General features: G+C 44.1%; 6 protein-coding genes and 1 pseudogene across 12 annotated transcripts; 3 read left to right on the forward strand and 4 right to left on the reverse strand.

The window, feature by feature from the left end:
* Positions 1–9,699: 9,699 nt before the first annotated feature.
* Positions 9,700–10,720, reverse strand: LOC126934378 (cyclin-dependent kinase 8-like; annotated as a pseudogene).
* Positions 10,721–23,110: 12,390 nt separating this feature from the next.
* On the reverse strand, positions 23,111–187,614 carry IL37 (interleukin 37). Of its 6 annotated transcripts, XM_050752965.1 has the most exons (17): positions 187,356–187,614; positions 181,650–181,745; positions 134,423–134,498; positions 109,401–109,558; positions 102,686–102,725; positions 82,923–83,550; positions 82,432–82,526; positions 80,321–80,457; positions 66,514–66,625; positions 57,712–57,803; positions 34,850–34,987; positions 31,003–31,118; positions 28,973–29,102; positions 28,185–28,248; positions 24,808–24,927; positions 24,271–24,413; positions 23,111–23,491 (listed from the first exon to the last, which is right to left on the reverse strand). In XM_050752965.1, the coding sequence occupies exons 13-17, from the start codon at positions 29,075–29,077 to the stop codon at positions 23,243–23,245; spliced, it is 681 nt and encodes a 226-aa protein (XP_050608922.1). In that variant the 5' UTR covers positions 29,078–29,102; positions 31,003–31,118; positions 34,850–34,987; positions 57,712–57,803; positions 66,514–66,625; positions 80,321–80,457; positions 82,432–82,526; positions 82,923–83,550; positions 102,686–102,725; positions 109,401–109,558; positions 134,423–134,498; positions 181,650–181,745; positions 187,356–187,614; the 3' UTR covers positions 23,111–23,242. The 6 variants fall into 6 exon arrangements, with proteins under 6 accessions (XP_050608922.1, XP_050608921.1, XP_050608923.1 ...); XM_050752964.1 differs by lacking the exon at positions 134,423–134,498 and having other exon boundaries at positions 82,432–83,550; XM_050752966.1 differs by lacking the exons at positions 134,423–134,498; positions 181,650–181,745; positions 187,356–187,614 and adding an exon at positions 143,097–143,430 and having other exon boundaries at positions 82,432–83,550.
* LOC126934379 (baculoviral IAP repeat-containing protein 8-like) lies at positions 90,080–93,975 on the reverse strand. Its single transcript, XM_050755209.1, is given in 2 exon segments — positions 90,080–92,695; positions 93,778–93,975. Coding segments are annotated over 2 exon segments (1,026 nt in total). The 3' UTR covers positions 90,080–91,867.
* Positions 115,326–122,468, forward strand: IL1B (interleukin 1 beta). Its single transcript, XM_050752963.1, has 7 exons — positions 115,326–115,520; positions 115,996–116,057; positions 116,624–116,675; positions 118,666–118,867; positions 119,423–119,587; positions 120,827–120,957; positions 121,672–122,468. The coding sequence occupies exons 2-7, from the start codon at positions 116,011–116,013 to the stop codon at positions 121,879–121,881; spliced, it is 807 nt and encodes a 268-aa protein (XP_050608920.1). The 5' UTR covers positions 115,326–115,520; positions 115,996–116,010; the 3' UTR covers positions 121,882–122,468.
* On the forward strand, positions 167,176–178,284 carry IL1A (interleukin 1 alpha). Of its 2 annotated transcripts, XM_050752962.1 has the most exons (8): positions 167,176–168,601; positions 169,268–169,322; positions 170,282–170,330; positions 171,210–171,432; positions 173,077–173,247; positions 174,627–174,751; positions 176,936–176,966; positions 177,396–178,284. In XM_050752962.1, the coding sequence occupies exons 2-8, from the start codon at positions 169,276–169,278 to the stop codon at positions 177,491–177,493; spliced, it is 744 nt and encodes a 247-aa protein (XP_050608919.1). In that variant the 5' UTR covers positions 167,176–168,601; positions 169,268–169,275; the 3' UTR covers positions 177,494–178,284. The 2 variants fall into 2 exon arrangements, with proteins under 2 accessions (XP_050608919.1, XP_050608918.1); XM_050752961.1 differs by having other exon boundaries at positions 176,936–178,284.
* A 195-nt stretch (positions 187,615–187,809) lies between the features above and the next one.
* Positions 187,810–214,452, forward strand: CKAP2L (cytoskeleton associated protein 2 like). Its single transcript, XM_050753279.1, has 9 exons — positions 187,810–187,925; positions 189,926–189,992; positions 191,753–191,804; positions 195,130–196,358; positions 199,909–200,116; positions 205,878–206,033; positions 209,596–209,659; positions 211,367–211,556; positions 213,275–214,452. The coding sequence occupies exons 1-9, from the start codon at positions 187,889–187,891 to the stop codon at positions 213,498–213,500; spliced, it is 2,229 nt and encodes a 742-aa protein (XP_050609236.1). The 5' UTR covers positions 187,810–187,888; the 3' UTR covers positions 213,501–214,452.
* NT5DC4 (5'-nucleotidase domain containing 4) lies at positions 213,387–231,106 on the reverse strand. The gene is given in 19 exon segments (XM_050753280.1): positions 213,387–213,410; positions 222,421–222,498; positions 225,351–225,411; positions 225,800–225,851; positions 226,490–226,660; positions 226,801–226,867; positions 227,134–227,196; positions 227,198–227,260; positions 227,908–227,940; positions 228,228–228,314; positions 228,561–228,617; positions 228,897–228,990; positions 229,340–229,397; positions 229,521–229,620; positions 229,622–229,628; positions 229,830–229,925; positions 230,003–230,125; positions 230,222–230,290; positions 230,954–231,106. Coding segments are annotated over 19 exon segments (1,377 nt in total). The 5' UTR covers positions 231,028–231,106.
* Positions 231,107–288,358: the final 57,252 nt, after the last annotated feature.

Below are 288,358 nucleotides of genomic sequence, written 5' to 3' on the forward strand. Positions count from 1 at the left end.
CCAACATTGCAGCCATTAGCCACAGGTGAGTATCAAGCACTTTAAATGAGACTGGTCCAAATTGAGATGTGCTCTGAGAATAAAACACACAGCAGATTTCAAAGACCTAGTACATGCCCTGATTTCAAGCTATATTACAAAGCTGTAGTAATCAAAACAGTATGGCACTGGAAAAAAAATAGACACATAGGTCAATGTGACAGAATAGACAGCCCAGAAATAAACCCATGCATGTATAGTCAACTAATCTTTGACAAGAGCACCAAGAATACACAATGGGCAGCACTTTGGGAGGCCGAGATGGGCAGATCACAAGGTCAGGAGATCGAGACCATCCTGGCTAACCCAGTGAAACCCCGTCTCTACTAAAAAATACAAAAAACTAGCCGGGCGAGGTGGCAGGCGCCTGTAGTCCCAGCTATTCAGGAGGCTGAGGCAGGAGAATGGCATAAACCTGGGAGGTGGAGCTTGCAGTGAGCTGAGATCCGGCCACTGCACTCCAGCCTGGGTGACAGAGCAAGACTCCGTCTCAAAAAAAAAAAGAATACACAATGGGGAAAGTCTCTTCAATAAATGGTGTTGGGAAAACTAGATATCCATATGCAAAAGAAAGAAATTAGACTCTTATGTTTCACAAAATCTAAAATTAATTCAAAGTAGAAAACGACTTACATGTAAGATCTAAAACCATAAAACTCCTAGAAGAAAACACAGGGAAAGAGCTCCTTGACACTGCCATTAGCAATAATTTTTCAGATATGACATCAAAAGTACAGGCAATGAAAGCAAAAACAAGTGAGAGTATATCAAACTAAAAGTTTCTGCACAGCATAAGCAATCAACAGAATGAAGAGACGACATATGGCATGAGAGAAAATATTTACATCTGACAAAGGGTTAATATCCAAAATATGTAAGTAATTCACACAACTCAGTAACAAAAACCAAATAACCTGACTTTTTTAAAAATGGGCAAAGGACCTGAATAGGTATTCCTCAAAAAGAAGACATACAAATGGCCAAGAGATTTTGAAAAGCTGCTTAACATAACTAATTATCAGAGAAATACACAAATCAAAACAAGATATCATCTCACACCTGTTAGAATGGCTATTATTTAAAAATGAGATAAGTGTCAACCAGATGTGGAGGAAAGGAAACCCTTGTACAGTATTCATGGGAACATAAATTAGTACAGCCATTATGGAGAACAGTATGGAGATTCCCTAACAAAATTAAAAATAGAATTACCATATGACCTAGCAATTCCACTTCAAGGAATACGTTCAAATAATGTCAGTATCTCAATAAGATACTTGCACTCCTATGTTCATTGCAGCATTGTTCACGATAGCCAAGATACAGAAACAAGTTAAATGTCCATCAACAGATAAATGGATAAAGAAAATGAGGTACATATATATACAGTGGAATATTATTCAGCAAAATCCTGACATTTGTGATAACCTGGATAAACCTGGAGGACATTATGCTAAGTAAAATCAAAGCCTGAAACAGAAAGACAAATACCACATAATCTCACTTACATATGAAATCTGAAAATGTTAAATTTATGGAAACAGAGTAGAATGGTAGTGGCCAGAACCTGGGAGTAGAGAAAATGAGATGCTTGTTAAATCAAATCACCACATTGAATAGATATAATCTATTTGTCAATTAAATATTTTAAGAATAAAAATATCTAGTACCAAAAAAAGAATGCAAAATGTCTCAACAATGTTATATGAATTGCATTTTGAAGTGATAATATTTTGAATATTAGGTTAAATAAAATATATTTGAAAAATTAGCTTCATCTATTTCTTTCCATTTTTGTTAACGTAGCTACAAAACAAATTAAAATTACGTATGTGGCTCACATTATACTTTGATTACACTATACAGGTTAGTGACTATACAGACTAGTCTAAGAGATGTAGCAGGGTTCCAGAATGACCCAGGTTTGGCCGGGTACAGTGGCTCACACCTGTAATCCCAGCACTTCGGGAGGCTGAGGTGGGAAGAACATGAGGTCAGGAGATCGAGATCATCCTGGCTAACACGGTGAAACCCCATCTCTACTAAAAAAAAAGATACAAAAAATAAGCTGGGCGTGGTGGCGGGCGCCTGTAGTCCCAGCTACTCAGGAGGCTGAGGCAGGAGAACGGAGTGAACCCGCGAGGCAGAGCTTGCAGTGAGCCGACATCGTGCCACTGCACTCCAGCCTGGGCGACAGAGTGAGACACCATCTCAAAAAAAAAAAAAAAAAAAAAAAAAAAAAAAAAAAAAAAAAAGACCTAGGTTTAATACAAATGAAGGGGCCAGCTGGCTTAGCCCAGCTTGTGTGGGAAATGTTGGGGAGTGGTTTAAGACAGGGCAAAGCACGACATTTTGATGCTATTGACATTTTTGGCACACAATCATTTTGTGGCCTGAAAAAAACCCAAAACATTACATTTACAGCTTTTTAAAATTAGCTACTGGCCAGGCTCAGTGGCTCACATCTGTAATCCCAACACTCTGGAAGGCCGAGGTGGGTGGATCACCTGACGTCAGGAGTTTGAGACCAGCCTGGCCAACACAGTGAAACCCCATCTCTACTAAAAATACAAAAATTAGTTGGGTCTAATGGTGCGCACATATAGTCCCAGCTACTTGGAAGGCTGAGGCAGGAGAATTGTTTGAACCTGGGAGGCGGAGGTTGCAGTGAGCTGAGATCCTGCCATTACACTCCAGCCTGGGTGACAGAACGAGACTCTGTCTCAAAACATAAAAATAAAAATAAAATTAGTTACCAAGTAATATGTGCAACTGACATGCTCATGGAATTGTTTGATTTCCCTCTCCCATTCTCTGATCCAACCCTGTGGGCCTCAGCTTCCTTGTTGATGACCTGGATTTCTGTTGCTGTCTGCTGATGGTTTGCTTGCCTCAAATTCTCGCTCTTTTGGACCATCCTGGTCACTTCAGACAGATGATTCCACAATACACATCTGTTATCAGTGCTGCCACAGTACACATCTGTTCTCAATGTCTAAAACCCTCCAATGGCCTCCCGTTGCCTGGAGAAAAAAATTCAAACTCTTTGACATGAGTCAGGTGCTGACAGGGGGCAGAGTACACACACAAAAGGTGCATGCTGGAGGTAATGGAAGGAAGGAGTTATTTATAAAAGTACAGGCAGGTCTAGAGGAAGCAGCAGGAGATGGTGGAGCTCCAGGCGCTGCTGACAGCGGAAATCCACAACCCTCTCTGGAGGAGGAGGAGGAGCAAGGGATGGGGAGGTGGGTGACCCGCTGAGAAAGCCGGGGGTGTGAAAGGGCCACTGACAGGAGCTGTGGCCTTCTGTGTAGGGGAATGTGGCCACTGCCAACCTGAAGGGGTGCGGGTGCACTCTAACCAAGCCCTCTTCCCTCCCTCTGACCTCCCATTGCCTGAGCCCAACCAGGAGATAAAGGATAAGAGACCACTAAGGCAGCCCATAAGGCCCGTCTTGAAGGTACAGAGTAGATGGAGACACCTGGCACCCCCACCTGAAGCTCAGAGACCCCATTTATCACCTGGATTCCTGGCCCATAACTGCACACCCACCTCTAGCCACTCCCTGCTCTGGGTTGCCCGCCTCATTCTGGCCAAGAAATCCTCCAAAACGCAAACCCAATCACACCATTCCCCCAAGTAGAACGCTTCAGTGGTTCTGCACCATCTACACAGCAAGTCCAGCTCTGTAGTGAGACCCTAAGACTTTTTATAACTCAACTCTACTCACCTGCTTGCTCACAGAAGTTTCACGAATGCACACGTTTGGTTCATCACAAATGTCTAAGAGAGCCATCCTCAGCCCCTGCCTTCTCCTGGGTCCTGCCACAGAGAGGACCTAGCTGCTAAGGAGTCCAGAGATTGCCCTTTGGTCGCCTGTAGAACATCACGACTTAACAGCTTTGCCCTGCTGGAGTTACTGGCAGAGCTGCGCTTCCCAGGACCAGTAGAGGGCGCCATGACATAGAATGGCCACATGTTGGAGACCACATCTTGGACTTGTGGCTGCCAGAGCCCTGAGCTCAGAATAGCACCTGCAACTTTGGGAGGCTAAGGCGGGTGGATCACCTGAGGTCAGGAAGTCGAGACCAGCCTGGCCAACATGGTTGAAACCCTGTTTCTACTAAAAATACAAAAATTAATCAGGTGGGATGGCTAATTTGAAAAACTTAGCTGGATGTGGTGGTGCACACCTGTAATCCTAGCTACTAGGAAGGCTGAAGCAGGAGAATCTCTTGAACCCGGAGGCAGAGGTTGCAGTGAACCAAGATAATGCCACTGCACTCCAGCCTGGATGACAGAGCAAGACTTGGTCTCAAAAAAAAAAAAAAAAAAAAAAAGTCTGCATAAAAACTTATCACAGGGAACAAAAGCAAGAAACAAAGAATGGGAACTTCCTTAAGTGTCTACAAGTGCAAAATAAGAAATAATGTACATTTTGAGCTTGGTTACAACAATGTCAAGAAGCCAGTCACAAAATGGTGCAATTAACGATGAAAGGCAAAACGTTCACACAAGGGCAGAATCATTCTCTTTATGAGCTGGTGTGGAAACTCTCTGCACTAGGTATGAGAGCAAGAAAGCAAAAAGAAAAGATTTCATTTTCAAATAATAACACTAAGATTATTCAGTTAAAGTTTTCATTGCAAACTGATTTAAAAAAAAAAATGTAGCTGCGCACATATTTTTAATAGCAATAATTAGGGTCCCTGAAGAAAACTACTACAAGACACGCTAGGAGTGAAATATTCAATGAGTAAATCCAGGCTTTAAAACAAACAAATCAGAGATGATGTTTGTTTTAACCTTGTTGACATTTGTTTAATCAGAGATATGCCAGAAGCACTGCAGAAATTTGTACCCTCAGGATAGGGCTACTATAATAGAAAGAGGTGGTGGCTTTTATACCAAGTCTGTCTGAAAGCATTGAGGTTCAGGTACTTTGAGTGATTATTAAAGTTGCAGATTTGTAGTGTACAATGTTGCTTGGACATCTGAATTCCACACCAAATGCCATTAAAATATAAAATTCAGCTGCTTCCATCCAATTTGTTTTCAGCTCCTTGTGAAGATGTGGATGCAGAATACCCCGCTGAATAGGGACAGGAGAATTTCACCAAGAGTTTGCAAGCTAAAGGCAGAATTGACATTTCATAACATAATACTCACCCTTACTGTTAGGAAAGCAAGAGCCTAGGAGAGCCAGATGAACACCATTTTCAAATCAAGCCCATCTTAAAACTAGCAAGACACATTCCTTGCCAGTCACGACCCATGGCCCTAAGATGTTTACAGCTAAGGAAGTGGCTTGGTAATGCCTACAAGGACAAACTTCTACAACAACAGAAAGCCCAGATGTCCCAATACCCATAACAATATACGCTTTCAAGATAATTATAGTTAAGCTTCGACGTACTTAAACACACTAAAATGTCAAGGATAGTTTTCTTTAAATCAATAGGAGAATAAATTTTTTCGTGCTGTCAGCCCACCTACACATAGGCAAAGCCTAGTTTAGTCTTTATATAGACAATATTCCTATATAGGAAAAATTTAATGATGGCATATTCCTCCACTTGCTTTCTGTGGATGCTCTACTCTGTAATGGAATAACTTTCAATAAACTATCCCAATTCACCGCACCCTGCAACTCACCTTGAATTCTTTCCTGTGTGAAATCCAAGGACCCTCTCTTCGGGTCTGGTTTGAGATCCCCTTTTCCAGAAACATCACTATGTTTAATAGATTCCCATCTTTTATTTTCTGTTCTGTTCCTTTCTGTTTTTCAATTGACTTTTATAACTTATGATGGATCTCACCCTTCAGTTAGTAAAGCACTGTCCTAGAATTGGGCTAAAAGAAAATGTAGATGATTGGCAGTGGGCTCTGGAAGACAGAGGCCTTCTCACCTGCTCCAGGGCCCGTGGAGAGAGCTGAGCTTGAGGACTACAAGAGAAGAATCCTTTTGGTTCATCCTGTCGCAAACTAAGCTTGGACTCCACCTGCGCTTCGTGGGTTAAATAGAGGACTGACTCTTGTCTTTGTTACCTCTGTTGTTATAATGAGTTAAATCACAAAGACTGGAAGGAAAGGTGCTGCTCTATGTAAGTGTTTCTTCATGATCACTCAGCAAGGACAGCCTGCTCCATGCATACCTCTGTGCCTTATGGCCCTGTGGGTCCAGGCCCACAACCACAGCTGCTCACTGAGTACAGTCAAAAGGCACAGGCAGTCCCAGAGCTAGGAACAGACTACGTCCTGCAGGTCTAAGTCCATTGTTCAGAGCTGTGAACTCTGAAAAAAGGTTAATCCTGAGTGACTAACTGGGCCTAAATTCAAATTACAGCCAAGTGGCCATTTTCTGACTAGAGGTCATACATGTATTTGGAGTTCCCAGAAAACCCTGCACGGACCAATCCGAATTCAGCAAGTGTAAACAAATCAGAACTAAGCAAGTTTGCATCCTTCATTTGCATGAGTGGAACCTGGGTGGAAACTTTCTCTCTAAAAGACAAACTCTCCTTTTGTCATTTGGAGCACACACATCTTCATTTTACACTGAAGGTTGTCTCTCCCTGGTCTGCAAACTGTTTGCTGGAATAAAGTCCCCTTTCCCTAAATTCCTTTTCAGATAACTTTAGTTCACAAAGCCCACAAATGCTCGTGTGACTCATGCTGTGGCTTAGCAGGCAGAGTCTGCCATTGTTCCTAGCATGGTACCGGTAGTGGCCATGCCACAAAATACCCACAGATCGCATCAGATCATGGAACAGTGCCATTCTAACAAAATGCCTCAACACCTCAACCAAAGGAGAGGTCATCTCCTCCCAGACTTACCTATGAACATAGGTGTGCAGATGCACCTGTCATCACCTTTTCCCCCAGAGGAAGCATCACCCAGGCCGCTCTCATCCTGTGCCTTTCTATAGGTTGTGACAGCTCTGCTGAGTAGCTGCAGGGACATTTTGATCTGGGAAAAGTGGAGCAGAGCCCTTTCAGATATAAAGAGACTGAGAATCAAAATGGCTGGAATTCTCTTAGGTCAGCATTGTGTTGAGAGTTACCCTGTGTGTTCAATAAAACAACCACTGACTTGTCCTTAGCTTCCACTGCCAACATCTGTGTTCATAAGAGGCACTTAAGAAGCCGATTGGCCAAATCTACAGTAATGGGGGATAAGACCAAAGGTTAGAGACACAGCCCTTGGAAATTATTCTGTAACAGCAATCCGCTGTGCCCAGCTGGGGCAGTGCAGACAGGAAGGAAGGGACGCACCGGTCCACACACCTGCAGGCGCTCACAATCTCTCACAAAGGCCAGAATTGCTGCTTTCAAAAGGATGTCACACAAGCTAGAAAAATGAAATATTAAGACAACAACTCGCCCCCCAAAAAAGTTTCCATTTCCAATATACTAAAAGCCTTGTCCTGTGCCTATTCTTTAACCTGGAATCCTCTTTAGAAGCTATACTCTAAAGAAATATTCGCCTCACTGCTGAGCTTATAGGGTACGCCTAATGTCCAAAAATATGAAAGCCCTTCAACGAACTGCAGCACGTCCACATATAACCCACATAGAAGCTGACCTCTTTCCTCACCTTCGAGCTTCCCATGCCAAAGAGGGACCTCTTGGACCCAAATATGTCTTAGCAATATAGAAGATGCTGGAGACTTGTAGGAGAAGTGAAGAGGGTTTACAGCGTAGCCCCACAGAAAACAACTTATGATCCTGTCACTCACTTGTCCCTTTTTTCCATGCCTCAGTCTAGTCAGAAAACCACTAGATCCTAGATGGCTTCTTCTCCCTTCCCCCTCCTTTCTCTTCTCCTCTCCCTCCCTTGCTCCTCCTTCCTCCGTCCCCCACTCCTTACTTCCAACCAAAACTTGACTAGCTCCAGTCTCATCCCTCCTTATTGAAAACTATTTTACTCATCCCTCTTCCCCCACTACTGCCCAATCTTTATTCCTTACCCATATCGGACTTCACCAAACCAAAGGCCAGGATAATAAACAGGACAAACTCTCTTTCAAAAAACATTTTAATGACCATAATTTGTGATTTTGTTACAATTTGAGGAGTCCGGATCCCCAGGGAAGACTAACAAGAAGTTCTCCTAACAAAGATGGGTCTCCCCTTACTAAAAACTCCTGTAATGGCTGAAAAGAGCATGAGGTTTTTCGCGCATCTTTACACATTCAATAGAACAAAATGCAGCAGTTAAAAACTATCTGTAGAAGGCTATCTTGTGAAAGAAAGGCATTGGAGATATACTGTTAGTGACAAAAATAGGTTATAAATTAATTTTTCCATGCATGCCTCTATATTTATAAATACACACACGCGCGCGCGCGCGCAAATACAGGAAGGACAGACATTAAATGTTCATAGTGCTTAAGATATTGCATAGTATAATAGTTAGGACCATGGCCCTGGAGACAGAAAACTACAGCCTCTCTTCCACTTATCAGCCATGGGACCCTGGGCAATTTAGCCGCAAAGCCCCCGTTCCTTTATCTATGTGCTAGGGTTGTTATAAGAGTTAAGTGCAATACACAAAGAGCGAGAGAGAGAGTACCTAACATGTATTATGTGCTCAGTAAACGTGCATCATAGTACTCATTGTTACATATATTCCTAACTGCTTTATACATTTTTCCCTGTCCTCTAAGTTCCCTCCCCTCACCCCCACGCCTCAACAGGCCCTGGTGTGTGTTGTTCCCCTCTCTGTGTCCATGTTGAACAAAATTTTAATAGCACTACACCAACCAGCTTTAAAATCAGGACAAAAATATTTGAATTGGATGCTGCACCTTTTTAAGGAAGTCAACATTCGTGCTTTTTTCATCTTAAAGCATGCTCATGAATCAGCAACACCAACAGGAAAAATAAAGCACTGTCTATGACAATCATTTTAGCTTGTTTGCGGAACCAAACAGGTTTACATCAATGAGAATATATTTAATTACTATCAAATAGCAGCTTTAATACCAGTCAAGTCATAGATTGAAAATAAAAACAAACTTATAACTTGGAAATTAATCTTTAGGAGTTTTGAAACCTTTCTGAAAAAGCTATGTGGCTTTTTGTACCTCAGAAAAATCCAAGCAATATTCTTGGTCAAAAAACACTGATTAATGCAGAAAATGAATCAACTCACTGATAAGACACTAAAAAGAAAAGTGTACCAAAATAATCTCATTTTGAGTCTTGGTTATTTCACTGAGCTAACACATACTGTGTGTTTTCAGTACCAGTTAAACCTTGTTTCTGTGTGTGTACTATTGGTCAGATAACATTGTTACTCTGGAAGAATTCATGACATATGAAGACAAATGCTTGCCCCTAGCACAGTCTCAGCTTCAACTGCTACAGACTGTCACTGAAAAAAAATGTATTGGTCAGTCTGAGCCATGTCAAGTTAACTATGGAAGTAGCAAATCCACAACACAAACTGTGCTAGCACTTTCTTTTCAGGTCTAACTCCAAAATAGGTACAGCCTGGAAGCCACTACCCCAATCTGTGAAAAGTGGTGGAACTTGGCTACGGAGAAGGTGTGGTTGTACAGTACGTTCTCATGGCCCATACCAGGTTCCCACGGAGAGCTGCACAGTTAGCCCTGCAGCATTCACAACAGTGCATTGACAAGATTCCGATGCAGATCAGCACCCATGTGTCTGATGTGAGTACTGTGGAGCCTGCTGGGAGGTAACTGAGTATCCCATGCTGCTCTTCGGCTGGGATGTGCTTGGTCCAGGGTTGGGATATAGGCAGTATGTGTGTTGGAACGCTGATAGTCTGAGGCCATGAAAAGTCCACCTGAGGTAGTGGTAGGAGGAACAAGCCTCACTTTCTTCTGTGTGTGACTGTTGTCTTGATTCCTGGGTGGCCAGTTCCATTCGTGTGGTTATTGCCCTGCTGCTGGTGGTGGTTCCTTTTGTCTCCTTTGTCATCAGGTTCTTCTTCCATTAAAAATTCTGATTTGGGGTAAGGGATTTGATAACCGGCAAAAATGTCTGATGTAGGAAGTGGGTCTTCTAAGAAATGGGGAATCTGTTCTGAGGTAATTCACTTTATTGGGTCCATGGTAAGAAACTTCTAAAGCAAGTGGAATGCTTTACTATCTGGTTTAACTTTGTGTTTTTCCATATACTTGATTAGGCTGCAGTTTAGTATACTTATTTCTTCTGAAATATTTCATTAATGTTGAATGTTCAGGCATCTTTTTTACATCTTCCCAATCTTTATTTGCAGGAAATCCCATTACATTGAGTATTCTGTCCAGCCAGTCATGGTGACAAGGATTACTAGTTATGATGTCCTCTTGTCGACCATGAAATACTGGTTTTGACATTAGTAATTCTTCAAACATACACCCCATAGCCCAAATATCAATAGCTTTGGTATAATGCCTTACTTAAAGCAGTAATTCAGGGGCTCGGTACCAGAATGTAACAATCACTGGATCCAAATCTGCTAATGTAAGCTAGTACAATTCTTTAAAATGTTTTGCATTATCCATTTATAATCAATTTTATTAGACCAAAAACATACTTATGTTTCTTTTCAAGGCAGCCTTTCTCTACTATGTGTGAGGCTTCCATGGGACCAGCCCTAGAAGTTTCTTAAAGGATCTATAAAACATGCCCTTAAATCGTTCTGAGTTCTTACAATTTCCCACATTACTTCGGGTGAGTTTTGCTAAACTTCCCACCACTACACACCAAGCATCATTTTTTCCTCTAGCTTCCCATACTATTTTCCTCACCATCCTTCAACCCTCCTTAACAGTTTCCTTGATGCCTGCCAAGCTCCCCCTGCCACTCAGACCCAAAGCCAAAGTCACATGTCTTAAGCCTTCATTGCTGTAGCACCTCACTCTGGTACCAAATTCTGTTCCAGTAATCTGGAACAAATCAGCCCAAAGCCTAATGGATTATTTTGCTCATAATTCTGCAATTTGAGCAGGGCTAAGCTGAGATGGTTTACTCTGTTCCACATTGCTCATCTGGGGCTGGAGGATGCAGTCCTAAATGGTTCACTCACCTGGTGACAAGTTGCTACTAGTTGTCACCTAGGAGTGCAGCCAGGGCTGTATGCAAGACCCCAGTTTATCACCGTGTGCGCCTCTTAATGGGGCAGCTTAGAATTTCTCACTGTATGATGGCTGGGTGGCAAGAACAAGTATTCCAAGGGACAGAAAGTATTAATAAAAACTGCAGTTCCTTAAGACTGGAAGAGGCTGGAAATGGTTACAACATCATTTCCACTACATTCTATTGGTCAAGCGATCACAGAGCCACCCCAGAGTCAAGTGGACCAAAGAACCACACGAATGGAACTGGCCACCCATGGAATCAAGACAGCAGTCACACACAGGGACCCCCATTGAAGAAAGTGAGGCTTGTTCCTCCTACCACTACTGCAGGTGGACTTTTCATGGCCTCAGACTATCAGCGTTCCAATACACATGCTGCCTATATCCCAACCCTGGAACAAAGAATTTGCAGTCATATTTAATCTGTCCCATCAATGAAGCTATTAGCTGATTGCTTATTGCTATCATAATTTCATATCTATCCACTCCCATTTTATTATTCCCAATGATGCAAGAGTCTCAGGTATCATTGTGCTAGAAGACACACCAGAACTCCAGGCATCCACTCACAGCTGTCAACACTGAACATCCCTGAACCAGGTTTGTGGTCCTCACCCTCAGATTACTGAAATACCTCTCTGGGCTGTGGCATCAGTAACTTTGGCCTTTCCCATCCTCTAGCCCAAGCCTAAATTGTCTTCCTTAGCTGTGAACCTGCATGGCTGGGGAGATGAAATAGCATCATTGACTTGGCCAGGCTGTGTTTTCAACTAGAAGGATCTCCTCCTAATAGCTTTTCTAACTTTCCAAATTTTATCCTCAATACCTACTCTGAGCAACTTGCTCCAAGGTACAAGAGTAGACTTTTTCTCCCAGGAGGGCCTGCACCAGAAGTCAATGAGTTAATAGTGACGTAGACAGAGGGAGAAAATGGAGCATGAGAGTATAATACCTTGGCGCATTGTGGTAAGGTACCACTGGTACCATTTGCTCCTCTATTCCGAGGGCTGGGATGACTGATATTAAAGGCAAATAGAGAATTTGTCTTAGGAAAGTGTTTTTGGAACCCGCTGCTTTGGACTAACTTTGCTCGATGGAGATTGATGCTAAATGTCTGAATATAGCATTTCTTTAGGCGGACTTGTGGACATCACTTGAGTGCATACCATCTGAAGGTCTGTTGTGAATTTCATCAGCCTTGTGACCAATTATGTTTGTGACTGAGTGTCATCACCTAGATGTCTCCAAGTCCTGCAGGCTTGGGATCATCCTGCTTGTATTTTTTTTTTTTTTTTTTTTTTTTTGAGACAGTGTCTCACTCTGTCACTAGGCTGGAGTGCAGTGGCACGATGTTGGCTCACTGCAACCTCTGCCTCCCAGGTTCAAGCGATTCTCCTGCCTCAGCCTCCTGAGTAGCCAGGACTACAGGCACGCACCACCACGCCCAGCTAATTTTTGTATTTTTAGTAGAGACAGGGTTTCACCATGTTGGCCAGAACAGTCTTGATCTCTTGACCTTGTGATCCGCCCACCTCAATCTCTCAAAGTGCTGGGATTACAGGCATGAGCCACCGTGCCCAGACCCTGTTTGTAATTTTTAAGTAGAATTTACTTGAACCCCTATCCAACATATGGTGGAAAACCCAGTTTGCTCTACCCTATTTCCTAACACCTGAGGAGTACCTCTCGTGTCACTAATTTCTTTTCTCTCCTGACCTCTCTCATGGCTCACATATTTCAATTGTTTCTTGTGTTGGTGCCAAACTGACCCAGAACTCGCCCCAACACACACACACACACACACACACACACAAAACACTATCACAAAACATTTGTATCAGCCCAGTAATTCCTCAAACCTGGCTTTAGAAACACCTGGAGGACTTTTAAACATTCTGATGCCAAGCCTGCTCCCTGGATATTTCAATATCAGCTATGCCTGAGAACCTGTCGACTAGCCCAGTGCTTCTCAAATGCCAGCGTGTGTGAGAATCACCTGGGGAGCTTGTTAAAATGCAGGTTCTGTTTCTGGTCCCTGGGTAAGGCTCTAGATTCTGCATCTCTAACAAGTTCTCAAGTGATGCTGATGCCGCTGATCCCCAGACCACACTTTGACTAGCAAGGAGCTAGCGGATATGAGGGATGACATGAGCTCAGCAAACAGTTACAACCAGACATCAGACACATCAGTGACACCGCATCAGGAACTTCTCAGAGGCCATCCTGCTCCCCCAGTTCCAGCTCCAGGGCTCCCTCTCACTTCTCATTTCCCTCGACTTCTACCCATTCCCAGGCCCTTGTCTTTCTAGGGATGCCATGGCCACTGTATATTTATTTATTTATTTAATTTATCTTTGAGAGAGGATCTCTTTCTGTCACCCGGGCTGGAGTGCAGTGGCACAGTCATGGCTCACTGTAGCATTACCCTCCTGGGCTCCAGTGATCCTCCTACCTCAGCCTGCCAGGTAGCTGGGACTACAGGTACATGCCACCACATGAGGTTAATGTTTTTGTTTTTGTTTTTGTTTTTTTTGTAGAGGTCTTATTGTTTCCCAGGCTGATCTCAAACACCTGGCCTCAAGCAATCCTCCCACTTCAGCCTCCCAAAGCACTAGGATTACAGACATGAGTCACTACACCCTGCTGGGCTGCCATGTCTTTATTGGGCAGCTCAATCTAGTTCCCTCTGTCTCCAAACATAACCTGGTCCCACTCTAAGAGCTGTCTTGCCACACCTAAATGCACCATCGAAAGGATTTGCAGACCCCAAGGCAGTACTGTGCCCAAGGAATGCTACCTCTAGCTTCTAAAGCAGAGGTTCCCAAACTCTCTCAGTTCATGGCATCTTTAGTGTACCAGGAATTTCTTCACAGAGTACTTTAAGCCAAAATAAACACCTGACAGTTCTGTTTCTCTCTCTCTTTTTTTTTTTTTTTTTTTTTTTTTTCGAGATGGAGTCTCACTCTGTCACCCAGGCTGGAGTGCAGTGGCACAATTTCGGCTTACTGCAACCTCCGCCTCCCAGGTTCAAGCAATTCTCCTGCCTCAGTCTCTTGAGTAGCTGGGATTACAGGTGCATGCCACCATGCCCGGCTAATTTTTGTGTTTTTCGTAGAGACAGGTTTTCACTATGTTGGTCAGGCTGGTCTCGAACTCCTGACCTCGTGATCCGCCCACCTCGGCCTCCCAAAGTGCTGGGATTATAGGCGTGAGCCTCCACGCCTGGCCAGTTCTGCTTGTTAAGTAATTGCGTTGAAACAATTTAATGGCAATGGTTTTCATGGGCCTGACAGATGTCACTGTGTTTTCCTCAAAATATTTAAATATCCCATGACACCTCGTGAGTGTGCTGAGGTGCCCCTACAGTCCACACTTTGGGAACCACGGTTCAAAACTAATAGTTGGTATATATGTCACCTCCAAATGCCCTAGCAAGGTAATAGAAACCCATAGTGATGATTGTATGTAATGTAAATGGGGGACTGAATCTGACGGGAGAGGAGGGGATTTCAGAGAGGTGCTGTCCCACCCTTAACACCAGCTGGATCTGGCACAAACAGGCCAACATTACTCTCTGTTGTAGCCAAGAGAGTTACTTTCTAGATTCATCTCCCAGTGGAAGTTCCAAAGGGTGCTGGGATTAGAATAGTATACGAGAGAAAGTAAGGGCAGAAAGATAGTTTGTCTCTTGGTAAAAACTTGTAAACATGACTCATCTAATATCAGAAAATCTAGGAGGAAAGCTTAACTATTATCAGATTGCTGTGACACCTGATGGTGCAAACTGTTTCCAGTTAGGAGTCCAATCCTATGATACAGTGATTCTCAACCTTGGCTGCACAATAAAATCACTTGGAGAGTTTTCAAAAAATACAAATGGCTGGGCTCCCACCCAGACCGGTTAGTTGAGTCAGTCTCCGAAGGCAAGATCCAGAGATCTTTATTTATTTATTTATTTATTTATTTATTTATCTGAGACAGGGTCTTGCTCTGTCACCCAGGCTGGAGTGCAGTGGCACAATCTCGGCTCACTGTAGCCTCAGCTTCATGGGCTACAATCCTCCCATCTCAGCCTCCCAAGTAGCGGGGACTACAAGCGTGCACCACACCCAGGTAATTTTTTTTTTTCTTTGTAGAGACAGGGTCTCACCATGTTGCCCAGGCTGGTCTCAAACTCTCAAACTCCTGGGCTCAAGAGATCCTCCTGCCTCAGCCTCCAAAGTGCTGGGATTACAGGTGTAAGCCACTGCACCCAGTCTAAAAGTTTTAAATTTTGACGAGGTCCAATGTACCTATTTTTTTTGTTGTTCTTGCTTGTGCTTTTAGTATCATCTAAGAATCAACCACCAAATCCAAGGTCATAAAGATGTATGCCTGTTTTCTTCTAAGAACATTATAGTTTTAGCTCTTACATTTAAGTGCTTGAGTCATTTTGAGTTAATTTCTGTATATGGTGTGAGATAAGGGCCCAGTTGCATTCCTTCACATGTGATTATCTAGCACCATTTGTTGAAAATATGATTCTTTCCCTCATTGAATGGTCTTGGCACCTTTGCTGAAAATCAATTGATCATAGACGTATGAGATTATTTCTGGACTCTCAATTCTATTCCATGTATTTCCATCTCTCCTTATGAGGTAGGGGGTGGGACTTGACTCTGGAGGCAAGACTGGGACAATGGACCAAATTGAGGACTAACTGAAACAGGGCTTGGGTGGAAGGAGCTTTTCATAAGACATACCCACCAGTTCACCATGTCAGTTTACTGTTTCCATGGCAACACCAGGACATTAACCCCCCTTCCATGGCAATGACTCGATGACTGAAAAGTTATTATCAATTCCCTAGAAATTTCTGCATAAATTGCCCCTTAATCTGCATGTGTTAAAAGTGGATATAAATGACTGCAAAACTGCCCTGACTTCAGGAGTTTGAGACCAGCCCGGCCAATACAGTGAAATCTCGTCTCCACCAAAAATACAAAAAATTAGCTAGGCATGGTGGTGTAGTTACTGTTAAAGCCCCACACTAGGCCCTTTGAAAAATATGGAGTGTGTCAGAAATGAATCCTATACAATGATGTGACAACTGCAATACAAGATACTGCAATATAGCTGACCTCACCAAAGCACAGGCAGGGGCAGCTCAAAGAGGAAAATGTCACTTCCAGCAAGGGATTGAGGGAGGCCTTTAGGGAAGAAGTGGCATATAAGCCAGATTTACAGGATGGGGGGGATGTAGGGAGTAGATGACAGAGAAGAGAGTGAAAGCTGGGAATCCCAGCTAAAGGCATCAGGTTTATGGAATGAGTAGGAGACAATATTGCGTGTGTTTATGTTTATGTATGTATATAATTATATAGTATAAATTGCTAATTGACAAAGTAATCTATCACATTTTACATTACCAGATTTTACATCTGTTGTTCTAAATAGACTCAGTCATCAGCCCTGTGTGTGGGCTCTTACCCACCCCCATGCACACCTGAGCTCAGACACTGATGGATGGATCAGCTGCCGATCAGGGGTGGCAATAGGGACAAGTTCTCCATTTAGAGTTCCTCCTTCTAGGCACAGCTAACGCAGCTGAATGCCTAATTCCACCCATATTCAGGTGAATCCATGGCCACCGCTGCAGCAGGTGCTGCCCACTCAGAAAGCCTCCACAAGAGAAGCCTCCACACCCCTCTGACTGTTCCTAAGCTCCTGCCATCTTCACCCCACGAACCTTCTGCTTCTGGATGCTTCCTGCCTTGCCCTGTCATCCCCACCCTTGCACTGTCCTCACCATTGGTACAGCTGATGCCCGATGCAACAGAGATCCATGACACCCTGGGCACTGCTGATGGCCTGGGCCCCCCAGTGAGAAGGCACAGAAAAGAGGGTTATCCGGTACTGTTACTAATAATCATAATGAACTTGCCGTTGATATTATCAACACTACTACTACAAATGATAACAATGGACTTTCACTGAATCCCTCTTAACTCCTCCTGTCAACCCTACGTAAAATAGGTTTTATTATTTTCCCATTTTCCTGGTGGGTGAAATGAGGTTGGAAATTTACTAACTTGTTCAGCTTTCAAAGACACCTACATGTTCCTGGCCATGTCTATGCCTCGTGATCACACCAGGGGAGGCAGGAAATCAAGGCTTTGTTGTCCAACTCTGTAGGAGAAGATTTAATCATCATGGGTGAAGAGCGGGAGAAAGAACTCGCAAGCTATAGGAGCTGGAAGGTGCTCCAAGCACCATTGTTCAAGGGTTAGGTGTGGCCAGGATGCAGTGCAGAGTTTCCCTGGTTAAAGACTGCCTCCTCTCAAAGGATCTCAACCTCACTGGCTCCTGCTCACTGTACCCACCTGAAAGGGGCAATCTTGCTGGGTGCTTCCTTCCAAAGCTTCACTTCCTTCTGCTTTTGTAGAGGGGGTTGTTGTGTTATACTGTTGCTACAATGTCAATGTGGATAAGTATGAAAAACAAAATACCTAATGGAAAGATACATAGAGTATGTACTAAACATTTTTAAGGCATACTTATAAACTTCTTAAAACACACAAAGCAAAATTATACGCTCTTCATAAATATCTACATATAAATATAAGAGCAACATCTGTTCATTTTCTCCTCTTATGTTTATATGTAGATTTCCTGGTTGGATACACCCCCGGTCATGCCTGGGCACTGCTTCTCCATCTACAGTTGGGGTTGGCCTGACTGATGTCTGTCTCCCTGGAGGGTACGGTCTACACCTGAGTCTGCTCAGCCTTTCACCCTCATTGCCTGACACAGAGTAAACTGCAGAGGGCTCAGCAGTCTAGCCCACACTGTCCCACTGCATGTAAATAAGCCTCTCCCAGCTGCTGTCTTCGCTGGGTGCCTCACTGCTGGGGACAGTGCACAGCCACCAGATGTGCCACACGACGGAATTTTTCCATGGTTGAGACTCATATCATCTGGAGTAGGACATCACCTATCATGTGTGTTTAAGCCTAGACTGAAAGCTAGTACAGCGGGCTGCCAATGTCCAGTCACCCAGTGTGGGCTAGTCACCCAGAAATGGCTCTGAGGCTGAAAAACATGTTACCATTTTCTAATGAAATGTATGGGGAGGAGGCAGTGTTTCTCCAAAGGGTGAACAAGAAAGAACCACTTGCATCAGAATTACTTGGGAAGTTTTTTTTTTTTTTTTAAGGCAGCTAAATCCCTGAGCTACATCCCAAAACAGTTAAACAAGAATCTCAGGTTGTGCAATCTCTCTTTTTAGGAAGCTCCCTCAAGTGAGTCTTATAGCACAGTAGTTTTAGCACCTCAGGGGCAGTGCAAAGAACTCTGGACTAGGAGTCACAACACCTGAAAGTCTGCCACTTAAAAGCCACATGACTGTAGTAAAGTTACTTGACGTCTCTACATCTGTTTCCTCACCTATAAAATGGGCACACAAATTCTCCCTCAATTGGTGATTGTCAATCACCCAATGCATGTGAAAATTCCCTCGTGGACCAGAAATCACCAGGACCATGACAAGGTACTGAACAGTCCCCTCTGCTGTCCCTGCCCCCTTGGGGCAACTGACCTCTGATCCTGTCCTGAGCCCCTGCATGGAGCCTCTCTGATAAAGCACCTTCTGCCAGGGACTGCAGGCAAGGAACAAGGGGGTGTCCAAAGGCTCCAAGTCTCCTGATTAGTTGAACTTTAGAATGCATTTTCCTATGGAAAATTGCCAAGGAAAGGTGGGCTAAGTAAAAAATAACGATGATAACATGTTTTTGCAGTAAAAAATTGAGTAGGCTTTTGGGTGAGAGGTGGAAACCCCAACTATCATGCATTTCAGCCCTCTGGTGGAAACTGTGCTTCAGGCTCTAAATTTCAGGCTCTAGACTGACTCAGGGATGAATGTTTGGAAGCTGAAGCCAATCTGTGGTCTCTTCTCCTGTGGAGCAGGAGTCAGTACGTTTCATAGAGTGCCAGATTCTATATATCCTGCCACATGCTCTGTTGTTACAGTACAAAGGCCATAGACAGCATGGCTGTGTTGGCAAATACACAAAACAGGCAACAAGCTGTATTTGGCCTTTAGGCTGCAGTTTACCAACCCCTGTACTAACACAAGGAGCTCAAAGGTGGCGGTGGTGGTGTGCTGGAGCTAGCTTATATCAGCTTGCAATAGCCAATTCTTAACATCTCTTCCAAACTCTGTGTCTGTGCCTTCATGTTGGTAGTTTGAAATTGGCCGTATGTGGAGTAGTTATGCCATGGAAATTGGCAAAAGCTGTATACCCATCTTCACCAGCCCCCTGAGAACCAGCTGATCACATCACTCACTAGGCATGTGTCCACCAGGATGAGATTGAGGGCTGGGGTTGGTTGAGCCAGACAGTGCATGGGAATGTGGGAAGAAAATATTAGATGTCAGTTCCTATTTTATTTAGTCCTTCTAAGTTTTTAAATTCTGTGTAAGTTTCATAATGTACCAATGCCCGCATTTCAAGACATGTTCTAGACTTTGTTTAATTGATTAGGATAATTGGGATCAAAAAAATGTTGGGAGTCTACCATTCCTAAAGCTATTTATTATATCCTGTGCTGGATAGCTCATTCACGAACAGAGGGCCGAGTGAATAAGGTCTTCTCTTTCTACTCCCAAGACAGCCTTCCTCTTGTCCCCACTGCCTCACTCGGCCCCAGGACCTCGGATGGGGTAGGAGGAGTGACCAGCTGTGAAAGGAGCCTCTGGTTGGAATGTTTCCTATGGGAGTTTCTGCCACAGATTAAATGCCCTGAGATCACCTTTTGAGAGACATTAAATTTCATGAGATGAACAGTTATCACGTTGGGTATTATGAGTTGAATTATGTCCCCCAAAAAGATATGTTGAGGTCCTACCCCCCAGTAGCTGTGAATGTGACCTTACTTGGAAATAAGGTCTTTACAGATACAGATCAACTTAAGATGAAGTCATTCGAGCGAGCCCTAATTCAGTATGACTCTGTCCTTATAGGACAATCTGGACACAGAAACACAGAGGGAAGACAGCCATGTGAAAATGCGGGCAGAGACTGGAGTTTTGCTGCCACTAGCCGAGGAACTCTGGAGCTACCACAAACTGAAGGGAGGCTTGGAACAGATTCTCTGTCAGAGCTCTCAGAATGAATCAACACCTGGAGTTCAGACTTTGGCCTCCTGAGCCAGGAGACGATAAATTTCTGTTGTTTTAAACCACCCAGTTTATGGTTCTTTATGGGAGCCCTAACAAACCAATACTTTGGGATTCTCAGATGTAAGGCATAAGGGCCAAAACTTTTTCACTAAACATAAAGATCCATGATTACAATTACAGTTAGGAAAATGAAATTCAAAACCACCTGAGTTTATTTATACACTTTTTCCAAAATGCATCTACTTTGCAGGGGAACTCATATTACTATAGAAATAAGGAGAAGGCCATCATTTAAATAGAAGCCTTCCTTTCCTTTCTCCCTCCCTCTCTCTTTTTTTTTTTTTTTTTTTTTTTTTCCTTTCTTCATTTATAAAAATCTTATGGAGTTCCTACAAGTGCCAAGCGCTGCAGTGGTTTCTTGGCATACATCACAGAGCAAAGCACTTGTGGGTCTTACATGCTAGTGGGAGACACAAACAATAAATGTAAGAAGCAAACTATATAGCGTGTTACAGTGAGAACAATAAGACTGGGTAAAGGGGAGTCGGTAATGCTGGGGTGAGAAAAGTTTCCAGCATTCAATGGCATAGCACACACGTATGTGATCACCACAACCATGCCTTTTTGTGAAGTCAGCAGTACACAGGGCCTTGTGCTTCAGTAAGGTGTTGATGCATTCGCTACCTTGGTGGAACCTCACAGGAAGCATGAGTGACCCATGCCAGAGTGACTCGCTATATGTCACCAGGTTGGAAGGGGATGGAGCAGGACCAAGCCCAGGCTGTCTGTGTCTCCATTTGGCCTGCATGTTCAGCCTCCTCAAGGCCATGGTCAGTAAGCCCCATCTTCTTTCTGCTAGTCTGTAAGGGAACCAGAGTCCTCACTGCCATGAGACAGCCCTGGCTCAGAGACTAATTTGAATAGCTGTGTCTCTGTCATGAAAATAGTTTTGGGATATTATGAAGAAGACATGCCCTTCCTCTCCAAAGTATCGGTGTCACCTAGCCACATTTTTTTCTTTTATATACATACATAATATTTCACATATTTATGGCATACATGCAAGTATTCATTACATGCACTGAATGTGTAATGATCAAGGTAGAATGTTTGGAGTATTCATCGCCTTGAATATTTACCATTTCTCTGTGTTGGGAACATCTACTAAATATACTATGTACTTTTTTGTCACTGGGCTGGTGTTGATCACCATCATCAGGATCAGAAACAGAAGCCGCTGACCTTGTCAGAGCTTCCCATGGGTGTCATCTCACTTGAGCCTCCATGCCTGGGGTGCTGTCCCTACTCCTCCTTTATGGCTAAGCTTTGTCTGCCTGCCCACCACCAACACGCCTCTCTCCTGGGATTAGCTCTCCAGCTCTGCTTTGAGGAACATCACTGGCCTCATTGGATACAGTCTTGTAGGGAGTATTGATCAAGGTGTGCTGCCCTTCACTGACCAAGGAGTTCATACATGACTCAAACTAGGGCAGTCACATCATTTGTTTGGAGTCTCAATCTTTTGCTAATTGACAAAAAACATGATTGGCTCTTACCCACCTGAGTGACGAGACCAACGTTTTCTGGCTTCTGTCATTTTTGGCCTGCCAGAAATCCCTGACTTGTTCTTCAGCATGTCTTTCCATTTTGAAAGTTACTTCACATGATAGGCAGAATAATGGCACCCCAAAAACGTGCACATTCTAATCCCCACATCCTGTGAATATGTTACCTTACACAGCAAAAGGGACTTTGCATCTGTGATTAAAGTTAAGCTTCTTTGAGATGTGAGAGTATCCTGCATATTGAGGTGGGCCTGGTGTAAATTGCAAGCGTTATTATATGTGAAAGAAGAAGTCAGGAGGGTCAGAGTAAAGCAGTGTGAGAAAAACCCAAGCAGCGAAGATGGGAGTGGGCCACTAGCCAAGGAACGCAGGTGGCCTCTGGAAGCTGGAAGAGACAAGGAAATTGACTCTCCCCTAGAGCCCCCCGAAGCATTGCAACCCTGCTGATTCTTTTATTTTGGCCCAGTGAGACACATTCCAGACTGACTTCCATAATTGTAAGATAATACATTGCATTGTTTAAACCACAAAGTTGGTGGTAATTTGTTACAGCAGCACTAAGAAATGAATATACCCAATATCCTTCTAGAAAGCTCCTTTCATAGTATACTTTTTGCTTAAATAAGCCAGAAGTGATTATTATTGCTTGTAACTGAAGAGCTAAAAGTAATAAACTAATTTCCAGGCCTCCGTCGCCTATATCCACCCCCTCATTCTGTTTCCAGGCCCTGATTTCTGTTTGACCAGCCTTCCTCTCCCCCATTATGAGGATCTGAGCCCTGCTTAGTGATAGGACCATGCCCTGTTGACAGGCCTCCCAGACACTAACTGGCTGCTCACCTGGTCTCCTGGCTATCATCTGAGCCAGATTCCTTGTCTCTGTGTCTTTTCCACAGGTCAGGTCACGCTGCTCCTTATCTGGGACCCAACTACCCCTTTTCCGTTATCACTTGGCTGGATCGTGACTTGCTGTTACATTTCTTTCTTGCACACTGTACCCTAGACACAGACTCAGCCACTTCTGCCCCAGGATCAATGACCTCAGAACTTACCAAACCCCAGTGGAAGGACTAATTCTAGAGCACAGCATGCACCCAGCTGCTCCTTCCTGCTGCAAGTATCGCACTCAGACTGGCCACATCATAGCATATGACACACACGTGGATGTCTGATGGTTCAGGATAGCAGTACACAAGCAGAAGCTGGTCTCTTTCCAACCCAGAACTTTGTAATTAAACAAGCTTCTTGCTGTATTCTAAAAACACAAATCCTTAAAGTATGAATGAGAAATGAAACCCACTGACATAAAGGTTAGTGAGCAGATTTTGTGTTTTATGTAACTAGTTTGAGTTAGCAAGGAAGGCATTTGATGGGGCAGTTTCCTAATCGCTGACCTCACTGGGGCTCATTTCAGCTTTGCAAACTGGTTGAAATGAAAATTCAATGTGTTTCCTGTTCTCAAATTTATCTGTCACTCCAACAGGTTCATTACAATTGCAGGAGGTGCAGATGAACCATCCGGGGTGAGCTGCCGACTCCAGCATGTTCCGGGAGCCCACCTGAGCCCTATAAAAGATGAAGGGCCGGCGTGCTGATTCCTTTAGGGCAGCCAGCTTCATCAGTTTCTTCTTCTGTGAGGTAAAAGAGATTAATTAGACAGCGCAGGCTTTGAGAGGCAGAAAAACCCAGCACATGTGCTCATCCTCCGGGCCTTTACGCAGGAGAGGAAGAGAAGAGGGAAGGCAGATGGTCCTTGGGGAAGATGATGTGTCAGCCTTGGTACTGGTATTTAAGGGATGAGAAGCAATCATGCCTTCTTTTCCATACCCTCTTGTCCCCCAAATTAAAAATACATTGAGACAAAGAGAGAGATGTAAGAGTAGATGGACACCAAAATCTCAGCTCTATAGTTGTTAAAGTTCGTTTAGGGAATATGGCCTAGATCTATATCCAGTTGAGCTTCCTAAGATTTCTCCCCTCAAGTGAAAGGATGCTCCATGCAGGACGAAATTTGCAGAGCAGGCACACTGCCCTCCGAGTGCTCCCTCACACCCTCCTGCCCCGCAGCAGCACGCCAGGGTCCTGACCCAATTGTGCTGCTTGCCACATGGAGGGCCCCAGCAGGAGGGGAGCGCCGCCCGCCCAGGGCCAGGGCCGGTGAGCCCAGGAGAGGAGAATGGGTGCTCAGTTCCTCCTTGTCTCCCTGCTGTGTGGAGTCCCTCCTTCCCTAGAAGGGGCAAGGAACCAGAGAAGAAGGTATGGGACTCTTCTGCCTGGTGCTTCCAGAAAGGTGGATGTCCCTGTAATATTGGCCAAGATAAGAATTTGCAGAAAAGCGAGAGGCATTGAGGATCTTGGCCTTTTACTTTGGAGTAGCCAAAGGCACAGGAATTTGAGCGAGAATTCTCACCTTCAACTGAAGGGATGGATGACTTTGTCCTTTATCCTTGTCACAGGAGAGACAAAACTCCCCTTTAGAGACCCCCAAGAGAATCGGACTTCCTTTCTCCGCAGAGGCTGAGCTCAAGGATGAGGCTAACGCAAAGAAGATCTCTGGAAAAAGACAGTCAGAACATGTGTGGATTCTGAGAGCAGGGAAAGGTCCCTCCTGTCTGCTGGGGTTTCAGGCCTGGTGCGCAGCCCCTCTCCCCTTGACTCTGTGGCCCACATCTCCCTCCATCACACCGGTTTAAGCTTCCTCTTCTTCCAACAACCTAAGTGTCTGCCTCCTTTTTTCCCACCCTTCCAGAAAGACTCTGGTCATCGCTACAGATCTGGTCATCGCTAGAGACCCTTCCTCTGATGCCCTAGTCCCTGGGGCCTCTCCTCCCCACTTCCACCACCTGCTGGAGATGGGGTATGGTATAGCACGGAGCTGAGCCCACCTGGAGGGAGGCCTTACCCCTGCTGGGTGGGGACAGAAAACACAGCCAAAACCGAGAGTCACCTGGGCGTATGTAGTTTTTATCTGGAACTGCTATGAGATTCCCAGAGTCCACGACCAGTACTTTGTGATCCTGGTCATGAATGCTGAATTTCTTCGGGTTTAAGTTCTTCACCTTTGGACCTAGATCAATATCACCAGATATCAATACTTCACATCGAAAATGAAAGACTCAGTCTTCTCTTCCCCACATCCAAGGGCCCCAGCCTCAGCTCTCCACCCTGCCTGTGGGCTCAGACATCACAGCCACTGAATATTTCTTCCACTCCTGGGCTTTCTATCTCGCTGGGACAAGCAATTTAGCATTCTGTGCAAGCACATGGGTTCCACATTTGGACAGATGGATTCAAATCCAAGCTCTGCTGTAGGACAGAGGACAAGTTACTAAATCCCTCCAAACCTCAATGTCCTCATCTGTGAAATGAGAGTAATAACAGCACCTACTTGAGAGAGGAGTTATGAGAACTAAAATGCTTACTCAAATTAAGTAGCACTTAGCCTGAGCGAAGAAAATGTCTGACATATAAAAAGGACTCTTTATAATCATTGTTTTTCTTAACTCTCTTTTTTGCACCCTCTGATTGGAGGCATCATTCCATCAGCAGTGCCTGGAGTGGGACAGATCCCTGCACTGGCCAGTCTAAGGGAGCGGTGATGGGAGAGTTGGGAGGGGTGGAGGCAGGAAGCCTCCAGGAGTCCAGCACGGTGCAAGGTTGGGCTTTAGCGGCTCCTTTGAAAAGCCACAAATCTTGCACCTTGCCCTGGAGGAAGAACTTCTAGCGGCAGGACCAGCCACAACAGTCCTCAGAGGGTTCTTAGGGCGTGGGCTCCTAGCAACTCATTTGAGCCAGGTCTGCCTAGAGTAAGGTCTTAAAAGGGAACCTCCCCTCCTGGCCTCTGATTGGACAGGTGACCCTCACCTCCACAAAGAGCTCAGGCACTTGTTTGATAAAGGGCAGGGGCCCCCAGGCTGGGCCAGTGACTGTCAAGAATGGGTGGGTGGCTGGAAAATGGCAAATGTGACAATATGACAACACAGTAACCACCACACCATGGGAAGCTATAATATGGGTATCTGTGGTAGGCAATTCTAATGTAGAGAATAATTCTAAGGTGCCATTCTCCCCCCATGCCATAAGCACACGGCCTCTGCCTGGGTTTCTCATTGTAGAATGTCCTCCTGGTCTCCTCATGCCTAGAGAGACGGGAGGATTCCTCCTGTAACACCGGCTCTCCTGCCACCTCCTCCCTGCAGCCCTCCTCAGCCCCCTCTGCACAGGCTGGCTTCCTCTCTGGTGCTGCAGCGCTCTGCACTCGTCAGTGGTACCTGCACACAGGTATTGGCATCCTTGTCTTGCTGCCCTATAGCACTGTAAGCTCCCCAGGAGCAGGCTCCCTGTCTGACTCACCTGTGATCCTCCACCTCCCACCCTGTAGTGCCCCAAGCATCGTGGACACTCTCAGCGTCTATCGAAGAGACGGCTGGCCCCAGGCAAGATCCTAAGTAACTCCCCAGTGATACGGGGTCAGATGAGATCCATGGTTCTCACCCTTGCCTTCCATCAGAATCTCCTCGGGAGCTTTTCTGGGCCCACCCCAGACAGTCTGAGTTCATGGGGCAGGTGCAGGCTGACTGAGAGTCACTGAGCTAGCTGAACTCTAAGCCTTTCCATTTCCCACACTTTAATGTGCAAGAAATCACCTGCAAACTATGGTTCAGTAGGTGGGGTGGTGCCAAGACTGCCTTTCTGATGTGCTCTCAGAGCTGTGGGTGCTGCTGGTCTGAGGACACCCTTTGAGTGGCATGGCCTAAGCCTGTGGCTCTCAACCCTGGTGCACACTGGGAATCACCTGGTGAGTGGTATTTTAAGACCATGGCTACCTGGGCCTCACACTCCTGAGATTCTCATTCACTTAGTCCAGGGTGAGACTGGAAAATGCTATTTTTAAGAAGCTACTTTTCTAGCACTATCATCTTACTTTGTACCTCTTAAGTGCTTCTTAAAGCTGTTCTTTCCTTTTGTTTCTATCACAGCCTGACATAGGATCTCAGCGTCTCACATGCAGACCAGTTCACTGTCCTCCTAATTGGTGTTCTTGCTCATGATCCTTGACCCCAAATCTTTCTCAAAGCCACTCTGAAGGTGTGAGTGGTTTTAAGGTGCTGGCAGTTGTTTTCTGTAGGGAAGTTGTACTCCAACAGCAGCAGTAACATCAGTGCCAGCGCCAGCTTTAAGGCACTAGTAATTTTCTGCAGGGCAGTAGCTCTCAGACTTTCAAGATGCATCACGACAACCTGGAAGGCTTGTTAAAGCAGCCCCCAGAGCCTCAGCCCCCTGAGTTTCTGATGCAGGAGGTCTCTGGTGGGGCCTGGGAATCTGTATTCCTAACACTTCTAGGAGCTGATGTTGCTGACGTTTGAGGACCAGACTTGGAGAACCACTTCTCCCAGATTTGAAGGACATCCCAGCCCTGACAAGGAGAAGTCATGACAAGCCCAACAGAGAGGCTTGTGCACTTGGTTCCACCTGAAGTGGACACAGTGCAGATCCAAAGCCAGCAATGGTGTAACTACAACAAAACCAAAACATCAAAGGTAACTGCAGCAGCAGCAGTGGAGCAGTGACAGCAGCCTCCCCCTACTGTGCCAGGCGCCCTTACACACCTGGTCCCATTTGTCCTCTCTGCCACTTTACCAGTGAGGCTCAGTATTCATGCATCCACCTGCACTAGAGCTGGGGCTCAGACTGAGGTCTCCTGACTCTTTCCTGAGAAGAGGAGGTGACGGGAGCCTTAAGCCTGAGTCAAGCAGACAGATGTTATAGTACCTTTAAATCTCCACATCTGTCACTGACTACCTGTGTCACCTGGGGCAGGGAATCTCCACTGTCCATCTCGGTTTCCACGCCTGAACAGTGGTAATGTTAACAGTTTCCTACCGGGGTGTTGTGGTGTTCAAATGGCAGCATGAGAGGAAGGTTCAGTCTCCGAAAGCACCGCCCTGAGCCCTTAGTGGTGTGGGTGTCCCTGCACCCCCGCTGGCCACGTGGCTGTTTGTCATCAGTGTTGGGAGGGGGTCTGTGTCTCCAGTCTCTTGACTATGATCAGAAGAGGCACCCGGAAGGTTCCCAGGCACAAACTCTTCCTTGCCCTGTGCCTCTTAGCAGGTGAGCATCACCTGCCCCTCCCCGGGCTCATCTTTCCCAGAGTTCTCTCCTGATGGGATTTGCTTCCGAAAAGGAAAGACTTCAGCCCCATCCAGCACCCTTAGGTGTCCCCAGTCTACAATTCTCCCAGCCTCTAAGAGGGCCCAATGGCGCCATCCCCCATCCCCACCCTCGCACCTCAGCCACCGCCATCACCTCACCCTGGGGCCTTACTTGTGTGAACAAAATTCATGGAGGGGAGGCTTGGGCCTGGTTCCAGGGGGCTTCCAGCCGGGTCTGCAGTCAGACACAGTGAGGTTAGCATATGCAATTGGGATTTTCCAAGGATTTAGGGGTATCAAGGACCATGTAATTCCCTCTTCTGTGTATGTGCTGAGAAATACTACAGCAGCATGATAGTAATGACATTAAATCATAGCTTCCCTCTTCAAAAACATAGAATAGAGATGAACTGGCTCAGGGGTTCGGCCTCTGGCATGCTACAGGCCTCTCCCTTCACACCTCAGTAGACAGTCATTGGGTCAAAAGCCTCCTCCTATTGTCCCCCAAGGGCAGCACCCAACTGCGTTCCTCATGGAGTACTCAGATGCCCTGTGCCTGGGTCATTTTTTCAACCCAGCTTCAGAGAGTCGCTTCTCATCAGAGGTTTCTCTTCCACTTGGGAAGGTTGGGAGGGAAGAGATGCATTTTGAAGGATATGCAACCATCCAGTTGGCAAACAGGATGCTAAAGCCCCAAATCTGTAGGTGAGGACGATCCTTTTATCTACCACCTTATGTGCCTGGACACTGAAGCAAAGCTTCCTTTTCCCTTCCAGAATTTCTCTTGTCTAGTTATTTGTCCAGGGAAGTTTGAAAGCTCACTGACTGTGCATGGTCCGCAGGAAACAGCTGGGTCTGTGCACAGCACCTAGCAAAGTCCTGCTCTAGGAATTACACTTTGGCCCTGAGGTGGATTTCTACAAGAACCTTACCTTCTGAGTAGCACTGAGGTTCATCTTTTTCTGAGTAGCACTGGGGTTCATCTTTTTCCCAGTCTTCAGAGCCCGTTTTCACTCCTGAGTTCTCCCCCACAAAGGACATTTTCAACGTTGAGTTATTACTCATCAGAAAATGGAATGAAGTCCAAGGCCTAAGGAGATAGAAAGGGGACCAGTTATGGCATCTTCTGACCCCAGGACACCTTGCTGGATGTCCCTGGTGCTGAACATACCACTGGCCTTGCTCTCTAGTTAGAAATGCTTGCTGCAACCAGAAAGGCCCCAAGGGGCCAGACCATGCTTTCCTGCCTGTCACTCCTTCAAAGCAGAATTTTCCGAACTGTGAGTCACAGTGCTAACACACAGGGTGCAGTAGCATTTTTGTGGATCTTGGCATTTTATAAAAATAAAATAAAATAAGTTAAAAGTGCATTGCTCTAGTCTTGGGGCTGGCACACTATGGTCCTTGGCCAAATCTAGTCCCTGACTGTTTTTTTAAATAAAGTTTTATTGAAGCACAGCCATGCTCTTGTTTACATATTGTCTGTGGCTGCTCTGAGGCTACAATAGCATGGTTTAGTAGTTGAGAGATCATCTGGCCAGCAAAGCCTAAAGTACTTACCGTCTGACACCTTCTATAAAAGTTTGCTGAGTCTCTGCAGTAGCCTAATCTTTGCCTAACAAAAAGCAGTTGCTCTGCAACCTCTTTTCATGAAAACCTAAGCCACTAAAGGTCCCAGGAGGCCCAATCCCTAATATCTTAGGATAGGATTGACTCACATGACTTGCTTCATTGGGAGGGGTTGGAGGAGATATATTTATATATACAAATTCTGCACACCCTATCTCAGTTGACAAAGAGCTTTCCACAACATCAGCCCAGGCCAACATAGGACAGAAGTAGAGCAAAAATTGGTATTCCCATCTTACAGATAAAAAATCTGAAGTTAAGTGACTTGTTCAGGATCATATGACTTCTAAGATTGCAGAGATAGGCAGTTTGTGTACAAACCCAATCCTTTGAGAATGGTTTAGGAGCAAGACAAAGGGAACAAAATTGTTCATGCAAAAAAAAAAAAAAAAATGACAAGGAAGGGCTTCAGGACTCAACAATAAGGACGGTGAGCAGGAGCAGGTGGGTAGAGCTGATGCGTCTTCAGGACTCAACAATAAGGACGGTGAGCAGGAGCAGGTGGGCAGAGCTGATGCGTCTTCAGGACTCAACAATAAGGACGGTGAGCAGGAGCAACTGGGTAGAGCTGATGCATCTTCAGGACTCAACAATAAGGACGGTGAGCAGGAGCAGGTGGGCAGAGCTGATGCGTCTTTAAGGACAGGGATATCTGCTATTTGATTTTAACCTGTTTGTGGTTTGACAGTATCCCTGAATACATGAAGCACAACTGCCTTTGTCATGTTGGGGTAAATCAAAGGACACAAAACATTGGAGGCACTTGACTGAGAATGTGGCAGCCGGAACATCAGAGCAAGAGATGTCTGACAGAAATGCAGGTATCCAAAGACATAAAGACACTGTGGTGCTGCTCAAGGACAGAAGGATGCTTACAGGCTGGAGGACCTGGGGTCATTCCTGGGAGGTACTCATGAAATTAAGATATTATCTGTATTAAGATAAATGCAGGGAGCTTTCACGGAACTCCCTAAAGAAGCAGTGCATCTGGCCATCTGAAATCCATCTCTTTGCACTCAAAATCTGTTCCCAAGGACCAATATTTTCTAGACTCTGAAGTCAGTCTCCTGAGCCTTCAGAGAAGGAACTAGCAGCATTTCCAGGGTTTGCGGGTTTCCTAAGCTAGTGTCTGCCTGGCCCTCCAGCAATGCCCTACTTGTTGGCGGAAGCCCTCCTGGGAGAGAGCAGGCTGCTACTGGGGCTGAGAGCAAGGTGTTCTGGGCAGGTCTCCAAGATCATATTTAGAAATTCAGATGTGCTTCCGGTGGAGATAAAAAGCAACGGTCGAGATGGCCAGATGCTACTCTACTTCCCCATCCATGCCTGTTGGTCTTGAAAGCGAGCACAGGAGGACCACCTACCTGGGCCAGGGATCCTCGTGGTCTGTGGCTCTGTCTTGGACTCCTGGAGCTCTGTTTGCCTTCAGTTCTCAGGATCCTTTACCTGAAGGAGCTAGGTCTGGAACTCATGTGAGTGGCTATGCAAATACAACACAGTATTCCTTTAGCCAATAATAAATAGCATCCTCGGTTATCAGTCATCACTCATTTCCTGCTATTTTCCATGCCAAGGGTATAAACAAATTCCTGTGGGGGTAGTGCCACTCTGCTAAGGACTGTGCCACACCCATTCAACACATTTCAAGGCACTTGTGATAGATCAGGTGGCTTCCGGTCCAGTCCAATAACAGAGGTATAGAAAACAGAGGAGAGTGAAGAAAAGAGGGTACACAGGGTTTAGATCAGCCAATGAGCCTGGGAGGTTCAAGGAAGCCCTTGTTCTCATGATGGTTCTTTGCCCCAATCCCAGAGTTCATGCAAGTGGAGTCCCCATGTCCCAGAGAAAAATGTTCTCCTTTCATGTCCCCTTCCAGGTACACTCCGGGATGCACTGACAGTGCCCTATATCTCTTCTGTGTCCCCTCTTCTTCAAAGGTGACATGCAAAGGAACCTTCCTTGATCAAGCCCTCCAAGGACTAGCTTCCTTCTATAGCCCCTTAGCTATTTACCTGCATTTCCTTGCATTTTTCCATTGTATTTGCCCTTGTCAGTTACTATGTATGGCTATGTTTTACAACGCCACACACAGCTGGTCAGTATGAAGGGAAATCCACGTAACCAATTAAGGTAATAGCTTCTGGACCACCAGCAGCAGCATGTCAATAACACAGGAACAACAGGCCAGCACAATAGTCAACCACCATGCTCTCACTGTGCCAGGTCTGGGCTCGGCCCATTTATTTCTTTTTCTCCAGCCAAATCCTTTGATGACCCTGGGGGTAAATACCATCCTTCCTGTTTTACAGACAAAAGGCAGCGCAGTTTAAAGAGGATGTACAATTTACCCAAGATCACATCCTTAGTTACGGGAAAAACTATAACACAGGGCTTTCTGAGCATGCTGCAGCCTGATCTCTTAAACTTCACCGAAGACTGTGGTCTCATCTTGTAGCCTTTCTTCACACACGCATTTATGTAACATACAAATACAAGAACGTGTCTGACAAATTATTTTGCAAGGTACATTTCCCACCTAATGTATCTTGACTTTTCTACTCAATATGATATCTCAAACATCATTCCATTTCATCAATAGTTCTCTACAATAGGATATCTAATTACTGCAAGGTATTCCACTATTTGTCTAAAGACCTGGAAAAATGTTATTCCCTTGATGGCTAGAATAAAAATCCCTGATTTGTCGGTTAAATTCCCAGTAAGGAGACACATAGCTTTAGAGAACTTCTTGATAAACCTCTTGGGATGGGATGAGATTGTGAAGGAAAAGAGGAAGTAAACATTTTAAAAAGTCAAAACAAACACTAACTTATCTTCTAAGAAGGTGGTTGGGGTAACTATGGGCACTTCTGTGGTACTGACTTCTGGAATGAATGAGGATGTGAGTGTAGGGGCAGCAGGTCCTTGCTCTCAGGACAGGGGAAGATGGAGATGCGGGGAGGGTGCCATGTTGTGGTAGTTGCAATAGAGACTTGTAGAGATTCAGCCGAGTGGTTCCGGAAAGGAAGGGAAATGAAAGAGAAGAGTTTGTCTGTAATAGGGGTTGCTACATAGTGTAGTATGGAGTATTCATAAACCTTTGCCTTTATTATCCCATATAAAACCTCAGTAAGTTCGATTATCTGTACCAATACTGATATACAAGGGACACTGTTTGTTTGTAGGAGGTTGAAGCTCGAGAGAATAAGGGGCAGCTAACTTGTATGTCACATATGGACAGATCATAGTTTAACTAATCCTCAATTTTGAACATTTGAGTTATTTTCACTTTTACGCTATTATATGTATGAGATATATATCTATATACACATATATGCATACATAATTCTGCGCTTAATATGCTTGTCCAAATCTTTGCATATATCGTTGATTACTCCACTAGGATAAATTCCTACATGTGTAAATGCTAGGCCAAAGGACATACATATTTTATTTTATATACTTTTAAAAATTTTCTATCTTACAGTGATTTTTAAGGACTCCAATTTATTGGAAAAAAAAATTCACTTTTCTAACTACTCACTGCAGAGGCAATCACCATTCAGACTTTTGACAGGTAGCTGAGTTCCCGTGTGTATGTTTCTGTGGTATGTGTGTGTTTGGGGAGATGCATGATGCATGTATGCTTTGTGTGTGTATGTTTTGTGCATATGTATTTTCATGTCATGTATAGGGTTGAGAGGTGAGGCCAGATGGACTTCCTGGGTCTAGTGGGGACTTGGGAAACTTTTCTGTCTTACAAGAGGATTGTAAAATGCACCAATCAGCAGGATTCTAAAAGTAGCCAATCACAGGGAGGATTGAAAAAAGGGCACTCTGATAGGATGGAAACAGAACATGGACGGGGCCAATAAGTGAGTAAAAGCTGGCCTCCCCAGCCAGCAGCAGCAACCCGCTGGGGTCCCCTTCCAGGTTGTGGAAGCTTCCTCCTTTTGCTCTTCACAGTAAACCTTGCTACTGCTCACTCTTTGGGTCCGTGCCATCGTCAAGAGCTGTAACACTCACTGCAAAGGTCTGCGGCTTCTTTCTTGAAGTCAGAGAGACCACGAACCCACTGGCAGGATCTATCTCTGAACACAGGTTTGTGGGCATGTTTGGTGTGTGTTGTGTGTATATATTTTGTGTGTGTGTTATGTGTTGTATGTGTGGTGGGTATGAATGATTTTATGATTTTGTGTGTGTGTTATGTGTGTGTTGGGCGGGGAGAAAGGCCTTTGGTTCCTTTGTATCCACAGCACGAGACAGGGCTCAGCATGACTAGACATTTGCAATTGATTTATTTACATGAAAGGTATCCCCTTTTGCACTTTAGGCCGAAAAAAAAAACGGTGCAGTAGAGCGATCCTCCTCCATTTGAACCAGCCTCCTGCATTCAAGGTGGCGGATGTGCTGAGACACATCCAGGAGTTGTTTTAAGAGGATTACCAGATGGCTCTGGAATCCCATCCATTCCCAAGGATACTCTTTTGATATTTCTGAACAGATTAGACCCCACTGAGAGATTCCACCTTTAAAGAAATTCAAGGGGCCACTTGCCAGCAAAGCCAGGTAAGCTGACACGAGGAGACGGACAGCACATGCTGCGAGGCATTCCCTTCATCAGACACAGCGCCTGCCCAGCGTGGGAAGCCAGCGTCCTGGTCACTTTGTGGGGCCAACGCTGCTGCTCCTTGGGTGACACTGCAAACAGCATGTGTCCCCAGGTCACTGGCCATCCTCTCTGATACCAGACATTTTGGCATTTGGGACCCTCACCTGAAGCTTCTGGCAGCTCTGGGGGAGGGGGGCCTGTTCCCCCATGCACAAGTTATTTCAATAATTTACACCCATTTTTTTGTTGTTATTTGGGCCATAGGTGTGAGTTTTAACAGAGACGAGGGAAAACTCTCAAGAGAATGTTCCAGATTCCTGGGAATCCTATGAGCCCTCCTCCACGTGACTAGGACTGCATTTTTAAAGCCTTCATTTGTGCAAAGGTCTTTGTGCTGACATAGTAATAACCCATTCCAGGGGCTTGGGCCATGGCCTCCTGTCTCGGCAGCATTTCTGGGTTAAGGGGCAGCCAGTGATTGTCCTCGATGCTTGGGGCACTACAGGGTGGGAGGTGGAGGATCACAGGTGAGTCAGACAGGGAGCCTGCTCCTGGGGAGCTCACAGTGATGTAGGGTGGTGAGACAAGGACACCAATACCTGTAGGCAGGTACCACTGACGAGTGCAGAGCGCTGCAGCACCAGAGAGGAAGCCAGCCTGTGCAGAGGAGGCTGAGGAGGGCTGCAGGGAGGAGGTGGCAGGAGAGCCGGTGTTACAGGAGGAGTCCTTCCCTCTGTCTGGGCATGAGAAGACCAGGAAGAGATTCCGCAATGAGAAACCCAGGCAGAGGCCGTGTGCTTATGGCATGGGGGGAGAATGGCACCTTAGAATTATTCTCTACATTAGAATTGCCTACCACAGATACCCATATTATAGCTTCACATAGTATGTGGTTACTGTGTTACCATATTGTTTTATTTGCTATTTTCCAGCCACCCACCCACCCCTGACAGTCACTGGCCCAGCACAGGGCCTTCCACCTTCCATCAAACAAATGCCTGAGCTTCTGACTGAGGGCTAAATCACCTGCTAGTTGGGAAGGGTCCCTGTTATAATCCCTGTCTAGGCAGGCCTGGTCCAGATGAACTCCTAGGAGTTCCCAGTGGCCCTGGGAAATCCCCTGGCCACTGTTACGGCTGGTCCCGCCAGCTGGAAGAGGTTCTTCTAGGGCCAGATGCAAGCTCTGTGGCTGCTCCAAGGAGGCTCTGCAGCACTAGCTCAGCCTGTACCATGCTGGGCTCCTGGGGACTTTCTGCCTTCATCTCTTCCTTCTTCACTCCTCCATTATTGCACCCTTGGCCCAGCCCGTGAGGAATTTGTCCCATCCTAGGTATTTCTGATGACATGATGTCCCCAGTCAGAAGGTGCAGAAAAGATGTTTAATAATAACAACAATAATAAACGCTTTGTTATTTTCAATGGTCAGGCATCTTACTAAATGCTGTTCATTTAATAATATTTTTAATTCTCAAAAACCCCTATTAGGTGGGCTGTATTACAATCCTCACATCACGCATGAGAAGTCTGAGGTTTGGAAGGATTTTAAAGGTTGCTCTACGTCCCACACTAATAAGTGAGAGAGCTCAGATTTCTACCCATGTCTGTCTAACTCCAAAGCCCGACTTCTGAATCTCTCAGCAGTTTCTACTGTGACAAAGACGAAGGACAAATCCAACACTTTCCAGGGCTAAAGGCGAGTGGCTCAGGAAATAGTTTTTCTAGTGTTCTAGCTGAATGTCTGTCACTCACATTCAACCCAGAGTGGAAGGGAACCCTGGGAGTCTGGTAAAACTGCTCGGTCTTCACACAAAGGGAGGAGAAAATTGTCCTTTTTTGCTTCCCACATTGTTTCCTTGGCCCAAAGGCTAGGAAGCCATGTCATTGGCACGTACTGGGGAGAGGATCTGTATGCATGTGGCTCTGTCTCTTCCCCTCTGACTGTGGGGCTGGGCATCCTGAGGACGAGTGTGTCACCTCCTGCCACTCCTTTCCTCCTGGAGGTACTCAGCACCAACTCAGATTCTATTCTCTGGAGGTCTCCACACAAGTATGGGCTAGGAATTCTCAGAATGACCCTATGCTGTGAGACTGAAACTCCCTCTCGGACAACTAATCCCACAACCTGGCTTCAGTGGAGTGAGTAATAGGGAACTCACCTGGGTATAGATCCGTGACATATTGTACAGTCCAATGTTCAAAGAATTGAAGCATTATTTGATAAGCACCAATTTGATTCCTGCCTCCTGCTTCCTGCAGCCTGCATTGTCATCAGATGCTGTCATTTCTTATGATTTGTCCCGGCATGTATAGCAGCAGGGATAGAAAGGCTAATTCTCCCCTTTAGGACTAACCATGCTCAAGGGGTTGGGTAATGCTGGGGAAACTGATCCAGCTGCAGATGCTCAATGGACACATTCAGTCTGATGCCCAGAGCAGAGTCCAAGGGAGTACGGCAATGCATTGTCTTGGTAAGTATTCAGTTGGGGGAAGTGGGAGGGGTCCCACACGGGTATGAGCAAATCCCATTAGGTGGGAGGAGCGCAACGAGGAATCTGGGTAGGCGCTGGATGCTCCAGATAAGCATAGTCAGTATCTACAAGGCCCATGAACAACGACCAGGGGCCCGGTCACAGGAATGAGGATTGGAAGATTAGCAACTTTTAAGGGGCCAAGATATTAGACAGTAAGCAGGACACAGCCCAGAACAAGAAACAGTAGGGAAGTGGAAGAAATTATGTGATTTCATGTTTACTGTCAGAAGCTATGGAAGTCAGTAAAGACATGGTTGCAATCCCCATCATTAGCGCTCTGATTAACATCTTCTGAATGTCAGTCCACTCGTTTTAAGATTGCGTTTTCCCACAATGTCTGTACCTAAATGTTTGGCGTGTTTTCTACAGTTGTTAGATTTGGTGTTCTGTATCTATTCATGAGGATCCTATTGATTAAAATGTATTGGTCCTATTGATTAAATGTTTGCTCTCCTTACTGCTCTCTTTTTATTTTTTCGGTCATCTTAGTCTATCAATAATATAAGAGGTACATTAAGATCCCCCATGTAATGTAGATTTATTATTTTGATCTCAATTTTGGTATTATATATTTTTGAAGCCATGTTATTCGTGAGCCCTGTGATAATCCTCACTTCATGGATGAGAAATCTGAGGTTTGGAAGATTTAGAAATTATCTATATGTCTTACACTAATAAGTGAGAAAGCTCAAATTTGCACCCAAGGCCGGGCGTAGTGGCTCACGCCTGTAATCCCAGCACTTTGGGAGGCCGAGGCGGGTGGATCACGAGGTCAGGAGAGCGAGACCACCCTGGCTAACATAGTGAAACCCTGTGTCTACGAAAAATACAAAAAAAAATTAAGCAGGTGTGGTTGCGGGTGCCTGTAGTCCCAGCTACTCAGTAGGCTGAGGCAGGAGAATGGCATGAACCCGGGAGGCGGAGCTTGCAGTATGCCGAGATCACACCACTGCACTCCAGCCTGGGGAACAAAGCGCGAGACTCCGTCTCAAAAAAAAAAAAAAAATTTGCACCCAAGTCTGACTAATTCCAGAGCCAATTCCAATTTAGAATTGTTATATCTCCCTGATGAACTGAAGCTTTTATCTTTAAGGAGACACCCTCTTTATCTCTACCAATGCTTATTGCACATTTTCAGATACAGCTGCTTTTTTTAAATTAGTTTTTGTGTGGTATATCTCTTCCCATCCTTTTTCTTTCGACCTTCTCCATTCTTACATTTTAGATGTGCCTTTTTTTTTTTTTTTTTTTTGAGAGAGAGCGTCTCTCTCTTGCCCAGGCTGGAGTGCAATGGCACGATCTCAGTTCACTGCAACCTCTGCCTCCCAGGTTCAAGCAATTCCCCTGCCTCAGCCTCTCAAGTAGCTGGGATTACAGGCGCCCACCATCAAGCCTAGCTAATTTGTTGTATTTTTAGTAGAGATGGGGTTTTGCCACGTTGGCCAAGCTGGTCTCGAACTCTTGACCTCAGATGATCCACCCGCCTCAGCCTCCCAAAGTGTTGGTATTACAGGCGTGAGCCACCACGCCCAGCCAATTTTGGCTGTATCTCAAAAACAGCATAGGTTCTATTTGCTTTCCTTGTTCAGCTTTATAATATAAATCATTGACATCAAACATCTAAAACACCATGGATTGTAACACACAGCCATATTTTATGTATGAATTAAAAAGAGAAACACCACCAATTAGGTCCTGAGACACTCACCTTAACAATATCTCTGTGATGTGCATAAATCAATCACATCAGTTTCTCTGAACCTCAAAATTTCTTTCATCAATTCTCGAGATATGGCAGTTTCTCTGGTTTTACATTCCCAGAAGCAAAGAAAAAGTACACAGCTTCTTCAAGTCATGAGTAGCTTCTTTTTTATAGCTCTTGATGTTTGCAAAAAGGAATGGAATTCCTTCACTAATATTAAATTTTCATCCTGCTGTTCTATTTCTATGACAAGGCAGAGGGCATCTTTTTGAAGACATTTTAAACAGCAGTTAAACTCAAAACATGTGATGACAATGACACACAAAACTCAACTTATAACCAAATGAAGAATTCCAACCAAGTTGACACAAGCTGACTGACAGAGCTTGTAATACACACAGCTTGGCATATGCCTCCCCATTTCGGAGATGTAAAAATATGAATAAATGTTTGCCCTTAAATCAATGCAACAGAGCATTTGGACTGAAAATCTACGACTGTTATAGTGTTTTCTATTCATTATTCTCATTCTGTTTCTTCTCCCCCTTCTTGCTTTCTTTTGGTTTGAATATTTTCTATCGTTTCATTTTTCTTCCTACTAGTCTGAAACTTATGCATTTATTTTCTCTTTTTTACACTTACCTAAAATTACTCTGTAATCCATGGATCCTTAATTTATTTAAAAAACTAATGTTAATGAGTAGCTTTATTTTCCTCCCATCTAATTTAACGCCCACAGAACACCTTCACTTACCTCAATCCTCTCCCACCTTATATGCTCTTAATGTCATATATGTTAATTCCACACATTTTAAAATTTTCTAAAATAACACTATTTTATAGCATGAGCATTCATTTACATTTTTGCACATATTTAGAACTTTCTTTGCTCTTCATTTCTTCTTCTATTTATGACCTCACCTCTGGGATCATTTTCCCTCTACTTGAAGTACATATTTCAGAACCACACTACTCAGTACGGCAGCCACTAGCCATATGTAGCTATTGAAGTTTAAACTAAGTAAAATCGAGTAATATTCAAAACTCAGTTCCTCCATCTCACTAGTCACATTTCAAGTGCTTAGCAGCCACATGTGACTAATGACTACTGTACAGCAAATATATAGGACATTTCCATCATGGCAGAGAGCTCTACAGATAGTGTTCATCCAGAGTTTCTGTTCCAGGACCAAACAGGGCTGGGCTGCTGTTTCTCGTGGCCCAATAACGAGATGCAGATGAGCTGGGGAGGAAGAGAGTTTTTATTTCTGCAACCAGTTACAGGGAGATGGCCTGGAAATTATCACCAGACCAACTCAAAATTATGACATTTCCCAGAGCTTATGTATCTTCTAAGCTATATGTCTGTGTAAGTGTGCATTCATCTAAAGACATAAGTGATTAACCTCTTTTAGTCTATAACTAAGGTCTGAGTCCTGAAGACCTGCCTCTGGATCCTCAATAAATTTACTTAATCTAAATGGGTCCAGGTGCCGGGGTGATTACCCTTATCTTGTCCTCTGCTAAATCATGGAGGTTTGGGGAGTTCCTTCAGACACCAGTAAACATGTTTGTGGAGGTCTGGGGAGTTTCTTCATCCCCACAATAAAACTTGTTTAATACTAAATGGGTCTTGTTAAGAATTCCTTCGTGATTTTGTCATATTTTAAGTCCCAGAAAAGGCCTAGGCAAAACTCTTGATGGGCTTTTATTACCTTCCAACCTTTGTGTAAGGGCACTGGCTTTTAATATTTAACTTAACCACTTAGTACTGAAACAGTTGTTGTGGAGGTCTGCATTAGTGAGGCCTGGCCTGCCACATTTCCTTTTCTGAAGATATTATGGTAGTGATCACCTTTGTGAAAGGAAAATAAATCTTGGGGCCCCAAAATCACTAAGCCAAAGAAAAAAGTCAAGCTGGGAAGTGCGTTAAGCAAATCTGCCTCCCATTTCATTCCTAAATAACAGCTACAAGGATAAAAAAGCTGCATACCTCCCTCACAATATTGCTCACTAGGAAATTCCTTGTGGACCCCCAGATCTTTACCCTAAAAGAGTTCTGTTGAATTTCACTCTGACAATGTAAATTGATAACTTGTCCTCACAGGTACAGGACAAAGGACAGAACTCAAAGTCATCCCTCTTTGCAACTGAGACAAATGCATATCTGATTGCTTCCTCCACTCTATGTTTGTTTTATCTTAGATAAAAATGCAGATTCACTGAGCTAGAGGAATGCACAAGTGACTATTCGTCTACCCGCCTCTCATATGTAAACTGCTGACCAAAGATTCAAAAGAAGGCAACCATTCGCCTCTTATCTACCCACACCTTTTATTTTATTACTTTTTTAATTTTAATTTTATTTCTTTTTGAGATGGAGTCTCGCTCTGTCATCCAGGTTGGAGTGCAGTGGCTCGATCTCGGCTCACTGCACGCTCCGCCTCCCAGGTTCATGCCATTCTCCTGTCTCAGCCCCCTGAGTAGCTGGGACTACAGGCGCCCGCCACCACGCCCAGCTAATTTTTTATATTTTTAGTAGAGACGGGGTTTCACCGTGTTAGCCAGGATGGTCTCGATCTCCTGACCTTGTGATCCGCCAGTCTCGGCCTCCCAAAGGGCTGGGATTACAGGCATGAGCCACCGCGCCCAGCCCCCACACCTTCTAAAAATTTATTCATCTTTCTCCAGTATCTGCCCTTTCCCGCTTAAGTATTGAAGCCCTCAAAATCACTTTTGGAGAAAGGCACAGACCTGTCTCCTGAGCATGCACGCCTAACCTTGGCAAAATAAATTTCTAAATTGATTGAGATCTATCTCAGATACTTTTTGGTTTACACCTTCTATTTGTGTTTGGCCAAAAATATTCTTCTTTCATTTTCATTCTTGAATTTCCAAGTTCATTGTTACTTGAAAGAAGCTTCAGTTTGTTCTCTGCCCAAGTTACTCCTACAAGTCACACTGTCCTGCCATTCACTTCAAGGAATTATCTAGTCTCTGTCAAAAAGCAATCTGAGAAGCTCAAGTGGAATTTTTATTTTTTTCCTAGAGAAACAGTGTTGTCAAATGGAGTATAGGTAAGTAAAATGCTAATATTACACCTAGAAATATAAAAGGAACTAAGTGGGCTTTTGTGAGTGAGACCGGGAAGCCAATCATCATAAATTACATTATTTCTGTTGGAAAATGCATCTTAAGTTCCAAACTCACTCACAAATAAGCTTTTGGAAACTGAAGGGAGCCCCTGGCCTTAGTCCTCTAAGAGGGACCTACAAATATAGCAGGTAGAAAGAAGAAACTAGTATTAGGTTAGTGCAAAAGTAATTGTGGTTTTTGGCAATTACTTGTGGGCAATCCGCCCGCCTCAGCCTCCCAAAGTGCTAGTATTACAGGTGTGAGCCAGCCTGCACAGCCTGTTGCATTTTTTAAATCCTAGGATGAAATGTATACACACTGTAACAAAATAATCTAACTGTGTTAAAAATGTATAAAATAACCTCATAAAGGGAATGAGTGAGAAAGGTATGGACCTAAAGTGACTTTGGACATGAGCAAAGTCTGTAAAACTAAAGGCAAAAAGTACTGTACACAAGCTCTGTACTCTAGTTGATAAAGTTGCTTCCCATCAATTCGAGTTTACAGTTTTGAAACCATTGTACCTGTATACTGGAATCAAACAACTGAGGAAATAGATGGTGGGTGGTAGGAGCCAGGTTTCTCACTGTTAGAGTAAGAGTTTACAGACAAGCGTGGGGGGTAAAGCTAGAAGGATTTGTGTGATAATGGATTAGAACTGGAGACATCAGTATGAACTCATGTTTAGTTTAACATAGAGACAGATGGCTACAGATAGAAATATTTATAGCTCTATCTCTATACTACTTGGTATATACACATATATTTCCCTGATCAATCAACTGGGACAGCCTAGAAGCAATGACACCCCAGTAACAGTGAGCATACCTAGGGCCCAGATCTCAATTTCCAGTATTATTCTCCAGTAAAAGTGACCAGGGACCTTAGAAAAATGGCTGATTTTAGGGATGGGGAAGAAAAGATACAAGATGAGCCTAGAGCATCCTGTAGTGCCAGAAAATAAGATAGTACTTTAAAAAATGCAATGATAGGATATGTCAAAGGAACACAGGAGCCAACAGAAAGAGCTACCAATGGCCAAAGCTGAAACAATTTGCTGGAAAAAAAAAAAAAAACATAAATGTAGCATTGTATTATAACCTACATTATAAAATAAATACCCACAAATCCATACTGATGCAAATAAATGTTTGAATAAATAAATGGTGAGACAAGATCTCCCTGCAGAAGAATTAAGCAAATTTTAAGGTTTTGTTTTTGTTTTCTTGAGGCAGTGTCCTGCTTTGTCACCCAGGCTGGAATGAAGTGGTGCAATCAAGGTTCACTGCAGCCTTGACCTCCCATGCTCAAGTGATCTTTCCACCTCAGCTTCTTGAGTAAGTAGGACTACAGGCATGCACTACCATGCCCAGCATTTTTTTTTTTTTCAGAGACGGGGTCTCACTATGTTGCCCAGGCCAGTTTTGAAATCCTGAGCTTAAGTGATCTTCCCACCTTGGCCTCCCAAAGTGATAAGATTACAGGTGTGAGCCACTGTAGCCAGCCAAAACAAAGTGGTGGGGGGGCGGGAAAGCAAGGTTCCTTATTCCTCTTCTCTCATTTACCCATGAGTTGTGGTCAGCCTAAAATCCACCGAGGTAGAATTGGGAGATGGGAGAGTCATGAGCTCTTCTCAGTATTTCAAAAAGTCAGGAAAAATTACATAGTTAGCCACAGTAAGGCCTTCTCTTCATATTGGCTTGCATATAGGGGATAAATAAATAAAGCCTTCTCAGTTAATGTAGGATCAGGTCTCTTTGCTTTTAGGTGGACTTACCTCAAGTCTGTGCTGTGATCTGATGATCTTGTACTGAGCAGATATCACAACTGACCACTGCATGTTTGCAACACATGGTTTAAAAAATAATTCTTGCACAGTAAATACAGTTTGCTTATAAAATCTGTAAAAATTTACAGTGGTGCCAGTTAGAATGGCAATCATAAAAAAGTCAGGAAACAATAGGTGCTGGAGAGGATGTGGAGAAATAGGAACACTTTTACACTGTTGGTGGGACTGTAAACTAGTTCAACCATTGTGGAAGACAGTGTGGCCATTCCTCAAGGATCTAGAACTAGAAATGCCATTCGACCTGGCTATCCCATTACTGGGTATATACCCAAAGGATTATAAATCATGCTGCTATAAAGACACATGCACACGTATGTTTATTGCGGCACTATTCACAATAGCAAAGACTTGGAACCAACCCAAATGTCCATCAATGATAGACTGGATTAAGAAAATGTGGCACATATACACCATGGAATACTATGCAGCCATAAAAAAGGGTGAGTTCATGTCCTTTGTAGGGACATGGATGAAGCTGGAAACCATCATTCTGAGCAACCTATCGCAAGGACAGAAAACCAAACCCCACATGTTCTCATTCATAGGTGGGAGTTGAACAATGAGAATACTTGGACACAGGGTGGGAAACATTACGCACAAGGGCCTGTCATGGGTGGAGGGAGGGGGGAGGGATAGCATTAGGAGATATACCTAATGTAAATGACGAGTTAATGGGTGCAGCACACCAACATGGCACATGTATACGTAGGTAACAAGCCTGCATGTTATGCACATGTATCCTAGAACTTAAAGTATAATTTAAAAAAAAAAGAAAAAATGTACTGTGGTGTTGGAGGGATGAAAGCATAACTAAAGAGGTTCTCAATAGTGCAAAGACTGGGAACACCGATGTAGCAGAGAACTGGTTTTGAATTCTGGCTCCATCACTTCTTGCTCTGTGAATTAGCTTACCTTAACTTTTCTGATCCAGATTCCTCCTGTTATAAAGTGAGATAATATCAGCCTCCCTGGGCAGTTGTGAGAATCAGGGGTATAGCAAATAGCATAGCACCTGAATGCATAGTGGATTGTCCTCCATGCAGGTGAAGTTCTGATGAGGATGACGGTGGGGATGATGATGATGATGATGGTGATCATTATAATGGTGATGCTGATGATGGTGATGGTGATACTAACAATGATAATGAAGATGATATGATGACGATGATGATGATGATGATAATGGTGATAGTGACAGTGACAATGATGATGGTTATGGTGATGATGACAATGAAGACTTCTCATCCACAGCGATTCTGGCTTAACTGGTTTGCGGTAAGGTCGGGCATCAGTACTATTTTAAAGCTTCCCAGATGACTCTAATGTACAATCTGGGTTGACAACCACTGTCCCAGTCCAGCAGAACTCAAACTCTTTGATCTCAGGACCGCTTTAAACTCTTAAAAATTATTGAGGACCCCAAAGAACTTTGTTTTAAACACAAAAACATATACATACCCCTTTCATTAGCCATTAGATTAATGACATTATCACATTATGTAGCCCCTAAAAAATTCCACTGGACACTAGTAAAAAAAAAAAATGACAGAGCAGCCTGGCCAACATGACAAAACCCCATCTCTACTAAAAAATACATAAACTAGCCAGGCATGAGAGTGCACAGCTGTAATCAGCTACTCAGGAGGCTGAGGCATGAGAATTGCTTGGACCCTGGAGGCAGAGGTTGCAGTGAGCCGAGATTGCACCACTGCACACGAGCATGGATGACAGAGCAAGACTCTGTCTCAAAAAAAAAAAAAAAAAGGCCGGGCGCGGTGGCTCACGCCTGTAATCCCAGCTCTCAGGGAGGCAGAGGCGGGAGGATAGCTTGAGCCCAGGAGTTCGAGACCTGCCTGGGTAATATAGCGAGACCCCGTTCTCCACAAAAAGGAAAAAAAAAAAAAAAAAAAAAGACAAAAAAAAAAAAAAAAAAAAAATAAGCGCAACTCCCCTTAAAAAAAAAAAAAAAAAAAATGAGAGTGGGGGAAAAAAACCAAATAATGTCTTGTGCTGTTCTGAAAATCATTTTGGTTTCATGGACATCCTGATGCTACCCTAGACTAGTTTTCTACACCACAGTATTGCCCCCTGTGCCCCTCTTCCCCCAACACTGCATACACACCCACAGACTGTCAGTCTCCCTCACTCACATCTCTGCCACACCTAGAGGAGGAGTGATACCATTGGCTTTCAGGCAATAGAAAACAGTCAAATCCCACATAGCCTGATACTAAATGATCATTAGAAAGGGGCCAGACCAAAGGTTGCCACGGTTCTTGGTGCTTGAAATAAAACATTATAGATTTGCAAGATAAATGAATAGAATAAACAGGACTGTAAGATCTGCATGGGCAAATGAACCCTCAGGTCCTTCGTAAACAGATGAGATGCTGAGCAAAACTAATCACTTGACCAATCACACATCACCTTGATGACTGACAATGACAAGGCACCCTTGGCTGACCTAATTGAGTATCAAGGGTCCAAACTGGCGGCCATTGGGAGAGATTAGTTCCACATAGAAGTTCACTTGTCCCACACAATGTTATTTCAAAATATAAACTAGTTCCCAACATTAAAATCAGGACATTTCATGTAAAAACCTGGATTTCTGGCTTTTCTTGAAACAGAAGAAAATCTGGCAATACTCATGCTTTGTTTCCTCACTGGGATGAAGCGGAGTGGTAAGTGCTGCCTTCAGATGGCCCTTGGGTCTCCTTTCTTACCACAGCCTACTTCTCTCAGTTGCATTATATTTAGTATTACATATGCACGGAGATAACGTTATCACTTTTGTTTAAGAAGTTAATGGATCTTAAAGGCCACTCCTTTTCTTTAAGCCATATCAGTAAGGTTAGATTCACTTCATTTATTTAGAAGTCAGTCTTACTGTAACCTCTACTATCCAGAACTTACTCTGGGATCTGAAAAGCCATGAAGCCAGGAAACCAAGAGAGTAGGCACAATGTCCATGAAATTTCTTCTGAATAAAGGCATTGCACTTGGCTAATTCTATTTTATACGCAATCCTAAAATGTTTTATCAGATTTTTCAAGTCAAAGAGGAAAATAATTAGACACAGGAAAAAACAAACTCCCAGCTTGTAAACATAAGGGGGAATCCCCCACCTCAGCCCACCTCTCCCTCCCCCAAAACACCATAACTCAGTGCAAGGAATTTTTTAAATCAAGATTAAAGACCAAATATTCCTCTATGACAAGGAACAAGGATGTCTGCTTTCACCAATGCTATTTGACATAGTGCTAGAAGTTCTAGCCACTGCAATAAGGCAAAAATTAAAATATATATATATAGATAGATTGAAAAGGAAGAAATAAAACTGCCTGTTTGCAGACAACATGACTGTTTATATAGAAAACTCAAGGAATCTACAAGAAAAATGTAAAAACCTCCTAGAACTAATAAGTGAGTTCAATAATGTTACAAGATACACACACAAAAATTCCTTGCTTTTCTACACACTGAAAATGAACTAGTGGAATAAAAAACACGAAATAATTTACAATTGTTACCAAGAAAGTGAAATGCTTAAGCATAAATTCAACAAAACATATACAGAATCTTTAGGATGAAAAGTTTTAAAAATTAATGACAGAAATTAAAGAAGGCCTAATGCTTTGAGAGAGATGCTTATGCTCATAGATTAGAAGAATCAACTGAATAAAGACATCAGTTCTTTTTAAATTAATGTATAGGCATAATGCAATTCTTGCCAAAATCTTCATAAGGCTTTCTGTAGACATAGACAAAGTTATTTTAAAATTTACATGTAAAGGCCCTAGAATATCCAAAAATTTTTTGAAAAAGAATAAAGTAGGAAAAATACTTTTCCTAATGCGAAGGCTTACTATATAACTGCAATAATCAAGACAAAGTGGCATTGGTGGAGGAACTGATGTATTTTTTAAAAGTAACATGATAAAGAGCCCAGAAATAGACCCCCACAAATATGTCCAATTAATTTCTGACAAAGGCAGTTCAATGGAGGAAGGATACCCTTTTCAATAAAAGGGAACTGGAGTAATTAAACATGTATAGTTTAAAAAAAAAACCTAAACCTAAACATCAACCTATATAATAACAATTAATTAACAATGGATCATGGACTCCAATGTAAAACATGAAACTCTGAACTTCTAGAAAAAAATTTGGAGAAGATCTTTGGTACCTATGACATGACACAGTTCTTAGTCTTAACACTAAAAGTGTGAACTATAAGAGAAAAAATTAATAATTTGAACTTTATGAAAATCAAAATATTTGCTCTCCAAAAGACCCTGTTAAGAGGATGAAAACTAAATTACAGACTGAGAGAAAATATCTGTAAATCACATATCTGACAATGGACTTGTATATAGAATATCTAAAGAATGCTCAAAACTCAACATTAAAAAAAACTAATTAGAAAATGAGTGAACATTTTACCAAAGGGAACTTATAGATTAGCAAATAAAACACTTGAAAAGATGCTCAGCAACACTAGCCATTAGAAAAATGCAAATTAAAACCACAATAATGTATCACTACACACATGTAAGAATGGCTAAAATAAAAAAATAGTGATAACACCAATTGTTAGCAAAGATGTAGAAAAACACTCATACATTGCTGGTGGAAATGTAAAATGGCATAGCCACTGTGGAAAATTATTGGGCAGTTCCTTTTAAAACTAAAAATCAATCTACCACACAACCCAACAATTTCATTACTGGGCATATATCCCAGAGAAATGAAGATTTATGATCACACAAACATCTGTACACAAATGTTTTACGGTCACTTTATTCATAATAGCCAAAACCTGGAAACTATCCAAATGTCCTTCAATGGGCAAAGCATTAAACAAACTGTGGTATATCCATACCATGGAATACTGCTCAGCAATAATAAGGAAAGAATTACTGCTCCACACAAGTTGGATTAAACTCAAGGAAATTGTGCTGAGTGAAAAACTAAAAAGCCAGTCTCAAAAGACACAGACTTCATGATTCCATTTATATAACATTACTTAGCATAATTAATTATAGAGATGGAGAACAGAATAGTGGTTGCCAGGGATTAGAGATGGTGGAGGCGGTGAGGTGGGCTTAGGGTTTGGGGATGAAGAGGATACAGCTGTATAGCAAGAGAGAGCCTTGTGATGAGGGCACAGTTAAGTATTGTGATTGTGGTGGTTACATGAAGCTACACACGTAATAAAATTGCATAGAGCTACATACACAAATGAGTGGAAATGTAACTGGCAAAATCTGAGTAAGCTATCTGGACATTACCTGTGTTAATTTCCCAGTTTTGATAGTGTACTATAATAATGCAAGATGTTAACATTGGAAGAAGCTGGCTGAAGGGGGCTCAGGAACTCTCTGGACATTTCTTTGTACCTTCCTGTGAATCCAAAATTATTACAAAATAAGACATTTTCTAAAGGTTAAATCATTTTAATTTTAAAATGTCCCTGTTGCTGCTGAAACTCACATCTCCATATACTGATCAAGAACAGCACTAATGGTCCCTGGCCTCCAGGAATTCATGATTCCTACTGACATTTCTTTGAAACCTTGGCCAAGTCACTTCTCTTCTCTGGTTCTCAATTTTTCATCTTCAAAATGAAGATTGAATGACAATTAAAATCTCTTGCAATTCTTGAGATGAAGGGTCCTGAAGGAACTGAAGAGGATGCCATGTAATATAAATAGGGGTTTTACTCCATCAACCAGGCAAGACAGAGGACAGACACCAAGACATGGCAACCGAGGACGCTATGTGTAAACAAAGACCATTTAGACATATGCTCTGGGCTTTGCGGCCCAACTGGTGAGACCAGTTGGTGGGGTATGAAGGAAACGGGGGCTTCCAGGAACCATGTTGAGTGGAGATAAACAGGGAGGAATGCGGAAGACATGGGGGCAGTGCCAGTCTCAGCCCGAGCCAGCTACACCCACACATGGTTATGAAAGACTGATAGGCTGCAAGGTGAACGCTGCCCTGCCCTCTCCAGTCCCCACCAGCCAGTAGGATTGGGAGTGGTCTCAACTGGCCTCAGCTGAGACCCAGGCACCGGCATACACAGGGCATCTCGTCCAGTCCCATGGCTTCAAACTGCCTATTAACTAATGCCTTCTACATTTGCCTCTTTAGTCCTTACCTTTCCCATGGAATTGAGACTTGTCTAACTGCCAACTTGACACTGTCACTTAGCATCTCTTCTTCAAATGGCCAAAGCCAACTTTCACCTCTCTGCTCCCTGCTTCCTTTCTAGTTTTCCTTCTCAGGAGCCATCCATCTTTCCACAGTCCATTAACCAGTCCTGTTGCCCCCACCTCCAAGACATATTTCAAATCTGCTCACTTCCCTCCTTGCCCTCTGCTACCACCCAGCTCCAAGCCACCATCTCTTCTCCTGTGGACCTAACAGAGTCCCCTGCCTCAACCCTGCCCAGAATAAAATGGCCCTTCTACAGTGTCAATTAGATCTTGTCATTCCCCAGCCTAAACCTCTCATTGGTCCCCATCTTAGTTAAAATTCCTTGCCCTGGTTGACAAGGCCCCATCTACTCCTCTGACCTCACGCTGTCCACTCTCAGTCTTGAACTCACCCTGCTGCATGCACAGGGCTTCCCCAGGTTCCTTCTTAGATTCCTCCGATAGCTCAGGAACTTTGCACGTGCTATGGCCTCTGCCCGGCTCCTCCCCAGATCTTCTCATGCCTAGCTGCTTCTCATCAGCACCCCTCAGAGACTTTCCCTGCCCCACCTCTACAGGTTCCACACCTGCCTCCCTCCGCCAATCACGTAACAGTGTCTTCACAGAGCGAGTCACCATCCCAGCATTTCCCCCAACTTATTTTTTGTGACTGGTCTGTTGCCTGTCTCCACCAGGAGAACATAAGCTGCATGTGAACAGGAGCCTTGTCTATCTTGTCACCCCAGTGGCTGTGACATAACCTGATATACATTAGATGATCAGTAATATGTGTTTGATGAATGAAATGCTGGTAGTCCCACTGTGTTTCCTTGTCCATGTAAATATGTCTGTCGTGGTTTCCTAAGAACCTACAGCTCTTCTACCGTGACTCCTGTTCTACGGTCCTGATTTGCTGGACTGGAATCCTAAATTCCATGCTTACTCTTAGGGTCCTACCCCTGGAGGCTGAATCCTAGTCCCTAAACCCCCGCCGAATGGCTAAGATCCAGTTTCCAACCAGACAGGCCTACACTGAGACCTCAGCACTGCCCTTCTGTGGTTTCATCCTTAACTCATCCTTCGGGGTCCAGCTTAAATGTCTCTTCTCCAAGGAAGGCTATCCTCCTTCTGCCCCTCAGCACCCTCCATGCCTCCTCTATGCCTCCATGCCTGCTTTCCAACCCTGCAGAGGTGGAGAAGTTGCTAATCTGCTGTGTTGACATGTGCTGGGGCGCCTTGGGCCAGGAAGCAGGCTGGTGGTGTGCTGATAGCCCGTGGCTATGCCCACATCCATGCTCACTTCCTGAGCCCTGGCGGAGTAGGCTCCCTTTCCCTTATTGCAGCACTCAGAGGAAGGACGTGCTTCTTAGGACAGATCTGACCAATCTCTCCTCGTGAGAGAAGGCCCAGCCATCCTCCTGCCCTCTTTCTTTCTCCTGCCCCTGAGTAATAAAGGCACTTGGTCAGAGCCTTCCGGAAGGAGACCCAAACATCCACCACACATTCCCAGTTCCAACCGTCATCCACATGGCTGGCTGCGCAGGTAAACGCAGAGTCTATTTCACACACCCAACCATCTAGTATTGGATGGGAGGACACTAGAGTGACACTATTCTTCTGACTTGAGCCCAACCATTGGCCCCACCCAACCCAGATACCAGAAGAGCCCGTACTGGGATGTTATTGGATGCTTGTCCAGTCATGTACAAAGTTAGCCCTTTGTTATATAGAGTTAGTAACATACAGCTTCCTCTATAGGGAACCCAAGAGGAGAGAAGAGATACGTAGTAGGATTTAACCTGCAAATCCTCTGCTGAGCACCCTGCACTGCATACAGTGGGTAGCATGTGGTTGGTGCTCAATAACTATTGACTGATGGATTGAATACAGGTAGGAGTATGACGTAATCTAAGATCCCAGGGGTGGGGAGACCATACGCTTGGTTAGGGAGACCCAAAGTAGACCATGTGGCCGGGAGAGTCCCACACAACACTCTAGTGACAGTGCAGAAAGTTACTGTGGGAAATCTAGAAGTTTTTGGAGGTTGCTATTTCATCATAGCACTGTGCAGTCCAGCCCTTCCTGCTCCACCGACTGTCGGGAAAAGCTTTCTCTTTTCTTTCTAGTCAGGCAGCTCTCGAAGTGCTCCACTCTCTCAGCTGCACCAGGTGTCCTCCATCCAGGTGTGGAGGATGCTTGCCGGCTGCTTGTCTGCTGACTCATCCTTTGGTTTCACTTGGAAAACCTACCACCAACTGACCTCTTTCCAAGCATCAGCCTCCTCATTTTCTTAATCCCTTAGGTGTGATCTCACCTCCACACAGTAGATTGCCTCAAGGCCCAATTCCAATATGAATAAAAATGATTCTTTTGTCATTTTCCAATCTTCCTTTTAAAATATTATTTTATAATTCTCTTTAAGAGGATCACCTAAGTGAAGACTATTTTTACCTAAGAAATGTTAAAATGTAAAGACATGGTTGTAATCGGGGGATTCCTGTTAAAATGGCTAGCAGACAGAAGTCAGACGACAGGCTAGAAATACGTGAAGAGTGGTTGCCTTTGAAAGGCAGAGATGGTAATGATTTTCTTCCATTTTTCCACGCTTTCCAATTCTCTATAAAGGCCTTAATATTACTTTGATAACCAGGACCTCTGATAACCTGCCCCCACTGAGTAAGGACTTAGCTGAGAAAGTCAGCTTCATGGGAACTAAAAGGAACCAGGCAATACACAGTTCCCAGTGCCAATTGTCAGGTGCGCAGGTCTGAGCTTCCCTGGGTGTGGGAGGAAAGAGAAAGAAGAGAGAAACTCCAAGATCCAAGAGATCCAGCAAGAAGACTGGAGTCTGAGGACCCAAAAGCTGAATGGCACAGTTAGCAACTAATGTGCTGAAGTTCCGTGGCCTCTGGGTCTCTTGACAACTCGGCAAAGACCCACAGAAAACTATCTCTGTACCCTACCTGTGGAAGGGGAAAGTGCTTAAGATCATTTACAGGACAGCCACCTGGACCTCGAGTGGCTTACAGTTCCTTCATCCAGAGGGTCTTCATTTAGTACATAACAGGTGCTAAGCTGGGTACTGGAGACATGACAGGGAACCCATCCACCATGGCTCTGTTCCTGTGACATTCACATATAGGGAAAGCCGGCAAAGGGGAGGGATCGAGGAGAACTTGTTAGGCAGAGAAAATACCCAAGGGTAAGGGAGAAGCCAGCCTGTTCTGAGCACACACAGTGGTTCCATCTGGCTGGGCCTCAGTGCCAGGTTGGACTAGAGGTGGGGCTGAGGAGCTGTCACAGAGCATTCTGGACACAGATGTCACATAGTCCCTCAAGGTCAGGGTCCTTAGGCATGGCAGCATTCCTTTGAGTTTTCCCTTTTGTAATGTTCCCATTCATGACAATGTGGAAGAGGGGTCCTTGCAGAGAAGGGCTGGGTTGGGAGACCAGTTAGGAGACTAAGCTGTGAGCCAAGGAAAATGAGGAACACCTGAACACTGGGGCAGATGCAGGGCCCAGCGAGAAGCAGATGGCTCCCTAAGGTTTTAAGTAGGTAGAATCAAGGCAGCTGGTACAGATCTTCTATTACATATAAACTGGGATAAGCCATCTGCTCCAAGACAAAAGAGTAGGCAGAAAACAAGACAAGACAGAAATGGAATTAGAACAAACCTGGGAGGAATGTGGAGTTAGGAGTAGAGAGTCCGACACTGGCTGCAATCATAAAAATGTAAAACAAACAAAAATTTGCTAGGTGTGCTTACTTAGAAATAATTAGCTGTCATATTAAGTTCACTTGTGTTATGGCTTAAATGTGTCCCCCAAAGTTCATGTGATGTGTTGGAAGCTTGATCCCCAATGCAACAATGTTGAGAGATAGGACCTTTAAAATGTGATTAGGTCATGAGGGTTCTGCCCTCATAAATGGATTAATACTGTTATCACGACAGTAGGTTCCCGATAAAAGGATGACCTCTGCTCCCTCCCCTAAGCCCTCTTGTGCGTGCTTTCTTGCCCTTCCACCTTCTGCTATGGGATGATGCAGCAAGAAGGCCCTCACCAGATGCAGCTCCTTGATCTTGGACTTTCCAGCCTCCAGAACTCTAAGCCAAACAAATTTCTGTTGATTATAAATTACCCAGTCTTAGGTATTCTATTATAGAAGCACAAAATGGACTAAGATAATTAGATTCTCGTTTTTTATCAGACTGTGGAAGTGAAAAATAAAAATCAAATAAATAAATTAAGAGGGCTGGGTGCAGTGGCTCACGCCTATAATCCTAGCACTTTGGGAGGCTAAGGCGGGTGGATTGCCTGAGCTCAGGAGTTTGAGACCAGCCTGGGCAACATGGTGAAACCCTGTTTCTACTAAAATCCAAAAAATTAGCCAGGCATGGTGGCGTGTGCCTATAGTCCCAGCTACTTGGGAGGCTGAGGCAGGAGAATTGCTTGAACCCGGGAGGCGGAGGTTATAGTGAGCTGAGATAGTACCACTGCACTCCAATCCAGCCTAGGTGACAAAGCAAGACTCCATCTCAAAAAAAAAAAAAAGAAAAGAAAAAGAAAAAGAAAAAGAAATTAAGAGAAGGGCAGGTATTAACCCCAAATATCCCACCATGGGGACACATTAAAGTTTGCTTGGCCACTCCCCTAGTATAGTGTATGGAATGTCTTCAAGGACCCTCTGTTGTAAATACAAGGACCAGCCCTGCTGGACTTAATACATCCTGCAGGCTTTGAGATCCCTACTCTGTTGCCATCTTTCATAGGATTTGCAGACCAAATCCAAATACTTAAAATAACAACACTCACAAACATGCAAATCAGAGCAAAAAAGAAACTTCTAAAAGGCCCTGAAATTATGCTTTATGAGAGAAGACAATGGGGACCTGAGGATGGTGGAATTTTCTCTCTACGCATCTATGTTTCCAGGGCTCATTTTCTCGATAAACCTCAAATTGCTTTTAAAGTAAGGGAACAAGCAAACATTACATTGAAGAGAAATCAATTTTATAAAGAAGGGGAGATTTCCAGGGTACTTTTGCTTCCATGTTTTTCTTCCATGAATTTGTGTTTAACAGAAGATGCAGCAAAACACACAATTATTGCAAAATCAAGGAAATCCACTTCACAACATCCCTTGGTTTCCCAGGCCGGTGTCACAACTGAAAATACATATTGTGGCTAATTGTGTGTCACAAATTAGAATGACAAGGCAAGAAAAAAAAAACTCTCTGATTAACTAATAGCAGCCAACACAGACAGCCTGTGTGGCTCGACACTGCTGGTTTATAAAAGGTAGAAGAAGGAAACGGCTTCTGGACCACAACAGGAAGGGCCTCTGCTCTTAATGAATAAACAACATTTAAATTATTCTCCCCCATTTGCAAAGCATTTTCCCACTCATTATCTCATCTGACCACGTATTATTGTATCTGACCAAGAGCTTTTATACAAAATAAAGAATAAAAAATAAATATGGACCAGGCACAGTGGCTCACACCTGTAATCCCAGCACTTTGGGAGGCTGAGGCAGGTGGATTGATTGAGGTCAGGAATTTGTGACCAGTCGAGCCAACATGATGAAACCCCATCTCTACTAAAAATACAAAAAATTAGCCGGGTGTGGTGGCACACGCCTGTAATCCCAGCTACTCAGGAGGCTTTGCAGGAGAATTGCTTGAACCCAGGAGGTGGAGGTTGCAGTGAGCCAAGATCACGCTACTGCACTCCAGCCTGGGCAACAGAGTGAGACTCCATCTCAATAAATAAATAAATAATATGGAACTCTCTCAACACAATAATAAGACAAACCCCCAAATGTTTTAAATGGGCAAGAATATTTGAACAGACACTTCACAAGAGAAGATATGTAAATGGTCAAAAAGCATATGAAAAGATGTTCAACACCGTTAGTCATCAGGGCAAAGAAAACTAGAACCACAATGAGATGCCTCTGTACACCACTTAAATGTCCAAATTAAAGAAAACAAGTTTTAGCAAAGCTGTGGAGCAACTGAAATTCTCGTGTATTGCTGCTAGAAAAACAAAATGGCGTAACCATCACAGATAATTTTTTGGCAGTTTCTCACAAAGGTAAACATACACTTATTGATATGACAATTCCATTCCAAGAGAAATGAAAACATAAGTCCACACAAAGACTTGTACCTGGGTGTTCATGGTAGCTGTATTCATAGTTGCCAAAATCTGGAAACAAATCATACGTCCATCAGCAATGGAATGGATACACAAATTGTGGTACACATATACAATAGAAAACTGCTCTGCGATGGAGAGAAAATAACCACTGACAAACACAAAAACATGGACAAAGCTCAAAGACGTTATGCTGAGCAAAAGAAGCCGGACACAAAAGACTGTACAGTGCATGATTCCATTCATATGAAACCGCAGAAAGGGTCAACTGAAGGTGCAGAGGCAAAAAGTAGATCTGTGGTTGCCTGGGCATGGGGTGGGAGGTTGACTGCAAAGAGGCATAAGGAAATTTGGGGGTAGATGAGGGGTGATGGAAATATTCTATGACTTGATTTGTGTATTAGTTTCATAAGTTATATATGTGAACCCAACAGTGTCTGAGACAGCCCTCAGTCAATCTAGAGAGTTTATTTTGCCAAGGTTAAGGATGCACCCGTGACCCAGCCTCAGGAGGTCCTGACAACCTGTGCCCAAGGTGGTCGACGTACAGCTTGCTTTTATACATTTTAGGGAGACATAATACATCAATCAATACATGTAAGGTTTACATTGGTTCAATCTGGAAAGGTGGGGGAACTTGAAGCAGGGAGCTTCCAGGTTACAGGTAGATTATTATCAATAGAAAGGAACGTCTGGGTTGTGATAAGTGGTTATGGAGACCAAGGTTTTATCTCATAGATGAAGCCTCCAGGTAGCAAGCTTCAGACAGAATAGATTGTCAAAGTTTCCCATCAGACATAAGGTTTCTGTTAATGTTAATGCCAGCTTTTCCTGAATTCCAAAAGGGAGAAGGATATACTGGGGCATGTCCAACCTTCCCTTCCATCATGGCCTAAACTAGTCTTTTCAGGTTAACTTTGGAATGCCATTGGCCAAGAGGAGGGGTCCATTCAGATGGTTAGGGGGGCTTAGAATTTTATTTTTGGTTTACAGTGAAGACTTATCAAGCCGTGCACTTAAATAAGTATGCTGTTAAATGTAAACTATACCTAAATAAAGATTATATTAAAAGAAATTAATGCAGCTAACAGTGACCCCTGGCAAAATAAAATAGTGTATATGTACGTACATATACATGCAAAGAAATGAGTTGAAACTAGAAGGATGCCAATCAAATGATAACATGGTCACCTTGGGGTCAGAGTACATTTGGGGATGAGGGGAGCTGTAAAAGCAGACTTGGACCTTTTCTTCTCCAAGTACTGTGTCGTTTGAATTTTGGAAAGAAAAAAAAAACTCAGAAGGAGGAGAAGGAGCAGGAGGAGAAGAAGATGGATCTTAAGTGATTTGCCCGGGAGCACCTTACGAAGGTGAGATTCAAGTCTAGGTCTAAGCTTTCTAATTCCGTGAGTGGGGGGTGACCCACATCCAAGAGGAAGCTCAAAAGGAAGATGTTCTCCATCACCTCTTGCTCATCCTGACAGCATGCAAAACCACATCCAATGCAGCTCAGAAAACTCCAAAATTGCCCAATTTCATTGGGAACACTTAATGCTGTGGTTTCCAATTTCAATTGTAAAGTAGCTATGTATGCCAATTTTACCATTAACTTCTCAGAAATGGAGAGAGCTCTCTTCCCGCCTCCTCCCTCTCTGCTGCGGCTTTGGTGAAACGTGCACTCAGGCTCCCCTGTCTCAATGATCTCCAGTAAGTACACATGAGCAGAGAGGCCTCAGCTCCGCTCTTCCTGGTCCCACCAGGGTTGACTCTTTGAGAATTCTAGAACGCCACATCCTAGGCCCCCCAAAGAAATCCTGCATCTTACCCCCGGAAATGTGAATCATAGCAAATTTCAAATCAGCTGTTGTTTAATACTCACAGACTGGGCACATCCAAAAACATGTTTTCAGTTTTACAACAGTGCCTGGTGCATATCAGCACTATTTGTGGAAGCCATAAATCGACACGGAGCTGAAACACAAACAAATGCCAAAGTGCTTTTATAACACTTGATTTTCTTTCTATTTCTTTATTCAGTTTAGTTTTGTTTTGCTTAACTCTAAACTCACCAGCCAGAAGCTCCCTTGAAATGTGGGTATACAGCCACTAGGTGGCAAGAGAGAGTCTCCTGCCTGGAGGGAGGACCGCCACTCTGTCCCCGGGTCAGGCCAGGGCCACCCCGCTACCTGCAATTAGCATGGGGCTTTATGAACCACGGCTTTCTAATAAACACAGGATCTGTTTGATAGAGACTCCAAAACAGGCCTACCTAGTGATGAAAGGCTGAACTTCAGAAGAAAACCTTCATGGCAAACATCTTCAGAGATGTTCCCAACTTAAGGTTCTGAACACAGACACTTCCCCAGAAAGCCATTGTTTCTCAGCCCCGGGAGCCTTGCTTTGCTTTGCTTACAGACTTGCTGTTCTTAACTCACACTACAGCCAAGATAACATCTGTCTCTTCTCTTACCCTCTATTTCAATATAAAGGACTCCTCACTCTTGTTGCTTCCTATATAGGCTACCCCTCCACAGGGAGAAATAGCTGATTTAACAGCAGTCAATATCCCAAATCTGGAACAGGGAGAATGGAAGCATTGAAAAATTGGCGAATTTAGGCCGGGCACGGTGGCTCACGCCTGTAATCCCAGCACTTTGGGAGGCCGACGTGGATGGATCACTTAGGAGTTCGAGTCCAAGCCTGGGCAAAAGGGTGAAACCTCATCTCTACAAAAAAAAAAAAAATCCCAGAAATCAGCCGGGCATGGTAGTGCACACCTGTAAGTCCCAGCTACTCAGGAGGCTGCGAAGGCAAGATTGCTTGAGCCCTGACGTCGAGGCTGCAGTGAGCCGAGATCACACCACTGCACTTCAGCCTGGGCAACAGAGTGAGACCTTATCCCAAATAAATAAATAAATTTAATTTAATTAGAGGATTTAAGGATTTTCCTACACACACCTTCTTATTTTCTCTGGCCCTTTCTGACTACTCTCCCTAACTCCCTGCTCATCTGGTCTCCCAGAACTACTCCAGAAAAAAAAAGGTTGGGGACTAAAGGAAAGCCGGTGACAGTGCCAGCATGACAGATGACAAAGCCTCTGCCTGACCAAACCTTAGGTCCCTGAACTTTCTCCGAACCCTATCTGTGGACTTACCTACAAAAACCAGTTTTAGCAAAAACCCTCCTAAGCCAGTTTATCAAGATCCCCTTACCCTCAATATCCATCTGATTGGATTCTTCATCCCCCACCAGTCCCCAGTGATGTCTGATCACCAGGCCTTTCTTCAGCAAGAGTCGTTAGAGAGTTCAGCCAGGACGCCCCCTCACCCCGATATGCCCTTTTAGTAATTCTTCATCCACAGGTTCCCATCCTGTCCTAGGCTCTACATTCCCATTTACCCATGCTGCATTCGGAATTGAGCCCAGTTCTATGCTGAGGTCTCACTTCACCTCTCACCACAGTCCTGAATAAAATTGGTTTTCACGTTTAAAAACTGTCCAGCTCTGGTTGTTCCTTGACGCGGGGTAATTTTTATTCTATGTGACAGTTTGCCTTACCTCAGCCTACACCCCTCAAAGCTGCAACTCTATGTTCAAGAACCAGACAGCCTTTTCCAACAGATAGGAAGAGGCTGCCCTGGTGAAAAGGAAAAGGCTCTGGGAGGAGAGGAAGGAGAGAGCCCAAAGGCTGCCCCCTTCTCTAGACTGAGCTCTGGGATGGGTGGATGGTAAAACCCAGAAATATTTAGACATCTGAGGATAAAGAGGACTTTGTTTTGCTTCCACAGGGACCCCAAGGAAACTGCAAGCCCTCCAGAGACTAAAAACAGCAGAACAGCAAGAAGTGGCAGCAAAGGTCTGGGCAGAATCATCCTATGGGGGCACAGACACGTACAGAGTCCCCTGTGACCCCAGGAGAGTTTATAAGAAGATCCAGAGGCTGTCCTATTCCATATCTCAGCAGAGAGAGGCCCGTGAGCCTAAAAGCTGATCATCAGGACAAGAAGGACACGAAAGGTCCTGCAGTGTGAACTACGGGGAGCAAGGCCAATCACCAGACACCAGACCGGCCAGACACAGCTCTGCAGTTCCCCAAGACCACCACAGACCCATCGCCCCTCACCAACAGCTCCAGGCTACATAGACCCCTCCACTTCCTGGATGTCCTCAAAGGAGAAAGGGGAGGCAGGAGTGGAACCCTGACTCGGTTCAGTTGAAACAAAATGACTGCACTATTGTTGAATTGCTGAAGTTTACCTGAAAGAAATGAGATTAAGTTTTCGGCCACAACGCAAAACAAGAAACAAGGCTTCAACCGAGATTAAGGTGAGTTATAGGAAAATGTGCTCCCTTGAAGGACCTGTGAAATGTGTTCGCTATGAGAAAATGACCAGAATTCACGTTCTTAGCTGTGGGACTCAGGCTGACTCCAGTTTCTGGAGCTTGCACAAAGGGCAGGGAAACCCCTGTTTCAGGCACAGTGATTTCAATGTTTAAAAGAAAACAGGTGGGCCCTGGCGATCACAGTATCATTTCATAAGTTTACATCTCTGTGAGGCAGGTAGTGTAATCCACATTTGGCAAAGGAGGAAACTGAGGCTGAGAGCAGTTAAATGGCCTCTCCAGTGGGGCCCAAATGTTGGAGAACAGAGCTTTAACTGAATCCAGCAATTCTATACTTAGAACTGACTCTCTCTTTATTATATCTCACTACTACCTTGATAGTTAAAACATTTAACTTTTTTCAATCAAAAAATAACAATAATTTAGGCATAATGACTACTATGTCATTTAATTTCTTGCTGATATTTTCAATATTCCATGCCAGGATTAATTTCAGCTCCTAAAGAGCTAACCATGGCATCAACTCCCAACAACCATCCTCCCAGAAATGTTTTCCCCTTTCTTTTGTTCTAGAGTGGCACTGCCCTGTATGGTGACCACTTGCCACATGTGGCTATTGAGCACTTGAAACTGGCTTGTCAGAATTGAAGTGTAAAGTGTAAAACACATACCAAATTTCAAAGAAGTGGCACGTAATAAAAAATGTAAAATATCTCATTAACAACTTTTATATTGACTGTGCGTTCAAATGATAACATTTTGAATATATTGGATTAAATACATGGATGATGCTCCAACACCCACAGTCCCTTATCAAGTCTCCGCTTCACATTCTTGCACCTCTGACTTGGAAATAGCACTGGCGTCTAAGAGCCTATTAATGTCATCGATAGGTTCTTGGAAACCACAATTTTTTTTAAAAATGACATATAAGAAAACGAATAACATTGAACAAAATGACATTATTCCAGGATCTGCTGCACATTGTTTCACTTTTGGAAGTCAGTCTCCAAAAACCTATTGGTGACATTCAGTGAGAACTTGCTGTCCTTCCTGTTTGCAGGTACCTGGGCAAGTTACTTAACTTCTCTAAGCCTGGTTTATGCCCCTGCAAAGAAGGAAGGATAATAATCACCAGTACTTAGTGATGCCGTAAGGAGAAAATAAAATAATAAATATGAAATGGCTGACAGTGTCCTTGTCACACAGAAGACGTGTGATCCACAGTAGCTGCTATTGTCTGCCTCACTTCACTAGTAACGGTCCAGGGAGGCCTGTAATGTGCATGATGCAGCACATTCACATGTTGGACATGGGTGAAGGGAAAGGCCAGGCTCATCTGAATACAACAGGATGCTTGTGATGTTTTGAGGCGGAATCAAGGACTAGTTATCCACAGTACGGATCAAATGAGATAAGGCATGCGAAAGACTTTGTCAGTAGTAAAGCATTACGCAATGCAGAGACCAGTTGTGGGTGATGATGAGTCAGACCCAGCTTCCCTCCGTGCCTGGCTGAAGTCACGCCATCCGTCTTGATGCCCTTACTCATCTGTATAGAGGGAGCAACTGAGGCCCCTTCCAATACTGAAATCCTTTATTTCTGCTACTTTAGAAATATCCACATTTTTGGTAAATTCAAATGATCAAAGGATTCCATTTCCTAATGTTCAAAACCAGCCCCAGAAACATCTAAATGAATCAAACCAATAAAATATTTATTGTGTATGTTTTGATTGCTGAAACTTCTATTTTGGCAACACACACACACACACACACACACAGAGACAGAGAGAGAGAGAGAGAGAGAACCCATAAGCCTTCATCTTTCCTTGGATAAAAGAACCTTCCTGTCTGGCCGTTTAAGTCATGATTAAGTAAATGATTTCCAACTCGCCGTTTGTAGCAGTTCAGGTGGGTCCTTCCTGCGTGGCAGTGGCCCTCCTGACTTACGATTTCCTGTGTGTCAGTCTGTTACCATTGCAGCTTAAATGAGGAAACAAGAACAAAACGACCTCCGACCCCAAGAGACTATTGGAGGCAAAGGCTTCAGTCCCCAGAATCTCACACGTGGGGAGCCTGAGAGTCCAGCCCTGACCTTTTCTCCAGTAATAACACAAGAAACAACCGGCGCTGGCTTTATTTTGGATACAAAGAGCGTGCTTTTCCCTAAATCTTCCTTTAGTCGGGGCTACCCCTTCATGGACACCCCGACATCCGTGGCTCCTGCTTGAGTCCCTGCTTCCATATTCCTGCACTTCTCACTTGAAATATCCCTGGAGTCTGTTAAGCAGCCATGTTTGGAAGTTCTTGGTGTGAAGGCGGATGTGTGCATGTCCTCTCTCTCAGCAGGACACAAGCTCCCCGAGATCGGACGGTACGCCTCCACGCCCCTTCCCAAGCCTCCCCAGCAGCACTGAGCATGTGAGGGGAGCTGGGGCCCAGGCCATGATGGGAAGCACTCTCTGCCTAAAGACTAGGGTGCTATACCCTCAACTGTGGGAACGAGCCCCAGCTCTGGTGTCTGCCTCAATTCTTCCTCCTGGACAGTCAACATGAACTCCTCACCCCCTTATCCACTTTGCATAAACTGAAAATAACAAACCCAGGGCTCCTTCTGTCATAGGAAAGGGGTTTTTCGGGTTTTTTTTTTTTTTTATAAGATTAAACAGAGATGATTCAACACACCCAGGATATAACACATGGGCTATGAGTCAAGGCTGGGCATTGCTCTGGTCAGCCTGGTTGTTTGGGCCCCCTTAGCAGGGCTCTCTCCTGAATCTGCCCCCTCAGCCTCCCCATCACCACGGCATGTCCAGCTATGGGTACAAGGCCAGTAAATGGGGAAGGGGGTCAAATGACATAAAGATCCCTTCCCCGTCCCAATGAAATATATTTGGATAACAGACAGCATTTTCCCCCTGTGTGTCTTGCCCAGGGCCCAGAGCCTCCACTTGTTAGAGGCAGAGAGAGAATGGAGAGCCCCTTCATTAGATGGAGGACATCACAGATGGGCAAGCTTGCACTGAGGCCTAGCCTTGAAACAGCAGCACCTGCCGGCACCTGTGGTCTGGGGACAGGGTCACAGGATAGAGGGGCCTCCTAAGCCTTTTATCTCTATGTACTAAGTACAACCCATTTTCTCACCTCACAGAGCCAGGTCAGCGTCTGTGAGGTCCTGGTGGCAAAAGGAGAAGTGCCTGCCCGCCTGCCTGCGGTGGGGTGCTTGTGCTTGCATTCCTGGGAAGGTGTTGGTTAGCTCTGCAATAGGCCCCTCTGACCAGCTCACCCTCTACCTGCACACCTCAGACCCAGCTGCAAAGAAGATCCAAGCACTGATGGGACCCTCTGGTAGCCTGACACATGGGCAGCCCCAGATTCCTCTCTCATCTGATCTGTCATAGAGGGCTCCCCAGTTGAGAGTCCTCAAAAACACAAATCTGATTGACAAGCTGCCTCCCTGTCTGCCTTCAGCTAGTCTACCTGCTGCTGCCTTCAGGTTTCCTCCCAGCGTAGCTTGGACTCGCCTTGGATTGCCTGATATGGCAGGTGCACTGCTCTCACACCAGCCAATCATCTGCTGCTATAGAGCCTAAAATGAACCCGGAGAGCGTAGGAGCCTGGTCAGGTCACCAGCAGTCCATAGGGTTTGTAGTCCTCTGATTTTCTACCACCTCGGCCTCCACCGTCACTACCATGACCACTTTTGACCCCCACGCCCTCTGCTGGGATTTCCTATAACCACACAGCTTCCTGACCTCTTATTCCCGCTTTTGCTCTCTTCTCCAAGAGCCAGCTCAATGGCTTGTGGGTACACCCCATCCCACTCTGTAAAGGGGCACAAAAGCCAAACCATTCCTTCCCAAAACTCTGGGACTAGAAAACCTAAAAACTGGCAAAAGTCCTTCCTTCCTCAGGGCCTCTGGGGTCTGGTCTCCTTGAAGGACCCTTCCAGGTGGCTTAGGACATGTTAAGTGGGCTCCTGCTAACCCCATGCCAGCATTCTCCCAACAGCTGATGACAGGCTACTCTGAGCCCAACTTGGGCACAGAGCAGAAAGGACAAGCAGCCTATGAGCCCCAGTGAACACCTCCAGTCGCTGTGTCTGTGTCTGTATCTTTGTGAGACGGTCATACCTAATATCTGCCACAATGATTTTCTGAGATCAACCCTGGTGTCAAGCTTCCTGAGCTGTAAGTCCCATAAACCACCAAAATGGTATGCTTGAAGAAAACTATTGATGGTAGTAGTATCTGGGCTGCAATATCTCTCTCAGCAGAGACAGAGCATTTTACTTTTCACAGTGAACTTTTTTGCACTGTTTAATTTCTTACTCTAAGCTTGTATAATTTTTTAAAACTAATAAAATGTCCTAGGAATTTCCATATTATACTATCCAATTTGCATACTCTGGGATTCCAGTTGTAGCACAAAAATCCTTATTCAACTATGCTGTAATTCATATACATGTGAAATACAGCCATGATGCTTAGAACCAAGATTAATCCAAGGGGATTTCCTCACTCAGCCAGTGTGCACTCAGCGCTGTGCTGTAGGGACACTGAAGTGGCATGGGCGGCACAAGCCCCTGTCCTTGTTGAAGTAGGAAGCCTATTCAGAGAAAGTGGCTGTGTCCTAATTCTTCGGGAGGCCCCAAAAGAAAGAGTGGGGAAAGTGGAGCTGCCTCAGAAGGGCAGATTTATTACTAGCACAAAAGGTCCCTGATCTAGGACACCCCCAGACATACTACTTAGATAGAGCCATCCTACTCTTCAACAGCACCTCTCTTTTGTACCTGAATTTAATTCCTTTGAAACACTATGAATGGGTATGTTATTTAGCTTGACATAATCATTTCACAATGTACACATAGATTGAGACATCACATTGTATACCGTAGACATATACGATTTTTATGTGTCAATTATGTATGCTTTAATAATGCTGAGTGGAGAAGAGTTTGAAACAACAAATTAAATTCTTAGGTTTCAAACCAACCTCCTCCTCTCCATCATGAGGTCAAACTTGGCCACCATATCCATTGCTTGGAGGGTTACTGGCCCGTGTTCCTTAATATCACATAGGATCATTTCCTTGGGGATGACTAGCCTAATATTCCAAGATTTCCTGGGGGGCTCAAGGCTCAAGACTTGGGCATTTCCTCTAAGACATGCCCACACATCTCCAAGGAAAATGCTATATGTTCTCTTTCTCTACCTTTCCACCCCACCTCCACCTGGACGATCCTTTGACTGCTGCAGTTACCGTGACTAGCTAGCTCCTCCAGTTCTCCCAGCAGAGCTGTTCAAGGAAAGTAACACTCTAGGAAGCCATTTGGCCTCCACATGCCCTCAGCTGAACTACAGGTCTGGGTAGGGAAGGCAAGATGCCCCAGAGACGTCACCCGGGGGAATGGCAGGGCAGGCATCGGAATGGGTGCCACGGCATCTCCCGGCACTCTCTCTATCCTGTAGTCCCCAAGCTTGTCCTCAGAATGTCAACCAATAATCTGGAGCTGTTTTTCCACGTAAGTGAGGCCCCGGAGGCCCCCTACCAGCCCACTAGTGCTTCTGCTCTGCCTGGATTAGGCAGAATCAGAAACCCAGCCCCAGTGCGAGTCACCCCCAACTCACTGCTAGTCATCCTTTACATAGCAGTCTTGATGATGAAAATGCCATTGTACCCCCAGAATTACATCACGCTGGGAGTGTTTTCCTAAGCACGCTATCCCTAGGGCCTCATTTCCACTCTCAAGCTCCATGCCCCATTGTCATTTAGAAAAGTTGGAAACTATCAGGAGAATAACTCAATAAGTCATTCTGCATCTCATCACTGTCAAAGGACAGGAACCCCTGGAAAAAACAAATATAGGAGAGCATGGATCTGGGAATTGAAGAAGCTGCTATAATCTTGGGCAGCCGCTACCTATGAGCATGCACCCCTTCAGATCAGGCTTGGCATAGGATGACAATACTTGCCAAGCACCATGACTGTTAATGTAATTTCTTCAGACTCTGTCTTCCTTACACTGCTCCAGGCCCTCAGGGGCCCATGACTATGCAGAAATGACCTGGCCCTGGAGGCCTGGAGTAGGGTCATTTGCTGAGTAGGAAATGACAAGGGAAGGCAGGTGAGCCATGCCGACGCAGCCGTTCATAAGCCAGGCTCTCTCAGATGCCTTCCCTCCGCTCTCCCACTCTGCACTCCTTCATTAACCCTGCTCTCATTGAAATTCCTAGAACCACCTTAATCCTCATGCAAAAAAAAAAAAAAAATTAGTCTGAGTCTTCATGGGTTCTTAAGACCGCATGGCTTAAACCCTGTTCAATTCCATTACCTCCTCTTCTTTGATGTTGCCTGGTGCTGTCCAGGGCCAGGCTGGTCTCCATTGGGTCCTCAGCCATCTCTGCTGGCTCCATTCGGATCTGCCCTCCAGAGTTCAATAATCCCTAGAAAGGATTAGTGTTTGCTGGTTTGCATTTATTTATTTATTTATTTATTTATTTATTTATTTATTTGAGATAGGGTCTCACTCTGTCATCCAGGATGGAGTGTGGTGGCACAATTATGACTTACTGCAGCCTCAACCTCATAAGCTCAAGCAATCCTCCCACCTCAGCCTCTCAAGCAGCAGGGACTATAGGTGCACACCACCACATCTGGTTAATTTTTTTGTTTGTTTGTTTGTTTGTTTGTTTGAGACGGAGTCTGGCTCTGTCGCCCAGGCTGGAGTGCAGTGGCCCGATCTCAGCTCACTGCAAGCTCCGCCTCCCAGGTTTGTGCCATTCTCCTGCCTCAGCCTCCTGAGTAGCTGGGACTACAGGCGCCCGCCACCTCGCCCGGCTAGTTTTTTGTATTTTTTAGTAGAGACGGGGTTTCACTGTGTTAGCCAGGATGGTCTCGATCTCCTGACCTAGTGATCCACCTGTCTCGGCCTCCCAAAGGGCTGGGATTACAGGCTTGAGCCACCACGCCCGGCCTGGTTAATTTTTTTTTAATTTTTCATAGAGACAAGGTCTCCCTATATCACCCAGACTGGTCTTGAATTCCTGGGCTCAAGAGATCCTCCTGCCTTGGCCTTCCAAAGTGTTGGGATTACAGGTGTGAGCCACTGCATCCAGCCCTATTTATTTTTAATTTGGATTCCAAAGATTCCTCCAGTGGCATCTTACTTTGGAAATAAATTACAACAATAATATTTATCAAGCATTTATCAAGTCCTTACTACATGTGAAGCCCTGTAGGAAGTATCCTATGTTGTTTATCACTTATATTCCTAACAACATATTCCATAAGGTTGAGGTTCTCATTATCCTCATTTCACTGACAGAGACTTGCTCCAGTCGTAGGGTAGCATGTTCCAGGTATATCGTCCAATCAAGTTTGCTATTGTTTCCCTACTGATGTGAGTCTGTGATGTCTATCAGTTACTAAGAAATCCACATGTTCAGCCACTGCCTGGAGGGTCATCCCAAGAGTATATCAAATTAAAGTTCAGGCATATCCAAACTTTAATTCATTAACTCCTCTTACATCACTGCCCTTCCATTCCAAAGCAAACCAATATAGCTTCTCATTCCCCTGGTTTCCTTGTGGTGTTGAATAATGTAACTTCAGTGGATCAACCTAAAAGTCTCAGAATTATCCTCAACTTTGCTTCCTCAGCCCCCACGTGCATCCAGTTGGTCACTATGTCCATTCTGATTCTACTTTGAACGTATCTCAACTACCTCCCTTCCACTCTGTTCCCACCACTGCTACCTTATCTCAGGGCCTCGTCATTTCCCCCCAGCCTCCCTGTCTCCCTGCCTTGAGCCTAGACAACTCCAGTCCTTTCTCTACCACAATGCAAAACATGAACTTGCTAAAATGCAGATCTGATTTTGTCACTCAAATTTCCCTACTAGTAGGCAACTACTACCCAAGGTCCTTCCTAATCTGGTCCTTTCCTGCTTTCCCAGCCTGATCTCTCATCACCTTCCTGCAGAGACCCTGCCTGAAGGGCTTCTGCCGGACATTCCCCATCTCCCCTTGTCTACCACTCTTCCTTCAAGATTCAATGCAAGTAGTAGCTTCCCAGAAATGTGCTCCCCTTGGCCAGGCACAGCGGCTAATGCCTGTACGCTTTGGAAGGCCGAGGTTGGAGGATAGCTTAAGGCCAGGAGTTTGAGATCAGCCCAGTCAACATAGTGAAACCTCATCTCTAAAAAAGAAAAACAAAGTGTTTCCCAGCGCTCCCAGACTCAATCACTTGGCCCTCTTCTTGGTGCCATGCACATACCTCCATCAGGCATTGGTAACATTATCATCATTATCAAGTATTTTCTTCTGTCTTCCCTAAAAGTACTGTGCACTTCTTGAGATCAGAGACCATGTCTTACTCAACTTTATATTTCCAAAGCTTATCATAGTAGGATAAGCACTGCATAGTAGAATCAAATGCACAGCCCTCTTCCTTGAGGTTCACTGGCCCAGTCTCTCCTATGTTGTAAGTCAACCAGATTGTGTCCGGCTTGGCAATGACTCTGAAAGTCCTAACTCCTCTCCTCCCCTCCTCTCTATACCTGAGCTAATAGTTAAGCCTGGAGTAGATGTCAGTAGTATGCATCTCTAAGTAAGTTCAAATTATTTCTTGGGCATATCCCTTTCAGTAAATGGCTCAGTACTTCTCCACACTATACAACTCAATATTTTTGTAGAATTCAGACCATTTTGCAACAAAATTAGATATGGCCTTGAAATAGGTCAAACTACTATAGACAACAGCCTACTCTCCACAAATTGTACACCTACCAGCTTTTCCAACCAATAGTCTAAAACATGGGAAAGTTTCTTTAAAACTGTAAATTGATATTATTAACTTTTTTTTTTTTTTTTTTGAGACAGAGTCTCACTCTGTCACCCAGGCTGGAGTGCAGTGGTGCGATTTTGGCTCACTGCAACCTCCACCTCCTGGGTTCACGCCATTCTTCTGCCTCAGCCTCCAGAGTAGCTGGGACCTGCCACCATGCTCGGCTAATTTTTTGTATTTTTAGTAGAGACGGAGTTTCACATGTTAGCCAGGTTGGTTTCGATCTCCTGACCTTGTGATTCGCCCACCTCGGCCTCCCAGAGTGCTGGGATTACAGGCATGAGCCACCACGCCCAGCCTGATATTATTAACTCTTATTTTAATACATTCCTGTGAGTCAGGATCAGTTGGGACAGTTTCATGAGGGATGAGTGATTTCCAACATTATGAAACAGAGAGTGCTTTGCTCCATTTATCTTCTTAGAAAACTACATTTTAATCACTTGATTTTATTTTGAAGACAAACTAGATTCATATTTATAGAGGACAGAAGAATAAGCATTTTTCCACACATCATAGATTTTACCGTCATATTCTCAGAAAGGTCTTACAAAACAAATGGCCATGCTGTTTGATTATTGCCAGAAATAGTAGCTTCAGAATAACTCTTCTAAAACCAAAGCCATCGTTTATGAAGGTATCTCCAAATATCCGATAAGCCTATAACTAAAGCTAAACCACCAACTAAAGTATTAATGAAGGAATGTAAAACGAGATTCTTCTATGCGTGAGAAAAATTCTCCAAGTGTTAGCCTCATTATCAAGAGTCTACATCAACAAAATTCCTGTCCTCAGTTCCCTACACTGAAGGTAAATCTGTATTTGGGTAAATGATGCAGCTATAAGTCCCCAGAAATAACGTCATGATAAAGTCCCACCTGAGCATGAGGGGGACCACATTCTTACATTGTTTAAAAATGGAAGATTTTGTCTTTGCACCTTTCCCTGCTGTTTTTCAGCCCCCAGGGGAAGGTTCCATGGTCCTTCACATTGCACAACCCTACTTTTGTTACGGTTCATGATCTCCTGGTTCCACTAGAAAGAAAGAATGAATGGCCCAGAGGTGGAATATGTCCATTTAAATACTGTTTACTTTCAGTCAATAGTCATTTATTAAGCGCTCACTGTGCCATGAGGAATGAGCAAATAAAAAAGAAATGACCCAACCCTTCAGGAGCTCTCAGGGTCTAGAAAAGAGGAAAGGCAGAGACGAAGTCAAAAACTGTGGCACAGATGTGATCAATAATATAATGGAAGTAGGAAAAACAAAAAGCGTAATCAAAGAAAATGGGAGTAACTCCAACTGGACATTGTCTTGGAGTAGATGGGGTGCTGAGACAGGAATTCAATAGCAGAAGATGTATGAAGTAGTTATTCCAGGCAGAGAGAATGATTTGAGCTGACAGAACACGGAATTTGAATCAAGAACGGTGAGTAGTAGCCCAGAGTATGCACTGCAGTGTGGTGGAGGATAAAGATGCAAAGGTAGAGGAGAGTGTGGAGGGCTTTGAATTCCGGACTCAGCAGTTTGTGTGTCATTCTGCATGATAGCAACTTTTTATAATTTAGGCCTCCGCTAAATTTTTGTAAATGTTCTGCATAAACTTAAAACTAGTATATATTCTCTAATTCTTAGGCACATATCCAATATATGTTCATTAAATCAAACTTCTTCATTGCATTAAGTTTTTTCATTGTGTTTTGTCTGTTTGACCTTTACATAATCGAAAGAAGTAAGTTGAAATCCCTCTGCAATTATGGATTTATACATTTTTCATTAGTACCATACTAGTTCTGTTTCATTTAAATAGTTATTTGAGGCCAGGCACCATGGCTCACGCCTATAATCCCAACAATTTGGGAAGCTAGGTGGGAGGATCACTTGAGCCCAGGATTTTGAGACCAGCCTGGTAACATGGTGAAACCCTATCTCTACAAAAAGTACAAAAATTAGCAGGGCTTGGTGGTGTGTGCCTGTGGTCCCAGCTACTCAGGAGGCTGAGGCAGGAAGATAGCTTGAGCCTCAAGAGGTAGAGGCTGCAGTGAGCCGAGATCAAGCCACTGCACTCCAGCCTGAGCAACAGAACAAGATCCTATCTCAAAATAAATAAATAAATAAATAAATAAATAAATGAATAAATAAATGTAAATAAAATAAAACTATTTGATTAGGTATATACAAGTTTATAGTTGTGTCTTTCTGGTAAATTAAACCTTTCATCATCACAAGTTGATTCACAATAATGCTTCTTGTCTTAGAGCCTATTCTGATCAGTACTACTACAGTCACTAGAATTTTTTGATGTTGTTCATTAGTTTTCATCTTTTAATGGTGATTTAGTGTATCAATGATATTTCTGGACCTGTTTCTTCTACCTTTTTCTTTTCCACTTCTATTTGTCCTGCATTTTCTATGCTTTGATTTTCTCCTTCCAAACCTTTTCTTTTCTTTCTCTTTTTTTTTTTTTTTTTTGTTTTTTTTTTTTGTTTTGTTTTGTTTTTTGATTGAGATGTTTTTTGGTCGTTTTCTTATTCCATATTTTTCTCTTGACTGTTTCAGAAGTTATATTCTCTATTTCTATTTTTTATGGTTATCCTTAAAGTTTTTCACTGGGTAAGTAACAGTCAAAAATTAATATATTGACTGCCCCTAGAAGGATAGAAGGACCCTAGAACATTAACCTTCAAGTAATTCCTGAATCTTTTCCACATTTTAGTTTCCTAGTATTTTAATTCTGTCCTTTTCTTTATCCTCATCAACTCATTATTAATAGCATCATTGTCATTATTATCATTTATGCAGGCAGTTGTTTTTTTAAATTCACCTATAGTTTTAACAATTTCTTTGTTCACAATTCCTTTTTGCATCTCAGACCTTCCTTAGGGATTGTTTTCCTTCTTCCTAAAAATTGCATTTAAAAGTCCATTTAATGAATGCTTGTTGGTGGTAAACTCTCTCAGTTTTGTTTATTTGAAAACATTTTTATATTACCTTTGTTCCTTTTTGTTAATGTTGATATTTTGTATAAGGCAGAAATTTTCACCCTTTTCACCCTTATTCTTCAAAGATAGATTAAATACGCATTTTGAAAATACCATTTCACTGAATTGGGTTTCCACTGTTGTTGTTGAGTAGTCTGTCATTGTCATTTATTTCTAAGAAGTCTGACTTTTTTTTTTTTTTTTTTTTTTTGCTGATTTTAAGATCTTCTCTTTGTCTTTGTTTAGTATTATTATTACAATTTGTTTGTAGTATATTTATTTATCCTCCCCAATGTACACTGTTTTCTCTATTGGTAAAGTCATAGTTAGCGCTGGTTCTGAAAAATTCTCAGCCATCTCTTTAAATATTGCCTTGTTCATTCTCTCTATTCTCTTCTTTCAAAATTCCAGTTAGACCAATGTTAATTCTCATTCTACCCTCCCTATCGTTTAACCTCTCTTTTATAATTCCTGTGTACTTTTGTAAATTCCCATTTACTTTTTCTCTCTATGCTGAATTCTGATTAATTTCTTCAGAACTACCTTCTGGTTCATTAATCATTTCTCAGCTATTTAACCCATTCACTAACATATGTATTTCAACAATTATATTTTTTATTTATAGATTTACTTCATTTTCTTAAACCTGCCTAGTTTTATTTTTAAATTACGCCTTTCATTTCCTTAGATGTTTTCTACATGATTATATGTTATATCAACCCCTCCCTTGACTAAATGTGCAACCTTAGGCAATTGACTTTATTTCTCTGCTCCTCTGTTTCCTCATCTGTAAAATAGGAATAATTATTGTACCTCCTTCGTAGAGATATAAGATTAAATGAGTTCCTGTGTTCTTACCAGACAATGTCTTACTCTTACCAAACCAGTCTGGCTCTTTCTATCAGAGAGTGAAACATACACAGGGAAGTCAGTTACAAAATTAGAAGTGGAGGAGCAAAAAAGGGGAAGATCGTGTGACCCAGAGATCAAGAACTACAGAAAGCTGCTACTGCACCTGCAGGAGCCAAGGCTCCTCTGAGCTTCCACAGAGCCATGCAGCCACTCCAGTAGCCCCTGGTCATCTACTGGCCACTGTCCCTTTAGGAACCCTGCTCGTCTCAGTCCCATGCCTTTAACTCCACACTGTGAGAAGGCCACTTGGCCGGGCGCGGTGGCTCAAGCCTGTAATCCCAGCACTTTGGGAGGCCGAGGCGGGTGGATCACGAGGTCAGGAGATCGAGATCATCCTGGCTAACATGGTGAAACCCCGTCTCTACTAAAAATACAAAAAACTAGCCGGGCGTCGTGGCGGGCGCCTGTAGTCCCAGCTACTCGGAGGCTGAGGCGGGAGAATGGCGTGAACCCGGGAGGTGGAGCTTGCAGTGAGCCGAGATCGCGCCACTGCACTCCAGCCTGGGCGACAGAGCGAGACTCCGTCTCAAAAAAAAAAAAAAAAAAAAAAAAAAAGAGAAGGCCACTTAACTGTGACTGCCACTGCTACTGCCCATTTTGCATGTGCTGCCAGAGGCACTGCCAAGAACAGAATAGCTGCCTCTTCCTTTCCACCTTTTAATCTGGTGCAAATAAAGAGGGCACAGTAGGAGGGTGAGTGTGGAGCTGAGTCGGTATCTGGCACAATGTGCAAAATTCTTAGAACCTAGCACACAGTAAGTACTAGAGGCATGTTTGCTATTGTGGCAGTTTCATTCCATATTCAGTAATTCTAACAGCTGAAGCTTTAGAGCGCCCCAACTGGTGGTTATTGTTTCTGTTTACTCTCATTCATGTCACTCATGAATTTGATTGTTGCTCTGTGTGTTTGGTGACCTTTGACTGTGAGCTTGCACACGGTTGATCTTAGTCTGTGGGAGTTGTACTCTATGGCTAAATGGAAGAACTTGCCTCCAGAGAGGATTTGTGTCTGCTTCGGGTGGAAAGGCAAGGAAATGCCAACAACCTGAAACCACTTTAATATGCTTCAAAGGCCCCAGATGGAGGCAGGCCCCTGGGTTCAGCACCCCCTCTTATCACTGGCACATCATTAAAGAGGCCCATTGATTGTAATGCTGATATAAGTGTTTTCCCTCAGAGAGGAAGACTGGCTTTGATGTGTGTTTACCTGCTGCTCACCACCTCTCCTGCTGAAGCCCACTTGGAGTGGGTAGGGAGAGGGGGACAGAAAAAGGAATTTAGGAGATCTCCTTTTCTTGCTATTCATCCAGAAACGTATTTCAAAATGTGTTTTACCGAAGCCTTATTCGTTTTGAGTCAGGAAGACCCTACAGTGTCTACACTCAACCATGCTGCCAAAAGCAGTCATCTGTATTTTATGCAATAGACAAGGGAGGAACCATTAACCAATGGGGGCCAGGGGATGATGGGACCCAATCTCAGTTTTAGGTAGAAAACCAGCAATAAAGCAATCTGATTTTTTTTTTTTTTTTTAAGATAGAGTTTCACTCTATCGCCCAGGCTGGAGTAGAGTGTTGCAACCCCAGCTCACTGAAACCTCCACCACCTGGGCACAAGTAATTAATCCACCTCATCCTCCCAAGTAGCTGGGACTACAAGCACGCACCACCACACCTAGCTAATTTATTCCTTTTTTTTTTTTTTTTTTTTTTGTATTTTTGGTAGAGATGAGATTTCACCATGTTGCCCAGGCTGATCTCAAACTTCTGAGATCAAGCAATTTGCTCATCTTGGCCTCCCAAAGTGCTGGCATTACAGGCATGAGCCACTGCGCCCAGCCAAGCAATCTGATTCTTAAGTTAGTTTTCTATGTCTTTTAAAAATAAGAGTACAAGAATCACCATCCCCAGAAAGGTATGTGAATGGCAATCACATTCAGATTTTCCAGAAAAGTCCAAATTTCAAGTATTTAACCTCATAGTTCTCACATATGTATTTGTCAGAACTCTAATCCTAATTTGAGCTTGAGCAGATACAATTACTGTAAATATGGTCTTCATCAAAAATGTAATACACTGGCATTCTGGCTTATTAATCAGTTCCTTGTGAATCTGAGTATTGTTACTTAGACCACAAAGAATTGGATCCCTGACAGTTCAGTAGAAACAAGCACTACCTACGCAGGTAATGCCGCAGGCAAGCATTTGAACAGTGGTGTTCCCACCAAGGGCAGACACACCCCTGGCAGCCAGCCAGGCTCATTAACAACAACCCAGAGACTTGCTAAGGTCCTTCTAAGAATCTGATTTCATGAGTCACGCTCCATGGGCACACCCCAAATTTCTGTTTGTTTTGGAAAACTCAGTTACCCTTTACAAAGAATAACTCCAAAAATGATAATGAGAATAATTAAAGCTAGGTGTGCAAAAACAATTAACTTAGTACTGATGCTATCAGCGGATGTTGCCAACTAATAAATCTGTCAGTAGGCAAGTGAAGAAACGTGGCATGCTTTCAAACATAAATATAAAATGTTTAAGGAAGAAAACCTGATAGGCATAACTGCGCCCAATTGTTTTGGTTGCATTTCAAATGTCCTGGTCGCACTAATGCATATGTTTGACATGACAGGCAGCACCAGGAAGGAAAGGGAGAGGGCTTGGAAGGAGGAGGGTACAGCCCCAGGATGGGCAGCTGGAGTGAACTGGGAGACAAAGGCAGGATTTATTTCAGAGGCAGGGCCCACAGAACACTCATGGATAGGTGGGAAGGTGAGGGAACAGGCAGAAATCCAAGAAAAGGACTTAGATTTGTTTTATTTAAGCATTTGGGTAACTGGAAGAACATTTGGTAAGAACTGAGGGACTGGGGGAGGAATGGGAATATCAAGAGTTCTGTGTAGGACATGTTAAGTTGAAGGTGCTTACAGGACAGCCAGATTAAGTGTCAGGTGTGCAGTCAAAGATATGAGTCTGGAGCGGTACATCCTAAGCCGCTGCCCACACCAACACGGAACTTCCGGGCCACTCACTTGAGCTCTCCTAAATACTTTCAAAGTGTCATTATGTTAATAACCTATGAGCTTGAACACGAGACTCAAACCCCACTCCTTGACTTTTAAAGACCATTTCAAGGACTTGGCACTCCAGGGAGTCAACTAAAGATGCCTGGTCCTACCATCAACCTCCACCCCACTTTTTTTTGTTTGTTTTGAGACAGAGTCTCGCTCTATCACCCAGGCTGGAGTGCAGTGGTGCCATCTCGGCTCACTGCAAGCTCCGCCTCCCAGATTCACGCCACTCTCCTGCCTCAGCCTCCCTAGTAACTGGACTACAGGCGCCCGCCACCACGCTTGGCTAAATTTTTTTTTTTTTTTTTGTATTTTTAGTAGAGACAGGGTTTCACCATGTTAGCCAGGACGTTCCCGATCTCCTGACCTCGTGATCCACGCGTCTCAGCCCCCCAAAGTGCTAGGATTACAGGTGTGAGCCACCATGCCCAGCCCCTCCACCCCATTTTTTAAAGAAAATATTTCTACCTGTCCTAAGGCAGGGTCCTGCCCCACTCCCAGGCCCCTTTAGATCCCCAGTATTCCTCCTCCCTGAACCAAAACCCTCATCATCTTCCAGCATGGGTGGGGCCTCCATTCTTGCTTCTGGTCCCCTGATCTTCACTCCCAACTTGACCTGAGCCTCCTCTTAAGTACCAGTCACTGCTTTGTTTCTGGAATGAGAGAAAAAGACAGAGTGAGAGAGACAGACCAGAACTCTTGCTCACTCACAGCTGGGCTGGGCATCTGGGAGGATGGCTGTGTCCATGGGAACCCGGGAAAAGCCACACCCTTGGCACCCTGGTCGCCCACCTGTCTCCCTGGCAGATTCCCCACTGCTCTCTTGCACCCTCTACCAGGGCTAACCGGCCTGCTCACTCTCCCCAGCATGTCTTCCCACGCCCACTCTCTTTAATTATTACATTCCCTTCACATAAACTGCCCTTCTCTCCCAATCACCACATGTTCATTTCCCAACCAGCTGTCAAAGTCTGGCTCAAACTCATTCTTGAAAACGAAAAAACAAACAAACAAACAAACAAACAAACAAAAAGCCTATGATGGATTAAGAATACACTTCATTCCAGGAACGTGCTTATCTCCTCTAACTCTCACAACAACCACAGCAGGTAGGTGTTATCACACCCTACTCTCGGGTGAGAAAACAGGCTCAACAAGTGCAGGAGGACACAGCAAGTCAGTGACAAAGCTGAAATTCAAGCCCAAGCCTGTTGGCACCAATGTCTGTACCCTTGATCGCTACCTCATTTACCACCAAATCCAGTGGCCTCAGCCCTGGCTGCACGCTGGGATCGCCTGGTGCCCAGACCACGTCTTAGACCAGTCATGCAGAATCTCTTGGATTGGGATCCTCCACAGCACATTTTAAGAGTCCCCAGGTGAGTCCGCTGTGGACCCAGACTTGAGAACCACTACCCTATACCATCTCCTTCTTCGTCTCTTCTTAGGCATCTCTTGCTCCCTCTGAACTCCAATACCACTTTGTTCAATCATCCAATCACTCATTCACTGAGTCAGTCAGGAGCTACTCACTGGTCCCCTGCCAGATCCCAGTCACGACATGGGGCTCTGGGGACCCATGCCTCCTACTCTCATGGAGCTTGCTCTGCAGCAGAGGAAGCAGTCAGTGAGATGTAGCAAATGTGAAATGTGCACAGATAGGAAAAGCAAAACTTTAAAACTTTTAGGACAAAATACACAAGAAATCTTTGCAGCTTTGGGACAGGAAGGAACAACATTCCTTACACATGACACCAAAGGAATAAACCATAAATAAAAACCTGATCAATTTGACCTCATTTAAACGTTAAGATTTTTCATTGAGAGACACCATTAAAAATTAAAAATACATGCCACAAACTGGGATACAATATTTACAACACTTATGTCTCACAAAGGATTAGTTTTCAGAATATGTAAAGAACTCCCGGCCAGGTGCAGCAGCTCACGCTGGAATCCCAGCACTTTGGGAGGTGAGCAGATCACATGAGGTCAGGAGTTCGAGACCAGCCTGGCCAACATGGCAAAACCCCATCTCTTCTAAAAATACAAAAATTAGCCAAGCATGGTGGCAGGTGCCTGTAATCCCAGCTACTCAGAAAGCTGAGGCAGGAGAATCACTTGAGCCCAGAAAACAGAAGTTGCAGTGAGCTGAGATCATGTCACTGTAAGCCTCAGTGACAGAGTAAGACTGTCAAAAAAACAAAAACGAAAACAAAAACTCATACAAATAAATAAGAAAAAAACCCAGCAGGAAAAAATATGTACATTTCATAAAAGAATAAATACTTTCTCTCAGTTTTCTAACCTCGATTTTTTCAGAGTAAATACAAATGTCTTCAGAGTAAATACAAATAGTAAATATAAGGAAACATGTTTTAAATGCTCAACCTCATTAAAAATTATAGAAGTGAAAATTAAGCCACAATAAGATACCATTTTATACCAAATAGAGTGTCAACACTTTACAAGTCTGACCTCACCAAGTGTTACCAGAAGTGTGCACTGATGTGGCAACTGAGATACTGATGGTGGGTGTGTAAATCCGTACTACAAACAATTGCAATAAAATGTAATCAATATACAATAGGTGGAGCAGGAGGTGACCTATAACCATATAGCAGGTGGGGCAGGAAAAAGCCTATGAAAGCTGACACCTAAGAGATAAGTTCCACTTCCCCAGCTGAAGGGAGGGAGGGTGTTCCAGGTAGAGGAAGGATAAGCATGACATATTCAAGGCCAGTGAAAGCAACATGCAACAGCCAAGTCAGGAGAACCTGAAATTGTGTCAAAGAGCTTGGATGCAAAGAGCCATGGGAGACTATTGGGGGTTTTAAGCAGGGACATAGCATTCATTCATGCATGCAGTAAAAGGTCACTGGCACCTGCCATGGGCCAGGGCTTGGGCTCTATCTACATGATTGCATCTGTTTTGGAAACATCACCCTGGCTGTGAGATGAAGAACACGTGGGAGGGTCACACAACTTGAAGCAGAGAGACTGTTGAGGAGCTAAGCTCTTTTTGTGTGGACTGTGACAATCACAGAGGCAGAGGATATAAATGCACAGAGACACAAGGCATGTGGGAGGCAGAAGGAATCAAATATGATGAGTGATCAGATGTGGGGTTAGAGTGGTGAGTGAGAAGACAGACTCAAGGTGACACGCCCAGGTATCTGGGTGGATGGTAAGACAGTCATGGACTAGGAATCGAGGAGGAGGGTGGAGAATGGACAATACATGCAGTTTGGAAGGGGCAGACAAAAGAAGATTGTACAGGAGACTGAGAGAGGAATAGACAAAGGAATCCCAGTGCAGTATTACAGAAACTGGGGTGGAAGGGGGTTGTAGTTCAAGAAGGAAAGAAAATTGTCAAATAGTATGAAATGCTGCAGAGAAAGTCATGGATTTTTTTTAAGCTGAGAATTATTCATTGACTATGGGAATAAGAATAACTTTTATGAAAGTTTTGGTTAAGTAGTAGGAAGAAGCTGATGAGTGGGAGGAGAAGGAAGTGAAGGCACTCTTTCAAGAGAAATAAAGCAGAAGGTGAGGAGAACACTAGTGAAGGAGGTACTGCCTTCACCATTTTGTTTTGCTGTAGATAAGCAAGACTTGAGTGGGTCTGGTGAGGAGAAACAAGTAGAGTACAAAGTTAAAGGAGAGACAGACAGAGATAGAGACAGGGACAGAGAGAGAGACAGAGACAGAGCACAAAAAAGCAAGGTCCCTGAGAACACGGGCTTTCTGTTTAAACCCCAGCCAGATGTATTGCAATTCAATTCCAGCACTAACCACCCAGAGTTAGTGTAGACTCTACAAGTTAAAGAGCATGGTCCCCAATAAGACTGCTCCTACTTCAGATGCCAGGCACACTTCAGGGGTCCCCAAGCCACTCACATTTTTTGAATGACTGCCATAAGCTCAAAAATTCCCACAGTTCTCTCAGATTCAATAACTGGGTATAACAACTCAGAACTCAGGAAAATGCTATCATTATTATTACAATTTTATTATATAGGATATAGATCAGAAGGACCAGGCCAAATGAGGAGGCACATAGAGAGAGGACTAGTAAAAAACACAGAGCTTCTGTGTCCTCCCTTCAAGGAATCAGGATGCACCACCTCCCAGCACATCAAGGGCTCGCCAACCAAGAAGTTCCTCTGAGCTTCAATGTCCAGAGATTTTGGGTGGGATTCATTACATGGGTATGATTAATTAAATCATTGGCCATGTACTTGAACTCAATCTCCAGGGTCCCTCTCCTCCCTAGAGGTCTGGAGGGTTGGCTAATATCATGTAGCTCAAAGCCCCAACTCTAATTACCTGCTTGGTCTTTTCAGGGACCAGACACCATGCTGAAGCTATCTGCAGGCCCTGCCGTGAGTTAGCTCATTAACATAAAAAAGGCACTTCTATTACTCAGAAAATGCCAACAGTTTTAGAAGCTCCATATCAGGAACCTGGAACATAGATCAGACAAATTATTTTCTTTTTTTTTTTTTTTTTTGAGACAGGGTCTTGCTGTGTTGCCCAGGCTGGAGTGCAGCAACAGATCACAGCTCAATGCAGCTTTCAACTTCCCAGGCTCATGTGACCCTTCCACCTCAACCTTCGAAGTATCTGGGACCACAGATAATGGAATTATCCTGATTTTTACACTTTTTTTTTTTTTTTTTTTGGTAGGGATGGGATCGCCCTGTGTTGCCAAGGTTGGTCTCAAACTTCTGGGTTCAAGCAATCATTCTACCTTGGCCTCTGTGATGGTTAATATTGAGTGTCAACTTGAGTGGATTGAAGGATACAAAGTATTGTTTTTGGGTGTGTCTGTGAGGGTGTCGCCAAAGGAGATTAATATTTGAGTCAGTGGACTGGGAAAGACCCACCCTCAATCCAGGTGAGCACAATCTAATCAGCTGCCAGTGAGGCCAGAATAAAAGGAGGCAGAAGAATATGGAAACACTAGACTGGCTTAGTCTTCCAGCCTACATCTTTCTCTCATGCTGGATGCTTCCTGCCCTCAAACATCAGACTCCAAGTTCTTCAGCTTTTGGACTCTTGGACCTTCAACCACAGATTGAAGACTGCACTGTTGGCTTCCCTACTTTTGAGGTTTTGGGACTCAGACTGGCTTCCTTGCTCCTCAGCTTGCAGACGGCCTATTGTGGGACTTTACCTTGTGATCATGTGAGTCAATATTTCTTAATAAACTCATATATATATGTGTGTGCATGTATATATATGTATAGATATGTATTAGTATATATATGTGTATATCTATGTGTGTATATATATGTATATATATTAGTCAGGATTCTCAAGAGGGATAGAACCAATAGGATATATATATATTGGATAGAACCAATAGGACATATGTATATACAACCAATATATCCTATTGGTTCTATCCCTCTTGAGAATCCTGACTACTACAGCCTCCCAAAATGCTGAGATTACAGGAGTGAGCCACAGCCACCATGCCCAGCCCCAAATTCATAATTATACAACAATGGGTCCAGAGATCAGGGCCTGGGTAGGATGCAGCAATAAGACAACAGATGGTGGATGGGGACACATGTTGGAAGTGTGGCAGGACATGGCCGAGGGAGCTCGTAGGATGGTGTCTATTTTCATGGCTGAGTGTGAGGAACAGTGTGCGGTCCAGATTTTAGGTCAGTGGTGAGTTTTTGAAATTGTTGCTGTAAACCCCAAAATTCTGACCCAGGTCTCAGTTAATTTAGAAAGTTTATTTTGCCAAGGTTGAGGACACCCACCCATGACAGAGCATCAGGAGGTCCTGACCATATGTACCCAATGTGGTCAGAGCACAGCTTGGTTTTATATATTTTAGGGAGACATGAGTCATCAATCAATATATGTCAGATGTAGACTGGTTCTGCCTAGAAAGGCAAGACAACTTGAAGCAGGGAGGGGGCTTCCAGGTCACAGGTAGGTGAGAGACAAAACAGTTGCATTCTTTTGAGTTTCTGATTAGCCTTTCCAAAGGAGGCAATCAGATGTGCATTTATCTCAGTGAGCAGAGGGATGACTTTGAATAGAAAGGCAGATTTGCCCTAAGAAGTTCCAAGCTTGACTTTCCCAGCTTAGTGATTTGGAGGCCCCAAGATTTTTTATTTTCCTTTCACATTTCCCCTCTTTTCTTTTTTAAAATATTTTAGAGAAAGCATTTTAGAAGAAAATAAGTCTCTGGTCATCTGATTGCTCAAGGCTAGGATGGTTTATTCCTAGACGGGTAGGTTCTGAGTTATTAGGAAAGTTCATTTTTAGCAGGTTGTGAAGTTTCATGTCCTATGAAGAGAAAATAGGGGAAGGAAGGGAGAACAACAACAACAAACAAAAGAACAATCTGTAAAATTGATATAGGCCACATTCCTCTGAAGTCTATGTATCAGTAGGCAGATATGAAAGTGGCTTACGTATGTAAATAGATTGCCATTATTTTCTTCTGAAGATTAAGTTGTCTAGCTTCAGTCTGCAGGGCTTTACAAAAGCACAGCTTAGTTTTCAGTGACTCCAAATTAGGAAAAGTGGAGGTGGAAAAGAAGAAAAAAAATTGAAAACATTATTTTGAAGACTTACAGCCAAGAAAAATTAGAATTCAGTCCAAACTGTAAAAAATAATAAAAATTGAAAAACATTAGGCAAGACTAGAATCTACCAACAAGTGTACTACAGTTTTTTGAAATACATTTTTTCTCTCCCCAGTTTCCCATTTTTACTAGACAAATCATGATAAGACTGATTTGCTGTATTATACTTGATCTGTTTATTTGTATACAGTGCAGCAAGAATAAACATTTTTCATGGACTTTTAATTTGGCTTTGATGTAACTTTTTCTATAGAAGGAATCTCAGGTAAGACTTTTGTAAATCTGAGCCCAGCCATGGATTTGTACTATCAAAATACCTATGAGTTGGGTGAATTCCTCTCCTCTTGAGGTTCCAGGATAAACTTTGGACTCCTGGGCCTGTCAGAGTGACATTCTTTAATTACCACAGATCAGGAACCCTGTACAGGGACTGGGTAGACAAGGTATGAAGCTAGTTTTCCCAAGGGGCTTTTATTGGCTCCGTAAGTCAAGTTTGATTCCTTAAAGTAAAGACAGCATTCCAGTCAAAGCCTTGGTAAAATAACCAGTTTGCCCAGCTGTGTTCTGTTACAAATGAAAACAGATTCTTATTGTACTTATGTAAATAATTATATTGCCATAAGTTAAGAATACCCACAAATTGTTTCCAAATTCTAGAGAAATCAGATAGAGAGAAACAAACATGCTCCAAATTGTGTTCACAGGAGTATACTTAATTGTTGAAAGCTGTCAATAGCTCAAAAGAAAAATTTCCTTGACTCTGAAAAACAAAAGATCATCAACATTTTAAGAAAAAAGGTCAAAAAGATTACTTCAGCATTCTGTTAGTTCCATCCATGAAGTTACTTCCTGTTCTGCTTGATATTCATGAATATTTCAGCACTCCATGAATCCTGAAAGTTTTTCCTCTATTCTGATGTCACAGTTTCCAAAGTTATCAGAAGCCTGCATTCAAGAGCACCCGTTAGAGTTTTATAGCTGATTATAAAACCACCTTTTCTAAAGAGGACCAAAGCAAAACAACAATTGTCCAAGGATGACAAAAAGTTTTAGGGCAACTATCGTCAAAGACACACTTGACGAGGAAATTTGTTACCTCCATGGCACACAATAATTTACCATAACAATTATAATTATTACTGATAATGTACACCAAGTCATATCAGAATTATAGGAGTTTCCCATAATGTTAGAACACATACCAATAACATATTTATACAAATACAGCCCAAACAAAACCAAATACTATTTCATATTTGACAATGGTTCCTGTAAAATCTTTATAGCAAATAAGCCACATTATGTTATTTTTTTTCTTTTTTGGACTTTAGGGAACCTCGTATCTTAAAGGATTCATTAGGTCAGAAAAACACATAATTTATAGTTTGATTTTGGAAAGTTTGTCAAATATCAAAGGTTTAAAACACTTGTTGAAAGATCATTGTAAAATAAGTCATTCATTTGATCAAAGTGATAACTAAAGAATTTTCAAAAAAAAAAAAAGTGAAAGCCTTCATTCTTTCAGAGAGACTTAATTTTCCAAATAATAAGCCCTTAAAAAAACAGCATGAAGCCAATTAAATTTGTTTTTCAAAACTATATTAACAATCTATGAAATTTTTATCTTGACCATAGCTATAACTTTCAGAAGCCTTTTATAACCTCTATAACCTTTATTAAGGAGTAGGTTAATGCTTCAAGAAAACCTTGTTAATCTGGCCGGGCACGGTGGCTCAAGCCTGTAATCCCAGCACTTTGGGAGGCCGAGACAGGCGGATCACGAGGTCAGGAGATCGAGACCAGCCTGGCTAACACGGTGAAACCCCGTCTCTACTAAAAATACAAAAAACTAGCCAGGCGAGGTGGCGGGCGCCTGTAGTCCCAGCTATTTGGGAGGCTGAGGCAGGAGAATGGCGTAAACCTGGGAGGCAGAGCTTGTAGTGAGCTGAGATCCGGCCACTGCACTCCAGCCTGGGTGACAGAGAGAGACTCTGTCTCAAAAAAAAAAAAAAAAAAAGGAAAACCTTGTTAATCTGATACAGGGGTCCATATGCTGATCTTGCATCAGTGTGCCTTTGACATTAATGATTATGATTAATTTATAGAGAAATCAAACTTATTTTATCTCTCAAAATTGGCCCTTACAATCTCACACACCCACCTCTTCCAATATAGTCCCTGGGCTTGAGTTGAATAGCTTTAATTTCTGGCTCTGTGTTTCAAGAATGCAGTTTATTTTGATTGGCATCTTCTACCAGTCCTGAAGATGAGCCTTTAATTGCTGTCAGTGTTTAAGATTTAGCAGGACTGGTCCTTTTAAGACCCAGGAGTCAAGCCTTATAACTCAATGTCACAAGAACTTTAAAAGCACATACATAAAGATACATGAATGTAATAATCATAATTTTTTTAAAAAAATTAGTGATTTCAGTGTTTTCTAAGCAAACCAAAACTTAATAATAATGGCATAGAAATTATTTCAATAAAACATAAAATCTGTTAAGCCAGTTACCAAAAGGCAAAAGAAAAGACCTTCTGCAATGCACAGAATACTATGTTGGAAGAAAATACTTCCTTTAGACCTTTAAGAAAACATTGTTAGCATCAGGACACAACAAACAGAATCTGAGGGGAAAAAAACGTATGTGAGCTGAAGGAAGTTGAAGGAGGGCATTACTATTTCCCACCCTTTTAGAGGGGAGAGAAAACCAAAAGCAGCAAGATGCAATAAAAACTGAGCTTTAGGTTAAAAAAACTTCTTAAGTCTCTTATAATTTACTAAGAGTGAATCTACCCCTTAAGAAAATTTCATCATTCTAACCAATTTTTTTTTTTTTTTTTTTTTTTTTTTTTTTTTTTTTTTTTTTTTTTTTTTTTGAGACGGAGTCTCGCTCTGTCGCCCAGCCCAGGCTGGAGTGCAGTGGCGCAATCTCGGCTCACTGCAAGCTCCGCCTCCAGGGTTCACGCCATTCTCCTGCCTCAGCCTCCCGAGTAGCTGGGACTACAGGCGCCCACAACCGCGCCCAGCTAATTTTTTGTATTTTTAGTAGAGACGGGGTTTCACCATGGTCTCGATCTCCTGACCTTGTGATCCGCCCGCCTCGGCCTCCCAAAGTGCTGGGATTACAGGCGTGAGCCACCGCGCCCGGCCTCTAACCAATTTTTTAGTGTATAAGTAGTTTTTTAACATCAAACTCAATCTCTAGAAAGACCATTATAATTTCCCTTTAATTATAGACAACTTGATCATGTAAAAGTTTTTTAAAATAAATCCTCTTATTGTGACTTACACAGACTATTTGTAACATGCGTGGACTTTCTGGTTTGTCCTGAACATCTCTTTCTTTCTTTCTTTTCTTTTTCTTTTTTTTCTTTTTCTTTTTTTTTTAATTATACTTTACATTCTGGGATACATGTGAAGATTGTGCAGGGTTATTACACAGGTGTACATGTGCCATGGTGGTTTGCTGCACCCATTAACCTGTCATCTATATTAGGTATTTTTCCTAATGCTATCCCTCCCCTTGCCCTTCACCCCTTGACAGGCCCTGGTGTGTGACATTTCCCTCCCCAAGTCCATGTGTTCTCATTGTTCAACTCCCACTTACGAGTGAGAACATGTGGTGTTTGGTTTTCTGTTCCTGTGTTAGTTTGCTGAGAATGATGGCTTCCAGCTTCATCCATGTCCCTGCAAAGGACATGAACTCATTCTTCTTTATGGCTGCATAGTATTCCATGGTGTATATGTGCCATATTTTCTTTACCCAGTCTATCATTGGTAGGCATTTGGGTTGGTTCCAAGTCTTTCCTATTGTGAATAGTGCTGCAATAAACATATGTGTGCATGTGTCTTTATAGTAGAATGATTTATAATCCTTTGGGTATATACCCAGTAATGGGATTGCTGGGGCAAATGGTATTTCTGGTTCCAAATCCTTGAGGAATTGCCACACTCTCTTCAACAATGGTTGAACTAATTTACACTCCCACCAACAGTGTAAAAGCATTCCTATTTCTCCACATCCTCTCCAGCGTCTGTTGTTTCCTGACTGTTTAATGATTGCCATTCTAACTGGCATGAGATGGTATCTCATTGTGGTTTGATTTGCATTTCTCTAATGACCAGGGATGATGAGCATTTTTTCATATGTTTGTTGGCCACATAAATGTCTTCTTTTGAGAAGTGTCTGTTCATATCTTTTGCCCACTTTTTGATGGGGTTGTTTGTTTTTTTCTTGTAAATTTGTTTAAATTCCTTGTAGATTCTGGATATTAGCCCTTTATCAGATGGATAGATTGCAAAAATTTTCTCCTATTCTGTAGGTTGCCTGTTCACTCTGATGATAGTTTCTTTTGCTGTGCAGAAGCTCTTTAGTTTAATTAGATCCCATTTGTCAACTGGCTTTTGTTGCAGTTGCTTTTGGTGTTTTAATCATGAAGTCTTTGCTCATGCCTATGTCCTCAATGGTATTACCTAGGATTTCTTCTAGGGTTTTTATGGTTTTAGGTCTTATGTTTAAATCCTTTTTTTTTTTTTTTTTTGAGACGGAGTCTTTGTTTGTTGCCCAGGCTGGAGTGCAGTGGCATGATCTCCGCTCACTGCAAGCTCCATCTCCCAAGTTCATGCCATTCTCCTGCCTCAGCCTCCCGAGTAGCTGGGACTACAGGTGCCCACCACCACACATGGCTAATTTTTTATATTTTTTAGTAGAGACGGTGTTTCACCATGTTAGCCAGGATGGTCTTGATCTCCTGACCTCGTGATCCACCCGCCTCGGCCTCCCAAAGTGCTGGGATTACAGGCATGAGCCACTGCGCCTGGCCATGTTTAAATCTTTAATCCATCTTGAGTTAATTCTTGTATAAGTTGTAAGGAAGGAGTCCAGTTTCAGTTTTCTGCATATGGCTAGCCAGTTTTACCAACATCATTTATTAAATAGGGAATTATTTCCCCATTGCTTATTTTTGTTAGGTTTGTCAAAGATCAGATGGTTGTAGATGTGTGGTGTAATATCTGAGGCCTCTGTTCTGTTCCTTTGGTCTATATATCTGTTTTGGTACCAGTAGCATGCTGTTTTGTTTACTGCAGCTTTGTAGTATAGTTTGAAGTCAGGTAGCATGATGCCTCCAGCTTTGTTCTTTTTGCTTAGGATTGTCTTGGCTATATGGGCTCTTTTTTGGTTCCATATGAAATTTAAAGTAGTTTTTTCTAATTCTGTGAAGAAAGTCAATGGTAGCTTGATGGGGATAGCATTGAATCTATAAATTACTTTGGGCAGTATGGCCATTTTCACAATATTGATTCTTCCTATCCATGAGCATGGAATGTTTTTCCATTTGTTTGTTTCCTCTCTTATTTCTTTGAGCAGTGGTTTGCAGTTCTCCTTGAAGAGGTCTTTCACATCTGTTGTAAGTTGCATTCCTAGGTATTTTATTCTCTTTGTAGCAATTGTGAATGGGAGTTCACTCGTGATTTGGCTCTCTGTTTGTCTATTATTGGTGTATAGGAATGCCTCTAATTTTTGCACATTGATTTTGTATCCTGAGACTTTGCTGAAGTTGCTTATCAGCTTAAGGAGTTTTGGCGCTGAGATGATGGGGTTTTCTAAATACACAATCATGCATCTGCAGAGACAATTTGACTTCCTCTCTTCCTATTTGAATACCCTTTATTTCTTTCTCTTGCCTGATGGCCCTGGCCAGAACTTCCAATACTATGTTGAATAGGAGTGGTGAGAGAGGACATCCTTGTCTTGTGCCAGTTCTCAAGGGGAGTGCTTTCAGCTTTTGCTCATTCAGTATGATATTGGCTGTGGGTTTTTCATAAATAGCTTTGAACATCCCTTTCTTATCCAGTCACTTTATTCTAGGACAAAATTTATCATACAAGATTCTTTCTTTCCTAAAATTATTTCTCTTTAAGCTTTCTTACCAAAAAATACCACTTTATTTCTATAATTTTCTTTATATTTCCCTTATTTTCTCATTCCTTTTACCTTGTTTTATACATAACTTTTCAATATATTTTGAATTAGATAAAAATTATTCACCTTTTTAAAAGGACACTTTTTTTTTTTTTTTTTTTTTAGAAAGAATGGTTTCATACAATATGTTTTTCTTGGAAAATACCCGAACAATGAAATACTTATTATTTAATTTAACTTTATATTCTCAATTATGACGAGTTTGTCCACAAATATTTATCCCATTACATTTACCTAATTATTTTATTTTAACTGTTTACCTAGATTATTTATGAAAACTGTGATAGCCATCATTTAAAGTTATGAAACTGCCATAACTGAGACAGCAAAAAAGATCTGAGCTAGCTGACTCTATCTTGCTTCTAGCCTCCAAACTGTCCTTGTTCATTCCTGGGCGTAGGCTGAACTAACTTTGGGGGGAACTTAGTTATAGTTTAGCTTTGAAACAAAGATTATAACAGTCCTTTTCCAAAACAAACCTCCTTCCTGCCTTTGGACTAGACTGCGTAAAGCCATAAGGTTAGAAGTTATGGTAATTTTACTAAATAATGCAAGATGTAGCTATTTTCATTAAACCAATATTAATTTCTTATTTATTAAAGATTAAACAAGCAAAGATCATTCTGTTTTGGGCTGGGTTTATAGTTTTGTAACCCCTATGCCAAATTTTGACATCTTATGGTATTTGACAGGGATAGGTATAAAATTGCTTGATTAATAAATCCAAACAAAAATGTATGCTGGCAATTATTTTTTTTCAGGGCAGTCATTACTTAATTTTTAAAACTCTTATTTAAATTTGCAATATTTTAAATCAACATCACTTAAAGTAGTAATCAACAGAGGTTAGGAGAACATAACAATACTCTTTCTCTTAGAAAATAACAGCAAAAATATAATTTTTTACAGTTTTTCTCCCAAAGTTTTCTCTGCAGTAACATGCCTTACTCACCTTTACAATAGGTTTGTTGTGAGAATCATGTAATGTAAACACTGGGCATTCTATGAAACATTTTTAAACTTCTAGTTTACACCCTACTGACTCTTATTCAAGTGTTTTTAAAAATATACTTTAAAAACTGGCCAGGCGCAGTGGCTCACACCTGTAATCCCAGCACTTTGGGAGGCCAAGGCAGGTAGATCACAAGGTCAGGAGTTTGAGACCAGCCTAGCCAACATAGTGAAACCCCATCTCTACTAAAAATACAAAAATTAGTTGGGCGTGGTGGCGTGTGCCTGTAGTCCCAGTTACTCAGGAGGCTGAGGCAGGAGAATCACTTGAGCCCAGGAGGCAGAGGTTGTGGTGAGCTGAGTTTGTGCCACTGCACTCCAGCCTGGACAACAGAGCGAGACTCTTTCTTTCTCTCTCTCTCTCTCTCTGTCTCTCTCTCTCTCTCTCTCTCTACATATATATATATAATGTATTTATTTATTTATTTAAAAAACTGTTCTTCTTTTCTTTCCAATACTTTTATAATTTCCAAGAGATTTTAAGGATCTTGAGAGAACATTTATTACGGAAATATCTACTACTATTACTAGTCAAGAAAGCAAACTTAGGTAAAGGAAAGACTTAATAGTTTGCCTTATATACATCTTAATCACCCTAATGGTAAAAACTCACATGAAACTTTAAGATACAAGGTGATATGAGAATCTCAACATGGAAGCTATCACTATAACTACAAGCAGTGTACAAACATGCTTCTACTTTTACCTACATAAGCTGACAGATGTTTAAACTACTGGGTTAACAAAGATCTTTTAGTAAAGTGACTTAGGCAAGCTTAAAACTAGCAAGGATTAAGGATGAACCCTTACTAATTAATTGGAAGATCTGTGACATACTGTATATTTCATTTTACAAAATCAAGAAGACAAGACAAGAAACAAGACAAGACGACATGGTCTACCTGTCAAAAAACCACCACTCAGAAATATTTTTCATCCACAACGCAGGAAAAACATAAAATCTTTTAAATTTCACATTGGCACCAAAAAGGTCAACTGCTCAGCCTTCTTGGATTAGAAAAACTAAAGCTGAGTGTTCAGTAGTTTTGCAGGCATTTGAACTTGTCTAAGCTTTTAAATCAGTAAAATGCTTTCTAATAATTCTGATTATACTTCTAAAGAATTCAAACGGGGCCGGGTGCAGTGGCTCACGCCTGAAATCCCAGCACTTTGGGAGGTCAGGAATTACAGACTAATCTGGTCAACATGGTGAAACCCCATCTCTACTGAAAATACAAAAATTAGCCAGGCGTGGTGACAGGTGCCTGTAGTCCCAGCTACACAGGAGGCATGGGAGGCTGAGGCAGGAGAATCACTTGAACCTGGAAGGCAGAGGTTGCAGTGAGCCGAGTTCATAAAACTACCCTCCAGCCTAGGTGACAAGAGTGAAACTCCATTTAAAAAGAAAAAAAAAAAATTCAAACAAAACAAAATGAAAAAAATACAAAGTGAAAGGCCCCCTACAAAAGCCCCTCTGGGGCCCATTCCCCCACCCCCTCAAATGAAACCACATTTAACAATTTGGTGCATATCTTTCCAAACCTTTTGTTCTACACATATAAAAAACATACATGCTTTGATTTGGCTCAGACTGTACATAGTATTTTCCTGCTTGCATTTTACACTTAATATATCTTTGACATCTTTGCATGTCAGTGCATGTTGGCTCAATGATATTCTATCATTAAATGCCCTTCCAAAAATGGCAAAATCACTTTAAAAATCATTCACACAAGTACATATTTACAATTTTAAAAGAAAACGGGCAGAATCCCAAAACGCAACACCAACAAACCTCTAAAAATAATCTCTATCTTTCCACTAGCATGGAACAATTTATTCCGTTTTCACACAAAACGAATTATGTGATTGGAAAGATTAACTCTAATCTCCACATTTATATACAGAATGTTCTATTCATTAAGCCTATCTGAAAAGAATAAAAAATTCAGATGATTAATTCACTTACACTTAGAAATTAAGTCAATGTACTGTGAATACACATTGTGATCAGTTATAATATGATGCTTCTTAGTCTAGGGTTTCAATTAAATAACAGTAAAAACAATTCAGCAAATAAGACAGCTAATAACTGAAAAATCCAGAAATTCAGAGATTATATTGCCAACAAAAACACTGCCATTTACATTTTTTTTCCTACTTGGTAGCAAATGCTAATGGAATTCAATCCTGATTACTTAAAGTCAGTTCACATCACACATTTAATCAGGGTAATAAGACCATAACATGCCTACTATAGCATTAGATTAAGACATAAAATTTTTTTGCTTGAACGTAATGACGGCGTACCACATGGGACATTTGTCAACCGCTTCAGCACATTGTTTACGAGTGACTGGATGTCCACAAGGAATAAAAATGACAGGAATATTTCTATCCATACAGATTTTGCAAAGCTTCTCCTCTTGCAGGCGCCTTAGCTGCTCTTCAGTACTAATCTCTTTCTGCAATGAAGTCTGACTTGATTCATCTTGTGTACTATCTTTCTGAGCCTTCACTGGATCTGCAACCAGAAACTCAAGTGATTTATAGTTGCTCCCAGATGTCTGAATTTTTTCCTCCATTATTTTCTTAATGTCCTTGAAACTGAACCCCATTCATATAGCTTCTCGTACCATAGGATTATGGAAGATGGTATCAATTTTTCTAGTTAGTGATGGTGTTTTTTCAACAGTTCTTACCAGACACTCCTCAAGTGAATAGGATAAATGAATATTGTTTATATATTCTCATGTCTTCTGTTCTAGCAGATATTTACACCCTGGATGCCATTTAGCATGTTGTTCCCAAGGGTCTTCGCTGGGCTTCCAATCAGTTACCCGCCCTCCACAGTGAAAGCACTTTACTTTATCACCTTCACCTAAAGCATAAAATCCAGCTCTTGCAAGCTGCTCCTTGTTCACTGAATATATCCACATCCCAAAAGTAATGATCCATACTTCATAATCTGCCACGTATGGATGGATGGATGGATGGATGGATTTCTTGGAGGATTTGTTGAATTCGGGAAATTCCACGCCAGGACAGCTGGCCCAAACTACCCGCGACAATCTGCTTGCTACAAAGGGAGGGTCCTAGAGAGGGTGCGGCCCGAGCCCCAATCTGGAAATGCCAACCTGGCTCTGCAGCCGGGCCCCAGCCACTGGGGTCTCGCATCCCTCCATTAGCGCCATGCCAGCTTGGGGTGCTGCCAAGGTCCTGCCAAGGTCCTGCCAAGGTCCTGCCACTTCCCCAAGCCAGAAGCGGGCAGCAAGAAATAACGAAGCCCTTGTACCACTTCCCACCCCACCAACCCTCACCCCATCCCACCTCCACCTCGGCTGTAACCCAGAACCTGCTGGCAATTCTTAAGGCATTTCTAATAATTTTAAAGCTAGCTTATTTATTAAAGATTTTACTTAAGTTACATAAACTTGAAAAAGTATTTGACTTGTCTTTTCCTTTTTCCTGATAAAGTATTTGATTCAAGTGCTTTTATTGTCTTAAGCCAATTAATTAGAGCTCCTCTGTATATTTTCAGTAGTGAAAAATTGTGTACACAACACATAAATACATAGACATATTACGCATGCCAATAGAAGTACATCTTATAGATTCATAAAGACTTTTTTTTTTTCCTACCTTAGAGTTTTAAGTTCTTGATAACTTGGTTCACTACTTTGGCAGTTGTCAGCTAAATAGCCCTAAATCTGCATATTAAAGTAAGGGAGGATCCCACCCCTCATATTGCCTTATGCTCAATTTCTGCCTCCAAAGAAAGAAGTAAAACCTAAAAGGCAGAAATGAAATCCACAGGCAGACAGCCCGGTGCCGCACCCTGGGCCTGGTAGTTAAAGATCGACCCCTGACGTAACTGGTTCTGTTATCTATAGATTACAGACATTGTATAGGAATGCACTGTGAAAATCCCTATCTTGCTTTGTTCTGATCTAATTACCAGGGCATGCAGCCCCCAGTCATGTACCCTCTGCTTGCTCAATCACGACCCTTTCATGTGCACCCCCTTAGAGTTGTGAGCCCTTAAAAGGGACAGGAATTGCTCACTCTGAGAGCTCGGCTCTTGAGACTGAAGTCTTGCTGATGCCCCCGGCCGAATAAACCCCTTCCTTCTGTAACTCGGTGTCTGAGGAGTTTTGTCTGCCGCTTGTCCTGCTACATTTCTTGATTCCCCGACCCGGAAGCGAGGCAATTGGCGGAAGGTGAGGCAGCTCCTTAGGTGGCTTAAACCTGCCCTGAGGAACATCCCTGCAGGGGACTCCGACCAGCCCAAGCAACGCGGATCCTGAGAGCTCTCCCAGGTAGGCATTTGTCCCAGTGGGACGCCTCGCCAGAGCAGTGTGAGGCAGACCCCCATGGAGGATCAATGCAGTGGCTGAACACGGGGAAGGAAAGGGCACTTGGAGTCTGGACTTCTAAAACTTGGTAAGACTAGTCTTTGAAACTTGCCCACTCCATTTGAGTGGAAGAGTGGCCTGATCGCCCATGGTGTGCCTTTATCGGCACTTTGGTTTTGGTTTTGACTTGGTTTGAATTGCTTGACAGGATTGGTCTTGGGAACTTGCCTACTTCATTTGAGTGGAAACGTGGCCTGATCACCCACAGTGTGCCTGCACCGGCACTTTGGTTTTTGTTTTTGACTTGACTTGGATTGCTTGATACTTTGGTTTTGGTTTTGGATACTTGGATTTCTGGATACCCTGATTTTGGTTTTGATTTTGGTTTGGTGTAAACTACAAAAGTGTGTGTGTGCCCTTTTTACCCATTCTTTGCTTTGTGGTGTGTGTGTGGTGTAAAGCGTGGTGTTTTGTCTAGAGGAAACATGGGTGAGGCACAAAGTAAGCCCACCGCACTAGGAACTATGTTGAAAATTTCGTTGAACTATGTTGAAAATTTTCAAAAACAAAAGGATTTAAGGGAGACTATGGAGTACTATGACACCAGGAAAACTTAAAACTTTGTGTGAGATAGACTGGCCAGCATTAGAGGTAGGTTGGCCATTAGAAGGGAGCGTGGACAGGTCCCTTGTTTCAAAGGTATGGCACAAGGTAACCTGTAAGCCAGGGAACCCAGACCAGCTTGTTTTAGATCCCCTGCCCACAACATATGGTGGTTGACAGAACAGCAGCATAAGCAGCTGGCAGAGGCAAGGAAAGAGCAGCAGAGAGAGAGAAAGGAAAGAGACAGAGAGGAAAAGCGGCAAAGAGAGAGAGAGAGGAAGAGACGGAGAGGAAGAAACAGACAAAAAGGGAGTCGAGAGAGAGAGAGAGGAAGAGACAGAGGCAAAAGGAAAGTCAAAGAGAGAGAGACAAAGTCAAAGAGAGAAAGAAAGAGATATACAAGTAGTTAAGAAAAAATAAAAGGTGTACCCTGTTCCTTTAAAAGCCATCATACCAATTCTAATTTGGACACAAAACAAGGTCTTATTAATAGCAAAAGATAATTAAAATCCCAAACTTACAAGGTGTTCAACAAAAGTAAAGTTTGCTAAAAGTTAACAGTGTAACGTGTATTGTAGTAACTTCTAATCTTGTGGCCTTAGACAGTAGTCCACAGACATTAAAAAAAAAAAAAATGGTTCGCTTTGGAAAAGAATGGTTATCATCTTCGAAAAAAAAGAAAAAAAGGCGGGGGCGGAATTTATATAAAAAGAGTGTTATCTCAAGCCTGTAATCCCAGCACTTTGGGAGGCCGAGACGGGCAGATCATGAGGTCAGGAGATTGAGACCATCCGGGCTAACACAGTGAAACCCCGTCTCTACTAAAAATACAAAAAATTAGCCAGGCGTGGTGGCAGGCGCCTGTAGTCCCAGCTACTCGGGAGGCTGAGGCAGGAGAATGGCGTAAATCCAGGAGGCGGAGCTTGCAGTGAGCTGAGATCCGGCCACTGTACTCCAGCCTGGGTGACAGAGCGAGACTCCGTCTCAAAAAAAAAAAAAAGAGTGTTATATGGTAAATTCTTGTCCTGAAATAAATTAGCTGGTTGTTTAAATAAAGAAATGTTTGTAATAAGTCAGAAAGTTAAGGCATGTAAAAAAAATTGCCTGTAAAAGTCGTGAAAAAAAAAAGGTTATAAAAAGTGTGTTAAAAAAAGAATTTATGCAAAAAATGCTGTATAATTTAAAAGTAACTAGGCCTCCTGAGTGTAAAACTATTGAAAAGGAAAAAAAAACAGTTTATTTGCAAGGTGTACGAGAAAAGCAAAATATACCTTTGGTAAAAGGATTATAAGCAGGCATAAGAATGTACATTTCTACCTACATTAAAAAGTTAAAAATTATTGTTTTGAAGGTTTAAGCAAGTTTTAAAACATTAATTGTAAAGAACATTCTGTGTATAAACATATTAGCTAAAGTTAAAGAAGTATCATCCAGTTTTTCTGTGAACTGGAGATTAAAGTAAAAGCATAACAGGTTTTTCTTAAAGCACCAACCTGCTCTTTAGCAAAAATTATAAAATGTTAAAAAGAGTCTACAAAATCTTACCTTATGGTCAAACATTAAAAATTAAATAAATATGTCTACAAGGTTTTATTAAAATTAGGTTTAACATTAATAACACACTAATATAAAGATAACATTTAACTTATCTGGTATAAAAAATCATACGAGAAGCATTGCTAAATGTAAAATGGTATTTGGCTTTCTTTGGTTTAAAAACTAATAAAAATAGGTGCTAAAGGAAATTTCTCAGTAAAAAGGCACTAAGGACTATAAAGTCCCCACATTAAAGTCCCCACATTTAAACTCACACACACACAAAAAAACTAAAAGTCTTTTAGCACATGTGCCACCCCTAGAATTTCCAGTAAACCAGCACCAGCCTGAAGATCACGTTCTCATCGAAAGGTGGAAAGAAGAAAAACTCGAGCCAGCCTGGGAAGGACCCTACCTTGTGCTGCTAACCAAGACTGCTGTTCGTACAGCAAAAAAAGGATGGACTCATCACACCGGAGTCAAGAAAGCTCCACCCTCTCCAGAGTCGTGGGCCATAGTCCCAGGGGAAAACCCTACCAAACTAAAGCTAAGAAAAATTTAACTCTTTTAATCTATTCTATTACTCTTTCTTCTTTCTTCATTCTGTTGCTGACCATCTAGTTATTAATATAACCAAGTCAATTTCCAAGTCAAAGACAGCTTTCTACTTCAGAAAAGTACTTCTGTCCCTCCTGACTCTCTTCAGACTAGGCATTAGTGAACTAGGACCATTTAATCCGGGGACATTTCGATAAAGACCCCAATGCCAATCAGGAGTGTTGCCCCCCCGATGTAGAGCTTTCATGCCATAGTTGGTCCAACGTTCTGTGGACCACTAAAGAGTAAGGATGGACTGCCCCAACTGGTTTTTGTAATTTCCCTAAAACCATACATTCATTTTACTAGAAGACCATAAAAGTTAAAGACTTAAAACAAACTTTAGCAATTAAGAGAGGATACCAAGATGCAAATGCCTGGTTAAAATGGATCAAATATTCTAACTGCACATTAAACAAAAGCAATTGTTATGCTTGTGCACATGGCAGGCCAGAGGCCCAGATTGTCCCCCTTCCACTAATGTGGTCCTCCAGTCAACCAGGTGTAGGCTGCATGATAGCTCTTTTCCAGGACTCTACGGCCTGGAGTAATAAGTCATGCCAAGCTCTCTCTGCTATATCCCAAAGCCCCTGAGGGTCAGCCCCCAAGGGCCATCCAGCTTCCGTCTCCCAACATTAAGTTCACTTCATGTCTCTCACAGCAGGGAGGAAACTTAGCATTCCTTGGAGACCTGAAAGGATGCAGTGAGCTTAAGAATTTTCAAGAGCTTATCAATCAGTCAGCCCTTGTTCATCCCTGAGCGGATGTGTGGTGGTATTGTGGTGGACCTTTACTGGACACTCTGCTGAATAACTGGAGTGGCACTTGTACTTTAGTCCAATTGACTATCCCTTTCACCCTGGCATTTCATCAACCAGAAGGGAAAAAAAATAATTAGACATAATAAAGTGAGAGAAGCCCCTTATGGGTCTTTCGACTCTCATGTCTATTTAGGCACAATTGGAGTCCCACGAGGAATACCAGATCAATTTAAAGCTTGAAATCAAATAGCTGTAGGATTTGAGTCAATATTTTAGTAGGTGACAGTTAATAAAAATGTAGATTAGATAAACTACATCTATTACAACCAACAGCAACGAGCTTTTCATGAGTTAAAAGAAAATCTCATGTCGGCCCCAGCCCTGAGGCTACCTGACCTGACAAAACTCTTTACACTCTATGTGTCGGAAAGAGAAAAACTGGCAGCTGGAGTTTTAACCCAGCTGTGGGGCCTGGCCAAGGCCAGTGGCCTATCTCTCAAACAACTAGACAGGGTTTCCAAAGGCTGGCCCCCAGGTCTAAGGGCCCTAGCAGCAAAGGCCCTGTTAGCACAAGAAGCAGATAAACTAACCCTTAGGCAAAACCTGAATATAAAGGCCCCCCATGCTGTGGTAACTTTAATAAATACCAAAGGACATCATTGGTTAACAAATGCTAGTTTAACCAAGTACCAAAGCTTGCTATGTGAAAATCCCCACATAACCATTGAAGTTTGCAAAACCCTAAACCCCACCACCTTGCTCCTGGTATCAGGGAGCTCAGTGGAACATAACTGTGTAGAGGTGTTGGACTCAGTTTATTCTAGCAGGCCCTACCTCCGAGACCATCCTTAAACATCAGTAGACTGTAAGTGGTACGTGGACGGGAGCACCTTCGCCAACCCCTGTAAAGTGACTCTGAAGAAGATGACAAGCTCTGCTCCAGTCACACCTGGAAGCTGACTGGTCCATGCATGGCTGAAGCATGTGGAAACTCATCACGGGACTCATTTTCCTTAAAATTTGGACTTGTACAGTAAGGACTTCAACTGACCTTCCTCAGACTGAGGGCTGTTCCCAGTATATACATCAAGTCACTGAGGTAGGACAAAAGGTTGCTACGGTCCTATTATTTTACTGTTATTATAAGTGTACTGGAACTCTAAAAAGAACTTGTTTGTATAATGCTATTCTATACAAGGTACGTAGCCCAGGAAATGACCAACCGGATGTGTGTTATGACCCATCTGAGCCTCCCATGACCACAGTTCTTAAAATAAGATTAAGGACTGAGGACTGGTGGGAGCTCATAAATGATACGAGTAAAGTGTTAGCCGAAACAGGAAAAAAAAAAAAAAAAAAAAAAAAAAAAGGATGCCCAAACAAGTCACCTTAAAATTTGATACCTGTGCTGTCATTAATAGTAATAAGTTAGGAATAAGATGTGGTTCTCTTTTTTTTTTTTTTTTGAGACGGAGTCTCGCTCTGTCGCCCAGGCTGGAGTGCAGTGGCCGGATCTCAGCTCACTGCAAGCTCCGCCTCCTGGGTTCACGCCATTCTCCTGCCTCAGCCTCCCGAGTAGCTGGGACTACAGGCGCCTGCCACCTCGCCCGGCTAGTTTTTTGTATTTTTTTTAGTAGAGACGGGGTTTCACCATGTTAGCCAGGATGGTCTCGATCTCCTGACCTCGTGATCCGCCCGTCTCGGCCTCCCAAAGTGCTGGGATTACAGGCTTGAGCCACCGCGCCCGGCAGATGTGGTTCTCTTAATTAGAAAAGAGGCTATATGGCAGAAAATAAGTACATCTGTCATAAATTAGGACTGTGTGGAAATAAATGTAAATACTGGTCTTGTGTCATTTAGGCCACTTGGATAAAAGAAAACAAAAATGATGAAAATAATCCAGTCCACCTTCAGAAAGGAAAAAATGGCCCTTCCCATACTAAGGGACAATGTAACCCCTTAGAGCTAGTAATAACTAATACGCTTGATCCTGGCTGGAAAAAAGAGGAGTGTGTGACCTTAGGAATTGACGGGGCCAGACTGGATCCTCGAGTAAATATCTTGGTTCGAGGAGAAATTTACAAACACTCTCCTGAGCCAGTGTTTCAAACTTTCTATGATGAACTAAATGTACCAGTACCAGAAATTCCAGGAAAAACAAGAAATTTGTTTTTGCAATTAGCCGAGCATGTAGCTCAGTCTCTCAATGTCACTTCATGTTATGTATGTGGAGGAACTGTAATGGGAGATCAATGGCCATGGGAAGCCCGAGAATTAGTGCCTACAGACCCAGTTCCTGATGAATTCTCAGCTCAAAAGAATCACCTTGATAATTTCTGGGTCCTAAAAGCCTCAATTATTGGACAATATTGCATAGCTAGAGAAGGAATTCACTCACCCCGTAGGACGACTTAGTTGTCTGGGACAGAAACTGTATAATGGTACCACAAAAACAGTCACTTGGTGGAGTTCAAATCAAACAGAGAGGAATCCATTTAGCAAATTCCCAAAGTTGCAAACCATGTGGACCCACCCGGAGTCCCACCGGGACTGGACAGCCCCAACTGGATTGTATTGCATATGTGGGCATAGAGCTTATGCCAAATTACCTGACCAGTGGGCAGGTAGTTGTGTTATTGGCACTATTAAGCCATCTTTCTTTCTACTGCCCATAAAAACAGGCGAACTCCTGGGCTTCCCTGTCTATGCTTCCCATGAAAAGAGAAGCATAGCTATAGGAAATTGGAAAGATGATAAATGGCCCCCTGAGAGAATCATACAATATTATGGGCCTGCTACTTGGACACAAGATAGCTCATGGGGATACTGGACCCCCACTTACATGATCAACCAAATCATACGGTTACAAGCTGTCTTAGAAATAATCACTAATAAAACCAGCAGAGCCTTGACTATTCTGGCTCGGCAAGAAACTCAGATGAGAAATGCTATCTATCAAAATAGATTGGCTCTTGACTACTTGCTAGCAGCTGAAGGAGGGTGTCTGTGGAAAATTTAACCCTAGTAATTGCTGTCTACACATAGATAATCAAGGGCAAGTAGTGGAAGACATAGGTAGAGATATGACAAAACTGGCACATGTGCCCGTGCAAGTGTGGCATGGATTTGATCCTGGGGCCATGTTTGGAAAATGGTTCCCAGCGTTAGGGGGGTTTAAAACTCTTAAAATATGAATTATAATAATAATGGGAACCTGCTTACTGCTCCCTTGTTTGATACCTGTACTTCTGCGAATGATAAAAAGCTTCATCACTACCTTAGTTCACCAAAATGCCTCAGCACAAATGTACTATATAAATCGCTATCAATCTATCTTGCAAGAAGACATGGATAGTGAAAATGAAAGTGAGAACTCCCACTAATAAAATGAGTGAGAGTCTCAAAAGGGGGGAATAAGGGAGGAGACCACCCCTCATATTGTCTTATGCTGAATTTCTGCCTCCAAAGACAGAAGAAGTAAAAACTAAAAGGCAGAAATGAAATCCACAGGCAGACAGCCCAGCGCCGCACCCTGGGCCTGGTAGTTAAAGATTGACCCCTGACGTAACTGGTTCTGTTATCTATAGATTACAGACATTGTATAGGAATGCACTGTGAAAATCCCTATCTTGTTTTGTTCCAATCTAATTGCCAGTGCATGCAGCCCCCAATCACATACCTCCTGCTTATTCAATCAATCACGACCCTCTCATGTGCACCCCCTTAGAGTTATGAGCCCTTAAAAGGGACAGGAATTGCTCACTCGGAGAGCTTGGCTCTTGAGACTGAAGTCTTGCTGATGCACCTGGCCGAATAAACCCCTCCCTTCTATAACTCGGTGCCTGAGGAGTTTTGTCTGCCGCTTGTCCTGCTACAAGAGGAAACAACTCTTGGACGAAAATTCAGATAGCGAAATATACATCTCAAGGTACAGAGAGAAAAAGTCTGAGGGAGACTAAGGATGCATGCCAAATCAACCATAAAATTATAGAAATCTACCATAGGATTGTATCAGGAGACCAATTTTATTTACATTGAGACTACCTATCTTTTAACTGGATCTCTGAGCTCTGGGCAGAGCCCACCCTGAATCCTGGTCTCCAAAAAAGGAAAATTATTACAAGGCTAGACCATGTGATGCTTTTACAGTGCACTTAAAAAAAAGCTATTTTTTAAAGACATTTTTACATGTCTAAACTACAGTCTTCCTTGAAAACCCAAGAGTAGCTTCTGTTGCAATAGCTAGTCAAAAATATAATAGTCAAAAAAATCAGGTAACACAATACAAACGCAAGCAGTTTAAGAGCTGAAATGAACTTGTCTGTTTACACTCTAGGGATTCCACAAGGAAAAATAGAAGTTTCTCCCCAAAAGGGAGCCTGGCACCTTCTCCATTTTCTTTAAGGAACCCCAGGCTATTATAAACTATTTTAGGTCTCTCATTCAGCAGACGGTGCAAGAGAAAGGAGAGACAGCAGAAGTAAATGAAGAAAACAGAATCCAGTCAACTGAGAAGAAAAAAACTTTTGCTCATAAAACAGACAAGTTCCTAGGAGAGAAAAAAAAAACATGAAGGTGTTTTAAATACAAACATGCACATAGACACATACACACTTCTTGGATGTTAGCTTTTAATTAAGCTGACTTTTAACCATTGAGGTCCTTTAAAAAAAATCTTTTAAAAGCTTATTACCATATTTCAGCTAGGACAAATTGCTGCTACTTCAGAAGTATGAAGTATCAAACCAGAAAAGGCTTGATTCAGGAACCAAACCCAGCCTGTCGTGGTAGAAAAAAAAGCAGAACCTTAGCTATGGAACTGCAGCATGGGAGACAGCCATTGCTCTTTCAGTTCGGCCTGGCTAGCAAATGGTGGCCTTGTTATGTAAATGAAGCCCCTTTAGTGGTCAAAATAAAAAATCTTTGCCCCGTTTTCCCCTCAACCACACCACCTTTGTGTGTGTGGGAGGGTGGGAATTTAGCCACTTCAGAGGCCTCATTCCCCACAATTTGGAACTTCCCTTTGGATTTGATCAAGTCAGACAGAGTAGGTCAAACTCAATGGGAAAAAGACTGAAACAACAATAAAAACAGAAACAAATAAACAAACAGTTAAGCAAAACAAATGATCGCACAACTTATATGATTACTGAGTACTCTAACGGTAAGGAGAAATTAAGACCAGCTGGTTGTTAAACTTTAGCCAAGACAAAACCCCAATTCAGCTACTTACCTAGGGATGGGTCTCAGGCTGAAGACTGCTCACTACCATTCTAGGAGCAAGAAAAAAACTTGAACTCGTCTTCCCTGCTGGGAGTGAGCTCAAACCACTTAAAGGAGTTACCTGTCTTCCATCATCATGGAAGCAGGAAATCTTGCCTTCCTTGCTGGAAGCAAGTAAAACTCAAAAAAAAAAAAAAAAAAAAAAAAAAACACACACACACACGCACAGGGAGTCGTACAGCAAAATAAACTTTTGATCTTGACCAAATTTGGGAAGATCAGGAATTCTCTAGAGGAGATGCTTTCAGACCTCAGCAAATTGTCCTATTGGTTTGAGCCATAAAGTTAGCTCATGCTGGTACCAAACACCAATAGGAGATTTGTCAAAGGTAAGGGGCATCTCCACTCAGAATCCCTTCGTGGTTACCCAAATGTGAACCTTGAAAATCTGAGACAGGTCTCAGTTAATTTAGAAAGTTTATTTTGCCACGGTTGAGGACACCCACCCATGACAGAGCATCAGGAGGTCCTGACCACATGTGCCCAAGGTAGTCAGAGCATGGCTTGGTTTTATACATTTTAGGGAGACATAAGACATCAATCAATATGTGTAAGGCAGAAAAGTCAAGCAGTTCCCAGCTTGACTTTTCCCTTTAACTTAGTGATTTGGAGGCCCTAAGATTTATTTTCCTTCTACATCACTGTGGGCAGCAGACTAGAAAAGCTTTGTAGGACTGGTGGGCAGTGTGAGAGCACAGTGGGTGGTGGTGGTCCTGGGCCCATGGTGGCAACCACCTGTGAGGCTGAGTAAACTCATTTCCCAACCTCCTCTAGCAGCCCCAGTGGAGATACAGAGGAAGCAGACTAGCGATACAACCCAGCCTTAAGTTTTGTCTGTTGAGTGTAATGGAATAAAAATGGGAAGGGTGCTGAGGAGACCAGCAAGGAAATGGTTGAAGAGACGGGGCACAGAAATTAAGCTGGATCAAAAAGGACGGAAAAGCAGAAAGGGCCGATAGAGAGAGGGGATGTCTATGGGTTCGCGGTCCTGAAAAGGACAAATCACTGGTGCTTTGAGAAGAGAGAGAGTGAGAAAGCAGGAAGGCTGGAGGCTGTCATCCAAGAGGTGGACATCTGTAAACGTGAGTCTAAGAGTCACCAGACCATGGGGGTGGCCAAAGGGAGTGCCTCTTCTCACCTCCTACTCGTAATTCCTTGTACTCAAGACAATAAGTTCCTGGAAAAGAAGTACCCATATTTAATTCATGTGTGTCTTCCTAGCAGTACTAAAAATATTATATGAAAGGTATCAAACCTTTGAGAATGTGTGATGCTAAATTGTTAAGGATGCTGGAAAACTCAGGACGTTCCTGAGCCTGAGCCTGTGGTGAGCCCAATGCGGGTCTCCATTTGGACAAAGGCCTCAGGGAACTGATGAGATCTAGGGACAGGGATGCATGCCTGAGCAGTATTCCCGATCCCCACTGCAGCTCAGGCCAGCTGACTGCTTTATGAGTAAACGTTACCAGGGAACACTTTGCAGTATTCACACACATGCCCACCTGTGACCACTGATCCCTGTAGGGTGACCACTGACATCAGAGATTCGATGGCAGCAATAAAGACAAGGCCATCCTCATTAGGAAGGAAAGGAAGGAGGAGGGAAGAGAGCAAAGGAATCTTTCCTGCTTGTCAACCACGTCCATCTCTGTTAGGTGATTTCCCATGCGTGACTTTGTTTATCTTAATAATTACTCTGAGAGTTAGGTCTTGATGTCCACATTTTGAACATGAGGACATCCAGCCAGGAAGTTGAGTAACCTCTGGGGATATAGCTGAGAGGGCAAAGCTATATCCAAGCCCCTCTTTGTTTTTTCTGGCTTATCCACTGAGTGACCCCTGGAATCCACCAGCCCATTTGTGGAGTGCATACTATAGGTAAGATGGCACAGGAGGAGTGGAAGTGGGCGATTTTGTCACAGCTCTCCAGGAACTTACACACTGGTGAGGAGGGCCAGGTATGTTCCTGACCAGTCACAGTCAAAGCAACCTCCTACTAATCAAGGAGGCTTGGTACCTAGGGAATGCTATGTTGAAAGGTTCTTTTCTGGGTTTTAAAATGACAGGTCTATTTCCTTGTTCTTAAGATTGCTTTTTTCTGACTAGAACTTAAAAGAAATTTTCAGGAAAATTTCCCTTTCTTGGCACAAAGTAAGCTTGAAATGAATCTCCAGGTGGCCTTGATACTTTAAAATATTGCCTCCTATAAAATCAACCTTTAGAAGAAGGAAGTCAAAGAATATGCTAGATTTCACAGAGGCTAATTCCTTGAAATCCAGTTGTTTACAGGACAATGTTGTCAAAGAAAAAAATGATTTGGCCAGGCGCAGTGGCTCACACCTGTAATCCCAGCACTTTGGGAGGCTGAGGTGGGCAGATCACCTGAGGTCAGGAGTTCAAGACTAGCCCATCCAACATGGTAAAAACCCCGTCTCTACTAAAAATACAAAAAAAAATTAGCCAGGTATGGTGGTGGGCACCTGTAATCCCAGCTACACAGGATGATGAGGCAGGAGAATCACTTGAACCCAGGAGGAGGAAGTTGCAGTGAGCCAAGTTCAAGCCACTGCACCCTAGCCTGGGCAACAGAGCAAGACTTCATCTCAAAAAAAAAAAAAAAAAATCAATGATATCTTTAAATTCATGGTAAGGAAGATTTTATTCAGAACCAGCACAGAAGATATAGGAACCACTGCAATGGGACTTTGCGGCAGGGGAGAGAGATTGGCCACAACTACATACACAGCATGGGCAAGGACATATTCATAGCCAGGAAACAGAGCAAGGGTCAGTCGATGTGAAATTACTAAGAGGAAACATGAAAAAAAAGGGAGTTTCTGCCTAAACCCACCTAACAGGATCCTTGCTGAAGACAGGACAGGGTGATTGGACACAACCTTGGGGATGGTGGAGGATGGAGAATCCAGTGAGATTTTAAGGGTGATCAGATATTGAAGATAGAAGATTCTTGCTAAAAAAGGATTTTACAAGAAAGTGCACAAATGTGCCTGGGAGAAGGTTCAGGAGCCTGACTAAAATTTGGTCAAGCAGAGAATATCTGCCAAGGTAAGAGCTAAGTCCTCTGGCACATAATAGATGCTAAGCCAGTAAGGGTGACATGTGCTCAGAGAAAGCACTGAGGGCTTATTTCCTTTCCCCCCAATCTCCACTCAGTGAAGTGTAGTCCCCTTGTCAATGCAGCCATTGGTAAGAATGCAATCAGGCAGAGTCCCATCTCCTAGTGACAGGACTGACTAAGTTCTGCTGAAGAGAAGACCTGGGGCTGACAATGAGATTGCAGAGTCCTGGGTTTCACCAAGAGTGCAGTGTAGTGCCGTGCCCTCTCTCCATCTGAATGCCCATGCGGGCAGGAACAACCGCAGCTAGAAGTCCAGCACTTACGCTGGGGTCTGAGACCTGCCTGATCTGCTAACTAGTCTTGTCCCTCGGCTATAAACTGACCTTGGTAGCTGGCCAGAGAGATGAGCAAGAGATCTCTGACATCTTTAAGTCCCCGTGGAGTAGGATTCTGTTGGGGAAGGTCATTCTCTTGACTGAGCAGCAATTTCAGAAGGAAGTCTCATGCAGAAGTGAGAGAAGGTAGGGAATCCTGCCTAGTCAATTAGAGCAAAACAATCCACCGGGCGGGACCCAGGGATGTGATCCTCCCATCCAAAGGCACTCGACTAAATGACTCTAAAATACTTTCCAGGGCTCACGTTCCTTGAAGAATGGGGAGTAAAACTAAGACAGGAGCCAGCAAGTGAGGACTTGGAAGGAGATGGCTCATTCAATCAGCCTCCACTCAACAATTTTAATCATCCACACTGGCATGGGGACACAATATGAATAAGTTGACAGGGGCCTACTCTGATTAAGCAATGGGCTACTGCAGAGACCTGTCAGTCAAGAGTGGACAGGAGATGATTTCAGACAGTGAGATCAAAATTAACAAGAGTCATGTGCTAAAAGGTGGCTGGAACTAGGGAGGAGTTTAAGACTAGAGCGGTCTGGGGAGTTGTTTATTTTTCTTTTGTTTTTAAGACAGGGTCTTGTTTGGGCACGGTGGCTCACGCCTGTAGTCCCAGCACTTTGGAAGGCTGAGGTGGAAAGATCTCTTGAGCCCAGGAGTTTGAGGCCACTCTGGGCAACATAGCAAGACACCGTCTCTACAAAACAATGTGCAGGTTGAGGTTGCAGTGAGCAGAAACACACTGTTGCACTCTAGCCTGGGTGACAGAGCAAGACCCTGTCTCAAAAAAAAAAAAAAATACAGGGTCTTGCTGTGTCATGCAGGCTGGAGTGCAATGGTGCAATCATGGCTCATTGCAGCCTGGAACTCCTGAGCTCAAGCGATTCTCCTACCTTGGCCTACCAACGTGCTAGGACTACAGGTGTGAGCCACCACACCTGGCCTCAGGAGAGATCTTAATAATGAAAGATTGCCTTGCATCCCTTAGGGGCAGGATTGACACATCCAAGATCAGGCAGAAAGCCTGCGCTGAGTGGGGTGAGCAAAGAGAAAAGCTGAGAGCTGGGAAGAGGGAGATGCAGTGCCAGCTAGGATAGGGCCTTTTAGGCTATAGGAGGCTCTCAGAGGAGACCGCACCTAAACTAACCCATGACATTGCAGTAGGGGCCTGTTGAAGTCATGGACTTCTACCTAAAAGCCAGAGAAATGGGAGGAGCCTTTCCTCTGAGGAGGGACTCTAGTCCATAGGCATCTTGCCACCAAAGACAGGGACAGGCCCTGGGGGAAGATGGTGGTAGCCCAGCTGGAGGAAAACCATTTGCCACCTGAACTAGCCCAGGGTGAGCCATCCAGGCACTCAGGGTGCACACCCATGTGTGCACACACAGAATCACACTCCTTCATATTATTCCTCAATTCAGGGGCCTCAACACCCATTTTTTATTTTTGGTTTTGTTTTTTGCATGTTTACATTTTATTTATTTATTATTTTGTGACAGGGTACCACTCTGTTGCCCAGGCTGGAGCATAGTGCAGGGGTGCAATCATTATTGGATTGATGCAAAACTAATCACGGTTTTTGTCATTAAAAGTTTTGCCATTACTTTTAATGGCAAAAACCACAATTACTTTTGCACCAACCTAATAGCTCACTGCAGCCTCAAAATTCCTGGTCTCAAGGAATCCTCCTGCCTCAGCTTCCTGAATAGCTGGGACTACAGGCACATGCAATCCCACCTGGCTAATTTTTTTTTAAATTTTTTTGCAAAGATAGAAGTTCATTTTGTTGTCCAGGCTGGTTTCAAACTCTTGTCTTTGTGCCTCCCTCTGCTCCGTTCAAGACCTTCTGGATGCCCAGCTAATGAAGACTTCCAGGGAGAAGAAAGGTAAACATAGGTCCCTGAACAAGGGACCAGGGTTTATCAACCACAAACAGCATGCCCAGCTTCCACTGGCAGTCCTACAGGTTGCATTTGCCCCGAGTGTGTGTGGAAGGCCTCTCCCTAGCAGTTGGTTTATACATCAGCCACAGCATAGCATATTCTCTTAAATTGCGGACATTTGCAAAAACTCCTTGAGGACAACTATCGTATCTTGTGTACTTTTGTTTCCCTTCCTCTGTGTACATGCGGGTGCACACACACCCCCCCCCCAGACTGAATGCCTGGTGTGCTGAATGGATGAATGGCTAATGGAAGTCATTCTAAAAGCTACTTTCCTTGGCATACCATCACCTTTGATTTCATCTTTCTGGAACTCCTATGTTCCCAGATGAATTTGGAAAGCCCTCAGAAAACATTTCAAAATTGCTATATAGGAGAAATGGGAGTGTCTCTCTAGAAATTTACCTGCCACAGGTATTTCTGGTAAGACACAGGAAAGATGGTACCACCCATTCCTGGTTGGAGTGTCAATGCCTGTCACCTTCCTGTCCCATAAAACTTTACTAAAGGCACAGAATTCCCATGGAAGCAGGTGGACACCATTCTGCTTCCAGCCAGCCAGGGGAGCAAGGTGTGCCTTTGTGGCAGGAACTGCGCTTCTCTGCTTTCCCACTTTGAGGCCTCTGGGGCCGGCCTGCTGCCTCCTCATTGACAAGGCTGCTTACTGAGCAGTTCATTCTGAGCTGGACGTGGTGCTTCTGTTGAGTCTCTACTTGCATTTAACCCAAAGATATTCTTTCCTAAGGAAATGCTTTCCTGTCGGGGGAGGTTAGCTCCAGCTGGAAGTCATGAGGGATGGCATGATGGCCCTCATCCACTTGATTGGATGATATTTGCGGAGCACCACCATGAGCCAGTCATGGAGATGAGCAGTATATGCCAGCCTTGAAGCGGGCGCATTAACAGCAAGGGAGACAAGCAAACAAAACACAATGAGGGAGGTTTCCTGAGGATGCTCAAGACTCACACAGCACAGAGGAAGAGTATCCACCACCCAGCTTGGGACAGGACTTGTCATAGAGAGGGTGAAGCATGAGCTGAGTCTTGAAAGACTAGAAATTAGCTAAACTACAAGGAGGAGAAGGAGTTTCCTGTCAGGAAGAACAGGTTATACAAAAGCACAGAGACTAGAAAGAATATCACATTCAAAGAACTGCAAATAGTCTGGAAAGGTTGTCACGTGGGGTAGGAGAGGAGGGCAGGGGATTCCAGGTGGGCCCAGCTTGCCACACTCAGGAGCTTGAACTTACCCACAAAGGAGGCGGGCAACCAGTAATGGGTTTTGTGCAAGGGCTTCATGTCACGAGATTTGCTTTTTGGAGATACTTCTGTGGCTGATGTGTGAGGAAGGGATGGATGAAGTTTCCATGGCAATCAGGAAAACCAATTAGCAGATGATTCAAATGGCCTAGGGGAAAAGGGAGGAGGACTTGAACTACCATGCAGTAGTAGAAATGGAGAGAAATAACAGATCCCAGGCACTCAAGGAGCACTCAAACTGAGCCCTTCAAAGAACATATGGTAGGTGATAGTTGGATAGAGTGTGAGTCCTGGGGTAGCATTGTCTGGGAAAATACTTTCTGGTTGAAACAGGGAAGTGGGTCAGCAGAAATGGAGGGCTTCTACTTTTTACTTTAAATACTTTTATAATATTTGGAACTTTGAAAATGAGCAGATATATTAGCAAAAAGCCTAAAAGGGATATTTTTGAAATCCCTACTAGTTCTAACATACAACTTTCAGCTTGCACACACCATCAATTACCTTTGATAACACCTTTTTGGAACTATCATCCCAAATAACAGTCCTTGTAAAAACCTATTTTGAAAAACGGGCCTTGTACAATAGCCTCATAGATGCTTTGTGGTAGATTTTCTAACATTCTAATGTCAGGGAGTGAAAGGAATCCTGTTAGAAGTTGGTAAATTCTGTAATTTCTATTCATGGTATTAAAGTTTTGCCTTCACACAAAAGTTTAACACCTTTACACAATCAGACTTCCTCATTTTACATTGCTCAGTGATTAGAGGAAATCAGCCACCCAGAGCCTGGATCTTAGACTTGACCAAGGCACCCAACAAATCCTGAGTGGCCTTGCTAAGAACTTCTTCTCCCAGAAGACAGAAAATTCAGTTCCAGCCAAGAAGGGGGAAGCAGTTGAAGAAGTGAAATTAACAAAGTCCTGGAAGGAAATGACCAAATCATCTTCGATTGTGTAATAACCAGAGAGTAGAATACAGACATTTTGGGAGAGAAGCATTTTATCATAGCTTTTAGAAGAGAAGTATTTTTCAGCATCATAAACACACAATTCCAAGCATAGATACCTTCAAGGGATTGTTTTTGACAGTTATGGCAAAGTCGTAAAGAAGAATAAAAGGACAAAGGAAATCCTCCAGCAACAAAGCTGCCACTTGTAGATGAGAAAGTGAACAGGAATAAGGAAGAAGCTCAGAAAAGGGAAGAGCGATCACTAAAAATGCTGATTTGGAAAGTCCCAGTGCTACCCTGAGAGGAGAAACAAATTCACACAGCACGTCACCGCCAGAAGAAGAAAGGAGGGAAGATAGGGGAACAGAGAGTATCCCAATCCTAAAAGGACAATGTGGAAACACTTAGGGGCAGAGGTGAATCTGCCAGGCCAATGTAGTTTAGAATGTCATTCGATCACTGAGAATGAAAAAGGAGTCTGCCGATGGGCACTGTGTGGACAGGAGGAGACGGGGCAATAAACATTTGTAACAATTAAAAGTGAGAAATAAAGATCTAGTTTGGGTTCAATTAGCCCATATTTGAGACATAGTTCCACCATTTACTGTTTGTGTGGTCTTAAATAAGTTATTGTCTCAATCTCAGTTTTTGCATAGGTCAAATGGTTCAATATTATCTACTTTAAAGGTCATTATGAAGAGTTAATAAGATAATGAGGAAAAAAGGTACCTGGCACTTAGTAGGTACTCAATAAAGGATGGCTTTTTTTTAAGTATTGCTTCTAAATTTGTATGTAAGAAAAAAATGATATAATACAATGATATAAGACAGGGGCTCGCAGGACAAGTCCAGCCACACCCATTCATTTATATATTATCTGACTGCTTTTCTGAAACAATGCAAAGTTGAGTAGTTGTACCTGAAACATTTATTATCTGGCCCTTTACAGAAAATGTTTCCAGACACTGGATAAGTGGTACCAGAGCCCCCTCTGTTTGTGGTCCCCTCTCTTATACCCATTAGGTGTGAGAAAAGACATAGAGTAGGAAAGCCCTGCCATCCATCTTATCCACACAGGGGCTTTTTCGATGGATCCAAAGGAAAGACAAGGTCTTATTGGCCTCCCAGAACTGGCATAACAACTCAGACATCAGGGAAAAGTCACTGGAGACCACATAGCTCACCAGCCCCAGCCACCTGCTCATATATCTAAGCCCTCCTTGTTCTAGACCAGGGAGGAGAATGGAATGTCTGTTGGACTCTGCATGTCCCCAGTCTGAGAACCTGGATCCAAGAGGGAGAAGAGGCCCATTGGAGATGATGCCATAAAAGGAAGTGGATGCAATATGCTAAAAATCATAGTGCCTATACCCAAAAAATCCCAGAAGCAGAAGGGAAAGGAGAGAAATATCCACAGAGACAGGTGTGGGTACACACAACACGTTTCATACTTTAAGATCCCAGAGGGATTTATGGAAATGATAAAAGAAAATGAGACTCATAAGAACAATGTTGGAAGCCAGTGCCAAGAATGAGATGGGGCTTGGGGAAAATGGTGGGGGCAGATTGTTTAGTTCCGTTCTAAACAAGAGGGTGAACAAGGAATGAACAGCTCACTGCAAAGAATAGACACCATTACATGTACACACGATTATATAGTAACTAACCCATGATTATTTTGCTTGTCTTCTTGTTCAAAATGATTGAAGACCAATGAGATGAGATCAACCTTGATAACTGGCTGGGAAGCCCATGATGAGACACAAGATGGTACCAGGGCACTTGCTGCTTTGAATAAATGTCAGTCCCCTGTCTTGGAAGAATGACCTGCCAGGGTAAAAAGGAACTTGCAGCTGAGAAAGGCTTTAGTGACTCAAGAGTTGAATAATTCCCCAAAAGCTGGAGCATCCTGGCATTTCCAGCTCCCCATCTCTGCTTGTTCCACTTCCATGAGGCTACATCACCATCTACATCATCATCACTCTTCCACTCCCTCCCTTAGTGCCAATTATGTCTATAGCGAGATATTTTCTGCCCATTGGGGATCAGAAGGAAGTGCTGTGGCCTGAGCGGTCTCCTTGGGAAGACAGGATCTGATACACACATTGCACAACCTGTCTGTTTGACATAAGAGGTTTCACTTCCTGAGATGGATGGGATGATAGCAGGTTTGGGTCCAGCTTACAGGGCCAGGATGAGACATGGCAGAACTGTGCAGACTGCTACGTCAGGGGGCATTGCCCCGTGGCTCCAAAATTTCCCTTGAGTGAAAGCATCAGGGGCTCATGCAACCTGGATACTAGTGCTGCTTCAACCACACTGTGACATTGGATGAGTCACTTCATCCCTCCTAGCCTTGATTTCTTCATCTGCTGTTCACATTCAAATAGCTATTCATGTCTTCATCTCTGTGGTCCCACTAGATCCCACCGGACTATCATTAGGGCTCCCCTCAGCTGGCAGATTCTGAGGTCCTGGATGCTACAATTGGAAGATGGAGAAGTAGAAGCTCAAGGTTTCTGACCTGTATCCCAAGTCCCAGAAGTAGAATGGACTAACTCAGAGTTGATGCTCTGGTCCCTTGCATATCTCCCTTCCTGTCACTGGCTTTGATCCTCCTTTGCTCAGCTTATAATCACATCAACAGACCAAGGACATCTCTGTGTTCTGTCAGGAGAGTCCAGAGAGCCACCAGCCCTCCAGACCCTGCTGGTTGCTGCATAAAGACTCTGAGGAAGGATTTGAGGCTGCCGTGATCGTGCAATGAATGCATGAGTGCACCACTGCACTCCAGCCTGGGGAAAAAGCTAGATCCTGTCTAGGAGAGAGAGAGAGAGAGAAAGAGAAAGAGAGAGAGAGAAGGGAGGGAGAGACAGAGAAAAAGAGAGAGAGGGAGGGAGGGAGAAAGAAGGAGAGAGAGAAAAGAAAGAAGAAAGAAAGAAAGAAAGAAAGAAAGAAAGAAAGAAAGAAAGAAAGAAAGAAAGAAAGAAAGAAAGAAAGAAAGAAAGAAAGAAAGAAAGAAAGAAAGAAAGAAAGAAAGAAAGAAAGAAAGAAAGAAAGAAAAGAAAGGAAAGAAAGAAAGAAAGAAAGAAAAGAAAGAAAGAAAGAAAGAAAGAAAGAAAGAAAGAAAGAAAGAAAGAAAGAAAGAAAGAAAGAAAGAAAGAAAGAAAGAAAGAAAGAAAAGAGACTCTGAGAAAGGTGGTAGTTCCTACAACGGGGGAACCAGTGGTTAATTTGCAAAGTGGATCCTGTGGTGGCAAAACAGAGGAGTCCCCTAGGCCACCCAGACAGGGTCTTTAGCTATCTGCAGGACCAGATACCAAATTTCATTAGGGCTCAGTGTTAGGAATGGATTATTGCTTATCGAATTTACAGGAAACTAACATGTTGAACAGCTTTTAGATTTCCTGTGGAAAATATAACTTTCTAAAGATGGAGTTCTTGTGACTGCCTCCTGATATCAAGATACTGGGAGCCAAATTAAAACTCAGAAGGCTGCTTGGTGAGCAAGTCCATGAAATGCTCTTTGTCCCACAGTAGAGCCTATTTCCCTCGTGCCTCAAATACCTGCACAAGGGCTCACTCCCTTGGATAAAGCAGAGCGAGCACGATACCTGGCACATACTAATTTGAATAAAAATGCTGTCAAATTCCCATTCACCCATTCAAGCAGCAAACTCTACCACCTGAATGTACCTGCCAGGCACTGTGCTAGACTTGGCTCAAAAAGATTTCATAGCTTCCCGGAGCAGCCAGAACAGGGAGCAAGGTTTCAATTCAGTGCTGTAAGTGCTATAAGAAGTGTTACAGGCCGGGCGCAGTGGCTCATGCCTGTAATCCCAACACTTTGGGAGACCGAAGCGGGCGGATCACAAGGTCAGGAGATCGAGACCATCCTGGCTAACATGGTGAAATCCCGTCTCTACTAAAAATACGAAAAATTAGCCGGGTGTGGTGGTGGGTGCCCGTAGTCCCAGCTGCTGGGGAGGCTGAGGCAGGAGAATGGCGTGAACCCAGGAGGCCGAGTTTGCAGTGAGCCAAGATCACGCCACTCCACTCCAGCGTGGGCGACAGAGTGAGACTCTGTCTCAGAAAAAAAAGAAAAAAAGAAAAAAAAGAAGTGTTACAATGCAGACCTGTCAAAGAGGAAAAGGAGGGTGTTCCTAGACTCCAGGCACTGTTCATAACCTGGACTCTCGTTCATTCTACAAATGGAAGGCTCCCCTGGGCAGTACCCTGGAGCAGGCACTTAGCTGGTGTCTCGGTTAAAGAGAAACTGATAACTCTTGGTATTACCAAGAGATAGAGTCTCAGATGGATATTCTTACAGAAACAATATTCCACTTTTCAGAGTTCACCAAAAAATCATTTTAGGCAGAGATCATCTGGCACTGATCAGGTTTATCCATGAGATTGGCTAGGGTAACAGCACCTGGTCTTGCAGGGTTGTGTGAGCTTATCTCCAGGGTTGCCCCAACTCTATCAGGAGCCTGAACCCTGCATACTGTATGTTCCCTGCCCCATCCAAGAAAGGTCAAGTGTCTCCCCAGAGGCTCCTGCAATTGACAGAGAGCTCCTGAGGCAGAGAACAGCACCCAAGGTAGAGACCCCTACCCTCAATCCAGACAGGGAGGGCTACTGCCCCTTCATTGTACCCATTTATCCATCTCTAAGTGGGAACATTCCTAAACTTAAGTACAAAGAAGTGAATGAAGAAAAGTATTTGCATGTATAAATCTGTGTGTCTTCCACTTTGTCCCAGATGTCCTAAATTTAAACATTCTTCTAACCTAGGAAAATCCAGTATTTTAATGTGGACATCAACTGCACAATGGCTGTCAGAAAAACAATGCGTATTTGCATAGTGATACATTTGCAAAATGTGTCATAGTTTGCTCCTTGCCCTTCCACGAACCAGAGAATTATTTCAGTTTATTAGTCCCCTCCCCTAGAAGCTTCCACCAATACTCTTTTCTTTTCCCCTTTCCTTTAACTTGATTGTGAAATCAGGTATTCAACAGAGAAATTTCTCAGACCCCTACTTCTGCTTTTGAAAGCCATAAAACAGCGAGGGAGAAACTGGCAGACAGCAAACCTCTTCGAGGCAGAAGGCACAACAGACTGCTCTGGGATTCTCCTCAGCAATCTTCATTGCTCAAGTATGACTTTAATTCTTCCTTACAACTAGGTGCTAAGGGAGTCTCTCTGTCTCTCTCCCTCTTTGTGTGTATCTCTTTCTCTCTCTCTCTCTCTCTCTCCCCACCCCCCCCATCCTCCCTCTTTTCCTCCCTCCCTCTCTGCCTCCCTCTCTCAGCTTTTTGCAGAAATGCCAGGTGTAATATAATGCTTATGACTGGGGAAATATTCTGGGAATGAATACTGCTTATCTAGCAGCTGACACCCTAAAGGTTAGCGTCGAAACCTCTGCTCCAGCTCTCCTAGCAAATACATTGCTAGCTGGGGTTTGGTTTAGTAAATGCTTTTCTCTACACCCAAAGGACTTCTCTTTCACACATTCATTCATTCACTCAGAGATCACTTATTTGCATGCCTGCCACGTACTGGATGCTGAGAGAAATCACACGTGAATGTAGCCGTCATGGGGAAGTCACTCATTTTCTCCTTTTTACACAGGTGTCTGAAGTAGCCATGGCAGAAGTACCTGAACTCGCCAGTGAAATGATGGCTTACTACAGGTCAGTGGGGACACTGAGACAAGTCACATGAGCAGGGCTCCTCTTTCAAGAGTAGAGTGTTATCTGTGCTTGGAGACAATATTTTCCCCCTAAATTGCCTCTTTCAGTGGCAAACAGGGTTCCAAGTAAACCTGGTTGAAACACTACTTTCCCATTATAAGTCCCTCCAGCCTTGGGGCCTGGAGGCTATCCAGAAGTGTTGTTGCAAGGGCCTCCTGCACAGGCAAATGGGGAGAAAAGATTCCAAGCTGACAATACAAGGAACCCCTTTGCAAAGTGTGGCTTGGAGGGAGAAGGAGAGCTCAGATTTTAGCTGACTCTGCTGGGCTAGAGGTTAGGCCTCAAGATCCAACAGGGAGCACCCAGGGTGCCCACCTGCCAGGCCTAGAATCTGCCTTCTAGACTGTTCTGCGCATATCACTGTGGAACTTGCCAGGTGTTTTCAGGCAGCTTTGAGAGACAGGCTGTTTGCAGTTTCTTATGAACAGTCAAGTCTTGTACACAGGGAAGGAAAAATAAACCTGTTTAGAAGATATAATTGAGACATGTCCCTGTTTTTATTACAGCGGCAACGAGGATGACTTGTTCTTTGAAGTCGATGGCCCTAAACAGATGAAGGTAAGACTGTGGGTTTAGCTCCCAACCCAGCGAAGGGCTCTAACACAGGGAAAGCTCAAAGAAAAGAGTGCTGAGCCACTTTGATGCCATGGCATTTTGTTTTAGAACAACTTTAACCTCTTCCAGTGAGACACAGGACGCACCACTTGCTGACCTGGCCACCTGGTCACCGTATCATCATAGTCACTCACTAACAGTGGTGGTGGTGGCCACACTTGGTGGTGACAGGGAAGGAGTAGTGTTAAGGCTTCCCATTTCGTAGTAGGAAGACAGCCAAGTCTTCAACACAAATTTGATTCTCCTTTTAGGAGATGGGTTCAGCCTATGCCAATCACTTGAGTTAAACTCTGAAATCAAGAGATGATCTTGAGAACTAACATATGTCTACCCCTTTTGAGTAGAATAGTTTTTTGCTCCATGGGGTGAAGTTTATAGCAACAAGACATAGATGATGTAAACAAAAAGATTAATTGAGACTTGAAAGAAAACCATTCACTTGCTGTGTGACCTTGACAAGTCATTTTACCCTCTTTGGACCTCATCTGAAAAATAAAGGGCTGAGCTGGATGATCTCTGAGATGCCAGCATCCAACCTTCAGTTCTGAAATATTTTCAGTTGTAGCTAAGGGCATTTGGGCAGCAAATGAGCATTTTTCAGACTCATCCTTACAGAGAGCCATGTTATATTCCTGCCGTCCCTTCTGTTTTATATGATGCTCGGTAACCTTTCTAGGTGGCCCAGCCATCAGCCTATATAGGGCAGTTGTGCAGGTTAGGAGGCAGCCACTTTTCTCTGGCTTTATTTTATTCCAGTTTGTGACAGCCTCCCCTAGCCTCATAATCCAGTCCTCAGTCTTGTTAAAAACACATTTCTTTAAAAGTCCTAAGACTGGCATAACTGGTTGGCTCCAGCTGTAGGAGGAGCCCATTGGCTTGTCTGCCTGGCCTTTGCCCCCATTGCCTTTTCCAGCAGCTTGGCTCTGCTCCAGGCAGGAAATTCTCTCCTGCTCACTTCCATTTGTGCACTTAGAGGTCTCTTTAACTGTCTTTCAAGCCTTTGAACCATTATCATGCCTTGAGGCAACCTCAGTTAAGACTTAATACTGAGCTTCTCTGAATAAGAGGAAAGTGGTAATATTTCACAAAAAGTAACTACTCTTACAGGATTTGCAGAATGCCTATGAGACAGTGTTATGAAAAAGAAAAAAAAGGAATGGCGTAGAAAAACTGAATACTTGCTGAGTGAGCATAGGTGAATGGAAAATGTGATGGTCATCAGCATGATAAAGCAAATCATAGTGTCACAGCATTAGGGATACAAAAAGATATAGAAAAGGTACACATGTATGGTGTAGGTGGGGCATGTACAAAAAAGATGAACAAGGTAGAAATGGGATTTATTCTAAAAGAATAGCCTGTAAGGTGAGAGAAAGCTCACATTCTAGTCCTGAGTCTGCCTCTAACCTGCCATGTGCTCTTGAGTACACCCTTAACCTCCTTGAGCTTCAGAGAGGGATCATCTTTTTATTTTATTTTATTATTTTTATTTTATTTTATTTTATTTTATTTTATGACACGGAGTCTCACTCTGTTGCCCAGGCTGGAGGGCAATGGTACAATCTCGGCTTACTGCAAACTCCGCCTCCCAAGTTCAAGCGATTCTCGTGCCTCAGTCTCTTGAATAGTTGGGATTACAGGTGTGCCCCACCACACCCAGCTAATTTTTGTATTTTTAGTAGAGAAGGGGTTTCACCATGTTGGCCAGGCTGGTTTTGAACTCCTGACCTCAAATGATTCGCCCACCTTGGCCTCCCAAAGTGCTCGGATTACAGGCATGAGCCACCACACCTGGCCCAGAGAGGGATGATCTTCAGAAGCTCAGGATTCTTTCAATCCCCTTCCTCCTCTCTGAGCTTTGTCCTCTCTGATGTCAAAGCACGGTTCCTGGCAGGACCACCTCACCAGGTTCCCTCCCTCACTCTCTCTGCAGTGCTCCTTCCAGGATCTAGACCTCTGCCCTCTGGATGGCGGCATCCAGCTACAAATCTCCCACGAGCACTACAACAAGGGCTTCCGGCAGGCCGTGTCGGTTGTTGTAGCCATGGAGAAGCTAAGGAAGATGCTGGTTCCCTGCCCACAGATCTTCCAGGACAATGACCTGAGCACCTTGATTCCCTTCATCTTTGAAGAAGGTACTTAGCCAAGAGCAGGCAGTAGATCTCCACTTGTGTCCTCTTGGAAGTCATCATGCACCAGCCAACTCAATTCCCCCAGAGCCGAAGCTCTTTAAAGGTAGAAGGCCCAGCAGGGAGAAAAAACAAAGAAGGCTGGAAACCAAAGCAATCATCTATTTAGTGGAAACTATTATTAAAGAAGATCTTGATTGCTACTGACATTTGCAACTCCCTCACTCTTTCTCAGGGGCCTTTCACTTACATTGCCACCACGATGTTCAGATGTTGGTAACCTCCCTGTGGGCTAGTGGTATGACCATCACCATTTTACCTGAGTAGCTCTGTTGCTCGTCCACAGTGAGCAGTAAAAGAGCTGAAGCTGGAACCCATGTCTAATAGTGTCAGGTCCAGTGTTCTTAGTCACCCCACTCCCAGCTTCGTCCTCACCGGTGTTGTCATCAGACTTTGACTGTATATGCTCAGGTGTCCTCCAAGAAATCAATTCTGCTGCCTCACCTCACGAGGCCTGCCCTTCTGATTTTATACCTAAACAACATGTGCTCCACATTTCAGAACCTGTCTTCCTCGACACACGCAATAACGACGCTTGTGTGCATGATGCACCTGTACGATCACTGCACTGCACACTCCGGGATGCACAGCTCAAAAGCTTGGTGATGTCTGGTCCATATGAACTGAAAGCTCTCCACCTCCAGGGACAGGATCTGGAGCAACAAGGTAAATGGAAACATCCTGGTTTCCCTGCCTGGCCTCCTGGCAGCTTGCTAATTCTCCATGTTTTAAACAAAGTAGAAAGTGAATTTAAGGCAAATGATCAACACAAGTGAAAAGAAACATTAAAAAAGAATATACAAACTTTGGTCCTAGAAATGGCACATTTGATTGCACTGGCCAGTGCATTTGTCAACAGGAGTGTGACCCTGAGAAATTAGACGGCTCAAGCACTCCCAGGACCATGTCCACCCAAGTCTCTTGGGCATAGTGCAATGTCAATTCTTCCACAATATGGTGTCATTTGATGGACAAGGCCTAACTGCCTGTGGGTTCTCTCTTCCTGTTGTTGAGGCTGAAACAAGAGTGCTGGAGCGATAATGTGTCCATCCCCCTCCCCAGCCTTGCCCCCTTGCCCCAACATCCGTCCCACCCAATGCCAGGTGGTTCCTTGTAGGGAAATTTTACTGCCCAGCAGGAACTTATATCTCTCCGCTATAACTGGCAAATGTTTCAAGTGCGGTGAGCCCATCATGAGCTGTGGTGATCTTCCTGGCATCGTGCCACAGTAGCCAGAGCCTGTGCACAGAGGTGTGGGCAACTAAGGCTGCTGACCTTGAAAGGCAGCCTCACTCAGGGCGAAGCTATTTGCTCTCAGCCAGGCCAAGAAAATCCTGTTTCTTCGGAATCGGGTAGTAAGAGTGATCCCAGGGCCTCCAACTGACACTGCTGTGACTGAGGAAGATCAAAATGAGTGTCTCTCTTTGGAGCCACTTTCCCAGCTCAGCCTCTCCTCTCCCAGTTTCTTCCCACGGGCTACTCTCTGTTCCTGAAACAGTTCTGGTGCCTGATTTCCGGCAGAAGTACAGCTTCACCTCTTTCCTTGCCTTCCACATTGATCAAGTCGTACTGCTCCTGTGGATGCGCACATTGCCAGCCAGTGACACAATGGCTTCCTTCCTTCCTTCCTTCAGCATTTAAGACGCAGACCCTCTTTCATTCTCCATTTCCACTTCTATGAGGCTCTGAGAAACCCTCAGGCCTTTGAGGGGAAACCCTAAATCAATGAAATGACCCTGCTATTGTCTGTGAGAAGTCAAGTTATCCTGTCTCTTAGGCCAAGGAGCCTCACTGTGGGTTCCCACAGAGGATACCAAATTACATGTGTCCTACTCATGGGGCCCAGGGGTTGGGCTGACCCTGCACTGCTGTGTCCCTAACCACAAGACCCCCTTCTTTCTTCAGTGGTGTTCTCCATGTCCTTTGTACAAGGAGAAGAAAGTAATGACAAAATACCTGTGGCCTTGGGCCTCAAGGCAAAGAATCTGTACCTGTCCTGTGTGTTGAAAGATGATAAGCCCACGCTACAGCTGGAGGTAAGTGAATGCTATGGAATGAAGCCCTTCTCAGTCTCCAGCTATCACTTATAACCACCTTCTATCACTCACAACCACCTTCTCCCCGCCCCCATCCCTAGGAAAAGCTGGGAACAGGTCTATTTGACAATGTTGCATTAATGTAAATAAATTTAACATAATTTTTAAGTGCATGCAACTTTCAATCCTGCTGCAGAAAATTAAATCATTTTTCTGATGTTATCGTATCCTACCATAGTTATGACCCCAACAGATTATATATTGTCAGGGCTGCTCTCATTTGATAGACACTTTGGGAAATAAATGACTTAAAGGATCCCATTGTCACATCCTCTCCACTCCCAAAATCACCACCACTATCACCTCCAGCTTTCCCAGCAAAAGCTACATTTCCAAGTTGATGTCATTCTAGGACCATAGGGAAAAATACAGTAAAAAGCCCCTGGAAAATAGGTACTTCAAGAAGCTCTAGCCTAATTTTCACTTAAAAAAAATTCACCTACATTATGCTCCTCAGCATTTGGCACTAAGCTTTAGAAAAGAAGAAGAGCTCTTTTAGTAACCACACAGAAAGTTGGGGGCCCAGTTCTAACTCAGGAGTCCTGATCCTGTGACCCGCTCATCAGTTTCCTCTCTGGCCAACCCAAAGAACATCTTTCCCATGGCATCTTTGTCCCTTGCCTCACAAAAATTCTTCTTTCTCTTTTGCTGCAGAGTGTAGATCCCAAAAACTACCCAAAGAAGAAGATGGAAAAGCGATTTGTCTTCAACAAGATAGAAATCAATAACAAGCTGGAATTCGAGTCTGCCCAATTCCCCAACTGGTACATCAGCACCTCTCAAGCGGAAAACATGCCCGTCTTCCTGGGAGGGACCAGAGGTGGCCAGGATATAACTGACTTCACCATGCAATTTGTGTCTTGAGGGCTGTACCCAGAAGGTCCTGTGCTGAATGTCGACTCAATCCATAGGACGGGCAGAAAGGGAACAGAAAGGTTTTGAGTGTGGCTAGAGCCTGGACTTCCCTGTTGTCTACACCAGTGCCCAACTGCCTGCCTTAGGATAGTGCTAAGAAGATCTCCTGTCCATCAGCCAGGACAGTCAGCTCCCTCCTTTCAGGGCCAATCCTCAGCCCCTTTGTTGAGCCAGGCCTCTCTTACCTCTCCCACTCACTTAAGCCCACCTGACAGAAACCATGGCCACATGTGGTTCTAAGAAACCCTCTGTTCTTTGCTCCCACATTCTGATGAGCAACTGCTTCCCTATTTATTTATTTGTTTATTTTATTGATTGTTCTATTTAATTTATTCAAGGGGGGCAAGAAATAGCAGTGTCTGTAATAGAGCCCAGTTTTTATAGCTATTCAATTCAACCTGGACTGGTGAGCTCTCTTTAAATCAAGTCCTTTACTTAAGACTGCAAATATATAAGCTTAGATTATTTAAATGGGAATATTTATAAATGAGCAAATATGACCATACTATTCAATGGTTCTGAAATAAACTTCACTGTTAAAAAAAAAAAAAAAGGTCTTTCCTGATCATTGACTTGTCTTGGATTTGACCCTGAACAGTAAAGATAAACAGGGCTGTGAGAGTTCTTGGGGGACTAGAAGCCCACTCCCTATTGCTGAGTGCTGCAAAGTACCTAGAAACATCCTTGGCCACTGAAGACTATCCTCCTCACCCATCCCCTTTATTTCTGGTGTTCAACAAAAGGATATTCAGTGCACATCTGGAACAGGATCAGCTGAAGCGCTGCAGGGAGTCAGGATTGGTAGTAACAGCTACCAGTGATTTCTCTGTCAATGCACCAAACATCTGTTGAGCAAGGGCTATGTACTAGGAGCTGGGAGTGCAGAGACAAGAAGGGTAACAAGTTCCTCCTCAGGAGAGGCAGATAGGTACAAGCAACAACAAGGCAACATGACAAGTAGAGTAAGATAAAATACAAAAGGAGTATCCAGGAAGGAGTGAGGAGAGTGACATAAGAATCTTGCCATCTTGCCTAAAGGGATAAACAGAAAATTTCCCCACATGGGCCGGGCAAAGTGGCTTACGCCTGTAATCCCAGCACTTTGGGTGGCAGAGGCAGGAAGATCGCTTGAGCCCAGGAGTTCAAGACCAGCCTGGACAACATAGTAAGACCCCCATCTCTACAAAAAAATAAATAAAACAATCTGCTAGGCATGCTGGCATGCACCTGTAGTCCTAGCTAGTTGGGAAGCTGACACTAGAGGATTGCTTGAGCCCAGAAGTTCAAGATTGCAGTGAGCTATGATCATACCACTGCACTCCAGCCTGGGTGACAGAGTGAGACCCCATCTCTAAAAAATGTTTCCAGATAGAAAAGAAAAGAAAACAAAAGGCCCTCAGGTAGAAGAACCAGCATGAACAAGGACATGGGGGTATAAGAATGAATGATGGAAAAAGTACACTTTCCGAATTGTAGGAATCACCAGAAGCAAAGTCAAAGCACAAAATGAGCCAGGGGAAAAGTATTTGCAACTCACATCCTAGGTAAGGAGACAATTTGCTTCACATGTAAAGAACTGCCTCAAAACATTAGGAAAAAAAGAACAAAACTCCAGCAAAACAAGAGGCAAGGGATCTTCACAGTCTGTTCACAGAAAAGAAAATACTATTTGATCTTGGGCAGAGTAAAACAATTTGATCTTGGGCAGAAAAAAACCAACGCTTAACATTGTAATAAGAAAGTCAAATTAAAAGCACTTTGAGATACTAGTATTTTCCCATCAGATTGACAAAGATCAAAAGTTTAACAAGAGACCTTGTTGGTTAAACTGCCAGGAAATCCCCGCTGTTAAATATTACATGTGGGACTATAAATTGATATGACCCTTATAGAACAAAATTTGCTAACTATGAAAATCACAAGTGCACTTCCCCTTTGATCCAGCAATTTCACTCCTGGAGATTTATCCTACAGATGGACATAACCCATGTGAAATGAAAAACGATCAAAATTATTCATTGCACATGATTTGTAATAGGAAAAATTGGAAGTAACCCAAGTGTCTATCAACAAGAGACTGGCTAAATGAAGTAAAAGATATAGAATATTAGACAGCTATAGAAAAGAATGAGAAAGCACTCTGGTATTGTTTGGATCTGTGTCCCAGCCCAAATCTCATGTGAAATTGTAATCTCCAATGTTGGAGGCAGGGCCTAGTGTGGGGTGATTGGACCACAGGTGTGGAGTTCTTATGAATGGTTTAGCACTATCCCTTTGGTCCTGTTCTCATGATAGAGTTCTCCCAAGATCTGGTTGTTTAAAAGTATGTGGCATCCTTTCTCTCTCTCTCTCTCTCTCTCTCTCTCTCTCTCAGTCCTGCTCCTGCCATGTAAGACACCCACTCCCGTTTTGCCTTCTGCATGAGTAAAAGCTTCCGAAGGCCTCCCCAGAAGCAGATGCTGCCATGCTTCCTATGGAACAGCCTGTGAAGCTGTGAGCCAATTAAACTTCTTTTCTTTATAAATTACCCAGTCTCAGGTATTTCCTCATAGCAGTGCAAGGACTGACTAATACACGCTGTCTGCACGAATATGAAATCCTCTCCAAGACATGCTGATAGCTGAAAAAGAACAAGATGCAGACCGTATTTATGATATACTAACTCTGATGTAACAAAAGGGAGGGGAAGAAGGGCAATACATTCTACTGTGTGTGTATTTTATTTTTTTTAATTCTGGAAGATACATAAAAAATGAATAAAGTAGTTGTCAGAGGCTGAGGAATAAGATATATAGGGACAGGTGTGGGAGCAAGACACTTTTATGAACACATTTTATACAGTTTGGGAGGTTTTTTTTGTTTTTTCTTTTCTTTATTTTTTTTTTATTTTATTTTTTTTTTTTTTTTTGAGACAAGGTCTCGCTGTCACCCAGGCTGGAGAGCAGTGGTACAGTCATGGCTCACTGCAGCCTCAAAACTCCCACGCTCAAGCAATCCTCCTACCTTAGCCTCCTGAGCAGCTGGGACTACAAGCATATGATACTATATTAGTCCATTCTCACACTGCTATAAAGAATGACCTGAGACTGGGTAATTTACGAAGAAAAGAGGTCTAACCGATTCACAGTTCTATAGGCTGTATAGGAAGCATGGCTGGAAGGCTTCAGGAAACTTACAATCATGGCAGAAGACAAAGGGGAAACACGCACGTCTTCCTGTGGCGGAGCAGGAGAGAGAGAGAGAGTGAAGGGGAAGGTGCTACACACTTTAAAACAAACAGGTCTTGTGAGAACTCACTCACTATCATGAGAACAGCAAGAGAGAAACCACCCCCATGATCCAATCACCTCCCACCAGGACCCTCCCTCAACATTGAGAATTAAAATTCAACACGAGATTTGAGTTGGGTCACAGAGCCAGACCATATCATCCGCCATGCCCAGCTAATTTTGCTTTTTAACTTTTTGTAAACACAGGGTCTCACTATGTTGCCCAGGCCGGTCTTGAACTCCTGGGCTCAAGTGATCCTCCCGCCTCAGCCTCCCAAATTGCTAGGATTACAGGCATGAGGAGCCATGCCTGGTCTACAATTTGACTTTTCAATCATGTAAATATATTATTCAGAAATAAAATAATAATTTTTAAAGATTTTATCCAAGAAAAAAATATCTGAAATGAAAGACAACTGTTGAGTTGAGGGAGCTGCTAGTCCTCAGCAGCTCAACCTCAATATCCTCCTTCTTTGTCTGTAGGGACAGGCTGTGGTTTATCCTATAGGCGTGGGCTGGAGTCAGCAAGCACCTGGGCTGGCAGAAGATAAAAGATGCAAAGGTGAGGGAAAGCAAACGTGGCCTGGAAGACAGACTTGGGGGGTGGGTGGCTGCTACCACACCCTGGTCAGAGGTAGAGGGGTAAGTCAGCGTGTCTTCTGCACAGACCTCTTCCCCACCTCCTTCTTCATTTCCCATACAGCCTTGCTGAGTTACTCACAAACATCTGATTCAACTGGAAGCTGGCGTGAGGATGACCTAAAGGACTGGTGTGATGCCTGCCCGGGGCTGTGGGCCATAGTCATAGCCCAGAGCCTCCTCCTAGCTTTTAGCACATCTCACCCACATCCTGGGTCCTTAATTAGCAATATGGAGGCAAGCCAAGTGATAAGATTGCATCCCTGGGAAGTCCAGAAGCACTCCTTTTCTCATTTGTATAAGCATAATGATTTGCTTACATAAATAATCATGAAAATTCAGGCCGGGCGCAGTGGTTCGCGCCTGTAATCCCAGCACTAGGGAGACCGAGGCGGGCAGATCACAAGGTCAGGAGATCGAGACCATCCTGGCTAACACGGTGAAACCCTGTCTCTACTAAAAATACAAAAAAATTAGCTGGGCATGGTGGCGGGCACCTGTAGTCCCAGCTACTCGGGAGGCTGAGGCAGAAGAATGGTGTGAACCCAGGAGGTGGAGCTTGCAGTGAGCCGAGATCAGGCCACTGCACTCCAGCCTGGGCAACAGAGCGTGACTCCGTCTCAAAAAAAGAAAAAAAAAAGAAAATTCAAATCCCTCTCAAAGCAGGTCATAAAACCATGAAATGCAGCATGTGGGCCAGAATCACAGGGAAAGGTAGGTCTTGGAGGGGAAAGGATGGCAGGGAGGAAGAAAGCAGGGTGCCAGGGACCCTGGGTTGCTGTCCAAGTCAGGCAGCTCACTGTATTTGAGAACATTTCACTTTCTGGTAAACGGGGCAGTTGGAGATAGAAGGGTTGGATGAATGCCAAGAGTGAACACAGCTGAGATCAGTGCTGTGCCTGCAGTCCAGGCTGGAGTAGAAATCCTGGGCCCATCTTACCTCTGACCTCATTTCCTCCTCTGTAATAATGCGAGGGTGGGGGAAAGTTCTGGTTATCAGCCCTAGCATTCCATGGTTCATTTCCTCATCAGTGATGGAAAATCACCAAGCAAGAGAACAGGATGGAGAATAACTGGATGGGTGCAATCGGAGGTGCTATTTCAGATGAGGTGGCCAGGGAAGGCCCTCTGAAAAGGTAGCTTGAGCAGGTGCCTGAATGTAGAGAAGCTACCAATGATGCAAAGATCTGGGGTACAGCATGCCAAACAGAGGTAATGCGAGTGCAAAGGCCCCGAGGTTGGACGTGGGCTTAGCACAAATGTGGCATGGCAAGAAGGCCGGTGTGGCTGAAGCAGCCTGAGCAACAGGTGGAGGGGCTGAGAGGACAGAGGGGCAGGAAAGAGCCAGGCCTGGGTAGGAGAGGTGTCAACTTGGTGTATGATGCAAAGCCCTTGAAGGTTCTCAAACACAAAAGGGATGATCTAATATATGGTTTTAAAAATGCCACTCTTGCTATGAAAAATTGACCCTGGGGGAAGGAGGAGTAGAAATGTCAAAAGTGGAAGCAGACCAATCAGGAGGCCAGGACAATGGACTGTGCAGGAGAGACTGACATCTTAGACTTGGGAAATAGGAGAGAAGATGGTGAGGATTATATTCTGGGGATAAAGGCAACAGAACTAGCTGATGGCGTCAACGTAGGAGATGAGGGAAAGAAAGAAATCAAGGGGCATTCATAGGTTTGAGGGTTGACTAACTGAGGATATTTAACAGAAATGGAGAAGTCTAGGGAAGGGGCAAGTATTGTGGGGGCAGGGGTCAAAAGTTATATATTTTGGCCAAGTTAATTAGTATTTGAGATAAGATGTCAAATAGTCAATTGAATACAAAATCTGAATCTTAGCCTGAGCAGGTCTCACACCTGTAATCCCAGCACTTTGGGAGGCTGAGGCGGGTGGATCACTTGAAGCCAGGAGTTTGTGATGAGCCTAAGCAATAGAGCAAGACCCCGTCTCTACAAAAAAAAAAAAAAAAAAAAAAAAAAAGCCAGCCAGGCATAGTGGCACATGCCTGTAGTCCCAGCTACTCAGGAAGCTGAGGCAGGAGGATCACTTGAGCCCATGGTTCAAGGTTGCAGTGAGCTATAATCACATCACTCAACACTACACTCCAGCCTGGATGACAGAGAAAGACCTCATTTATTAAAATAAAATTTTAAAAAATTAATTAAAAACAAATCCAAATCTTTCCTGAGATTCATATTCAGGAGTAACTGTCATGTAGAAGGTATATAATGCCCTGGGTCACATGAAACCACTTAATGAATGCCACTGGAAAAGACAAAATAGCTAAAAACTGAGCACTGGGCACACCAGCACAGTGAGGTTGGAAGGAAGAAATGGAGCTAACAAAGGAGACAAAAGAGGAGTAGCCAGTGAGAAGAGACAAACATCTGGAGAGAGGAGAGAGCAAGAAAAGGTGGGTGAAGGAGAATGTGGTCCACCAGGCCCAACAATGCTGAGCAGTTGAGTAAGTGAGGACCTGGCCATTGAATTTGGCAAGAAAGAGGATGTCAGTGGCCCTAAAACAAAAGCGAAGAAGAGCTTGAGGATGGAAGGCTGACTGGAGTGAACTAAGAAGAGAATGAAAGGCGGAGACAAGGAGACAAGGAGCACTGAGGCTCCCTTAAGTAGTTCTGCTGTAAAATAAAAGTGCATGTAGAGACGGGGCAGGGGGACAGAGAAATGCAGGGGTAGCTGGAGGGAGCCATGGAATCAAAAGAGGGTTTTTATGTTTAAGATGGTAGTTGTCACATAGCACACTAGTAAGTTCATATGAATCACAACGTAGGTGAGAGAGATCACTAATGCAGGAGTCAAATCCTTGCAAAGCCTCCAGAGGAGGTGATGAAGGGAGGTGATGGACATCATTCAGATGCAAGTAGGTTAGCAATTCCTAGGACAGAAACAGGAGGTAACTCCTTTCTGATTGCTCCTGTTTTCTGAATGAGATAGCACATAAAGTCCACTCAGCCATATTAGTTCTTGAGGTCCTTGTGGCTGTCACACCTGTACAGACTGGGCTCTCCTCTCCAGCTCTTCCTCTCAGACTAAGCTGAGCTGCACCCACATCCTCTTGGGGCCATCCTCTGCCACACTCCACATATTGCCATGGTTTGCTTGCAACCCCTGGAAGGTCCTACTGACTGCTCCTAGAAGAGTCTGGGCAGCATCTCTCCCTTACTCATTATCACATGGTGCTGTAAGCAGTGGTCACACACTTTAGCTAGTGGGACGAGCCATCACAGGCAGTAAACGCAAAAGACTGCTCAGATTTTAAAGCACCCATTAATCAGTAGAATGAGTTTAGAATTGTAGTCATCAGCACACATTTAAAAAAAACAAAAACAGGGCCGGGCGCGGTGGCTCAAGCCTGTAATCCCAGCACTTTGGGAGGCCGAGACGGGCGGATCACCAGGTCAGGAGACCGAGACCATCCTGGCTAACCCGGTGAAACCCTGTCTCTACTAAAAAAAATACAAAAAACTAGCCGGGCGAGGTGGCGGGCGCCTGTAATCCCAGCTACTCGGGAGGCTGAGGCAGGAGAATGGCGTAAACCCGGGAGGCGGAGCTTGCAGTGAGCTGAGATCCGGCCACTGCATTCCAGCCTGGGCGACAGAGCGAGACTCCGTCTCAAAAAAAAAACAAAAAACAAAAAACAAAAACAGGAACTAAAAAAATTAGTTGAGTAGAATAAAGCAATAAAAGATATTAACTACAAACCAGACAGGAGGTGCAAAATTGTACCTACATAAATCAGGTGGAAAAAGTTGAAAGCAGTTAAGATAAAATAGGTAAGCATGACATTTAAAAGGTATTCATGGGACTTGGTTACGAAACCAACTCACAACTAAAAAGTCTTAGGGCCTTTCGCTGACTTAGGAGCCTGATCCCAACTCTGAGAATGACTCAGTGTGTTACCCTGTGGCTAGTGTAGACCAATGACCCTGTCTCAGATTCACTAGCCAACAGCCCAAATCAAGTACTTAGAAACTTTGACTCAGAAACCTCAGTGCCAGAATCTTTGTCCTAGGAACCACCTGTAGTGGTTAATCTGCAATTTGCACCCCTTAGTTCAGTGGCTTTACAACACTAGGGGAAAAAAAAGAAAGGCATAGAGCTGATGACCTAAAGGAAACCCACTGCAGCAACACTTTTGCGTTAAGTTTACAAATAAGTGTTGTTTTAGAATCCCCCAGGTAATGCCTTTGTTATTTAATGTGTCTGAGACAATGCTGCACATTAAAGAATATAAAATATTACTTTGTAATCCCAATTTGAAATGTGTAATTGATATTAGACTTCTATTTTAATTTGAAATGTCTAAAACAATGTGGTTAAGTTTGTAAAAAGAGTGTGAATTTTGAGTCTGATTTACTACATTTTTTTAAATTTTCTTTTTTTGGAGTTTTAGGGATTGCTTAGGTGGCTAGAAAGATTTTATTCATCTGATTTTTAAGTCCGCCTTGGTAGGCATTTGTAGTGTTTGAAAGAATCTGATATATTAAATTTGTAGTTTAAAATATTTAAGGGAACTCAATTAACTATGCTAGAAAAGAGAGTTAAGTATTTAGGAGGATTTACTATGGTGTGAAAGTTGTCAAAATCAAAATGGAGACACTAATGTTAAGAAAACCCTGATAAATGGAGCCAGGAAAGGCCATGAAGAAAGAGTTCTCATGCTTGTATCCCTGACCATGAAAAAGACTCTGCAAAAAACAAAACCTTGCACAAAGGCCATTGCAACCTTACACAAAAAATACTGCTTTAAGCACATGTGCCCAGCAACTGGCTGTCCAACCTCAGACTGGCAATATCTTTGTTATTGATCTTAGTAGCCCAGCATAACTATTTCAAAACAGTGATGTAATGCTCATTTTTTTCTTTTGAAAACCTTCGTCTTCCTGTGAAAACCTTTGTCTTCTTTACTTACCCTGCATATGCACAGAGTTTACTATGGAGTGCATATTCCTATTGCAATGCTCTATTCCCAAAGAAACATCATTTTCTTTTAGAGAGTCTCTCTCTGTGATTTAGGTTGGTGACGTAATGCAATGACAAAACTGAGCATTAATTCAAAGAGAAGTGGCATTTCTGTTATATTAAAAAGAGGCCTTATAAATAGAATAGTAAGATTTGTTAGTTGAACTTAAAGCATTAAGAAAATTTAGGGGCCAGGCATGGTGGTTCACACCTCTAATCCCAGCACATTGGGAGGCTAAGACAGGAGGATCGCTTGAGCCCAGGAGCTCAAGACCAATCTGGTCAACACAGACCTCATCTTTACTAAAAATAAAAAATCGGCCAGGTGCAGTGGCTCATGCCTGTAATCCCAGCACTTTGGGAGGCTGAGGCTGGAGGATCTCTTGAGGTCAGGAGTTCGAGACCAGTCTGGCCAACATGATGAAACCCCATCTCTACTAAAAATACAAAAAGATTAGCTGGGTGTGGTGGTGGGTGACAGCAATCCCAGCTACTCGGGAGGCTGACGGCAGAGGAATCACTTGAACCCAGCAGGCGGAGGTTGCAGTTAGCTGAGATAGTCCCACTGCACTCCAGCCTGGGCGACTCAGCAAGACTCTATCTCAAAAATAGTCAGGTGTGGTAATGTGTCCAGAATTGGTGAGTTCTTGGTCTCACTGACTTCAAGAATGAAGCCGCGGACCCTCGCCATGAGTGTTACAGTTCTTAAAGATGGTGTGTCCGGAATTTGTTCCTTCAGATGTTCAGATGTGTCTGGAGCTTCTTCCTTCTGGTGGGTTCGTGGTCTCGCTGTCAGGAGTGAAGCTGCAGACCTTCGTGGTGAGTGTTATAGCTCTTAAAGGCAGCGCGTCTGGAGTTGTCTGTTCTTCCTGGTAGGTTTGTGGTCTCATTGCCTTCAAGAGTGAAGCTACAGATGTTTGCAGTGAGTGTTACAGCTCATAAAGGCAAGGTGCACCCAAAGAGTGAGCATCAGCAAAACTTATTGCAAAGAGGGAAAGAACAAACCCTCCAGCAGCTTGACACTACTGGTGCGGGCAGCCTGCTTTTACTCCCTTATCTGATCCCACCCACATCCTGCCGATTGGTCCATTTTACAGAGAGCTGATTGGTCCGTTTTGACAGAGTGCTGATTGGTGCGTTTACAATCCCTGAGCTAGACATAGAGTGCTAGACAGAAAAGTTCTCCAAGTCCCCACTAGGTTAGCTAGATACAGAGTACCAATTGGTGTATTTACAAACCCTGAGCTAGACACAAAGTACTGATTGGTATATTTACAAACCCTGAGCTAGACACAGAGTACTGATTGGTGTATACAACCCTCCCGCTAGACACAAAAGTTCTCCAAGTCCCCATCCAGCTCAGGAGCCCAGCTGGCTTCACCTAGTGTATCCTGCAGCAGGGCTGCAGGCAGAGCTGCCCGCCAGTCCCCAGCCGTGCCTGCACTCCTCAGCCCTTGGGCAGTCGAGGGGACCAGGCGACATGGAGCAGGGGGCGGCGCCCGTCAGAGAGGCTGTGGCCGCGCGGGAGCCCACTGTGGTGGGGGAGCTCAGACATGGCGGGCTGCAAGTCCCCAGCCCTGCCCCGCTGGGAGGCAGCTAAACCCAACGAGAATTTGAGTGCCGCAAGTCCCCAGCCCTGCCCCGCGGAGAGGCAGCTAAACCCAACGAGAATTTGAGTGCAGCACCGGAGGGCAGGCACTGCTGGGGGACCCAGCGCAACCTCCGCAGCTGCTGGCCCAGGTGCTAAGCCCCTCACTGCCCTGGGCTGGTGGCACCGGCCGGCCGCTCAGTGTGTGTGGCCCTCCGAGCCTGCGCATGCGGGAACTCGCGCTGGCCCTCGAGCGACGCGCGCAGCTCCGCTTCCACCCGTGCCTCTCCTTCCACACCTCCCCACAAGCAGAGGGAGGTGGCTCCAGCCTCAGCCAGCCCAGAGAGGGGCTCCCACAGTGCCCTGGCAGGCTGAAGGGCTCCTAAAGCGCCACCAGAGTGGACGCAGAGGCCGAGGAGGCGCTGAGAGTGAGGGCTGCTAGCACATTGTCACCTCTCAGTAGCACACACCTGTGGTCCCAGCTACTTGGGAGGCTGAGGGGGGAGGAACATCTGAGCCCAGGAGGTCAAGGCTGCAGTGAGCCAAGTACATACTACTGCATTCCAGCAGGGGCTATAAAGTGAGACCCTGTCTCAAAAAGAAAAAAAAAAAGTTTTTGAATTTATAATTATAATAAATTTAATTATATAAATTTAAGATCAAGTAACTGTAAATATTCTTTCTGTGCACATAAGTTCTTCTTGTATTGACCTCACAGAAGCTGGCCATTCTTCAAGTCAGAAGGCCTGAGAGAGGAGCCGCCCAGGTAGTCTTGACCCGGCTGTGCAGCCAGCCATCCCCAACAGGTTGACAATCCTTGTGTACTTCATCCTTGTTGGTTCTTCTGTATCCCTGACAACAAGCAACTGCGATGCCCATCTCAGCACTGAGTCCCAGTCAGGAAGATATCCGTCCACCCACCACACGCTCACACTTACACACACACATTCACACACGCACACACGTTCTGGCACCGAAAAAAAAAAAAAGCAGTTTAAAACAAATCTGATCCTTTATTTCCACAAACTCCATGAAAATTGTACATAGCTCAAGCAACATTTCTTAATATTCTCTTTTTCTCTCATATCCATTTTCCTTACTGCTGTCTCCACTTTTCTCTTCCAAATTCCCTGTTAAAATCCCTGCCCCAGAGAACTTTCATTCAATTTTGTGGAATGGAGGCTGCTTTGATTTAAATTTTTTTAAAAAAATCCCCTACCCCATGTCCCTGATCCCTACTTTTTCTTCCCTCCCTCTCGAGACAGGGTCTTGTGTCTTCCAGGCTGGAGTGCAGTGGCATGATCATGGCTCACTGCAGCCTCAACCTCCTGGGCTCAAGCAATTCTCTTGCCTCAGCCTCCCCAGTAGCTGGGAATACAGGCATGTGCTACCATGCCTGGCTAATTTTTTTTCTTTTTATTTTGTAGAGACAGGGTTTCGCCAGGTTGCCTAGGCTGGTCTAGAACCCCTGGGCTCAAGTGATCCTCTTGCCTCTGCTTCCCAAAGTGCTGGGATTACAAGTGTGAGACACTGCGCTCAGCCTGGATCCCTGCGTTTTTACAGATTTAGCATCACAAAAGTCTAAACAATTGGACTGGCTAAAGCAGAACTGTCCTATGAGAGCAGGCATAAGAGGGTAAAGGCTAAAACACTGTGTTAAAAATTATCCAAATGTGGGGAAAAGGCAAAGACAGTAGGTGTGCATTTTTGGTGTCTAAGCTGCCTGCCCAAGGGGCATCTGATGCTCTCAGGCAGGAGTCCACAAATTTTTTTTTGTAAAAGGTCAGATAGTAAATCTTTTCAGCCTGAAGAGCATGAGGTCTCTGTCACAAATACTCAACCACCATTACAACATGAAAGCAGCCAATAGACAACACATGACAAATGAGTGTGTCTGTGTTCCAGTATATCTTGATTACAAAAACAGGCAAGAGGCCAGAGCTGACCCATGGGCCATAGTTTGCTGACCCCTTCTGTAAAGGAAAGTATTTTTGCTTGATTTGCTATTTACCATTGATTGAAGACAAGGCTCTGTAGAGTTACTCATTAACTTGCAGAAGATTGATGAGTAGCAAGATCAATATTCACTAGAATATAAAATTATTTCTGTTCAGTAGAAAAGGTAAACCCAACTGTTATATTATTGCCCTGCTTTGTATCTAACTTTGCTTCATTTTTTTAAACAAATTAATATTGTTGCCCTAAACTATGCTTCTTTTTAAAAAAATAATTTTTTAAATAAATTTGAGACAGGGTCTCACTATGTTGCCCAGGCTGGTCTTGAACTCCTGGCCTCAAGTGATCCTCCCACCTTAGCCTACTGCATAGCTGGGATTACAGGCACAAACTAGTGCATGCAGCTGACTTTGCTTCTCATCCCAGCACTTTGTATTCCACTGATTATATGTATATGTATATCTGCATCTCTTTCTCTTTCTCTCTCTCTCTCTCTATATATATATGGAAATATATATCTCAGTCTCTCCTATCCTCCTTTGATCATTTTTGCTATCCTGTCGATTCCCCCAACAATGAGTGTGATGTTGTAAAATATTTATTTGTTCATCTCGTTTCCTGACATACAGCTTTTAAAAACCCTTGGAATCTCTGGAGTGATAAGAGTGTCTTTTGCATGCTAATAGATGACTAGTGGCTGACAGCCCCAATGTAGTAGCTTCATGATGGGGTTTGTCACAGGAAAGACCAAGGCAGGATTGGAGACTTGGGACCGTTAGCCCCACTCCCCAACCACTGGGGAGTGGAGGGCCTGAAGGTTGTGTCAGTCACCAATTGCCAATGGTTCGGTCAATCATGTGTACGTAATAAAGCCATCCTTAAAACCCCAAAAAGGACAAAGTTTGGAAGGGCTCCCAGATAGCTGGACACATGAATGTTCCTGGAGGATGGTGCCCCAGAGGGGCATGGAAGCTCCACGCCCCTTCTCACATGCCTCGCTCTGCACGTCTCTTCATCCTGTGTTCATCTATATCCTTTGTAATATCTTTTAGAATAAACTGGTAAACCTAAGTGTTCCCCTGAGTTCTGTGAGCTGCTCTAGCAAATTCACGGAACCTGAGGGAAGCAATCACAGGAACCCAGATTTATAGGCCATCAGTCAGAGGCATAGGTGACAACCTACCACTTGTAACTGGCATCTGAAGTGGGAGGCAGTCTTGTGAGACTGAGCCTTCAACCTGTGGGATCCAACACTAACTCCAGGTAGATAGTGTCAGAGTGAATTAGGACACCCAGCTGGTGTTGGCTGCTGGAGGACTGCTGGTAGGAGAAATCCCCATGCATTTTGGTGACTAGAGGTCACAGAAGAACTCAGTGTTGAGGTGTTGTGAGAGTACAGTAGGGAAAACTGCATTTGGTTTTTTCCTTTTACAATGAGTTAAAATTTTTTTTTGTTTTTTGTTTGTTTGTTTGTTTGTTTTTGAGATGGAGTCTCGCTCTGTCGCCCAGGCTCTAGAGTGCAGTGGTACAATCTCGGCTCACTGCAAGCTCCGCCTCCTAGGTTCCCACCATTCTCCTGCCTCAGCCTCCCAAGTAGCTGGGACTACAGGTGCCCGCTACCACGCCCAGCTAATTTTTTTTGTATTTTTAGTAGAGACGGGGTTTCACCGTGTTAGTCAGGATGGTCTAGAACTCCTGACCTCGTGATCCGCCCGCCTCAGCCTCCCAAAGTGCTGGGATTAGAGGCATGAGCCATTGCGCCCGGCCACAACGAGTTATATTTTTAACACAAGTCTACTGTATATTAGGAAAAGGGTTACATTTTTTAATGTCTTGAAAGTTGCACGTTGACAATTTCCATGTCAATCACTTTTTTTCCTGTCCCTTTGGAAACAAAATCACTTGGGTATCCATGAACCAGGCTGCAACCCATTCCCCAGGCCTTGGAAGCTTTGAGGCCCTTCTGCCAGGCCTGATCCCTCTGAATACCAGGCCTCCTGGAGTTAAAAAATAGACTTGAGGCTAGGCCTTGTGGCTCACACCTGTCATCCCAGGACGTTGGGAGGCCGAAGCGGGCAGATCACAACGTCAGGAGTTCGAGACCAGCCTGGCCAACATGGTGAAACCCTGTCTCTACCAAATATACCAAAAAAAAAAAAATTAGCCGGGCGTGATGGCACACTCCTGTAGTCCAGCTACTCAGGAGGCTGAGGCAGGAGAATTGCTTGAACCTGGGAGGCGGAGGTTGCAATGAGTCAAGATCGCGCCACTGCACTCCAGCCTGGGCGACAGAGTGAGACTCTGACTCAGGGGAATTAAAAAAAAAATAAAATAGACTTGAACAATGAGGCTCCACTGGATGGATTTAAGGGAAGTACAGGAAGCAGGACCTGCTGGTGCAATGCCACACTCCACCTGTCCAGACTTGGACCTCACCGAGGGAGGTCTGTTGGGACAGGGAGAGGCCCTCTGCCTCCACCCCCTCCTCTACTCCCTAAACCCTGAGTCATGCTGAATGTAATAAACCTGGAACAGAAGGGTTCAATTTGGCAATAGGTATCTGAAGGACTCCAGGTGCTTCTCCCTTGATTCAAAATTTAACTTATAAAAAATAATTATAAGAAAATTCTACTTAAAAGAAATAATCAGGGAGGTACAATAAATTGTACATTTCTTTTTTTTTTTTTTTTTTTTTTTTTTTTTTTTGAGATGGAGTCTCACTCTGTTGCCCACACCGGAGTGCAGTAGTGTGATCTCAGCTTACTGCAACCTCTGCCTCCTAGGTTCAAGTGATTTTCCTGCCTCCGCCTCCCAAGTAGCTGCGATTACAGGCATGTGCCACCACACCCAGCTTACTTTTGTATTTTTAGTAAAGACGGGGATTCACCATGTTGGCCAGGCTGGTCACTCCTGACCTCAGGTGATCCACCTGCCTCAGCCTCCCAAAGTGTTGGGATTACAGGCATGAGCCACTAAGCCCAGCCACTGTACATATTTTGTGGGTATTTACTAGAACATTATTGAAAATAGTTTTAAAAAATTGAAATAAACTGGGGACTGGTTAAATAATTTGGGGTACAACCACATGATGGAATACTATACAGCCATTAAAAATTACATTGAGGCCAGGTGTGGTGGCTCATGCCTGTAATCTTAGCACTTTGGGAGGCCAAAGTGGGAGGATTGCTTGGGCCCAGGAGCTCAAGACCAGCTTGGGCAATGTGGCAAAACCTTGTCTCTAAAAAAAAAAAAAAAAATAGCTGGGTGTGGAGGCACACACCTCTAGTCCCAGCTACTCAGAGCTACTCCCAGCTACTCAGAGGCACACACCTCTAGAGTCCCAGCTACTCTAGACCCAAGATTGGGTCACTGCACTCCAGGCTAGGCAATAAAGCAAGACCCTGTCTCAAAAAAAAAATTACATTGAAGACTATCTTATGGTACGGATAAATACTCATTTTACAGTGATAGATGCAAATTAAAGCAAATTACAAAATATAAAGTTTAATTCCAACTCCCATACTACATATATTATGTATATATTAATATATGTATATATTATGTATGTATATATAAATATAACCATATATGTTCTATATACGGATATTATATATTTACACATACATACACACATATGTAATATCTAATCTCTAGAGAGCAGAAAGAGATTAGACTGATAATGAAGATAGGATACAACTCCAGTCTAGCTCAACCTAGGGGACTGGTTTTAAAGCCTCAGGAGAGAGAAGCTGGGACTAGAAAGCAAGGCAGCTATTTGTAAGCATCTTTGTGTTTCATGCTATTTGGGTGGGAAACAACAGCACAACTTTTGAAAGCCCCTTTCCACTCACCCCACAAACTGCGGAACAGCTTTAGGACCCTCAGAGTTCAAGAAGGCCATTTGCAGAGGAGAAGTAAAAACATGTATGAACTCGACCCTGAACTCATGGACTGCGCCATGAGAGAAATTCCCAAAACCGCAGGAGAGGCCCTGGAGGAAGGCAGAGACCCTGCATCAGCAAGTCCAGGCAAAAGCCTGCATTCCATAAATGCTCATCTCTCTGGCTGGTGAGGTCCAAGGACATTTGATCTCAGTATTAAGTCTCATGAGAGAGGTCACAAACCCAGCACCTTGACCACAAAAGGAAATAAACTCTGGCTTGAGAGGTTAGAGAGGAGCAGGGCAAGGGGAGGTTCAAGAAAGTTTTCATGGATGAGATGAAATTTAAGCAAGGCCCTGGAAAACGAGAATTTCAACCAATAGACCTATGGTAGGTCAGAAAGCAAAGGTAAGGAGGGGGCAAGTGCAAGGCGCAACGTCAGATATGACCAGGGTGTAGTGGGGCATGGCTGATGGAGAAGAAGATTAGACTGGAGTTTGGGAATGCCACAGTATCGAGGTTGGATTTAATCCTATGGGTGACAAAGCCAACTGGTCAACCCCCAACCCAATGGCGACATGGCTCCAAAATAGCGGGTATTTGATAAAATGACAACTTTTACTCTACTATTCCCTCCCTCTTAAGAAGAAAAACAAAGTGCAGGCTCAGAGAAGGGCAGTGGCTTGTCCCAATCACACTCTGACTTGACCACAAAACAAGAACGAAACGTCACACCCAAAAATGCTGCCTCCACCTCCCTTTCTTGCTTTCCGCCCTGCTAGACTGCACACTATCTCAAGAGTGACCTACAACATCAGTGCTTCAGCTTCTCCCCAAAACAGTGCCAAATATTAGCCATACGTCACTGTCGTAAGAGATTGAGCCAGGGAGGTCAATGCAGTAAGAGCCCTGAACTGGGAATCCCAGCTTTGATGCAGATATGCTGATTGACTCTGTGACCATTCCCTTCACTTGTCCATTCTCTTTTTCCCCACCTGTAAAATGAAGTCCTTTCCAGTTATAAAAACAGATGACGCTATTGTCCTGTTTTGTATCTAATCTTGCTGTGTTATTAAAAAAAAAAAAAATAAGGCTCTGTACATTCATCTTGGCCAATTCCCTTCTTATCTCTACTTCCCACATCCCCTTTTCCTAGAGAAAACCAGCCTTGTCCTCTGGACCCCTCTCTTAAGAAAGCGCTTTGCCTCCCTGGTTATTTAGGTGATGAGAAGTGTCCTAGAGAACAGCCCTGGAATGCGCTGGAGGCAACAAAAAAGCAAGTGAAATAGACAGTTACAATGACGACAATAATAACAACCAACACCTTAAATTCTTTTTTAGTACACTGACAGAAATCTTCTAACTAAAGAGAAAGAAATAAAAATAATTAAAATCTCCCGCAATGCCCACACAGTCCTTGAAGAGCTGCATGTGTGCAGCACTTGGTTATTTTTACATACTTCATATTTTAGCCTTCAGAGCGGCTCACGGGGGTGGATTTAACTTTTAGTCCAGCTCGTGGCACAGTGCTCAGCACAAGTTTAATAAATGTTCTGTGAGTAAATGAAGCTATTTTTAGATGAGGAAATCGAGGCTCAAGGAGAACAAGCAATGTAATGTTCCCATCATGTTCAGCCATCTGGCTTTCATACCACTGAATGCAGTAGTCCTCGGTGCCCTGCACTTGACCCTCTTCTGTTTTTCGGACGGGTTCTTCTAATCCCGCTCTGACTCACCACGCCACCTCTCCTGGGTATGATGTCTACATTTTAAAACAAACCGTGTGGAAATAACAACATTAGTCTGCTTGCCGCTCCCCGCAAAAAAGTGCCTGTTTATAACAGAAACTTCTCAGGCTGGTAGGGGAATTTTATTCCCCCATTTATGGTAGAAAGGACCTAACCTTGGACCTCACACCACAGCTATTCACATGGGGGAATGAAGAATAACATGGGAAGCAGCATATGACTCTCCCGGGCCCAGTACAGACGAGTTACTCCCAGGCTGTCCTTTAACCATCAACCCCCATCCACAGAAAATGAGCTTTGGAATGTCCACTTGGGGTAGGGCTCCCCAGAACCGTGGACATTCCTCACCTACTCCTTGAAGTGGCAGGTCGGGTTTAGCACACAGTCTGTAGAAAGTCTACACACATGGCAGTCATCTCTATCTATTGTGACAAATGGCTGGAACTCAAGCATACAATACACCCCCTGGTTCTTCTTTTTTGACAATGACATCAGGAACATTTGTATCTGCCATCCCAGGGAAAGGTAAAGAGAGACAGGCCTTTAAACGTAACATTGGTGGAGGCTCAGGTCTGAAAAATGAATTATTTCACTTACAGCTGTTTTATTTTTCCTGCCAATAAAAACAGAGACTGAGTTGGCAAATGAGAGCCTGGGACGCGTGCGGGGAAATTCTGGTTCTGCTGCTGCTACTGCTACTGCTACTGACTAATCGCTCTGAATTCACTTTGTCTCCACCAGAACTCTGCCCCTACTTCCTTGGGAATTCCCCAGCACAGGAAGTTTGCAATCGCTTGATACCTTGCTGTTTCTAAGACTGGAAATGGAATATTTGTGGAACTTCCTTTGCCAGAGGAAATGGTGACCTTTAAACTTTCATCGAAAGAGAAGGAAGTGGGTGCTATACTATGGTTCCCTCTGTCAGCACTGTCTAGCAAGGCTAAGAATCATCCTTGGAGTGACCTCAGCAGAGTCCCTGAGAGACAGTTGGGCAGTGGCTCTACAGCTGTCCTGGGCCTAAGCCCCATTTGCCCTCTTCCCAACCCACCTTCCACTCTCAAGGGGCCTAGGATTCTATTTTCTAAAACCAGGAATGAAAAAGATTCAACAAGAACCTCGCAGTCCCTACCTGAGTGTGCTTCCCAAGCCTGTCCTAGGGCTGTCCCTCCAACCCCCAGCTCATCAGCCTTGTGGCCTCCCTGTGTGAGGAAGGCACTTTCTTCCTGGCCGCCAAAAAAAATCCTCCCTGGACTTCAGGCTGCTCCTCATCAGCTGATGCCCTCCAGGTTCATACCTCCCAAAGTTCTCTTCCTGGCTCCAGGCCCTGGAATCCCTGTATTCAGCAACTCATCCTTGACTCCCTTCTTCTTTCCCCTCCCTTCTCTTCCCTGCCGGGAAGGCCCATTCATGAGTGATGCCAGACATATCCCCATTGACCTCCACACCATCCTGCATTGAGTGGGAGCATCTCTTTTATCTCTGCAAGTCCTCTCCATTACCCACGGTCTGGCAAGCTCTCCTCCTGAGAAGTTTCCCGAAGCAGATGCTGCATAGAAGCAGGAAAGGAGAAAAGGAAGAAAAAAGGGAGGGGAAGCTACTTTTTACTGAATGCCACATGTAAACAATATATTGGGTCATCTGAACTTACTGAAGTACAAACCAGAAACGGCATTATTTTTTTTCTAGTAACTGCCTTCAAACATGCTCTGTCAGACCGCCCTGACATCTCAGGTCACTGCAGAACTTTCTGGTAAATAACTTGCATATATGAACAGTCTCAGAGCCCAGAAAAAAAAAAAAAAACAGCTATGCACTCTTGTACCTAATTCTGTACTTTCCCCCAAAAGCCATTAAAATATCATAACATTAAAGGGATATTTAAATACACGAATCCACAAGGATGGGGAAAACAAATGAGAAGACAGCAAGAGTGAGGGAAAAGGGGATACATTTCTTTGATCAGTCAGGCAATTCCCTGGCATTCACATCACCGAGTTCATATTTGCAGTAGCAATTCAAGAGTTCTGAGCCTCACACAGGAGTATCTTTAAGAAAAAAATTGTTTGAAGGCCGGAAAGCGGTTGGGCAAATGGTGGCTGATCCTAAATAAGCAGTGGAGAAGTTGAGGACCAATCAGTATCTAGTACCTTTGGGAGTGGGATCACAGGGATGGTAAAATAAAAAAGATTGCATGAAAGCTGGTTAAAAAATAGAAACACTCGGGCCGGGCGCGGTGGCTCACACCTGTAATCCCAGCACTTTGGAAGGCCAAGGCAGGCGGATCACGAGGTCAGGAGATCGAGACCATCCTGGCTAACACGGTAAAACCCCGTCTCTACTAAAACTACAAAAAAAAATTAGCCGGGCGTGTTGGCGGGTGCCTGTAGTCCCAGCTACTTGGGAGGCTGAGGCAGGAGAATTGCTTGAACCCGGGAGGTGGAGCTTGCAGTGATCCGAGATCATGCCACTGTACTCCAGCCTGGGCAACAGACAGAGCAAGACTCTGTCTCAAAAAAAAAAAAAGAAAGAAACAGAAACACTCCCCCACTCCCCCCAAAGATACATTCTGTATGTTTCCATTTATATAAAATTCTAGAAAATGTAAACTAGGCCAGGAGTCATGACTCACATCTGTAATTCCAACAATTTGGGAGGCCAAGGAGGGAGGATTGCTTGAGGTGAGGAGTTCGAGAACAGCCTGAGAAATGTAACAAGACCCCATTTCTATTTAAAAAAAATTTTTTTTAAGCTAGTTGTGGTGGTGTACACCTGTAGTCCCAGCTACTCAGGAGGCTGAAGTGGGAGGACCACTTGAAACTAGTTCAAGGCTGCAATGAGCTATGATCGCACCACTGCACTCCATCTGGGCAACAGAGTGAGACCTTGTCAAAAAAAAAAAAAAAAAAAACCCACAAAATGTAAACTAATCTATAGTGACAGAAAACAGATGGTTGTTTGCTTGGCAATGAAGGAAGGGAGCAGAAGGAATTATGAAGAAGCTTGAGGTAACTTAGGAGATATATTAGTCCCTTCTCACACTGCTATAAAGAGCTACCTGAGACTGGGCAATTTATGAAGAAAAGAGATTTAACTGACTCACAGTTCTGCAGGCTGTACAGGAGGCATGGTTAGGGAGGACTCAGGAAACACATCATGGCAGAAGGGCAAAGAGTAGGCAAGCACATCTTCACATGGCAGCAGGAAAGAGAGTGAGCAAAGGGGAGCTCATGAGAATTCATTCACTATCTCGAGAACAGCAAGGGGGAAGTGCACCCCCACAATTCAATCACCTCCCACAAAGACCCTCCCCCAGCATTGGGGATTACAATTCAACACGAGATTTCGGTGGGGATACAGAGCCAAACTGTGTCAGGAGGTGATAAATATATTCATTATCTTGATTGTGGTGATATTTTCACAGGGTTATATCAAAGTATAAGTTGCACAATTTAAATATGTGCTCTGTTTATTGTATGTCTATTTTAAATCAATAAAGCTGTTCTTTAAAAATTTTTTTTGAGACAGGGTTTTGCTCTGTCGCCCAGGCTGAGGTATAGTGGTGTAATCACAGTTCACTGCCGCCTTGACCTCCTGGGCTCAATAAAGCTATTCTTTTAAAATGCTGGCAGAGCTGTGAGAAAATTCTCATTTGTTGCTAGCTGATTCAGTCTTTTTGGAGAACAGCATGACAATTATTTAATTTCTGGGTAATCATAAAATGATATTAATGGGGGGGAAATAAATGGTTAGATTTTCAGGTCATCTTTCCCATACTAGCAGAAGACAGAGAGTTAAGGTAGGAGATTACTAAAAACAAGATGATCACTGAAAAGATTCAGCATGATATTGAAAATTCCAGCCCTTCTCCCTCACATTACATACAGAAGACTGGTAGCCAGGCCTTTATCCTCCAGGCAGGAGATCAAAAGAGCCTTTCCCAGGGAATCAGGCCTATACTAATATTAGGGGCTCCCAAACTCATTGGTCTTGCCAGCACATCAAACAATGACACTCACAGCCAACAAGCCTCACTCATGTATTCAGAGTTTCCAATCAGCTTTCCAGTTGCCCACGCTCAAAAATCTAATATTACTAAACATCTACAGAAAGTTTCTAGCAAGATAGAGATCAAAACAAAACAACCCAAAAAAGCAGAGAGGGGAAAAAAGACTTGGCAAAGAGAAGAAAACTTTTTTAAAAAGTCAGATGCAGTAGTTCACACCTGTAATCCCAACACTTTGGGAGGCTGAGGCAGGAGGATTGCTTGAGCCCAGGAGTTCAAGACCATCCTGGGCAACATAGCAAGACCTCATCTTTATTAACAATTTAAAAGTTAGTGGCCGGGCACAGTGGCTCATGCCTGTAATCCTAGCACTTTGGGAGGCCAAGGTAGGCAGATCACAAGGTCAGGAGTTCAAGACCAGCCTGGCCAACATGGTGAAACCCCGTCTCTACAAAAATACAAAAATTAGCTGGGCATGGTGGTGTGTTCCTGTAATCCCAGCTACTCAGGAGGCTGAGGCAGGAGAATTGCTTGAACTGGGACCCAGGAGGCAGAGGTTGCAGTGAGCCGAGATCGCGCCACTCTACTCCAGACCGGGCTACAGAGTGAGACTCCGCCTCAAAAAAAAAAAAAAAAAAAAAATTAGCTGGGTATGCTGACACATGCCTGTGGTCCCAGCTACTTGGGAGGCTGAAGCAAGAGAATAGTTGAGCTCAGAGATCAAGGCTGCAGTGATCCATGATCACACCACTGTACTCCAGCCCGAGTGACAGAGTAAGATATTGTTTTGAAAATAAAAATGTGAAAACTAACTATTATTAATATCTCCAGAGTAATGAGATAGTAGAACTGTCAACTGAAGACAAAATACTATGGGGGAAAATGTGAGGAAGAGAGAGGTGTATTCAAAGTAAAAAATACATAGCAAAAGAAATGAAATTCAATAAAAGAGAGGAGATAAGGTTAAGCAAGTCTCTTGGAAAGTAAAGCGAAAGGATAAATATTTAGAAAATGAGGTAAAGTCAATAGGAATATCAGAGGACAGATCTAAGAGACTCGGGACTGAAAACAGACCAGAGAAAGACACAAGAAAAAGGAAGTAATTAATAAAGTTTGCAGAACTTGAAGAACACATGTTTTTCCAGATTAAATGGCCCACTGAACGCCTAACATAATGAATGAAGAAGGACCTACATCATGAAATTTCAGAACACTGGGGATATAGAGGCAATCCTACAACATTCCAGACAGAAGACAACAGTCAAATAGAAAAAAATCAGACATTTGAATGGTGTCAGACTTCTCAGCAGCAATATTGGAAACCAGAAGAAAATGGAGCAATGTCTTATAAATCAGGAAGGAAAATTAATTCCAACTTAGAATTTTATACCCAGCTGAACCATCTACCAAATGTCAGGATAGGATAAAGATATTGTCAGATATGCAAGTTTCTAAAGAAAATGTTTCTTCCTACACATCTCTTTCCAAGAGGCCACTGAAGGGAATGAAACAAACAAACAAAAAAACCTCAAGAAACAAGAAGAAAGATCCAAGACAGGAATGAGGTGAAGGCAATCCTGATGGTGAAGGGAGATCCCAGGATGAAAGTAGGCACAGCAACAAGGAGCCACCAGTCCAACTTGCAGCGGGTCAGAGAGCACTAAGAATTTTTTTTTCGTAAGATAAAAAGAAACTGCCTAATACATCTGAATGTCTTAAGAGGAGATTTAAATAATTAGTGAAAAGTTTGGAGTGAAATTAATGATAATCAGAGGTGGATTTACTGTAAAGTTAATCAAACTTAAGTTTCAGAACACTTCATCTGCAAGAGTCCTTTGCAAGACCCTATACCTAATTTTGTGTTTACAATTTTATATTTGTTTTCTTAAAGAAGACCACCAATATAAACTATATCCAGTCTTCATGAAAAGTACATAGGAAACCGTGCAAATAAGGGGGAAAAAGACAAAGAAAAATACCTAGTTTACTAATGGTTCAGTTCTGAATAGCATATATTCATAATAATACAAGCACTGATTACTAGTCTAAGAAAATGAAGATATAATTGCATTAGGAAGACCAGGAGGTAGGAAATGTGGATGTGTGTGGTATAGACTAGGGCAGGACAAAGAACCTAAATCCTCATTTTCCAAACATAATTCTTAATATGTAAAACTCAAAATTCAAGAAGTAACAGTAAAAGCAGTCATTAAGAAACAAGTATTAAACACCAGGTAGGAAACGAGAGATGGGGGAAGAGGGCAAGAATCTGATTATTTCTTGTAATAAATTTTAACTATTTGACTGTTTACATGTAGAACGTGGATCTTTTTTAAAAAACACAAAATAATACTATTATTTTTTAACTGGATTTTTGAAAAAGAAGATAAAAGTCAGTCTCATTTTAGTAATTAAAACTCATTCCAGGTTAGTCCACCCAAAACTTATATTGAAAAATTAAAACTTTGGGAGGCCAGGGCAGGCGGATCACCCGAGGTCGGGAGTTCAAGACCAGCCTGACCAACATGGAGAAACCCCATCTCTACTAAAAATACAAAATTAGCTGGGCATTGCGCACACCTGTAATCCCAGCTACTCGGGAGGCTGAGGCAGGAGAATCGCTTGAACCCAGGAGGCGGAGGTTGCAGTGTGCTGCAATCACACCAGTGCACTCCAGCCTGGGCAACAAGAGTGAAACTCCATCTCAAAAAAAAAAAATTAAAACCTCTGTAAGATGAGTTTGCAGATGTTCATTATGCTCATTTTTTAACTTGTATGTTTGGAAAATGTCATGATGAGAATTGAGGTTGGGGATGAGAAAAAAAGAAAAACATCAACTGCACATCCCATTCAATTTTCAGCCCGACCCACAGCTCTGGGGAAGGGCAGCAGGTCCATCCTTCACTCCTTCTTCACCTCTTTCCCCTCCTTCTGCCTCTTCCTCTCTAAGTTTGAGCCCAAGAAGAGGCACTGGAAAATGGAAAAGTCTTTTGTACGTGGTACTTGCCAGGGAAGCTGCCATGGAGACCTGACCCTGCTATGGGACAGGGAATGCCCAGCTGAGGCCTCGTGCCCATGCTAGGATAGACTCGTCCAGACGTGTCAGGTTCTGACAGAGCAAGCAGCAGGAAGTCATGTATGAGTATAAACTGATCTGTATGCAAGGGTGGGGAGAACATGCAGAGGACTGGGACGTGAGAAAACAGCACAGTACGTTCCTTTAGCAGGTGTCTCTGCCCAGCCATGGGAGGTCACAGAGAAAGAGGCTTGGAGGTGTTATTTTCACTGTGAGATGTGAGTGTAAAAAAGTGCCCGAGACACAGTGAGTACCAGGGAGATGCCCTCTTGCCTACCCGAATACAGAATGACCACAGGCCTTAAAACACACACATGGGTCCTCAGAGGAGAGACAGGCCTCTAGAGTGGACACCAGCATTCTCCCCTGGTCAGCGGCAGCAGGGCGAGTGCTGGGGCCCTCATGAAGCTCCACAGGCAGTGAGCTCTCAGCAACAGCAGGAACAGTGCCCTGGAGACTGTAGCTGCAAGACCGATTTTCATGTAAGAAGGCCTCTGAGGACTCTGAGATACGCCAGACTGAGACTAGCAGGCAACTCCAAGATCTTGGTCAGAAGGGAACAGGAACTAGGGAAATTGGAATTATTGTTACTACAATTCCTTTACCTCTGCAGTCATAAGGTCCAGAGAGTCTCTCTTATTGTTTTTTTAAAGACAGAGTCTCACTCTGTTGCCTAGTCTAGAGTGCACTGGTGTGATCATGGTTCAGTACAGTCTTGACCTCCCAGGCTCAAGTGATCCTCCCGCCTCAGCCTCTCAAGCGGCTGGAGCAGCAGTTGCATGCTACCAGGACCAGGCCTGGCTTTTTTGTTTTTGTTTTTTTTTTCTTCAGTAGAGACTGGGTCTCTCTATATTGCCCAGGCTAGTCTTGAACTCCTGGGCTCAAGTGATCCTCTGGCCTCAGCCTCCCAAAGGGTTGGGATTACAGGCATGAGACACTGCACCCAGCCAGTATAGTCTTTTAACAGCTTTATTGAGGTATGGCTAACATTGAAAAAACTACACACATTTAAAGTATGCAATTTGATAATTTTGACAAATGTATACACCAGTGAAACTATCACTACAGTCAAAATAATGAACATATCCATCACTCCCAAGTTTCCTCACGCCCCTTGGTAACCCCTCTCTCCCGACTCCCTGCCCCCTAACATCAAATACTGATGCATTCTGTCTCCACAGACTCATTGACATTTTCTAGAATTTTACATAAATAAAATGATATAGTATATACTCCTTCATGTATGGCTTCTTTCAGCCCAATTATGTCCAGATTCATGCTTATAGTTGTGCGTATCCTCAGCCCATCTCTTTGTCTTGCTGAGTAGGATACCATTGCATAGACAGACCACAGCTTGCTCATCCATTCACTCTTGACAACGTTGAATTGTCTCCGTTTTTAGCAATGACAAATAAGGTTGCTATGTACATTCCCGTATAGACATTTGTATAAGCACAGGTTTTCATTTCTCTTGGGTAAAGACCTAGCAGTGGAAGGGCTGAGTCACATGGTAAATATATGTCTAACTTTTTAAGAAACTGTCAAACTGTTTCCCAAAGGGATTGTACCATTTTACATCCCCACCAGCAGTGTATGAAAATTTCCGTGCTTCCACATCCTCACCAATATATGGTGTGGTCAGTCTTTTTAATTTTGGACATGCTAATAAGTGCAAAATGAGGCCCAGAGAGTCTCAAGTTACATTTGTGTCATTTTTGGCCTCCAAAACAGGTGTCAACCATAGAGAAAATACTTGTTCCTTGAATGATCAGTCATTTACAAGTGGAATTCATTACAAACCGGTAATTCTACTGGGTTAAACTATGCCTTAGTGTCAACAGGCACATACACATACAGAGAGACAGGAAGGCACAGAGACAAGGCAGGGCATTGATAAGGAGGTGACTTGGGCTCTAGCTCTGGCCTATCACCTAGTAAAATATTAGTTAAGTAGCCATGAGTAACTCACTTAACTTACCATGGGCTCCATTTTCTTGTCTGTAAAATAGGAACATTGAAACAGCAAATCTTCCAAGGTTTGTGGATAATCAGAATTACAAAGATCAGTGACATTTCTAGGACAGAAACATATTTCCAAGCATTTTATGGAGTATATCAGACAAAAAGTAAAGGAAACTGAATATTTTTGAGGTTTTTTTTTTTTTTACCAAGAAATTCACATTTTGTTAAATTTTCAGAACTACCTCCTGAGAAAGGTGTAGCTGCACCCATTTAGAATGATAGAAAACATCAATCTGTCTGACTCCAAAGCCAAGTTCTTGCTACAACGAGAAATGAAACAACTGGATCCCTACTGATGCAGAGACCTGGGCCCCACAAATGTGAATTCTGTTCCCCTACCGAACAGAGTTACGGTTCCATAATACAGTACTCCCTCACTTTCCCACAGTTTCACATTCCACAGTTTCAGCTACCCGCAGTCAACTGCAATCCGAAAATATTAATGAAAAATTCTAAAAATAAACAATTCAGAAGTTTTAAATTGCGCTCCATTCTGAGTAGTGTGATAAAATCTTGTGCCACCATCCCACCTGTCGAGCTTATCATTAGTCATTGACATCGTCTGCTCCTGACATCCAACCATTGACATCATCATGACTTTATGACCCACGATCGCCAAAGCAGATGACCCTCCTTCTGACATATCATCAGGCCAATATCAGCCTAACACTGCATCACAATGCCCCCATCAGTCACCTCATTTCATCTCATCAAGAAGGCAATGGATCAACTCACATCAACACAAGAAGAAGGGTGGCTATAGAACAATAAGATAATTTTGGGGTAGGTATGATGGCTCACACTTGTAATCCCAATACTTTGGGAGGCCAAGGCAGGAGGACTGCTTGGACCCAGGCATTCAAAACCAGCCTGGGAAACATAGTGAGACCTCTTCTCTCTACAAAAAAATAAACAAAATTATCCAGATACAGTAGTGCATGCCTGTGGTCCCAGCTATTCCGGGGACTAAAGTGGGAGGATCACTTGGTCCCAGGAGGTCGAGGCAGCAGTAAACTGTGATCACGCCACTGCACTCCAGCCTGGGTGATAAAGTGAGACCCTGTCTCAAAAAAAAACGGTAATTTTGAGAAAGAGACCACATTCATATAAACTTTTATTACAGTATATTGTTAGAATTGTTCTATTTCATTATTACTTATTGCTGTTAATTTCTTTCTTTGACTAATTTTTTTTTTTTTTTTTTTTGAGTCGGAGTTTTCCTGCCCAGGTGGGAGTGCAATGGCATGATCTCAGCTCACTGCAACTTCTGCCTCCCAGGTTCAAGCGATTCTCCTGCCTCAGCCTCCCGAGTAGCTGGGATTACAGCTGCCTGCCACCATGCTCGGCTATTTTTGTATTTTTAGTAGAGGCAGGGTTTCTCCATGTTGGTCACGCTGGTCTCGAACTCCCAACCTCAGGTGATCCACCCACCTCGGCCTCCTAAAGTGCTGGGATTATAGGCTTGAACCACCGCGCCCAGACTCTTTGCCTAATTTATAAATTAAACATTGCCATAAGCATGTATGAATGTATAGGAAAATCATAGATATATAGGGTTGGATACTATCCACAGTTTCAGGCATTCACTGAGGGGCTTGGAACATGCCCTCCTTAGATAAGGGGGGACTACTGTCATCTCCTCAATCATCCTTGATTCAATCCTCAACACAAATGGTTTGGCCAGGTCTTGCCTCTGGAGACAAAATTGCTAAGGATTTAGAGGGGAAAAAAATGTGGTTCACTGAGAAAGTCACCTCTGCTCCACTGGACAGCAATTTAAAACCCAGACCACGACAAGCAGAAAGGCCACCCCCCACTCTCCTTCACTCCTAGAATATTCAGGAGTCAATCATATTTCAGGACCACCAGGGGCAGACTGGGGAAAACTGAGCTGCTTGAGGAAAGCAATTAGCTCCACAAGGGGCTTAAGAAACAAGCTCTGGGAGGAGCAGCTGGAGAAGACTTGGGGACACATAAGAAATGCCATCCAATTTCTAAGGGCTCCCTCGTGGTGTCAGACCTGTGCATCTTCAAGGGCATAAACAGATGAGATAAGCAGATGAGACTCACAGAGGACCTCAAAATATTGGCTCCCCAGAAGGGAGAACATTCTAGTAACAGAGCTGTCCAGCTGCAGAGTGGACTGCTTCACAAAGCGACGGGTGCCCTGCCTCTTGAATCACCATCTTCATAGGAATGCAGTAGAAGGGACTTAACTTCTGCCCTGAGGAAAAGGTTAGACTAGGGAAACAGCTCCAAAATTTTTTAAAAGGAAGCAACATAGCCATCTACTGGGAGTTTTCTAAAGCCTTTGTTTAACGAAACTAAAGAGCTGGGACAGGAAATGCCAAATTAAATTAACAGAGACTTGCTTTAAGACAATGCAAGTGGATGGTAATGAAGGAATGAGTCCTAGGCCCTGGATCAACCGTATTAAGCAATGCAGAGCATAGAGCCAATTCTGTTCACTAGATTTGCTTAGAAAGGGCCAGATGAGAAGGACTTTTGTGAAGGCACCTACTACCCAAAGAGCTGCCAAGGTGTCCAATGGAGCCCAGAGAGAATATGCTAACAATAAAAAGTTGAACATCCTCAATAAAAAAGGGTAAAAGTAATTAACAGAAAATTACTGAAAGCTTTTTTGAAACCAAAGGTAGTCAGCATTGGTAAAAGTCCACAAAAGTGGACACTTTTATATAATGTTGGCAGGAGGGTAAAAAGACATAATCTTTTTGGAGGACAATTTGGCAATAGAGTACCAAAAACCTTACAATTGAAGAGAACTTTGGGCTGAGTGCAGTGGCTCACACCTGTAATGCCAACACTTTGAGAGGCCAAGGTGGCAGGATTGTTGGAGCCCAGAAGTTCGAGACCAGCCTGGGGTAACACAGTAAGACCTCGACTCTATGAAAAATATGAAATGTTAGCTGGGCATGGTGACATGTGCCTGTGGTCCCAACTCCTCGAGAGACTGAGGCAGGAGTATCACTTGAGCCTGGGAGGTCAAGGCTGCTGTGAGCCATGTTCATGCCACTGTTCTCCAGTCTGAGTGACAAAATGAGACCCTGTCTCACAAAAAAAAAAAAAAAAAAAAAAAGGATTGAGAGAGAGAGAGAGGGAGAGAAAGAAAAAAAGAAAGAAAGAGAGAAGAGAGAAAGAGAGAAAGAGAAAGGAAAAAGGAAAAGGAAAGGAAAAAAAGAAAAGGACAAAGAAAAGACCTTTGAACCCTGAATTTCACTTTTAGAAATTCATCTTAAGGAAATTCATTCCAAAGAAATTTATCCCCAGGATTATCTAAATATTTGCTTTTATTTTCTTCTAGTAATTTTATGGTTTAACTTTATTATATTTAAGCCTTTAATTTATTTGGAATTTATTTTGGTATGAGGAAGATGTGACCTTTTTTTCTTTTACTTTAAAAAAAAATGTATTACGATTATTATTTTAGAGACAAGGTCTTGCTCTGTCACCCCGGCTAGAGTGCAGTGGTGTGAGCATAGCTCAGTAAAGCCTTGAACTCCTGGCCTCAAGCCATTCTCCCTCGTCAGCCTAGGAGTAGCTGGGACCACAGGCATGTACCACCATGCCCAACTAATTTTTTTTATTTTATTTTTTTTTTTTTTGAGACGGAGTCTCGCTCTGTCGCCCAGGCTGGAGTGCAGTGGCCGGATCTCAGCTCACTGCAAGCTCCGCCTCCCGGATTCACACCATTCTCCTGCCTCAGCCTCCTGAGTAGCTGGGACTACAGGCGCCCGCCACCTCGCCCGGCTAGTTTTTTGTATTTTTTTAGTAGAGACGGGGTTTCACCGGGTTAGCCAGGATGGTCTGGATCTCCTGACCTCGTGATCCGCCCGTCTCGGCCTCCCAAAGTGCTGGGAAACTAATTTTTTTTATTTTTTGTAGAGACAGAGTCTTCCTTGTTGCCCAGTCTTGCTGTATTGTCTCAAACTCCTGAGCTCAAGCGATCCTGCCGCCTCAGCCTCCCAAAGCACTGGGATTACAGGCGTGAGCCTCTGTGCCCAGCTGCCTTTTTATTTTTTCATTTTTCAAATGCTTTGTTGGTTCCAAAATACCATTTATTGACCCACGCTTTCCCCCTCTGGTTTTAAATACTGGAAGTTTGACTTTGAAATGTAACCCGCTGCCTTATTCAGGCTACATTCGAGGAAATCTGAGACCAAGAGTCTGAAGGCTCAGTTTCCTTCCTCAAACCCAGGAGATGGTAAATGTGTCACTTCCACCCTTTCTATCTATTTCTCAGAACTCCTTCTTTCCAAACTCAGCCATGCCCCTGGCTCAGGTCTATAGAAATTCCCAGGGTCCACAGACAAAGCAGAACTCACTTATGGGGAAATTGGGGAAATACCTATCTATTCAGTTAAGCCTGCCCCATATGGTGACTCAGATCGTCTAAAGCCCAAAGCATCATTTTCCACCCCAAAACCATTTCCTCCTCCAGACTTCTCTATTTCTATGGTCCAGACTCAAGACCTTGATATTACCCTACAGTCCTCCTTCTGTTGTTCTCCTGCACACCCAGATGGCCCTCCCTCCCCAGATCCATTCTCCCACCCTCCCTCCCATCAGTTTGGTGGGCCCATCACCGCTTCCCCTGGCCCAGGCTCTCCCTTCATGCGCTTGGAGCAGACTGATCTCCTAGCCTTCACTCACTTCATGTGGTAATCTGCTGTGTTCATCACTGTCAGGATCTTCTGCGTCCCCTCACTGCTCTGCTGAAAATACTCTAGTGGTTCATCATTGCTCATTAATGAAAGCCTAGATATTAAATGTAGAAGGCCCAGCACAATTTGCCCCTACACCACCTACCTCTCTAATCTTTTCTCCTTATTCTGACAGATAGACTGTCTGTCTGTCATTTATATATTTTTTTTACTGCACTCTTCTACTTTACGGATTTTTTAAACATTGCTTTCAAGTACGGAATAAAGAATTTTATTTATTTGAGACTGGGTCTCACTCTGTTGCCCAGGTCAGAATGCAATGGTGCAATCATATCTCACTGTAACCTCAAATTCCTGGGCTCAAGCCATCCTCCTGCCTCAGCCTCCTGAGTAGCTATGACTGCAGGTGTACATCACCACATCTGGCTAATGGAATAAAATATTACAATGCCTAATCTTAATTTTCAAAATGTTAAATTACATTGTACCTAATACCCATGCATTTACTTTTTTCAGTGGTTCAACAGCCCTCACTTTGGCAAAGGTCCCAGGCCCAAGGTAAGGCCTTGCTTTTTCCAAACTCATCTTTGAAAGACGTAAGTGCCTGTAAGTTGTACCACGTTAGGTTCTAGGAATTTTTCATAGAAGACTTTATCAGACTATTTTCCTCTAAGTTGAGAAAGAGCTGGGGGCAGAATACAGCACTGAATGATTGAAGAGGATGCACTGAAATCAGGCCAGAGGTTGCTGGAAGGAGCAATGAGGAACACCAGCAGCAATAAGGAGCCGGTGATGATTTTGGCTTCACAGGGAGGTGTGTACCACACCGATTTTATCTCTACGTGGATGAACCACAGCTGTCAGCTCCCTTGTCTCCAGGACATCACACTCTCCACATTCCCTCCCACCTTCTGGCTTCTGCTTCCCAGGGGCCCTCATCTGCCCCGTCCTGGGTGAACACCGGTGAGTCAACTGCTGGGCGTGCCTTCCCGCTCTGCACACCCTCCCTGGCCACCCTACCCACTCCCACAGCTCGCACTGCAGACAAGCCGCATCTCTAGCTCCAGCCCATCTGCCTCTTCTGAGCTCTAAATTCATGCAGGTGAAATCCTGCCGGTGTTGCCTCAGAGGCCCATCGTACTTCTCAAGCATTTTCCCCTCAGAAGATGCATCTCTTAAGCACATCCCCGTGGCTCTCACCTGGATGACTGCATTCGCCTTCTCCCACATTTGCCCCCTCCTTTGGAATTTATATAGATTGTTTTAAAACACAAATCCAATGTGCTTGCTCTCCTGCACCTCAAAACTGCCTTCAGGATAAACCACTGCCCTTAACATGTTCACAGGTTGCCCATGGCCTGGCCCTGCCCATCTCTTCAGCCTCATCTCATGTCCCTTGCCCCTCGCTCTCTGGGCTTCTGCCTCCCGGGCCCTCCTTTAGGTTCTCTAACACACCATAGTCCTTCTAGTGTTGGGGCCTCTGCACGTGCTGTTCCCATTGCCTGAGACATGAATCCCTCTCCCTATCTCTACCTGCACCTTCATCTGATTAATCCCTACCCTTCCTATCCATGATGTTGCTTTCTCAGGGACTCTCTCTGACTTTTTAAACTAATCAGGTTCTCCCCAGTACATATCTTCATAGCACCTTGTATTACTCCTTTCTTAATGACCACCTGCTATAGACTGAATGTCTGTGTCCCTCCAAAATTCCTATGTTAAAAATTAGTCCCAAATGTGATAATATTTGGAGGAGGGCTCTTTGGGAGGCAGAGCCCTCATGAATGGGATTAGTAGCCTTATAAAAGAGACCCCTGAGGGATCCCTTGTCCCCTCCACCATGTAAGGATGCAACAAGAAGGTATGGTCTATGATACAAAAAGCAGACCCTTGCCAGGTGCCCAATATGCTGGCACTTGAACTTCCCAGCCTCCAGAACTGTGAGAAATAAATTTCTATTGTTCATAAACCATCGAGTCTATGGTATTTTGTTATAGCAGCACAAACAGACTGTTGTGCCACCCAACCATGATTATACATGTAATTTATGGTTTCTCTGCTAGTAGGGATGCACCATGGGGTTAGGAACCATGCTTTTCTTATTTCCCACATAGTCTTTAGGTCCAAGCATGTTCCTGAATCAAAATGCCTCATCTTTTATGAATGAAAGAGTGAGTGAATGAATTAATGAATGAACTGATAACCCTCAATAATTATTCCAGCCTTTTATACCTACTATTGACAAGCTTGCACTCTACTCCAAATTTATTGGGCTTTAACTCTATTTTTGGCCAGCCACATTTGATATTCCCTGCAGTAAGTCTATGCCTTCCATCCTATGTCAAGGAAGGACATGGACTAGTAAGGCCAAGAAAGGTCTAAATTCCATGGGTGGGAGAGAGAGACTAAATCTGAAAGGAAGAATAGATTGAGCAAAGGTGTAGAGATTGGGGAAGGCTGGACATTTGGAGAGAAAGAAAAGGAAACTGACACTAAACCGAACAGTCTCACAAACACAATTTCATTTCATCCTTCCAAAACCCTGTGAAGTAAGAATTACTACCCCAGGGCTAAGCTCAGTGGCCCACACCTTTAATCCCAGCACTTTGAGAGGCCAAGGCGGGTGGATCACCTGAGGTCAGGAGTTCAAGACCAACCTGATCAACATGGTGAAACCTCATCTCTACTAAAAATACAAAAATAGCCGGGTGTGGTGGTGCATGCCTGTAATCCCAGCTACTTAGGAGGCTAAGGCAGGAGAATCACTTGAACCTGGGAGGTGGAGGTTGCTGTGAGCCGAGATGGTGCCACTGCACTCCAGCCTGGGCGACAGCGAGACTCCATCTCAAAAAACAAAACAAAACCAAAACAAAACAAAGCAAAAAACAAGAATTACTATCCCAGTTTTTCAGATGAGGCAATGGAAGCTCTAAAAAGTTAAGTAGGAAAAACAGATATGAAATGTATGTCTTACACTTTTCCTCATTCTATTTTCTCAGCCTGGAATGTCCATTCTCCCTACACTACGCAAATCTACTCTTCAAATTAACACATAGCAAAGTCTAAGAAGCCATCCCTGTATTCAATCTGTTAGCCTCACTTGCTCGCTCTCCATCCCTCTGCTTCCTCTCTAACACTTCTTTATTCTGCTGGCACCACAGTCATCTCCACCTGCCTTCCTCACAAGTTAAAAGCTTGTTAAGGGCAAGTGGTGATCTTTGCCACCTCTTTCCCCAAGGCTTTTAACACAAAGCCTCATGCACGACAGAGCTGTAAAACAGGTTACCAAGCTGGCTCCAGGCAGGTTTGCAGGGAACTGTGCTCTACAGAAATACCTCCTCCCCGCAGGCCCTGGGTCCTGTTCCTGAGTCATGAGTCCTGTTCTCTCATCCTGCTTGTTCTCTCTTGGGGAGCTACAGTACCTTTGAGCAACCTTGCAGGAGATACAATGGCTTATTAGAGGCAGCACAAAGACCCCGTGGAGGGAAGAGTACAGAAAGGGAAAGCGATAATCATGTATATTTTTAGATGTTCATTTTCTTAACAAAATGCTCCAAAACTTGTCCAGACTTTCAAACTCAAAAACCTAAGCCTCCTTTTCTTGAGGATCATCAAAGTCCCCGATGGTCCTTCAGGTATGTCAAGCTTCCTAGAAAATAAAGCTAAGTCATAATCACTTAACACACATGGCTAAATGGCCATTTCCTTCTAATTTATCAGCAATTGTTATATATTTCTATACTAGAAAAGAAAAATTTCTATTTATACTCAGAGTGATACGTTAAATTTGCCATTGAAGTAAAGCAGAAAGAGTGTAGCATGTATGTATTTGTAACTCGACTGTGTATGAGACAAAGATCTATTTAGGAGAATGTGTCTAGCATGGGTCCTGAGTAACCGAACACAATCTATCATGAGCATAGAGGTGCCATGAAGTAAAACATGGTATGTTCAGGGTAGTCATGAAATACTGAATGAACAGGGGCTGGAAGAACCCCAGTAGTTAGCCAGTCCAATCTCCTCCTTTCATAGATAAGGAAGCCCCAGAGACACCTGGGAATTGCCAGAGGTCACATAGCTCATTAGGATCAGAGCCAGGATGAGGATCCAAGTCTCTTGCCTCTCCAGCCACATTGTATGCCACACCTGCCCCTCCCAGTCCTACACCACAATTGCCCTAACCAGGGTCCCTTCCCCCCTGCAGCCAGGAGTTCACACCAAAAGGAGGAAGGAGAGAACTGTGCACTGGCGTAGGACTTCACTATTCACTGTTTGCAATGGATAAAAAGCCTTGTATCAGATTGAATGCTTATATTTATGTTTATGAAAAATGCTTTGAAAAACTGTAAAGCACCATATAAATGTTAGATTAGTAATACGTTTATTACATGATTTGTATCTGGGATATTAATTCAACAGTACCAACATTATTATTGGTCATTTTATTTTCACAGCTAATTTATCTTTAATCTGGAATCCAAATTTGGCCAACATGAAAGCATCTGATTAGTTTCTGGGTTTGTCTTATTGGAAACTTCATCTCTCAGAGAGTAGAGAATATGACAGAGGAATGCTAATCTAAACATATTTCTGTCCAAGAATAAAATGATTTGTGAAAGAGGAATTTGAGATAAAGTGAATGTCATCTTGGAGTTTATGATAAAGAAGGGAAGGCGAGTCATATATAGGATTAGTCAGAATAGACTAGGTTATATTACCGTAACAAATAAATTCCAAAATCTCAGTGACTTACTACATCTAATACAGGTCATTCTATTCTCATGCATTTGCAACCACACCTAATTCATTTGTAGCACATTCTCTAGAACACGTGACTTCCAAAGTTGCTGCATCAGGGCAAGTTTATGTGACACAGGCATACACTGGCCCTTGATTGCATCAGCCAAGACACGTAACACATCATCTATCACTTCCTCTCAGAGTTCAATGGCCAGAAAAAAACGCATGTCCCCAGCTTAAACTGCAAGGGAGACCAGGAAAAGAAGACAGACATTAACAGAGTAATCTCTCAAATGAGCAGGTATTTGGTGAGCACTGTCTACCACATGTATGTTCTCTAGATTTCAGGAAAGCAAATATCAAAAAAAGTTTGAGTGTCCTAATTGTCTAAAACCAAATCTATATATGCCTTGAATAAAAGAAAGACCGAAAGAAAAGACAATGGAGTCATAAGAATGATTATCTCTAGTTATTAAATTGCAGATTTTCCTTTGTTCTTTATATTTTTATATTTCCTCAGCAAAATTTAAAGAACATGTTTTAGAATCTGAAAAAAGTAACACAAGCTATTCTTGGAAGTTGAAACACAAGTTTAGACCAGAGATAACCTTGACTCCACTAAAGAAAATGACTCAAAAGGAAAGGGAATTTCTTTAAAATGCGCTTTTGATGAGATAACCAGAATTAGTCAGAAGAAAAGTGACAGACGGGCACAGACATGACTGCTTCCACACCGGAAGCTCTCTGAGGAACTCTGATTTTTAAAGGGCATCCATGAAGAGGGAAAGGAGGACAGGTCTCCAAAAAGAAGAGAAAGAGGAGGCAATCCTGTTCATCACTGTATTAGGCCATACTTGTGCTGCCATAAAGAAATACCTAAGACTGAGTAATTTACAAGGAAAAGAAGTTTATTGTGGCTTATGGCTTTGCAGGCTGTACAAAAAGTATGACACCACCATCTGTGTCTGGTGAGGGCCTCACGAAGCTTCCAATCATGGCAGAAGGCAAAGAGGGCCAGGCATGTCATGTGGTGAGAGCAGGAGCAAGACAGTGAGGGAAGAGGTACCACACACTTCTAAACAACAAGGTCTTGTGAGAACTCAGTCCCTATTGAGAGGACAGCACTGAGCTATTCACAAGGCATCTGTCCCCATGATCCAAACATTTCCCAGCAGGCCTCACCTTCAACACTGGGGATTACATTTCAATGTGAGATTTGGAGGGGCAAACATCCAAACTTTATTATTCCACCCTTGGCTCCCTAAATCTCAGTGCTTCTCACATTGCAAAATAAAATCGTGCCTTCCCAATAATCCCCCCAACTTTTAACTCATTCCAGCCCCAACCCAAAAGTCCCAAAGTCCAAAGTCTCATCTGGGATTCAAGTCAAGTTCCTTCCACCTATGAGGCTGTAAAGTCAAAAACAAATTATTTACTTCCAAGATTCAAAAGTGATACAGGCATTGTGTAAACATTCCTATTCCAGAAGGGAGAAATTGGTCAAAATGTTACCAGGATTGGGTCCCAATCCAGAACCAAGAGAAGGCTCTGGACCTTGTACAAGAAAGAATTCCTGGCGAGTCCATACAGTAAAGTAAAAGCAATTGTATTAAGAAAGTAACAGAATAAAGAATGCCTACTCCATAGGCAGAACAGCAGCTTGGGCTGCTGGACTAAGGATACTTAATAGTTATTTCTTAATTATACATTAAACAAGGGGTGAATTATTCACAAGTTTTCTGGGAACGAGGTAGGCAATCCCCCAAGCTGAGGGTTCCTCCTCTTGTTAGTCCACATGGGGTACATTTTAGATGTTGCCATGCCATCTGTAAACTGTCATGGTGCTGAGACAGGCACAGACATGACTGTTTGGATCATGGTGGAAGTGTCTTTTGGCATGCTAATGCATTATAATTAGCATATAATGAGCAGTGAGGACAATCAGAGGTCACTCTCATTGCCATCTGTATTAGTCTGTTCTCACACTGCTGTAAAGAACTGCCCAAGACTGGGTAATTTATAAAGAAAAAGGGTTTAATTGACTCACAGTTCTGCATAGCTGGGGAAGCCTCAGGAAACTTACAATCGTGGCAGAAAGGAAAGCAAGTACCGTCTTCCTAAGGCTGCAGGAGAGAGTGAGCATGTGTGTAGGAGGAACTTCCAAACACTTATAAAACCATCAGATCTTATGAGAACTCACTCAGTATCACGAGAACAGCATAGGGGAAATTGACTCCATAATCCATCACCTCCCACCAGGTCCTGCCCTCAACATGTGGGGATTATGGGAATTATAATTTGAGATGAGATTTGGTTGGGGACACAGAGCCAAACCATATCACCATTTTGGCTTTGTGGGTTTGGGCCAACTTCTTTACTGCAACCTGTTTTATCGGCAAGGTCTTCGCTACCTGTATCTTGTGCCAACCTCCTATCTCCTCCTATGACTTAGAATTCCTAACCTCCTAGGAATGCAGCTCAGTAGGTCTCAGTCTTATTTTACCCAGCCCCTATATAAGATGGAATTGTTCTGGTTCAAACAGCTCTGACAAAAAAAAAAAAGCAACAGGTCCCACACAAGTCTGAAATTGAGCAGGGAAGACATTAAGCCTTAAAGCTGCAACATAATCTTTGATTCCATGTCCTGCAAGCTGGTTCAAGAGGTAGGCTCCCAAGGTCGTAGACAGCCCTGCCTCTGCGGCTTCCCTGGGAGTAGCCCATGTGGCTGATCTCATGGGTGGGAGTTGAGTGTATGCAGCTCTTCTAGGCTCAGGGTGCCAGCTGCCAGTGCATCTACCATTCTGGGATCTGGAGGGCAGCAGCCCTATTCCCACAGCATCACCAGGCAGTGCCCCAGTGGGGACTGTGTGTGAGGACTCCAACCCCACATTTTCCCTTGGCATTGCCCTAGTAGAGGTTCTCTGCAAGGGCTCTGCCCCTGTATCATGCTTCTGCCTGGGAACCTAGGGTTTCTAACACATCCTCTGAAATCTAGGCGGAAGTGCCCAGGCTCCCTCAATCTTGCATTCTGCGTGCCTGCAGGCTTAACACGACATGGAAACCACTAAGGCTTATGGCTTGTGCCCTCTGGAGTGGTGGCCCAAGCTGTATCTTGGCCCCTTTGAGCCAAGGCTAGAGTCAGAGCAGAGTGGCCAGGATGCGGGCAGCAGTGTCCCAAAGCTGTGCATAGCAGTGTGGCCATGGCCTGGCCCATAAAACCTCTGGGCCTAGTGCACCAAACTTCTGCACCTGTGATGGGAAGGGCTGTTTCACAGATCTCTGAAATGCCCTCAAGGCCTTTTTCCCATTGTCTCGAATATTAGCACTTGGCTCCCTTTTAGTCATGCTAATCTCTCTAGCAACGATTGCTCTGCAGCCTACTTGGATTCTTTCTCTGCCACAAGGCCAGGCTGCAAATTTTCCAAATTTTTAGACTCTACTTCCATTTTAAATATAGGTTCCAACTTTAAGTCATTTCTTTATCCCTGAGCATAGGCTGTTAGAAGCAGACAGGCCATATCCTGGCTTAGAAATTTCTAAGTAGGCCGGGGGCGGTGGCTCACTCCTGTAACCCCAGCACTTTGGCAGGCTGAGGCGGGTGGATCACAAGGTCAGGAGATCGAGACCATCCTGGCTAACACGGTGAAACCCCGACTCTACTAAAATACTAAAAAATTAGCCGGGCGTGGTGGCAGGTGCCTGTGGTCCCAGCTGCTCAGGAGGCTGAGGCAGGAGAATGGCATGAACCCAGGAGGCGGAGCTTGCAGTGAGCCGAGATGGCGCCACTGCACTCCAGCCTGGGTGACACAGTGAGACTCTGTCTCAAAAAAAAAAAAAAAAGAAAATTTCTAAGCAACACTTTGCTGCTGAGAGGTTTCTTCTACTAGATACTCTAAGTCATCACTCTTACCTTCAAACTTCCACAGATCCCCAGGACACAAACACAATGCACCCAATTTCTTCACTGAGTTATAGCAAGGGTGACCTTTGCCCCAGTTCCCAATAAGTTCCCCACTTCCATCGGAGACTTTGTCACCCTGGACTTCATTGGCCATATCACTATCAGCATTTTGGTCACAACCATTTAACCAGTCTCTAAGAAGTTCCATACTTTCCCTCATCTTCTTGTTTTCTTCTGAGCCCTTTAAATTCTTCCAATTTTTGCCCGTTACCCAGTTCCAAAGTTGACTCCACATGTTTAGATATCTTTATAGCTATGCCCCACTCTTCAGTACCAATTTTCTGTATTAAGCCATTCTTTTTTTTCTTTCTTTCTTCTTTTTTTTTTGAGACAGAGTCTCACTCTGTCACCCAGGTTGGAGTGCAGTGGCGTGATCTTGGCTCACTGCAAGCTCCGCTTCCCGGGTTCACGCCATTCTTCTGCCTCAGCCTCCTGAGTAGCTGGGACTATAGGCGCCCACCACCACGCCTGGCTAATTTTTTGTATTTTTAGTAGAGATGGGGTTTCACCATGTTAGCCAGGATGGTCTTGATCTCCCGACCTTGTGACCCACCCACCTCAGCCTCCTAAAATGCTGGGTTTACAGGCGTGAGCCACCACGCCCAGCCTGTATTAAGCCATTCTTATGTTGCTATAAAGAAATATCTGAGGCTGGGTAATTTATATGGAAATACAGTTTATTTGGGCTCACAGTTCTGCAGGCTGTACAAGCATGGCACCGACATCTGCTCAGCTTTTGGCGAGGGCTTAGGAAGCTTCCAGTCATGGCAGAGAGTGAAGGGGAGCAGGGATGTCACATGTCGAAAGCAGTAACAAGACAGCAAAGGGGGAGTGCCACACACTTTTAAACAACCATATCTCAGGAGAACTCATTCACTATTGAGAGGACAGTACCAAGCTATTCATGATGGATCTGCCCCCATGATCCAAACACCTCCCACCAGGCCCTACCTCCAACACTGGGGATTACATTTCAACATGAGATTTGGAGGGAACAAATACCCAGACTACATCAATCACCCGTCTCCAGAGAAAAGGAAAAGGGAATTTAGAAACAGAAAAAACTGCATCCATCAGGGAACAGATGAGCTAAGGTGAAGAGGTAATTGCAGCTAAATAGAAATTTGCTGACTGAACGTGAAGCTGTCCCTTCCTGCTATGGACTTCAGATTTTAGCCCACTTGAATTGCTCCATATCCTCCAAGCCATGGCCATCCCTTGACTCTCTGGGTTCCCAAGCACTTGCTGCCTTCATCACACAGTTTGAGTTAAGGCAGAAAGACTGGTTTCCACGTACACTTTGTGGAAGCTTTCTCATTTCTCTATATAATCTCTGTCTTTTGTCTACTGCTTTAAAATCTAGAAATTGTTTACAAACACAAAGGTGATCCTTTAAAAGCTCAAAGTTGATTGTGTCACCAATATATACCACTCTTAATGGCTTCCTGTTAAACTTTGAGTAAACGCTTTATGGAGCCTACATAAGGCCATGACCGTCTGGCTCTTATGTTCCTCCTCATCCTCATCTCACCAATTCACCCTCCACTCCTGTACCCCTCACTCCTTTCCCCCTTCTCTCTCTGAGCTCCAGACTCAATGACCTACTTCCACTCTTTTTGACCCCCAGGGACTTATCTCAGCCTGGAATTTTCCCTCTTTGCTCTCCACTGAACTGTACACTCCCAGTCTAAGACATGTGCTTCTGTCACACACCCTTACTGTACCTATCTCAGTTTATAATTATCTACTCATTTAGAAAAGTATCGATGAAGGTCTTCACTGTCAGCTTTCAGTATAGCAGGAATCATAGCTGATTTTACTTAACAGGGTTTCATTCTTTGTAACTTTTTTTTTTTTTTGAGATGGAGACTCACTCTTGCCCAGGCTGGAGTGCTATGGCGTGATCTCGGCTCACCGTAACCTCCGCCTCCTGGGTTCAAGTGATTCTCCTGCTTCAGCCTCCCGAGTAGCTGGGATTACAGATGCCTGTCACCACACCCAACTAATTTTTTGTATTTTTCGTAGAGATGGGGTTTCATCATGTTAGCCAAGCTGGTCTCAAACTCCTGACCTCAGACGATCCACCCACCTCGGCCTGCCAAAGTGCTGGGATTACAGGCATGAACCACCGCGCCCAGCCATTCCTTTTTCACTTATGGGTGAGAAGCCATTAGAGATTATTTCTTTTTTTTCTCTCTCTTCACTGACACACCAGGGTCACTAAGTAGTAGGATACTGTGAACTAGAATTCAAGAAATTGAGTTTTAATTTTACCTCCCACTGTCATATGAATTCTCCATGTGACCTTGGGCCATACTTCCCCTGTACCCTGTTTCCTCTTTTATAAAAGTAAGAATTTAAACTAGATGGTCTCCGACATGCATCCTTCTCTAACATATTCTGGGACCTTCAACAGACTAAGATAAAGCAGAATAATTAAAACTTAATTTAAAACAACACAGGAAAGGAAGCAGCTACATTAAGGAAGAGACACATCCTCATGGTTGAAGAAGCATATGCCCTGGTGTCTGGATCCCATTTAGGAAACATGGTAACTTTGTAATCTTGGGCAAATTGCTTAATTTCTCTGGACCTTGACTTCCTCTTCTGTAAGATGTGATAAGAACATCTACCTCACAGGTCTGATGAGAGGATTAAGTGAAATAATGTATTATAATCCCTTGAACCTGGTAGGCTGTTAGGTTAAGTCCTTTCCTCCTTCACTGTAGCTATAATGGAATTTAAAAACACATTATAACTAGAGCATGAGTTGCGACTAAAGGCTCAATTGTCTCTGCGTGTGTTGGCTTATGCATGCTTAATTCCTCTGAAAAGCTTTTATACCACGTGAAAGGAAATAATTGCATTTCCCTGAAAATTCACAGGAAAAAGTTACATTTTTCTCTTCATTCAAGTGATTCTGTCAGAGCCAACCACATGCAAAAATTTTAAAGTTGCTTCCAAATAGGTTTACAGATATTTCCTGTCTTTATGGAACAACGGCAAGACCATGACTGAAGTTCACATCCAGATTCCACCACTAACCATATACCCAATTACTTCAGTCACCTTCATTCAGGTCTTATATATCACAGAATAAAATCAGATTTCATCAGAGGAGGTGAAGAGAGGGAGAGGAGGTATTTCAATCCCTTTCCCCCTCCCCTGTTTTTTGTTGTTTTTTTTTTTTAACAAGGATCCTAGAGTTACTGAATGATAGCATGTTCAAGGGGAAAAGACCCTAAGGATGATCTTTTTCAGTCAACACTTGGTGTTGGTGGTGATAAGAGACTCGAGCATCTTTATGCAGTAGAAAGAGAAGACTGGACTCGAAATCAGAAGCTTGACTTCAAGCACTGGTTTCATCAGTCTTGTGGTCTTGGGTTGGTCACTTCACCTATTCAAGGATCCTCAGCTATGAAAGAGGACAGTGTCAGCTAACTCTTGTAGGTGCAGTGAGGAGGCAGCGAGATAGTGCAGGTAAACTAGAAAACAATTGCCACATGAAAGGCATCACAATGGTTCTTTAGACTCATAAGCTCCAATCTTATAAAACATACCCAGTCACCTACCAACATAGAACATCTCACCTTGCATATCTGATTTTGTGGATCATGGGAAAAAACTGCTGATTCCTAGCAAAACCCATGGCATAGAATAAGTGCACAATAATTTTTTTTTCTTCCTAAATGATTTAGATGACAGTGACTCATTAAGGGTTTCTTGAGGCCTCCTCAGAGTCGAGAGGTGAGTGCCTGAAGCCACCCAACGTCCCTGTCACAGGATGGCTCCCAACACACACACACCACAGGCCTGCCCAGTATGTTCCACTATCCCTTCCCTAGAAGAGGTAACTTTTGTTCACAGTCCCAGAAAAGCAGGCTCCCCAAAACAATGCAAGGACCCACCTCTCTCTGAACCTCACCCACCCTAGTTTTCCTTTAAAAATCAATTGACAAGACAATCATGTGAAGGAAAATGTTGGGTGATATTCTAACCCAAGTTCGCTGCTTCTCAACCAAGTTCTCCTTGAGAAATTCAACAACCACATTTGGGGAATTCTCTACAACAGAGGAGTGAGGATGGGACCAGGATGGGTATTGCCTATGTGGGTGGAACCAGGGTTTTTTCCTGGATTACCAAAGAGATGGTATGCATTGCTCCCAGAAGCTAAATATCTTCAGGCTTTCAATGGTGGCCTTCACCTGAAAATGTTATCCCTGTTGAAGCTTTCGAGCCAATATTTTCATAAGAACTATATTTTCTTTGGTGAACTAAGGCATTATAATGATGACTATACAGGTTCTTGAGTGATTGAAGCCATCATTAGCATTGTTATTATTTTTGTTTAGTTGCATCTCCATAGCAGCTCACATTCACAATGTGCTTTGCAATTGTTCCTTAGCAATAGCCCTCACAAGATTCTCAGGAGGAGAGGGGGTAATCAGGATTAACATTTCTGTGTTGCCTAAGGAGGAACCAAGGTAAGCAGAAATGTAGCCAGTTGGCTGACATCACTGTTCCTTCAGGATTTATCCTTAGACACCCAAGCTTCTACCCTAGTCTGGTGCTACACTTACATTGCTTACATCCAAGTGTGGTTATTTCTGTGGCTCTTGTTATAACTATTATAGCACCAGGTACATGACCAGGAGAATTAGACTGGCATTAAATCAGAATAAGAGATTTTGCACCTGAAATAGACCTTATGACATCTAACCAATCCTATTATTTATAATTAAACAGGAACAGAGGGAATACTTTATCCAACTCACACAAGCCGCTTTCCTCCCAGATCCACACTTTTTTGCTTTTCTATACCATGTTTTAGTGCCTTGCCTCTTTTTTTTTTCTCTCCCTCTTCTACCTTGTTCTTCCATCCATTTCCTTTGTTTGTTTGTTTGTTTATTTTTTTTTTAGAGATGGGGGCTTCACTACGTTGCCCACACTGGACTCGAACTCTGAGCCTCAAGTGATCGTCCTGCCTCAGCCTCCTGAACAGCTGGCACTACAGGGGCATGCCACCACAACTAGTTCATTTCCTTTATTTAAAATATTTATGGCTTAAACTCCACCTGGGAACATCCATTTGCTAAGAGTCTGGTGTTCTGCCACCTGAACTAGGCTGGCCACGGGAATTATAAAAGCTGAGAAATTCTTTAATAATAGTAACCAGGCAACACCATTGAAGTCTCAGATGTAAAAATCCATGCCTTCCTTTCTCCCAATCTCCATTCCCAAATTTAGCCACTGGCTTCTGGCTGAGGCCTTAGGCATACCTCTAGGGGCTTTCACACACCTTCTTCTACAGAAGACACACCTTGGGCGTATCCTACAGAAGACCAGGCTTCTCTCGGGTCCTCGGTAGAGGGCTACTTTACTGTAACAGGGTCAGGGTGGAGAGTTCTGTCCCGAAGCTCTGTCACCTCTCTAGGAAATGTGTTGACAATATTCAGAGGAGTAAGAGGGTCAAGACTTCTTTGTGGTCAAATATCACTTTTCTCTTCTCTACCCTGACCTAACCAGGAGCTTGTCACCCCATACTCTGAAGTGATTTATGCCTTAATCAAGCAAACTTCCCTCTTCAGAAAAGATGGCTCATTTTCCCTCAAAAGTTGCCAGAAGCTGCCAAGTATTCTGCCAATTCACATTCAACCTGGAGCACAACCAACAGATTCAGCCGGAACACAACTCCAGCTACTATTAGAACTATTATTATTCATGAATTCCTCTCCAAATCTAGCCCCTTGGCTTCTGATTTCAGGATTTCTCCCTTCCTCCTAGAAACTTGATAAGTTTCCTGCACTTCCCTTTTTCTAAGACTACACGTTTGTCATCTTATAAAGCAAAGCAGTGAATAAAGGAACCAAGTCAATAACTTCTGGAATATCTGCAAACAACAATAATATCAGCTATGCCATCTTTCATTATTTTAGCCAGTATCAAGTTGAATGAACGCAGAAAAATACAAAACTGAATTCTTCCCTGTAAATTCCCCGTTTTGACGACGTACTTGTAGCCACGCCTACTTAAGACAATTACAAAAGGCGAAGAAGACTGACTCAGGCTTAAGCTGCCAGCCAGAGAGGGAGTCATTTCATTGGCGTTTGAGTCAGCAAAGGTATTGTCCTCACATCTCTGGCTATTAAAGTATTTTCTGTTGTTGTTTTTCTCTTTGGCTGTTTTCTCCCACATTGCCTTCTCTAAAGCTACAGCCTCTCCTTTCTTTTCTTGTCCCTCCCCGGTTTGGTATGTGACCTAGAATTACAGTCAGATTTTAGAAAATTATTCTCTCACTTTTCTGATAAGGACCGATTCGTTTTACTGAGAGATGGCAGAATTAGCTTCCTGTGAGGGCATGGGGTGAATACAACTGAGGCTTCTCATGGGAGGGAATCTCTACTACCCAAAATTATTGGGAGAAAATTGAACATTTCCAAGTCTGTCTCTCCCTTACCTCTGTGTAAGGGAAACACCTTATTCTTGTGGTGTTTCTGTAACCTCTTCAAACTTTCATTGATTGAATGCCTGTTCTGTGCAATACATTAGGTTGGGCACATAAGGAATAACAATATAAATAAAACATTCTAAAAGAAGTTTACGATCTAATAAAGGAGACAGGTACATAGCAAACTAATTCAAAGGAGCTAGCAGATGGAGAAAATGCTGAATGTGGACTAAGTCATTCAACAAAGTTTTCAAGAAGCACAAAGAGGAGGGGTTCCCCTCACAGGTATCCGGGTTAGAGGCTGGCTGAGCTGACCGTGGCTGGTGTTCTCTGTTGCAGAAGTCAAGATGGCCAAAGTTCCGGACATGTTTGAAGACCTGAAGAACTGTTACAGGTAAGGAATAAGATTTATCTCTTGTGATTTAATGAAGGTTTCAAGGCTCACCAGAATCCAGCTAGGCGTAACAGTGACCAGCATGGGGCCAGGCCGGCAGAGGCTGGAGGAATGTGTACTAGTTCTGAAGTCAGAGCAGGTTCAGAGAAGACCCAGAAAGACTAAGCATTCAGCATGTTAAACTGAGATTACATTGGCAGGGAGACCGCCATTTTAGAAAAGTTATTTTTGAGGTCTGCTGAGTCCTACATGAATTTCAGCATCAACTCAGACACAGCCTCTGTTGAGATCACATAACCTGATATAAGAATGGGTTTTACTGGTCCATTCTCAGGAAAACTTGGTCTCCTTCAGGAATAGGAAATGACTCCACAGCAAGCTGGGCATGTGAACGCAGATACGCAGGCAAATCTCACTCATATGTAGAAGAAAGGTAAATGAACACAAAGATAAAATTACAGAACATATTAAACTAACATGATGTTTCCATTATCAGTAGTCAATACTAATGCAAACTAGGCTGTCAAAATTTTGCCTGGATATTTTACTAAGTATAAATTATGAAATCTGTTTTAGTGAATACATGAAAGCAATGTGTAACATATAATCTATTTGGTTAAAATAAAAATGAAGTGCTTCAAAACCTTTCTTTTCTCTTAAGGAGCTTAACATTCTTCCCTGAACTTCAATTAAAGCTCTTTAATTTGTTAGCCAGGTCTAATTTTTATAGATAAAGCACAGGTAAAGCTCAAAGCCTCTCTTGATGACTACTAATTCCATATTAGTAAGGTATGAATTACTCTACCTATGTGTATGTGTAGAAGTCCTTAAATTTCAAAGATGACAGTAATGGCCGTGTGTATGTGTGTGACCCACAACTACCGTGGTCATTAAAACATGTTGGCCAGAGACCAAAGTGAAATAACAAACAATTACATTCTCATCGTCTTATTTGGCAGTGAAAATGAAGAAGACAGTTCCTCCATTGACCATCTGTCTCTGAATCAGGTAAGCAAATGACTGTAATTCTCATGGGGCTGCTATTCTTACACAGTAGTTTCTTCATCAAAAGAGAACAGCAATGACTTGAATCTTAAATGCTTTTGTTTTACCCTCACTAGACGTCCAGAGACCTGTCTTTCATTGTAAGAGAGACCAGCTGCCTTATAAAGTTGATGTGCATTGGCTTCTCCCAGAACAGAGCAGAATTATCCCAAATCCCTGAGAACTGGAGTCTCCTGGGGCAGGCTTCATCAGGATGTTAGTTATGCCATCCTGAGACAGGCCCCGCAGACCGCTTCGCCAGGGGTCTGTCTCCTAACATGATGTGTTGTGGTTGCCCTCTCTGACACCAGCATCAGAGGTTAGAGAAAGTCTCCAAACATGAAGCTGGGGGAGAGGAAGCAAGCCAATTGAAAGTGAGAAATCTACAGCCACTCATCAAGCTGTGTCATTGTGTTTGGAGACCACAAATAGACAGTATAAGTACTGCCTGGTATGTCTTTGGTACTGGCTTTAAAAGCTGTCCCCAAAGGAGTATTTCTAAAATATTTTGAGCATTGTTAAGTAGATTTTTAGCCTCCTGAGAGGGAAGTAATTGGAAAGCTACCACTCACTACAATCATTGTTAACCTATTTAGTTACAGCATCTCATTTTTGAGCATGCAAATATATGAAAAAGTCTTCCTAAAAAATCATCTTTTTACCTTGGAAGGAGAAAGGAAGGTGAGACAAAAGGGAGAGAGGGAGGGAAGCCTAATGAAACATGAGTTACCTAAGACCAGAATGGAGATCCTCCTCACTATATCTGTTGAATACAGCACTACTGAAAGGACTTTCATTCCCTGACCACGAACAGCCTCTCAGTTTCTGTTTTCCTTCCTCTAGAAATCCTTCTATGATGTAAGCTATGGCCCACTCCATGAAGGCTGCATGGATCAGTCTGTGTCTCTGAGTATCTCTGAAATCTCTAAAACATCCAAGCTGACCTTCAAGCAGAGCATGGTGGTAGTATCAACCAATGGGAAGGTTCTGAAGAAGAGACGGTTGAGTTTAAGCCAGTCCATCACTGATAATAACCTGGAGGCCATCGCCAACGACTCAGAGGAAGGTAAGGGGTCAAGCACAATAATATCTTTGTTTCACAGTTATAAGTAAGTAGGGACAATAGAATTTAGGGGAAAATTAAACCTGGAGTCAGAATAACAAGAAGACAACCAAGCATTAGTCTGGTAACTACATAGAAAGAAAATTAATTTTTATCCTTCTCCAGGAGGGAGAGATGAGCAGTGGCCTGAATTGAGAATACTTGCTCACAGTCATTATTTCTTGGCCATACTGTAAAGGTCATGTGACTTTCAGCCTTTCAGGAGAAAGCAGTAACAAGACCACTTACAAGCTATGTTCCTCTCATACTAACTATGCCTCCTTGGGCACGTTACATAATCTTTCGGTGATTCAGTTTCCTCCACTGTAAAATGGAAATAATCAGAATCCCCCACTCATTGGATTGTTGTAAAGATTAAGAGTCTCAGGCTTTACAGACTGAGCTAGCTGGGCCCCCCTGACTGTTATAAAGATTAAATGAGTCAACATTCCCTAACTTCTGGACTAGAATAATGTCTGGTACATAGTAAGAACCCAATAAATGTTAGCTATTATTATTATTACTATTACTACTACCTATATGAATACTACCAGCAATATTAATTTATTAATGACTGATTATGTCTAAACCTCACAAGAATCCTACTTTCTCATTTTACATAAAAGGAAACTAAGCTCATTGAGATAGGTAAACTGCCCAACGGCACACATCTGTAAGTGGGAGAGCCTCAAATCTAATACAGTTCTACCTGAGTATAAAAATCATGGTTTCTCCTCCATGCCTTTACTGTACAAGCCTCCACATGAACTAGAAACCCAGTATTCCTGTTTTTAAGATAATACCTAAGCAATAACATGTGTTTACCTAGAAGGTTTTAAAATGTAACAATATATAAGAAAATAAAAATCACTCATATTGCCAGTGAGAGTTTACTACTACCAGCGCTATGGTATGTTTCCTTAAAGTCTTTGCTATACACATACCTACATGTGAACAAATATGCCTAACATTATCAAGACCACACTATTTACAACTTTATATCCAGCTTTTCTTACTTAGCAATGTATTGAGGACATTTTAGAGTGCCCATTTTTCACCATTATAAGCAATGCAACAATGAACATCTGTATAAACATTCATTTCTCTCACCCTTTATTTCCTTAGAATATATTCCTAGAAGTAGAATTTCCCAGAGCCATGAAGATTTGTGACGCTATTGATATGTGCCACTTTGCAGAAATGTGGTGGATCTGCACTCTCAGTGACATATATAATTATTTTTAAGGCGTTCATTTTTTTCTCAGAGTGCATTCATTTGAACACATAGATAGGAAATACTGGTAGTCTTCCTGGTCAGTTAGAAACACCCACACAATGAGAAAGTTGTGCAAATAGTCTTTTTAAAAACAATGAAACTATTGCCTGAGGAATTGAAGTTTTAAAAGAAGCACATAAGTAACAACAAGGATAATCCTAGAAAACCAATTCTACTGCTGACTGGGTGATTTCACTTCTCTTTGCTTCCTCATTTGGATTAGAATATTCCTGAGATCCCCTCCAGAACTATCTTCCCTGCTTGTACTAGAGTGTGTATATCATCTGTGTTTGTACATAGACATTAATCTACACTTGTGATCATGGTTTTAGAAATCATCAAGCCCAGGTCGGCACCTTTTAGCTTCCTAAGCAATACGACATACCACTTTATAAGGATCATCAAACACGAATTCATCCTGAATGACACCCTCAATCAAACTATAATTCGAGCCAATGATCAGTACCTCACGGCTGCTGCAATACATAATCTGGATGAAGCAGGTATATTAAAATGGTACCAGACATTTCTGTCATCCTCCCCTCCTTTCATTTACTTATTTATTTATTTCAATCTTTCTGCTTGCAAAAAAACATACCTCTTCAGAGTTCTGGGTTGCACCATTCTTCTAGAATAGCTTGAAGTACAGTGCTCCCATAAAAATCCCAAGCCAGGGCAGAAGGTTCAACTAAATCTGGAAGTTGCACAAGAGAGAAGTGTCCTATATTTGAGAGTAAAGGGTTGTGCACAAAGCTTGCTGATGTACTACCTCTTTGGTTCTTTCAGACATTCTTACCCTCAATTTTAAAACTTAGAAAACTCACTGTCAGACATATTAAATGACTTACTCAGATTTACCCAGAAGCCAATGAAGAACAATCACTCTCCTTTAAAAAGTCTGTTGATGAAACTCACAAGTAACACCAAACTAGAAAGGTCTTTATTATCTCTGATAACACATTTGTAAGGCAAAACCACCAATAAGCTACAAATATGGCTTAAAGGATGAAGTTTAGTGTCCAAAAACTTTTATCACACACATCTAATTTTCATGGCGGACATGTTTTAGTTTCAACAGTATACATATTTTCAAAGGTCCGGAGAGGCAATTTTGCAATAAACAAGCAAGACATTTTCTGATTGGATGCACTTCAGCTAACATGCTTTCAACTCTGCATTTACAAATTATTTTGTGTTCTATTTCCTACTTAATATTATTTCTGCAATTTTCCCAATATTGACATCATATGTGTATTTGCCATTTTTAATGTCACTAGATAATTCAATCATGTTGCTCTGTTGGTCCCTTGGGTTTACTCTAAATAGCTTGGTTGCAAATATCTTTGTATATATTATTGTTTTTTCTCCTATGTGGTAATCTCTTTGAGCATATCCCAAAGTGGAATGCCTAGATCAACGGGCATAATTTGACAGCTCTTATTAAACGTTATTCTGTAAGTAAAAACTGAACTACTTTTCAGTATCATTAGCAACATATGAGTGTATCAGCTTCCTAAACCCCTCCATTTTAGGTCGTTATGAACTCATGATCTAACAAATTACAGGGTCTATCCCACTAACAAAATTATAAGAGATTCAACACTTATTCAGCCCCCAAGGATTCATTCAATGTAGAAAATTCTAAGAACATTAACCAAGTATTTACCTGCTTGATGAGTGTGGAAGACATTGTGAAGGATACAAAGATGTATAGAATTCCATTCCTGACTTCCAGGTATTGACACCATAGGTGGGGACCTAACTATACACACATACATACACACACACACACACACACACCATGCACACACAATCTACATCAACACTTGATTTTATACAAATGCAATGAATTCACTTTATTTTTGGCTCTTCTCTTCACCAGTGAAATTTGACATGGGTGCTTATACGTCATCAAAGGATGATACTAAAGTTCCTGTGATTCTAAGAATCTCAAAAACTCAATTGTATGTGAGTGCCCAAGATGAAGACCAACCGGTGCTGCTGAAGGTCAGTTGTCCCTTTGTCTCCCACTTACCCTCATTTACATCTCATATGTTTGTAAATAAGCCCAATAGGCAGACACCTCTAACAAGGTGACACCGTCCTCTTTTCTTCCTACCACAGCCCCCACCTGCCCACCCCACTCCCATCGATTCCAGAGGCATGCCTAGGCAGGATCTGGAGAAAATATAATAGAGGTGGCAAAAGTAAATAAGAAGAAAATTACCTTCTTCTTTCTTTTTCCTTTCCCTGCCTGACCTTATTCACCTCCCACCCCAGGGCATCCATTTATTCCATTGATCTTTACTGACATCTATTATCTGACCTACACAATACTAGACCTTAGGGCAATATGGCCTGCCTCCAAGAAACTCAAATAAGCCAACTGAGATCAGAGAGGATTAATCACCTGCCAATGGGCACAAAGCAAAAAGTTGGGAACCAAGTCCCAAAATGGGGCCTGCTGCTTCCAGTGCCCCTCTCTCTGCATTGATGTCAGCATTATCCTTCATCCCAGCCCTATCTCCACTACCACTTCCCCCCTCAAACACATACACACACACACAATAGCCTTAGATGTTTTCTCCACTGATAAGTAGGTGACTCAATTTGTAAGTGTGTAATCCAAGACCTTCTATTCCCAACTAGAACTTATGTGCCTGCCTGTGCTTTTCTGGATCAAGTGATGCCCACAGAGTAGGGTAGCAGCTTCATTCATGAACTCATTCAACAAGCATTATTCATTGAGAGCCTTCTATTTTTCAGGCATAGTGCCAACAGCTGTGTAGACGGTGGTGCATCAAAGCCTCTAGTCTCATAGAACTTAGTCTTCTGGAGGATACGGAAAACAGACAATTCAAACAACCAACAAAAGAGCAAGACACTGCAAAAAAAAAAAAAAATGAATAGGGTGCTAAGATAGAGAAAAGTGGGAGAGTGCTATTTAGACAAAGTGGTAAAAACAAATCCCCTTGTGAGATGAGAGCTGCCGACAGGAGGGGGTGGGTCATGGTTGTGGGTTTGGGGGTAGGACATTCAGAGAAGTGTGAACACACCCAAGCCCTACAACTTCAAGATGGTAAAGGACAGCTCCAAGGATCAGAAGAAGCACTCTTGGAACTGGGGCATTTTGAGAAGGAGAAAAAATATGCAGAGACTAGAGCTTGCATTTGGATTTCATTTGAGGTACAATGAAAAGCCATTAATGGGTTTCAGACAGTGCAATGCCCTGACCTCACTTATACTTCCTAAAATAGAAAACAGATCAGAAGGAAGGCAATAGAGAAAGCAGAAAGTCCAATGAGGAGGTTTAACGGCAGTCATGGGGGTGGGGTAAGGAAAAGAAGTGGAAAGAAACAGGCAGAATTGGGTTATATTTTGGAGATAGAACCAACAGAAGGAAGAGGAGAAATATCATTTACGAGAAGGGAAAAAGTAGGAGAGGAATAGGTTTGGGAAATAAATCCTGCTGACATTGGAAACCCCAAGGAAGCCTCAAAAGTATGTTTACTTGCTTTAGATTTTAAAGAGTAGGAAAGAAGCATCTCAACTTGGAATTTGAAATCTATTTTTCCATAAAAGCATTGTTAAATTCTACTCATACTCACAAGAAAAGTACACTCTGAAGAGAGTATATTGAAAGAGTTTAGTTACTGATATACTTAGGAATTTTGTGTGTGCGTGTGTGTGTGTGTGTGTGTGTGTGTGTTTTAACCTTCAATTGTTGACTTAAATACTGAGATAAATGTCATCTAAATGCTAAATTGATCTCCCAAAGGTATCATTTGTTCATTTGGAGATCAAAATGTTGAGGGGGCTTAGAATCACCAGTGCTCAGATTTGATGCAAAATGCCTTAGGCCTATGTTGAAGGCAGGACAGAAACAATGTTTCCCTCCTACTTGCCTGGATACAGTGAGATACTAGTGTCCCCAGTAATCTTCATAACTAATTTAGATCTCTCTCTAATCAACTAAGGAAATCAACTCTCATTAATAGACTGGGCCACACATCTACTAGGCACGTAATAAATGCTTGTTGAATGAACAAATGAATGAAGAGCCTATAGCATCATGTTACAGCCATAGTCCTAAAGTGCTGTTTCTCATGAAGGCCAAATGCCAAGGGATTGAGCTTCAGTCCTTTTTCTAACATCTTGCTCTCTAACAGAATTCTCTTCTTTTCTTCATAGGAGATGCCTGAGATACCCAAAACCATCACAGGTAGTGAGACCAACTTCCTCTTCTTCTGGGAAACTCATGGCACTAAGAACTACTTCATATCAGTTGCCCATCCAAACTTGTTTATTGCCACAAACCATGACAATTGGGTGTGCTTGGCAAAGGGGCTACCCTCTATCACTGACTTTCAGATACTGGAAAACCAGGCTTAGGTCTGGAGTCTGCTCACTTGTGCAGTGTTGACAGTTCATATGTACCATGTATATGAAAAAGCTAAATCCTTTACTGTAGTCATTTGCTGCGCGTGTACTGAGCCTTGTAATTCTAAATGAATGTTTACACTCTTTGTAAGAGAGGAGCAATGTCTAGTGGAACCAACACTAACATATAATGTTGTTTGTTATTTAAAGAACACCCTATATTTTGCATAGTACCAATCATTTTAATTATTATTCTTCATAACAATCTTAGGAGGACCAGAGCTACTGACTACGGCTACCAAAAAGACTCTACCCATATTACAGATGGGCAAATTAAGGCATAAGAAAACTAAGAAATATGCACAATAGCAGTTGAAATAAGAAGCCACGGACCTAGTATTTCATTTCAACTGTTTGCTTCTACTTTTAAGTTGCTAATGAACTCTTACTCAAATAGCATAAGTTTCTGGGACCTCGGTTTTATCATTTTCAAAATGGAGTGAATAATACCTAAGCCTTCCTGCCGCAGCAGTTTTTTATGCTAATCAGGGAGGTCATTTTGGTAAAATACTTCTTGAACCTGAGCCTCAAGATGAAGGCAAAGCACGAAATGTTATTTTTAAATTATTATTTATATATGTATTTATAAATATATTTAAGATAATGATAACATATTATATTTATGGGAGCCCCTTCATCCTCTGAGCGTGACCAGGCATCTTCCAGAATAGCAGACAGTGCTTTCTGGGATGAGTAAGTTTGATTTCATTAATACAGGGCATTTTGGTCCAAGTTGTACTTATCCCATAGCCAGGAAACTCTGCATTCTAGTACTTGGGAGACCTGTAATTATATAATAAATGTATATTAATTACTTTGAGCTGATAATTGGTCCAATCTTTGACTCTTTTGCAATTAAACTTGCCTGGGCGTTCTTGTTTCATTCAATTCCACCTGCAATCAAGTCCTACAAGCTAAAATTAGATGAACTCAACTTTGACAACCATGAGACCACTGTTATCAAAACTTTCTTTTCTGGAATGTAATCAACGTTTCTTCTAGGTTATAAAAATTGTGATCAGACCATATGTTACATTATTATCAACAATAGTGATTGATAGATTATTATCAATCATAACTGAATAAAGCTTGCAACAAAATTCTCTGACTCATAGTTGTTCATTGTCTTAATCATTATTTTACTGCATGGTAATTAGGAACAAAAGGTAAACGTTTACATAAATAATTGCATTTAGTGTTACTTTATAAAACCAAACCAAGATTTTATATTTTTTCTCCTCTTTGTTAGCTGCCAGTATGCATAAATGGCATTAAGAATGATAATATTTCCGAGTTCACTTAAAGCTCACATTACACAAACACAAAACATGTGTTCCTATCTTTATACAAACTTACACATATAGGGATACATTAAAAACAACTAATAGGCCAGGCACGGTGGCTCAGATCTCAATCCCAGCACTTTGGGAGGCCAAGGCAGGAGGATCACTTGAGGTCAGGAGTTCAAGACCAGCCTAGGCAACATAGTGAGACCTCATCTCTACAAAAATAAAAATAAAAAATAAAAAAATTAGCTGGACGTGGTAGTGAGCACCTCGTTCCAGCTACTTGGGAGGTTTGAGGTGGGAGGATCACTTGAGCCTGGGAGATGGAGGCTGCAGTGAGCTGTGTTCACACCACTGCACCCCAACCTGGGCGACAGAGTGAGACCCAGTCTCAAAAGATAGATAAAATTTTTTAAATGTTAAAAATATATAAAAGAGAATTTTAAAAGAACAACGAATAGATCCAAGCATGGATGCAAGATATATTTAGTTGGAAAACCAAGGTTAATATCAAGGGATCTTGGAAACGGGTGTGGTAGATTTGGGTAAGGGGTAGTGTAAGATGACCCTGTTTCTTGGTACTGGAGACTGGATGAGTGGCAGCGTCTTAACCACATTTTTGGTAGAAATATGGAGGTCTTCTCCGTTCCAGGACGAACGATGAGTAAAATTTTAGGCATGTACTTTGAGCTACTAGAGGACACTCAATTGCAGATGTACAATGGGGAGATGATAACGTATCTGGAACTCAGAAAAATAACTGTATATAGATATGGAAGACATTAGTAGGTATGTAGTAGATAAAATCCTACAAGTGATGTCAAAGGGAGAAGAGAAGTATATGGTGAACACTGTTGGTTGTCCATGCAATTGCCATCTCTCCTTCTTCCTTACTGACAGGACCCTGATTTCATTGAGAAGTCAACATGCCCTTCCCCAAAGGATGAATCCAATTGATTTAAGATTATGTTCATTCTATTCTTATATGACTAAGTCATGTTGACTTAATCCTATCAAATGAGATGTCGATCTGGAAACAACTTCTGGAAAAGATTTTCTACTTGCTAAAATAAAGAGCCATATAGATGGTCCTTTATCTTCCTTCTTCCTTGAATGAGACACGTTCTATGAGGAAGTGAAGCTCGGAACTGTGGTCTCCAACTTGCAACAACTGGGAAGTCAGAGCGACACAATGAAGAATGCAGAGTGGAAGGAGAAAAACAGCCAGCATCTCTGACAACATTGTTTTTTTTTTTTTTTTTTTTTTTTTTTTTTTTTGAGACGGAGTCTCGCTCTGCCACCCAGGCTGGAGTGCAGTGGCCGGATCTCAGCTCACTGCAAGCTCCGCCTCCCGGGTTCACGCCATTCTCCTGCCTCAGCCTCCGGAGTAGCTGGGACTACAGGCGCCCGCCACCGCGCCCGGCTAGTTTTTTGTATTTTTTAGTAGAGACGGGGTTTCACCGTGTTAGCCAGGATGGTCTCCATCTCCTGACCTCGTGATCCGCCCATCTCGGCCTCCCACAGTGCTGGGATTACAGGCTTGAGCCACCGCGCCCGGCCTCTGACAACATTGTTACACCGAGAACCTACCTCCAGATTTTAAGAAAACAAGAAATGCTACTGGTATTAAGCCATTTTTACTGGGTTTGCTATGAGGTGCAGTCAAATCTAGCTTAACTGATACAGAGCGCCACAGAGACCTGGTCTCTCATTTGTCTCACCCTTTTCTTTCTAGCAGCCATGACTTTCCTAGGGTTTCCTTACCCCAAGTCTGGCTAGAGCAAGACTAAGTAAGACTTGATTTCTTACTCTCCTTTGGTTTTAAGAATATTAAAGATTTTAATATTAATATATTTTAAGAAATAAGGAAATACAAAACACTGAGCAAGCAACACAAATTCAAGACATCTTAAAAAGTATAATAGCTGCTCAGTCTCTGATTAACAGTGAAACATTGAATCATTGTAGAAATGGCCTTGGAGTGTTATTCTCCCAGGCCAGCTATCCATATGGTCTGCCCCACCTCCATCATTGCCTAAACAGTAAGAGTCACCATGGTGAGACTCAACAGTCTTAGCACAGAACTTGTTAGAGTCTATTTCTTTTCTTATGGTCCTATATATCAGGTTCCAAATCAATGACAGTAAAGCCAAATCCCTGCCTTTAAACCCAAGGCACAGAGCCAAAAGCCAAAAGATATTTCCCTAACCTTCCTCCCACTGAGGAGACTCTTCTGACATTTAAAAACACCTACCCTTGAAATTTGGGGGGTGATGGAATTGTTGAGATAGTAATAATTGTTGTGGTGGATATAAAATATGCTCGTGTATCTGTATCTCTGAATGACTTATTTATAAGTTTAATGGTTATATACATTTCTGACTTTAAAAAATGAATGTATGATTATATGACAATATAACAATTTACAAAAAATGTATTATCCTACAACACCTCATTGAACTATATATAAAATAAATTATACCTCAGTAACAAGGGATTTTTTTAATTTACAAGGAAAAAAATCTTTATTCCATTTATTGCTTCGTGTATCGAGCTCTGGTCTTTTTTTTTTTTTTTTTTTTTTTTTTGGTACCCTCTCTCAACCCTAGGCATGAGATGTTCATTTATCCTAAATGCTCTATAGAGTAATTTACCTTTCTTATGGATATATTGTTTGCGTTTCCCTGTCATTGGCCCTCACTGGCCAAGAACACCTTTGCTCCTCCTTCTCAAAAACTTATCCCTTACCAATTTTTTTTTATCAGAGTGGCTGACAGACAAACAAAGGGTGTCATGCAACCTTATAAGCAAAGAGGCTAAGCTCTGGAGGGTAAACTGAGGTCTGGCTCAAAAGTATACATCCCTGGGCCTCACCTCTGGAGATTCAGTCAGTTTGGGTAGAACTTGAGCATCTTAAATTCGTTAAGCTCCGAAAGTAACTCTCATGTTTATCATTGGTTAAGAAACACTGCATGAAGACAGTCCCAGATTAAGGGTGGTTTTATCATAGTGTTAATAATGGCTTCCCTTTGGGCAAGTCAATCCAGGGTGAGAAGAGATGAGAACACACAAGTTGCATCAATTCAGCAGAGGCCTTCTCACAGCCACAGGGACACCAGCAAATCTCATTTGGAAATAAGGTATTCAACAGCACAAGTACTCCCATTTTATATACTCACTTATACTTGCATAGAAACTGAGGGGCCTGCCAAGCAGGTGCTTGCCTTTGGAGTCACTCTTCCAAAGGTCTGGAGTGCTTTGCCCAATTGAGAGGCCTATGGAATAAGAAAAACATGAGTGGATGTTCCCTGTCTTATCTTCTCAACTCTCCACACTCTAAAAAACAACTTTGGCTCCTCGCATGACAAGAGCCTTGATTTTCAGAGGAACTCTCCCTTCTCATCTCCACCAAGAAGTAGAGCTAATTTCCTTCCACAGAGCTCCTATTCACTATTTCATGGATGGTGAAGTCACTTCTTTGTCATGTGAGGAGAAACGCTGTTACTTCTTTTAAAAACAGAAAGGAGAGGGTTTACGGAGATTACGGACAGGTATTCTTGATATGAATGTATTGCATCAATTTAGAAGATTATTCAACAGATGTTTTGTACATACATATAATAAAATGCTGCAATCCCAAGGTCTCAGCCTGGGATCACTAAGAACAACTCATGCTGCAGACCTCATTACCACTTTTGATGGGATTACCTGAGTGGCATTGGCAGGTATATCTCTATTGTGGCAGTGAGTGGATTGTGGCTTAAAGTCATTAAGCATTTGGATCAGATAGATAATTCCTCTTGTTCTGATCCATATCAAGAGTTTTCTTGAAGTTGTTCTGTGTTTTTGTTTTTGTCTGTAGAGACAGGGTTTCAATATGTTGCCCAGACTGTTCTCAAACTCCCACCTTGGCCTCCCAAAGTACTGGAATTACAATTGTGAGCCCCTGCACCTGGCCTTCACCAAAGGAAGTTCTTATTACAGATTTCCTGCATATTTGCCTTCAGGAAGAGGATGCACTGGTTAGAGGTGTGAATGTCAGGTCCCTTCTGCCATTCTAACCCTGTTATAAAGTAAAATTGGCTCTCCAGCTTATCATTTAGTCTCTTTGAATCTAGAATACTGTAGAATTTGGAATCAAGACTGGATTCAAATCTCATTTACTTTGTGATTTGGGCTAGTCTCTTAATCTCTCAATGCCAGTTTCCTTACTTGTAAAAATGGAGATAGTAATTATTAACACATCAAAGGTTTGTAATATCAAATGAGATAAAATACAGAAAGAGCTTAGCACAGCACCATGGATTTAGAGTGTTTGATGCATTCATTATTTTACTTAAGAGTAGCTATTATCATTTTTACTTAGTGAAGGTATCCCTGAGAATCTAATCCACGATCAGGATACCAATTAAATCAAGTTCCTGAATCCACACTGAGGATTGGCTCAAGCAATCCTCCCACGTGGGTGAAGGTAAATATTCTACAAACCATCAGGTAAAGTCACTTGATCAGTCAGTCAGCCATCCTTGGTGACTTCATTTTCTTTTCTGGGAGGGTGGGAGGTGTGGTTTATAGAGATGGGGTCTCTCTCTGTTTCCCAGGCTGGTCTCAAATGCCTGGCTTCAAGCAATCCTCCCACCTTGGCTTCCCAAAGTGCTGGGATTACAAGCATGAACCACCATACCCAGCCTGTATTTTGATTTTTACCATTGCATTTAGCAAAGTCTCTAGTGATATTGTGGTAGACAAGGCAGAGACAGATGGGCTATAAGAGCTAGTAGTATTATTGAATGGGCTTGTGGCTACTTATACATAGTGTGGTTACTGTATTGAAAGGATCTTTAAAAGGAGAAAGCCCTATTCATTCAAAAGACATTAATTTAGTTTCTCTTTGGTGCCAAAAACAATGAATATAGTGGCCTACCCTCAGTTTACAGACTAGCAGGGAGAAAGATAAGCACATAAGCAAGCTAATCACAATCCTTGAGAAAGGGATGTTTTGTCTGAGACTGAAGGATGATTAAGAGTCAACAAAGAGACCAGCCTGGCCAACATGGTGAAACCTCGTCTCTACTAAAAATACAAAAAAAAAAAAAAAAAAAAAATTAGCTGGGCGTGGTGGCAGGTGCCTGTAATCCCAGCTACTTGGGAGGCTGAGGCACTCGAATCACTTGAACACAGGAGGTGGAAGTTGCAGTGAGCTGAGATCACACCACTGCATTCCAGCCTGGGAAATAGAGTGAAGCTCCATCTAAAAAAAAAAAAAGTAAGAAGATAACTCGCCCAATTTAAAAATAGGTAAAGACTCTGAAGAGAGATATACAAATGGCCAGTAAACACATAAAAAGATGCTCAACATCATTAGTCATCAAGGAAATACAAATAAAAACCACAATGTGACACCGCTTCACACCCACTAGGATGGTTATAATTTAAAAGATGGACAATAACAAATGTTGTTGAGGATGTGAAGAAACTGGAACTTTCATACACTGCTGGTAGGAATGTAAAATGCTGCAGCTGCTTTGGGAAACAGTCTGGCAGTTCCCCAAATGGTTAAAGATAGAACTATCGTATGACACAGTAATTCCTCTCATTAGGTATATACCCATGAGTATTGAAAACATATGTCTACACAAAAACGTATACATGAAAGTTCATAGCAGCATTATTCATAATAGCCAAAAAGTGGAAAGAACCTAGATGTCCATCAACTGATGAATGGTAAATAAAATACTGTATATCTGCACAATGGAATACCCAGTCATAAAAAGGAATGAAGTACTGACACATGCTATGTGGATTAACGTTGAAAACAGTATACTAAGCGAAAGTGAAACTGACCCAGTAGTCCCATAGACTATTCTTTCGCATAAACATAGAAATTGATCCTTCTGGTCTTAAAGCTTCAAGCTTATATTTGTTTTGTTTGAGTTCCTTTCTGGGGAAAAGACCTTCAGGCCTTTCAAAAAAAGTATCAAAGAACTGAAACTCACCAGATCACCACATCCAGGCAATGAGACTTAGGACCCTTCATTCATCAGGATTGCTTCCTTGCCCCTCCCTGGTTCCTGTTTTCTTATGCATTGTTACATTTCTTCCCTGCTATCTAAATCCCTGGTTTTAGGTTAGGGAGATGGATTTGAGATTGAGCTCCCATCTCCTGGGCTGCAGCACCCACTTAAAGCCTTCTTCCCTGGTAATACTTGTCATCTCAGTGATTGGCTTTCTGTGCGGTGAGCAGCAGGACCTAGACCAAACCCATGATATATTGGTAACAAAAGAAGCCCATCAGAAACCACAAATTGCATAATTTTATATGAAATGTCTAGAAGGCAAATCTATAGAGATGGAAAGTAGATTCGTGGTTTCTAGAGGCTGAGAGAAGGGGAGAATGGGGAGTGACTGCTAATCAGTATAGGGTTTCTTCAGGGGGTGATGAATATGTTAGAAAATTGAATTGTATGCTGTAAGTGGGAGAATTGTACGGCACGTGAATATCTCAGTAAGGCTGTTAGAGTAAAAATAATAATTAACTAAGAGAAATGAAAAAGAAAGTTTGGATTCCCAGACAGAGAGGAGTATGGAAAGGGAAAAACAATGTGTCTGGATGACAGTTAGCAAGGGGAGAGAAGTGTGGGCTAAGGCTAAGGGAGGTGGCTAAGGCTGAGGGAGTAAAAGCCCAAGCCCTTCAGGTGCTTATAGGTCATTAGCCTGAGAGCAATGGGAAACCTTTAAAGCCACCAGGATTGTCCTGGTGTGGTGGCTCACACCTGTAATCCAAACACTTTAGGAGATGGAGGCAGGTGGATTGCTTGAGCCAGGAGTTCGAGACCAGCCTGGGGCAACATGGCAAAACCCCATCTCTACAAAAAATACAAAAATTACCCCGATGGGTGGCTGAGGTGGGAGGATCACTTAAGCCAGAGAGTTGGGGGCTGCAGTGAGCTCAGATCATGCCACTGCACTCCAGCCAGGCAATGGAGCCAGACTCCTCTAAAAAAATATATAAAAATAAAAAATAAAATAAAAAATAAAAAACACCAGGATCATGGAGAGCTACAGAGGATACTTTGATGAATTAGTTGAGAATTTTATTTATTTATTTATTTATTTGGAGACAGGGTCTTGCTCTGCCTCCCACGCTGGAGTGCAGTGGCATGACCATAGTTCACTGCAGCCTTGAACTTTTAGGCTCAAGTGATCCTCCCACCTCAGCCTCCTGAGTAGAAGGGACTTCAGGTGTGTGCCACCATGCCTGGTTAATTTTTGTATTTTTCTTTTTTAGAAATGGGGTCTTGCTATGTTGCCCAGTCTGGTCTCAAACTCCTGGGCTCAAGCAATCCTCCTGCCTCAGCTTCACAAAGTGCTGGGATTGATTACAGGCATGAGTCACCACCATGCTTGGTAGAGTTGAGAATTTTTAAACCTGCCTAGCTATTTTCCCACATTTTGTGTCCTACAAGATAGACCTTCAAATACCCAAAGGATGGAGAAAAGGAGGCAGAACTGGCCTATGTTACTCCAAAGGACTAGGACCAATGAGCGAGGAAGCTCATTTGAGTTCATTTTAAGTTTCCTAATAAGCAGGGGTCTCCAATAACAGGACAGGTGAGGCAGCTCACCAACACCAGCAGTATTCCTGCAAAGGTGCAGTACCTACATGGAGTCCGTGGAATACTCCAGCACTGGGTGGGAGATTAGGCAAGGTGACTTCTAAAACTGAGATGCATTCAATCACCTAGATTCTACAGAGACCAAAACAGAACCGTCTTCACTTTTCTGAAACTCGGTGAAAGAGTCCCTTTCTCAGTCATTAACAGAAACAATGATCGGGTTTCCTATTTCAAACATTTTATACACTATTGAAAATATCAAAATGCATGAATCCAGAAACCCTGGCTCTCCTCCGAACTCCCTATTTAGGGCTAAAGAGAAGGGCTGCTGCGTGGCCGCAGCTCACCCAACTGGTGAGCTGAACCTGGCCAACAGGTACCCACGTACGACTGCCCCTCTATCCACCACCTCTCCAGCATCCATGAAAGACGCACCTTGACACACAAGGAGCCAAAAGCATTTTCCAGCCCTCTTCAAGAAACTGGAGAATAGATGAAACAGGACAAACTTCAAAAGAAAAAAAAAAATTAGGATTAAAACAAGGGGAATGAAGTGTGCCTAGGGACTCAGGGCAACTAGGCCTCCCATCCACCGTCCCTTTCTCCGTTAGCCTTATGGCCTTATAGTCAGCTGATGAGGCGAAATCGAAAATATACCTTGAACAAGAGATCATCCTGAGAGGAGTAAGGCAGTTTCTCAAAAAATTTAAAATAGAATTGCCATTTGATCCAATACCACTTCTTGGTATACACCCAAAAGAATGAAAAGGAGAGTCTCAAAGAATTATTTGTACATTCATGTTCATATCATTATTCACAACAGCCACAAAGTGGAAGCAACTCAGGCGTCCGGAGAGGGACGGACCAAGAAGCAAAATGTGGCATGTCCACACAACGGAATGCTATTCCCCCTTAAAAGGAAATTCCGACACATGCTACACATGCATGAACCTTGAAAACTTTATGCTAAGTGAAACAAGTCAGCCACAGAACAAATACTGCATGATTCTACTTACCTGGCACCTACAGTTGTCAAATCCACAGAGACAGAAACTAGAACGGTGATTGCCTGGGGCTGGAGGAGGGAGGAGGGCGGAGTAAGTGATGGGGACAGGGTTTCAGTTGGGGAAGACGAAAAAGTTCTGGAAAGGACAGTAGTGATGGTTGTCCCACAATGTGAGGGTACTTAATACCACTGAACTGCACATTTTTGGAAAATGTAACTTTAAAATGGTTAAAATGGTATATATGATGTTATGCATATTTTACCTCAATTAAAGGAGCCACCCTGCAGTACTAAAATTAGGAGCCTTTAGATGCATAAGACCCACATGTCCTCTTTATAATACTATTTTTTCATAGCTTCCTGTGAGTCTGAGACTCTGAGACGAAGGAATCCCAGCAGCCTGGGAAGACCGCCCTGCCTCTCCGCTCAGGAACTCCCGGAGCGCCAACCCCAGCTGGATGCAACGTAACCGCACCCCTAACCGCCAGCCTGGCTGAGATCCCTCGGAGGGCCCCACGCCCACTCAGAGGCGGACTCAGAGGCGGGCGGTGGCGCGCCCCGAGGAAGCCGCCCTCAATGCCGAGATGCACTGCACGTTCTTCCAATCAAAGGGCCCCAAGTCAGGCTCTCAAGGCCAGAGCCAACCGCAAAGAGGCTATTGCCTGTTGTCCCGCCCTCCCGTGATGACGACTAGCGAGTTTCAAACCCGCAGGAGCCAATGAGGACGCGCGGAGGCGCGGCACGCCGGTCTTGGCTACGGGCGCGGCGTTTGAAGAAAAACTGTCACTGAAGAGTCATGGTGGGGCCCGGGCCTACCGCCGCTGCAGCTGTAGGTGAGTATGACCGCGAATGAGTCCCCGTTATTCTCGGGCGTTGGAACATGGCCAGGGTAGTAGGAGGCCACCGAGTGAGTTCTTCCCGCGGAAGGTGCCCGTCCGCTCGCCTGCCTAAGTTTCCCTCGGGCGTTTTCCATCCCGGAAGCGCATACGCGACCCCCGGCCACGGCCCCCAGGTAGACGTCTGGGCCCGGGGCGGCGGAGGCTGTGCGCAGGCCCAGATACCTCACGGGCACCTTTCTAGAAAGCCCTGCAGCAGCCTTGCAAAGACATGTCATTGTCGCAACGTTCTGGATAAAGAAACAGGCCCCTTGGTCGGGCCTTCACCAGCAGCGGGAAGCAGCGCGCTGTTTTGATCCACATTTGGCTCCAGGCAGAGCCGGGTATGGTCCTCTGTGCCAGGAGGCGGGGTCTGGCTTGAGCCCGGGTCTCCTGCCTTGGGTGGAGCTCTCACTCCACACCTCTCAGCCTGCCGTGGCTAGAAGTTGATAGGTTAAATCTGCACCCAGGGCTAAGGCTTCTGTGATCCCTAATCTCTTAGATGTGCTTGGAGCCCTTTCCTACCTTTCAAAATACTCCTGCACATATGCCACGTTCTCCAAGATACGCACCGTTGTTTTGTTTCTTCCATTATTTCTGTTGATGCCTACGAGGTCCTAGGCACTTTACATAACAAGCTTTAAAGATGGGCATTTCTGTCTGCCTTATAGGCTCAGCAGCAGCAAAGTTTGCTAATTTGCTAGAAGTCACGGAGGTGGGACTCCCAACCCCCTATGTCAGCCCCTACGCTCTACACTGCCTGGCAAACTGTCTCTAAGGATACAGTGAGCATCAGCAAAACAGGGCAACTCCGTTGAGATGAGGTTAAGAGTCGTTTGGCACCCCTGTCGTCTTTTTTTCTTCCATCACGTCATTGTTTTAATTTTAACCTTTTTCCAACCACCTACTCCCCTCATTTATGCCCCACCTCTGAACTCGCATACTTCTTTTTCTCTCTTATGGCCCTTAGATTTTACCTTATACTGTAATTATTGCTGTGCTTATTTTATCTCCACTGCTAGTTTGAAAGTTGTTGAAGGCAGAAATCATTGACTTGTCATCCCCTCACAAATGGCTTGTGTAGAAAGTCACCATAGTATAGATGTCTGCCATGAGCAGACCTGGCATATTTTATCCTTAATACCAACAAAGGAAGCCATATAAGGGTTTGTGGGTAAAAATCATCATCCCTGTTAAAAGACATCAGACCAGGCCTGGCTCACCAGCTCAGGTGGGCCAGTAACAGAAGTTCTTCAAAACATAGACTGTTATAGCTGTGAACAGTGGCTGTGAGCTCCAGGGTTAGATAAGCCTGTTTTCAAGTCCTGGAATTGCCACATATTAGCTGGGTAACTTTGGGCGTGACATTTACCCTCTCTGGATTTCAGATTGCAAAAACTCATTGGATTGTTTTGTGGATTGAAAGAAATAATATAAATTTAGGCCGAGTGCTTTGACTCACGCCTGTAATCCTAGCACTTTGGGAGGCCAAAGCAGGAGGATCACTTGAGCTCAGGAATTTGACGCCACCCCTGGCAATATAGTGAGATCCTGTCTTTACAAAAAAAGATTTTTAAAATTACCCAGCGTGGTGGTACACACCTGTATTCCCAGCTACTCAGGAGACTGAGGTGGGAGGATTGCTAGAACCTGGGAGATCAAGGCAACAGTGACCTGTGGTTGTGCCACTGTACTCCAGCCTCAGTGACAGAGGAAGACCCTGTCTCAAAAAAAAAAAAAAAGTAGTAAGTTTAAAGAGCTTAGTGTAGGCCTGGCATATAAATGATATTGTTGATGTTGATATTAACTTGAAGGCAAATTTATAGGACTAGGGATTTTGTAACATTATGTCGCAAAGCCAAAATCACTAGAGAAAAGTGTCATCTTTTAGAATATTAATGAACTGGTTAAAATCTTGAACTGAAGTTATGTCGTTTGTTTGCTTGCCTGTGTTGCAGAAGAGCGACAGAGAAAACTTCAGGAGTACCTTGCAGCCAAGGGAAAACTGAGGAGCCAAAACACCAAGTGAGTTTATCTGTCCACAGTTATGCAAGTTTTGTTGCCTTCTTTGTACTAGCAATTTAAAGCCTTTTTGAAACATGTCCCTTTTGCTTAGAGTCTACTCAGACTGCATTGGGATTCTATGATAACGCAAAAAGAGCATTTCAGTCCAGGCATGACCAAACCCCCTGGGCAGTGCTTAGTCCATTGGCAAAGCTTTATGCGTTGTTACTGTGTGAATCTCCAAAGGAAGGAGGGAAGGGTCAGTATTACCTATCATGCTGGAAGCTTTGGCAGTTTCTGCGTTTTTTTTCTTGGGGAAGTTGATTCTCATGAAGGCAGTTTTTGGTCAAGAACTTGAATGAAAAAAAGAAAAAAAGAACTCGAATGACCATGCTTCTGGCATTTCTTGCTAAGGCAGGAGAGCCAGTTACAATCAATCCTCCATAGCAGAGTGATATCCTCCAGCCTAGTGGTGCTCTCGGGTCATTCTCTTAGCATTTACTGTTGAGATAGACAGAACATAACCACTTCATTTTTATCCTTTGTAGATTCTTACCATCTTTGTGGTGTTATATGTCCTTTTTTCTTAGCACTAATTAATTTTTTCCCCATTTGAGTTGCTAAATATTTTTTTGAAAATTAATTTTTACAAAGTTAGCTTTCACCCTTTATTTTATCTTGGGTGTTTACTCACCTCTATTTCCTTGATTAAATGAACCTAATTCATTTATTCAACAAATATTTATTTAGTACCTACCATGTCTCAGTTACTTCTGATGCTAGAGATACGGTGCTTAACAAGACAGACATTCCTGCCCTCCCAGGGCTTATGTTCTAGATGGGAGAGGCAAACATCAAACAAGTCATAATCAAAGTCCTTGTTAGTCTAACAGTTGTTTTTGGTCCATGCAGATTGATTCCTTCTAAATTCTCTGTTTTCCTATCCTTTTTCTGCATTTCCTATCTCACTAGCTAGATTTCATGTGTGTCTTGCTTTTTTTTTTCTTTTTGGTATCACTTTTCCCCTTGAAAATTAGAAAAGATAGTATTTGAAGATACTTAAAACAAGGAAATTTTTTTTTTTTTTGAGATGGAGTCTCGCTCTGTCGCCCAGGCTGGAGTATAGTGGCGCAACCTCGGCTCACTGCAAGCTCCGCCTCCCGGGTTCACGCCATTCTCCTGCCTCAGCCTCCTGAGTAGCTGGGGACTACAGGTGTGCGCCAACATGCCCAGCTAATTTTTTTTGTATTTTTAGTAGAGATGGGGTTTCACTGTGTTAGCCAGGATGGTCTCTATCTCCTCATCTCGTGATCCGCCTACCTTGGCCTCTCGAAGTGCTGGGATTACAGGCGTGAGCCACCATGCCCAGCTGGAAATTTTTTAAAGAAGCAGTTAATGGTTTCATTTGGCATTGTATCTTCAGTGTCTGGCACATTGCAGTGCTCCAGGAATGATGTTTGAATGAGTAAGACTATACAAATATGAAGGAAACACATATATCTCATTAATATTGTGAGAACGCTAGATTTGTGCATAGACAGTCTCTGTAAGGATCATAAGGCAAAAAAAAAGTAGGAGCAGTTGGTGATCTCCAAGGGGGAGGATACAGAACTAAAGAAATGATGATAAGGAGACTTTATTGAATCTAATTTTGAATTATTTTGCCATTACAGAAATTCTAATTATTTAAAATTCTAATCATAATTTTTAATCACTGTACTTCCCAAGCTTAGCTTGGCATCCTTCTGTGCTGAGGATTAATTTTAATTTGTCTTTTATAGGCCTTATCTGAAATCCAAGAATAATTGCCTGAATCCACCACCTTCTAAATCTGTAAGTAGAAATTAGTCTTTTTAAAAATATGCATTCATAGGTATGATTAGTAATAAAAATAATAAAGATGTTAGCAACCTAAAGAACATGTATTTCAAAGATATTTCTTTTAGATATAAAAACAGTTTGGTTTAATAAGAGACAATCATTTTTTGAAAAGTATGACATACTACAGTTTAGTTTTATTAACCAAAAAAAGTCTCAAGTGAACTTTAGTCCTCTTGATAGCTAACATTTATTGAATACTTACTGTGTGCCTGATACTTTTCTGACTTGCGTTACCTCACTGAGTCCTCACAATCTTATGAGGCTGCTATTAGTGGCCCCACTTTACAGATGAGCAAACTAAGTTACAGAAAGGTTAAATAGGTCGCATAGCTATTAAGTGACAAAGCTGAGAGCCTGTGATCTTAACCACTTTGGTATGCTGCCATGAAGTTAAATAGCTCAGTAGTCATTAAAAGAACATTTGCATTGAACCTTCCGAGCCACTTAAGTATATGCTTCCTAATCAATTTAATTTAGCTACATTAGATAGAATGGTAAAGGATCCTTAACTTAAAGTTTAAATGGAAGAAATCAGCCCTCTGAAAGAGACACAGATTCTTCATCTGCAATAAAAATCTCACCTTTAGTTTTTAAAAGCATAGTTTTTATCTGTGTTCTGAAATGTAACTCAAATAGTGCTTCCTGAAGTGAAACATTCTCATTGGTGAGAATTTTAATAAGTTTTAATGATTCATTCACCAAATGACCTCAGTCATATTTGTCATATGCATATGCATATATAGACATATATATGTTGTGTATATACATGACATCATTAGACACTGTGAAGGACAGCAAAATGCATATAAGGCAAAATTTATGCACAATGATTTAACGTTTGGGAAGCACTGGGTTACACTTTTACTTTATGTAGCTTGAACCAGTGTAGCATGCAAGTCTTAAAGAAAAATCCACTGGAAAGGGCCCTCAGTCAGAGTTCCCTGAGGCATCTCTGGAAGTTGAAAGTACTGATTTCAGTACATCAACTCTTAAATGAAAATGATACCCTACCTTATCTGCTTTACACAGTTGTAAAAGTAAAAAATGAACTCAGGAAGGGAATTACAGAATTTAGGAGAAACTGAAAGCACGATGTAAATAATAGTCATCATTGCAGTTATATAATGCTTGACAATTTATATAACACTTTCCACATATGACAGCAACTAACACCCAGACACTTTGTATACATTACCTCACTCAGAACAACCCTGTAAGGAAGTAGACCATATGCTTTAATGTCCAAACCAGGACACTTTTGAGAGTAAAAAGCAGTACTCTTTGACCAACAGGCATAAATCAAAACTATCTTGTGAAAACCAGGATATATGGCATCCTTTCTAGATAATAGATACTATTATTATTATCAGTTTTATTGTGAATCTAAACCTGCTCTAAAGTTAATTTTAAAAAGTAATGAAGTACTGATACATACTACAACATGGGTAAATCTTGAAAACATGCCAAGTGAAAGAAGCCAGACAGAAAAGGCCACATATTACATGATTCCATTTATATGACACATCTAAAATAGGCAAATCTGTAGACATACAGAGACAGAAAGTAGACTAGCAGTTGCCAAGGACTGCAGGAAGCAGAAAATGGGGAGTGACCGCCAACAAGTAAACCAAGTTTCTTTCTGGGGTGATGAATATGTTCTGGAATTAGACAGTGGTGATTGCTGCATAATAGTGTGACTGTACTAAAATCCACAGAATTGTGCACTTATTAAAATGGTGAATGTTATGGTTTGTGGATTATATCAATTTGTTTTTAATATAAAAGAAAGCAACTAAAATTAACACACATTTGGAAGCTTTCATGCCAGCATCCCTCCACCTCTTCAGTAAGCAATGATGGAGGGATCCAAGGTGTATATAAATGTTGGTGCTCAAAAGATTAATCCAGATATAGGCATTGTGGGTATACCATCCATCTCTCTGCCTCCCACTCACAACTCTCCCCCGTTTCACCCCTAAAAACAACACGCACACCACTGTCATCCGGAGTAGACATCTCTTTGCCCTTAATGCCAAATGGTTCTGGTTAGATATCCTTTACATACTCGCCAGGTTTATATAGTGATTCTTCACAATATATGTCAAATCAAAAATAGAGCAGTAACTCTAGCATTCCCATATCTTACCCTGGAAACATTCCATAAATCTCTGTGAAATTCTCCTTTCTGAGTAATTGCTTTCATGATAGATGCTCAAGAATTCATAGTGGCTTGCCCAGTTACTTACCATATGAATTCTAAACTCCCCTAGTTTTCAGAGTTCTCTGTAATCTAGCCCTACCTTCTCATCCAGAAATAAATCACATGACTAAACATTTGTTTATTATTAACATAGACTCTAACCTTAAAACCCTGTCCTGGCTGATTTTACACATGTGACTACTAAGATGTTACATGTTTATTGAGAGCTGTGGCAGCATATCTCAGCCTTCACATCATCTGCCACCTATCTCCTTGTCACCAAACTCCAGGGATGAGACAGAGGTTCTTGAGTGATACTGTGATGTTTACAAAGGCAGTAGTTTAAAAAACATATAATGTGACTATACAAAGTACTAGGAGAGATTTGTTGGGAGGTACCCTAACATAAGTTCATTATGTATATATTTTTTCAGGGTCCTTTGGAGGGCACTTAGGATATAATAGGCATTCAACAACTACTGTTTGAGGCAGATTCATTTTTTAAAGAGCAAGTTTTTTATATTCACTACATCGCTGCTTAATTCTGTCAAGCTAAAAGATTCTAATATATTTCTGATAGGAACTCAAGTTATAAAAACTACCTATTAGGACAAGTACGGTGGCTCATGCCTGTTATCCCAGCACTCTGGGAGGCCAAGGTGGGTGGATTACTTGAGTTCAAGATTTCACGACCAACCTGGCCAACATGGTGAAACCCCATCTTTACTAAAAATACAAAAAAGTAGCCGGGTGTAATGACACGCGCCTGTAGTCCAGCCACTTGCGAGCCTGAGGTGGGAGAATTGCTTCAACACAGGAGGCAGAGGTTGCAGTGAGCCAAGATTGCATCACTGCACACCAGCCTGGATGACAGAGCAAGACCCTGTCTCAAAAAAAAAACAAAACACAAAAACTGTCTATTAGTCATTCTTTACTTTCTGAGAATTCAGCTTTCTTAGGTGAAAATCTAAAAATGATTAATTTTTTTAGCATGTGTTAAACAGTTATTTTTATTATTTTAAAAACAGTAGGATATTGTTAGGAATTTTTTAATATATACTTTCTTTGTTTTTTCAGACTATTAAACCCAAAAATGATGTTACCAACCATGTTGTTTTGCCTGTCAAACCTAAAAGATCCACCAGCATTAAACTCCAACCCAGACCACCTAATACTACAGGGTCCCAGAAGCCGAAGTTGGAGCCACCAAAACTTTTGGGCAAAAGGCTGACTTCAGAATATGCTTCTTCTAATCCATACTCTAAGCCTTCTAGCAAGAGTTTTCAACAGCGTGAAGCTGGATCATCCACAACAGGAGAACTGTCAAGAAAACCCGTGGGGTCACTTAGTATAGAGCAATTGAAAACTACAAAGCAGCAGTTAACAAATCAAGGAAATGCTAAATGTACAGACTCTGTGAATAATACCCATGTTGAAAACGAATCTTTGGATAATTTTCTAAAAGAAACAAACAAAGAGAACTTGCCCCATATCTTAACAGAACCTGAGAGGAAGCCAGATCCTAATTTATGTACCACAAGTAAGCCAAAGACTAACTTTTCTAATCAAACCAAGAACAGTTTGGTTCCTAAACAAGCCTTGGGCAAAAGTTCAGTTAATAGTGCTGTTCTGAAAGAGAGAGTTAATAAACAATTTGTTGGAGAAACACAAAGCAGGACTTTCCCAGTAAAATCACAGCAACTCTCTAGAGGAGCAGATCTTGCAAGACCAGGAGTAAAACCCTCAAGAACGGTTCCCTCTCACTTTATTCAGACCCTTAGTAAAGTTCAGTCATCAAAGAAACTGGTGGTCAAGAACATCAAAGATGTAAAGGTTAATAGGGGTAAATATGAAAGACCAAATGAAACTAAGTTACAGTCATACCCTGTTATTGAACAGAGAATGAAACATACCAAACCCAGAACATACCCCAATTTGCTTCAGGGTGAATATAACAACAGACATCCAGACATCAAGCAAGATCGGAAGTCCACCCAACCTTGTTGTATACCTCAGACATCATGCGTACTGCAAAAACCGAAAGCCATAAGCCAGAGGCCTAATCTGACAGTTGGCAGATTTGATTCAGCCATTCCAAGCACCCCTAGTATAAGACCAAATGGAACCAGTTGTAATAAACGTAACAATAATGACTTTCAACAAAAAGCACGGACTTTGAAAAAGGCTGTTGTTCCCCAGAACCATTTTCTGAACAAGACCGCTCCCAAAAAAGCTGATGTCACAACCGTAAATGAGACCCGAACAAACCCAAATATTAAAAAGAAGGCAACAGCAGAGGATCGAAGGTACTTTGCTTTAATTCTAAACTTGTGCAACTTAAGATAATTAGGAAAATTGACCATCAAGAAGACTTGGTCAGGAAATAGGCCATAAATAATGGCTCCTAAGTAATTTTTAACTACAGTCTGAAAAAAGATTTGAAGCAAATATATTAAGACTTGACAGGGCTAGGTGGTACATATGTTATAAATCATTTTCTGTAATTGTATGCTTTAAATAGTTTTTTTTTTTAAGAAATTGAAACACAGAATGGATGAGTAAGAAGTAGGGGGTGCAGATGTAGACATGTTCAAGAAGTGCTCTGCTAGGCTGAACAGCAATAGAACAGATAAGAGTTCACATAGCTAGGAAGTGAGAAGATGGTAGTCTCTTGTCAAGCAAACCAATGGTTAAGTTCAGAAAAGTTATCAGGGAAGAACCAGAAACTTCCATGAGTCTGAGTGGGCCAAGTTATGGCAAGTAAGCTCAGAGAGGAGCAGTCAGTTCAAATACAGGGTTCAGATGGTGGAAGTCAAATCTCGGGCCAGGCACGCTGGCTCATGCCTATAGTCCCAGCACTTTGGGAGGCCGAGGCGAGCGGATCACCTGAGGTCGAGAGTTCGAGACCAGCCTAACCAACATGGAGAACCCCTGTTTTTACTAAAAATACAAAATTAGCTGGGTGTGGTGGCACATGCCTGTAATCCCAGTTACTCAGGAGGCTGAGGCAGGAGAATTGCTTGAACCCGGGAGGCGGAGGTTGCGGTGAGCCGAGATCACGCCATTGCACTCCAGCCTGGGCAACAAGAGCAAAACTCTGTCTCAGAAAAAAAGAAAAAATCAAGATTTCAGGTTGGTTAATATTAACATACACATTGATTGAAACTGAGCCAGTGAATTTTTCACACTTTCTACCCAGGAGAAGCATATACGTATACCTGCTTGTCAGAAATGTCCTTATTTTGTACTTCAAGCAGGTATGCATATATGTTTCGTACAGCTCTGAACACCACCACCAAGCCCCTTGCCCTCCTGAAGAGACAGTAAGTAAACAACTTAATTCAGGGTGATGTGATCAAGAGAGTAGAGCTGGAATGGCTGCTTTAGATAGAAGGATCAGTAGAGGTACTTTCAACAGCAACGTCTGAGCTGAGACCTAACTCTGAGGAGAGGCTGGTGACAAGAAGAAGGACAATCCTGAGCAGAAAGAGAAGTGAGTGCAGAGACCTTGAGGTGGTGAACAAGGAAGTCAGGGTCCCAGCCCTGGAGCTCACAGTCTACGTCAGACAACAGAGGATTGGTCATAAGACTGTGTTGCATGTTGAACATGTTTGATTACAAAAGAGAAGGAGTCTGGAAAGGGAGAGATTCATTCACTCATTCTGCAGGTGTTTCTTCGGCACCTACAATGTGCCAGGCGCTAGGAGACACAGTGATGAGCACACAGTCAGTCAGTCTTTACCCTTCTGGAGCTAATTGATATATATAGAAAGTACTAGAGAAACAAAACTGGTATTGAGGTCCTAGGAGTAAGTTGCCTTTAGAAAGGGAAAGTTCCCTCTTCATTTATGATTAGAAGGAAGGCTAAGGAGATAGGAAAAATGCTAGGAACATGGAGGAAGCACATGCCAGATGTCTCAACTTCTATCATCAAGTAGGTGGTTGGAGTGAAGGCAAGGGGCAGTATTTGGGGCTGAAATAATAAACATTGCATGGATTTTGCTCTGGAGTCAGAAATGAGAGTTAGTAGCATTCATTCATTCAAAAATTAGTTACTGGCATTCTGGAAGAAACAAAACTATAAAGACAAAAAATAGATCAGTGATATTCAGGAGCTGGAGATTAGGGGTGAGACTGACTACCAAGGAGGATAAGGGAATTATTGACGGTGTTACAGCTCTCTTAGAGCTTGATAATAGACTTACCTGACTTCAGGCATTTGTCAAAACTCAGAATTGCACACTGAAAGGTGAATGTTACTGTGTGTTATTAAATAGCTGTGTGTGCTAGACACTGTGCTAGGAACTGGACTGCCAAAGTTTCTGCCTTCATAGAGCTCACACTCCAGTGGAGGAGACAGAAAACCAGCACATTGACTAAATAAGACACGGTAATTGCAGGTAATTGCCTCTCCATGGAGGTGTCATTTGAGCGGAGGACTGAAGATGCAAGACCTTAAGGCAGGAATAAGTCTGGATCAAGAAACTTCAAGGAGGCAGGGTGCAGTGGCTCATGTCTGTAATCTCAGCACTTTGGAAGGCCGAGGTGGTCGGATCACTTGAGGTCAGGAGTTCGAGACCAGCCTAGCCAACATTGTGAAACCCCATCTCTACTAAAAATACAAAAATTAGCCAGGTGTGGTGGCACGCACCTGTCGTTGCAGCTACTCAGGAGGCTGAGGCACAAGAATCACTTGAACCCAGGAGGTGGAGGTAGCAGTGACGGGAGAGCATGTCACTTCACTCTAGCCTGGGCAACAGAGCAAAACTGTGTCTCAAAAACAAAAAAAGAAACTGCAAGGATACCTGAGCTCCTAGAGGGGGTGAGTGACAGACTAGTGTGGAGAGGTAGGCAGGAGCCAGATTACACTGTGCCTTTCAGCCATGGAAAATATGTTGAATTTTATTCCAAGAGCCGTGGAAAGTCCTTGGCAGTGACACAGCCTGGGGTGCTATTTACCAAAGTAAGAAAAATTTGGAACAGATGCAGAGATGAAAATCGAGAACTTTGTTTAGGACAGTATTAGATTTGAAATGCCTGTCAGACATCAAAAGATATCAACTAGGCAGTGGGTTTTACAAAGTTTGGGGATCCAGGGAGAGATCTGGGCTGAAATGTACACTTGAAAGTCATTATTAATATGTAGTTTTAATTTAAAGAAACTGGAGTGCCTACATCCAAACATGAGGTCTACATGTCTTGGTGCCCCTACCCCCAAAAAGCAGTCTGTCACCTGCTTAGAAGCTGGAGTGGAAAATGTGAACAGTGGGGGACAGCAAGATTGAGGACTTGGCACTATCAGAGCCAGCTACTTAAGAGCCCTGAAATTACAGGTCTAGCTTATGAAGGAGTCATGTCTGGTCAAGAGAGGGCTAAGGAACCAGGTTAAGTGGGTCACTTCCCACACCAAGACCTTACTGAGGGTAGAATGCAGGCTTGTTAGGTTTGGGTTGAGTGACAGTTTATGGTGAGAGAAATGAAGTGCTGAGTTAGTCATCTCAAAAGAAGAGGGATGTCTTAGGAAAGCAAGTGTCAAGTAGCACAAGTGAAAACTTTCAAAGAATAATAATCACAAATTCTATTTGAAGTCTGAAGTGCTGGCCACGTGTGATCTAGGAATCTTGGTGTCTGCCTTCTCATGGGTGGGTGCAACCCAGTGCTGCCATTACCCATTACTTTTTTCTCTTGCATCAATGTCTGCATCTATTTTTATTAATTGTTTTTTAATTCCATTCTCCTAATTTTGTCTGTAGTTGAAAGTAATTATACTCTATCTATACGTATCATATACTTTAGCAGCTTGACTGTGTTTAAAAATAAATAAATAAAACCACTCTCCCTTTAATTGAATTTCAGGAAACAACTAGAAGAATGGCAGAAATCTAAGGGAAAAATCTATAAACGGCCCCCTATGGAAATTAAAACAAAAAGAAAAGTAATAAAGGAAATGAATATTTCATTCTGGAAGAGCATTGAAAAAGAAGAGGAGGAAAAGAAAGCACAACTCGAACTGTCCAGTAAAATTAACAACACTCTGACAGAATGTCTGAACCTCATCGAAGGGGTGAGTGAAGAAGATAAATTCCTCCAGCTTTGGCCCAAAGTCTTAGAATTTTTGAACATTTTTCTTAAATATAGTATAGGAGAGATAGCCTTCATCTAAGCAGAAACTTAGCTACTCTTTTAAATATGGAGTAATAATAATAGCAATAGTAATAATGACATGCCCATAAACGGTGGCTTTTGTATGTCTGCGCTTTTATAAACACTTAGCTAAGATTATCTCATGATTATAACCACTGTTACTATGATCACTTTACAAACGAAACTAAGGCACAAAGAAGTTGGAAAACTAATCCAAATAAACTGGCTCCAAAAGGAACTTTGCTTCTTTGGGTATCAGGTTCTGAAGAGTACACATTTAACATTGAAACTGAAGTCAGAAGGCAAGTTTATATGTAAAGTTGGAGTATTCTAAATACTGTGGGTAGCTATAAGTAGTATTTAAACTTTATCGTGGATTCTGCAGATAAGGATAAAATAGATGGTAGGCAAAGAGTATGATGGTAGGCAAAGGAAAAATATATTAAAAAATATATTAATAAAAAATGATGGAATAAACTTCTATACTAAGATCCTTGCCTAAAGCAAGACTCATTCGGTCCTTTGGCTGGTAATGTTGAACATCAGCCAAAAAAAGGAAAAGTTCAGTTTAAATCTACTCCAGGCAACATTTTCACAACAGCCAGTTAAATATTAACTATTTCTCCTTGTGGAGTTAAACTTGAGTTCTTTTTCTTTTCCTCTTTTGTTTTTGTTGTATTATTTAAAAACATGAGTACCTTTTTATTATCATTTCAAACAATACAGATAAATGATCAGCCCTCTTCCTCTATAACATACATATTTAGGCATCCCAGACTTCTCTCTGGAGGTGACCACCATTGCCAGTCATTCTTTCTGTTTTCATGCATGTCCATGCAGTATAGGTGTGGAGAGAAAGGAAGTATTATATTTTTGCGAGTTGGAATTCTTTTATTCACTTTTTTATGTACTTTGGTTGTTTTTTCTTGTGTTTTCCTAGTACCAATGTTATGCTGATTTAGGCAGATGAGTTGAGTGTTTTCCTTTTTGTCCTGTACACTGAAAATAGTTTGTATGACACGAGAATTATTTTTATTTTTTGAAGGTTTGATAAAAACTTGCCCATAAAAATCATCTGGACCGTGTTTCTTTGGAGGATAATTTTGTATATATCCTCTCAGTTTATTTATTATGGGGTCATTGCTCTATTTAGGGTTCATATATCTTGAGTCAACTTGAGTAATGTTGTGACTTTTTAAAAATTAGACTTGCCAAAGATTTTTTCTCATTAATCTTTTTAAAAGACCTCAGGTTTTATTGATTATTTTTTCTCTTGCATCAATGTCTGCATCTATTTTTATATTTATTGCTCTTTTCCTAGCTTTTTAATTGAAACCTTAGATCATTTAAAAGTGAGAATTTCTTTTTTTTTATAAATACGTTCAATGCTATAGCAGATTTGCCTCTGAATTTTACTTTGGTCATATTATGTGTCAGGGTGAAGTCTGAAAAACAAACCACAGAAATAATGTAATTGGTTACACAGTATCTTATGTGGGTTCTCTAGAGGTGAACCCTAAGAGGAGAATCTGTGTGAAAGTAGTTTATTCGGAAGACACTCCAGGGAAAACTGGGAGGGGAGTGAAGTTGGAGGATCAGAAAAGCGAGTCCATGGAGGGTGACTGGCACAGCCCCACAGGGATGCTCTGGAGACAGTGTCACTCACATCTCTCCGAGTCATCCTGATCAGAGGCTTGGGAGCTCCAGTGTTAAAGCTTCCATTGTCATTTATTCATGGCTACCTCTGGCGGACAAGAATTCTCAAGGCACTTCCCACTCTCTGGTCACATACAAGGGAGCACAGATGCCGGCTGTGAAAGCACACAGTGAGCGCTCAAAATGAAGGGATCAGAAGGGGTGCAGGTGCTACACACAGGTCTGACAGCAAAAAGGAACCTGAGGTAACAGTGGTGATAACTGCAGGAAGCAGCTAGTACCCACTGGGTCTAGGGGAACAAAGAGAGGTTAGGGTATCAAAACCAAGAAGCAGGAGAGACAAACCCTGGTAGAAATGGGACTCCCAACTGTAAGGAAGGCATACTACCCAGCAGATGCTGGAGGAGAGGCCCTGCAAGGCTGGGGCTCAGATTTTGAGGAAAAGATGCTCTCCATTTGGTGCTCCTGCCTCTGAAGCTGCACAGGGAGGTGGGCTCTGAGTGGGGAATGGGAGAAAAAAAGATGGAGGCTAGGACCAACTGTTGCTGCCAGGGCGAGGGACCATTGCTGGGGTAAGGAAAGCAAATAGGACGAAGCAAGTGTCTTCCTTCTCCATCCCTGCAGCCTCCCTCTCGTGCCCCCTAGTGGCAGAGCTGAGCAGGGAGCTGGTGTCCAGCAGAAAGTGGTTTACAAGAGTTTCAACCCAAGCATCACAACGCAGAGGATGGGGTTTGGGGCTGACACACAGAAGCTTCCTAACTGACATATCTTCTCATTGTTCATTTCTAAATAGCTTGAGATTCCCATTTTGAGTTCTTTAACCCAAAAAATATCTTAAAAGAATATCTTTTAATTTCCAGATTTGTAGATTTTTTTTCTGGTGTTAATTTCTAATTATATTGCATTGTAGTTGGTGAATGTGGCCTATGTGTACTCTACTTGATGGATTTTGTTGAAATTTTCTTTGTGGTCTTAATATCTGATCATTCTTGGTAAATATTCCAAAAATGTTTGAAAAGAATGTATATCCTATTTTGTTTATTTGATCCATTGCTTTCTGAAAGAAATAGGCGAAAGTCTCTCCCTGGCACTGTGATTAGTCATTGACAATTTCTCTTCATATGTCTGTCCATTTTTACTTTCTGTTTTTCAGTTATGTTGTTAGGTACAGAAAGATTCATGATTTGCTTTGATTTCTTTTGTCTGATTAATTTTGCCACACCTGCTTTTTGTTGTTAGAATATGTCTGGTAGTTCTTTTTCCATCCCTTTCCTTTAAACCTTCATGCGTTGACTTATTTTAGGTATGTCTCATATAAATGCACACAGTTACATTTTTTAAACAAATCTGAAACTCTCTGCTTTTTTTTTTTTTTTTTTTTTTGAGACGGAGTCTCGCTCTGCCGCCCAGGCTGGAGTGCAGTGGCCCGATCTCAGCTCACTGCAAGCTCCACCTCCCGGGTTTATGCCATTCTCCTGCCTCAGCCTCCTGTGTAGCTCTCTGCTTTTAAAAAGCAAATTTAGTTCATATGCATTTATTATGATGACTTATATGTTTAAACTTATGCCTGCCATTTTGTTTTGTAATTCAGCTTACATGAATTCTTTTTTTCCTCATTTCTGTGTTTGATCTAGTTTTATTTCATAAGGAAAATAATACACTGAAATGAAAATAAAGTGGTAGATGTAAGCTCAAACATGATTTGCAGAATATATATCATATTCTTCTTGCAGTTCCTTTTTTGGTTTGTTTTTTTTAAGAGACAGGGTTTCACTCTGTTGCCTAGATTGGAGTGCAGTGATGCCATCATAGCTCACTGCAACTTTGAACTCCTGGGTGGACCCAAGCGATCCTCCACCTCAGCCTCCTGAGCAACTAGGACTGCAGGTACACACTACTACACCCATTATTGTTTACATTTTTTTTGTAGACACAGGGTCTCACTGTGTTGCCCAGGCTGGTCTCAAATTCCTAGCCTCAAGCAGTCCGCTGCCTCAGCCTCCTAGAGTGCTGGGATTACAGGTGTGAACCACCCACTGCGCCTGGCCTGCAGTTACTTTTGTTTCTAGTTTTTCTTGTGAGTTCTAAAGTTTACTCACTAGTAAATTTATGATTTTTGAATGGCAAATGTTTTGAGTCTATTCTCATGAAACTGTTATTTTGCCTTCATGCTGGAATCATAGTTTGGCTGGGGGAAATTTCTTAATTTCAGCTTGTTTTCCCTGGAAAAATTTAAATGACTGCTTCATTTTCTTTCTTGCGTCTGGAGTTGTTGATTTGTTAATGTCTCACTTCAGTCTGATTCTCATTCCTTTATAGATAATCCTTTTCTTCCCCCTCTCTGGAAGCTTTTAAGATTTTCTTTTTATCTTTGGTTTTCTAAGTTTTTATATTTTTTCTCCCATTCATCCTGCTTAACTCTCTGAGAGCCTTTCAATCTGAACAACTGTTTCTTTGTTCATTCCTTGAAAGTTTTCTCCTACAACCACTTTGTGTGTTTACCTTTGTTCCTTCTAGAAACTCTCTTAGATGGATATTAGAATTATTGAGTAATGGATATATCCTTCAGAATTCTAAATTTTGTTTTCATACTGTTCTTTGTTCTGTTGCACTGGTTTCTAGGAGGATTTCACAGCTGAGTTTTCAGCTCACAGATGTATTCTTCAGCGGTGCCCATGCAATTGTTCTGCCCTTCTATTGGTTATTTTTCCTAATAGCCCATTCTAGTTTCAGGATAGCAATACAGTCTCATCACTCTGAAGATATTGACTGTGATACTCTTAAAAGTATTCCTCTGCTCCAGTGTTCATTCTTGTTTGTTGAGTTTTATGCTTCTTTCATGTAGTGTTGGTTTTCTCAAATGTTAGTGATTCTCAGTTGTGAACTTAACCTTTGCGTCTCCCCCATTTCAATAGCAGTAGATGGTGCTGCTTGGCTGAGTGTGCCAGTACCTGGATTTCTGGGCGTGGTAGTGCTCCCCATTCCTCTGGGTCCGTATCACTGTCCTGCTTGCAGCACAAGCCAGAAGGGAACCAAACCAGTGAATCCATTTCAAAGTTTCTTTTTGTGGGGTTTAGCCCTGTTTCATAAACCCCTGCATAAATCCCTGACACATACACATATATACCCCTATGACCTTTGCATGCCTGTGTCATTCTTTACATTGCTATTAGTCCTACGGAAATTCTGATCGCTACTCAGTGTTCTCATTATTATAAATATGGAATATTATGAATATATAAGAAATGTTTATGATTTGTTTTGTTTTTGTACCATGTAAAAATGAACATATTTCTTACCTTCAGCTATGATAAACATTTTCTACTTGGTCTTATGTAACTCTTAAAATTTAACGATGAGGAAGCCAGGCACAGTGGCTCATGCCTGTGGTCTCAGCTACTTGAGAGGCTAAGGTGGGAGGATTGCTTGATCCCAGGAGGTAGAGGTTGCAGCGCATTGTGATTGTACCACTGCACTTCAGCCTGAGCAGCAGAGTGAGACCTTGTCTCATAAAAAAGAAAAAAAATTTGGCCAGGTGTGGTGGCTCATGCCTGTAATCCCAGCACTTTGAGAGGCCAAGGCAGGCGGATTACGAGGTCAGGAGATCGAGACCATCCTGGCTAACACAGTGAAACCCCATTTCTACTAAAAATACAAACGATTAGCCGAGCATGTGGTGGCACGTGCCTGTAGTCCCAGCTACTCGGGAGGCTGAGGCCGGAGACTTGCTTGAACCCAGGAGGCGGAGCTTGCAGTGAGCTGAGATCATGCCACTGCACTCCAGCCTGGTGACAGAGCGAGACCCCGTCTCAAAAAAAAAAGTCTCAAATCATTAAAATGGATAATTAAAACAGGTGCATTTTATTACATGTACATTGTACCTCAGTAAAATTGACATTTTTTTATAGTTCAAAAATATTAGTGATCAAACCAATTTCTACATACCTGCTGTAATAAATATTAGGAGATGTGAGACTAACAGTGAAATGGTAATAATGGCCTCTGGATATTTTGGTTTTTTTCAGGGTGTACCTTCTAATGAAATACTTAACATATTGTCCAGCATTCCTGAAGCTGAAAAATTCGCTAAATTCTGGATCTGCAAAGCAAAGTTGTTGGCAAGTAAAGGCACCTTTGATGTTATCGGGCTATATGAAGAGGCCATTAAAAATGGGGCAACAGTGAGTATCTGTCTTGGGTGGGTAACTTCTTAAAATTCTCTTTCACGTGAGTTCTCTGTTGTTGTTTATAATATGGTGGTTAGAAGGTTGCAACATCAGTATCCAACACTTATAAAGTAATACCTTACCATAAAGAACCTAAAAATATATTAAACCCAATACATCAACATCCTTAAATCAGTAATTCAGAGCCATTGCATAAATAACTTTTAATTCGAAAATTTAGAAAAAAAACACTATATAATTATTATTTACAAAAACCGCATCAAATAGCTTTATAATGCTTTTCATTAAAATGTCATTTTCCATGTCATATTCCATATTCTGTGGTACCTTTTTCCATAATGGTTCAAAATCAGAATTGTACATGCACATAGTTTAAGCAGTCAAGTAGTTTGATAAGTTTCGTTCAATAAGGCCTCTGTCTTCCTTCCCTGCCATTTCCCCCTTCCCAGAGCAAACTGATTATTTTTATATTAACCTCTATAGTTTCAGAAAACATGTTTCTCTTTCTTGATTTTTCAGTTTTAGGTATGATTTATGGAATTCCAGCTATGCAGAATGAAGATTTAGCCTTCTTTCACACGTACATACACAGATCCCCCAGTGCGCACAAATACACACCCCTATTTACCATCCTTACAGACCTTTGCCATTCCTCATACTTTAATTAGAGTCATGGAAATTCTGGTCACTATTTAGCATTCACATTGTTAATGAATATATAAGAAATATATGAGTATGTTGAGCCATGTAGTGTATACTATGATTACTTTGCCTTTCAAGCAAAACTTTCTACTCTTCCTGGAGTTACTGTCCTGTTTTGCCTTTGCTAAGTTTTCTGAGTATTTATATATAATTAAGTCACAAACTCTCTCTAATTGTCTAAGTTCCTCAATACTTTGAAAACATCAGATATTCTACTGATTTCTTTTTCTTAGAGACCTTTCTCCTAGACCCTTCTGGCTTATTCCAGACTGAACAAGTTGCACTTTACTGCCATCTTCACCAGCTGTCTTCCTGGGATCTCTTTACCATCACCTTTAGATTCCCTTTACATCCTTCTTAAGTTGGGTGGATCCCTTGTTTTTTAGAACTTGTATCAGTTTTCTTCTTTCTACATTGTCTGTTTCTTCTCTGGTGTTTTTCATTTCTTTCTCTCTCGCTGGTATTGTTTGTTTGTTCTATTTTGTTTTGTTCTCTCTTCATTAAATGCTTTACACAGATGCTGGTGAAACTGGGCTCTTTGCATATATATAAGGTGGGTCTGAAAAAGCTTATTTAAAGCTCTAGACACGTGGATGGGGCTTCACCACAGGGTGATCTGGCTGAGTTGATTAGTTAGAAAACCCTCAATATCAGTATCTTTATGTCTTTACTCTTAAGCTGGACAAGTTCTCTGGAGAAGTATGTTCCAATCTCCTTCCTGGGAGCTAGAAACCAGACTGCCAGTGCTGTGGGAGAGAAGAGAGCAGGGAGTCTCAACCCTCAACATGGAAACTTCCGCTTATCTCCTTTTCTGAGAAAGCACCCTATCCCAATCTTGCATGATATCCCTCAGAGACTTGGAGAATACATCCCCAGTTTTCTGTTAGGATGAAGGGAGTTAGACACAGTTACCAGGCTGCATAGAGTTTAGGGGTGCATGGTGGATTTGGAGGTCTGACTGCTTTTTGAACAGATGTTAAAGAGTCCTCCTAATTTGGGCCCTACCACACATTCCTAAGCTGTTCTGCCAGCCCAGGAATGTTTCTCAGCCACACTGCCAGCTTGGGATTTGGCTCTCTCAAGTCGATCAAATTGTTTACTTCTCTTCTGCATTGAAGCTTCCAAAACCTTATCGCCATTTATTCTTTCCTATGTTTTGTGGTTATTGCCTCTTTTTAATCCCTTTATTATCCTTTCAGTCGCTTTTCAAGAGAAATTAAAAATAAAGGTATATTTAATCCACCATCTTTAACCAGAAGGCTATACAAATGTAAAATACACTTGATGAATGTTTTATGGAATTCACTCTTTGCAATATATTCTATGCGTTTATTCCCATTCATTTAGCTGAAATCATAATTATCTTTTGGATTTTGAAAAAAATCTATGGAAAGCTTTCCTTTTATACTTTATTGTCAGTTTATATCTATTTGATACAGAGTCCCAGGTAAGGAAGACAAACCTCCAACTATAATGTTCTTGTGGGAAAGTACAACTTCTGCTTCATGGCATAGTTTACATACTTGAAAAATGAAGCCTATCTCAGATAATTTTATCAGAAAATTACTTTTCCATAAAAGTTTTTTATTTTTTTTCAAGTATGTTAACAAATAAAAGAAGAAAGAAAGGAAAAGCTGGAGAAAATTACCTAAAATGCCTACAAAGATTGTATCTTGGCCGGGCACAGTGACTCATCCCTGTAATCTCAGCACTTTGGGAGGCCGAGGCAGGCGGATCACCTGAGGTCAGGAGTTCGAGACCAGCCTGGGCAACATGGCGAAACCCCATCTCTACTAAAAATAGAAAAATTAGCCAGATGGTGTGGTGCATGCCTGCAATTCCCAGATATTCGGGAGGCTGAGGCAGGAGAATCACTTGAACCCTGGAAGTAGAGTTTGTGGTGAGCTGATACCACACCACTGCCCTCCAACTTGGGTGACAGAGACTCCCTTTCATAAAAAATTGTATTTGGGGCTGGGTACAGTGGCTCACGCCTATAAGTAATCCCAGCACTTTGGGAGGCCAAGGCAGGCGGATCACGAGGTCAGGAGATCAAGACCATCCTGGCTAACATGGTGAAACCCCGTTTCTACTAAAAATACAAAAAATTAGCCGGGTGTGGTGGTGGGCACCTGTAGTCCCAGCTACTCAGGAGACTGAAGCAGGAGAATGGCGCCCAGGAGGCGGAGCTTGCAGTGAACCAAGATCGCGCCACTGCACTCCAGCCTGGGTGACAGAGCAAGACTCCGTCTCAAAAAAAAAAAATTGTATTTGGTCAATGGAATTATAGGTGATTTCATTTGTTAAGCTTAACCTATTGTTCAGTTTTTCTACAATATATATATATGACTTTTATGATAAAGGGAGAATCGCTTGAACCCGGGAGGTGGAGGTTGCAGTGAGCTGAGATCACACCACTGTACTCCAGCCTGGGACACAGCGAGACTTGTCTCAAGAAAATAAATAAATATATATAAAATACATTTTCTGTATGGCTAGCTTTACATCATTGGGCGAGAATCTTTATGTGGGAATACATATTACATATTTGATGTGTTATACAAATCAATAGGAAAATAGAATTCGATGTAGACAAATTACATTGTGGACAACTTTAAATACATCTGTTGATTAAGTCAAGTGTACCAACACTTAATCAAAATTTTCTGTGTTTCTTTATTTTTCTCATGAAGCTATAAAACTGTCAAGCTAGACAAAAGACTTATAGTTAGACAAGATTTTAAAAGGAAACATTTTTATTATAAAACATTTATTTGATGTTAAAATTCCTAAGCAAATTTTTTCCATGAATGTTTTTAAGATTTTGTATGTTTTCTTTCTTCCTTCCTTCCAGCCAATACAAGAGTTGCGGGAAGTTGTTCTTAATATTTTGCAAGACTCAAACAGAACCACAGAAGGTACTATTATTTTTGTATTTAAATTCATCTTCTCTAGCTGTACCAGTAAAAGTCATCCAGGACATATAGGAAAAAGAAGAAAAGAATTATCCCCAGAAATGCTTCTCACTTCTTGGTTTCCATGACCTGGCCCTTTCAGCCATTGTCATCAGCTGATTTATTTGTGTGATTACAAGTAAATACACTGCTCAACACTGAACAAAGGTGGTTTCCACCAGAACAGCCTAGACTGGAGTGTCCTACTTCCCTGGAATCCTAGATGGGAGAAGACAAACAGCTCTTTACTGGAAGAGACTGAGGCACAAAGGAGAAATGCCTTAAGTTACATGTTTAATCATAATAAACCCACCAACATACTCATCTAAATTTGTGTTATCCCTTTAAAAATAGCTATCTCAGGAATCTCGTCAGTTAGTTGACCATTACTGTCAGTGGTTATAACCTTTAGAAGACTTCTATGAGAAATATATTGTGCCAAACACAAGTGACATTATAATTGCTTATGATATTTGTTGTATGAATGAAAAGAAAAAACAAGCTGTCCTTAGAAAATAAATTAGATTCTTGTTATCTTAGAAGGTGACAAATCTTTGTCCTTTAATAGTAGATTTTGCCTGCATACAGTAGCTCACGCCTGTAATCCTAGCACTTTGGAAGACCAAGGCGGGTGGATCACCTAGGTCAGGAGTTCGAGACCAGCCTGACCAACATGGTGAAACCTTGTCTTTACTTTAAAAAAAAAAAAAAAAAATATATATATATATATATATATATATATATGAAAATTAGCCGGTTGTAGTGGTGCGTGCCTGTAATCCCAGCTACTCAGGAGGCTGAGGCAGGAGAATCGCTTGAACCCAGGAAGTAAGAGTTTGGAGTGAGCCAAGATCACACCACTATACTCCAGCCTGGGCCACAAGAGCAAAACTCCATCTCAAAAAAAAAAGAGTAGATTTAACTGGGGAACAATCCAGTCGTGTAGCTAAGTAACCCACTACATGTGGGAAGGAGGACATAAAATAGATATACTTAATAGTAGATTCTTTGGGAATGAGACTACAATTCAGATATTTGGTTAAAACATGACTATTCTTAAAAGGAATAAAAAGAGAAGACAGGAATCCATGCCTTTGTTGCACCCTCTTGACCTCACTTAGGGTGTCAGCCTGTAGCCACGGTGTGCCTGGCACAGTCTGATTGCCTTCCTTTCATTTTCATGATTGTGTTTGGGCTACCATGAAAACTTAATGCAAGACAGTTTTTACCCACTGTCCAAGGCAGTAACCATGTGGTCATCCTGGGTAGGAATGGGATTGGGAGGTTGTGTGAGTTAACCTTAATAAGTCAAGAAAATTGATCCAAGTTGTGGTGTAAGGGTAGGCCAGTGATTAGTCCCTAAGAGAGTTCTCTTGAGAGTGAATAGGAGACTGGGGATGTGTTCAGAGTCTTGAAAGGGTGTCAAGAATCTACCTACAGCTGTCTGCAGGGCTGGCTAGGAGGGTAGCCTGATGTAGCAGGACATTGCTACAGGGCTTAACATGAAAAAACAAGTTATAAGTCACACTTCAAATCAATCACTATTCAGTATGTGGAGCCCATGAAGATCACTGGGAAATCATTGCATGTATGTATTTTTCATGTTATTGATTTTTAGCTGAAGTATTAAGTTGCTAAATCTTAACTTCCTTCATGATCTTACATACACAGGAATTACTTCTGATTCTTTAGTTACTGAAACTAATATAACATCAGTGGAAGAGCTGGCCAAGAAGATGGAATCTGTGAAGTCTTGTCTTTCTCCAAAAGAGAGGGAACAAGTCACGGCGACACCCCAAATAGCCAAGGGAGAACAGCATAATTATCCTGGTATCAAATTACAGATTGGTCCAATCCCTAGGTAAGCAGACTCTAAAGCAGGCTTTGTGTTCACAGACTTAATTCTGGTCCAAGTCTCAGTTTTTCCTTCATAGATCTAGAGTAACAGCAGCTTATAGATACTTCTGCTTCATATGAGGTTCAAATGGCTTAATCCATCTTTGGCATTCAGGAAAGAACTGAGAATGAGGGGAGGTTGGAACCATTGACAGGAAGGTCTGTGTCTTTTCTTTGCACACACCATCCCCCTTTCACCACCCTAATGAGACCTGACCTGCAGTAAGGAAGGTGCTGCCAGAGTCAGGAGGGGTATTAGAATGCATTCACCCCTGCCCTCCTAAGGTCTCTCCTACCTTTTCACTCTCATTTGTCCTGCACTTGCAGATCCTATCTGCCTTTCTTGCAAGTCCTGACACAGTTGGGTAGGGTTGGGGCGATAAGATGGGGCACAAAGTCCCAAGCAGGAGCAAACTGTAGCTGTGGGAGGAAAGGGACAGTGAATACCCCTTTAAGAACAGGGAGAGCAGTGGAGTATGTACTAGTCAGAGACTGCTCATAAAGTCAGAAGCATTTTATTTTGTAACAAGTATAAATTTAAGGCAGAATGCATAGTAATTTAAGGAGTCATGTCAGGGCGTCAGTGTCATTTTCTAAACTGTGAGTGTAGCACCACTCTTCTCTGATCATGATCTGCAAAGAATTCCAAACAAGGGCATCAAGACAACCGTTCTGTGTTTTAGTTCCCTGGAAAGCACAGCTGAGCCTCTTCCAATCCTAAACTCTCTGAGACATACCATTTTCCCACTACAGGAAAAAGAGCTGGGCATGGTGGCTCACACCTGTAATCCTGTCACTTTGGTAGGCCAAGGCAGGAGGATTGCTTGAGCCTAGGAGTTCAAGACTGCCCTGGGCAGCACAGGGAGACCCCAACTCTTTGAAAAATAAAAATTAGCCAGGCATGGTGGCACGTGTCTGTGCTCCCACTTGCTTGAAAGGCTGAGGTGGGCAGATCCCTTGATCCTAGGAGGTTGAGGCTGCAATGAGCTGTGATTGCACCACTGGACTCTAGCCTGGGCAACAGAGTGACCCTGTCTTTAAAAAAAAAAAAGAAAAGAAAAAAAAAGCTAGAAAGAATCTTGGAATTCATTAATTCAACCAAATTTGATATTAGGCCCCATTTCCTTAAAACCTATCACCTGTTTTGAGAACTTACAGAATAAACACCAACTGCCAAATATTTGCAAAATATTTTATTATTCAAATAAAAGCCACACTTCATACCTAATAAATCCTTATGCTTACATCATCCAAGAACAGATGGACACCACCCAATACGTTCTGGAAATCAGGGAAAAGCCTTTTTTTTGAGACTGGGGTCTTGCCATGTTGCCCAGACTGAAATACAATGGTGTGATCATAGCTCACTGCAGCCTTGACTTTCTGGGCTCAAGCAATCCTCCCACTTCACCCTCCTGAGTAGCTGGGATTACAGGCATGTGCCACCATGCCCAGCTAATTTTTGTATTTTTTGGTAGAGATGGTGTCTTACTAGGTTGCCCAGGCTGGTCTTGAACTCCTGGAAAAAGCCATCTTCAGATGAAAGCTGCTCTAGACATATCTCTTGCATCGCCCTGTGTTAAAATGTCTTCCCTGTTTTTATTATGGAATAAGAAACAAAAAATAATAAAGAGACTTGTTTTAAATGATAAGGTTTTTAATGCATCTCTTGCTATCTCTCAGAATAAACGGGATGCCGGAAGTGCAAGACATCAAACTTATCACTCCTGTACGGCGTTCGTCGAGGATTGAGCGAGCAGTGTCCCGCTACCCGGAAATGCTGCAGGAACACGATTTAGTAGTGGCTTCTCTTGATGAACTGTTAGAAATGGAAGAAACAAAATGTTTTATATTCCGTAGAAATGAGGCTTTGCCTGTAACGTTGGGGTTTCAAACCCCTGAATCATAATTTCTTGATGCTTTTTTTAAAAAGGTGTTTCAGAACCTCCATAAGACAAGAAGTATTCTTGTCCAAGTGACCTGGAAAAAAGTGTGTAATAGAGAGGCATCGTGGATGCAGATTATGGACTCTCAGGACTTAAGTAATTAACTGGGCTTACTCTCAAATGTTATCTCCCCATGGGAAAATCTTTGCTTTATGTGTTTAAGACTGTAGTTTGCCAGTTTTACAGTATACATAAATTTCAAACTTTTGAATACCCTACAACTATGATAAAAATTTATACTTTATTGATCTACTTTAATCCCAACATAGTTTTTTATATCAGAAGGTTGGTCCCACAATATAATGGGACTTTTCTTTCTGCATCCACCTTAGCAGAGGGCAAGTCCTTTCATCGTGGAAGATCTGAACTTTGACGCTAGCTTGACAGGCTGAATGGACCTTGACCGATGGCCAAGTCAAAACCCCTCATTTTACAGATGAGCTTATGCTAGCTGTGCTTTGCTCCGAGATCATAAATTTATGTGTGATCTTTGACTTCCATCACAGTATCCTTGTAAATGAGAGATAATTCTTGTTTTTCCTGTGCCAGGTCTCAGATGAAACACAATCCTGAATGGGCGTGGTCATCTAGCTTTTATATCCAAATCTAGTTTTGCATTTGTTACTCAAACACTTCAAATAACAAAAGAGGGGCAGGGGAGAGGGGTGGGGAGTGGACACTTGCTTCTTCAGTTCCTTGCTCAGCTAGGGGATAGCTGGCCTGGGAAGGCAGTGCAAGCCCCAGAGACTGTTGTAGGTTGCTTTTTCTTCCTCCTGGGCAACTATTCATGGAAAGGTTTTACCTTAGTCATTATGTAAATATAATGTGTAGAAAAACCTAGTCAACACATTTTATATTTTAGCTTTCTTAATATTTAAGTATTATCTTAAAACAACATTAAATTTCTATTAGTTCCTGCTTGTTTATCTTATTTATTATAGAAAACCGTCATGGATTTGCATAGAGAATTAGGAGTTTGTCTAAGGATACACCAGTTGGCTGTCCCAAGAAACCTCACAAGGAGCATTCATTACCAAGGAGAATGGACTTTGATCAAAGGTCTGTGAGCCTCATCCAGAAACTAGATTTTTTTAAGGGAAGCAGATCTATTTCTGAAAGTCAGATTTATAATAAAGCTAAAAAAAACTGAGCTGTAAACCTGTAATACCAGCAGACTTTCAATAAGAGATAGACTCTTACAACTCAATTGTAGAAAAACAAATAATTAAAAATGGGCAAAGGACCTGAACAGACATTTCTCCAAAGAAGACATAAAAAGTGGCCAATAGGTATAGATATGAAAAGGAGTTCAGCATCATTAATTTTAAGAATAATGTAAATTAAAACCACTGTGAGCTATCACCTCACATCTGTAAGAATGACTGTTAACAAGACATGAGATAAATGTTGATGAGATTGTGGAGAAAAGAGAACCTAGTACACTTGGTGGGCATGTAGATTGGTGCAGCCGTTACGGAAAACAGTATAGAGGCTCCTAAAGAAATTAAAAATAGAACTGTTACCTGACCCTCTTCCAGTAGGTATGTACCCAAACAAGGTGAAATCAGCGGCTGGGTGAGGTGACTCATGCCTGTAATCCCAGCGCTTTGGGGTGGGTGAATCACCTGAGATCAGGAGACCGAGACCAACTTGACCAACATGGTGAAGCCCTGTCTCTACTAAAAATACAAAAATTAGCCGGGCATGGTGACGGGCACCTGTAATCTCAGCTACTCAGGAGGCTGAGGCAGGAGAATCACTTGAACTCGGGAGGTGGAGGTTGCAGTGAGCCAAAATCACATCACTACAGCCTGTGTTACAGAGCAAGACTCCGTCTCAAAAAAAAAAAAGATTAAATCATCACTTCATAAAGATATCTGCACTCCCATGTTTGTGGCAGTGTTATTCTCGATAGCCAAGATGTGGAAACAACCTAAATGCCCATCAATGGACAAATAAAGAAAAGAAAATATGGCATGTGCATGCCATGGAATAGTATTCATCCTTGGAAAAGAGGGAGTTCTTGCCGTTTGCCACAACATAGATGGACCTGGAGAACATGCTAAGTGAAATAAGCCAGACACAAGGAGAAATACTGCATGATCTCATATGTGGAATATTTAATTTTTTTTAAAAAAGGAGCTCAAGTACACAAACAGTGCTTACCATAGATTGGAGAAGAGGAAATGGGGAGATGTAGGCCAAGGATACAAAATAGCAGGTAAGACGAACAAGCCTAGAGATAGGGCTAAAGTTAATACAATTGTATTAGGATTTTTGTTAAGTAAGTAGATTTTAGCTGCTCTTATCACATGAAAAACTGTGAGATGATGTTAATCTGCTTCACTATAGCAACCATTTTACTATCTATGTGTATCCCATAACATCATGTTGTAAATCTTAAATATACCTAATAAAATAAAATTGTCACCAAAATGCAGGAATTAGAGTTCACTTTACCAGTGAAGCCAAATAATGCTCAGGGGCTGCTTAGAGATCACAGAGTCTGAACATGGACTTAGAGAAATCAAATATTGAAAATCACCAGGCTTAGAGAGTCTGAAGCGAGTCCTGTGTTAGGAATATTCTTGCCTCACATCTCAAACACTGTCCTGAGTCCGTCAACCAGGTCCTCATGATTGATCCTGCACTGCCATCCATTGCTTGTGCACTTACTTTTTTTCTGGCTTCTAGAATGGTCATCTTTGCCACCTAAATCCCTCCCCTGACCCCAGGCCTAGGAGTCAGTTGTCTCTTTAAGGTGGTTTTATGTCTCCTCAAAACCATTGCCTTTACATTAAAGATTAGTTCTGAAAAGAGCAGTTTTATTTTCTTTATTGCTAGTTCCTTGCAGGATGTCTCACAGTATTACCCTGGGTCCCAGCAATAACAGTGTAGGTTGAACTGTTGGTGTCTAATAATGTATAAGTTTCAAAATGGCAAGTTGGAGGTTTTGAACAGCCTCGTCGGACTATAGAGTCTTCCAGACACAAAAGGATGTGGAAATGATTGTGGATGGTACAGCAGCTACAGAAAACTGCACCCTAATTCTGGGGCTCTTTGTAGATACTCAGTAACCCTCTTGTTTAGTAAATAGCTGCTCCTAGACATAGGGAGCAAGAAGGAGGGAGAGTGGAAAGGAAAGAAGGTGGGCCCGTAATGATTTGGGAAGGAGATTGATAGGGAATTGTAGTGGAAATACGGGCCTTTGCAGAAATCAGCCTAACGTTGTTCAGGGATGGCTTTTTAGAGGAGGTGAGTGTAAAGCAAGTTTTAAAGAAAGAAAGGTGGGGGGATTATATATGGTATCTCTGTGCAGAATGAATGACCATGAACCAGAAGACAGAGGAGAAGCATGATGGTTCACATTTATTAGTGCTCACTATGCCAGGCACTCGACTGAGTCTTTTACCTACTGTAAAATACTGTTCCTGAGGCTGGGCATGGTACCTCATGCCTGTAATCCCAGCACTTTGAGAAGTCGAGGCGGGTGAATCATCTGACATCAGGAGTTTGAGACCAGCCTGGCCAACCCATCTACTAAAAATACAGGCGTTAGCCAAGTGTGGTGGTCGTGCCTGTAATCCCAGCTATTCAGGAGGCTGAGGCAGAACTGCTTGAACCTGGGAGACGGAGATTGCAGTGAGCCAAGATCGTGCCACTGCATCCCAGCCTGGACGACAGAGCAAGACTAAGTCTCAAAAAAAAAAAAAAAAAAAAAAAAAAAAAAAAAAAGTTCTTGCCTGCTGGCATGTACTCCCTCTTCTAATAAAAGCACCCCAAACTGGGTGCGGTGGCTCACACCCAGCACTTTGGGAGACCGAGGTGAGCAGATCACTTGAGGCCAAGAGTTCAAGACCAGCCTGGCCAATGTAGTGAAACCCTGTCTTTACTAAAAATACAAAAATTAGCCAGGTGTGGTAGAGTGCGCCTGTAGTCCCAGCTATTTGGGAGGCTGAGGCAGCAGAATCACTTGAACCCGGGAAACAAAGGGTGCAGTGAGCCAAGATCACACCACTGCATTCCAGCCTAGGCGACAGAACAAGACTCTGTCTCATAAAAAAATGCACCCCAATTTCCCTACTACCACCTCTTTCCTGCTGACAATCTACGTGGTTTAAGAAGAATGGGCTCAACCCCAGTATAAGCGTGTGACCCAGGCCTGGCAAAGCCAAACTTGGCATTTCCCTGGCCAGTGGCATTGATTGGAGGATGGGGTAGTGTCTCACAACCAGTGAGGCATCAGTTCCCAGACTTTCATTAGATACTTCCTGGTAGAGTAGCTGAAAAGATAGAAACCTGGAGTCTGGGGACAGCCATCTTATAACCTCGTGGACAAAACCTGCCAGAGAATAGTACCAACACGGAATAAACTTGAGAGTTGGAGAGAGCAAGCTATGTCCAATGCCTGATTTGACTCCCTGGTTAATGCTATGCCTGGAGCTGGGCTAACCCTGGACTTTTTAGTTATATGAGCCAATAAATTCTCTCTTTTCTCAAACTAATTTCATTAGGTTTCCTTCAGTTGCTAAAGAAAAAATCCTGACTAATGTACACACACACACACACACACACACACACACTCTCTCTCTCTCTCTCTCTCTCATAATAGCATAGAAAACCCTTATTTAGTGCTTACTCTGGCCAAGCTCCGTATCCGTTATCTCACTATATCCTTACAATAGCTTTATGACATGGTTATGGAAACAGAGTAGTTAATAAATGTCAGTCCTGCAATTTCAAAATCAGGGCTGTCTGGCTTCAGGTCCGGAACTTTTAACTCCTATCTCATTTAAAGTAAGGAAATGAGGAGTAGGGTGATGATAAGGAAACAACACATCTGAGCAGGATAAATGATTGAACTGTTCCCAGTTTACCAAGCAGGAATCACTGTGACAGCCAAAGTACTGTCATTTATTCTACAAATAAATGATCACATTTTTACCACTAGTTCACTACCCTAGAGATGCTGCTTCTGTTCTCTTCATTTCCTGACTGCTCAAGACGATGCCAGAATGAGATGTCAATTCAGCTGCTGTCACTAGTCCCAAATGGAAATGCGTCTCTCTCACATCAGCCATCCAAGTGACAGCCCAATGCTAATCTAATGCCAAGTCCAGACTATGTCTGTCTTGTGACTCCACCATCCCTCGGAGGCAGCCTCGTCCATGTGGCCAAAGAAGGCTCCCAACCAACTTCGCTCTCCAGCCAGCTGGAAGGGGGAAGAGAGGAAGGGGAAGGCACACCCCTCCTAAGGTCACAGATTGGAAGTTGGACCATTACTTCTGTCCAGAATTTAGGGGCCAGAACTTGGTCACATGTCCCCACCCATCTAAAGAAGCAGGGAAATGTGTATCAGATGGCCACATGCCCAGCTAAAAATTCTTCCAGAAATGGGAGATGAATATCAGTGTCTACACACAGTCTTGGAAGCAATGGTGTGCTTCTGTCTCTAAGGTATAGATAAAACAGGAGTGCAGAGGTGACATCAGGTTTAAAAAAAAAAAAAAACTCCCCAAATAGAAGGATCTGTCCTACCTCCTACCGAGACACATTCCTGAGAGTTTAGAAGCAGCGTTCTAATCCAAAGCCCTATGTCCTTTCTCCACTTTCTCTTGTCTCATATTCTTTGCCTCGCCCCTTTCCCTGCAGTTCTACAAGAGTAATAGTAAACTGGGTGACATGCGTCATTCAATAAAATACTGTAGATGCCAGAGACACAACGGTGAGCCAAAAGGACATTACCTTTTGAAGCTGAGAGTCCAGTGGGGACACATGTTAATCTAAGAACCACAAATGCAAGTCTCCAAGGCCTGAGAAATAGAGGCCTATGAGTGAGGGACTAAAGAGAAACTGGTCTAGTCAGGGAGGTTAGCTGAGGGGAGAGCAGATGTAACAGGGAGAAGAGGCAGGGAATGGGCCGGGCATAGGAAAAGCACAGGAAAGGCCCTTTGGCCACCTCTCTCCTGCCCCTGCCCCTCCCTCTCTCCTCTCCCTCGCTAGGATCCCCTAAGGCATTTCTGCCAGATTGTTTATCCCTCAGTCCTTTTCTGTTTCCTCTCTACCCTGGGTGGGAATTCGAAGATTTGATTTTTGTAGTATTAGCTACTACACTGTATTTCAGGACCTTTCTGGAAAAGTATGGGCTCTAGGGTCTGAGCAGTTTTTCTGATAAATACTGTCCTTTAGCCCTTGAGTAAGAATCAAGTGTTTAAAGACACAGGCCAGTGAGACGCGGTATCTACCTGGAGAACCTGCCCCTCCAGGCTCTGGGACCTGAAAGTCAATCCAGGGAAAGGAAGAAAAGGCCTTAGCAGTGTCAAACCTGGAAGCTTCTGAAATGCAAAGAAGATGTTTAAAAAAAAAAAAAAAAAAAAAGATGCCAGACTTGGTGGCTCATGCCTGTGATTCCCTACACATTGAGAGGCCAAGGCAGGCGAATCACTTGAGGTCAGGAGTTTGAGACCAGCCTGGCCAACATGGTGAAACCCCGTCTCTACTAAAAATACAAAAATTAGCCAGGTGTGGTGGAGTGTGCCTGTAATCCCAACTACTCAGAGGCTGAGGCAGAAGAATTGCTTGAACCCAGGAGGTGGAGCTGAGATCGTGCCACTGCACTCCAGCCTGGGCGACAGAATGAGACACTGTCTCAAAAAAATAAAAGTAAACTCTCCGATTCCATGGCCCGTTGTCCCTTATTTATCCTCAGGCATCCAAGTGTTGCCATTGTTTATCCACAGAAAATGAAGCTAATGAAATGTATCCTCAGACCTGTTCCTTCAAGGGTTCGCTTTGTCATTTCAAACATACAGATTCAACCTAGGTCTCCCTAGAATGCCAGATGATACCACTAACAGACAAAAAGTGAACTGTAGGAGTAAATTGAAATCAGTGACATCAGAACAATGATGCTTCAGCACTTTAATACCACAGAGAAGCTTCTAACACACTCGAGAGTGAAGTTTTAAAATCGTGAGTATGACTTTTTATGTGTTTCAATGCATATATACAAACTCAAAGACATTTGGGCACTCTCATTTAACATCTTTCGTAGTGACCCAGATGAAAAAGCAGTTAGTCAGGCAATACAGATCCAATCAGGTTTTATTGTTCTTACTAGTAACAGAATCAGAAGTGCACAGAAATACCTATTTTTTAAAAGAAATATTTAGAAATAAAATTGGATATGAGACATCATGCGTTCAAGAGAAGTAGGTAAAATAATTTCACTTGTGCACACATTTCCAAACATCTCAAAGACTGCCAGGGATGCCTTGTAGGTTAAGAGCAATACTCCCTCCTCCCTAGAAGAAGTGTTTGCAGGCTCCAAATCTGCTACATTTAGGAGATTTCAATACAGTTGCTTTTTCCTTCTTCTATACTTCTGTTGTCTGAAAAATATCTCAAGTAGAAGATGACCCGTGATGCTGGCCCATGTCTGGGACCCCGTCAGCCTCGATGCAACTCTCCTGGTCCTCATTTCTCTCTTTGCCCTCACCCTTATAAGAAACACAGAAAGTGACTATGGATATTTTCTTCCCAAGCTCACACAGTGACTCCCAACCAGGGGTAGATAATGTGTCAAAATGCCATAGGCTGGATCCTGATGGGGTGAGGATATAGAGGGATCAAACCACAGGCTTCCCCAGCAAGCCACTGTTGCTGACAGGAGTGTGTCCATCTCTCTGCTGGGCTAGGATAGAAAAATAGTTGCCAACCACTGATTAAAGCCTGTGAACACACATGAGTTTTGAGCTTCTCCTACGCAGGAACGAAGTAACTTACACTTTGTTTTCTAAACTGCTCAGCACACGGGAGGTGCTCAGTAAACACTGGTTGAAAGAATGAATGCTGTGCCTGGTACAACACAGCCAAATGGGACCTATAGGATGCACATCTTTTAATGTGAGCCCCCAGAAAGCCAAGGGAGGAACAGGAGCCTTTATGCAGGGTTTTAGGGGTACAGAACCCAACGAGGAACCCAGGCATCCACTCCTGTCTCAGCTCAGAGGCGGGTCAGACCCCATAAAGTGTCAAGGGGATCTGAAGCTAGAGCTGCTAGTCGCTGATGTTAACAAAGCGTGTCTGGGGAGGAAGCCTCGGTGTGGCAGAGGGTGTGTCCTGCAACCTTCCCTGGAGGGAATGATATGTATGGATTGGCTGACAGCAGTCTGTAGGGTAGGGATGCAGGGTCCAACAGTGCACAAAGCACTGCTGAGCAGAACCTGTCGCCCTTTTGGATCCAACGCCGCTTTTTTTTTTTTTTTTGAGACAGTCTTGTCCTGTTGCCCAGGCTGGAGTGCAGTGGTGCAATCTCAGCTCACCGCAACCTCCGCCTCCTGGGTTCAAGTGATTCTCCTGCCTCAGCCTCCCAGGTAGCTGGGACTACAGACTCCCACCACCATGCCCAGCTAATTTTTGTATTTTTAGTAGAGACAGATTTTTACCATGTTGGCCAGGCTGGTCTCGACCTTCTGCCCCTCAGGCGATCCGCCTGCCTCAGCCTCCCAAAGTGCTGGGATTACAGGCGTGAAACACCACACCTGGCCCCAATATCCCAGTTTAAAAACAAATATTTAACTTCTACTTTTCCATCCTGAATTGAAATTCGTCGATACAATTATCATCTCTATAATAATTTAAAATATCAATATAATACCCTAACTATAACAAAGGAGAAATAAAAAGAAAAGCATTTTACAATAAAATAATATGTATTTTTACATAAATAATCAGGAATGACTATGCTTGCAGACGAAAACAAGCCCACAAGCCCCCCCCGCCACCAATTGCCTCATGCGCCCTGAGGTTGATACAACCCCACTGGGAACCACTGCTCCAAGCCCTCTGTGGCCACAGAGCTCCTCGGCCACAGCCACTCACCCTCTGGCTGCAGGAGAGGAGGCGGGAGGCAGGGTCCAGACTGGCCCGTTCTTGCTCCACAACTGACTTATGTGGCATCTGTAGGGATCAATGCAGGTGGAGGTGGAGCACTCCGTCCCAGGTACGGCCTTCCAGGATTCCTCAGCTATGCACAGGCTCCCCTGCTCACAGCGGCCAGCTTCCCGCCCAACAACGTTGCTGCGGAGGAAGGCGCCTCGGAAGGTCAGCAGGGGCATGAAGGTTCTGGTAGCCAGACTTCACTTCCTCAAAAATCCCAGGCCAAGGCCAGGTGCGGTGGCTCATGCATGTAATCCCAGCACTTTGGGAGGCCGAGGCAGGTGGATTGCTTGAGCCCAGGGGTTCAAGACCAGCCTGGGCAACATGGTGAAACCCTGTCTCTATAAAAACGTAAAAATTAGCCGGGCATGGTGGTGCACGCCTGTAATCCCAGCTACTTGGGAGGCTGAGGCACAATAATTGCTTGAACCCAGGAGGTGGAAGTTGCACTGAGCAGAGATTGTACAACTGCACTCCAGCCTGGGCAACAGAGTGAGACTCGGTCTCAAAAAAAAAAAAAAAAAAAAAAAAATCCCAAGCCAGGAAGATTGACAAGGTCAAATTTCTTTAAATGTTTTGCCTTGTCACTTTTGGAGAGGGGGAGCCAGTGTGTTCTTTACCTGTCTGGTCTCTACTTTAACAATAATATCTACCAGCACAGATGGCTGTGCCTGGACCCCCAGCTTTGCCCACAGGAGCTCTCCGGTCCAGCCCATCTAAGAGCCCAGAGATGAGATGAGGCCGCCCGGTGAAAACCAGTTCCCCCAAGCGTGTGGCAGCACAGTGCAGGGGACAGAGTGTGACCCTTGGAGCTTGACAGGCTCACATCCCAGCTGTGTGGTCCACTAGCTTTGTGACAGCAAGTCACTTAGGTTCTCTATGCTTCCTCGTCAATGATAAAATGAGGAAGATAAAACCTACTTTGCTGAGTTATATTGAGTATTAAGCAGAATCGATGAAAAGCACCCAGCCCAGTGCAGGAAGCACAGCAGACACTCAATAAATGGTTTTTCCCCTCTCAAACATCTGGAGGGCAGCCAAGGGCAGCAGGGAAAGCAGGCGGCAGGGAGCCTCAAAGGTCTAGCTTCAAGTCCAGATCCTAAACTGTAGGCTGTACATCTTATCAAATGGAAATGATGATACCAACTTGGGAGGACTGACACGTGCAGGTTCCAGGGAAGCCCTGCGCTGGCCAGTCTCATGACTCCTGCTAACCCTTGCCCAGTGCCATCATAGCCGTCTCTGCCACCCTGTTCTTAACCCGGAAGCATCCTCCGGTCTCCCAGAGGAAAACCAGCCAGAGTGTTTACTGTAACATCGGCTGCCTCCTCCACCCCCTTGGAAGTCACTGTATGTTTACTGAGGATAGGAGTACTGTGCCTTCCTCCTTGCAACTGATATCCTTTCTACCAAGGAAATGATGAGATAGTGTGGTCTCAATCTAAAGCAGAAGTTAAGGTTGGGCACGAGGAAGAATATCCCTGCTGAGGCATCTTATCTGTATAAACCTAACTCTTCCCATGCATCTGTTAAGACAGGGACAGTTATCTGCAAGGCTGTGACCCCACTGAGTGTGAAGGTGGGAGATTGAGGCTGGTGACCTTGCAAGCTCCTAGCAAGGCTGGGGACCAGTGGGTCCTTCTAGGGCAGACATTCAGGGACAGCCATGGAGATTCCACAGAGACCCACCAACTCCGGGGCCACCCGAAACAGTGAGCTGAGCAGGTAGTACAGAAAGTTGAGGCAGGTGGCAGTGTAGAGGTCAGCGTAGCGCATCAGCCGGCTGGAGAAGAGTGTCTGGCGGAAACCGCAGCGGAACAGGCTGCCCACGGTGCTGTAGCACAGGTCCAGCTCCCGGGTGACCCTCTGGCCAGAGGGGCAACACACTGAATTGAAATCCCAGCCCACCTAAGCCTGCCCTCGCCTACTCCCTTTCTGGGCAACCCTGGCCTCTCTGGGCCTCTCACCGGGGGACATTGAGGCCTATGCCCCTCTGTAGGGAAGGAGCAGCATGTTGTAGACTTTTGGAGGTGGGGCTTTTGGAGGTGGGGCAGCTCCCCTCTTTGCCACAGGCCCCACTCCAGCTTTCCATCACAGTTACCTGCCTGGCCCTGGAGATGGACCACCCAGGACTAAACCCGCAGCTTAATTTACCTTCTGAGTCCAACAGAGGACTTGGCAATGGCGACACCCCCAGCCCCGCTCCTACTCTCCTGGCAGGCCCCACCCCGCCACCAGGCCCTGTTTCCTTATCTGCTTTTAGAGCCTAGAGAATGGTCCCAACATTTACTCCCAGGATGACCCCTCTCTGAGCCTCAGTTTCCTCATCTGTAAAATAAAGGTGACAATCCCAGCTCCGTCCACCTCTTAAGGCTGTGGGGAAGATCAAACGACTGTGCTTTGTAAAAGGCTCTGCAAAGACCCTTTGTGATCGGCCCCAGCTGCGCTTAGGATGACCGAGTGACCTGATTCCCTCCATCTGGCCGGCCCATGGGCACCTCCAGCTTTTTGGTGGCCGGTCAGTAATGCCATGAGGGAACACTGTCTTTTCTTCTCTTTCCCCAGGACCCTGGGCTCACTGGCCCTAAATCACATTTCCTATCAGAACTGGCTAGTGGGTCAATAAGGGCCCAGCCAGCACGCAGGCATTTCCTAGGCAGGGTGATAGGCGAGGACTGCGGGACTGCCCTTGGAATGTCGGCCAGCAGAGGGCGCTAGCTGACAAGGCAGGTGGAGCCCAGGTGCGGTTGAGGAGAATCCGGTAACTGGGCCTTTGGCACCAAGGACAAAACCAGCAGGCAAGCAGTCGGGAAGCGAACTCGGCTCCACTCCCCCTGGGCCTGTGCTTTCCTCCCTCACCACCCAGCTCTCACCTGAATCTCTCTCTTGGTAAAGTTGATGACTTGCAGCTCACAACTGCTCCCATCCATGTGCCTGGTACAAAAATAGCCAGGTGACCCAGGGGAGGCACAGAGCCTCCGAGTGCCAGGACAGTCTCATTAGACCCCAGCAGGGGTAGGGTGGGAGGACACCGTGCGGGCATCCAGTGGGGGTGCCGGGCTGGGGGTGTGCACACGAGCGAGGGCAAGTCCCTGAGCGCTGGACAGGTTCGGAAGAAGGGCCTAGAGGTCACAGAGTGTGGGCAGTCCCAAGGGGGTGAGAGGGGTCCCCACATCCAGTTTGCTAGGGAAGCTTAGCCTGAAACACATCTTGTTGTTCTGATAACCTTGGCCAGGACCTCGCTGCCAGGAAGGGATGTGAGCCACTGCCCCTCCATCCCTCTCCCTGTCCCATCCCACCCCCAGAAAGGCCAGGGTCTCACTGGTTTGGGTCTGCCAGGTGCGTGTCCAGCCTCTTCAGCTCCTCCATCCTCTCTGAAAAGCCGCCAGGGGTCAGTGGGGGTGAGTGACGGCCCATGTCACCCACTGGCCCTGCCTGCCTGTGTCTGCCGTGGTCCAGCCGAGGACTTGCACTCCCCCAGCTGTGTACATAACACCCCTGGCCCCTTACATCAGGTGAGACTCTGCCCAGACCGAAGCAGGGACAGCGCAGGCCCCGTAGGCCCCATGGGACAGGGGAGAGAGTCAGGCGACCTTCCTGAGGTCACATGGCAATGACTCAAACCTAAAGCCTCAGCTCTCAGGACAAACCCCAAATTGTGTGGGCTCACACGACTCCCTGCCCTGGAGGATGACTTCAAGTCATTCCTGGATGGAGGGTGTGTGCCTTCCACTCACTGAACCTCCTCGGGGTGGGTGGGGAGGATGGGGTCAGGTGCAGGAGGAAGGTGCCACCTGCAGTTTTGCCCCTACTGGCTGTGTGACTTGGGGCAGGCCGCTTAGCCTCCCTGGGTCTCTGTTTCCTTGTCTGTTTCCTCCCCCAGAAACAACAGAGCGGCCAGGATTCCTGGTCACAACTGCTAACTTCCCACGGGCAAAAGGGGAAGGCAGTGCTGGGGCCTCTGCACAGGCGGCCAGTACCCCTCTGACTGTTCACAACACCAACAGCTCACCCTCCTCCCAGGCCCAGATGTCCAGCTCCCAGGACAGCTCAGGAACCACCAGGCAAGTCCGCCAGCCCTGCCGCTTCTTGGACTTCAGAATGTCCCCAAAAATGTGGTCCCCAATATACAGGATGCCCTTCCCCCGAACCCCAAGCAGCTCACACACCATGTCCGATGAGCCTGCCCCACCAAGGGAGGACAGGCACCCGTTTGCCCTTCCTGCCTTGGGGCAGGTGACTTGGGTCTGGTGAGGGGCCTGGGTTCTTAGCTGAGGGAGGGAGGGTTCCCAAGGAGTGATGGGGCATGGTGGGAGCTGGTACCTCCAGAGTAGAGAGCACAATGCTGGTGCGACCCTGTGTAGGTGCCCACGCGGAGCTTTCCTGAGTCCTGGAGGGGCAGAGGGGTGCCCTGGAGCCAGAAGAACCACATCTTTGGTCTCTAGCTAGGGAGGGTCTCAGGGAGCTGGGAGTGGCAGAGGTAATCATGGGGGTGTGGGAGGAAGGAGGCAGCAGAGGGCGCTGAAGGAGGCCTCAGGTTCCCTGCCTCCAGGGACAGACAGGCCAGCAAAGCTGCCAGCCGCAAAGGCAGGTCAAGTCTACGGGGCAGGCAGGCTGCCCTCTCTAACCATGGTCCATGAGTGCAGGTCGACTGACCTCTGCACCTGCCATTACCGTGTTGACCTGCCTCAGGACCACCCCCTCTGCAAAGAGGCAGGGGCTTCTGCGTGTCCACCACTATCGGGTCGAAGTAGGACCTCCAGGGCCTGACCGAGGCCTCAGCCTGTTGGGGGTGCACACGAGCCGCACACGCACAGCCTGGTAAATCTGACCTTGCCACAGCCGGTCACCCACCACAGGCTGCCCTCTCCCCACCAACCTCCCAGCTGGATGAGACCTCTCCAGCCCCTGGGAACCAGGTCTCACTGCCCAGCGTCCCCAGCCAAGCTGGGCAGTAGAAAGTGCTCAAAAGGAACTTGTGGAGGTGGGTGTCGAACATCATGTGCACCCTCAGGCCAGCCTCCAGATCTCCTCACAGCACAGACCCAGGGACAGGTGGCACCAGCATGGCTACCAAGTTAGGGCCCTGCTGCCTGCCCAGTGACACCTGGTCATTCCCAGTGACCAGGCCCTGTCACATTCCCAGCACCCCTCCCTTTGACCTGCCATGCCCTCATCTCACCCCCTTTCCGCCGCCCCTCCCCACAGAGCTGACTGCCTCCTATCCCCCGCAAAGGCTCCTCCCATGGCCTGGCTGAGGTCACCAGCCTCCTACCCACTGGGGAGCTTCCACTCATGAGAAATGACCACTCACACACTCAGGTCTTCCTCAAAGGGAGGCTGGACGTGGGAGAGACCCATGTCTCTCCCTGGCGCCCTGGCCCTTTGCACAGCCCACCCCAGCCATGTGCGCAACGCTCCAATACTCACCTCACTGATGCTGAACGGGTAGGTCATGATGGCCTGGCAAGGACAAGGCAGGGTCAGGGCACCAAACTTGGGCCACCGCCTGCCTCTGCCCTCACCCACCATCCCCCTGGCACACTGGTGGCCACAGGAGCAAGATGGTGAGAAAGTTGCTCATTCCCCTGAGGCCTTGAAAGGCCAAGAAATGGAGCCCAGGAGACCAGCCCAGTGGTGGGGGTAGGAGGGTCTTTGCTCCCCGCCCCACCCCTCCCTGTTGCTTGCAATGCCTCCGTGTCTCCTGGGGCCAGGAAGGAGGCGGAGGGCCCACCCCTCCATACACATACTCAATCGGTGTAGTTGTAGCTGCTGTTGGTGGCCAGAAACACTTTCCCAACCTCCTTCATCTTCCCCAGCAGGATGGGGAGGCGTGGCTGGAGCAGAGATAGAGGGACTTGCAGGGGTGGGACTCCCAGAGCCACCCTGGGATCCCCTCCTCAGGTCTCAGCCTTCTGGGAGCCCACCCCAACCCAGGCAGGTAGGCACCAGGCCCCATAAAACGACCCCCAGCACCTGGGGAGCAGAGCTCAGCCTAAACCTCAAAGAAAGCCAGGGAAGGGTTGCGGGGGGCAGCCCTGCTGCTTCAGGGGTGATGGCCATGGCCCTGGGTCTGTGGCCACATATTTCTTCTCCACATATTTCTCCAAGTCCTCCAGGGTCTTCTCCTTGAGACAGCCCTGCAGGAGGGAGCAAAGGGCCGTGTGTGTGTGTGTGTGTGTGTGTGTGTGTGTGTGTGTGTGTGTGTTTGTGTGTGTGTGTGTGTGTGTGTTTGTGTACCCACCCACATGTCTGTGTCCAAGATGAGGAGAGTGGGTGGCTCTGGGAAGCCCAGACCAGACCTCAGTCCTCAGTGGGAAGTGGATGGAAAATCTACGGGGACTGGAGGCCCGAAGGCTGCCCAGGAGAATCAAGAGCAGACAGGTCAGGGGTCCGGGGGTCCTGGACCACTCACTCACCGACTGGTGGACATTATTTATGGCATCAGTCACATCCTGGAAGGGGCTTCGGAAGGACATGAAGAGGTTCCCATGCTGATAACTGGTGTCACAGCTGGGGCAGGCCAAGAGGGGACAGGGGACGTCAATAAGGGGACCTGACGTGACCTCCAACCCTGAGTCCCACACCAGAGTGACCCCACCAGCCACACTGAGGCCTTCACTGGGCTTATGTCCCAGCCATCCTGGGAGGGGCATCACCCAGGGCTAAAGATCACCCCTTGGGGGCAGCACCGGTGACAGGGTTGGGGGCCACCTTGCAGTAAAGGCCTTCCCACTGAGCCTTCTGGAGCCCTTCCAGTCCCTCAGGGAACCCTTGGGGGGCCCCCACTTTGGGATTTGGTCCCTGAGCAGTGACTGTGTCCTACTGGTCGCCCCAGGGCTGGACAGGGCATGAGACGCACTTGGTGTAACGGGAGCAGCCGGAGGAGAAGTCCGCCAGGCTGGCACAGAGGTAGGTTTCTGGGGCAGACGGGCCGGTCGGTTGTCAGGCCAGGGAGCCAGGCAGTTCCCCACCAGGCCAGACCTGGAACCCTCAGCTCCGGACCTCGGGACCACCTCCCGTGCCCCCAACCCTCCACCCACCAGGCAGGTTGAAGAGTGCGTTGAGGATGTGGAAGCACTGCAGGTCATCCCTCTGAATGAACTTGTTGGGGTAGAAGCTCCAGATCTCTGCCCTGAGAAGGAGGTAGGCTGGGGGCAGCCAGTGCCCCCTCCCCAGTGCCTCCTGGAGGCCTGTCCAGGCTCTGGCCATCCCTTCCAATCCCCACCCATCCCTTCTGTGCTGAGCCTCCCCCGTGGGCCTGTGTCCTTCCTCCCTCCCTCTGTCCTCCCCCACAGTGGGCAGTCCTCCCCTCCTGGCCCGCCACTCTCCCGGCACCCTTTGTCCCTTACTCTGAGAGAAAGGTGAAGCCATGGGCACCCAGCAGCACGTTCCCGTGGGCATCCACCTTCAGCAGGTTCCCATAGAGCGCACTGAACAACAGCCCCCTGGGGACGGGGGTCGGGGGGACTGTGGGTGGGAGTACCAAGGCCGGGTGGCCTCCCGCCTGTCCTGAGTCACACACCTGGTGGGGAAGGTGGGGTTGTAGGTGTAGCGCAGGATCTCATGTGGGTATCCGATGCACGCTAGGAGCTCCAGCAGCAGCTGGAAGGCCAGGGCCTCGTAGGCTGGGGACTTGTAGGCTGCAGAGGCCCAGACAGAGTCAGGGGGTTGGTGCCTGGCCGCCCAACCCCTGCTCCCTCCACTCCCAATACGCTCTGTTCCAGCCCTCTCTACCAGCCAGAGTGTATGGTCCATGTCGAAGCCAAAGCAACGAATCTTCCCCAGTGCCAGGCTGCGGTTGACAAAAATCCTGGGGAGAGAGAGGAGGATGTTGGCATTAGCCCCCCAGCCCCTCGAATCCAAGACTCAAGGACGGAGTGGGCGGAAACCCAGCAGAGGAGGGCAGAGCATTCCCTGCAGCTGCAGAAGGGATGGAGGAAGTGGGTCAGGCCAAGCCGGGGCCCTGCCTGGACCCATGTGTGTCCGAAGGCAAGTGCGAGTGTGCGTGTAAGCGTGTGTGAGCATGTGTGCAAGCGTGCATCTGAGTGCGTGCGGGTCATCAGCAGTTTGCTGTCCCGCCGTGCAGGCGCGTGACAGGCATCCGACCCTGTAAGAAAGTATGTGCAGTTGTTGGTGTGAGGGCTGTCACCTTCTGACATGGGACTCCCCTGTCCAAATTCAGAGATGATGTGTTTGTCACAATTGGATAGCACGTGTCACTGTGTCCGTGGTGAAGGGGAGAGATCTTTGCGGAGGGAAGGCAGTGAAGGGGGCCTCCCGCCGGAGTGTGTGTGGTCAGTTCCCGGATGGGCTGCTGCAGCTATGGAAGCATGTCCCTTGTGAGTGCAAGTGCTCGTCTGCATTTTGGGAGTCCCCATCACTGTGTATTTAAAGGAGTCCCTGTGTGCTGCTGTGGCGTGTGGGGCGTTTATGGGCCGACACCCCTGGCCCCCACCCCAGGTGCCCATCTCACCGCTGGTGCCAGTTCTGCTTCGGGCCTTGAGGGGAGTCCAGTCCCTCAGGCTCTCCCCGGTCCACACTGGCCATTGTCACCCAGAGTCAGGAGGAGACAAGGATCCCTTCCTCAGCCTCCTGCACACTATCAGTGGGGCCCGGCCACTCTCCCTCAGCAGTTTCAGGCACTGCTGACCCAGGTGGCCCCACCTTGTGCTCCCATCTCCCCCAACCCCTTTGAGGGAGGAGTCAGTCAGGACAGGCTCTGGTATCTCATCCTTTTCTCTAGAGCAAATCAGCAAGGATCTGGGAAAAGCAACTCATGTCCACTGTGCCCTCCCCATTCCTAGGGCTTATGTATCCATGGACCTCAACCGCCTAGAGAGTAGCAGAGAACCCAGAATGAGGCAAACGTCGGGATACAAAGGCAGGAGGCTCTGTACCGTACTGATGATAAAAGAAAGAACTCAGTACTCTCGCTTTATGCACAATTCTAACACATTTGGTTATCAAATTTCCCAGCTCAAGGCCATTTAGGCAAGACATTGCTAGAAGCATGCCAAGGGCTATAAGAATTGCGAAAATAACTGGGATCTCAGAATGGGGGGTGAGGGAAAGTACAAAAGGAAGTGTCAAAAAGCAGAGCCACTGGGGCCATTTAGTGTAGAGCTCTAAATACTCCCTGAGGGCCTGTGCCACTGGCTCCACAAGGAAGCACGTGACTTCCGTTTGGAGCTAGTGACCTGGATCATCCAGAAAGACTTAACTGAAGTGACAGGCCGTCTTTTAAAAGAAAGACAAGCCAGGGCACGGTAGCTCACGCCTGCAATCCCAGCACTTTGGGAGGCCAAGGCGGGTGGATACGTGATTAGGAGATCAAGACCAGCCTGGCCAAGATGGTGAAATCCCATCTCTACTAAAAATACGAAAAAAAAAAAAAAATTTAGCCAGGTGCGGTGGCAGACGCCTATAATCCCAGTCTCTCAGGAGGCTGAGGCAGGAGAATTGCTTGAACCCGGGGGTCGAAGGTTGCAGTGAGCCAAGATTGCTGCACTCCAGCCTGGGCAACAAAGTGAGATCCCATCAAAAAAAAAGAGGAGGGGGGAGAAAGGAAAGGAAAGGAGAGGAGAGGAGAGGAAAGGAGAGGAGAGGAGAGGAGAGGCGAGGCGAGGCGAGGCAAGGCAAGGCAGAAGAGAGAGAGAAAGAAAAGAAAAGAAAAGAGAAAAGGAAGGAAGGAAGGAAGGAAAGAAGGAAGGAAGGAAGGAAGGAAGGAAGGAAGGAAGGAAGGAAGGAAGGAAGGAAGGAAGGAAGGAAGGAAGGAAGGAAGGAAGGAAGGAAGGAAGGAAGGAAGGAAGGAAGGAAGGAAGGAAGGAAAGGTCCGGGCACAGTGGCTCACACCTGTAATCCCAGCACTTTGGGAGGCCAAGGCAGGCGGATTACTAGGTCAGGAGTTTGAGACCAGCCTGGCCAGCACAGTGAAACCCCATCTCTACTAAAAATACAAAGATTAGCCAGCCACGGTGGCACATGCCTGTAATCCCAGCTACTCAGGAGGCTGAGGTGGGAGAATCGCTTGAACCCAGGAAGCAGAGCTTGCAGTGATCCAAGACCATGCCACTGTACTCCAGCCTGGGCGACAAAGCAAGACTCCGTCTCAAAAAACAAAAGACAAGTTTACAGTCAGTTTCAGCACTTTCTCTCCAAAATGACTAAACTAAATGAAGGTGGCACTCTTAAAAAAATAAAAGTTATCGCTCCTTCCTTGACAAAGCCAGATGAGCAAGCACAGCTGTGCACTGCAGAGCCATGTTTTGCCCAACAACAGACTGCATATGCCACTTAGTCCCGTAAGATGACAAGGAACTGAACAACTCCTATGACCTAGTGACCTCATCACCATCATAATGCAAAGTATCACTCACATGTTTGTGGTGATGCTGGCTAGGAGAAATAGGCTGTACCCTGCCGCTGAGGTGTGTAGTAGGCTGTACCACCTAGGTTTGTGTAAGTGCACTCTATGACAACGCACAATGGTGAAATCGACTAACAACACGTTTTTCAGAACATATCCCTGTGGTCAAGCCCCACATGACTGCATTAGGATGGTGAGGCAAGGATATGGAGGCTGTAGGATATGTGTTTCCTCATTGGATGGAGGGATGAAGGATGGATGGAGAGATGGGTGGATGCACAAATCAGTGAATGGACAGACAGACAGTTGGGTGGGTAGATTCATGGACAGACAGACTGATGGTTAGCAGGCTATATACAGCAGCCTTCACGGAAGGTGTCAGGCGAGAACTGAGCTTCAGAAATCAGGAGACTGTCTGGAGTCCCTTCCACCCATTACTCCATGCGCTCTGCTCATCTCATGGGAGCCCTTTAAGCCCCTTTTCCACATTGCCTGGTTCCTCTCTAGGTCAGAAAAGAGAAGGAGGCGTAATATCTGGTTAGGAGAAGTCTCTAGGAGTTGCTCAGCCCTTCCACTGGGAGGCATCATGGCAGCTGTACAAAACCTGCCTTTCCTATAGCTGAACTTAGGCTCTATCTTGAAGTCTCTGCACCTGAGGGCGATGAAGCCATCCAGCAACGTTCAGGTATGATTCGTCATTTCAGTGGCTTCTCAGGTCCCTTCTCCAGGTACCTCTTCTGGGGCTGACTCAACAACGTGGGACTTACCCCCAGCCACACTGGTAATTGGGAAGGGTTTCGCTTCCTGGAGGGTCCCAGGTCCACACATTGCTGTCTGTTGAGGTAGCCGCATCCCTGTTGAGTCTTTGGCTGGCATGGTCTCTGCTACCATCTTTGGCGTGGTCTCTGCTACCATCTTAGGATATGGCTGCTTGTCCAGACCACAGAATCCTTAGGCTAACCGTATGTACAGTCAGGGAGGACTGAAGGCTGCCACAGTCCCCACTTGATCCTGATCCCTGAGCCAATGCTAAGCCATCCCTGTGAGGCTTGATGCACTGGGAACCTCTTCAAGAAAATACTTGCCACCAAAACAATAAGCCAATGGCTGCCCTGTTTTTACTGTGTGCCAAGCCTCCTAACAGCCCCACGTGACAGGCTGACTGTTCACTGGATTCATGAAGGATCAAACTGAGGCACAGAAGGGTTAAGCAACTCGCCTACACTTACCAGGCTGATAAATGGCAGCGTGGGACTGAGCCCAGGCAGCCGGGTGCCAGCATCTGTATTCTTAATCAGTAGGCAAAACCGCCTCTGCCCATGGCCCCTCACAAAAGTCCCTTGACTTTTCAATGTCATTAAAGACAAAGAAAGGCGGAGGAAATGTTCCAGATTACAGAAGGCTAAAGAGCCACGGTGAATGAACGCCATATTCAAGCCTACACAGAATCCTCTACTGCAGGCACATATAGTGCCAAGGACATGATGGGTCAACAAATAAGATTGCAGTGTGGGTGGTGGGTTCGATGAAAGTCCTGTCTCAATGTAAACCTATGAAGTGGATGACTATACCATGGTAACGTAAGAAAATATCCCTATTCCTGGGAAATATTCATTAAAGAATTTAGGATAAAGCTCATGATGAGTGTAACTTACCTTCAAGTGGTTCAGGAAAAATAATTGTCTGTATACACATACAGACAGACGAACACAGACATGCATACATACACATAGGTACATACATACACATACATACACACACATACCTACGTACATACATACCCATGTGTGTTCATATAGAACAGGGGACAACAAAGCAAACAGAGTAAAATGTTAGCAACAGGTACATCTTGGTAAAGGCTGTAAGGATATTCTCTGTACTATTTTTTTACTTTTACAACTTTTCATAAACTCAAAATTACTTACAAATTTCAAAATGTCTTAAAAAGATGGTCTATGTTCCAAGACCCCTTTTCCAGCCTCCTTATTGCTGTCCTGGAGTTCTTCCCCTCTTCCTCCCACCTTCTTCTGAGCCCCCAGCTTGGCAGCTCTCCTTTATTACAGGGAGGTGGAAACAGGACCAACCCAGCCAGCATTCCTCTTGATTCTTCTACCTAGACTGTATCCATTTAAAAAGTGTTGCCCGCCACGGTGACTCACGTCTATAATCCCAGTGAGTCAGGAGGCCAAGGCAGGAGAATCAGTAGAGGCCAGAAGCTCAAGACCAGCCTGGACAACATAATAAGACCCATTTCTTTAAAAATGTCAAAAAAAATTAGCCATGGTGGCACATATCTGCAGTCCCAGCTATTCAGGAGGCTGAGTGGGGAGGATCACTTGTGCCTAGGAGGTGGAGGCTGCAGTGAGCCATGATCGCACCACTGCACTCCAGTCAGGGCAGCAGAGTGAGACCCACTCTCTTAAAAAAGAAAACAAAAAGGGTCAAGGCCCAGCAGGCTTTGCTCACCACTACTGCCTGCACTCAAAGAGGTCACCAGAACCGGGGTGCATGGTGGGGCAGGGACCAAGTGCAGGGCGTGGCTGTCTCCCCTCACCTTCTGTAAGAGGCAAAATTCCAGATCCCCCCAGCGCATCCACCACAGCTTTAAGCAGTGTGGAACCTGTGACCAGGGGATGGGGCAACGTCCACTCTCCTGAGCTTGGAGAAACCATCTTCAGGTGACCAGAAACCTCCTTCCAGACAGGGCCTTCCTCACACAGGTGCAGCTGGTACAGGGGGATTGACGCAGAGACCCAACCAGGACGCCAGGGAGTCTTTTGAACAGAGGAGAGTCTCGGACGAGGTGTTAAAGAAAATGTAGGATTTTTATTAGTTTAGAAGAGAAGGGAATTTCACACAGCCAGCAAGGAGCCAAGTGCTGGGAGGCAGAAAGAAAATGAACCACAGGGGATAGCAAAGGATGGGACTTGCCCTGAGGGCAATGGCCTTCGAGCCCTGCTAGAGTCCCCAGGTGTCTGCTCCCCTCTGATGTGGCCACACTGCTAAAAGCCATGTTCTAGGGTGGCTGGGGAGGGGCTTTGACCAGTCTCTGACCAAAGGTTGGTCTCCACTGGCTGGACGGGTCTGAGAATGAGTCAGAGACGTGGGGCACCATGGCCCAGATTCAATTCTGCCTCACCCAGGGCAAATGCTGGCCCCTTTTTCTGTTCGGGGTCATGGAGGGGGAGATTTGGGGTGAGAGATTAGGAAATTTCCAAAAACCTATCTCTCCTTCCATCAAAACAATGAACATTGCCAGGAGTTTGTGATGTGTGTGATCTGTGAGTGGGGGATGTGTATGAGTGTGGGTGTGTGTGCACACGTGAGGAGGTGCACGCATGTGCATGAGTGTGGGTGTCAGCGTGTGTGATTGCCTGCATGCATGTGTGAGCGTGGGTGGGTGGGTAACAGGGTGCACCTATGTGACCTGGGGTGGGGGGTATGTTGGGACCAGGGCTGGGCAGAGGGCATGCCAAACACTGACCCTGAGCTCGGGCTGGAGGCCTTGGAGCCTGCAGTTTCAGGGATAGGTGGAAAGGAGGTGAGGACAGGAAGGTCACTACATAGCCCAGAGAAAGCAGGGGAGACCAGGAGCCAAGGGTTCCCCCAAGTGCCATCAGTGCAAGGTTCTTGGGACTCCTCTTTAATGTGAAACCGACTCCTGAGGGGGCGAAGCCTTATTTACTCCTAAATTGGAACACCAAGGGGGTCCTCATCTCAGCAGCTGTGCAGTCCTGACAGGTCGTGTCTCCCCAGGGAAGCGTCTGAGAATGGTGGAGGTGGAGGGCGCCGGAGGCTCAGGAGACAGCTGTGTCCTCTCCTGGAGGAACATGTCAGGGAGAGTGCTGGAGGCCTCCTAGTCCAGCAGCAGAGGGCAGGAAGCTGCAGGAGAGCCCTGAGGCAAGATCTGGGGTGAAAGGAAGGGCATCCAAGGCCACGGCAAACCTGCTCAGCTCCCACTGAGGTTCAGCCAGGGGAGGCTGAGAGCCAAAGCTGGGGCAGCTCTCCCATAGAGAGCCACGGGCCCCCTCCCTGCAACCTTCAGAGTCGGAAGGGGCGAGTATCTACACAGCAGGATGTGGGCAAGATGAGGAGGGGCCAGGGCAGAGTTCAGAGGCAAAGGGAAGCTGGTGGGAGCCTGAGATCCGTGTATTCCAGGCATCTCCTATTCATAAATCATCCTAGTCAGACAACATACATCGATTACGCATCTGCCTCCCACCACGCCCGCGCTGGAAGCTGGGTTCAAAACTATGAGTAAGATGTGTCACTTGTCCTTTAGGGAGTTCACAGTACAGGAGGAGGCAGACAACACGTGTTACTAGGAAACAGTGAAAAGATGAGCCCGTGTCCTTGAGCACCCAGGGGGATAAGGAAGAGCTTTCCGGAGAAGGAAGCCTTAAAGGATAAGCCACCAGGCAAGGGCAGGTGGAGCCGCACTCATGCAAGGGTGTCCACGAATGGTTCTGAGCGACAGCCCGGCCAGTGGGCAGGAATCGCACGCAGACAGGCCTGGCTGGAGGGGGGCACACATGACTGGGAATGCAGAGAATGGCATGAGGGGTGAGTAGGGCACGCCGCAGTGGCTCTCCAGGGACTTTATCTTGTAGGCGACAGATCATATGTGGAAAGTGGCAAGAGGAAGAGTGACCTGGTCCCCTGTGCAAGAAGGGTCAATCTCCCTGGCCCCGGATCGAGGGGCAGAGGCCAGTTTGGAGACGGCTGCAGTGAGTAGGGCAAGGAATGCTGAGCCTGAATCAGACCTCGGTGGGTGTGATGCTAGGAGGGGAGAGGTTGGAGAAAATTTGGGAGAAAACCCCCTTTGGCTTGCAGAATGATTTGTGATGAAGGAGAGGAAGCCTTAAGGATAGAGTCCATTTGTCTGTGGATGAAGTCTGGGCTGGGATGAGGTTTATAAGTTTGGATGGGAAGGGGTGCCAGAAACTGGGAAGCTGTCCAGGGCTCAAGTTCAAGCAATCATCCTCCAGAGGGGACTGTCACAATGTTGTAAGGAGAAGAATTCATCAAGCCAGAGTTCTGGGAGCAGTAGTGGGCACACGGAAGGGGTATGGAGGGGAGGGAGATGCCACTCACGTGGGACTCGAGAGAAGTGACACTGAGAGGGCAAGTTCGGCTCCTACTAGAATGTTCCATTACAGACATGGGGCTTTGGGCATAAAATATGGAAGCAGGACATCAACAGGAGAGTTGTATTTCACCAAAAACCTGGCCTTTGTAGGCGAACGAGGTGAAGGCAGTTCCAGGAGAAGCTGATGCCCACTCTCTTTTGAAAAATGAACAGGAGCCCCCTAGGCAGACCACAAGAAGAATTCTTAGCAGAGCAACAGTGGGTGTGAAAGGGAGAAGGGCTGTGACCCGCCCACCACCAGTACCAGGGACCCGTGGGAGATGGGAGAGGAGAGCAAGGCCAGATCGGGAAGGCTCCTGTGTTCCACTAAAGAGATTGACCTTGATCCTGTAGATGGTGGGGAGCCAGGCAGCATCTTGAGCGCGATGAGGGTGTGCTCCACCCGATTTCTAAAGCCGCCTCCGGTGGCAGCTCAAGGAGGCACTGGAAGCTCAGATAAAGCAGAGCTGCTGAGAAGTCACTGCAGTCGCCCAGGAAGGCACTGTTGAGAGCCTGAATTAATGGGAAATAGAGAAGGGAGGACAGGCCAGAGACCCACTACGTTAATCAGGACTTGAGAACTGATGAACCGTCGGGGATCTTGGTGAGGGAAGAGGCTTAGATTCTAAGGAGCTAGAGGAGTATGGAGTCACCCACCCAGAGATGCCAGAAGGAAGGGGGCTTGTCAGGAGGGTGAACGGCCCCATTCATGAGCTGGGGAGGCCTGGGCTGAGGCACAGTTGGGAGTTCCAGGTCTACAATTCCTAAGCTGAACCCATTAGGGCCAGATATATTCGGATTCTATATTTTCTTTTCTTTCTTTCTTTTTTTTTTTTGAGACGGGGTTTTGCTCTTGTTGCCCAGGTTGGAGTGCAATGGCATGATCACAGCTCACTGCAACCTCCGCCTCCCTGGTTCAAGCGCTTCTCCTGCCTCAACCTCCCAAGTAGCTGGGATTACAGGTGCCCGCCACCATGCTTGGCTAATTTTTTTGTATTTTTAGTAGAAACGGGGTTTCATCATGTTGGTTAGGCTGGTCTCGAACTACTGACCTCAGGTCATCTGCCTGCCTTGGCCTTCCAAAGTGCTGGGATTACAGGCATGAACCACCACACTCAACCTCAATATTTTCCTTTTAAGATAAAAGGTTTTTTTAGAGACGGGAGTCTCACTATGTTGCTTAGGCTGGTCCGGAACTTCTGGACTCAAGCAATACACTGGTCGCAGCCTCTAGCCGGGATTGCAGGCACAAGCCACCATGCCCAGCTAGATTTAATATTTTCTGGAGGTAAGAAGGTAAAACATAATTCCCTCTATATATGCATGGTCACACCCTTGCTGGGATCTGGGGTAGCAGCCCAGAGTCAAACACGTTGACATTCCTGCAGCCAACATATGAATATTCATTCACACGAAGTGGCTACATAGGGACAGCAAATAACCTCCTATCAGGGCCTGTCAAGGTTTTCCACCAAATGAGTTTGGAAAAATCCCCTAGATTTTTGGACCTAGGGATCAAGGATGAGAGATGTTGCATCAGCATCTATGGCAGCTAAAGATCCAGCATGAGGACCCTTGGAGAGGGACAGAAAGAGAGGCAAGAACAGAGCCCCAGGAACAACCAGGTGGGATGGAGACAGGAGAGGACCCAGCAGAGGAGGCTGAGAGGAAGCAGGCAGAGGAGGGGAAGAGGAGGAGGAGAAAGGCTGACCTAAGCCCCTGGAGCAGGCACAGTGCTGCAGAAACGCAGAGGGAGAGAAGGCCCAAATGCCCCCTGCACTATTCATTAGGTCAGGGGAGGCCTCGGCCGGCCAGTGGGATGTCAGTGGTGAGATAGGGCAGGAGTCAGGAGGGAGAGGAGGGTGCAGAAGTGGGAACAGCCTGTGAAAGGCACCCCTTGCATGAGTCTTAGCCAAGAACGAAATGAATCAGGGCAGTAGCCAGACTGATGAGCAAGAAACCCGGCAGGGTTGCAGGACTGGAGTCTCAATGAGCAGCAAATAGGCCACAGGAAGGAAAGTGGGTTAAAAGACAATGGCGTGGGACAGGCGCGGTGGCTTACACCTATAATCCCAGCACTTTGGGAGGCTGAGGCAGGCAGATCACTTGAGGTCAGGAGTTTGAGACCAGCCTGGCCAACATGGTGAAAACGTGACTACCAAAAATGGTTTGGTGGCACACGCCTGTAGTCCCAGCTATTCAGGAGGCTGAGGCAGAAGAATCGCTTGAACCCAGGTGGTGGAGGTTGCAGTGAGCCGAGATCCTGCCACTGCACTCCAGCCTGGGTGACAGAGTGAGACATCATCCCAAAACAAATAAGCAAAAAAAGACAAAGGTGTGTGTCCACCAAAAGACGTATGCAAAATGCCATGTTATCTTTATCCATCATCGCTGCACACTGAAAACAAGCCAGATAGCCAACAGTTCCAGAATGGGTAAATAAATGGTGAAGTGTTGACCCAGTAGAATCAGCAATGAAGAAAAACCAACCATGCTACTCACAATAACACGGGTGAATCTCACAGACCCAATAGTGGGCATAGGAATTCATGTACATCACTGTGTGTACCTCCTACTTGAATTTAAAACCATTAAAGATGATAAAATGTAAGGCTTCAGATGTGGAGCAGCCTGGGAGATGACAAGGTCCAAGGTGTCACCAGCAGTGCACACGGGTTATTGTAAAACAGCTATGGAAGACTATTTTTGAAAGTGGATGGTGCTGTACTATTTTTTCACAGACTCTGTCCTATGAGGCTGCCAGTCCCAGCTGTCCCTTCTCCACCCGTCCCCAGTTCTGCTCCCTGACTCCTTTGCAGCTTCCCCCGTGGACACCGGACCCTGAACTCTCACTCACTCGCACACTCACACTCAGACACGCACAGCACACCGCACAGCACCCCACACAGCACACGGCACACCGTCACAAGGGCCAGACCTGGATGAAGATGTGAGTGGAACAGCACGTGGGGAAGCAGACCAGGAGGTCTATACTGAAGGCTTTGCTATTGAGTCAAGCTGGCTGTGCCAAGCTCCTTCTCCCCTTGGGATGGGCTCCTTCCCAGGCGGCTCTTCCAGCTGTCACGCCAGCTTGACTTCTGAGAATTCTCCCTCTCGCTCTGTCCACACACCAGTCACTCCAGAGCCTGAACGCATGTGACACGGGACATACGGGGAAGGCCGTAGGAAACAATGAATGGTAGCTGCCTGCAACCGCAGCTATTGTTCATTAATGAATTAATGAATTCTCATCATCCCAAAACTGTTAAAATGTTCCCAAGTCTTCATTTTCTCTTCAATAAGGTATGTCTGAATTTATTTATTTATTTATTTATTTATTTATTTATTTATTTTTTATTTTTTATTTATTTATTTTTTTTTTTTTTGAGACGGGGTCTCGCTCTGTTGCCCAAGCTGGAGTGCAGTGGCCGGATCTCAGCTCACTGCAAGCTCCGCCTCCCGGGTTCACGCCATTCTCCTGCCTCAGCCTCCAGAGTAGCTGGGACTACAGGCGCCCGCCACCTCGCCCGGCTAGTTTTTTGTATTTTTTAGTAGAGACGGGGTTTCACCGTGTTAGCCAGGATGGTCTTGATCTCCTGACCTCGTGATCCGCCCGTCTCGGCCTCCCAAAGTGCTGGGATTACAGGCTTGAGCCACCGCGCCCGGCCTATTTATTTATTTTGAGTCAGAGTCTCGCTCTGTCGCCCAGACCGTAGTGCAGTGGCACGATCTCGGCTCACTGCCACCTCTGCCTCCTGGGTTCAAGCGATTCTCCTGCCTTAGCCTTCCGAGTAACTGAGATTACAGGTGCATGCCACCACACCCAGCTAATGTTTGTATTTTTTAGCAGAGACAGGGTTTCACCATGTTGGCCAGGCTGGTCTCGAACTCCTTACCTCAAGTGATCCACCCCCACCTTGACCTCCCAAAGTGCTGGGATTATAGGCAGGAGCCACTGTGTCTGGGCGTCTGAATTGATTCTTAAAGAAAATAGGTTGGAGAGGCCTGAGAGTGGCAGCTCTGTCGGAGTGACAGTTCACAGAAGTCTCAAATTCACACTCAGCAGGCAGAAGCAGTGCCTGTGTGTGAGAAGCTGAGAGTTCCCTTGGAGGGCGGCTCCTGGGGGGTTCCAGGCAGCACAAGCTAAGCCCTGTGCGGAGATTCTAGGTCGGCAGGAGGGTGACCTAATTAAACACACAAGCTTGTTCTTAGACAAGGAGCCGCAGTTAAGGCCCCTGGGTAACCACGGCACAGAGGCACAGCCCTAGAGGTGACCGGAATAATTCTCATTTTTAAGTAGCAGCCACTTTTTTTTTTTTTTTTTAATTATAAAAGTAGTACACAGTCATCGTAGAATGTTTAGAAAATATAGAAAGTACAGGATAGGAAATGCTATCTACTAGAAATAACCGCTGTTTTTGCTTATTTCCTTCCTGGTCTTCTTTTTATACATATTTACATATTTGATGACTGAGGGGAAATGCTTATTCACAAGTGTAAGTGAAAAACTATATAAAATTATAAACTGCACAATCCCAAATTTGTTCTGCAAATTAGGATGGTCATACATCCACAGTTCTGTGTCCTGTTTATTTCATTCAATATTCAAGATCAACATCTCCTTTAAGTCATTAAATATTCAGCAACTTGATTTTTAATGGCTTCATAACGTCCATCATATAGAATAGTGTATACACTCTTGCCCTGTAATGGGGCATTTAAGTGGCTTCCAATTTTTCAAATAACTCTTTCATGAACCTCCCTGTATATCTTTAATTATTATCTTTTTTTTTTTTTTTTTTTTTTTTTTTTTTTGAGACGGAGTCTCGATCTGTAGCCCAGGCTGGAGTGCAGTGGCCGGATCTCAGCTCACTGCAAGCTCCGCCTCCCGGGTTCACACCATTCTCCGGCCTCAGCCTCCCGAGTAGCTGGGACCACAGGCGCTGCCACCTCGCCCGGCTATTTTTTGTATTTCTTAGTAGAGACGGGATTTCACCGTGTTAGCCAGGATGGTCTCGATCTCCTCACCTCGTGATCCGCCCATCTCGGCCTCCCAAAGTGCTGGGATTACAGGCTTGAGCCACCGCGCCCGGCCTTTAATTATTATCTTGAGCTAGATTTCTAGAAGTGAAAACTCTTGTTTTGCATTGCCAGATGGCTTCCTGAAAATCCCCAGCCATTGGTACTTCCACGTAATATAGAAAGTATAGAAAAGTGACTAAGTATGGGACATCTTGGTTCCTGTAATAACAACCTGAGGTTCCTTTTTTTTTTTTTTTTTTGAGACAGAGTTTTGCTCTCATTGCCCAGGCTGGAGTGCAATGGTGCGATCTCAGCTCACTGTAACTCCCACCTCCTAGGTTCAAGCAATTTTCCTGCCTCAGCCCCCCCAAGTAGCTGGGATCACAGGCATGCACCACCACGCCTGGCTAATTTTGTATTTTTAGTAGAGATGGGGCTTCACCATGTTGGTCAGGCTGGTCTCAAACTCCTGACCTCAGGTGATCCACCTGCCTTTGTCTCCCAAAGGACTGTGATTACAGTTCAGCTTCTTTATCAACTAACAGCCGATCCAGATCAAATAGAGCACACTGCAAGCAAGGAACCAGGTCCTCAGAGCTGTCTGGTGCTTTGTGACTGAGCACAGCCAACACTGTCTCCTAGCAGGAGTCACCTTTCACCAGGTTAGGCTGCTGTAACCAACAACTCCGCAATTTTAGGCGATTACAGCAAGCACGGTTTATTTCTCACGCACATTATTCATAAGATGTGGGTCAACTGTGGCTTTATTCCATGTCTTCTTAGTCTGAGACCCAAGCTAAAGGAACAGCCCAGCTCCTACCTCCATCCTCATGGTCACAGACAAAGACATAAAGCAGAAGTCCACAATGGCCCTTAAAGCTTTGACTTGGACTTGGCGTGTACAACTCCCACCCTCTTCCAAGCCTAAAGCTGAAGAAGCAAGGGAATACACTCCTCCCACGGGAAGGTGCTCCAGGTCCCGTGGCTTGGGGTGATACAGACAGATCCTGTTACAGAGTGGACAGAAGAGAACTGGGAACAAGCATACAATCTGCCACAGTTATGAGCAGTCGGAAATGATGCTTAGTGTTCATCATCACTAAATCTGACATCAGGAGTGTCTGGCACCCAGAATCCCACCTCATACTGGAAAATCCCATGTCCTAGAAGCCTTCTCCAATGGCTGATGAGAAGGATCACCTAGGTTTGACTTTTGTGCCAATAAAAGGAAAAAAATAAAATATATATGTGTTGTGTCTGTTTATTTATAAGTAGCTCCACGTAAAATAGTGAAGGTATGCTGTTAAATTTTTAAAAGGCAAAAGTAAAATTATATGTATGACAGGCTACCATTTATTTATTTATTTATTGTTTATTTGTTTGTTTGTTTTTGTGAGACAGAGTCTCACTCTGTCGCGCAGGCTGGAGTGCAGTGACGCGATCTCGGCTCACTACAACCTCTACCTCGTGGGTTCAAGCGATTCTCCTGCCTCAGCCTCCCGAGTAGCTGGGATTACAGGCACCTGCCACCATGCACAACTAATTTTTGTATTTTTAGTAGAGACGGGGTTTCACCATGTTGGCCAAGCTGGACTTGAACTCTTGATCTCAAATGTTCCACCCACCTCAGCCTACTGAAGTGCTGAGATTATAGGCGTGAGCAACTGCGTCCAGCCTGTCATTTACTTTTTAATGGGGGAGAATATATATACATTTCTGTTTACATACACATAAAACATTTCCCAAAAAATCAATAACAAGCTGGTGACAGTGGCTATTTTAGGAACACGAACTAAGGGACTGAACGTGGGGAGGGAGGCTTGGTTTTCACGGTATACTCTTCTTATAACTTGGATTTTTTTCTTTTGTTTAGATTATCTTTTCAGAAATTTTTTCTCATTACAAATTTTAAAAATTGTCCTTTCTCATGCACATCACATATCTCTCTGTCTATGCTTCCTTCATTGCTCCCACATTGGGAAATGCCCTGAATTCCGGGTCCTACAGCCTGAGAAAGCAGAGTTTTCAGAAAGCACTAGAAAACCCAAGAAGAACAAATACCAAGAGCTACAAAGCCAAAAAAGAGCTCATGCTCCAACAGGCCAACCCACTTCCTGAGGTTGTGCAGACCACACTCCCTCGCCACCGGCCTGATAAGCCCCTTTGAGTAAGGTGAGATCTACAGATAGGGCTGAACTCTTTCGTGAGTCAGGAGTCTTGCTCCAGTGAAGGAGGTGGAGAGCAGGGAAGGAAAGGAAGAGACAGACAGAGAGCAGCAACACATGCAAAGGAAGCCAGGACTGGATGAGATGTAGGCCAGTGGTGCCCCCAAGATCAGAGACGCTACAGATGGGGCTGCCTACTATACCATCGGCTGCCGAGACCTCTCCTCTGTCTTCTTCACATGCCCACTCCTGCTCCAAACCTCCCATATAGCACATGCTTGCTGCGAACAGCTCCCTTTGCAGAAATCTCAAGGGCTGACATTTTTACCATCTGGAGGCGTGGAACCAGGACAGCACCCACAGGAACAGGAGCTAAAGTCAGAGATAACATGAGGGCATGCTATCTAGGGAAATGGTGGAAATTCTGAGGAGTACTTTAGATTTCTAAAAGGCATTTAATTTGGAGTGCAAGCCAGGCTTATATCTAAATAAGCCTAGAGCCCACAGTGGTCACTGGGTGTCATAAGCAATAGTTGTGAATATAGAATGTTCTTGCATGAGTGGTGGCAACGTTGGTCTGCATCACTCATCATCTGCTGTGAATTTTTTTCAGGGGAAGCTCACATCCTTGGAGGCCTTCGGCTCACCCTAGAAAGATACAAAATGCCCTGGAGAAATGCTGTAATCACAGCATATTTGCACATTTGCACGTTTGCACAGGACGCTGTGCCAGTCACTGATCTGAAACACTTTGCTTGCTTACCTGTTTGAACTGTTGGTGCAAGAGCCACATGCAGATGGACTAGCACGGGCTCCTGGGCTCCCTGAGTCAGTTCCACAGAACCTGAGATCAACAAGGGGTTACTCGAGTTACATGGAACAAACAGAAGACATAATTAAATACACTTAGGGAACATTGGAATAAACAGGAGTGGTGATTACAGGAATTCTCAGAGCTGTGATGCTTTGATATGCATAATGAGCCCCCAAGAAGGAAATACAATAGAGAGTGTATCTTATATTCCTTTGACCGTGGAATCTTTCAGAACAGCATCCCAGCCAGGGTTCCAAGGAACGTATTTTGGAAGCCTCAAGTAATTCCAAGGTCAGCAGGCAACAATCAGGCAAGCCTACTGAAAACAGAACTTTTGGGAATGAAAATGGGGATACTGTGACTTGGCTTTTACATCCCAACCAGTGCGAGTTTCCATCTGGAAATACTTTTGCCAGGCCTGCCACAACCCGAGACCCTCCACATCATGCAGATTTGGTTTAGCCAAAGGTACCATGGAAGTCTATACCCCAACCCATTAACTGTAGAGACTGCAGAGGAGTGGGATTAGGGTGACTGAGGGCAAACATTCACATCCTACTTTATACACTCCTATTTTATTTTATTTTTTTAAATAACGAGCATGTATTTCTTTTTAAATTTCTATATATGTAGTAGATGTGGCCCTTCAGGAAGACGCAAGAGATCACGGAGCTTATCTTTCTTGTTCCATAGCGTACCCACAGTATCTACAGAGACGGGCACATAGTAGGTGCACTCTCAACGCTTATTGAATGAATCAAGCTGTGAAAGGGTGAAGACGGGATAAGAGGGAAGAAGGCAGAGACTGAAAAACATACTCAAGGACAAGGAAAAAATGAGTTCAAACTTTAAAAAATGAGACTGAGTGCGGTGGCTTAGGCCTGTAATCCTAGCACTTTTTTACTTTTTAATGAGGGAGAATACATATACATTTCTGTTTATATACACATAAAACATTTCCCAAAAAATCAATAACAAGCTGGACGCTGAGAAGGGCGGATTACCTGTGGCCAGGAGTTCAAGACCAGCTTGGTCAGCATGGCAAAACCCCATCTCTACTAAAAATACAATAACAACAACAATAAAAATTAGCTGGGCGTGGTGGTGCACGCCTGTAATCCCAGCTACTCAGGAGGCTGAGGCAGGAGAATCACTTGAACCCAGGAGGTGGAGGCTGCAGTGAGCCAAGATCACGCCATTAAATGCCAGCCTGGGCAACATGAGTGAAACTTCATCTCAAAAAAAAAAAAAAAAAAAAAAGGAAAAGAAAAAGAAGAAAAAACAACTTTTAAAAATGAACTTAAAGGCTGGGAGCGGTGACTCACGCCTGTAATCCCAGCACTTTGGGAGGACGAGGCGGGTTGATCACCTGAGGTCAGGAGTTCGAGGCCCGCCTGGTCAACATGGTGAAATCACACATGGTAAAACTACAAAACTTAGCTGGGCATGGTGGCACATGCCTGTAGTCCCAACTACTGGGGAGGCTGAGGCAGGAGACTCACTTGAACCCGGCAGGCAGAGGCTGCAGTGAGCCGAGATTGTACCACTGCATCCCAGCCTGGGTGACAGAGCAAGATTCCATCTCAAAAAAATAAATAAATAAAATGAACTTAAAAATTCTCTATAGAGTTTCAAAGTGATTAATTAAAAAGTAATAATACTGAAAGACAATGCCAAGAGACTGATTAGAGAAGCCACGAACTAGTAGAAAACATTTGCAAAAGACATATCTGACAAAAGCACTATTATCCAGATTATACAAAGAACTCTTAGCCAGGCATCATAGCTCATTCCTGTAATCCCAGCACTTCAAGAGGCTGAGGTGGGTGGACTGCTTGAGACTAGGGGTTCAATACCAACCTGGCCAACATAGTGAGACCCCATCTCTACAAAACAAAATAAAAAGTTCCAGCTATTCAGGAGGCTGAGGCAGAAGGATCGCTTGAGCCCAGGAGGTTGAGTCTGCAGTGAGCCATGACTGTACCACTGCACTCTAGCCTGGGCAATGAAGTGAAACCCCGTCCCCTTAGCCCCCCACAAAAAAAAACACCTAAAATGCAACAACTAGAAAACAAACAACTCAATTTAAAAATAGGCAAAAGGCTGGGTGCAGTCATTCACACCTGTAGTCCCAGCACTTAGGGAGGCCAAGGTAGGAACATCACTTTGAGGCCAGGAGTTCAAGACCAGGCCCAGCAACATAGCGAGACCCCCTTCTCTACAATTAATAATAATAACTACTATTATTATCCAGGAACAGTGGCATGTACCTGTAATCCCAACTACTCAAGAGGCTGAAGCAGGAGTATCACTTGAGCCCAGGAGTTTAAGGTTGCAGTGAGCTACAATTGTGCCACGGCACTCCAGCCTAAGTGACACAGCAAGATCCTACCTATCTCTAAAAAAGTAAAAAATAACTTTTTTAAAGGGGCAAAAAAGCTTAACAGACACCTCACCAAACAGGATACCCAGATGGTAAGTAAGCATATGAGAAGATGTTCAACATTATATATCATTAGGAAATTGTAAATTAAAACAATAATGAGGTACCACCACATGCCTATTAGGATGTCCAGAATCCAAAACACTGACAACACCAAATAATGGTGGAAATATGGAGCAGCAGGAACTCTCATTCATTTTTGGTGGGGAATACAAAATGGTACAGCCACTTCGGGAGACAAATTGCCAGTTTCTTGCAAAGCTAAACATATTCTTACCATATGTTTCGGTAGTCACATTACTTGATACTTGCTCAAATGAATTTAAAATTTATGTCCATAGAAAAATCTGCACAGAGGCCAAGCATGGTGGCTCACACCTGCAATCCCAGCACTTTGGGTGGCCAAGGCTGGAGGATTGCTTGAGTCCAGGAGTTTGAGACCAGCCTGAGCAACATAGAGAAACCACATATCTAAAAAAAATTTTTTAATTAACCAGGCATGGGGACATATGCCTGTAGTCCCAGCTACTTGGGACGCTGAGGTGAGAGGATCGCTTGAGCCCAGCAGGTCAAGGCTGCAGTGAGCAATGACTGTGCCTCCGCTCTCCAGCCTGGGCAACGGAGTGAGACCCTGTCTAAAAGAAAAAAAAAAAAAAACCCTGCACACAGAAGTTTACAGCAGATTTAGTCCTAATTGCCAAAACCTAGAGGCAACTAGGATGTCCTACAACAGGTGAATGGATAAATAAACTGTGATACATCGAGACAATGGAATATTACTGCTAAAAAGAAATTAGCTATCAAGCCATGGAAGAAAGGGAAGAAACTTCAATGCATATTACTAAGTGAAACAAGCCAGGCGAAAAAGGTACATACAGTAGGATTCCACCTACACAACATTCTCAAAAGGAAAAACTATGGAGACAGCAGAAAGGTCAGTGGTTACCAAGGGTTGGGGGAAGGCAGAGGATGAGCAGGCAGAGCACAGAGGATTTTGAGGACAGTGAAACTATTCTGCATGATCCTATAATGGTGGATACATGTAATTGCACATTTGTCAATACCCATGGAACGTACAGCACCAAGAGCGAACTCCAGTGTAAACTGTGGACTCTGGGTGATGGGGGTGAGTCAGTGCAGGTGCATCGATCGTAACAGTTTGGTGGGGGATGTCCATGGTGTGGGAGGTTGTGCATGTGTCGGGAGAGGTGGATGGGAACTCTCTGCACCTTCTGCTCAGTTTTGCTGTGAAACCAAAACTGCTTTAAAAGCTAAAGTTTATTAATTTAAAAACAGCAACGATTGGCGGGGCGCGGTGGCTCACATCTGCAATCCCAGCATTTTGGGAGGCCGAGGTGGGAGGATCATGAAGTCAGGAGTTGGAGGCCAGCCTGGCCAACATGGTGAAACCCGTCTCTACTAAAAAGACAAAAATTAGCTGGGCATGGTGGTGTGCACCTGTAATCCCAGCTACTCAGGAGGCTGGAGCAGGAGAATCACTTGAACTTGGGAGGCGGGGGTTGTGGTGAGCCGAGATCGCACCATTGCACTCCAGCCTGGGTGACAGAACAAGACTCCCCCTCAAAAAAGAAAAAGAAAAAAAAAAAAAGCAATGATGTTTGAAAAATGTGAGCGAAATAATAGGATGAAATAAAATATGTTTGTAAGTATGGGTTACTATTTCCTAGCTCTGTTCACTGAAAGGGGCTAGAAACAGTGACACCCCAGTACCTATGAGCACACTTAGCATCCAAATACCATTCTCCAGTAATAAGAATCAGGGATCCCTGGAGAAGTCGTTGATTCCAGGGTTAAGAAAGAGAAAATGCAAATAAACCTGGAGCATCTTGTGCTACCAGGAAGAAAGGAAGTACTAAAAGAAATAAAAAATAAAGGCTGGGTGCGGTGGCTCACGTCTGTAATCCCAGCACTTTGGGGGGCCGAGGCAGGCGGATCACCTGAGGTCAGGAGTTTGAGATCAGCCTGGCCAACATGGCAAAACCCTGTCTCTACTAAAAACACAAAAATTAGCTGGGCCCAGTGGCGAGCACCTGTAATCCCAGCTACTCGGCAGGCTGAGGCAGGAGAATCACTTGAACCCGGGAGGCGAAGGTTGCAGTGAGCCGAGATTGCACCGTTGCACTCCAGCCTGGGTGACAGAGCAAGACTCCATCTCAAAAAGAAAAAAAAAAAATAAGAAAAGATGGGGGCGTATTAAAAAAACACAAGAACCACTTGAAAGAGCTCTCCAAGTTTTCAAAACTGAAACAATATGAGTAGCAAAAATAAATAACAATAGTATTGACTTACTACCCAAGGAATGAAATAAATGTCCACAAATTCATATTGATGTAAATAAATGACTTAATAAATAAACAGGGCAGAAAGGATAGCTCTTCCTTACAGAAGAACTCCAATTAATAAGTGTAGAAATAATGAGGGAAATGGTAAAATCACCATTAAAATTCCACAGCAATAACTAAAAGCCCACACTTTGTTTAATTCTCTGCTGTCTCCATCTAGAAATTCCTAATAATTTATTTAAAAGGGATTCTGAATTTTCGCTTTGTGCTAAGACCTACAAATTATGTACCTGGCCCAGTCTGTAACAAGATCCACATAAGAATGCTAAAATTAGTGGGTAGAAGTGAGGTAGGAGGCAGAACTTGACTCCAGACGAGATTGAAGACTGGCCGAAACAGAGAAGAGGCACCAAAAATATCCATCAGACTCACCCACCAGCGCCATGACAGTTTACCATTGCCATGGCAATATCTGGAAGTTATGACTCCTTTTCTAGAAATTTCTAAATAACACATAACTTAATTTGCATATAAAGTACAGGCTGGTCATGGTGGCTCACGCCTGTAATCCCAGCACTCTGGGAGGCCGAGGCAGGTGGATCACTTGAGGTCAGGAGTTCAAGATCAGCCTGGCCAACATGGTGAAATCCTGTCTCCTCTAAAAACATAAAAAATCAGCCGGGCGTGGTGGCACATGCCTGTAGTCCCAGCTACTCAGGAGGCTGAGGCAAGAGAATCGCCTGAACCAGGGAGACAGAGGTTGCAGTGAGCTGAGATGGCTCCACTGCACTCCAGCCTGGGCAACAAAGCGAGACCCTGACTCAAAATAATAATAATAATAATAATAGTAATAAACAATAAAGTACGTATAAGTATGACCGTAGAACTGCCCCGAGCTGCTGCTCTGGACACATTGCCTATGGGCAGCCCTGCTCCAGAAGAAGCAGTTCCTCTGCTACTGCTCTTCGCTACCGCATCAATAAAAGTTGCTGTCTAACACCACTGGCTCACTCTTGAATTCTTTCCTGAGCAAAGCCAAAAACCCCCTCTGGCCAATCTCCAATTTGGAGGCTCACTTGCCCTTCATCAGAAGCTTAAGAAAAATCAGGATATTTCAGTAGTTTCAAAGTACCTCCCCCAAAATACTTGTTAAATGGAAAATAGAAACTTTACAGTGGAGTAACCAGACAGACACTGTCTTAGCCAAGCAATCAGAGTTAATATCATGTACCCTGACATAGTGCACTGGTAGGAAAGCACATTACTTCTGCATTATTCTCCCCCTAAATCCGTAACCTTCATATAATCATGAGAAAACATTAAATGGACTTCAGTTGAGGAACATTCTACAAAATACCCAACCATTACTGTTAAAAACTGTCCAGGTCATGAAAAACAAGAAAAGACTGAGAAACTGTGATAGATGGAAGATTCAGAGGATATCACAACTAAATCAAAACAGGATCCTAGATTGGATCCTGGACAGAAAAAGGACATTAGGTGGAAAACAGGGAAACCCAACTGAAATCTACATATTAATTAACTCTGCTTAGTCAATGTTACCTTTCTGACCAAAAGTCATTGTGTCATGATTCTGGAGGACAGTGGGGGAAGCTGAAAGAAGGATTTAAGGGAACTCTCTGTACTATCTTTGTAACTCTTTGGGTCATAAATTATTTCAAAATTTTAAAAAATTAAGCAATTATAATTCAGAAAGCAGTGATGAAATATACCATAAGCAAAACCAAAAGCAGGTGACTCTGTGGGAAGAGGAACTTAAACTCATATCACAGACAAGAGTGAATCTCCTTAATACATAAAGAGTTTCTAGAAAAACATCAATAACCCAATAAGAGAAAAATGAGCAAATAATTCAAAGAAAAGAAAAACAACTGACTCTTAAACATAGAAGATCATCAAACTCTCTCATAAAATAACTGCAAATTAACACTACAGATAATTTTCACCTATCGCATTGGCAAAAATCCAACTAGTTGATAACATTCTCTGTTGGTGAGTCTGTGGAGAAAGAGGAACTTTCAAACATTCTTTGTGGGAATGTAAACGGATACAACCACTTCTGAAAGGCAATCTGACAGCATCTGTCAAAATAAGATAAATCAGCCAGGCGTGGTGGCTCATGCCTATAATCCCAGCACTCTGGGTGGCAGAGGCAGGAGGATCATTTGAACTCAAGAGTTTGAGACCAGCCCAGGCAACAGAGCAATACCCCATCTCTACAAAAAAACGTTTAAAATTAGTTGGCTGTGATGTAGTCCTAACTACTTGGGAAGCTGAGGTGGGAGGATTGCTTGGGCCCAGGAGTTTGAGGCCATAGTGAGCCATGATAGTATCACCACACTCCAGCCTGGGCAATATAGCAAGATCCTGACTCTAAAAAAAAATATATATCAATCCTTTGACCCATTCCACTTTTACACTTAGGATTGATTTGTACAAATCCAAAATGCCCACATATATAAGGCTGCTCATGGTAACACTGCTTATAACAGTAAAGTAAGTAGCATATATCCATCAATAGAAGGCTGGTTAAATAAAGTTAAGGCCCCACAGTAATGCAATACTTTATGCACATACAACTATGAAAAATGAGGGTTCCAGGGACTGGGGGGCGAGGGAAACAGGGAGATGTTGGTCAAAGGCTACAAAGTTTCAGCTATTCAAGATGAACAAGTCCTAGAGATCTGCTGTACAGCATGGCACATATAGTTAACAATACTGTATTGCATACTTAAAATTGTGTTAAGAGGATAGAGTTCATATTAAATGTTCTTATCACACCCACAAAAAAAGAGGAAGAGAGAGAAAACTTTTAGATTTGATGGTTACGTTTATGGCTTTGTTATGGTGACAGTTTCATGGGTGTATGTTTATTTTCAACTCATCAAGATGTACAAACTGAATATGTACAGCTTTTTGGCATGTCAATCATACCTTAATTAAAAAAAAAAAAAGAATGAGGAAGCTTTCTATCTACTAGTAAGGAAAGAACTCCAAGATTTACCAACAACTCTGGGGGGAAAAGGTTGTAGAACAAATAGTATCTACATTCTGTGTAAAAAAAAAAAAAAAAAAAAAAAGGGGGGGAGTAACAACAAGAAAAAAACAAATAACCCCATTAAAAAGTAGGCAAGAGACATGAACAAACACTTCGCCAACGAAGACATACACACAGAGCCAACAAACATGTGAAAAAATGCTCCACACCAATAATATCATCAGAAAATTGGGAATCTAAACCATAATGAGACACCATCTCACACCAGTCAGAATGGCTATTACTACAAAGTCAAAAAAAAGCTGAATGAGGCTGTGGAGAAAACAAAACATTTAGACACTGTTAGTGGGCATGTAAATTAGTTAAATCACTGTGGAAAGTAATTTTGAGATTTCTCAAAGATCTTAAAGCAGAGCTACCAATCAGCCCAGCAGTCCCATTACTGGGTTTATACCCAAAGGAAAACAAATAGTTCTACCAAAAGACTCATGTACTTGTATGTTCATCACAATGCTATTCACAATAGCAAAGTCATGGATTGGTGCTCATCTATGGATTAAACAAAGAAACTGTGGTACCTCTACTTTATGGAATACTATGCAGCCGTAAAAAAGAGCAAAACACATTCTTTACAGCAACATGGATACAGTTGGAGGACTTCTAAGTGAATTAATGCAGGAACAGGAAACCAATACCACATGTCCTCACTTGTAAATGAGAGTTAAACATTGGATATACATGGACACAAAAATGTCAACCATAGGCACTGGGGACTACTAGAGAGGGGAGGGAGGGACAAAGGGAAGGAGGAGGAGAAGGGTTGAAAAACTAACTATTGGGTACTAAGCTCACTACCTGAGTGACCGGATCAATTGTACCCTAAACCTCAGCATCACGCAATATATCCAGGTAACAAACATGCACATATACCTCCTGAATCTAAAATAAAAGTTGAAATTATTTATTTAAAAAAACAGGAATAAGAATCTATATTTGAAGTTTCTTCCGTTTGCATAAAGAAACTGGAGGAATATATAAGAAACTAAAAACAGGATTTCAGAGGACAGAGAAGGTGGTAGGAACTAGAGACAGGAAATAAGAGAAAGAGATAAATTGTTCACAATACATTGGTCCTTATTTCTGAATTGTGGGCCATGGAAGTATATTACCTATTCAAAAAAATTTAAAACTTCAGGGAAATAAGTAATCATATGAAGAAAGGGTGATTACAACCAAAACTAAAATTATGCCCTGAGCACAACAGTCATTCCTTAAAATAAAAAATATTTTTTAAAAATGTGTATTGACAACACAAAAAGCATGCCTAAGGCCCAAACATTTCAAAATAATCTGTCATATAAACACAGCAAACCTGAATCACCAAACTATGAGAACAGTATACATTTTATTTTTATTCCTGTTATGTACCTTGAAAAAAAGTACTTTTTTTGTTTGTTTGTTTTTAGATGGAGTCTCACTCTGTCACCCAGGCTGGAGTGCAGTGGCGCCATCTCAGCTCACTGCAACCTTCGCCTCCTGGGTTCAAGCAATTCTCCCACCTCAGCCTCCCAACTAGCTGGGATTACAGGCACCTGCCACCACATCTGGCTAATTTTTTGCATTTTTAGTAGAGATGGGGCTTCACCATGTTAGCCAGGCTGGTCTCAAACTCCTGACCTCAAGTGATCCGCCCACCTTGGCCTCCCAAAGTGCTGGGATTACAGGCGTGAGCCCCCGTGCCCAGCCAATAAAAGTACTTTTACTTGTCTGTTTGTTAGGTAGAAGGAAGGAAATAAAGGGAGGGAGAGAAGCGACAAAGAGAGGGAGGGAGGGAGGGATGGCCAACGAGATAGCCCATTGGTGGGAATGAAAAATAACGCATTATTTTTGTGGGGCAATTTTGCAGGATCTACCAACATTTTTAGCACACATGCCCTTTGATCCAGAAATCCCTTTTCTGAGAATTTACCTATATTCCCACAGCTATGTAAAAGATAATTAATGCAGCACAAAAACATAGGTAATGTGGCATAGTTTGCAGAGCAAAAATCTGGAAGTTACCAAAATGTTCATCAAGAGAGAACTGGTTAAATTATGGAATATCCTAAAATGAAACCTTCTGAAGAATGAGGTTGATGCTCCTGTACTGAATTGGAAAGATGGATGTGATATTAGCAAGTGAAAAAAAAAAAGGTTGCAGTTTTGTAGACAGTGTGATTCTATTTGTGTGGAGATAACATGTCTTGGAGGATCCACCAGCATCTGCTAACAATGGGTAACTCTGAGAAGCAAGACTGGGAAACAGGGTGGGAAAGCCAATTGGAAAACATTCACTTTTTTGAATGAATTAGTTTACTATGTGCATTCCTTACTTTTTTGCCTTTTATTGTGGTGAAATATACACAACATAAACTGTGCCACTTTTTAACCCTTTATTTATTTATTTATTTATTTGTGAGATGGAGTCTCGCTCTGTTGCCCAGGCTGGAGTGCAGTGGCACAATCTCAGCTCACTGCAAGCTCCGCCTCCCAGGTTCATGCCATTCTCCTGCCTCAGCCTCCTGAGTAGCTGGGACTACAGGTGCCCGCCACCATGTCCAGCTAATTTTTGTATTTTTAGGAGAGACAGGGTTTCACCGTGTTAGCCAGGATGGTCTCCATCTCCTGACCTCATGATCCACCCACCTCAGCCTCCCTAAGTGCTGGGATTATAGGCGTGAGCCACCGCGCCTGGCCTTAACTATTTTTAAGTGTACGGTTCAGTGGCATTAAGTACATTCACATGGCTGTGCAACCGTCACCACCATCCGTCTCCAGAACATCTCATCTTCCCACACTGAAACTGTACCCATTAGACACTAACTCATTTCCCCTGCCCCTCAGGCTCTGGTTGCCACTATTCAGTATTCTTTCTCTATGAATTTTCCTATGTACTTTATGTAAATAGAATCATACAGGATTTTTCCTTTTGTGTCTGGCTGATTTCACTTAGTGTAATTGTTTTCAAGGTTCACCCATGTTATAGCATGTATCAGAATTCCCTTCCCGTTGTTTTTTTTTTTTTTTTTTTTTTTTTTTTTTTGAGATGGAGTTTCCCTCTTTTTGCCCAGGCTGGAGTACAGTGACACAATCTCAGCTCACTGCAACCTCCGCCTCCCCGGTTCCAGCGATTAGCTGGGATTACAGGTACCCACCACTATGCCCAGCTAATTTTCGTATCTTTTAGTAGAGACTGGGTTTCACCATGTTGGCTAGGCTGGTCTCGAACTCTTGACCTCAGGTGATCCACCCACCTCAGCCTCCCAAAGTGCTGGAATTACAGGCATGAGCCACCACACCCAGCCAACTTCCTTTCTTTTTAAGGCTGCATGATATTCCATTGTATGACTACAACACATTTTGCTTATTTATTCTCCTGTTGATAAACACTTGGGTTGTTTTCACTTTTTGACCCTCGTGAATAATGCTGCTATGAGCATGGGTGTATAGCTATCTCTCTGTTTGAATCCCTATTTTCAATTCTTTGAGGTATAGACCTAAACGAGGAATTGTTGGATCATATGTTGATTCTATGTTTAACTTTTTGGGAACTGTCATACTGTCTTCCACAGAGGCTATATACCATGTTATATTCCCAGTCAGGCTCACCTCTGTAATCTCAGCACTTTGGAACGATGAGGTGGGAGGATCGCATGTGCCCAGGAGTTCAAGGCTTCAGTGTGCTATGAAAGCTCCGCTGCACTCAGCCTGGGCCACGGTGAGACCTTGTCTCTAAAAAACATTAAAAATTAAAATTAAAATGCATTCCCCCAGCAATGCACAAGGATTCCAATGTCTCCACTTCTAAAACTGCATTGTATTTTTTAAATCTCACTCTTTTGACTTCAATAAGTTCTCTAATTTGTACCTCTCATTAACATTATGTTTATATTACAAATTCTGAGAGAGCAGGGATCTTCGAAGGGTGGATGGTCAGGAGTTTGAGACCATCCTGGCCAACATGGTGAAAACTTGTCTATACTAAAATTACAAAACTTAGCCGGGCGTGGCGGCGCACCCTGTAATCCCAGCTACTGGGGAGGCTGAGGAAAGAGAATCACTTGAGCCCGGGAGGCAAAGGCTGCAGTGAGCCGAGATCGCACCACTGCACTCCAGCCTGGGTGACAGAGCGAGACTCCGTCTCAAAAAAAAAAAATAAACCATCCTGGCGTGGTGGTAGGTGCCTGTAATCCCAGCTACTTGGGAGGCTGAGGCAGGAAAATCACTTGAACCCAGAAAGTGGAGGTTGCAGTGAGCTGAGAGGGAGCCACTGCACTCCAGCCTGGGCGACCACAGAGCAAGACTCCATCTCAATCAATCAATAAAATAGATAAATAGATAAATAAATAAATGCATTAACCATTTGTTTAAAATCAGTGGAGACCTTCCAGGAGGAGGAAAGAACCAGTAAACCCTCAAAGCTTAGGTGTCTTCTGAACATGACAGCCTGGGGACAGCTGCCCATGCCCAACCCATGGCCATGCTCCCCTCACATTCACAACGGGTCCTAGTCCCTGTCAGGGCAGGCATTGAGAGGTGATGATGTGGGGTCTACTGAAGGCCTCACGGGCATTCCAGAGTCCAGAACACGGTTTCATTTGAAAACTTCTGGGTGAACAAAACCCAGCACCCACCTCCCACACCCACCCCTCCCCTACTAGGGTCTAAAGAGTTCAGAAAGGGCCCAGCATGGGGCTGACCTGAAGCCGGGTGGATTTCCAATGACAGCTGGGCCAGACTGCTTGTTAAATAGAACACTGTGGGCCAGGTGTGGTGGCTCATGCCTGTGATCCCAGCATCTAGGGAGGCCGAGGTGGCGGATCACGTGAGGTCAGGAGTTCGAGACCAGCGTGACGAACATAGCGAAACCCCGTCTCTACTAAAAATACAAAAATTAGCTGGGCGTGGTGGCGTGTGCCTGTAATCCCAGCTACTCCGGAGGCTGAGGCAGGAGAATTGCTTGAACCTGGGAGACAGAGCTTGCAGAGAGCCGAGATTGCACCATTGCCTCCAGCCTGGGCAACAGAGGGAGACTCCGTCTCAAAAAATAAAAAAATAAAAAAAATTAGGACACCCTGTTTGCCCTTTTTGGTCACATGAATCTTCCAGAGCATGAGCAATTCTCTCCTGGGACCGCCTCATTTGTTTACCTACTATCAATTTTATCGCCAGATTTGCTCTCACTCTATGCCGCAACTACAGATGCACAGCGATGCGCACCTCGGAGGCTGCTCTGTGCTCCTGCCTCGTTTCCATGGAGACATGGCTGGGGGCTTTGGGGACAGGGAGGTGTGTGTAGGGGCTGCCTGGGGAGCACAGGGAGGAGCAGGGGTGCTGGCACTCCACTTCTTTCCCACCCCCTCCAGCCTTACTTCTGGGTCATTCCTTCCCTCACCCACTTTGACCCATTCTCCAGACAGCAGGAGAGACCTGGTATGAACGAGAGAATTGGTGTTTAGAAAAATCAAACACCTTGCTTAAGGCGGCTCACTAGTAAGTGGGAAACCAGTCCTCAAATTCAGATTTTCTGATTTGTTTTTCGTCTTCTGGAGCCAACAGGCCAGTGTCTCCTCCTCTTACTGCTTGGTCTTTGTTGGGTCTTAGTTATGAACAAACCCAAATGACAGTGCCTGGATTTTAATGGGGTCACAATTTAAATATTTTCATTTTCTCGAGGGATCCAAAGATCCTGTATTAACCCAGGCTGGTAAAATAGCTAGCGCTAAGTAGGGAGAACTTTCTGGAACTCTCAAATTGCAGCATCTTGGTGTTCAGTAGCTGAGTCATCAAGCCCAGGTCCATGCACTCATTCCTTCCTTAGCACCCCTGCCCACTCTGCCAGTGACTCATCCTCCCACACCTTCGCTCTTCTCTCCTGTGCCCGTTTGCTCCCCACCCAGCTTTGCCACACCAGGGCTCTCCTGCCTGCCTTCAGGGTGATGAGAGGCAGAAGTCACAGGACTGGGGAGAACCTGACCCCAATTAGGATGAAATGGTTCCAGCATCGCAGTGAGGCATCTCATTGAGGTGAGACAGGGCTTTGGAGGGAGAGTGAAGGTGTCCTTGGGTTGGGGGATGCAGAGCTTTAGCTGGCTCTGGTTGCAGCTCCCAGGTGAGCATGGAAGTGAGGGAGGTATGGGATGGGTCAAGGGGACCTCTGCCTAAAAGGAAGTCAGGATGGTTGAGGGGCTGGAAGGACGGCATAGGAGGAGCGTAGATCACGAAGGACCAAGGCAGGAGAAGCTGGGCAGAAATGGGCCCTGAGGAGCGGGGAGGGAGTTGCTGTTGTTACTGTTGCCGCCTGGCTGCCGAAGCCAGAGGTCAAGTTCAGGCATGCTGGTTTCTAAGGAGATGAGCTCATGAGCTCTGACGCTCACTCTGCAGGAGCCTCCAGCATGAGTCAGCATCAGCGAGGTTTCTCTGGTTCTAGCCTCACTCCTCGCAGCAGTCGAAGTCCAGGAGACAGGGTGTGGTTGTTCCAGACAGAGTCACATGCCCTGGCAACCTGGCGGGGGAGGGATGCTTCCCCTGAGGAGGCACCTGACCTGAACAGGTGACACCCTGGAAGGAGATGCGGCTGCTGCATCCAGGAAACGGAGTAAATGCTGGGAGGTGAGATGACTAAAAATCATCCAGTCCAATAGTGAAAAGACTGGCCTTTGAATCTATCCCTAAACATGAGGATTTGAATTGCTCAGTGGCTTTAAAAATATCTAAAAGATACTGTGTCAAATTGCCAAATAACTCCCAGGCACTTCCTCTGCCTTAGCCATTTCTGGGGCTCTCATCAGGTCTGTAGCTCCAGGTAATGGTCCAGCTGCTGATCCTTGTGGAATGAGACATGTGAAGCTCTGTGTATGAGTTACTGTTTGGGTTGTGACATTTCTCACTGCAGATTTACTGCCAAGCCTCACTCCCAGGTTCTACAGCCACCCACAAGACATACGGAGACTTCTCTGGAAGCAGGCCCTGGGAGGCCCACCCAGCCCACTGTGACTTCACACCCAGGAGTGTTAAAGGCTAGAATTCTCCTCCAGCTGGACTAAGCAACGTCCCAACTTAACACAGACGAGTAATACATATGCATCAGGGTGCAGTACTGTTTTGGTCACTAAACGCTGACAACAACCTAACGTCAATCAGGGGAAGATGTACTAAATAAACCATGGTGAGTCGTCTAGCACACTTCCAGGAAAAAAAAAAAAAGAAGAAGAAATCATGGTTCATTCACTGTTCAGCCATCTAAGAGAATAAGGTAGCACTCTGTTTGTATGAAAATGGAATGATCCCCGATCTATGCTGTTCAAAGCAAGGTGCCAAACATTGGGCAGAGCACAACATCCCTTGTGTAAAAACTGCACACATATTTTAGGCCCTCTCACATGTATATGTGGCAGGAACAAAATTATTAAAGCGGAAGCATTCAGTTTCCCCACCACCCCCTAAGGAATCAAGGAACTCCACAAGGCAGTAAAAAAAGCAGACGGTAGGATGCAGAGTCAAAGAGAGAGGGAGTACCTGAGAGAAAGAGAAAGGAAGACACTTGGGGGGTCAGAGAAAAAAAAACAGTGTTTTTAAGAAGCTTTGCAGGGTGGTATTGTAGAAGGCAATTTTCATTCTTTTGAGCCATCCAGCATCTGATCCTCTGTCTGTTAAAGGAACCCCGTCTTTAGAAGGCAGAATTACCTTCACAGTAGAAGCTGAAAATGCCAGAGACTCACGTCCTCAGTTTTCCTTGCAGGGAGGGTTGGGACTGGTCACTCCACCAATCAAATCCTGGGCAACATGGCGAGAAACCTTCTCTACAATAAAATACAAAAATTAGCTGGGCGTGGTGGTGTGTGCCTGTGGCCCCAGCTACTTGGGAGGCTGAGGTTGGAGGATTGCCTGAGCCTGGGAGGTTGAGGCTACAGTGAGCAGAGACCCTGTCTCAAAAAAAGAAAGAAAAAGAAATTAGTGACATGAAGCACTCTGTAAAACCCACGCAGTCCATGAGGTGGCAGTGGTGGCAATACCTCCAGTCTCCTGGGTGGCAGTTGGAGCGGTCCACGCAGCCAGCAACCCGGACCCAGAGTGGGTGTCATGGTGTTGCAAGCTGCAGCCACCAGTGCCTATGTCTGTGGTCACGTTCTAACCAGACCAACTCTGCCGCGTGATTCTGGGGGTTGGTCTCGTCTGCAGAGCCTCCTAGCTGTGAGTTATCCAGAGATTCTATGAGCACCAGTATTGTCTAACAGAAAACAATGATTTCTGTTGCTTACAGCTGCAAATCCTGAGACACGTATATGTGTGTTGTGCGCCTCTGTCCTTAGCACTTTCCAGGGATTCTTTTTTTTTTTTTTTTTTGAGACGGAGTCTTGCTCTATCGCCCAGGCTGGAGTGCAGTGGCGCGATCTCGGCTCACTGCAAGTTCCGCCTCCTAGGTTCACGCCAATTCTGCTGTCTCAGCCTCCCCAGCGGCTGGGACTACAGGTGCCCGCCACCACGCCCAGCTAATTTTTTTTTTTTTTTTTGAGACGGAGTCTTGCTCTGCCACCCAGGCTGGAGTGCAGTGGCCGGATCTCAGCTCACTGCAAGCTCCGCCTCCCGGGTTCACGCCATTCTCCTGCCTCAGCCTCCCGAGTAGCTGGGACTACAGGCGCCCGCCACCTCGCCCGGCTAGTTTTTTGTAGTTTTTAGTAGAGACGGGGTTTCACAGTGTCAGCCAGGATGGTCTCGATCTCCTGACCTCGTGATCCGCCCGTCTCGGCCTCCCAAAGTGCTGGGATTACAGGCTTGAGCCACCGCGCCCGGCCAATTTTTTGTATTTTTTAGTAGAGACGGGGTTTCACCGTGTTAGCCAGGATGGTCTCGATCTCCTGACCTTGTGATCCGCCCGTCTCGGCCTCCCAAAGTGCTGGGATTACAGGTGTGAGCCACTGCGCCCGGCCTCCAGGGATCTTAAGTAAAGAACTAGACTAGTTCAAACATGAGGTCAGATTTGTATTTCTTTTACACAGTCACTGTGCTAAGGCAAGAGCATGGACACCCGGTTTTATTGGGGTTACATCAAACGTGCATATCACACATTGTGAATGTTAGGAAAGATACTCACGGATCTGTTCACAGTGGCTGTCCCTGAGAAATGAGAATGCCATGGGGAGGAGGAATTTTTCTTCTCATTTTACATTTTTCCATTACGGTTTGAATTTTTTTTTTTTACCATATTCATGTATTATCTTTAAATTTTTTAAGTTTAAAATAATTATTTTTAAAAGAAAAGGAATACGTCTACAAATATATCAGAATGTGTACATGAGAGAAAAGATAAAGTAATATATGCATTCTGGCAAAAGACAGAGCCTTTGGAAGAAGCAGGTGGTGAGGAACTGGTAGTCTGCTAACGTCAGCTGAGAATCTTAATTTGGTGGGCTGTCAGTACTGCAGACTTTTTTTTAAGTTTCTATTTGGCATATCTTTTCTTTTTTTAAGAGACGGGGTCTCACTCTGTTGCCCAGGCTGGAGTGCAGTGGCAGGGTCAAAGTTCACTGCAGCCTCAATCTCCTGGACTCAAATGATTCTCCTACCTCAGCCTCCCAAGTAGCTGGGACTACAGGTGCATACCGCTAGACCTGGGTAATTTTTAAAACTGTTTTTAGGAACAGCATCTTGCTATGTTGTCCAGGCAGGTCTCAAAGTCCTAGCCTCAAGCCATCCTCCCGCCTTAGCTTCCTGAGTTGCTGGCATTACAGGCATGAGCCACCTTGCCTGACCTGGTTTGAAAACATAAATAGAAGAGGAGGTTTTGAATGAAAATTTGATATGTCAGTTATATTTGTTTGTGTGTGTGTGTGTGTGCACATGAGGTCTCACTATGTTGCCCAGGATCTAGGACGTGAATTCCTGTTCTCAAGCAATCCTCCTGCCTCAACCTCCAGAGTAACTGAAACTACAGACGCCAGAGTAACTGCAACTACAGGCTCCAGAGTAACTGGGACTACAGGTATGCAGCAGTGCACCCAGCTACAATTACTTGTGTGTGTAGGCTTGGGGGTATTTCTGAATGAATGATGGAAGAGTATGACCACCGTTGTTGTCCATTTATATTCAGGACCCCAGAGAAAATGAGACAGCCTCTGTCAGACTCCTCACACCCTCTGTGCCAGCATCAAAGGAGACCAGGTCCAGGTGAGGGGGTGAAGGAGCCTTCCTCTGCCTGCTCTCCCTGAAGGTCCTGGGCAGGCTCAGGAAAGAAGGGTGACACCATGCTCACCTTCATCACTCTGAGGCGGGTCAACCGCCTAGCTCAGGGCATCTTCATCAGGGGGGCACAGGGGTGTGGGCTGGCCGCTGGCTTCATTTTGTTTTTGGAATTTGATGTTCATCCCCACAGGCAAACAGATGAGTAACGTCATGAAAAGCAGACTCAAGGACGGAACACCCACGATGGCTGTCGGCAGATCCACTTTCCACCTCCAGACGATGCCTCTGGCGAGTGCCCCCCACCATGCAGTCAGAGCCCACCAACAGCAGAATCCTAGCGCTCTGGCCCGACCCTACTCTTCTCTGACAGTGGGGAGAAGGGCCAGTGGGGACCCCCGGCCTTTGCTCTCAACTCACTCCCTCTTCACTCTAGGGCAGGAGCCATGAACTCAGTCCCCACCTGTCTTGATCACTGGGCCTGGGGTGAAAGGCAGGGTGGCCCAGGGAGCAGAGGGCATGGAAAGTCGTGTGTGGAAACATACCCTGACTGTAAAAAAAACGAGCAGTCAAGAGCGAAAGGTCACAGTGAGTGAGTTCCTGCTCCAGCCTGCTCCTGGTTCTTAGGTGCCAGAATGAGAAGATGGGTTCTGGGCTGAGGGCAAAATAAATATTTGTTATGTAGGAAACTTACGACTGCAGAGGCTGGCCGGGCATGGTGGCTCATGCTTATAATCCTAGCACTTTCAGAGGGTGAGCTGGCAAGATCACTTAAGCCCATAAGTCTGAGACCAGCCTGGGCAACATGGTGAGTCACCATCTCTATAAAAAATACAAAAGTTAGCCAGACATGGTGTTGGGTGCCTGTGGTCCCAGCTACCCGGGAGGCTAAGGCGGGAGGATTGCTTCAGCCAGGGAGGCAGAGGTTGCAGTGAGCTGAGATTGCACCACTGCACTCCAGCCTGGGCTACAGAGAGACCCCTGTCTCAAAAACTGTTACTGAGGGCCTGAGGGGAAAAAAAATTTTTTTTAAAGACTACAGAGGCTTTTTGATGAGAAGATTCTCACAAAAACTACAAAGATTAATACCAGTTGCAGCTGGGTTAAAGAAAAATGAATGAGGATGATTAATCGTAATAACAACCTGTATGTGTTTGTTGTAACCTCTTGGTTTACAGAGAACTTTCCTTTAAACTAATACAGTTGATCTTCACAGTATCGTTCAAGGCAGGGAACATATTTTATCCAGGCTCAAGGTCATGCTGTAAAATTGTGCATCAATTCAGAAAAGCACTTTAAAGATCTAATTCATTGACTAATACTGTTTGACACTGTTAGATAGAATTGGCTGTAGCATTGAAATTAACTAAAGCATATTGAGATCTTTGTGATATCCATAGAGCCATCTTTGAAGTCTCCATGTTGAGTGGCAGGGCCAGGCTCAGACGTTGTCTTTTCCTTCTCAGCCCTCCCCCTGGCTTTGCTCAGCAGCACAGCCTCCGTGTATAACCCATGCCCAAGCTGTCCCTTAGCTTATATATTTGTCTGTAGAACCAAGAGTTTGTGATTGGCCAGTATTTGCTTTTCAAAAACTTTTTTCTAGATTTACTTTTATTATAATAAAACTTTTATTAGAAAAAGCACCTAAATGTATGGATCACATCAAATAATCTCTGAGTTGGCCATGTCCAGGGAAAACCAGCCTGTAGACCCCAAGTGGACAGCAGAACCCTGGCATGAGGGCAGTCAGTGCTCCTCCAGAAGGCCAGCACAGGGTCTGGGGGCAGTGGAGAATGGCCCCCAAAATGGGAAATAATGCATATCCAACCTGCCTCCCAGGGATGCTGGAGAAATATTGCATTGTCAGCGGGAGAACCACTTTGCCCTGGGTAGACATGCGCTGCTACCATATTTGTAGGAATGTTACCATTGTTATTTTAATGGATGGCTTCTCTTCTTTCTGCCAGGCACTTTGAGTCTCTCTGGAGGGTCCAAGGCTCATGGAAACATGAAACACTGTGTGCAGATGAACACCATGAGTTAAAGGTATAGAAAGCTGGCAGGTAGGCGGGGCATGGTGGTTCACACCCGTAATCCCAGCCATTTGGGAGGCCAAGGTGGGAGGATTGCTTGAGCTCAGGAGTTTGAGACCAGCCTGGGCAACATAGTAAGACCCCATCTCTTAAAAAAAAAAATAAAAATTAGTAGGGCATGCTGGTGTGCGCCTGTAGTCCCAATTACTTGGAAGCTGAGGTAGGTGGACTTGAGCCGAGCCTTAGTAACAGAGCAAGACCTTGTCTTAAAAAAAAAAAAAAATGGCCGGGCGCGGTGGCTCAAGCCTGTAATCCCAGCACTTTGGGAGGCCGAGACGGGCGGATCACGAGGTCAGCAGATCGAGACCATCCTGGCTAACCCGGTGAAACCCCGTCTCTACTAAAAAATACAAAAACCTAGCCGGGCGAGGTGGCGGGTGCCTGTAGTCCCAGCTACTCGGGAGGCTGAGGCAGGAGAATGGCATAAACCCGGGAGGCGGAGCTTGCAGTGAGCCGAGATCGTGCCACTGCACTCCAGCCTGGGCGACAGAGCGAGACTCCGTCTCAAAAAAAAAAAAAAAAAAAAAAAATGCTGGCAGGTGGCTCCTCAGGAAAGTCTCAGGGTATCTGTTGCCAGCTTACTGGGGAGCCCTGCCCACACGAAGCTCGTAGCCAAAGCCATTCTGTCGCTGAGAGATAACTTGGCCTTGTCTCCTCCCGCCTTCACGGCCCCGTCCCTGCTCGGAAGCCCCGCTCCACTGCAGTCACGGTCGTCATTACACTGGAGCTGAGGCTGGTTCTGCCCCTCCAGCTGTCTGTGAGCTGCAAGGAGGCCGGGACTGTGCTTCAGGCTGTGGAGGGAAGTGAGAGAATGGGAGAAGCCACCTGTGGGGAGCGGGAAGGCTTGGGGCCTGGGTTCCTGCTGCTCAGCCAAGGAACACCTGTAGGTTTCTGAACCTCTTTTTCCATCTGTAAAATGGGGGAAATAAGCCCTGCCTACCTCATCGGGCTTAAAGCTGCACTGTCCACTATGGGAAGCACTAACCACTGTGGCTAACAAGCCCGGGAGGTGTGGCTAGTCCCAATTCACATGTGCTCTAAGTGGAAAATATGCACCAGATTTCAAGGCTGGTACCAAAAACTGATATCAAGTCCCTCAATAAGTTTTATGTTCCTTGTGTGTTGAAATAATATTTTTGATATATTCGGTAAAAGCACCTATTATTAAAATTAATTCCGGCCAGGCGCGGTGGCTCACTCCTGTAATCCTAACACTTTGGGAGACCAAGGGAGGCGGATCACCTGAAGTCAGGAGTTAAAGACCAGCCTGACCAACATGGTGAAACCCCGTCTCTACTAAAAATGCAAAATTAGCCGGGCGTGGTGGCGCATGCTTGTGATCCCAGCTACTCAGGAGGCTGAGGCAGGATAATCGCTTGAACCCGGGAGGCGGAGATTGCGGTGAGTCGAGGTGGCACCATTACACTCCAGCCTGGGCAACAAGAGCGAAACTCCATCTCAAATAATAATAATAATTAATTCTTTCTGTTTGTTGTTGTTGTTGTTGTTGAGACAGGGTCTCACTCTGTTGCCCACGCTGGAGTGCAATGACATGATCACAGCTCACTGCACCTCCGCCTCCTGGACTCAAGCGATCCTCCCACCTCAGCCTCCTGAGTAGCTAGGACTAAAGGCATGCCACTGTACCCAGCTAATTTTTCTGTAGAAATGGGGTCTCTCTATATTGTCCAGGCTGGTCTCAAACTCCTGGGCTCAAGCAATCCTCCCGCCTCAGCCTCCAAAAGTGCTAGGATTATAGGCATGAGCCACCTCACCCAGCCTGCCTGTTTCTTTTTAAAATGTGACTTCTAGAGAAATTGCAGTTACATATGAGCTCATATTATGTTTCTACTGGACAGTACTGGTACAGCAATGAGCTGCTTAGATGGATGGAGTTATTAGAACCCCATTTCTTCTGTTCTCTTCCCCTTGAATCTTGCAGAATGTAGCACAGGCAAAAGCAGGGCTTGAAAAATCCCTATCCAAAATAAAAGTCTTGGATTTTTCATCCGAAAGAGTCAGGTACTCCAGCTACCTCCACTTCCCACCCCTCGATGCAGATAAACAAACTGAGCCCTGGAGTAAATTGAATGGTATCCCTTAAAGATCGACCAGCAAGAACAGCATTTTCCAAGTAGTTTGGGAACTTTTCTGTCCAAGCAGCGACTCCAAATATCTTTTTGTAATTAGCTTTTACTTTGATAAAACCGCTTTTGCTTCTGTCGCTCGCAGGTTCTTTCTCCTTTCAGGTCTGCCCTCATTTTCTCCAGCGACCTAATAATAGAGCAGTTCTGGGTTCCCCGTCCATACAAAGGGCCCTGGGGTTGGCAGAATCGAGTTAAAGTGGACAGGAAAGCACCAGAACCAAGGGATGTCCCTCTTCCGGGCTTCAGCTGGCTCAGCTCTAAGATGTGCCCATTTACCTCCTTATCTTGTGTTTGTTCTAGGGCAAAGGTCCAATGAAAGAAGAGACATGCGTGTAAGTCTTTTGTGGGTAAATCATTTGTCAGAAAATTGTGACTATTGGCCGGGTGCGGTGGCTCACACCTGTAATCCCAGCACTTTGGGAGGCTGAGGTGGGCAGATCACCTGAGGTCAGGAGTTCAAGACCAGCCTGGCCAACATGGTAAAACCCTGTGTCTACTAAAAATACAAAAATTAGCAGGGCGTGGTGGCACAGGTCTGTAATCCAGCTACTCAGGAGGCTGAGGCAGGAGAATCACTTGAATCCAGGAGGTGGAGGTTGCAGTGAGCCAAGATCGTGGCATTGCACTCTAGCCTGGGCAACAGAGTGAGACTCCCTCTCAAATTTAAAAACAACAACAGCAAAAAGAAAAACACTTGTGACGATTAATGGGTAAGAAGAATGAGCAAACGTTTTGGCACAAAATTCTCAAGGGGCTCGCCAACCTTCGACAGCAGGAGCTTTGAATGACAGGCTCTTCAGAGTCTGAGATCATCCAAGCCCCATTTTACAGATGATAAAACCAAGGCCGCAGAAGAGGAGGGGAAGGGCCTGGTCCAAAGACCAGAAACCAAGATTGCAGAGGCCTAGGGAATGCAGTTTGTACCCAGTTAGTACTCCACACATCTTTGCTTTAAAATTTTCAAATAACATTCTTTTCTTATCACAATGCAGTATCTTTTAGAAATTTTTGAAAATACAGAAAAAATAGTCCATAATCCCCCAACCAGAGATCATCCTATCAACTGTTTGGCATCTTGTCCTTTTCCTACTTATGTGAACATAGCTGTATGTTTTTATTTTACAAAAATATGATATGACTACAATATTTTATTATTTGTTTTCTCCTCTCTGAATAAATAATAAACAGTTTTCCAAGGCAAATAATCCTTTTATGCTATTAAAACATTAAGGACTACAAGGAATTGTATTGAATGAATGTGTAAGTGACCACTGGTTATTGGGCATTTGGATTTTCTCCAGTCTTTCTCTATTATAACAGTGCTACAGTGAGCATTCTTGTAGGGTTTTTCTTTTTTTGCACACTTTCATGATTATTTTCTTTTCTTTTTTTTTTTTTTTTTTTTTTCTGAGACGGAGTCTCCCTCTGTCACCCAGGCTGGAGTGCAGTGGCCCAATCTCAGCTCACTGCAAGCTCCACCTCCCGGGTTCACACCATTCTCCTGCCTCACCCTCCCGAGTAGCTGGGACTATAGGCGCCCGCCACCACGCCTGGCCGATTTTTTGTATTTTTAGTAGAGACGGGTTTCACCGTGTTAGCCAGGAGGGTCTGGATCTCCTGACCTCGTGATCCACCCGCCTCGGCCTCCCAAAGTGCTGAGATTACAGGCTTGAGCCACCGCGCTATTTATGATTTTGACAACTGCTTTCCAAAATGTTGTAACTTTCCACCCCTCCAGCGATACATGAGGGTACCCATTTCTTCAGCCCTCCCTAATACAGTTGGGGTTCTATCATTTTCTTCATCTTTGCCAGTTTAGTAGGTAAAACTTCCCTTTCTCTGCTTACTGCAGGAAACCGAACCTTGTTCATGGGTTACTGACCATACCTTAGTTTTTAATAACCTTCCTTGTCATACCTTTTCTATGTCCATTTTTTCTTCTGAAGTCTATTGTCTTCTTATTTCCATGAGCCCTTTGCATAGTAAGGATATTAATTTCTTGTCTCACATGCCGCAGTTCTTATTAGTCTTTTATATTGTCTGTGTAGTTTTGTTTGTGATCATTGAGTTAAACCTCTGAGTACCTCCTTTACGTTTGTGTTTTGTATGGTTAGGAAAGTCCTTACAGCATAAGGATAAACTTATCTGTGTTTTCTTCTAAACCTTATTATGGATCTTATGAATGATTCCACTTACTAAAATTTAGTTTCTACCTAACTTGAAATTATTTAAGTTGTGGTATGACTCAGAATCTAACTTTGTTTTCCTCTCCCAAATGGCTAGCCAATTGTTCCCACCATCCCATGTATCCCAAGACCTCACCACAGTGACACTGTGGTGACGTTTTGGGCTGGATAATTCTTTGTTGTGGGAGGCTGTTCTTGCACCGTAGGATGTTTAGCAGCGCCTCTGGCCTCTGTCAGATTCCAGTTGCAGCCTCTCAGTTGTGACAACCAAAAACATCTCCAGACATTGCTAAGTGCTCCCAGGGAGACAAAACCACCCACAGCTGAGAACCTTTCCTTTTCCCAGTAATTTAAAATATACTTTTACCACACAGTAAATTCCCATATATCATATATCCCTGGGTCTATTTCAGGCCTTTCTATTCTGTTCCAATGAGTTGACGTCTGTTCCAATGAGTTGACGTCTGTTCCTGGACTAGTAGCACCAAACTATTTGCATTATTGCGGTTTTGTATTAACTTTTAAACCAGTTTATGTTCTTGCTCTCCCCACCTCTTTCTTTCTTAATCCACTATAGAGGACAGTTAATCTTTTTGAGCTATCAGGTGAGAATGAAACAAGACAGACCCATGCAGAATCTGGGGCAAGGGAGAGCCCCACCTTGGAGCCAGGGAGTTGCACACTGGGTGGAGCCAGCAGGCCCATAGCTGCCTGAGGCTGATAGGAGAAAGGGCGCCTGATAGGACCTGGAAGCCTATCTCCAGGGTCATCTGGTAAACCTGGTGGGAAGGAGCTACGGAAAACAAAAACAGGAAGTGGGGCAGTATTTTGAGCTGCTGGTATTACTAAGTCAGGATGGAGAAAGAATGGGGATGGGAGGACAGGATCTTTGTGATTATTTACAGGGTATCTAGGCTTCCATCGTTTCAAGAGTAGTTAAATAAAGCCCACTAGGGAATTAACCGTTCAAGCCTCGGTTATGTCTAATGGGCATGACTGACGGTACACTCCCTCAGGACAGGGAATTTAGGTCCCCCCTCACATCTGGAAGGGACCTCTTCCAGCAACTACTGGGATGTATAGCTCAGGGCGGACTCTCCGAGGAGCCCACAGCGAGGGCTGCCAGCATTTCAGTTCCGTCTTCTCAGAAGGGCCTAGCCTTGGTTACCAAGTTGTTTCCCCCATGCCAGGGGCTGGAGCTTTGTCTCTGCCCATCCAACAGCTCAGAGAGAAGTAGTGACTGGTATCCCAGGGGTACCCGTTAGGATGGTTTCAGTTTCAAGAAACAAAAAGCACAACTCAAGTTGGCTTAAACAATAAAAGAAAGGTATAGGCCCACATCACAGAAAAGTCCTCCGGAAGGCTTCATCCAACAGCTCAGTGATGTTGCCAGGACCCATTGCTTTCCTCGGCTCCATGCTGTTTTCCCCATGGGAGTGGCATCCTGGGTATAGGCCTGGACTCCTGTGTTCTCCAGAGGAACACCTGGGGCTGCATGCTCTCCTTTTAAAAGCAGCAGAGCCGGGCGCGGTGGCTCACGCCTGTAATCCCAGCACTCTGGGAGGCCGAGGCGGGCAGACCATGAGGTCAGGAGATGGAGACCATCCTGGCTAACATGGTGAAACCCCGTCTCTACTAAAAATACAAAAAAATTAGCCAGGTGTGGTGGTGGGTGCCTGTAATTCCAGCTACTCTGGAGGCTAAGGCAGGAGAATGGCGTGAACCTGGGAGGTGGAGCTTGCAGTGAGCCGAGATTGCACCACTGCACTCCAGCCTGGGTGACAGAGAGAGTCTCCATCTCAAAAAAAAAAAAAAAAAAAAAAAAAAGCAGCAGAAAGATCTTTGCTCCAAAATCCCAGCAAAAGTCCTGAGATTGAGATTCACCCTGAATGGACTAGAGTTGTTCACATGCCCATCCCAGAAGATAGAATTGGCACGCCTTGATGGGCTTAGAGCTGGAATCACTGAAGTCCCCACTGGAAGTCTGAGCCTGCTGGGAAGGGGAAAGGGAAGAGGAACAGATGCCAGGATATCCACAAGTGTCCACTGCATCGTACTTCCCAAAGGGACACAAAAGGAGGCAGTCTCCAAATACTGGTGTCATTCGAGAAGCTTTGCTTCCTACGTCTTCAACAGGCTCCTAATATCATCTGCCTCTGTCAGGCAAAGCCAGGTTCTTGCTGCATGTGCTGGTCAGTCCCTCAATGAAGCACACACACAAAGCTCTAAGTGACAGGGTTCCTGTGACAAGCGTTTTTTTCTGGGAAATAGTTGTAGCTATTACAGCAAAAAGTGGCCCGATAAAGCAAGCTGGTCTGCCAGAGTCACTGCCTTCCTAAGATGCTTGGCTGCCCCTGGGTGACAGGAGGGCTGCTCAGGAGGAAGCCAGCAATGAAGCAAGCCCTAGCCTAGCCTAGCACCAGCCCAGTGGCTTTGCAAAGTCAATGCCTGGAACAGCCTCTGCTGCTCTCCGGAACGTGTTTCTCAACACATGTCCCAGCAGTTTTGTGTCACCATAAAGTAGATCAGTGGCTCCTACCCGTGACATCTGCTCTGCTTGGCATAAAGTTCTGCAAGGTGGGGTGGGGGCCATCAGGATAGAAGATGAGCCCTGTCTTTCACAGAGGCAGGGGGCAAACCAAGGCTTGGCCTGTTACGGTACCAGCATGCCTCGAGATTCCCTCAGCAGTCAGGGTAGACCAAGCTGCTACAGGCAATGGGTTACACTGGGACAGCCAGCATTGCACGCCAGGCACTCAGAAAATGGCAGCAATATCAATGTCATTATAATGATGCTTGCAACTCAGACTGTTTTGTTGTGTTTTGTTTTGTTTGTTTGTTTGTTTGTTTGTTTTGAGACAGGGTTCCACCCTGTCACCCAGGCTGGAGTGCAGTGGTGTGATCTCGGCTCACTGCAACCTCAAACTCCCGGGCTCAAGTAGTCCTCCCTCCTCACTTCCCAAGTAACTGGGACTATAGCTATGCCTGCGCCACCAGGCTGGACTATCAGACTGTTTTATTTCTTTGTTTATTTATTTTATTTTATTTTATTTTTTGAGACTGAGTTTTTGTTCAGGGTGGAGTGCAATGGTGCAGTCTCAGCTCACCACAACCTCCGCCTCCCGGGTTCAAGCAATTCTGCCTAGCCTCCCAAGTAGCTAGGATTACAAGCGCCCACCACCATGCCCAGCTGATTGTTGTATTTTCAGGAGAGACGGAGTTTATCATGTTGACCTGGCCTCAAACTCCTGACCTCAGGTGATCCGCCCACCTCGGCCTCCCAAAGTGCTGGGATTACAGGCGTGAATCACCGCACCCGGCCTATCAGACTGTATTAAATCCAACACTTCACCTTAGGAGATCTCACCAAGAGTACAAGGCTCCAGCAATAAAACCCTGGAAATGTGTAACAGAGGCATTCCTACAAAGCCCCAAATCATCTCCCTTGTGCTTTATTTTCCTTCTCCTTCAATCACCTGCTCATTTTTATTGACTTTGAAGACCCTAGAAGCACAGCTCACAGGATCCGTAGCAGGGACTCTCTTCTCTGAGCACCCGTAGAATCTCAGTCTCTTTGGTATCCAGATCTTCTGCCGGCTGCGTGCTTTTCAGGAGGAGCTATTGCCAAAGCACACACCAAAATGGTTTCAATGGTCCTTAAATAATTTTCCATGCACTCAGATTCTCCTTGGGAGCAGCAATCCAATTGGCATCTAGTAGTCTCATTTATCTCAGATTTGGAAATGCTCCCACCTTACTGGTTGGAAGTTTTCTCTGTGTGTGGGCACCTGGTAACCTGTGTCCGCTTTGCTTTCACTTTCCCCACCACTGTAATGACACATTCCCTAATGTTCTGGCCGTGTGACCTTGGATTGCCTTCTTTACCTCTACAATGCCTTAGTCCTCTCGTCTGTAAGACCAAACTTCCAGATTGAGTTATTGCAAAGAGTAAATAAGTGACAGCACATGAGTGTTAAATTAAGGCAGGCCAGGGGAGGCGGCTCATGCCTGTAATCCCAGCACTTTGGGAGGCTGAGGAGGGGGATCACCTGAGGTCTGGAGCTCGAGACCAGCCTGGCCAACATGGTGAAACCCCATCTCTACTAAAAATACAAAATGTAGCCAGGTGTGGTGGTGCACTTGCACCACCCCAGCTACTCGGGAGGCGGAGGCAGGATAATTGCTTGAACCTGGGAGGCGGACGTTGCAGCGAGCCAACATCACACCACTGCACTACAGCCTGGGTGACAAGAGTGAAACTCTGTCTCAAAAAAAAAAAAAATAAACAAAAAATTAATTAAGGCAAGTTATGACTAATTTCGTGCCACCCTAATTATTGTCCGATTTCCATTGACCAATACCATCTAAAAATGACATAACACGAGAAATCTAAATTATATCTATTCCATAATCACATATTTAATTACAAATTAAATATGCACTTTAAGCAAAGACTAGAATGGAACATGGAAAAATAACAAGAGTAGACTGAGATTCGCAGGTAGGTGATTTATAATGTACTATTTCTATAACGGGAAAAGTAAACTCCAAATAATTGTATTGGTTAGAATTAAAATTTTGAAATGCATTAAATATACATATTTTGTGATATCCATGAATGATAAAAACATATTCCTTTCAGCATCTACCTCAGCTAGAGCTCTGATATCTATTATTACATAACCATCTGTCTCAAAACTTAGTGGTTTAAAACCAGCAATTTATTTTGCCTACATTTGGAGGATCAGAAGGGCTCAGTTTGGCTGCTCTTCTCGGCTCACATGGCATGAGTTGGAGTGTTTCAGCTGGGGCTGTAGAATCACCTTCCAAGACTGCTTGCTCACACAGCTGGCAGGCTGGGGCTGGCTGTTGGCTCACAGCTCTGCCAAGGATGTTGGCTGGGGAGAGAAGAGGAAAGAGATCTTGATTCCTCTCCATGAATCTGCTTGGACTACCTCACAACACAGCAGTCTCAGGGTAGTCAGGCTTCTTTTATGGAAGCTACTTTTCCCCAGGGCAAGTGTTCCAAGACACAGCAAGTGGAAGCTGCCAGACTCTTAAGACCTGAACCTGGAAACTGGCAGTCGCTTCTACCAAATTCTATGAATCACAGCAGTTAGAGCCCATCTCGTTTTAAGGAGAGGGGACATAGACCCTACCTCTGTGGGAAGAGTGTCAAAGAAACTGGCCATTCTTAAATTGTCACAGTTAGCCAGGCACCGTGGCACACGTGTAGCCTCAGCTACTTGGGAGGCTGAAATGGGAGGGTCGCTTGAGCCCAGGAGTTGGAGTCTGCAGTAAGCTGTGATTACACCACTGCACTCCAGCCTGGACAACACAGTGAGACCCCCATCTCTTTAAAAATTTGTTTAGTTGTCACAGTTATCCTTTTCTTTTCTTTTCTCCTTTTTTTTTTTAGATGGAGTCTGGCTCTGTCCCCCAACCTGGAGTGCAATGGTGTGATCTCAGCTCACTGCTACCTCCGCCTCTCAGGTTCAGCCTCCCAAGTAACTGGGATTACAGGCACCCACCACCACACCCGGCGAATTTTTGTATTTTTAGTAGAGATGGGGTTTCATCATATTGGCTAGGCTGTTCTCGAACTCCTGACCTCAAGGGATCCACCCGCCTCAGACTCCCAAATTGCTGGGATTACAGGCGTGAGCCACCGTGCCTGGCCAGTTATCCTTTTCTTGTGGCAGTCTTGCCGGCTGGTGCCACAGACAGGCCATTGCCAGCATTTCTTGCCTTACATACTTCTTTATGTGCTTTCTCCCGTGTTCCTATTACTCCTTCCTAACTCCTGGTCCTTGACCCTTCTCCCATACCTGGTGATACTCTTCTCCAGCTACAGGTTCAGAAGCTCCACTACGTTCCAGTGACTTCATGCAGCTCAAGAGCTTTGGAATCTGCAGACCTGGGTTAGAACGAACTCTTTTTTTTTTTTTTTTTTTTTTTTTTTGAGACGGAGTCTCGCTCTGTCGCCCAGGCTGGAGTGCAGTGGCCGGATCTCAGCTCACTGCAAGCTCCGCCTCCCAGGTTCACGCCATTCTCCCGCCTCAGCCTCCCGAGTAGCTGGGACTACGACTTCGCCCGGCTAGTTTTTTGTATTTTTTAGTGGAGACGGGGTTTCACCGTGTTAGCCAGGATGGTCTCGATCTCCTGACCTCGTGATCCACCCGTCTCGGCCTCCCAAAGTGCTGGGATAGAACCAACTCTTTTAATTATTTGCTGTGTCCCTGGAAAAGTTGCTTAGTATCTGATGCTTAGTTTCTTTGCCTGAAATGAGGCTACCTCACAGGATTGTTGGGAGAATTTAGAAATAATGTATTTGGCAAAAACTTTTAAGTCTGACAATACCAAGTGTTGGTAAAGGCATAGAACTGAAACTTACACACGGCTAATGAGAGTTTAAACTGGTTCCATTTTCAGACCTATTTGGCAATATCTGATAAGATTATAAATGAACACATACTATAGTACAGTATATACTATATATGCATATAATATATACTAGGTTTTTGGTATTTTTTTTTTTTAACAGGGTCTGGCTCTATCATCCAAGCTGGAGTGCAGTGGTGCCATCTCGGCTCACTGCAACCTCCGCCTCCCAGGCTCAAGACATCCTCCCACCTCAGCCTCCCCAAGTAGCTGGGACTACAGGCATGCACCACCACACCTGGCTAATTTTATGTATTTTTTGTAGAGACAGGGTTTCGCCACGTTGCTCAGACTGGTCTTGAACTTGTGAGCTGAAGTAATCTGCCTGCCATAGCCTCCCAAAGTGCTGGGATTACAGGCATGAGCCACTGCGCCCAGCCTGACTGTATTATATTACAATATAATACAACAATTCTACTTCTAGATTTAGGTTTTAGAGAAACTCTGACACAGGTGGCCAAGGAACCCCATATAAGAATGCTAAGGAAAGTACTCTTTAATTGGAATTAAAAGAATCTCACTACAATGCTAAGCAAAAACAAGTAAATTGTACAACAGTACATGTAGTGTGAGATCATTTACCTGTGGCTTAAAACGTGCAAAACAGTGTCATATTTTATTTAGTTATGTATATAACTAATACATATTTTATATATAACTATACATAATATACATTTTATATTATATATTTAGCTACATATATGTGTGTGACAAAAATAAAAAGAAATAATAAACACCAAATTCAGTCAAAACCAATCTAAGCCCTGGAATTTTTTTTTTTTTTTTTTTTTTTTTTTTTTTGAGATAGAATTTCACTCTTGTTGCCCAGGTTGGAGTGCAATGGCCCGATCCCGGCTCACTGCAACCTCCGCTTCCCGGGTTCAAGAGATTCTTGTGCCTCAGCCTCCCAAGTATCCGGGATTACAGGCAAGCACCACCACGCCTGGCTCATTTTTTTGTATTTTTAGTAGAGACAGCGTTTCACCATGTTGACTAGGCTGGTCTTGAACTCCTAACCTCAAATGATCCATCTGCCTCGGCCTCCCAAAGTGCTAGGAGTACAGACATAAGCCACCGCACCTGGCCTGGCCTAGCTCTGGAATCTTAAGCTGTGTGGTGGGAACCAGACTGTTCATGATTTTATTCTTCTTTTTTTTTTTGAGATGGAGTTTTGCTTTGTCACCCAGGCTGGAGGGCAGTGGCGTGATCTTGGCTCACTGCAACCTTCGCCTCCTGGGTTCAAGCAATTCTTCCGCCTCAGCCTCTACAGCAGCTGGGATTACAGGCATCTGCCACCACGCCCAGCTAATTTTTGTATTTTTTAGTAGAGATGGGGTTTCACCATGTTAGCCAGGCTGGTCTGGAACCCCTGACCTCAGGTGCTCCACCTGCCTCGGCCTCCCAAAGTGCTAGAATTACAGGCATGAGCCACCACACCCGGTCATTATTCTTTATGCCTTTTCTATGTCTGAAATATTTCACAACTTTTACAAGTTTTAAAGACCTACTTTATATTAAGCATGTGGCACAATGCTGGGACTGTGGCCAAGGTTCAAGGCACAGTAGCAACTGTTGTCATTTCTACTCAGACCACCCCTTGTCACTTCCGCAGCTTCAGAATCCTCTCCTTCATTCCATCCTTAAGATAGAAAAAGTCGTTTCCATTTTTAAAACAGCTCAAATGAGCTTGTGACTAAAGTCATGAAAAGCACTCTAAATCTGGTTACCTGGATCGGACCAGCTGAGTTAAATTGGATTTTGAGAACAGTCACTCTTTTTTTTGAAGGTGAGCAATCCAATCTATAAATATGCCATGTGGTCAAACACTAACGATGGACAGATTTTTGAAAGTGCTGATTTGAAAGCAAGGCATGCCAGTCTTCCTGGTTCAATCCCTTCATTTCTGTCCAATGGATTGAAACAAGGTGCACTAGTTTACCCCGTGTGGCCAATTTCGGCTGTCTGTTTCAAGTTTCTCAACTCTGCAAGCATATTGGAATGTCCAAGAGAGCTTTCGAAGATCTCAATGCTCAGGCTACAACTATACCAATCAAATCACAATGCCCTGGGATGGGACCCAGGTCTAAGTCCCCGCAGGTAAGTCCAATGCACAGTTATGTTAGTCCATTTTGCATTGCTATAAAGGAATACCTGAGGCTGGGTAATTTATAAAGAAGAGAGGTTTATTTGGATCACAGTTCTGCAGGCTCTACAAACATGGCACCAGCATCTGCTCGGCTTCTAGTGAGGCTGCAGGAAGCTTTCACTCATAGGGGAAGGCAAAAGGGAACAGACAAGTCACACGATGAGAAAGGGAGCAGGAGAGAGAGCAGGGGGTCCCGGATCCTTTTTGTGTGTTTGTTTTAATTTTTGTAGAGATTAGTTCTCATTATATTGCCCAGGCTGGTCTCAAACTCCTGGGCTTGAGCGATCCTCCTGCCTCAGCCTCTTAAAAGGCTGAAATTGCAGGTATGAGCCACCATACCAAGCCCCCATATTCTCTCTCTTTTTTTTTTTTTTTTTTGAGATGGAGTTTCCCTCTTGTTGCCCAGGCTGGAGAGCAATGGCACAATCTCAGCTCACCACAACCTCTGCCTCCTGGATTCAAGCAATTCTCCTGCCTCAGTCTCCCAAGTAGCTGGGATTAAAGGCACACGCCACCATGCCAGGCTAATTTTGTATTTTTAATAGAGATGGGGTTTCTCCATGTTGATCAGGCCGGTCTCAAACTCCTGACCTCAGATGATTCACCTGCCTCAGCCTCCCAAAGTGCTGGGATTACAGGTGTCAGTCACTGCACCTGGCCTTTTTTTGTTTTTGTTTTTTTTAAGACAGAGTCTCGCTCTGTCACCCAAGCTAGAGTGCAGTGGCGCAATCTCGGCTCACTGCAACCTCCATCTCCTGAGTTCTAACAATTCTCCTGCCTCAGCCTCCCAAGTAGCTGGGATTACAGGCACAGGCCACGATGCCCGGTTAATTTTTGTATTTTTAGTAGAAATGGGGTTTCATCATGTTGGCCAGGATAGTCTCAAACTCCTGACCTCAGGTGATCCGCCTGCTTCGGCCTCCCAAAGTGCTGGGATTACAGGCATGAGCCACCACACCCAGCCAGTCACTGACATTTGATGAACTAATAGAGGAAGAACTAACTCATTACCAAGGGCGGGGCACCCATTCACAAGGGATCCGCCCCGATGACGCAAACATCTCCCACTAGGCCCCACCTCAAACCTTGGGGATCACATTTCCACGTGAGATTTGGAGGGGACAAACATCCAAACTATGTCAGCAGCCAAGGTTTAGAACCACTGGCCCAGTGAATCCCCCATGACAGTCCTGAAATACCAGACACCACCTGTGAATTCAGGTGATCTTTTCCCATCCTTCCATGTGTGAAGTACTAATTCCTTCTTTTTACTTTAAGTTTTTACGATTCAAGTCAATCGTGGATTCAACTGCAGTAGTCAGACTGTCTAGGCTTAGCCCTGTGACAGAGTGCCAGCCATGGACACCAGTATTTGCTCTCCCCCCAGTCCTTATAGACAGAACTCCAACTTTGGCTGGGTATGTGGCCACCCACTTAAAAACCACGTCTCCCAGGGATGGGGGCGAAGGAGAAGGGAAAGCTCTTCTTTACCAAAGAATGCCAACTAACAGATGTACCAGGAATGAGAGAAATAGAAAATAGTTTTACAATCACCTTCATAATAATTGATTCAGGTGAGATTCCTTAGTAGATATACCAAGGCCATTGGCAGAAAGACTGTGGCAGCACGTGACATTCACACACTCTCAAAGCATCGCCCCCACAGAGAATGCATTCATTCCAAGGGGAAAAGACACTTCCACAATGGAGAAAACTGGGAGACACCGCCTCCGTGGGCTGTGTGATCAGATCTCAGTTCCAAATCCCGCCCTCCCTGCTCTACTGCGACGCTGGGCTGGGAACCTTCCAACATTTGCTTGCCAGGGGCTCCCCTGTTTCGCTCTGCTGGAGGCTGGAGAGAGGAAAAGGAACTTCCTCCTGTTTGCCTCCTGTTCCCGCAAAGGGTGACCTCACATTTCTTCACTCTGATAGCAGCAGTTCCTTCCTTTTTTTTTTTTTTTTTTTTTGTTTGAGATGGAGACTTGCTCTGTCGCCCAGGTTGGAATGCAGTGGCGCAATCTCGGCTCACTGTAATCTCAGACTCCTGAGTTCAAACTGAATTCTCCTGCCTCAGCCTCCTGAGTAGCTGGGATTACAGGCACCCGCCACCATGCCCGGCTAATTTTGTATTTTTAGTAGAGACGGGGTTTCACCATGTTGACTAGGCTGGTCTCCAATTCCTGACCTCAAGTGATCCTCCTACCTCGGCCTCCCAAAGTGTTGGGATTACAGGCGTGAGCCAGCACGCCCGGCCTGCAGTTCTTTCTATGTCAGCAGTTGGGTGCTGTGTGTGGTTCTTCAGCTCTCACCGAACCAACCCCTTCATGCACCTTTTCAAGTCACCGACTGCCTGCCTGCCCTCCTCAGTAGCCAGGACCCAGCCCCAGAGGACCCTTCCAAGCCAACACAACAGCTCCAGCCGGGGGGTGACCCTTCCTCAGGGGCCTGAGTTTCAGTGTCACACGGGTTCTCTCTAAGCCTCTAACGTTTTAATCATTCCAGCCTCTTCTCTGCTCTTACAGCCTCGGTGGTTGCTACCTCCTTGACAGCTTAACATTGGTTTCTTGCCACTTCAGTTACCTGGTTAACACTTTACACCTAGCTAACAACTCTTATTAAATGCTCTGTTAAAATAACTCCAATTTCTGTCTCCCGCCTGGATCCTGATGCAGAAATTGGAATCAGGAGTGGGATTTATATGCCACCCTCTGGCATGGACATATATCTTACTAAGGCATACAAATTCCTTGCTATTAGTGATGTGAACACCTTAATATCACCAACAACGAGACAACTGACATCTCTGGGTCCTTGGGTCTTGAAGTGTTTGCAACCACATGTTGAGGATGGAACAAGATAAAAAGAGTCTGTCTTTCCATCCTGGTGACCGTGGAGCCACCATAATAGGCCTGGGCTTCTTTTATGTAGGAGAGAAATAAACTTTCTCTTCTTTGTTATTGAAGTTTTCTGTCACTCACAACTCAACCTAATCCTAATTCATATAGGGTATAAAGGCAAATTCACGAAAATTAAATTCATTTGAGACTTAAGAAATGAAGTTACAGTTAAGGAAAATTACTTGTCCCACCACAGTCAGGAAAAGGTACCTTAGAGAATCAGTGTCAAGTGGAATATTACCATGTCAATATTTATATGGAGAATGAGATCAGTTAGTTAATAAACACTATGAAGTTCTTAAGTCAGGCACTACACATATTACATGCATTATTTTATTTAATCCTAATGAAAATCCTCTGACGTAGGCACTGTTATCACCAATCCTAGATAAGAGGACTGGGATTAAACAACATCCCATGTCATGCAACTTGTAAGTAGTAGAGATGAAATCAAAACTCAGGTAGGCTGAGTTAGTCAACTCAACTTAATCAACTGACATTAAGATCTCTGCTACCAGTGGAAACTTAGAATTTAAAGCCTTGCCAGGTGCAGTGGCTCACACCTGTAATCCCAGCCTATTGTTTGAGCTCAGGAGTTCAAGACCAACCTGGGCAACACAGAGAAACCCTGTCTCCACCAAAAATGCAAAAACTTAGCTGGGCATGGTGACGTGCACCTGTGGACCAAGCTACTCGGGAGGCTGAGGTGGGAGGATCACTTGAGCCTGGGAGGCGGAGGCTGCGGTGAGCCAGGATGGCACCACTGCATTCCAGCCTGCGTGAGAGTGAGACCCCCGTCTCAATTTAAAAAGAAAAAAAAGTAAACCCTTTCTCTATGTGAGAAAGTAATTCTACATGAAACAAGACAACCAGTCTGAAAAAAAAGATGCTAAACAGAAGTTACTCTGACCAAATCTCTCTTCCCAAGCTGACAGTTTTTCCAAGAATCTGCCAAGGCCAACCACATTTAGGCTGATGAAGAGCTTGCCAGAAGCCAAGATCTTAGCTAAAAGAAAATTAACCTCCATTCCAAATCAATAAGGTACACATAAGGTCCATCACAGGACTGTTCAACTAATGGACAATATCGATTATTATTCCCAGAACAAGGCCCCCCAAAATTTTTAAGTTAAAATTTAATTCAATAAAGGCTCCTAGGAAAAGAGATCAATAGGCACTTATTCTTATAGGCTGACATGAGGTCTCTAATGGTCCTTGTATACAGCACAGCTCTCCCCGGGATTTCCAAAGGTCTATTATCCTCAGTGCTAAGCTAAAAAGTACTAGTTCACATTAGGAACCACACTGGCAACTGGGATGCCAACTATTATTTTGCAAAGGAGGACACAGTTAGTTGAAAATTATATTTTTCCAATTAGCACAGCAGGAAACACTGCTGAGGCATTCATCCCAAGCCTGCAATTAGAGAACATTTGCTTGCTTCTAGAAATAGAATGAATGGGAAGTAGAGACCTGCTATCTAGGTCTTCCGCAATAATATCCTGGGAGGGGAGATCTTGCTACCATTTCAGCAGTTTCCAGAAAATAAGCATCTTGCTCCTTTTAATAAGTGCAGTATCATTCTCCAATGCACCACAGTGTGTTAGGAAGAAACTAAGAAATCCAGCAACAAAAGGGGTTTACACAAAAGCCTGATCATTAGAAAGGTAAGTACAACTGCCAATGAGCAGCTCTAATGTTTTGTTTTAGTAGTTGTTTTAAAAATCTATTAATAAATAGCCACGCACAGTGGCTCACGTCTGCAATCCCAGCACTTTGGGAGGCCGAGGCGGGCAAATCATGAGGTCAAGAGTTTGAGACCAGCCTGGCCAAAATGGCGAAACCCCGTTTCTACTAAAAATACAAAAATTAGCTGGGCATGGTGGCACGTACCTGTAGTCCCAGCTACTCGGGAGGCTGAGGCAGGAGGATCGTTTAAACCCGGGAGGCGGAGGTTGCAGTGAGCCAAGATCATGCCACTGCACTCCAGCCTGAGCGACAGAGTGAGACTCTGTCACAAAAGTAACTTTGGTCTGAGCACCTCCACAGTCTCCAGCTAGCTGGCCTTCCCTGGCTCTTCAAATACAGTACTTCATTGTATGTCAGGCAAAACAATGGAAGCTTGAAGAATTTAGATCTCTCTCAAGCAGAGGTGAAGAGAAAGGCAGAGAACAGCGTTAAAAAGAGAAGCAACTTTCACACCATGGGGTATCAGTTCAGTAACCTCATCAAAATTTGGAACACTAAATTAAGATTTTGGTATGAGCCGAGAGAAAACCATTGGTTACTAAGATACTTGCTTTATACACCCCGCACAAACATTACAGTGGAGAAGGAGTTTTCATAGACTAAGCATCCCCATACCATTAGATTTTACAGAGAACACTACAACTCAGCTTTAATGAGTGAGTCTAACTTTGTACCTTTGGTCTTTAAGCAGCTTTATATTACATGAAGGTGAAAGCAGTATACAGTGAGAACAAATCCTTTTATTTCCCCCAATCAGGAAATGACTCGTTGAAAGCACTAGCTTAGCCCAAAGTTTAGCTCCAGCTTGTAACACTGATGGTAACTTGCAGGTAAACACGTGCACGATTGCGTAACATCTATTTAGGTTGGTGCAAAAGTCATGGTGGTTTTTGCCATTACTTTCATTTTTTTTGCCATTACTTTCAATGGCAAGAACCACAATTACTTTTGCACCAACCTGACTATTTAGTTCTCAGCGACAACAGGAGGTAAACCAGATGATTCAACATTGATATTTACTCTGTGAAATAAACTAATTTCTAGACAACACGGGGGCTTTACTAAGAAATAAACAGCTCCATCTCTCAGAAAGATCATGGAAGTATGTGTGTGTGCATATGCACACATATGCATAGACAAAACGCCTGTGAAGGTTTTCAAACTATTGACAGTGGTTTCCTTTGGATAATCAGACTAAGAAACAGGAAAGCAAGCAAGATATGTTCATTCTCTACTTTCTTTTTTTTGTTTCTTTTTGTTTTTTGAGACTGAGTCTCACTTTGTCACCCAGGCTGGAGTGCAGTGGCGTGATCTCAGCTTACTGCAAACTCTGCCTCCTGAGTTCAAGTGATTCTCCTGTCTCAGACTCCCGAGTAGCTGGGATTACAGGCGTGCACCACCACACCCAGCTACTTTTTGTATTCTTAGTAGAGACAGGATTTCACCATGTTGGCCAGGCTGGTCTTGAGCTCTTGACCTCACACGATCTGCCCTCCTCAGCCTCCCAAAGTGCTGGGATTGCAGGCGTGAGCCACCACACCCAGCCCATTCTCTACTTTCTATACCTAATTGTTCAAAAGACTTTTCAATGTAAACATTCCAATAAATGTTTCACTTTAAAACAAATATTAAAGCCGGGCGCAGTGGCTCACACCTGTAATCCCAGCACTTTGTGGGGCTGAGGCAGGTGGATCACCTGAGGTCAGGAGTCCAGGTGCGGCCTGGCCAACATGGTGAAACCCTGTCTCTACTAAAAATACAAAAAAAGCCAGGTGTGATGGAGGGCTCCTGTAATCCCAGCTACTCAGGAGGCTGAAGCAGAATCATTTGAACCTGTGAGTCAGAGGTTGCAATGAGCCGAGATTCCACCACTGCACTCCAGCCTGGGCAACACAGCAGGATTCCACCTCAATCAATCAATCAATCAATCATCAATCAATACACACATACATACGTACATACATACTACTAAAATACCAACTAGTCAAGAATTTCCAGGTAAAGACACATTGAAACATTTACCTTCACTCCCTTAGGGCAGTAAGGGAATATTGTAGAGGCATAGTGAACAGGGGAGGAAAAAAACCTCAAAATTGTGGAAGCTTAGATAGCAGATGGAAAGACTTGGCTGACCCCAGAAGGCTGAAGCTAAGCTGGCCACTAAAAGGCTCAGAGGTTCGAGTCTCAAGTAACTTGGAAGAGAAACAAAGGATGGGTTAGAACCAGTAAGACTGAAAATCTAAGAAGCAGTGGACAGATGGAGTATCAGATGATATTAAAGAATTAGTAGGGCTGGGCACAGTGGCTCACGCCTGTAATCCCAACACTTTGGGAGGCCAAGGTGGGCTGGGCACATGAGGTTAGGAGTTCAAGACCAGTCTGGCCGATATAGTGAAACCCCATCTCTACTAAAAATACAAAATTAGCCGGGCATGGTGGTGCATGCCTGTAATCTCAGCTACTCAGGAGGCTGAAGCAGGAGAATCGCTTGAACCCAGGAGGCAGAGGTTGCAGTGAGCCGAGATTGCACCATTGCACTCTAGCCTGGGCAACAAGAGCGAAACTCCATCTCAAAAACAACAACAAACTGTAAAAATGTACAGGGAAATTCAAAAATGGCAAAACCACTATTTATTTAGTACCTGTAATTTAAAACATTAGACATATCGGGACTAAGCATTTTTGGATCAGCATCCAGTATTTTGCCCTCTGGACTCTCAGTGTTATAAATTAACTCCAAGAGGTCTGTTAAAGTGAAGTTTTTGCCAGCATCGCCTCCTCTGGGACGCCTATGTTCTCTTTGCCACAATCACTTTCCTCATTTTTGTTGGTATATTTACCTTCGCTAACTTCCTCTGGCTGCCTGTCTAGAATCTCTCAAACAGCAGCCTAATCTACCTTCCCATGGTCAAATGTAACTCACTTTATGTGCAAGTTGAATTCTGCAAAGTCACTTGCAGCATAGTAAGTTTCTACCACACTGAATATTACTGTTAATTTCTACCATGATGCTTTCCATTTCTTCCAAACTTTAGCTAAAGGAATTGCAAGACCTGGCCAGGCGCAGTGGCTCACACCTGTAATCTCAGCACTTTGGGATGCTGAGGGGGTTGCTTATCACTTGAAGCCAGGAGTTCAAGACCAGCCTGGCCAGCATAGTGAAACCCTGTCTCTACTAAAAATACAAAAAATTAGCCAGGCGTGGTGTCACACATCTGTAGTCCCAGCTACTCGGGAGGCTGGAGCAGGAAAATTGCTTGAACCCAGGACGCAGAGGTTGCAGTGAGCCAAGATAGCACCAGAGCACTCCAGCCTGGGCAACGGAGACAGAGAGAGACTCTGTCTCAAAAAAAAAAAAAAAAATTGCAAGGTCGAGGTGGGTGGATCATGAGGTCAGGAGATCGAGACCATCCTGGCTAACATGGTGAAATCCCACCTCTATTAAAAACACAATAAATTAGCCTGGCGTGGTGGCATGCACCTGTAGTCCCAGCTACTCAGGAGGCTGAGGCAGGAGAATCGTTTGAACCTGGGAGATGGAGGTTGCAGTGAGCCGAGATTGCACCACTGCACTCCAGCCTGGGCGACAGAGCAAGACTCCACCTCAGAAAAAAAAATAAAAATAAAAAAAGCAAGATCTCTGGATATAGCATCAATGGCCTATCAAAACTCCATAGACGATAATGAGCTTTAAAAATCAAAATAATGGCTAGGTGCAGTGGCTAACACCTGTAACCCCAGCACTTTGGGAGGCCAAGGTGGGTAGATCACTTGAGGCCAGGAGTTCAAGAGCACCCTGGCCAAGGCGGGTGGATCACTTGAGGTCAGGAGTTCAAGACCAGCCTGGCCGACATGGTGAAACCCCGTCTCTACTAAAAATATAAAAATTAGCTGAGTGTGGCCGGGCATGGTGGCTCACACCTGCAATCCCAGCACTGTGGTAAGCCGAGGCAGGCAGATCACAAGGTCAGGAGTTTGAGACCAGCCTGGCCAACATGGTGAAACCCCGTCTCTACTACAAATACAAAAATTAGCCGGGCATGGTGGCATGTACCTGTAGTCCCAGCTACCCAGGAGGCTGAGGCAGGAGAATCACTGGAACCCAGGAGGCAGAGGTTGCAGTGAGCCAAGATCGCACCACTGCACTCCAGCCTGGGTGACAGAATAAGATATGTCTCAAAAAAAATAATAAAAATAAAAATTAGCCAGGTGTGGTGGTGCTCACCTGTAATCCCAGCTACTTGGGAGGCTGAGGCAGGAAATTGAACCGGGAGGGGGAGGTTGCGGTGAGCCAAGATCACACCACTGCACCCCAGCTTGGGTGACAGAGCGAGGCATTGTCTCAAAAAAAAAAAAAAAAAATCAAAATTATCTGTTTGTGCATTGGCTGGATTAATGAAAGTTGTGTTTGATGGTAAAAAGCAAATTTTCATTTTCACTCAAGCCCCAAAAAGAACTGGAGCATAATCCCACAGTAGTACAGAAAGTTAGCCTAAGTAGTATCTTTCCCACTGGAAGACAAGAAGGCAACACAACCAAAAGCTTTCTCATCTGGAGTGAACTGAGTAACAGCTGTACAGTAGCCAATCACCAACAGACTTTGAAGGAAGTGACATGACAGATCACCCATCATGATGTGCCTATTGTTTTCTAAAGGTGATCTGTGGACTGAAGAGCTAACACTGAAGGCTTTGCTTTATAGTTACTCAGTTAGTAGACCACGGTAACTGAAATATGAGCT

The sequence above is a fragment of the Macaca thibetana genome, chromosome 13 (assembly GCF_024542745.1).
Source record: "Macaca thibetana thibetana isolate TM-01 chromosome 13, ASM2454274v1, whole genome shotgun sequence".
NCBI classification, from domain to species: domain Eukaryota; kingdom Metazoa; phylum Chordata; class Mammalia; order Primates; family Cercopithecidae; genus Macaca; species Macaca thibetana.

What these genes read in the sequence shown, in the direction of transcription:
- CKAP2L (XM_050753279.1), top strand. Translation starts at nt 187,889, where the DNA reads ATGGTGGGGCCCGGGCCTACCGCCGCTGCAGCTGTAG. An exon ending in CTGAGGAGCCAAAACACCAA is followed by an intron (nt 189,993 to 191,752) that starts GTGAGTTTATCT and finishes TGTCTTTTATAG; the next exon opens with GCCTTATCTGAAATCCAAGA. An exon ending in GTCTGAACCTCATCGAAGGG is followed by an intron (nt 200,117 to 205,877) that starts GTGAGTGAAGAA and finishes GGTTTTTTTCAG; the next exon opens with GGTGTACCTTCTAATGAAAT.
- IL1A (XM_050752961.1), top strand. Translation starts at nt 169,276, where the DNA reads ATGGCCAAAGTTCCGGACATGTTTGAAGACCTGAAGAACTGTTACAG. An exon ending in ACCATCTGTCTCTGAATCAG is followed by an intron (nt 170,331 to 171,209) that starts GTAAGCAAATGA and finishes TCCTTCCTCTAG; the next exon opens with AAATCCTTCTATGATGTAAG. An exon ending in CGCCAACGACTCAGAGGAAG is followed by an intron (nt 171,433 to 173,076) that starts GTAAGGGGTCAA and finishes TCATGGTTTTAG; the next exon opens with AAATCATCAAGCCCAGGTCG.
- IL1B (XM_050752963.1), top strand. Translation starts at nt 116,011, where the DNA reads ATGGCAGAAGTACCTGAACTCGCCAGTGAAATGATGGCTTACTACAG. An exon ending in ATGGCCCTAAACAGATGAAG is followed by an intron (nt 116,676 to 118,665) that starts GTAAGACTGTGG and finishes CTCTCTCTGCAG; the next exon opens with TGCTCCTTCCAGGATCTAGA. An exon ending in ACAGGATCTGGAGCAACAAG is followed by an intron (nt 119,588 to 120,826) that starts GTAAATGGAAAC and finishes TTCTTTCTTCAG; the next exon opens with TGGTGTTCTCCATGTCCTTT.
- IL37 (XM_050752968.1), bottom strand. Translation starts at nt 29,077, where the DNA reads ATGAGTAATAACTCAACGTTGAAAATGTCCTTTGTGGGGGAGAACTCA. An exon ending in CATGAATTTTGTTCACACAA is followed by an intron (nt 24,928 to 28,184) that starts GTAAGGCCCCAG and finishes ATATTGATCTAG; the next exon opens with GTCCAAAGGTGAAGAACTTA. An exon ending in TAAAAACTACATACGCCCAG is followed by an intron (nt 24,414 to 24,807) that starts GTGACTCTCGGT and finishes GTCTTTTTCCAG; the next exon opens with AGATCTTCTTTGCGTTAGCC.